Source organism: Talpa occidentalis, unplaced genomic scaffold (assembly GCF_014898055.3).
Source record: "Talpa occidentalis isolate TD23 unplaced genomic scaffold, MPIMG_talOcc4v2.1 talOcc4.13, whole genome shotgun sequence".
In the NCBI taxonomy this organism is placed as follows: domain Eukaryota; kingdom Metazoa; phylum Chordata; class Mammalia; order Eulipotyphla; family Talpidae; genus Talpa; species Talpa occidentalis.
The window spans coordinates 52613136-52901493 of NW_023601322.1; the positions used below are offsets into that span (position 1 = coordinate 52613136).

General features: G+C 39.1%; 2 protein-coding genes, 1 long non-coding RNA gene and 1 pseudogene across 18 annotated transcripts in view; 2 read left to right on the forward strand and 2 right to left on the reverse strand.

Annotated features, from left to right (window-relative positions):
• Positions 1 to 8306: 8306 nt before the first annotated feature.
• LOC119243830 (uncharacterized) lies at positions 8307 to 16264 on the reverse strand. The gene is made up of 4 exons (XR_005124842.2): positions 15983 to 16264; positions 12592 to 12896; positions 9248 to 9408; positions 8307 to 8409 (listed from the first exon to the last, which is right to left on the reverse strand). It is a non-coding gene; the product is annotated as an uncharacterized LOC119243830 (long non-coding RNA).
• Positions 16265 to 20032: 3768 nt separating this feature from the next.
• Positions 20033 to 165228, forward strand: LOC119243219 (nucleoporin SEH1). Of its 13 annotated transcripts, none has more exons than XM_037508880.2 (53): positions 20085 to 20244; positions 23265 to 23315; positions 27829 to 27975; positions 31521 to 31732; positions 32951 to 33049; positions 37326 to 37466; positions 38648 to 38805; positions 39975 to 40125; positions 48009 to 48176; positions 54532 to 54699; positions 56235 to 56360; positions 62661 to 62824; positions 67129 to 67181; positions 68065 to 68185; positions 71595 to 71743; positions 72819 to 72954; positions 73479 to 73606; positions 86816 to 87146; positions 87667 to 87810; positions 93256 to 93320; positions 93853 to 94062; positions 96701 to 96827; positions 97735 to 97865; positions 99793 to 100609; positions 100695 to 100821; positions 108281 to 108452; positions 109514 to 110435; positions 111633 to 111781; positions 113102 to 113332; positions 116905 to 117042; positions 117465 to 117608; positions 117728 to 117791; positions 117972 to 118111; positions 118207 to 118299; positions 119232 to 119350; positions 120501 to 120677; positions 127248 to 127338; positions 127513 to 127689; positions 131006 to 131266; positions 131544 to 131659; positions 133201 to 133310; positions 138785 to 138935; positions 145458 to 145633; positions 146166 to 146289; positions 148249 to 148354; positions 149048 to 149255; positions 151199 to 151278; positions 152160 to 152255; positions 155856 to 155975; positions 156393 to 156514; positions 157607 to 157736; positions 158198 to 158256; positions 164794 to 165228. In XM_037508880.2, the coding sequence occupies exons 1-53, from the start codon at positions 20134 to 20136 to the stop codon at positions 164930 to 164932; spliced, it is 8850 nt and encodes a 2949-aa protein (XP_037364777.1). In that variant the 5' UTR covers positions 20085 to 20133; the 3' UTR covers positions 164933 to 165228. The 13 variants fall into 13 exon arrangements, with proteins under 13 accessions (XP_037364790.1, XP_037364777.1, XP_037364778.1 ...); XM_037508881.2 differs by having other exon boundaries at positions 157610 to 157736; XM_037508882.2 differs by having other exon boundaries at positions 117981 to 118111.
• LOC119243220 (cytochrome c oxidase subunit NDUFA4-like) lies at positions 85895 to 86132 on the reverse strand (annotated as a pseudogene).
• A 94492-nt stretch (positions 165229 to 259720) lies between the features above and the next one.
• Positions 259721 to 288358, forward strand: part of LDLRAD4 (low density lipoprotein receptor class A domain containing 4) — a 589432-nt gene continuing 560794 nt past the window's right edge. The window contains exon 1 of one of the 4 annotated variants that reach the window (XM_054694231.1): positions 259721 to 259750. The gene's annotated coding sequence lies outside the window, so the exon portion shown is untranslated. Of the gene's footprint in view, positions 259751 to 260042; positions 260134 to 267097; positions 275077 to 288358 lie in introns of those variants that run through there. The other 3 variants (XM_054694236.1, XM_054694232.1, XM_054694230.1) reach the window with 3 other exon arrangements.

Consider the following 288358-nt stretch of genomic DNA (forward strand, 5'->3'; position numbering starts at 1 on the left):
GAACAGAATAAGATAAGGAACATAATCACAAAAAGGCAAACAAAATGGCAAGTAAGTATGCCAGTGTATCAATATTACCTCTAAATGTAAATGGAACAATATTAACTCTAAATGTAAATGTAAACTAATCAATAAAAAGATATAGAGTAGCAGGATGGATAAAAAACAGAACCCAACCTTTTGCTGTCTACAGAAAACACATTTAACCACAAAGGTTAGGAAACAATCTTACAAATGAACCAAAAAAAAAAAAAAAAAGAAGGAATGTAAGTAAGGTGAAGGAAAAGCAAGTAAGATAAAGGAAATGCAAGTAAAGTGAAGGAAAAGATAAATGACTGGGATTACATCAAACTGAAAAGCTTCTGTACAGCAAAAGAGACACTAACCAAAACAAAGAGACACCCCAACGATTGGGAGAAATTTTTACACATGATACAACTGATAAGGGACTGATCACAAAGATCTTCAAAGAACTGACATGACTCAACAAAAACAAAGTAAACAATCCAGTCAAAAATTGGGCTGAAGAGCTAAGAAGACATTTCTCCAAAGAGGAAATGCAAATGGCCAACAGGCATATGAAAAAATGTTCAACATCATTTATATTTATAATCAGGGAAATGCAAATCAAAACCACAATGAAATATCACCTTATACCAGTGAGAATGGCACATATTAAAACAAACAGGAAACATCAAATATTGGCAGGATGTGTAGTTACTCAAACCTCTAAAAATGGAGCTACCATACAACCCAACAATTCCATTCCTAGGAATCTACCCAAAGTACACAAAAACTTTAATTCAAAAAGATACCTGCACCCTTATGTTTATTGCAGCACTATTTACAGTAGGTAAGCTAAGGAAACACCCCAAATGCCCAAAAATGGATGACTGGATCAAGAAGATGTGGTACACATACATAATGGAATACTATTCAGCAATCAGAAAAGATAAACTCATGCCATTTGTAGCAACATGGATGGAGCTAGAAGAGATCATGCTCAGTGACGTAAGCCAGAGGAAAAAGAAAAATATCAAATGGTTTCACTTACAGGGGAACCAAATGAGCAGGGGGGAAAAAACAATACTAATAATAATTTAAAAATTAGCAGGCAACCATAAATCAGGGAGAGGCAAGGAAAGGGATCAAACCAGGGGAAAGAAGAACACAAGGGACTATGGTGATGGTACACAGGTGAATTGGATGTGGGAATTTTATGGGGAATACATAATGATGTAAAAGATGTAAATAAAAAAATGAATTAATAAAAAATAATTCCTTATTCAGTTCTTTGGTTTATATCTTAAAGCTTCTTTTAATATTTCTTGGATGAAGAGGTTTGTGGGTGCAAACTTCTTAAGATTTTCTTTTTCTGAGAAGGTTCTTATCTCTCTCATACAGAGAACCTTGCAGGATAGAGTACTTTTGACTGGCATTTTTCTTCTTGGAGTATTTTGAATATCTTATTCTATTGTCTTCTTGCCCATAGTATTTTTCAGATATATCTGATATTAGCTTAATTGGTGTTCCTCTATAAGTTATCTGTTTCTTCTACCTCATCAGGTTCTTTGTGTGTGTGTGTGTGTGTGTGTGTGTGTGTGTTGGACTCTTGGAAGTTTTGCTATTATGTGTCTTGCTGTAGTTTTCCTTTTATCTAGGCAGCCTGATATTCTTTTCACTTCATGTATTTCTATGTTAATTTCCTTCTTCAAGTTGGGGTTGTTCTCCACTATTTTCCCTAAATATATCCTCTTCTCTTCTCCTTCTGGGATTCCAATGATTCTTATATTTCCTTTCTTCATGATGTCAGATAATTCTTGAAGTGTTTCTTCATTCCTTACTTTGTTTCTCTCCTTTTTCTATCTTCTTACCTCTGATTCATTCCTCCATTTGATTTATTATACTTTTATGGCTTTCTCCTGAATTTTTTGCTTCCTCTTGCAATTCTGTTTTTTTTGTTTAAAATTTCAATTTTGATCTTGTGTTTGTTGAGTCTCAATAGTATTCATTTCCTTTTGAGTTTTCTTTGTATTGTTTGCGTTCTTTAGTTTTCTTTATCTTGGCCATCTTAAATTCTACCTCTGATAGGTATAAGAGCTCTTTCATGTTGTTATGGTTTGGTTCTGGGGTTTTGTTTTCTCTCTGTGGTGTATGATTCCCAGGAGGGCTTGCTTGACTGTATTTTCTCTTTTTCCCAACTGTTTGCTTTGGGTTTGTTCTGATGTAGTTGGGGATTTTGTTCTGTCCCATTATTCTAGGCATTTACTTGAAGTGGACACAGCTACTGGGTGGAGCTAGAGCCTCCCCTTAAGCATTGCTGTGCCTCCTAGGAAGCTAGGCAGGGGGCACTGGGTCAAGAGGTATTGTTGCTGGCACCTTGCCTTACCCAGAGGCAGCTGCCCCAAGCCTGTTTGGGGGGACCTGGGAGGGAAGAGGGTTGCTGAAGATCCCTGATATAGAGTGAGGTCCTATGTGGCCTGGACTGGGGTGTGAGTCTTCTCCCAAAATGCAGTGGTTGAGCACTGAATGTGGATGTACTTCCTGGGTGAGATTGGGAAATTGAGGTGTAGGGCTAGGACTTGCAAGGCCTAGACTGGGTCATGTGCTGCTCCCAAGATGCTGGTAGCTGGGCCTGGATTCAGGAGTGCTTACTGGAGGGGTTGCTGGAGATCCTGCATAGGGCTACAAGGCCCTACGCAGCCCAGAGTCTGCTCTGCTTGTAGCTGAGCACTGAAAGGGATGCACTTCTCAAGTGTGACTGGGGACACAGTGACAGAATTGGTCCTGCAAGGCCTGGACTGAGGTGTATGTCTGCTTCTGAAGTACTTGTCGCTGGGCCTGGTGCTGGCGCTCTTCTCATGCCTGACAATATCCTCTTATTCTGAGGGAGTTTTAATGAACAATTTCATGTCCCTGAAAACATGGTACACCTGTTCAGAGAACCCAGAAATCTGCATGCCCAGCTGGAAGTTTAAAATATTATTTCTTTCTCTGTGCATTCTTCTCAGCATAAAAATGTCCACATCCTTTGACCTTTAGAGAAAACTTACATCTTCTCACTTTGCATCTTTTTTTCTTAACCGTTCCCTGTTGTAAAACCAACATACATATGCATGCATTTATAGATAGATTCCAAAATTATTTTCATTTGAGTTTTCTTTGTATTGTTTGCATTCTTTAGTTTTCTTAATCTTGGCCATCTTAAATTCTATAGATAGATTTTATAGGTAGATTTTTATAGATAGATTTTATAGATTCCAAAATGAAAATAATAATAGTGTCCACAACTGTGCCCTACTTCTAGGACTTAAATTATATTTTACTCATTATTTCTTGTTTCCTCCCAGACAGAGCTCCTTGAAGAATAAACTGACTACTACTTCTCCAGTTTTAGTTCTTGTGTAAGATTTTCTGGCACAGAGATCTTTTTAATCACCTGATTCATTCTGCTGCTGTTTTCCCTAGTTAAAGGAAGGTATAAGTCTAATGAACAATTGTGGTTTAGCTAACTAGTGAGGCTTTTCCTTGGATGGTGGTATATGACTAAGAGCCAACCTCTACATGATTTTTGCTAGGAGACCAGCAGTGCATGATGATGACTACTAAAGAATGAGACCTTGGCTAGTTCATTCATTAGAATGGAATGTGGTATGGTGCCCGGCCACACAAAGTTTGGCTCATTGGTCAGTATCAGCATCACCTGGAAGCTTACCAGAAATACAAGAACCTGCCCCTCCCCTCAAGATTTGAGTCAGAATCTGCATTTTGAAAGATCCCCAAGTGATTCCCTGGTGTAGTGGACAGGCCCTGGGCCTAAAGATACAAAGTGTGGCTTCTTGTGCCAGTTTTGAGTTTTACTAACTGACCTCTAAGCTCCAGTTTATCTGCCAAATGGGGCTGATTGTAATAATCCCTTCTATTACTACCTCACAAGATTACAATGAGGTAAATTAACTTAAAATAAATGTATAAAAGCATTCTGTAAACTGTACCTCACTCAGACTAAAGCATTATGATAATAAGGACCATGTTGCCTTAAACATGAATTTAATTCCTGCGTTGATTTGTTACTTAGATTTGTGTGCCTTATAGACATGAATTGTGAGAGTGAATTGGTTTAGCTCTACCAAATATTTGACATACCAAGTGCTGATTTCAGTCTTCAAATTTTGCATGTCGAAAACCTGCAGTACCAGACTTCGTGTTACCCTCAGCTAACACTAGCCATCCTATGTCTCCTCCCTCCTATCCCTCTCCCTTGCAATCTGGAAATTATCTGAAGCACAAAGCCTTAAAAAAACAAAAAAATACCCAATGTAGATATTATTTCCAAGGAATTCTGTATATAATTAAAATATTATGACCTTCCCTTTTCCCCACTAGTCTTTTATCCAGGACAAATATTGGTGACCTGAAGAGTCTGCATAAAATAGAAGATTCTATATGAGTATGAGAAATTTAAGTTGAAAACCTGATACTGTCCTAAAGACACCATAATCCATATATGTATGGCCAACCACCACACTAACAAACCCCAAGGGGAAATGAGGTGACCTGGGTGTGAGTCCCCAGTTGGGTGTTTAAAAACTCAGACAAACTTAAGACCTGGCACATAGAGAAAAGTTAATGAAATTAACGTTTACAAATTTACAAATGAAATGAGAAGAGGAAGGAAAGAGAGAGAGAAAGGGATAGAGAGAGATTAATTGGTCAACACATCCTATGGGTAATGTGGTCTAGCTGATACTCCAAGGGGCAGCTGAAAGCAGGAAAAGCCGAGTCTATAAACCCACATGTATTTGGATTTACACCAAGCATGGCTGTTTAACCCCAGCAAGCTCCGCTTTAGGAATTCAAGAGCCATAGTAGATTCATGGCATGATGGCTTGAGATCTCTGTGGCATGGAAGTGGGGATGGGGTCCATAAAACTTCAGCAGGTGGAAGTTGTCCAGGACATATTGTTCCTCCAACAGCTCTATATACAATCTTTAATTATTACAACACTCTTCATAGTGCCATTATTAATTTTATTAAAAAAAATCAAAATGAATTACTGAGCTACCACTTGACTGGTAAAAGAATTAAACAAAGAGACCATTATACTGGGGTGGTTCTGATGTTCTGGAAGCCTACATAAGCAAACCAAAACCTAAGTCAGAATCAATGCAGTAAAAGCAGAGAAAAGGAAACCTCAGAACAAGAAGAGCTAACTGGGCTTTCCAAAATATGGCAAAATTTAAGCTTTAGCCAATGAATTATTTGACCCTGCTTCTGCATCTTTTGTGTAAAAACATCTGCCTTTCATCATGGCAGTAGCGTGTTATAACCCACCTTTGGTTTGGTGCTGCCCTGTTGAAAATGATGTATGTTCAAATATATGCACTCTCAGAAATTTAATACACTACATTCTATTTTTTTGAACATGATTTACCAATGGTTATATGGCAGTCAAATATCAAAACCACATCAGCATCACACAGTCTGACTTCAAACCCTGCACAGTGGACCCTGATTTTGTCCTCCCAGGAAAGAAAATAAGCACTAGTCCAGTAGTCTCCTCCTTGGCTACACGTTGGAATCATCTAAGAAATTTTAAAAAGTACTTAGGTCACACAGTCTGAGAAAAAAAATACTCAGAGTTCCTTTATCTGACAGAAGGCTTGTGTCCAGAATATATAAAGAATTCTCACAAATAAGCAATAAAAATAATCCACTTAAGTTTTTAAGTGGACACAATACTGGAACATAATATACATTCACATTAGCGGTTCTGGCTTCAACATATGAATTTTGGGGACAAAATATAAGTGGTTAATAAGTATAAGAAAAGGTGCTCTTCATCATTAGTAACAAAAGGATTGAAAATAAAGTGATAATGGTATATTCTTTCACACCTACTAGGGTGGCTAACATCAGACTGACAACATCAATTGTTGGCAAAGATGAACAGCAACTGAAACTCTAATATGTGGTTATTGAGTGTATGCAATAGTATTAGCACTCTGGAGAACTATGGCAAATTTCTACAAAATCAGAAACATCTGGTTTTCAACCTAGCAATTCTATTTTGATGTAGTTAATATACAGATGAATGAAAAGGTTTCCAAAAAAACTTCAAAAATGTTTATAGCAGCCTTGTTCCAGTTATCCAGTATATATAAAATCCACATCCAAATCAGGGGCATACAGCTACCTTTTTCATTTTTACACATTTTGTGGTGAGGAGTTGAGAAGGGACATAATGGATCAGCTTCTCTCTATCTCACTATAACTAATCCAGCCAGTCTAAGATGTCTTGTTCACTCATAGCTGACCTCTGAGCGGGAATGGTTATCTGGCTCAGTTTGAACTTTCAACCTGTGTCTACAGCAAACTTTCCAGCATGGTGGTCTCAGGGTAGCCATACTTCTTCCATGGAAGCTCAGTGTTCTAAGACAAATGTTCTTTTGAGAAATATCCAACTATATATTATAGCCTCAGAAGTAATGTAATGTTTGTATTAAGGCTGCCATAATCAGATATCATGGACAAGGTGTTTTAAACAGCAGTCATTTTCTCACAGTTTTGGAGGCTCCAAGTCCAAGATTGAGGGTTGGTATTTGGTGAAGCCTAACTTCCTGGCTTGCAGATAATCACCTGTTCACCATGTCTTTATGAGGACTTTCTTTTGTGTCTATTTAGGGTGGAGGGAGGGCGGTTAGAGGGTAAGAGAAAAGTCTGGCCTCTCTTCCTCTTCCCAGAAGGACACCAGTCTTATTGGATTAGGTTCCCACCCATCCTTATGACCTTTAATCTCAATTATCTCTTTAAAGGCCCTATCTCCATATACAGTCACATTGGGGGTTCTGGCTTCAACATATAAATTTTGGGGACAAGCATCATGTCTCTTCTACTATTTTCTATTAGATAAAGCTGTTACAAGCCTGCTTGCTCTACCAGGAGGGGACATGGAGACCATTTCTGATGAAGGACTGTCAAAGATTTTGTGGCTATGTTTCAAAATTACTACACTGATTTATTCATAATAGCCCACAAGCTATAAACAACCCAAAAGTCCATCAACACAAAAATAAATTTTGATGTATTTATATCATCAAATAGTATTTGTGATTAAAAGAAATGTACAACTACATGGATAAATCTCAAAAACATTATTTTGAGCAAAGGAAGCAAGACCCACCAAAAAATATGTGTTATACAAATTCCACTAATGAAGTCCAAGAACAATCAAAACTCACCTGTGGTAATAAAAGTCAGAACGTGTTTGCTTTTGCAAGGGTTGGAATTCACTATAAAGTGGCATATTACTTTTGTTGAGATGGAAATGTTCTGCATCTTGTTTTGGATGGTGGGTACATAGGTATATACACTTGTGAAAAGTATTTAATATTGTCCAGTTATGTTTATTGAGTTGAAGTCGGTTTACAACATTATATCTGCTTTGGGGGTATAGGTTCAAACCTCTATAAGTGTATGTTTCACACCATTGTTCACCACCAGTGCTCCTACAAGCCTTCACCATTCCATTGGACCCCCTCCCTCCCAAATTCCTAGGCCCCCAACACCTGTTGTTCTTGGTCTTTTTGATAAAGACAGTTTTCACAGGTGTGAGGTAGTATCTAATTGCAGTTTTGATTTGCATTTCCCTGATAATAAGTGATGATGCGAATTTTTTTGCATGTGCATATTGGCCATTTATCTGTATATGTTTGGAGAAGTGTCTGTTTAGTTTTTCTGCCCATTTTTTGATTGGGTTAATTGTTTTGTTTTTGTTGATTTACATGAGTTGTTTATATATTTTGGATACCTACCCACTGTTTGTTAGATATATTATGGATATACACCTTTTGGCAAATATATTATGTGCAAATATTTTCTCCCGCTCAGTAGAGTATCTTTTTATTTTAGTGATAGTTTCTTTTAACATATAGAGGCTTTCTAGTTTGATGTGATCCCATTTGTTTATATTTGCTTTTGTTTCTGTTACCATTGGAAAGGAATCCTAAAGACATCTCTGAATGTCAGAGTGTTTTGCCTATTTTTCTTCAATGTACTTGGTTTTTAATAGATTTTTATCTTTCCTTTTGTTGATGTAGTGAATTACCTTGATTTTTGGATGTTAGATCATCCTTGTGTCCCTGGTTGTTCTTGTTTAAATATTGCTAAGGATCTTTGCATAATTCTTTTATTCAGTAACATCTTTATCAGGTTTTGGTATCAGAGTGATGGTATCATAAACTGTGTTTGGAAGCTTTCCCTCTTCTCTATTTTTTTGGAGAGTTTAAGAAGGATAGGTATTATTCATCTTTGAAGGCATGGTAGAACTCACCAGTAAAACAGTCTGAGCCCAGGCTTTTGTTCTTTGGGAGACTTGATTACTCCTGGCAACTCTTTAAATTGAACACCTAAGACATATACATTTGATTGACATGTGGATTATTTCTCTATTTACACACACACACACACACACACACACATAATCATGCTTATGTCCTACTCTAGGAGATTCAGGTTCAGCTAATCTGGAGTATAGCTGGGGTAAATCACACTCAGTGTTGTAAATCAATGTTACATCAATTAAAAAAATACAATTTTAAAAACCAGTTTTCCCACATGGTTCCAATGTAAAGTGAAGGACCCCGTGATGACATTGAGCCCAGCTTGCTAATTCAGAATGAATGCCCCATCTCAAGACCCTTTACTTTATCACATCTGCACAGTTCCTGTACGGTGCAAGGTCCTGGGGACAGGAATGTGGACATATTTGAGAGGTGGTTATTCAGCCTGCCCCACTATGCTCTTCAAAATGAAGTTTTTCAGATGTCAGATGCAGAGCAACTCCTCACCTAGCATATTGGAACCCAAAGGGCTTAGGAAAATTCCACATCATCTGTAGCTATTTCTGAAAAGTGACCTGCAAAAAATGTTCCATAACTCCCCAGACTACAGCATTACACATAAGGTGTCCCAAATAACCAGTCTCTAGGGTGGTAACTGCATTATTGGAAAACTCAATTTCCTTTTTCAGGTCCCAGGATGACAAGCCCCATTACCATGTAAAATTTGAGAATAGTAACTGCCCTCTGTTATAAGGGGAAGTGCAAACACTTGCCAAAAAAGCAGGGCAGAATATTTGTAAACATATGTATTTTCCCCTCTCCCTTGACATAGGGATTGAAAGTGCATACAGTGGTTACTTAGGAAAATGTGTGTTGATAAAACCCACTAGGAGGCATTCCTCACCCATCTCCAATGCTCTTCCCAAATATTTTCTTGAGGCCTTACTGCGTACTGGGTAATGATTGCTCAAAAGAAACACTTCTTCCTTTCTCATCCTCTCAATTTTCCAGTTTCCTCCAGATGAACATTTCTAAAATATCACTTTTCACTGTTGTTTCTTATTGCTGGAAAGGATAAAGGCAAAGGTTTCCAGTCTGGCACACAAGCCTGATCTTATTTATTTATTTATTTGTTTGTTTGTTTGTTTGTTTACATATTTATTTATTTATTTGTGGGACCCTTGCCAGTGGCCGGGGAACAAACTGGCACTGCAGAGGCTGCTGGCAGCCTCGCAGCCCAGCGCTCAACCGCTGTGCCACCAGGGGAGGCCCAGAAGCCTGATCTTGATACAGCATTCTCTGCCAGAGCTCAAGACATGAGACTCACACTCCAGCCAAACCAATGTAAACAGAGATATTTAAACTGTTTTCCCTTTTGTAACTTAAATTCTTGACTTGAGACATCATAAAATATCCTCCTGGTTGAGAACACTAGGCCACCACATTGTACCACCATGTCGCATATCCCCAACATCTGCCTTACCTGGCATCACATTCCTCATCCTATCGAGGCCAAAAATTTCCATCCAGCTGTGAAGACCATGACAGGCCACAGTCAGTCACACAAGCCTCTCGTCCAAATTCTCAAGACTGATCTGGGCCTCCCTGGTGACGCAGGGCGTTGAGTGCAGCACTGTGAAGCTGTCCGCAGCCTCTGCAGCGCCGGTTAGATTCCCAGCCGGCCAGGGAGATACCCATAAGATGTGGCAGATCTCTCCTGTCACGCCCGCTGCTCCCCTCAGCAGTGTATTTCAGTCAATATGCCTGTTCTGCTCCCCACTCTGTCCCCCACTCCTCCCACACCTCTGGACTGTACCCCAGTGCTTGTATAAATTAAAGGAAAAAAATTAAAAAAAAAAAAAAAAAGACTGATCTGTTCTATCTCCAGACAAATGACAAATATCCAGAGGGTCAAATGTGTCATGCTAGTAAGTGTTGACCCATGAGGCCTATAGGGCCTGAGCAGTCCCAGGATCTCAGTTAAGATACTATAGCACCATCTCTAAAGTCCTTTCTACCAATAAACGTTCTTTATCCTATAGTTTTGCATATATGATACCCTTTTGTTATGCAATACAAGTTGTAGGGGAAAGTAAATGTCTAGAGAAATATTTACTTAAAGAGCTGCACTTCCGGGCCTCCCCTGGTGGCACAGAGGTTGAGCGCTGGGCTGCGAAGCTGCCCGCAGCCTCTGCAGCACTGCAGCACCGGTTTGTTCCCCGGCCACCAGCGAGGGTTCCACATGGCGTACAGACCTCTCCTGCAGCCCACTGCTCCCCTCAGCAGTGTATTTCGTCGGTCTGCCTCTTTTGTTCCCCGCTCTGGCTCTGGTGAATCCTCTCACCCTCCCTTGCTTCTGACTGTATCCAGTGCTTGTATAAATAAATAAATTAAAAAAAAAAAAAAAGAGCTGCACTTCCCTCACACCCAGCAACCACAGGTGTTCTAGTCCTGAAACTTACATCTTTGCATTTCAATCTAAAACGTCCCTCTAATTCCTTTGCAGGAAAGAGATTGAGTCCTTTATCCTGGCCCCAGAGGCTATTTCTTGCACATTAAGAGAGAGGCTAGAATAACAAGGATTTCCCTATACAACCTAGTATTCTGGAAAGTTTCTTTCTCATTAAATCTTAGTTGACCTTTGGCTCCTGCTGTCTCCCTCTGCCCTTCTCAGCATTACTGCTGCCTCTCCTGGAGCCATGAATGCACAATCTTCTTTTTCTTCTGCTCCAATGAGGGCTCTCTGGATCTGCTTTAGTAAGACCCTCCATTCCAAAGCTCAGGAGCAGAGAAGCCTTATCCACAGCCTGCTACAGTGAGACCACAGAGGAACACTTTCCCAAATGTTTAGGAGGTGGTGCCACCAAGACCACACACCCCTTGTGAGAAAATAGTCCCTCAGTTCCCAGAGGGCAGCCTCTGGCCCGAAGGACCATTGTTAAAGCTCAGAGCCATCTTTTCAATTCTAGAGGTGCACCTCTTCCTCTTTCATCAGACTTCCCAGTGGAAGGGCAACTTTCTTACCCTTCACACTCCTCCTATGGCAAGAGGATTCTCTGTGGGGCTCTCACTTTTCTTTATGTCTTGTGAGCAAGACATTGGCTTCCCTGGATCTCTTTTTGAGACTTTATATAATAAGCAGTTTTCTCCAGAGCAAAGGGAGACTTGCTTATACCCTTGGAAGAGAGAGAGAGCACTCCCTTCTGAACAGAGGGGCAGGCAAGCTTATTGCTTATTATCAACTGTTCAGGGTTGCTACACTCAGAAATCCTTCTGAATTACAACCCTTTGTGTGTGCTGTTGTCACCTGGCATAGTTGTGCTGGGACTCAGGTAAACAGCACAAGAAACTGTAGGTCCTCTAGCTACTGATACTGTTGGGAATACTAGCATGGCTCTACCAGTGACAGCCTAATCCATTAGCTAGTAGGTAGGGTAAGACAGCAGGTCCTACCAATCGTGGACACTCCATAGTGCTGGAATCAGGACAACTGCAGCCCCACTCACAGCTCAAAGTCTTGGAGTCCTAAGCACTCAGAGCTTATTGAGTCAATTAGCACTGAATTCAGAAATGTAAAGATTCCATTTCCAATTTGACAACATGCTATCTGTCCTGTTACAGACCATACCAAATTTCAGACATTGCCTACACCTAGGAATCTGTACAGGGCATTTCCAAGTTCTATAGGAGATGTTTTAGTGCCCTCTACAGGCTACTGTGCAGTGAGGCGCTCTAAGCCACACAGTACCCTACCTTTATCCACCACAGTGGCAGGGAGGGACCTGGTAGAATAAGAAGAAATTTCACTATTACATGTAGAGTCAAAGAAGTTAGTTGGAGATAGTATATATTGTACAATTTACAGAAAGAACAAAACCAAGTGAAATTAATTGTATCTGTTCTGTTTCCAGAGAAACAAACCAATAGCATATATTTCTCAAATTCCTAAAATGCACCCATATATGCGTGTGATATTTAAATAAGTATATATAAAGGGATTTGTATGAATGTACGTATGTGTGTATACACCTATAATCTCTATCCCTAATACTATTGCCACTTTGTTCTTGGCCTGTTGGGTGATGGCAGGAGTGACTGAAAGCGAGGCTGTCTCCACACAGCAGTCATGTGACCCACTTCATTATTAAACCCTACTCTTCTGAGATCATCTTTGGTGAGCATTCACTTGGGACAAAATATTCTCATGGCTTTTTCCTTTTTCTCACTATGAAATGTCTATGCACATACCTCTTTCCCAAATTTTTTCATCATCAGTTTTCCAAGCTGGTTCCAAGTCCTTGACTATCAAACCACAGAACATGAATTAGTATAATATTATAATTTTGGTCATTTCTCTTTCCAAGCAACATGAATAGACAGGTGAATTGCTCCAAGTTCTTCACATAGGAAAGGTTTCTGTTTACCCTTGTCTCTCAGTGACATCCCAGGAAGGGGCAGTCTTGTTACAGCTGTCCACATTTGGCGGTGCCTCATGTTCTTGCAGGCAGAACCTGTATGCCACAGGTTGGGCTGGATCAGAGAAGGGAGTATAGCTGAAATGGCACAAGAGCTCTGCTCAAAACTAGTGTTTTGGGTCAGTTGGTAAATGGGCTAGAGTAGCACACCCAAATGATGAACACGTTACCTCCAAAACCCAAAGAGGCCTTCTAGGTAAGTACCTCTCTTTTGGTTGTAGAAGTCAGTTGCAATAATTATCTTGCAGCTTATAAGCAATATCTTATCATGTCCCTCACCACTGAAAATTACACTGAGATGGAAGGCCTCTGAACTTTGTCAGATTTACTTCTCACCATCTAACATACAAATGACTCACCAATAGGTCTGGAGTAGTTATAACTTCTTGCTCACTAGGTCTAATCAGCATAACATCACCAACGTAGTAGCTCAGTGTGATATCTTATTGTAGAGAAAGCAGTCAAGATCCCTGTGAACTAGGGCCTCCCTGATGTCGCAAGGGGTTAAGATGCAGCACTATCAAGCTATTGCCAGCCACTGCAACGTGAGTTTGATCTCTGGCCAGGGAGGTGACCCACACAGCATAGCAGACCTCTCCTGTCTTGCATGCTGTGCTCCTCAGCACTGTATTTCAGTAGATTTGCCTTTTCTGCTCCCCACTCTGTCTCTGGTGAATCCTCTCACCCCCCGCCCCCACACCTCTGGCCTGTACCCCAGTTCTCGTATGCATAAAAAAATAAATCTTTTAAAAATGGGGAAAAAAAGATCCTTGTGAACTAAACTATGACATAGAGCTAGACAATTGATAAACACATGAAGTAGGATAGTGAAGGTATATTTCTGGCCTCGCCAGCTGAAAGCATACTGCTTCTGGTGGTCTTTATTGGCAGATATAAAGAAAAAAGCATTTGTCAGATCAATAGCTCCAAACCAAGGAATGTGTTCATTTGCTCCAATAATAAAGTCACATCTGGAATATCGGTTGCAATTGGAGCATCACTACATGGAGGGAGAGATGGCGGTGTAGGGCTTCAATATACGAATTTGGGAGGACCAAAGTGGTGAGTCTATTTGGCATCCACAGGAAGATAACTAAGATTAAGTGAGGTGATAGGGTGGGACCTAATCAATTAAGAATCTTGTCCTTATAGGAGGAAGAGACCTTAGAGAAAAAAAGCATGTGAGGACAAAGCAAGAAAGTAGGTGCCTGCAAGCTAGGGAGAGAACTCTTACCTGAAATTAAACCTGCTAGTACATTGATCTAGGACTTCTAGCCTCCAGAACTGTAGGAGAGTATCTGTTGTTTAAGCCACCAAGTCTGTGGTATTGAATTGTGGAACTGACTGTAGCAGACTAATACAACTACTAATCTTGCCAACTGAAAGCAAACTGCATCTGGTGGGATACTCTAGAAACAAGTATTGAAAAAGTATTTGGCAGATCAATAGCTGTAAAGCAGGTACCAGGAGATACATTAATTTGCTCAAGAAATGAAATCACATTGTGACAGCTACTCTAATTTCAGTGACTGCCTGGGTAAATTTGTGATAATCCACAGCCATCTCCAACATCCATCTATTTTCACAGGCCAAATAGGTGAGTTGACTTGGGGTATGGTGAGAATCACTCTTCCTACATTCTTTAAGTCATTGACAGTGACACTAATTCCTGCAATCCTGGGACTCGTGCTTTAATTTGCTCTTTTCTTAGATGTAGTTTTAGTGGCTTCCACCAAGCCTTTCCTACCATAATAGCTTTCCCTCAGAGGTCCAGGAACCAAGATGGGAATTGTGTAAGTTCCTGAGTATGTCCTTCTCAATCACACATTCCAGAACTGGGGAAATAACCACAGGATGGATTGAGGGACTTAGTAGGCCCACTATGAGATGGACCTGAGCTAAAATTCCATTGATGAGCAGTCAGTTACATCCGTAACTCGTACTCAGAAGGGGGCGTGGGTGTGTGTGTGTCACAGTGATGTTTTTGGTCTCCTGAAATTAGTGTTAGTTCAGAGGTAGTGTATGCTAGGAAGGCATGGAGCAGGATCTCTATGATTGGAGCATACGGGTGAAGGAGGAGCCCTGGAGCCCTTGGTGGCTTTTTCAGGGTTTTATTGGGATTTTACCAGGTACATGGCAGGCGGGGGTACTGGCGGGCCGGGAGATTGGGGGGCCGGGAGGCTGGCAGGCCTCCCGGCCCCCCAACAAGTCTTCACCCTTTCTGGGCTCTCCGGTGTTCTCTCGTGGTCTCGTTCTGGCTCTGCTCTCGTTCTCTTCTCTGGTCTTTCGCTCTGCTGGCAAAAGTCTTAGCCCAGGTGTACCCACCTACTATGCCCACACCCTACTCCAGGTGTCTGTCATCAGGCATGTATTCAGGACCACAGGGAGCCATCGGCAACCCTGATGGTGGGAGGGCAGAAAAGCCTGACATTTTCCTACAGTGGTGATAGGAAATAAATGATTCTTTCAAGGCAGACAGGCATTTTCTCAATTGTGTAGTGCTTGAGTTGGAAATTTGAAGCCCTAAGATCATTATTTCTTTCCCTACTTTTCCAGCATAATCAGGATCAAGCAGCCAATCTTTTACTTATTATTTTTTTTTAAGATTTATTTTATTTATTTATACAAGCACTGGGTACAGTCAGAAGCGTGGGAGCGCGAGAGAATTCACCAGAGCCAGAGCGGGAAGCAGAGCAGGCAAGGGGACTGAAGTACACTGCTGAGGGGAGCAGCGGGCAGCGGAGAGGTCTGCGCGCCATGCGGGACCCTCCTCCAGTGGCCGGGGAGCAGCTGGGGATCGAACCGGCACTGCAGAGGCTGCGGGCAGCTTCGCAACCCAGCGCTCAAACCGCTGTGCCACCAGGGAGGCCCAAGCAGCCAATCTTTTAAACCTATTAGTTTAACAAAAATATTCTAAAGTATATATGGTCACTTAGAACCTTGCTTCTCCTAAGTATTTGTTAGTAGTAGCAGTATTAGTAGATAGGTTGGGTATCTCTATGCCACAGACCACCAGTGCCCCTTTCACCACTAGAAAGAATCATTAGTATCTTCATATCTAATAGATTAGAGAACTAATGTAGACAATTCATCAAGATTCATTGTTATCAGCCAGGGTTCTCCAGAGATATAAAACATATCTATGTATTTTTATATATACATACATCTTCCGTTGTTTTTCTGTCTGTAGTGGCAGGATGGCGACAGAGAAGGTTTTCTATGATTCTATGCAGATGGGGTAAAGGAGAACCCTGGAGCCCTCGGTGGGTTTCTCAGGCTTTTATTGAGCTTTTACATGTAGTGCAGCAACCAAGTACATGGCAGGCAAGGGTGCCAGGGGGCCAGAAGGCTAGCAGGCCTCCAAGCCCCCCGCAAGTCTTCACTCTGGGCGTAGCAGCAGGAGGGGCCGGAGCAGGTTCTCTATGACCCGAGCAGATGGGGTAAAGGAGGAGTCCTAGAGCCCTCTGTGACTTTTCAGGCTTTTATTGGGATTTACCAGGTACACAGCAGGCAGGGGGGCCAAGGGGCCAGGAGGCTAGCAGGCCTCCCCATCCCCAGCAAGTCTTCACTCTATCTGGGCTCTCCAGCATTCTCTGCTTCATCTCTCTGCTCTTCTCGTGGTTCTCCTCCTGCTCTACTCTCTACTTCTGCCACTCTCGGCTGTGCCACTCTTATAGGCCCCGGCCTTGGCCCAGGTGAAGCCAATCTACATATGCCCACACCCTACTCCAGGTGCCTGCCATTAGGCATGCATTCAGGACGGCAAGGATCTATCATTAATCCTAATGGCAGGAGGGCAGAAAAGCCTGATACTTTTTACCTTACCCTGCACTGGGCTTCTCTGGGGTTCTTTCTCCTTTCTCTCTCCTGCCTCTGCTTCTCTTGGTGAATATATCAATACTGCAGCCAAGGCCCACAGAAGTAAATAACACAACTAATAACAATGTAACAAATGCAGGTACCCCATCAGGCAGGGCAATCCTAGAGGCAGGAGGACAGAAAAGCTTGAAAACCATTTACTCTACACTAGGGCAGGAGCATAGTGGATAGAAGGGAACACAATGACAGCTTATGGGATGCTGATCATGTTCTGTTTCTCAACAGAGTGGTGGGTACAGGGATGTTTTCAGTTTCTGAAAATTATAACATTCACTTATTGTACACTTTGGATTGTGTATTTTACTTAAGTAATAAGAGTAAATGTTAAGAAAAAAGGTAATAAGACAAAAATCATGGAAACAAAAAAATTCTATGAAATATGACCAAAACTTATAATTATCACATATAACTTTGTGTTGGTAAATTTACACATTTGTTGAAATGATTGACTCTTAAAGGAAAATAAATATAAAATTCACTTGAAAAAATTAAAATTTCTGAAGATAGCAATAATAATTTTATGGTAGTTAAAAGCAACTATCACTTACTTCACTATCAATGGCATCAGGCTTATATAGTTTTATATAAGACTTATATAATTTTGTGCATTTTATCTACAAAATCATCACAGAAGTTCCTATGTTATGTAAACTAGCCCAAAGCAGAAAAAATGTGAAAGCTTTGAAATTGAGGCTCAATGCTTGAATTAGACCCTATAAGTACAAGGGAAAAAAAAAAAAAACCTTTTCTCTTTGAGACTTGTATTTACTTATCTGAAAAAGCCTAAGCAAGTAAAAGCAACTTGAGCTGAGTTCCAAGGTGGTGTGGAGACTGAGAATGTAGAAGAGCAGAGCCTACTCAGAGGCAAGGGGTCCACCAACAGAAACTCCAGTATCTAAAAACAACAAAAAGCTTCTTCACACTTCATGTATGAACTGCCCTGTAACCAGACAATAAATTTCAGCCAAGTCCCTATTCTTTGCCCCAATCTGCTTTTCAATCCTATTATCCAAAACCTACTTATAACTCATTTCTCTTCTTAACAAGGAAGGTAGATTTGAGTCTATCTCCTACCTCCCTGCCAACTGATTCACAATAAAATGGATTTTTCTTTTCAAAGACATGATGTCATTACATAATCTATGTAAATAGGGTAGAGAACTCCATTGCTCAGTAGTATCTTCTTGAGTCACTGTAGGTTAATACAATTCAGAAAACATAAAAGAAAAAAACCAGCATGTATAAGAAGTACTGAAAATGATTGCCTATGTCCCTTATACAGAAACAAATATCCTTAAAAATTTAGTGAATCAGGGCCTCCCCTGGTGATACAGGCAGTTGAGCGCCACGCTGTGAAGCTGTTTGCAGCCTCTGCAGCGCCAGTTTGATCCCTGCCGGCCTGCGAGGGTCCCACATGGCGAGGCAGACCTCTCCTTCTCGCCTGCTGCTCCCCTCAGCAGTGTATTTCGCCAGTCTGCCTGTTCTGTTCCCTGCTGTCTCTGGTGGGTCTTCTTGCCCTCCCGCACATGTGGTCTGTACCCTGGTTCTTGTATAAATAAATACACAAATCTTTAAAAAAAAATTTAGTGAATCACTACTCGTGTTAAAACAGTAATTGTTCAGCATTTAGAAATATATGTACTGATAGGGAAAAGGTGATAAAACACTAATTTCTAATGAACACTCCTCAGAAGCTAGAGATAGGAAAAATTCAAACTTTGAAGAAATGCTACTACATTAAAAGTAGTTTTATTAAAATCAGAAACAAAAGTATGACCACAGCTGTTCTTCAACAATGTACAAGAACTAGCACTGGCTTTCTTATTCATCCCTCTTCTTTACAATAATATAGGGAACTGGAACTCTTCAAATTTGTTTTCCCAGGTTTCCTTAATAGGCTTTCACTTTCTAGTTAGGCTCTTCCTGAGAGACTCTGGTAGGAGACTGGATTGTGGGAGAAAGAAAGTCTTTCTTCCCTCTCTGATGAGGCAGCTCAAAAAACTGCAGTAGGGTGGCAAATTTCCTTGAAGCTGGATTCCAGCAGTAGCAACACTAACACTCCGCTCCAGCTCCAGCAGCTGCAGCAGAGGCACCAGGGACTTTGCTCCTTGTTCTTGGTCACCTGCAGAGCAAGCTGTCGTGTTGGTTCCAGGCTTTTAGCATGTTGATGGTGAATGTTCCAACAATAGCCCTGTAGTTACCGATTACTGGGTAACCTGTCCTGTTCCTTTTTTTGCTCTTAATACTTTCGATATATTCATAACCAATTTCCTATGCTCAATCCCTTATTTGGAGTGGTTCCTGCTTTTGTTATTGAATACTGACTGGTATGAAGTATCTGTAACTCATTATTTGTAACGGTAAAATGTTTTACTTACATACACAAGATACCAGTAAAGAAGCTAGTCACTGAGGTTACAGATACAAAATGACATACAAAAATGAGCAGCTTTCTTATAAACAAGTAGGAAAATAATAACCCATTCATAATAAAAATATCTGTGAAGTCTGGTTCCAGGAGAGTAAGTCTTAGAACTCATGTCGGATCCTGCTATCCTCTTGGGTGACTTCATTCTCCACATGGAAAACTTTCTAATTTCTAGTATCTGCCCACATTTGGGTTGTTCCCCCAAGCCTGGTCTGCAGCTTCGATCCTTTGCCCTTTCTCCCTCATCACACTTCGCCGCCGCCGCCCTCCATAACCTCTCACTTTCCTCCTCTCCACGCTATCCCGTCTTCACTTTATGGTTCTTGAGCCTCAATTTTTCAGTCACCTCTTCAGGCGTCTCTCCGTCCTTTTTTGCTCCCTCAGTGTCCAGGCAGAGCCCCGCTCCTGAGCAAATCCACGTCCGTGTCCCCACTCGCCGGGTACGCTCAGCGCGCGTCTCCCGGGCGAAATCACCCAAACACGAGCCGGCCCTACCTCCAGCGCGAGGACTACGAACGGCATTTTAAACCTCGTTGCTCTCAACTACCACGAGCTCTTGGTTTTCACTGCAGCAGGCCCTGGCGCGCAGCGACGGCGACGCGCCCGTCACCCAAGGACACAGCGGCTCGCGGGGCAGGACGGGCCGGGGGGCGGGGCAGGACGGGCCGGGGGGCGGGGCTGGACGGGCCGGGGGGCGGGACAGGACGGGCCGGGGGGCGGGGCTGGACGGGCCGAGGGGCGGGGCTGGACGGGCCGAGGGGCGGGGCTGGACGGGCCGAGGGGCGGGGCAGGACCGGCCGGGGGGGCGGGGCAGGACGGGCCGAGGGGCGGGACAGGACGGGCCGAGGGGCGGGGCTGGACGGGCCGGGGGGCGAGGCAGGACGGGCCGGGGGCGGGGCGGGCGCGCGCCCCGGCGGCTGGTCCGGGCTGCGGGTCCGCGCGCCGCCGCGGCCGCCCTCTTCGGAGGCGGGAGGGGCAGACGGAGGCGGCGCGGGCCTGGCGGAAGCCATGTTTGTGGCGCGCAGCATCGCGGCGGACCACAAGGATCTCATCCATGATGTGTCTTTCGACTTCCACGGGCGGCGGATGGCGACGTGCTCCAGCGACCAGAGCGTCAAGGTACCGGCCAGGCCCAGCCCGGAAGAAGGGGGCGTGGGGTCGCGCGCGACCCGCTATTTGGGCGGAGGGGCCGGCGCGGAGGGGCGGGTCGAGAGGCGCCTGCTCCCTATTGAAGGCGTGTGGGCGAGCCGGCGCGGAGCTCAGGCGCTCCGGCAGGCCCCGCCGCCCCGGCCCCGTATTGTGGGGTCACCGCGCCCCGGCGGGCTTGCAGCCGCGCGCCTGCGCAGAGCGCGCCGGGCGGGGCGGCCGAGGCCGCGTGCGCGCTCCCGCCGCGGGGGACGCGATGGGCCCGCGTGGTTCCGACCCGGCGCGGGTGCTGTTGGGCCGCGAGCCGCGGGGGTGGTTCGCGCCGCTGGCTCTGGGGCGGACGTGCTCGGTGCCCGCTGGGCGGGGGCGTTGATCGTGGGGCGTGGAGGGCGGTGTCCTCGCGGTGCGCCCGGAGCTCGGGGGCCTCCTTGCCTCCCCGGCAGGTTTCTTTATGGAGTGCGGTCAGGAGTCTCTCCTGGCTTCTCAAGAAAAGCAAAAGCACCCGGTGAAATTCTCTGTTCGCTGCCTGAGAATTGGAGCTTGTTTCTTAAAGTAGTCCGTCGACGTCTGTAGACTATTTGGACGAGCAGCTTCAGTCCTATGAGGATATTTCTGGTCTAGGAACCTCGGCTTGTGGGGTCGACGAGGACTGCGTGAAGAGGACATCCGGAGCGGGGTTCTCCGCGTTCTGGACGACTCCAGAGTAACCGAAACCCTCAGGAAGGCTTTTTCCGCCTTAGTTTGAGATAGCTATGATCTGTCAGGATCGTTATTGTAACAACTAGCTTTGCCTTTAAAAGAAACTAATGCCACCAAGTTCATGGGCTATAGCGTGGCATCTTTCACAAGGTTTAAAACTTTTAAAAATTAATTTTAAACTAATCTTTAATTGTACATTGTGGTTCAGTGGCATTAAGCCCAACATTCACATTTTGCAGCCACTGTCCGTTTCTGATGCGCTTTATTTTAAACTGCAACTCTGTACCCAGTAATTTCCTCCTCCCCACTGCCCACAGTCCCTGGTAATCTCTGTTCTCTTTTTGTCTTTGTAAATTTGACTATTCTGGGTAGCTCTTATAAATTGAATCATACTACATTTGTATTTTTTGTCTGGTTTATTTCCCTTAAAATGATGTTTTCTAGATTCATTCATGTTGTAGCATATATCAATTTAATTTTTAAGAATGAATATTAATCTTGTATGCAACAAAATTTTTATTCATTTGACACTTAATGCATTAATTAACGTCTTTTAGCTGAATAGGCCATATATATTTATTTCTGCATCTTTTAGAAATCTGTGTATAGCTTTGTCTATGAAAAGTAGTGTTACAGTGAAAAGCTTCAGTAATTTAGCTCTGTATATTTTGGATGAGTTCTGTAGAGAAATTAATGGATATTTTAAAGGCTAAGTAGTTTTATATCTCAGTAGTTTTTATGTTTCATAAAAGTAGTTTTTATGTCTCAAGAAAAGTGTTGGCAAATTACTTTTTTGAAGACTGTACTACTAATATACACTGCTATTGAGAGTATTACCCATGTCAGACATTCCATTTTAAATTTTTTTTTGTGGCAAGGTACAGATAAGAAAATTTATTACCATTTTAACCATTTTTAAGTGTACAGTTCAGTAGTATTTAGTATAAACATCTTTGTAATCATACCCACCATCCATCTTCACAATGTTTCCTTCTTGCAAAGTGGAATCTGTACCCACTAAATAATAGAACCTCTTTCTTCCCATCTCACCCCCGTATTACAAACACAATTCTAATTTTTTGTCTATGAATTTAACTACTCTAGGTCACATTTGCCTAGTGACTGGCTCATTTCACTTACTGTTATGTTGCTGAGACTCATGCATGTTGTAGCATATAGAATTTCCTTCCATTTGTTCCATTGCATATGTTGTATATATCATGTTTTGCTTTAGTTCCTCTGCTAATGGACTGGCATTTGCTTCTGAATGGTGTTATTATAACTAGGTGTACAAATCTCTCTTCAAGATTCTGCTTTCAGTTTGGGGGGTGGAGGTATACACCAGAAATAGGATTGATGTATCATGGTAATTCTATTTTTAGTTTTTTTGAGGACTGCTCTACTGTTTATGATACATTTTTAACGGATTACAATCTCATCTTGTTACCATAATCTACATTTTTTGTTGGTAGCAGGGTTTCACCTTTTGCATTAACATTTGCTACATATGCAATTGATCCTTATTATTTGCAGTTTTATTTGTAACTACTAAATCAATATGATGCTTTCAGAGACTTGCCCTCATAAGCAGAGTGGCAGAAAATTGTAGTCACATACGTAAGTTACGCTTTCCAGCCAAGGTTGAATGGGGGCTACCTTCTGAGGCTCTCATAAAGAACATGGTCTACTCAGTGCCATGTTTCCAAATTTTAATTCATTTTGTTGGTGATATCACTATTTAAAATGGCCCCAAGCGCAGTGCTTGCTAAGCACAAAATGACTGTGATGTGTCCTATGGAGAAAGCATGTAAGGGGTTTCATTCAGTCATGAGTATAGTGCTGTTGGCTGTGAATTCACTGCCAACAAATCAATAATAATATACTACTATTATAGATAATGATAAATTATTATAAATAATACATTAAAAACAAGGTTATATGTTGAGTGGTCAACAAATAAAAAGTTGTATCTAGAAGGTATTCACCCAGGGAGCAGTTGCTTAGTCTTCAGTATTTATAGCAACTTATAGATTATAAATGGTACAAGTTACAAGACCTGACAGAACTTGTCTCTTACTTACTAGAACTAAGATTCCTTGGTCCTTAACCCTATTCCTCACATATCCCAGGTTCTCAGTATTTGACTGAATGTTTAGTTACTTACTAGTTACACTTATTCTTTTCTTGTGAATTTTATGTTCACCTCCTTTGCCCATATACTGATCCAGTGGTAATGTTCTTCATCTTAATTTATAGGTATTCTTTATATAAAATATCTTTTAATTTTCTTATAGGTCTGGGATAAGAGTGAAAGTGGTGATTGGCACTGTACTGCTAGTTGGAAGGTTAGTATTTATTTTTACATCAATGTAAAATTTTTTACAGTGATAAAAAATTGAAATGTTTATTATTTATTTGGAAGTATTAATAACTTAATGCTTTGAGAGAATTACAAAATTTATAGTATTTTCCTTAAGATTACTTTTTTTCCCACTATTAAAGTAACAGAAGTATACTTTAAAAATTTGAGAGTAAGAGAATTTATAAATCCATAGTGATATAAAATAATTTTTTAGCATTTTATTTCTTAGATGTCTTTTTCTATGTTTGTGATATTTCGCTTCTAGTTTTGAAACAGGCAGAGAGGGAAACAAGGCCGATGGGATGTGCCCAGGCTCTGAGACCAGAGAGCCACCAAAAAGCCCCAAAAGGCCAAAAGCCAAAACCGAGAGCTATACCTAACAAAGGACAGTGCCCGATAAGAGGACAGGTCACTGTGGGTTCTCACCCACGTGCACAATTGCAGGAGACCTCTGGCCTCAGGAACAACCACCATGGTGTTTATTTTACAAACAGGGGAAACAAAGAGCTTACTGTATCCACAAGTGGCGGCTGCCTCACCCAGGTAGCATCAGTGGTGGTCGCCATCGGTCACCAGGAGTGCTGGACAGCACTAGCCAGTAGTGCTGGCCACTACTGGCCTGCAGAGGCGGTGTCAGAGACACCCGGTGTTAACAGCTCTTTGTTATTGGGCTATACCAATAATAAATAGCTCTTTGAGGCACCAGGCCCATGGCCTTTGGTGTTCCTCTCAGGCAATATCAGAGAAAGGTCTGAGGCCCAGTCTGTGACAGAGTCCTTCAACTTCTCTCCCCTCCTTGGAGGGCGGCTGCTGGTTCTTCTTTTCTTCTTTCTTCTGAGGCTGGAACCATCTTTTTTCCTTCAGGGGTTGGTGGCATTATCTCTGGGCTGGTGTCATATCCCTCTTCCAGGGCTGGCAGTGTCTCTCCTTCTTATGGGGCTGCTGTTCTCTCTCTCCTCAGCTCCCTCCCACCCTGGCTTATATCCTCTTTCAGGGTGCCCCGCCTACAAATCTGATTGGACCATTTTTCAATCCTGTGGCTGATTGGACTACTTACCAATCAGTTCCAGCACCTCATTGGCCCATTCCACAACCCAGGAAATGCGCTTTACATGAAAGGTCTCTGAGGAGCAAAAGCCACAACCAACTTGTGGTGGAGCAGCAGGTTGAAAACACCACTGCTCATGTTGGCTCCCTTGGGTTTCAGTAATAGTTTCATTTCTTTTTATTTATTTATTTATTTATTTATTTATTTTTAGAGGCATGTTATTTATTTATTTATTTGTTTGTTTGTTTCGTTTATACATGCACTGGGTACAGTCAGAAGTGCGGGAGGGTGAGAGAATTCACCAGAGCCAGAACAGGGAGCAGAACAGGCAGAAGGACCGAAGTACACTGCTGAGGGGAGCAGCGGGCGGCAGGAGAGGTCTGCGCGCCATGTGGGACCCTCCTCTGGTGGCTGAGGAGCAGCCGGGGATCGAACCAGCACCGCAGAGGCCGCGGGCAGCTTCGCAACCCAGCGCTCAACTGCTGCGCCACCGGGGAGGCCCTCATTTCTATTTATTAAAAACAGCTTTACTCAGATACAATTTTATATGCTGTAAACATAAATTTAAAATGTATAGTTTAGGGATCTCCCTGGTGGCACAGCGGGTTGAGTGCAGCGCTGTGAAGCTGTCCGAAGCCTCTACAGTGCGAGTTCGATTCCCGGTGAGCCAGGGATATACCACATGGCGCTGCAGACCTCTCCTGTCTTGCTCATGGCTCCCTTCAGCATTGCTTTTGGTTCGTCTACCTGTTCTGCTCCCCGCTCTGTCTCTGGTGAGTCCTCTCACCATCTCGCGCCTCTGGCCTGTACCCCAGCTCTTGTATAAATAAATAAAAATCTTAAAAAAAAAATAAAATGTGTAGTTCGGAGAGTTTTAGTAAATTTATATAATTATGTATCCATCACCACAGCCTCATTTTAGAAACCACCTATCAACCTGATATTTTTGTTGTGGCCCTTTATAACCTCTTAATTGTTTTTTGTCTATAGTTTTAGTATTCCTAGATATTTCATGCAAATGAAATCCTAAGATTTTGTGTATTACTACTTCCCCTTAGCATGTTTTTGAGGTTCATTCATGTGTAGTTTGTGTCAATAGTTTGTTTCTTTGAATACCAAGTGGTGTTCCATTGTACAGCTAAATTCACATTTTGTTTATTCACTAGTAGATACACTTTTGAACTTTTTCTAAGATCTGGCAGTTACGATTAATGCTTTTATGAACATGCCATTCAGTTTTTGATATGTTTTCATTTCTCTTAGATACCTATGGGTGGAATTGCTAGGGTAATATATATTTGACATTCTAAGAAACTGCCAAATTCTTTTCCAGAGTTTCTGTACTGTTCTATATTCCCACCAGTGTGTGTGCGCGCTTTCTTTTTACTGTGTATGTATTTATATACAGTATATACACATATGAATATGTATGTGTTTATAGTATACACACATGCATTTAAGCATATATACATATCATATACACATATACATGTATATATTGGGTTTTGTTTTTTTTTTAAAGATTTTATTTATTTATACATACAAGCACTGGGTACAGTGAGAAGTGCGGGAGGGTGAGAGAATTCACCAGAGCCACAGCGGGGAGTAGAGCAGACAGAAGGACCGAAGTACACTGCTGAGGGGAGTAGCGGGCGGCAGGAGAGGTCTGCGCGCCATGTGGGACCCTCCTCCAGTGGCTGGGGAGCAGCTGGGGATCGAACTGGCGCTGCAGAGGCTGCGGGCAGCTTCGCAACCCAGCGGTCAACCGCTGCGCCACCAAGGAGGCCCCTATATTGGGTTTTGATTGGTTTGTCTTAGTGATTAATGATCATTATTTTTTCAAGTGCTTGTTTGCCCTTCATATATCTTCTTTGGTGAAGTGTCTACCCACATCTCTCCCTCCTTTTAAATTGAGGTGAGAGTCACACAAGATAAAATATTTCAAAGTAAACATTCATTGACATGTACTACATTCACCGGATTGTATAACTACTGCCTCTGCCTAGTTCCAAAATTTATTACTCCAAAAAGAAACCCCTATTTCTAGCTTTTTAGCTTAACATTAAAGTACTTTTGCATGTTTTTAAACACTCTGAAAGTATATATATGGCAGTAAAACAAATATACCAGTAAGTACACTGTTCTGCTTGTTTCTTTTTATTGTGATGAATATCTTTGGGCAAATTTACTCTTTACTTAAATTACACTGTATTGGAAATCTAATACAGAATCTATCTACTTTAGTACATTTTTAGCTTAATAGCCTATATAAATAAGAATGAAAGGTGAAACCAAAAAATGGACAATATAAAGGATAACAAAATAAAGATGCAGTACTTACCTTTGGATGCTGAAATTCTTACCATGCTGAAATTATTGGGTTATAAAAACATTCTGGGATTATTGAGTGTAAAATTGTTAGCTGTGTAGAACATGAAACAGATTTGTAGACATAATTGGTGGACTGATGCTTATTATTGTCATATAGTAGTTTACCAGAAAACAGTAAATTTGTTGATATGAAATGCTTTAAGATCTTTGTTTTTCCCTTTTTCCCTTTTTTTTTTTTTTTTGGGCGAACATGAAGAACAGTTATTGGACATTGTATGTCAACGTAAAATTATTTTTTCAGAATACAAGTATTTGGGCTTCTTTATATTTTTATATTCATTGGACCTCTTTTCTTAGAGGAGTCCATTTTCTAGCAAGACATCAGCTAGAATTGTTTTAAGCATTTGTTTACTCCACATTTTAAATACTGCTAGGTTTTTGAACTAGATAACTTTAATTAAAACTATCATGTTAGTGGCTGTTTCCAAAGAAAGAATTTGCAAGCAAAAATTGGGAGACTGGTAGTACTTCTGTTTAAAAGCTTAGTTAGGCTTAACTCTGAGGCAAATTAATATTAGAACTAAATAGTCAACTTTATTTGGCTGGATTTTTTTTTTAAAAAAGATTTATTTATACAAGAACTGTGGTACAGGTCAGCAGCGTGGGAAGGTGAGAGAATTCACCAGAGAGAGCTGGGAGCAGAATAGGCAGACAGATTGAAGACACTGCTGAGGGGAGCTGTGGGCGAGGCAGGAGAGGTCTGCCACGCCATATGGGTTCCTCCCTGGCTGACTGGGAATCGAACCTGTGCTGCAGAGGCTGCAGACAGCTTTAAAGTGCAGCACTCAACCCACTGCGCCACCGGGGAGGCCCTGGATTTTTCTTCATGAGTGAAATTAGTAAAAGAACTTGACTCTAGAAGTACCGCAATCCTAAATATAGCATATCTTCTAAAGGTTAAACAATTATAGTCTTTAGTTTTTATTTAAATGTCAAATTGAATATCTTTCTCTTCTTACTGAAGTAAAAATATCTGTATTTTATTTCTCTTCAGTTAAAACCTTGTATGTGTGAAATCTGACTAAACTCAGTTCTTTTCTATTTTTTAATTCCTCAGACACATAGTGGATCTGTGTGGCGTGTGACTTGGGCCCATCCTGAATTTGGACAGGTTTTGGCTTCCTGTTCTTTTGACAGAACAGCTGCTGTATGGGAAGAAATAGTAGGAGAATCAAATGACAAACTTCGAGGACAGAGTCACTGGGTGAGGCATTTATTAGTTCGGGCAAGGTTGGGTCACACAAGATGGGTATTAATCTTTCCAAGAACCCTTCAGGTACTGGTTAAGATGTTTCCTCTCTCCTTTGTGTTTCCCAGTTCCATTTCTCTTTCTGTGCTTTTCTTCTACTTGTTTATTTGATTTTATCTTGGGCCTGAAATGGTACTCAGGAGCATGCTTGGCATTAATTTTAACTTTCATGATGAACCCAGAGTATTTGCTTTGTCATACAGTGCCTCCTTTAAAAATTGTTTATTCTTTTTTATGGTTTCCTTTGCTTTCTTACAAAATCTACTGTATATTATCTGCGTCTACTTTAATTCTAGCTGTCCTTGATTTTGGATGTTTGAATTTAAGCAAGAACGTAATGTGTGTGTTACTCAAGTTCCTCATTTTAATGAGAGAATTGAACTAGATGATGTTTTCATGTTGTTTATTTTTCATAATAGTCACAAAATATAAAATTCAAGATATAAGAGAGTGAATGTAGTGAGAACTTATCCTTCTCTCCCTAGAATCAACCACTATCACAGGTTTTTATGTACCCTTCTGGGTATATTCCATGCCTCTATAACAACATAAATACAGTGTTTAGCCCCTCAAACCCTCACACTAATTCTAGCATGCTGTCAATACTTTGTTTTTGTTGTGTGTTGCATTTTTCTGTTGTAGCAAACTATACATAATGCTAATATTTATCATTTTAACTGTAAGGGTATAGTTCAGTGGTATTATTTTCACCCTGCTGTGTACCCATCATTGCTATCTATACTAAAACTTTGTCATTTCTTAACATAAACTTTGTACCATCAAATAATACCTCCTTCCTTTGTCCACCCTTCCCCACCACAGTCCATGGTAGCCTCTCTCCTGCTTTCTGTCTGATTTGCCTGTTCCAAGTACCTTATATAAGTGGAGTCATACAATATATTTGTCTTTCTGAGTTTGTGTTGGAGCAAAATGTTTTCAAGGTCTCCCAGTGTTGTGTATATATCAACTTCATTTCTTTTATGGCTGAAAAGTATTTCATTGTATATTTATACCACATTTTTTTAAATTCATTCATTCATTTGTGAATGAACAGTTGAATTGTTTCCACTTCATAGTTAATATAAATGATACTATGAGCAGTGGTGTATAGATACTTGTTTGAGATCTTTTAATTCCTTTTAAGGCGTAGAATTATTGCTTTATATGGTAAGTCTATGGTTAGCTTTTTGAGGGACTGCTGAACTGTTTTCCACAGTGGCTATACAATTTTATATTACTACCAACAATGCACAAGGGTTCCAGTTTTTTCACATCCTCATCAACATTTGCTATTTTCTATTATAGTGATCCTTGTGCATGTCAAGTAGTAGCTCATGGTTGTGAATTGTATTTACCTAATGATTAATGATGTTGAGCAAATATTTTTATGTGGTAATTGGTCATTTGAATATATTATTTTGGAAATTGTCTATTATGTCCTTTGCCCATTTTTAAATTGGGTTGTTTGTTTCTTTGTTGTTGAGTTGTAGGACTTCTTTGCATATTCTGGATATTAATCCCTTATCAGACACATAATTTGCAGTTATTTTCTCCCATCCTGTGAGTTACCTTTTTACTTTCTTTATAGTATCCTTTGATTTACATGTTTATATTGTTTGATTTATATGCTTATATGCTTATATACTTATATAAACATATGTTTATATTGTCATATCCAAGATATCCTTGTCAAGTGTAGTATCATAAATACTTTCCCCACAGATTTCGTTGAGTCTTACAGCTTTAGCTTATATTTAGGACTTTGATCATTTGTGTTAATTTTTTTATTTTTTAATTTTTTTATTTGGTATAAGATAGGGGGTCCAACTTTATTCTTTTGCATATCAATATCTTTTAATTGAAACCTCCTATTGAAAAAACTGTTCTTTTCCCATTGAAAGGTCTTGAGATCACTGACCATGTGTCGAGAGTTTAATTGGGTTGTTTGTTTCTTTGTTGTTGAGTTGTGGGACTTCTTTGTGTATTCTGGAGAGTTATGTTTTAGACTCTATTCTATTATCCTGTATGTCCCAGAACCATGATCTTTTAAATTTTAATTTAATGGGAGCATGTAATTTTTTGGGTAAATGGTTTTGTGTTCTTTAGATAGATGCCTAGAAGAAGGATTGCTGAATAGTGTAGTCTTTCAATCCCAGTGTAACTTTGTAGGTTGCATAGTTTCAAACTTTTTTATGTTTTGTTTTTGGTCTTTGTTTTAAGGTGTCATGAGTTTGTCTCATTGCCTTTGTAGTAGGGTCTCCCTAAGGCAAACAACTGCTTACAAAAAAGGAGAGAAAGGAAATTTATAGAACAGAAGGGATTTTACTAGTGGTCATTTGGAGACAGTATACAGTAAGTATACTACAATTTGGTTTAGGAGTGACGGCATATATAAGATTTTTTTTGAACTTACTTGTATTTAGTTAAGTCAACTGTCATTAATTCATTTAATTTCTCAACATTCGTAGTAGTATTAATTACTGTTTGGTCTGGACAAAAATTTGCAAAGGTGCCTTCTTTGAAGTTTATGTGATATTAATACTGAGACTTCTTTTTTTTTTTTTTTTTTTTAAAGATTTATTTTTTTTATTTATACAAGCACTGGGTACAGTCAGAAGCGCGGGAGGGTGAGAGAATTCACCAGAGCCAGAGCGGGGAGCAGAGCAGGCAGAAGGACTGAAGTACACTGCTGAGGGGAGCAGCGGGCGGCAGGAGAGGTCTGCGAGCCATGTGGGACCCTCCTCCGGTGGCCGGGGAGCAGCCGGGTATCGAACCGGTGCTGCAGAGGCTGCGGGCAGCTTCGCAACCCAGCGCTCAACCGCTGCGCCACCGGGGAGGCCCAATACTGAGACTTCTTAACATATGTTTTAGGAAATGTAAAGAATAAGTGGTTGATTTCTAAATTTTATTAATGTTTTCAGTCAGATGTTATCTTATGTAGGTGCCAGAAAATAGTTTCTAAATATTTCATTGAAATTCTATAGTTATCATAAGCCTGCTTTGTATCCTTTTTTTAGTCTTTACTAAATGCCGTCCGTAAAAAGTGGATAGAGGTGGTCCAGGTAGAGTTAACTGACATTTATGCTTGAGGGACTATATTGCATGTTTTCTATTTTACTTTTAAGAATCTCAGTTCATTTTATTTAGTGTTTACAGTATACTTTGCATAGCAAATTACCTATATGAAAATTCTCACATTTTCTGGTTTAGTGTCCAATCTGCCTAAGAGAGAGTGCTTACATAATTTAATAAAATTAGACTTTTTAAGGTCAATTTTCTTCTGCCTTAAATGGAGTAATTAATTATAGGTTACTAATTTGTTATTCATCAAAAACTATGTATGTGGTGTTTTGCCAAGTGCTTTGTCGGAAAATTGAGGCCTAGGTAAGTTTTAAGTAACTGTGATTCAGAGTTACCCAATAAATGGCAGAGGAGTGCTTTGTGATTTCAGAGCATGTGTTCGTTTTGTATATAATTTAGTTGTTCATTTCTTTTTTCAGGTTAAGCGGACAACTCTAGTGGATAGCAGAACATCTGTTACTGATGTGAAATTTGCTCCCAAGCATATGGGACTTATGTTAGCAACCTGCTCAGCAGATGGTATAGTGAGAATATATGAAGCACCAGATGTCATGAATCTTAGCCAGTGGTCTCTGCAGCATGAGATCTCATGCAAGCTAAGCTGTAGCTGTATCTCTTGGAACCCTTCAAGGTAAGTTTAGACCTTTGGTAGTATAATTCTAGTAAAACAAATTAATAATTTTATACTAAGCTTTGGATTGTTTCTTTTTTCTATTTTATTTTCCCCTGTGTTGAGTTTGATAAAGCTAGGCCTGGCCTCAAAAGAGTTCCCAAACTACTGATAGTGGGTATTAGTGTGAAAGAATCATTGCTCCATTTTTGCTTCTAGAAAAAGCATCCTTGAAGAAAGTAGGAAGGTGAAATGAATGAGCAAGTAAAAAAATATTGATGCAATGAAAATAGGGACATAAAAAAGAATGATAGTTGGAAAGGAGAAGCACAATGTTAAGGGTCTATAGTACCTCACAGAGTTCAAACAAAGCCCTAACATTGTACCACATACTCCTAAAACACTCTGTGTGTATTATCTCTTTAATTCTCATAATAGGTGTTCTAAGTTCTGTTACTACAAGTGAAGAATCTGAAACTTAAGATTAATTAATTTGTAAGTGGTAATGCTTGCACTTGAAAGCAGACATTATGATACCAGAGCCTGAATCTGTCATGAATTTGGTCACTGTAGGTTTACTTTTCATTCCTTAGTCAACAAATAAATCTTTCAGGAGGATAAGTTCTAGTATCTCTTTGGTGTCTTTTTTTTTTTTTAAACTGTCAAATGCTTGAAACCTCTACTTTAAGGGAGAAAGCTTTTGTTTTTGTCCATAAGGAGATGCGGTAAAAATATTACAGAAGGAGGGAGCCTTTGTTTCCAGATTGAGCATTCTCAAAGACACTATATCTAAGATGTGGCATTGGATGATGTATGGCCGGGATCTAGTCATCAGTGGTGACATGCTGACTTGTAGGTTGTAGTAGAACTGCTTCACATAAGCTTTTTTTTTTTTTCAAAGATTTATTTATTTATGCATACAAGAACTGGGGTACCGGCCAGAGGTGTGGGGGGTGAGAGGAGTCACCAGAGACAGAGTGGGGAACAGAACAGGCGGATTGACTGAAATACACTGCTGAGGGGAGCAGCAGGCTAGTCAGGAGAGGTCTGCTGCTCCTTGTGGGTGGCTCCCTGCTGGGAACTGAACTTGTGCTGCAGTGGCTGCAAATAGCTTCATAGGTTGCGTCTTAACCCCTTGCACCACCAGGGAGGCCCACATCAGCTTTTTTTGAAAATTTTCTGAATTTAATTTATATTAATGATGTCACATATGAGATATTTTTTATTCTTCATTTCTAGCTCTCGTGCCCATTCCCCCATGATAGCTGTAGGAAGTGATGACAGCAGCCCAAATGCAATGGCCAAGGTTCAGGTCTTTGAATATAATGAAAACACCAGGTCAGTACTGATTTGCTTTAATTATTCAGAATTGCATTTATTTCTTTAATGTTATTCCTTTATTTACTGAATGATGCATTATTAATTACATATTTGCTTCTTTTGTATGATAGGCCAAGTTCTGCCCTTGATTCTGATAGTACAGAATTGAGTGATCTAAGAGAAGTATTCTCACTTACCAGTATATACCCTCTTTGAGGAAACAAAACTTTTTTAAAATGGATCAATTTTGTAAACTGGGAGAATCACGATGTTCCAAGTTTAACCCGGGTGGACCTAATTTGGTTTAAAGGGCCAGAAAGGTTCACCCAAAAGAAGACTATAGGATAAGTAGAAATTAGCCAAAGATGACAACAGTATTCCCAGTGGAGAAAACTGCTTGTGGCAAACACATGAACATAAGAACTGACATATTTCTGCCGTGATTGGAACTTAATAGGTATAGGGGGTATAGTGAGAAACATGTAAGTTTCATATCTGTGTGACCTCATGTTCAATGTTCAGATTTCATCTCAAGGGTAAGGCCTTTGATAGATAGATTTTTGTATTTGGGAATAACAGGGATCACATGATGTAACTCTTCCATAGGTGTGGAAAGTATTTTGGAGGGAAGCATGAGTGGATTTTAAAACTAGGATGCTGTTAAAATAGAGGAGGTTATAGTAGCTTTGAAATAGAGTACTGGAGTGGGAACTGAGAGAATTGGACAGTTGGAGGACAGTTTAAGAAGTGGTTATCAATGGGAACTGGTGATTGACTATGAGAGGTGAAGGGAATTGTGAAGATGATTTTCAGTTTCTGGCTAGTATGTAATTTCTTGAGATAAAGAACTCTAGAAATGGAAGATTTGGGATGAATATAGAAGCATGTGTAAAAAAAATTAATTTCAGTCACCTTGAGATATCTATAACCCTCTGAGAACCATAAGTACAGTGTTAGATGTATTCAGAGTCTTATGGGAGAAAAGAGCCCCTAGTAGGTTTTCAGGTGGGCATCACATGTGCTAGCCAAAATTCTTAAGTCTGGTAGTCAGATATTGGGTAGGGCAAGAAGCAGAAGAGAAGTACACCGAAAACCCGTTCAATGTTGTAAACAAATTTCACCTCAATTTCAAAAAAAAAAGAAGAGAAAAAACTGCAGAAGAACTAATATATTTCCCATTGGCTCTACAATTTAGGAAGTTACTATTTGGGTTTTTAAGCGTTCCTTATACCTGCCTTCTGCTTTCCCAGATTTTTTATTTCTTCAGAAATACTGTGTCTACAATGCTGGTGTCCATTAGAACTTGGTGCCATGATAGAAAATGGTCTATAGCTGCACCATTTAATGCAGCGGCCATTAGTTTCACAAGCTTTTGAAACTTGAAATGCAGCTACTGTACTGAGGAATGAGTTTGTAAACTTTCATCAATTTCAATTTAAATAGACATATCATTAGTGACTAAATGTATTGACTCACACAGTTGAGAATATAGGAACCTTTCTCTAGAACTTTTTGTGATCTTCATAGCCTCTTAACTTATTGATACTATGAACCACATTAATAGCATATCTTGAAGAGGCTTCCTGAAGCCTTCATGTTATTACTGTCATTTCTCAACCTCAACTGAGCAGAAAGACTGTGGGGACCTTAATCTAAAATTTAAAAGGTTACCCATTTCTAAGTCACAGGAATAAGAGGAAATAAGATTTGGGCAAAGGATTAAAACAAAGCTTATCAGTTCTGAAAGAAAATACAGATAGAAAGTACCTGAATACTTGAAAGAATCCAGTGATAAAGATAATCCAAGGTTGTTTTTGAGTCTCTTAGCTAATAGAATAAATCTAGATAAGGGACTGATTGGCTATGTAATCTGTATAACAAGGAACCTGGAGATGCAGCAGTTCTGGGGATAAATTACTTGATTACTCAGTGATAATAACATCCAGGACTTCAGTATTTTCTTTGTTTTTTTTTTGTTTTTTTGTTTTTTTTTTGCTGTCATCCTTAGGATTTTAGGATCTTAAGAGCAGTTCCAGATTTCATATGCAGATATAATGAATCACCTTTCCTTTAAGGTGTCTTTTTATATATTAGGGAGAGAAAAATATTTCTGGTAGGCTTATCATGAGATCCTGTTGACCAGAGTAGGGTCACTTAACCCATGTGTTAGCTATAGGAGTATTAGATAGCAATTTCTTTATCGAGAATGATGGGGAAGTAACATTGGGTAGGTAACAATGTTTGCTTGGGAGTGAGTATGGGATTGATTTAGGACTGGAGATTGGCTCTTTTTGCATTTCTTGGTCTGGTTCTTTGAGGTAAGAGTTGTGTGAAGGTTCTTACATATTACTAGATTAAACATGTTACATGGAGGATTTGTGTGATAGAGGACTATGTAACATCCAGTTATTAATACTTATATTTTTATAAGTATTAACAACAGTTAGTATACGGGAAGCATTTGTCAGTTAACCAGTATTGAATATTTTTTATTTCTATTGATGAATGGAAATATTAAAACAGACCTAGCCTTGATGATTGTAATGCAAGTTCATACATTTATGTACACTTTAACATATATTAGGAAATTTGAATTCTAACAACCACCTTATGAAGGGTGAAGGTAGTTGTCATTAATACCATTTTACAAATGAAGAATCCGAGATCAACAAAATAAAATGACTAAGGCCAAATATAGGAGTCAGAACCAAATAGTTGAAGCAAGAATATGGTAGACACATCTCAGAGTGATGATGTAAGATGAGAAAATGTCAATAAGAGAATGAGGTAAAATGTCTGCATTGGAGGTATTTTAGAAAGATGTTGGGTTTAAAAGACTATGTCGAGAATGCTGGACACCAATATTTCAGAGGAGGGTTGGTGGATAGGTGAGATAGGGACATCTCTCTAACCACTTCTTTATCACACACTGTTATGTCCCTGACAGTCATTCTGTGATCTGCCATCTCCTTCATTGTCTTTTTCTCTATTTGCAGATATAGAAATAGAATCATAAGGATAAATTAAACTCCCTTTTTTAAGGATTAAAGTATTTCCTTTTATCACCACTAAAAACTCAATTTATTGTTACCGATTTTATTACTCAGGAAATTTAGTTTTTTTTTATACAAGAGCTGGGGTACAGGCCAGAGGCATGGGAAGGTGAGAGGATTCACCCAGAGACAGAGTGGGGAGCAGGCCAGGCAGATGGACCGAAGACACTGCTGAGGGGAGCAGCGGGCACGACAGGAGAGGACTGCCGTGCCATGTGGGAATCTCCCTGGCCTGCCAGGAATCAAACCCGCACTGCAGAGGCTGTGGACAGCTTCACAGTGCTGCGCTCAACCCACTGTGCCACCAGGGAGGCCCTAGTTTTTCTTTTCTTAAAAATGATTTAGGGGCCTCCCTGGTGGTGTAGGCGGTTGAGTGCAGTGCTGTGAAGCTGTCCACAGCCTCTGCAGTGCGGGTTCCATCCCGGCTGGCCCTGGAGATACCCACATGGTGTGGCTGACCTCTTCTGTCTCACCTGCTGCTTCCCTCAGCAGTGTATTTCAGTCAGTCCGCCTGTTCTGTTCCCCGCTCTGTCTCTGGTGAATCCTCTCACCCTACCGCACATCTGGCACATCCGCACATCTTGTACCCCGGTTTTTATATGCATGAATAATAAATCTTTAAAAACATCAAAAAAAAAAAAACAACAAAAAATCTTACTCTAATTATTTTTTTAAAACCTGTTAAACTAAATTTTTAAAAATCAACAAGAAATCTGGGCGCTTGTATCTGTTTCTTCTATCTGCAGTAGCAAATTACCACAAAGTGGTAGCTGAATAAAACAGAAGTTTATTTTATTAACTCTGGAGGCCAGAAACCTGAAATCAGCATGTCAGGGCTGTGCTTCTTCTGAAATCCTTCCTTATCTCTTCAAGCTTCTCATGGATCTAGCAGTTCTTTGTTTTGGTTTGTGACAGATTACTCCAATTTCTGCTTTTGTCTTCACAGGGCCGCCTTCCTTGTGTCTCTGTTTCTTCTTTTCTGTCTTTTACAACAATACTGGATATTGGATTTAGGATGTAGCCTAAATCTAGGATGTTCTCGTACTGAGATTTTTAATCTGCAAAGACCATTTTTCAAATTAGGTCACATATACAGGTTAAGGGGCTTAGAACTTGAGCAACTGTTTCATTAAGGAAAACATTTTAATTGTGAGCAAGTTTCAAAAAGTTGAGATGTCTTGACATGAGAGTTTTAAAGTTTTTATTTCTGAAATTTTTGATGTAAATCGTTTCTTCACTAGGAAATACGCAAAAGCCGAAACTCTTATGACAGTTACAGATCCCGTCCATGATATTGCATTTGCTCCAAACTTGGGAAGGTCTTTCCATATTCTAGCCATAGCAACCAAAGATGTGAGAATTTTTACATTAAAGCCTGTGAGGTAAGTATCCCACACCATTTGTATGTAGTAATTAATTTGTAGTGTTCTTAACTCTTGATTATTTTCATTTGTAGACTAATATATCGAGGCAATTGATCTTAAGAGTGGATGCTATAATGAATTCTGTATATAAAATTATGTATAAATGCATGGTTTGGGAGATAGAGAATTGAGTAATGAGAGATTTTTGTTTTCTGAATTGTGTTTTATTTAGACTGATACTAACAGAGTTGAATGTTCTGTATATAATTACTGTTCTAAAGATGTTTGAATAAATGAGAGGGGGCAGTCTCCTTAGGAAAAATTAAATTAGCATTGAAACACTTGTGAATAACCTATTTAGCTTTCGTTTTGAATTGTGAGTTTCAGTTCTTTTTCTTTCATTTTTCCATTCCTACTGTCTCTTTTTAAATTATAATCCATTTTATTCCTCAACATTTTTTTTTTTTGATAGTAACAACATGTTTATTTTTTCCAGTCGAGGATACAAACACAGCATTTCTTAATTTAAAGAGAATATGAAAACATCAGGCAATTCCTAGAGTAATACTACAAACACAGCCTTCACCTACAGTAAAAATGAAGCCATTCAGTCATTTTGGTCATCATCCCAGTCCTTCTTCCCACTGGGAGGTTTGGGCCCACCGGCTCTTTTTGCCATAATGATCTGATCCACTCTAAGTACAGTGACAGCAGCATTAGTAGCCAGCTTGATAGCCCAGTATTTCCCCAGATAAGTATCTAGAATGCCTGCTTCCAACATGTCCCTTACAGCAGGAACTTCGGCCTCAATATCCAATCCAAAATTTTTATTTCCTTCTTGATGTACTGCATAAAGTTTAGAGATCACTTCATTGGCTTTAACACCAGAATTTTCTGCCAGTGCCCGAGGTTATTCCTCAACTTTTTGTTTGTTTCTAGTTACTGAATATCATTTTTGTGATAGGATCATGCCAGGTAGTAAGATGAAAGTGACAGTGACCCAGCTCTTAATGAGCTAATGGTGGGAGGGGCAGCGAGACTTATGGATATGCACATTATTATAAAGTAATAGGCAAATATGTGAAACCATTTGCAATTTTTAATTTAGTATTTATGTCTGTATGTATACATATACACACACACATATATAAGTGTATATCAAACAAAAGTCTTGAGGAAATTTTTGTTGTTGTTAATAGGAAAGAACTGACTTCCTCTGGTGGGCCAACAAAATTTGAAATCCATTTAGTGGCTCAGTTTGATAATCATAATTCTCAGGTGTGGCGAGTGAGTTGGAATATAACAGGAACAGTGCTTGCATCTTCAGGAGATGATGGCTGTGTACGATTGTGGAAAGGTAAGATCTCAGTGAAGAAATTGCTTATTTAGCTACTTTAGAATTTTCACTTAGAAATGTAAGCTGCATATTTTGAAAAAATACGCAGTACTTCTAGTAAAAAGATACTGTTATATGTGTAACTTGTGTGACTGCTTTTCACACACAGGCTAGGACTACAACCATGCCTTATTTTATTAAATAATGCTTTAGTCAACCTGCCCTTAATAGGAGGAAATCCAGTATCTTTCCCACTTTACTACAACTTCTGAAAGTTAAAAAAATTGGGGGGTCGCTAATTGTAAAAGTTTCTTAGAAATCCCAAGCTAAGAGAGAATTCAGCTTGGTCAGTTGACTGTGGTTGCAATAGCATTCTCTGTGCTTTCCCAAGAATATGTATCTACTGGGCCAAGGTGTCCCTAGCCTCCACACCAACTGGAGTGGGTGATGTCCCATACTTAGGATCCAAAATTATAGCTCAGTTTACCCTGCACAGTTATTTTTTTCCAAAAATGCAGTTTGGCTAGGCTTGTAGACCTCCCAGGTTCAGTTTTAGGCTATGGCTGAACCTGTGCAGACTTCCTTTTTGTAGGTGTAATTTGATTTCAAGGGCTTTTCTACCCTTGCCTGCCTCTGGACTTTACACAATACCACCCAGCTCTACTCCAAGTGGCTCTCTGACTATGGTTTTCTGGGCTCATTTTCTCCAATGGTTAATTTCACATTAAAAAATTAGGCTGTCTCAGATAAGCCACTCAAACCCCCCAAATTTTGTTACCCATATCCATCTCTGAAGATATTAGTTACTTAGGTTTATAATTGGGAAACCAAGAAAGCACCTCCATTACCCGATATATATGTGTAAATTAAATTTATTAAAGTGGAGACAAAAAAATTATTTTGATAGTAACTTCATTATGTGATAATATGTTAGCTTAGAGAATTGTCTCTGTTAATTCTATCTTGAAGGGAAATAGTTGCTCAAAGCTTTATGATTTTTAAATTACTAAGTTTTCTTATTTTCAAAACTAATTAATGCTGAATTATATGTTCTTTATTTTAAAAATATCTTGAACTTTTTTTTTCTGAGAAATGTAGCGCTTTCTCATTTTATAAATTGTAGTTTAAGGACATGAACACAGATTTGTAGGTATTCATCATGCTAATGTATTTGATCATTTTCCTTTCAGCAAATTATATGGACAATTGGAAATGTACGGGTATTTTGAAAGGTAATGGGAGCCCTGTCAATGGGAATTCTCAGCAGGGAAACTCAAATCCTTCCCTAGGCTCAAATACCCCAAATCTTCAAAATTCATTAAATGGATCTTCTGCTGGCAGGTAGGCTGTTTTGTGAGAAAATTAGAAATTACCTTCTTTTTATATCATTCTGGTAGCCCTACTAGAATGGATTTTAAGATTGAATGAAGAAATTTACACATAATTATGAATTATGTTTTAAAAGTGATAGTGTTTGGCTTGCTTGGTCATAATATTTACAGGTAAAGTCATTAAACAAACCAAATTTTATTCTGAAATGTGGTGGTCCATCAGACATGTTTATAACTTTTAAGATTTTGCTTTGCTTCTGAATTAATTGAAGAAAGAACATAAGGGATAATACTAAGGATTTTAGTTCTAGATAAGTATTAGTGTTTTAGTACTGGTGGTGTGTCCTTTGAATCAGTTCATATTGAAATTTTAAATAAGATACATCAAAAAATCTTGTAGAAGAGAGGGCAAGAATGAATTAAATAGTCTGGCTTGTGCTTTTAAAACTTTAATGGAGATTATAAGAGGAGATGAGTTACTGATTTTTAGAATTTTTAGCATATTTTAGATTCTTGTTTATCCTAATAAAAAATGTTTGATGTGATCTAAAGAGTCATTTGTTTTCATATTCAAATTTCAAATGTGTGTGTGTAAGTTAAAATTTTTTAATATGCCTTTGTGAATAATTTGGAATACAATTCAGGAAACTTCAAAGCAGTGCTTTAACAACAGCTGTCCTGTGTTTTCCCTGTTGTCATCTTAAAGAAGAAAATTGTATTTAAAATTTCCTCATCTATTTTTATATTGTTATATATTTATAAAGAAGTCCTATTTGATTTTGAGGTTTTAAGTATTTACATCAAAACAATTTTAGGTAACCATAGAATATAATCAAACGATAAAATGATTTCATGTGTCTAAGTAGACTAGAGTTAATTTTTAAAAACCTGATGTTTGGTTGCTGTTTGTAGTACACATTTTGTAAAGAGCTTTGAAGTTTTGATTTGTATTCTTACTGTGCCAATAACCTGTGTGTTAGATCTGTGATGCATTTTCCCTTCTCCATTTGTATTATGTCCTTTAACAGAAAGCACAGCTGAGTACAAGCTAACTGGAGTAACTTTGCTGTTTTGCTGCTTGTTGCATGCACACAGGAATGGAAAGCGAGCTCCTTTTCCCCTTCCCCAGCACCGTTTGACCTCTCCCAAGATACACCAGCAGCCTGCTTACTACTAAACGCAATCCAAAAGGCCTTTAAAAATACAGTGTATATCATTTTTGGTACTAGCTAGTTTATTGACACTATTTGAAAATTTTGAAATAGAAATTGAGAGGCTTTTTGTGAGATAATGTCACCAAAACAATTTTTTGAAATGTTCCTGAAAGTAACAAGGATTTTAAAATTAAAAGGACTGTTACCATCCTTATAAGTAGTTGGGAGGAGGGAAATTTTACTTTATCCCATTTGGAGAATACAGGCTTATTTCTTCTGTTTTCTAAAATAGTAAACTAAAATGATGAATTTTTATAATTTTAATTTGAAGATTGAATAAATATTTTTCATAAAGATTGTTTTGAGTGCTAATTTGTTTACCTTTTGTAGAATTGGTTTATACATGTTATTTCAATATAACTGTCATTTCTTATGTAATATTTTAAAAAATATTAGTAAAGGAGTGAGACATTTACTAGTAAAAAATGAAAGTGATTTGACTGTACAGTTTGTAGCCAAATTAAACATTTGGTATTGCTTCATTTATAGTTTGATAGTAAAATGGGAAAAAAAAACCTTTGTAAGTTTTCAATTTATAAATTTCACTATTCACTAAAGAGATAAACATTTATCTAAATGTGCTTGTATATTTTTATGGTGTGATTCCATGGCTTTAAGGATTTCCTTCAGATCATAATTTGGAAACATTATGCGAGAAGAGTTAAATTTTGCTAAAATCGTGCATGCACGTTAACTTTATGGCTGATTCCATGTCGCAGGATTTTCATTATTTAGTTGGCTGCTTCATTTAGTTCATAGGACTCTGACCTTGATGACAGAGCTATAATTCTTAAGTTTGCAAAAATGCACAAGAATTACGGGTAAGTTATAAGATGGCAGAATCACAGTAGGACATATTATTTGTGCCCTTTTACTTACCAAATTTTATAGCTATTCTAAGGTTTTTGCAGAAAAACAGCTAAGTATGTGTAAAAATTGTGTTTCTTCAAAAGTGTGTTGTAATAGCCTAGCCATACTATGTGAAAGTATATTTGAATTGGTTCTCAGTATCATGTATGCACTAAAAAAATAAGTGCTTGTTGCTGCTACTACAAATGAATCATTGCTTAAAAATAAAGAAAAAGCCTATTAGGTGTGTATATTTATGGGATAGCATCAAATATGTTCCTGAAAGATTATAAAATGTTTTAAATTATAACACTTTCTTTGTAACAGTCACACTAATAATTTTTTTAACATTTTAAGTTTAACAGATTGTATTTTTTTCAAGTTTCTACACTTAAGCAAACTTGATTTGAGTGAGGGTCTTGATTTTTGCTATTATGTTCTGTTAGTTTTGGCATGAAAATACTAAAGCTTTTTTTTTTTCCAGCATGTGTTTTCTCCTCTTTGGTTCTCTTTGTATTTACTACTTTTCTCTTTTTCTTCTGTTTTTTCTTTTCTTTTTTTTTTTTTTCCCTGTTTTTGTTTTGTTTTGGTGTGTTGTTTCTGTCTTCATTGTTTCAGGTATTTCTTTCCCCCTCTGGATTCCCCACGGGCTGGATCGAGATGGTCCAGTTATGCCCAGCTCCTTCCTCCTCCTCCTCCTCCTCCTCTGGTAGAGCACTCTTGCGATGCTGACACTGCCAACCTCCAGTATCCTCACCCTCGCAGATGATCTCTCTCTCGGCCTCTTAATCCCTTACCTGAGAATGAAGGGGTTTAAAACACTGATTTAACACTTAAAGGCCTTATTCAAGTGCTTGTAAATGCTTTCATTCCTGGCTGCTTTTTGTTTTTCTTCCTTTTCTTTCAGAAGATTTTTCTAATTTAGGTTCTGTCTTGCATGTATTACAATCAGAACACAGTGTTTGGAACCTAAATGTGTTTGTGCTTCTGCATCAAAGGAACATTTACTTCATTGGTTGATAACCTTTGATGAAATGAGATTTGTTCAAGTTACATTAACTGTGAGAGTTACACATAGTAACTTCAAAGTGCCTGTTCTGTAAATTTTATTTTGAACTGTTATAGTGTTAAGCTTCTTCTTGCAGTTTGTCATACAGGTTAATGTGAAAGCATATGTCTGCCTTTGAGACATGGTAAGAAATTTTTTAATTTTGCAGGTAAATGTTGCCACTGACTAGTAGAATAAATCATTCCTGTGTACAAAGCAGCAAAACATAACGTGGACTGTTCTTTTTGTTTGTTTTTAATGAAATTGCCTTTTACTACTAGGAATTACTGCTGAAAGCATTTGTAATTCTCCAAGTAGGTTGTTTAATAAAATATATTTTAAAAGATTTGAATCTGTTGCCTTATAAAAGTAGAATGTATTTGATAGTTGGCTGATCTCCTTAAAACACCCTGTTGCTAAAAAAAATTTTAAAAAATTCCAAATAGTCAAAAATTGGGGCATAAGCATGACATTTATTTAAAGGGAAGCCAGTCAATATGTAGACAAACATCTAGAACTGGCAGATGTTGACTTTCAGTCAACATTAGAATAGATTATTCCCTAAAATGATACTTTTAAAATTGGAAATCAGAATATATTTGATAATAACTATGGCAAAATGATTAAAATTATGGAACTTAGTAAAAATCTCTGGTTCATTTTTTTCAGGAATTGTCAAAGATTTAACATTCAGCTAGAGTGAGAGCACTTCATCTGTATCTTTAGTTAATCATAGAAGATAGGATTGTTATAACTATTGTAATTTGTAATCTAATTTTCAAAGATAACTTTTCTGTGATAGCTTCATACTCTTAGAGCTTAATATGCAAAGGATAAAGAGTTGATACATTGTGTTCATTTAATGAACAATTGAGATTTGTGTCTTAATTAAAATGTTTGGTCTGTGAAGTCAACATTTTAGTATTTCAATGTGAGAAAAACTTTTTCAAATCTCAAGTTTTCATTCAGTAAAGGACTTGTTTTAGACTTGTAGATGTATTTAGGTTCAAAGCAAGAGGTTGAATTTAAGGCTGAATCAAGCTCAAAATTAAAATTCATGTCTTTTGTGTTTTCAGTAATCATAGAAGTTAGAATGGGCTTATGAATTGAAACAGATTTTCATTTATTGAATATTAAGTATCTTGCATGTGCCAGATATGCTGCTAAACATTCAGGGCTATCTAAAAAATAGGTAGTCTGCACGCAGTCATTCTAGTGGAACAAGGTAAATTACAGAATTCACAAGGAGTAACAAGGTTCAGCTTCATAATAAAGCTTGAAATGGTATAGGCATAAATGTGATTTCTGTGAGTTGCTCAGTTTTGCTGGGTCTCCCAATTATACAGGAAGTACATGTCATTAAACATTTTGGCTTTTTTTCCTCATCAAAAATACTCGTTTGAGCTGGCAGGATTTGGAAAGGATGTGAGAATTTTAACAGGTGAAATGGTCTAATGGAGGGATGATAGGACTTTTAGGAGATGCCCCACAGGGAAAAGAGGACAGGGTGTGTTCAGGCTGTTTATATTGGTTGATTGAAAGATTCATTTGGGGAACTAGTGGGAGATCTGGAATTAGAATTTGTCACATAGAGGCATTGGGTATTGATGGCTAGAGTTAACCATTTAAAGCAATTGGTAAAAGGGAGCAGGAATAATGGGAGATGCCTTTTTTTTTTTTTTAAGGTTTATTTTTATTTATGCATACTCAACTGGGGTGTAGTCCAGAGGTGTGGAGGATGAGAGAATTCATCAGAGACAGAGTGGGGAGCAGAACAGGCAATCTACTGAGATACACTGCTGAGAGGAGCAGTGGGCCAGACAGGAGAGGTCTGCCATGTGGGTTAGCTCCCTGGTCAGGGATCAAATTCAGGCCACAGTGGCTGGCAGTAGCTTGATAGCACTGAGACTTTAACCCCTGTGCCACCAGGGAGGCCCAATGTCTATCTTTTCTTTTTTTATAATTATCTGCTTCATTTTATTTTTAATTTTATATATAATTTATTTATATATATTTTACATTGTTCATTTTGCACAATGTTTGCATTCTTTCAGGTGTAGTCCCCATAGAATTCCCACCACCAATTCACCACTGCACCATCACCATAGTCCCTTGTGCTCCTCCCATCCCTGTTTTGATCTCCCTCCCGCCTCCCCTGCAGAATGTCTCTGATTTATAGTTGGCTGTTAATGTTTTTTTATTATTATAAACTGGGTAAGTTGCTAATTCCCTGAGAGTCATCCTTGGGCATGGGACTTCTGCAAGCTCTACTATCTAAGGAGATTTAGAATTCACTGGGCATTTCATTCAATTGGCAAGTAAAGTTAGAGGTAGTAGCTAATATTCATTGATTCTATGTGCCACTACTTTTCTAGATACCTTATGTAGATTAACTGATTTAATTCTCACTACAAACCTCTGAGTCAAGTGTTCTAATTATCCCTACTTACAGATGGAACAGGCAGATTCAAGCTATTAAAGTATTTGCCTATGATTGTATAGCTAAATGAGAACCAGGATTGAAGTCTATGCAGAGTTTGTTTGCTATCAGGCTCTCCTTTTCACAGATGCTTTGGATTATAAATCCTTGGCATTAGAATCCTACCAAGTTGCGGGGTATTGTGGGGAGAGGATTTTTGGTCATTTGATTTTTAAGAGGAGGAACACTTCCTGACTTGGGTGAATGGCTACCTGGAGTATGAACATATCCCAGCAGTTCACCCTATGTAGACAGTGGTGTAGATAGTTAAGATGCTTGGTAAAACAAGGTTAACTCATTACTCCTCAAAAGCATCCTTTCACTTACGGAGTTAAGTGTTCATGGTTTTTTCCAGATACTTTTTTTCAGAATTTGAAAATTTTTGAGATTTTTTTCCACTTTGAGGATTCAAGGGTACAATAGGGTTCAAGGTACAATATGAGTTTAATTAAACTCTTCAAAAAGAGATGTAAAGAGAAATGCAGAGGTATCACTGAATTTAACAGAGGCCAATCCTGATAAATTGTAACACGTGTTACAGTGCTCAGGACTTAGCCAGGTAATAGGGAATGAATTACAAGGTGTGACTTGAGGCGGTTTAAGGGAAGGAGAGACAGGATGGTTTTCAGGTGATAGGACAAACGAGTTTTTTGTTTCTATTTTTTGTAAGGCAGAGAGCAAGGAACCAGTGGAAAGCATATTCAGGAACTAGAGTTGAGCATATTTTGGAGGTGATAGAAAGTGACCATCATATAAACAAGTCTCTCCACCAGGCTAAAATAAGTTGGGACTATTAAATTCTGTTTTTTATTTTTTCCCCAAATGCCTAGTGCATCTTAAACATTCAATAACCGATGAGTAAATCAAATTAAGGAGTTATCTTTAGAATAAGAGGTACTCTCTCCTGAGCCTATGGGAGAAAATGTTGCAATAAAGTGAAAGGTGGAATGGAAGTACTTAGGGTTTGTGCGGATCACTTGTCAGCGGTAGGAGTTGAGGCCTTAGTAGGGTGGAGAAACGTGAGTTACTCGGGGTGTATTATGTTTCATTTCACTCCTTCCCACCCCAGAGCTATATTACCCCGTCAGACATTTAGGTGTAGCGCACTATTAGGAAATGTGTATTCGTAGGAGTGATTTTCCTAATTGAAGTCTCTTAGTAGCGTGCAACATGAGGAAAGTCGCCTCACATTTTGGCGCCTGCCAAACGGTGATGGGGAAAGATCTTTTTGCTCATGTAAAGACAGAACGGTACGGTAATGAGCTCCGTATTGGGTGATTTGTTCACCGGAAAGATTTCATGTGTAAGGTGAGTGACCGTGATTTGAGTTCCCGGGTAGAGTGAGGCCGCGCGTCCTCGGCGCGGCGGCGGCAGTGCGCGGCCTGGAGCCCGGCGCCCCGCGGTGCCCCACCCCTGCCTCCGGCCCCGGCTGCTTTCTCGCTTCGAATCCGGGGCCGCGCCGTCCGCTCCCAATCACCGGGCTCCCGCCTGCCCCGCCCCTTCGCGCCGTCCAATCCCAAGTCGACTGAACCCGACCCTTCGGCGGGGCTGGAGCGGTCGGGGACGCGCCGCGCGGGGAGGGGCCCGGGCGCTGCGCGGGAGAAGCCGTGCATGCGCACTGTCGCGGTGCCGGACGCTCTGTCGGCGAACTTCCCCCCCCCCCCCCCCCGCGTTCCGGCCGCGGCTTGGCGGGCTTCCACGCCGAGAGTCGTGCTGGGTCTTCGCGTGCCGTTCGGTGGGAGGCGGGCGAGTCCCCTCCCAGCGTGTCGGCTGCTGAGACGGTGGGGGCAGTGGCGGTTGGCGCGGGGTCGGCGGGAGGCGAAGGCTCGGACGGGGCGCCGGGCGCAGGCCGGGGGCGGGCCGCGGCACCCAGCCTGGCCCGGCTTAATGGCGCGCCCGTGGGGGCGGCCGCGCCGGCGGGAGACCGGCGAGCGTCCAGGCTCACGTCTGGTGCGCCGCTGCTCCGGAGGCCTCAGTGCTCGAGGGCCACCTCTTGAGTGCTTGGCCCCGGAGCTTTCGCTGCGGAGCGCTCGTGGGGCCGCAGTTCGCATCCGTGAGGTGCAGGGTTGTGTCCTCCCTTCTGGCTGAAGCGGACCGGTGGTGGAAAGTAGCTGAGTGCGGGGCGTCGGCTTGTGGGAACAGTGTTACTTCCCGATGTCACTAACTTCGGTTTTGGTTTTTTCTAGGCCTCCTTTCACATTTACTCCTTTCCCACAACCTTGCATCGGCTTATTTATGAACAGAATGCAAAATGAGATAAGCATGTTTGACATGGCTCTGCTTTTGCTTACTTTTAATTTCAGACTTTTGGTGAGACATGAAGCCCCTTTCGACGCGGTCGCTTGGAGGACAGCTGTTTTTATGATAGCATTGCATTTTGCTGTCACTATTTTGAGGTTATTCAACTGGTGTTTGTACCGTTCCAAAATCAGCTTTTTCTCCGAACTTCAGTTTTGTGGGCAAAGTTTACGGTAAGATCGAAAAGTTACATACTAAAAAACCTACCTTATTCTGAAGTTTATCTTAAAATACCAAGAGTGAAAATCAAGAGAGTTGGGGAACTTTGACTTTTTTCCCCCACAGCACATTCTTTTAAATGTGTTCAATTGTACTTGCAGACCTCCACTCAAGGAGGGCAGTAAATGATATTTAATATACCCAGAAATGTAACTGGAATAATTATAAGAAAACTGAAACACCAAATTTGAAGTTACTGTTTTAAGGAAATAGCAAGAGAAAGCCCAAAGAGGGCTACTTCGTTAAAATATTTACACTAAAGTTAAAAACAACATATTGTCTTCACTTTAGGTGATGAAGGAGGTGTAGGTACCGAAATACAGAAGGAAGTTAGGGAGTTTTCCCTTCTAGGAAAGTTATAGGAATGTGGTATGTGTATGGATAGTTTAGAACATGTGTAATCCTTTCCAGAAACAAGTGAGAGTAGGTATTAGATTACGTCTTGAGAGATTTTCCATGGGTTATGTTACTGTCCCATCCATAGCAGAGTCATATCCGAGCACTTAGTACTGTCTATCATAATTGGTAGGGATTCTCAGTTCCCTGAGGGGAGCTGCCTTTTTTATTTTTCAGTCCTAATACCAAATAGCCTTTCATGTTTTGTGTTTGATAATGACTGTTGCATGAATGATCCTTGCTTGGTATCTGATTTTCCTTGGTTTTGTCTCCTGCTTAATAGAGGTAACCCTTAAAGAGTGCAGCATATATTTTAATGTGGTTTGTGTATTTGTTGAAGAACCTAATGATTATAAGACTAGATGTGGGGAGACTGTAGTTCAAATTAAAAATTAATGGGTGGTAATCACTGGGATTATTGAAGTGGGTCTCAGCTCCTGAGGTATATTTGGAATTAAAAGCGTTAGAATTCTGTAACTAATTGATAAAATCAAGAGAGATCAAAATGTTCCCAGGTATCTGGCCTAAATAGCAAAAGAATAGGGAATTATATAGGTCAAAACTAAAGATAATAGGAGTGTACAGAGGAAAAATGATGTGTTTGATTTTATATTCATTGATTTTGCACTACTTGAGAGGCAGTCACAAGTAAGGAAGGTGTCAAAAAGCCACTTGGAAATAGTCTAGAGGTAGGGAGAGAAGTTGTGGCTGAAAGTGATTTGAAGATGAGGAAGGTCAGTGACATTAGTGCAGAGGAAAGAATACAACCATACCTGCCTGGGTATGAATCCTGCTTCATTTGTACTTTGTGGCCTGGAAAAGTCAGTTCCCTCTGTCTTTTGCAAATTTGACAAAGGGATTAGTCAAAGATGAGGCTGTTGTCAATCATTTATTCATTTCACAAATATTTGAGTACCTACTAAGTGCTAGGCATTGTGTTAGAAACAGTGATGGAAAGATAGGTGTGACTCCTGCTCTTAGGAAGAAATCTGTTTATTGGATGAAGACAAATAGTGGCAAGTGCTAGAAGAGTAATATTAACATGTTTGCAATAAACAGTGAGGTTACATTTGACTTAATGATTAAGGATCACTTCTCTTAGACAGTTAACAATTAAACTGAGGTGAATATCCAGAAAAAGCTAGTAGCTGTGCAAACATCTAGAAGAATATTCTAGAGAGCATCTCTAGAGCTAGATATTTGGGTGTTCTAAGGAACAGAAAAACCTGTATTTGGGGAGTGAGCCTGAGGTGGGTTAGACAATGAGATTGCTCACTGAACTTTCAGTAAAAGGTATATACCTGGAGAATTAATTATAAATTGGCATGAATAGAAACTTGGAAACTGGCTAGGAGACTTTTCAATTGGGTAGGATGGCAGTAGTGGAGACAGAAAGATAGAGAATGATTATGTTTTGCCCTGTAAAATGATCTCCTCCAGTAGATGCGTTTTGTTTGGCATCATTGATTTTATTAACTTTGACTTCAAATGTGCCTCTAATTTTCAGGACTGATCTCAGTATGTGGAGTCCTGTTATCTGACAGCACTTGCTCTTGAAGTTTACGTTTGAGAGCCCCAGTGTATAAGCTATTCATTGCATAGTATAAGATCTGAGCTCAAAATCCTGTGTATCCTTAACATATAAGGAGCAGACAGAGGAAGGGAATGTCAAGATGTCTAAGTAGTAATTTTGGATTCTTTTAAATACCTGACTTTGAAGGGTAATGAGAAGGTGGTGACAGGAAGCACAAATAAAGAATGGGAGCAGGTGTTCTGCTGCCTCTTTTCTTCTGTTGAGGAGTTTTGAACAAGTTTCTAGAACTCAAAAAGCGGAAAATAGAATTATGTAAGAGAGGGAAATGCTTGGGTATACTCTGGAGGGGGGGTGCTTCTATGATAGTTGGTGATGAATTTGCTGTGTATTGACATAATTTGAAAACACTCATTCAGCAAATTTATTGAGGGTCTACTCTGCAAAGGTACTGCTTTAGATAGGAATTCAGTGTTCAAATAATTCAGCAAATTTATTGAGGGTCTACTCTGCAAAAGTACTGCTTTAGGTAGGAATTCAGTGTTCAAATAACCTAAGTCACTGCCCTATGGCACTTATATTCTAATATGGAAAGAAACAACAGATAATGGAAATGGCATTGCATACTAGATAGTGATCAGTACTACCAAAACAAACCAACCAAGGCATAGCGATTGGCGTGCCTTGTTAGACATAGTTTGATGAGGTAAGAACTGACAGGGGAGTGTACATTACCACAGAATCTTTTTTTTTTTTTTTTTTAAGATTTGTTTATTTATTTATACAAGCACTGGGGGTACAGTCAGAAGCGCAGGAGGGTGAGAGAATTCACTGGAGCCAGAGCGGGGAGCAGAGCAGGCAGAAGGACCGAAGTACACTGCTGAGGGGAGCAGTGGGCGGCAGGAGAAGTCTGCGCGCCATGTGGGACCCTCCTCTGGTGGCCAGGTAGCAGCCAGGGATCGAACCGGCGCTGCAGAGGCTGCGGGCAGCTTCACAACCCAGCGCTTACCCGCTGCGCCACGGGGGAAGCCCACCACAGAATCTTGAGAGAAGTGAAGGAGCAAGTGGTGAGGATACTTGGGGTATTAGTACAGTGGGTAGAAGTAAGAGCAAGAACAAAAGACTTATGGGTAGGTGCCTACGAAACAGGCAGATTAGGATGCTAAATGTAATGAGGGAGAAGTATAGTAGAAGGTAATTCAGTCCCTTGGTGGCTTTCAGTCCCTTGGACAATGAATGACACAGAAACTAGTATATGGTTTTGAGCTAAGGATTGACAATATTTGACTTATTTTACATGGTAAACTTTAGTGTCTGGGAATAGACTAAAGGAGGAAGAGTGGAAGTGTGGCGAAGAAGGCTGTTGTAGCGAGTTTCCAGGCAGGAGATGGTGGTGGTTTGATCACTATAGAAGCAATGTAAGTAGTTAGAAATAGCAGAATTTATTGTAGCTGTATAGCCATTAGGATAGTGTGTGCTCGTGCGTGCGTGTGTGTGAGAGAGAGAGGGAGAGAGCGCGCGAGAGAGAAGTCAATAATGACTTAAGGTTTTGGTCTAAGTAAGTAGAAAATGGAGTTATTTTTTTCTGGTGGGGAAAACTAAAGAACAGGCCAATTTTAAGGGGTGTGGAATTAAAAGAAATCAAGATTAGATTTATTTTTATTTTTATTGAGGTAACATTGGTTTACAGAACTCTAAAGGTATAGGTTCACACCTCTGTGAACATATGTTATCATACCTTACCAACCACCAAAAGAGTCACATGTTAAATAAGTGAAAATGTCAAGTAGCAATTGACTATGAGGTTCAAAAGAGAGATCCAGGCTGGATATGTAAGTTCATATGGTATTTGAAACTTTGAGACTGAGAGCAATGACCTTGTGAAGGGAATAGATGGATAAGATAGGGGAACAACAAGTCCTGGAACCTTCACTCTGGAAGTTCAGGAGATATGAGAAACCAGCCAAAGAGAAGGAAAAGAAACAACTAGTGAAGTTGGAGGAGAATCTATCCTACTGTGTTTTAGAAACCAAGTGAAAAAAAATACTTCTACAGGGAAGGAATATGAATTCCATACTGTTAGGCTAAAGAAGATGAGAACTGAAAATCGAGTATAAGATCTTGGAGTTTGGCAAAAGGGCGAACACTGGTGACGTTGACAAACCTTGTTTTGCTGAGGGTGTGGAAGAACCAGCTTGGAGAGAGTTCATGGAATGAGAACAGTAGAACTGGATGACCAGTAGTGAGTGGTTCCTTTTTGTATTCTGTGGAAAAGTTGCTGCTGACTGGGGAGAACAGGGTGTGAGATAAACGAAGGCTTTTTTTTCTTAGATGGAAGAACTGGGCCTGCCCTGGTGGCGCAGGCGGCTGAGCGCCATGCTGTGAGGCTGCCCACAGCCTCTGCAGCGTGGGTTCCATCCCGGCTGGCTGGTGAGGGTCCCACATGGCGTGGCAGACCTCTCCTGTCACGCCCGCTGCTCCCCTCAGCAGTGTATTTCGTCTCTGCCTGTTCTTTTCCCCACTTTGTCTGTGGTGAATCCTCTCACCCTCCCATGAATCTGGCCTGTACCGTGGTTCTTGTGTAAATAAATAAATCTTAAAAAAAAAAAAAAAAAGTGGGAGAACTAATATCTTGTTGGTGGGAATGATTGCACAGAGAGAAAGGTTTTGACTCTTCAAAGAGGAGGGCCTTAATACCTAGAGTGATGATAGTGGCAGCAGTGAGGGGTTATGATCAAGTGCAAAGTAGAGAAGTGGACTCATAACGGGAGCATGGTACTTCATTAATAATCAAATAACTTTTGTAGAGCTCCAGTTAGCTTAAAACTTTCTACTTTAAAGAATAACTCACTTAGTCCATACTACCTAAAATCTATACTTTAATGCATCGTTAATCCTTATACAGTTCTTGATTGTCATCCATCTTACCAATTACAGTAGTTCTTTGAATAGCCTACAAAGATATTGAAGGCTTTAAATATTCTTTCTTTCTAAACTAGGCTGATTGGATAAGTCCCTCCTTTGGTTGCAGAGTACAGTTCAAACATCATCCAAGGGTTTTAGGATTTGTCTCTATAGTTAATGCTCACTGTGGTATTTTGTGTACCCATTGCCAAAATACTTTAGAGCACTTATTATTTCCACCCCACATATAGTAGATTTTGAAGTCAGATCTAAGTTCAAATCCTACCAATTGTACAACCTTGGGTAAATTTAGCTAATTTAGTTTCTCACTTTATTTCTTCATCTGTAAAATGGGAATGAGTTAAGGTTGTAGGTATGCAATAAATCCTAATTCTCTTCCCTCTTTGTTCGTGTTTGTAATCTGTAAACCCCCTCATAAGTATATAAGTTCTGCTTATTCTGCGAGGTTTTAAATTTTCTCATTTAGTGAGCCTTTATTTAATTAAATTATTTTCTCATCCTTCCTATTTTCTTTACTGAAGTCCACACAGCCCTTACATGATAAACATTCTGAAATATTTTGGAGTTTGAGTAACCTGAGCACTGTGATTAGGGGCAAGTTGAACCAATGGCCTTGTGGGCTGCGGTTCTCTATCAAAGGTATGGATTTTGTGTCACTGTTTTCCAGCTTAGTCATTTGTGTACCACTTTCATCATTTTTTTTCTTGTTCATGTGCCAATTATACTTAAAATTTTTCTTTGAATGGACTCTTTAAACCATTTACTCATCCATACTTAACTATAATCTCTGAAATCAGGGGCTAGGTTTTTGATAGTTTGTTGTTTTTTTTTTTTTCCCCCAATATTATTATTTTTAAAAAAGATTTATTTATTTATGTATACAAGAACCGGGCTACAGACCAGAGGTGTGAGGAGTTAGAGGATTCACCAGAGACAGAGTGGGGAATAGAACAGGCAGACGAACGAAATACACAGCTGAGGGGAGCAGAGGGCGAGTCAGGAGAGGTCTGCTGCGCCATGTGGGTTGCTCCCTGGCTGGCCAGGGGATAGAACTCTTGCTGCAGAGGCTGCGGAGAGCTTCATAGGTTGCGTCTTAATAACCCCTTGCACCACCAGGGAGGCTCCCAACTGGTTATTTTTAAGTCCATTCCAAAATAATCTGTGTATGCCATCGATGTTGTTCCTTCTTGCTTTCCTTACTAGATAAGTCATATTGCTTGCCACAACAAGTTAAACTGTGTTGTATTTTCATTATTATGTCAATTATAAGATAATTTGATGTTGTGTTCTCAGTTATAAAGCAGCGAAGTATTCTGAGAATTACTTTACCTCTTAATGCTATTTCAGAAAGATGATTCTTTCCTAAGATTTATCTATTTTTTAAGATTTGTGAGATTTGTACTCTTAATCATTTGAAAATTTTAATTCGAATTGTAAATGTGCTTTTATTGTTGCAGTGAGATGGCAGATTTTCGAGGGATAGCTGAAGAGTCATTTCCAAGCTTTTTAACTAATTCATTACTTGGTAATAGTGGAACTTTGGAAAATGTCACTCTTTCTTCAAATCTTGGCTTGCCTGTTGCTGTTTCAACACTTGCTAGAAATAGATCCATCACTGATAACAGGTAATATTTGTTGGAACAGAGGATTTTTTTTTAAGGTTCATAAAGCCTGCAAAATATTGATACTTTTGTAAAATTTTGCAATCAAGCTTTGAGCTTTTGATTTATCTGGAGGAGTTGGTCAAATATATAAAATTAATACAAAAAAAGATAAAGCATACTATTTCTTTCCCTATTTCATTGCTTTATCAGTGATTGGGGGGGGTCAGTGTGGAATTGTACAGCATTGACTTTTGGGTCTGCTCATTGTTTTTCCTGTTCATGGCATTTTGGATTCGTATTAGTTCTGCCTTTGAGTTATATCTGCAGATATTATGTGTGCAGTTTATTCATTAGTGTAATGTCTACAATTTGCTTTTGCTTAAATGTCTCAATAACTTTCCAGTACTCATCAACTTAAACTTTTTTTTTTTTTAAGATTTAATTTTTTATACATACAAGAACTGGGGTGTAGGCCAGAGGTGCAGGGGTTGAGAGGATTCACCAGAGACAGAGTAGGGAGTAGAACAGGTTGGTCTACTGAAATACACTGCTGAGGGGAGCAGCGGGTGGGACAGGAGAGGTCTGCTACTCCATGTGTGTTAGCTCTCTGGCCGGGGAATGAACTCATGCCGAGTTGGCTGGCTTCATAGCCCTGAGACTTAACCCCTGCACCACCAAGGAGGCCCACAGCCAAAACATTTGTACAGCCTCCTCTTTGCCCTTGGAATGAAGGGCTTGGGTTACTGTCTAAATGTTACAGGGCAGGGAGAGGGGCATCACAGAACCCCCAAACCTGGCTGCTCTAAATAGGTTCTGCCTTCTGCCACATCAAGACAAAACATATGAGACCTTTAATGGAAAGGAACTTTAATATAATTAGTGTGCAATACAGAAAAGACAAAGAATATACTTTTCAAATGAAGCACCCAAAGTTAACCATCCCCTTGTGGGTAAAAGTCCACCCAAACAGGACTGGCCTAAAGCAAGGCTCAAAACCCTGCCACAAGTCTAAAGCAACTTCCAGCAGGAAACCGTAGAAAAGGGTCAGAAACAGTCAGACAAGTCTGGGAAGAAAAGAGTAAAATCAAAGTCAAGATAAAAGCTGCCATTATCAACCTCCCAACAGGGTCTCTCACCCACATCTATTTTAACCACTCCAGGATCAAGAAGCAAGAGCAACTTCTAAGCATGTCTCTATGCTCCATGTGCCTCCTCCAGGTCTCCTTGCTCTCCATCCTGCTTTCTTCCTTCTCTAGTCTCCTCTCCAGCTTCTTCTCCCTCCTCAGCTCCAGCCTCCCTTGGGTGAGGCAGGGAACCTGAACCTCCCCTTTTTCCTGGGCACAACCCTGTTGCATAAATACCCTTTGGCTTTCAGATTCCTGTGGCTCTTGTTAACCCAGTGCTCAGCCACGGGTTTCCGTGCCATACATGTAGGATGATTGTTATTAATGAATACCAGGACCCTGTTTATGGTTGGTTTTGCAAATCATGTAGCCCTATGTCATGGGGAGTTTTACATGTGTATAATTATTAACAAAGCAAATTTTTGTCAATAGGTATTCTGATGTCCTGGCATCTTATTTAGTAGATGGGAGGTTTTCAGTTCCAACTGAGTCATCGCCAAGCAGCCAGATTGAACGTGAACCAAAAGAGAAGTTACAGCTTAGCTTCCAGGATGATGAGTAAGTTCATACATTTATCTTATTTTCACTGTGTTAAAAACAGTCATAATCCTGTGGAAAATAAAGTGATTGTGTTGCTGATTATCTCGTAATTCTGAGAATCTTTAAGAATTATTTAAAAATAACGTTTTAATCCCCAACATATCTAGTCTTTCAAAACATTTTTTTTCTGATTTTAAAAGTAATGCTCATTGACAAATGGAGAAAATGCAGAGAATTGTAAGGAAGACAATAAAGGTCTGTAATTCTCCTAACTGTAATTGGTTACATCTTTAGTCTTCCATACTGTTTTGTTTGCACATACATATGTAAAATTTTTTTTATAAAAGCAGGGTTACACTATATGCCTTAAAAGTTAATAAATTGTGCTCATTTTTCAATTACAGTTATTGTAGATATGTGTCATGTTAATGACCACACCATGCTAGGCATTTAGATTATTGGAATTCTATTTAATGAACTTTATTTGTGCTAAATTCCTAGAATTGAAATTGTTGAATTTTCAACACTGAATTTTAAAGACTGTTATCCATGACCACAGTGCTCTTTAGAAAAACTTGTGCCAGTTTACAGTTCCACTCATTGATATCCATGAAATTCCAGCTTCTTTTGTTACAGGGCAACCCCACTATAAAACAGGTTGCCTGACTGTGGGTCCTCACCCGCACACTTAAAAGGGACTTATTAATACTCAACCGCAGGCATACGCAAAAGATTAATAAAAGGTTTATTTACACGGGAAGGGGAAATGAGGAAATGTATAACTCAGGGAGAAAAGAGGGAGATAAAGTCTTAAATGCGTCCTACCCATTCTGCCGACCTGGAATCCCAGTGGCACACTGAGAGCTGGTCAAGAGCCAAGAGCCAGGAGGCCAAGAGAGGGCTCCAAGGCCCATGTGCCTGATTTTATACCAAACCTGGCAGCTTAACTCTGCCCTCAGGTCCCAGCCTTTGGTGATGATGGGATTTATCATTTCCAGTGTCTTGATGGCTTTGGTCTGGAGTGGGTGTGGAGTCTACAAAGCCTGTGTGGAATTAGCTCAGGGCATCCTTTCCCCCTAACACTTTGAGCCTCCCCAGTGTTTGGCAGTATTATTTTTAATCTTTGATTTCAGAAGTGAAAAAATTACACACATGCATAACAGCATAGAAAAAAGTCTGGAAGGCCAAAAACCTGATGTTAAATGGTAGTTGTTAGCCCTTGATTTTGATACTATGCAAAATGTTAGTTTTGTGTTTTTTTCTTTGTTCTTAGCACATCTCAAGTTTATTAAGGACAAGAGAAAAAGGAGAGACCTCTGCATAGACACAGAGGGGCAGTCTTAAAAAACAAGACCTGCCAGTTTTCTGTGTTTGAATGCTTAATTCAGTGTGGGATTGAAACTTTAGTGTTCATTTATTACTTAATTTCTGATGTGAATTCTCTCTTGATAATATGCTAATGTAACTGCTTTCTATAAGAGATGTTAACTCTTTGTATATTAATTCTGTGAACTTTATTTGTGCATACATTTTGTATGCCTAACAGATTATTTATTAAGCTAAATTCCTAGAATTGAAATTGTTGAATTTTAAACACTGAATTTTAAAGACTATTATCCATGACCACAGTGCTCTTTAGAAAAACTTGTGCCGGTTTACAGTTCCACTCATAGATATCCATGAAATTCCCACTTTTGTTACAGGGCAACCCCACTCTAAAACAGGTTGCTTTTGACTTAGTGGTTATTTTGTGTCAGGTCTTTTCCAAGGACTTAGGAAATGCCAGTGAACAATGGAGGCATTAAATAAAAAGACGTTAAGTTATACCAATTTTATAATACCTTAGAAGAGAAAAGTGCTAGGAAAAGAACATGATAAGGATTATTGGGTGCCTAAAGGGAGTGGTCAATGGACTAAGATATGAACAAAGGTTTGAAAGAGAGAATTAGCTATGTGGACATGAGCAGGAAGAGAATTACAGGTGGAGGTTTCAGGCAATGTGAAGTCACTAAAGGTAGAAACGTAGCCAGTATGTTCATAGACCAGAAGGAAACTGGAATGGGTGGGCAGGGACTTTGACTGAGTAACAGGAAACCATTAGAAGGTTCCCTCTGAATTATCTTTTAAAAAAGTCTCAATTCTGGCTACTTGTGGAGAACAAACCTTTGGGAGTAAAAACTTGAAGCAGGATGACTACTCAGGAAATTGGATTATCACAGTAGTGTGGTAGATACGGAAGAGTTAGAGTATTGCCTGAGCCTCAGGTGCTTCAACATTAAGAAATTGAGGCAAGGGCCTCCCCGGTGGCGCAGTGGTTGAGCGCTGGCTTGGGAAGCTGCCCGCAGCCTCTGCAGCGCCGGTTCGATCCCTGGCTGCTCCCGGGCCACCGGAGGAGGGTCCCGCATGGCACGCAGACCTCTCCTGCCACCCGCTGCTCCCCTCAGCAGTGTACTTCGGTCCTTCTGCCTGCTCTGCTCCCTGCTCTGGCTCTGGTGAATTCTCTCACCCTCCCGTGCTTCTGACTGTACTCAGTGCTTGTATAAATAAATAAATAAATCTTAAAAAAAAAAAAAAAGACATTGAGGCAAGTAGGAGTAGACAAAGAAACTAAGAATTAGTGATTGGAAGTAGAAAGAAAACAGAAACCATATGAAGAACCTATATAAAGAAGAATAGGTAATCTTTTAACTACCTGACATGTATAGATAAGATAATGACCTCAGGTCTTTGAGGGAGTAGCTTTATTGTGAATCTTTTGGCAAGGAAGTAGGAGATAAACTAAAATCTACTTCCCTAGTTAAGAAAGGAAATGAGGTTATACAGTTTTTGGGGACTGGGATTGAGAACAAAGGAATTAAAATTTCCTGGCTGAAAAGTAGGTTAGGAGCAAAGAAATGTGACTTAGCTGAAGTTCATTGGTTTGTCATAGGACATTTCATACACAGAGATACATAGGAAGAGGTTTTCTTCAGAGAACTGGTGTTTTGAATTTCTGCTGGTGGGCCTCTTCTCTTGCCTGTGGGTAGTCCTCATCCCCTCCAATGTCCCTTCCTCCTGAAACACACATAAATGTGCTTTCACAGTCTCCTGGCTCTACCTGGCTTTGGAGCTTAGCTCCAGGTTAGTTGATGAGCCTCAGGTTCTGCTGTGTTTACATAATCAAGTCTCAAACAGAAAGTTAGATGAGTTTTTTTTTCTTTTGTGCTTTAAGGTCTGAAACCAATTTAACCATTTAACTTGGATTTCAATCTAATGGTGTCAAAGTGAGTACTGTCAGTGTTACAAAGCAACCCTGATATAAAACGGATTGCCTGACTGTGGGTCCTTACCCACACGGTTAAAGGGGACTTATTAATTCTAACTGCAGACACACACAAAAGGTTGATAAAAGGTTTAGTTACAAGGGAAGGGGAAATGGGAAATGAATAACTGAGGGAGAAAAAGAGGGAATTAAGTTCATAAATGCGTCCTACCTATTCCGTTGACCTGGAATCCCAGTGACCCACCAAGCTGGCGAAAAACCAAGCACCTAGCGTGGCCAAGAGGGCGACCCCCACTCCCCTCTCCTCCCCTCCCCTCCCCCCACATGATCAGTGAAATACTCAAACCAAGAACCTAGTTGCTTAACTCCGCACTCAGGTCTTCCCAACCTTCCCTTTGGTGATCATGGGATTTTGTAGTCTCCAGTGTCTTGATGGAGTGGGGGTGGAGTCCACAAAGCCTATATGGAGTTTGCTCAGGACATCCTTCCCCCCTAACATAAGTGCCCACTGGAATTAGCATAGGTTAGGTCATTGGCAACAGTGAAAGGTTTTAGTTGAAGTAGGGGGAGGCACAAGAGCATAGCAGTGAGTTTGATAATGAGGTGGGGGTGGCCACCTGTTAGCAGTTTTTGCTGCAAAAAGGAGCAGAGAAATGGGACTGTGTTAGCTGGTGGGTATATTAAGTTGAGAAGTTTTTTTTTTTTCCTATGGTGGGAAAAGTTGTTGCATATTTATATAATAGGAATGATCTGTGGAAAGGGAAAATTTGGTTATGTATAATAAGAAGAGAATTACTGGAGCAATATCTGTAAATAAGAGTGTAGGGTCTAACGTGCAGAAAAGGGAATAACTTTTGATGGGTAGGACCATGGACAGTTCTCCATATTAACAGGTGTGGCGTTGGTATATGTGGGTACATGTGGTAATAAGAACCTGGGGAAGTTATATTTTCAGTACTTTAGGAAGTATGGCTTTAACTCACTGAGTAGGAAGAGAAAGAGTTGGTTGTTTGGAAGAGACAACAGATCATATGGGAGTGTGGGGAAGTGAATTGACAGGGGAAATACGGCTCTCTGATGCCATCAGGAGCCCAGCTTGTAGGTCATGGCCATGAATTTAGCCTGAGACTACTCAGTATGACTGTGATGTTTTCAATTATATTTGGCTGTAGGAATGCAAATTAGGAAGAGCCAGAGAGTTTGGCTTAATCAGGCTTGTAGCTTGATAAAGGCACTGAGGGAAGAGGGAGTTGAAATTGAGCGGTGATTGGCCATGAGATTTAGGTTAAGGAAGAGGAGAGGATATCAAAAGGGTGAGGGAGAATGAAATGTGTTGGTATGAATGGATTGAAGACTCAGGTGGGTTCAAAGGATTGTTGAGTTGTGGGTACTAAGGCAGATGAGACAGATGAGAGGGGTAGTCAGTGATTTCCAAGCTGGGAGTGCTGTGGGGCACAGAGGCATCTTATTCTACCAAGTATATACCAAGTATATCAGAGAGATAATAGTCTCCATTTGACAGAGTTTAGGGGAAGCAATGTCTTCACGGAACACCTGGAAGCTTTCATTGAAGCAGTGAAATGAAAGAAATTGTTCAGAGAAGAGTTTCAGGAATCACGAGATTTTGCTCATCTTAGAACCCTGCCTTCAGGAAGGAGAGTAGAGGGTTAGGTTTGTTGAAGAGATCAGAAATGGAGGGGTGTGCAGTTTGATGGAGCTTAAAATGACAGCAGTAAGAAGTCCTGGGCTTATTACTTATTAGCAGTAAGGGACTGGGAACAACATCAAGTGTATCTACTGAATTGTTGTTAGTAATAAGACAATGAATGTTGGGGGAGGGATGGGGACTCTGGGAAGTAACCTCTTGACTATTTTTAATGGAGGCAAGGTGGTCTGGGGAAGTAAATAAGGTCTTGTTGACTCCTATTAATGGAAGGTAGGAGACCTGATAAGGTGGAGTCCTAGATGTAGTGCCTCATTCTTAACTCCTTCCTGGGAGGCATGTGCTTTGGGGCAAGCCTTTACCTCTTGAGTCATCTAAAGGTCTGGTTTAAGTCTGAGTGTCAGGGCTTGACCTTTGTAATGGAGTGATGGCTGCAGAGTTTTGGTTGTATTCCCCGTATGAGGGATAGCTTCTGTGATTTCTTTTTGGGGTGTGTGGGGGGGTAGATTTTGTCTTTCAAATGACTTTATTCTAACCTTGTAATAAATGAATATTTTAGCCAAGTGTAGAATTTTGAGATGAAATAATTTTTGCAAATTTTTTAACACATGACTACATCATGTGAGAAGCTTGATGTCGTGGTACTTCATTCTTTGTGCCTGAATTATTCCCCCCCCCCTCCTTTAGTCTGTGGTGATACGGTTTATCTTTGCACTCACTGTATTCTCATTGGCTTCAATCCAGTTGAGAGACTGTGGGCTTTTAGTCCTAATTATCATTACTTTAGCAATTTACTTCTACTTTTCTATCTGGAACTATTCTGTAATCTTTTAATGTGTTTCCATTGTTTTTTTCCTATTTCCTATTTAACGCAAAAGGATGTTTTTGATAAGCTGCTAATTTTTTTTCTTCCCTTCTGTTGAATCATTTGGTAATCATAATTTTGAGAACTCTTTTTCTGGTCTTTCATTTTTTTATAATGCCCCTTGTGTGTATATAACTACGTGAATGTTCCTGAGGATTCTAATTAAAGATCTTTTTTTAAATCTATCTTATTTTTGGAAGCTAAATTTTTCTCTAGATTTCATAGATTCAGAGGATCTTATTGGGAAAGAAACACCTCATTTTATCACTTGAGAGGCAGGGTAGCAATGTGATATTCTTTATTTTTGTATGTCACTAGGCCCAAAATGAGTGTAATCCCTAGGACCCTCCCCCAAAATGTTAACAATTACAGCTTCTGACCTCACAGAAATGTTTCTTTGACTGTAACCACTTTTTACTTTATAAGAGATGAAATACTTAACTGATTAAGGAATATTTTATAATCTTATCCAAGGTAACTAGTGTTTCATCATTAGTCTGTTCCCTAATAAACAAGTTCTGTCTCTAGGAAAAAGGACTTTACTGGAAGTCAGCATTTGTCAGATGCTCCCCTCAGTGAGTCAGATTTTCAAGGTGATGTAGTCAGAACAGAAGAGGTACAAGTGAAAACTGCAAAATGCTTTCATAATCAAGATCTTCTTGATAAGATGTCTCCACAGGAACAAATGCAAGGTACTGAACTATTAAAAATTATTTCTCTCTATTTTAATTTCTTCTCATTGCTCTCTTGATGGATTATGATTTTAAGTTATTGTATGGTAAACTAAAAATCCTTTTGTTTGCCATTTCCTTGTGTTCTGTCCCCAACCAGAAAGCTAACCCACATGGAATAGCAGACCTCTTTTGTCTCACTTGCTGTTCCCCTTAGCACTGTATTTCAGTAGATCCACATGTTCTGCTCCCCACTGTCTGGTAAATTCTCTCATCCCCTGCTTCTTTAGTCTATGCTCATGTTCTTCTATGCAAAAATAAAATCTTTAAAAAAATGCTATTTACCTACTAATGTCATATTTACCATAATGTTATAGGAAAAGTTTTCTTAGTCTCCCTTGTCTTTACTGATTAAGATGGAATCTCCTTTCCTTTAGAAACTGTGCTGTCTGATGGTCATAACACATACACTTTATGTTCAAAATAACGACACTCTTTCTAATACAGCTTTCACATTTCCTCCCACCAGTTAATTTATATTCTTACCGGGAGTCATTTTTGTTTCTAACATTTTTACATAACTGTTGAATTATAAATTCTAGAAGAATTTGCTTCTAAGAAAGCCAAATTATATGCTTTGGAAATACTCAAAGATGAGTTATTTGAAAAACTGCTATCAAATTAGATATGTAAAAGAAATTACAAAAGTATGAGAAGAATTACAAAAAAAAAAAATTACAGGCTTTTGCTGTCACGCTTTTTTAAGTGTTCTACATCCTCTTCAAAGAAATGAAAACTAAGTATTTATAGAGCAAAGATATTGTGTCACTCCAAACTGTAGTTCAATACTCCTGAAACTTTTAAGAATGAATAAATGAAATGAAAACATCTATATGTTTTCGAATTTTATGAGATGTTTGTTTATATACTCTTGATGAAAAATATATGAAAGTAGAGAAAATACTAACCAGCCATAAAAGAGAAGATAGATAAATTGGCTTTCATCAAAAGTGAAAACTTTTGTGCTTCAAAAGACCCTATCTGCAAGTGAAAAGGCAGCCCCAACAAATGGGAGAAAATATTTGCGAATCATACAGAATAAGAAACTAGCATTCGGAATATATAAGAAGAATATAAGAAGTCTTACAAATCAATAAAAACAATTGACTTTTAAAAGGGTACAAGATTTCAATAGACGTTTCCCTAAAGAAGTTGTACAAATGACCAATAAACTCAATGAAAAGATGGTCAAAATCATTAGGGAAATGTAACTCAAACCACAATGAAATACCACTTCACACCCACTAAACTAGCTATAATCAACAAGAAAGAAATAACCAGTGTTGATGAGTATATGGAGAAAGTGAAACTCTTATCCATTGCAGGTGGGGTTGTAAAATGGTATAGCTGCTGTGGAAAACACTTTCATGGTTCTTTAAAATGTGAAACATAATGTTAATAACATGACCAAACAATCCACTCCCATGTATATATCCAAGAGAAATGAAAATGCAAAAACTTGTACATGAATGTTAATAGCCACATTAGTCACCACAGCTGAAGAGTGGAAATAAATCCATCAGCTGATGAATGGGTAAACGGAATATAGTATATCCATATAGTGAACACTATTCAGCCATAAAAAGCAGTGAAGTATTGATATATGCACTAATGTGCCAATAAAAGAGACACAAGAGGTACATACTGTTTGATTGCATTTACCCATAGGTAAACAGTGGGTTTGGTTCAAAGGTCATACTCAGATTGCTACTAAGTAGCCTGGAGGGGAGAGGAGAAGGCAGATTATCTGCTAGTATATATCTAATAATATTTCTTTTTGGAGGAATGAAAATAGATACTGGTGAATGTTTTATAAATTTGTGAATATACTAAAAAGAACTGTTATCCTTTTAATTTTATAGTATATAAATTGCATAACAACTTTTAAAAATTGCTCATATATGTAGCCCTTAGTTTCAGTGAGTATAAGATATTGTTATACTTGTTTCATCTCTCCTGTATTTTTACTTTCCCCTCTGAAATTAAAAGTTTCACATGCCATTTTATTCCAACATATTTTATAGTATGCACCTCTGAAAATTCGGGCATTTTCTTACGTAACCATAGTGCTATTAGGACAGATAACAATTCCTTTAGTAACATGTAGTATGGTGTATGTATATGAAGTCTGAATTCAGATTTTTTTTCTTAACTTGAAGTCTGAGGAAGTTTACATTGTGTTACAGTTACAGTACATTGGTTGTTGTTAAGCCACTGACTTGAGAAGGACTAGGTCACATCCCTTGCAGATTGTTCATTATTTGGAATTACCAGTTTGCTTATTCATGGTGTTATTTTTCTGGTTTTCTGTTCTCCCCATATCTTCTATAAAACAGAAGTTGGTTTTAAAGACTTGATTCACTCCAGAATTTAGGGGGTATGTATATAATTTTTATACTAAAACACAGCAAAAGTATTGTAATTTGCAGATGCCAAAAAATATACTGGTTACCAGAGAGAATGAGGGGTAGGGAGGCAGGGAATAGAACATTGGCACAAAAAATTTAGTGGTAGAGGATGAGGGAAGCAAGTTTACATATAGAGGTATGAAAATGTGCCCCCCAAATTATGTAGTTATGTAGATGACTCACCAGTTAATAAAATTTGAGAAAGAAAAGTTTTGTGCTTCCTTAATTAACCTAACAATTTAACTTAACAATTTCAATTTAACTGAGTAGTAATGGATTCCTATGCCATCATTTAAAAGAGCTCTCTATTAAGGGAAAATGTTTAGTTCATTAATTTTCTGTAATACTGGATAGTTGATAAAATAACTTGATCTGTTTTTTTTTTTTTTTTTTTAATTTTTTTGAAATAACATATCCAAAATTTTATTACAACTCAAATTTTTGTAAGCCGGAAATCTAGTCAAAGCACTCTGCCTTATGCTCTAGTCAAATCACCTTACAATTTTCTTTACTTTCTTCTTGCACAAGTTAGTTTGTTTCAAATTGCTGTTTGGCTTTCAACACAGTCTTTAAAATACAGAGGCAATACTGAGATTAATAGTACTTTTGTGAGTCAAATTAAAAAATGGATCTAAAATATATTGAACTTTTCAAATGTAAGCCACCTAGCTTGTTGGAAGCTAGTTACTAGAATCATATTAGAAGAGAAAACGATGCTAGAAAAAAGACATCACAAACTCATTTCATAGGTTATCAAAATATTTGTCTGTTGCAGCACAGAGTAGCTTTCCTATGCTGCTGCATAATGATCCTATAATTTCTATCAAGGAAGAATAGTACAAGAATAAGATTTGTGGCTAAATTGATTCCATGTCATAATGATTCTCTGTGCTGCTCTTCTCTTCAGGAAACTATGATACAGGTAGTAATGACAACTCCATTTCTTTCCCTTATATTTCTTATTGAAGCAGAGAAAATCACTTGAGATATTGACATCTAATTTCTACCACCCTTTCCCTCAGTTCTGTCCAGTCATTAGTGTCCTTACCATAACCAGTGTATGTGCCATCACCAGTCCCCTATAGGTTATTTTCTTGGTCCTGCTGTTGAGGTGAAGGAAGAAAGGAAGGAAGTTTGGTACTAGGGTTGAGGGTCAGGTAACTAAGTTTCTTTTTATTAATTGTTCTCAGATAGGTTGAGAGACAGATCTTTTTTCCTTTACCCTATGTTAGTAAAAATACATAAAATAGTTCTTTAAACTCTTGTGTGTAAAATGTCTGTATTATTTGTAATTTTGACTTTTGTAAATATTTGCGTGCTCAATATTTGTCTTCAGTGAACGTCTGTGAAGACTAGGTAAAAGGTTGGGTGAAACGTCTATGGCTTCTTTGAAGTCTTAGTCACAGCTTGATGATCCTCTAAGATATTTGGGTTTGGTTGGAAGATGATGCTCAAACTGCTACAAAGTAGGCTGGAAAGAACTAGATAGCTCAGAAAGAGTTAGAAAAACCTGAACTCCAACAAAACATGGTGAGAGATGGGCCTCCCTGGTGGCACAGGCAGTTGAGCGCTGTACTGTGAAGCTGTCTGCAGCCTCTGCAGCACATGTTTGATCTCTGCCAGCTGGCGAGAATCCCACATGGTGCGGCAGACCTCTCCTGTCTCACCCGCTGCTCCCCTCAGCAGTGTACTTCGTCAGTCTGCCTGTTCTGTTCCCCGCTCTGTCTCTGGTGAATCCTCTCACCCTCCCGCGCATCTGGCCTGTACCCTGGTTCTTGTATAAATAAATCTTAAAAAAAATAAAATAAAATAACATGGTGAGAGAAAGCACTAACCTATTTTTTCTTTCTTAAACAGACTCACCTGTTGATTTTTGTTTATCATCATGGATAAATAATAAGGAAAACAAGGTAAGTTCATATATTTGTTGTCAATTTCTGGAGTATCATTACGAGAGTGAAAATCATATTTCATAAAAATGCTAGCTTGCTGGAGTCCAGCATCTGGTGAACAGGGTTGAGAGAGGAATCCAGTTGAACTGAGGAAATTATGAAGAAATGACGGGCACAAAATACAGTTTAAGAGAAGCGGGACCCAGGGGATGCAAGGCCTCTCATTCATGCTTAAGCGACCTAAGTGCCAGGTGCAACTCATTTTTATTGATACAAGCAGCCCCCCTCCCTTAGGTTAGTTACTAGATAATAAAGTATTCTTTTAGCATTAGGCCTTGTCTGGGCACACATTCACTGCCAAAGGTTCTGCACTGTCAGGTTATTTTGTTTCTTTTTCTAATCTAGTCTGTTCCCCAGACATAGTTTCTTGCAGGCACAACAAAGAACATCCTGATCTGTACAGCCACGACCTTGATGTCTCCCTTGTCTCAGTGCTGCATGCCTTAGGGGTGTCCAACACTACCTAGTACTCTTACAGTTAAATGGTCCCCGGGTTGAGAAGCAGGGAAATCATCATTTGAATGTCGCCGAGTCCAACTTTGTTGTTTTCACTTCCTGTCACATCCTATGTTTCTCAAATTCAATTGTGTATTATTATATTATTTGTATTACTATATCCTCTGAGCATTTGTACACAGTTGAAAACTCAAATTTTAAGGATGTCTCATTGTGTGGATTAGGAAAGGAAGGTGGCATGGAGGTAGATAGGAAGTTATTAATAAGCAAAATAACTAACCCTTCATTGCCCAAATTGTGAATTACAGCTCCTGAGCACAGTGGAGGCCTTGTACTGTGAAAGCAGTGAGTGTGTTTCTCTTAACTTCCATTTTCTCTCTTACAGGTTGTTGTTCCTGAGGCTGGACAACATGTTGAGGACAAGAATCCAAACAGTGACTTAAGCCATACTAGTTTATTAGAAAATGAGAAACTTATGTCACTAACAAGCTTGGAAGATTCTTCTGGTACTGCAGAGTAACTTATGTTTTCCTAGTCCTTATTTTGCTACTTCTCTACTTTCTGCTTCTTCATGGCATAGTTATTATGCCAGACTTTGTTTCTTTGCCTTCTTTAACTTTTTCCTACTAGGACTCAGATTGCCCTTTCTGAGAAGTGGTAGAATCTTTAAAACTTATTTCTTCAAATCAATTCTGATATGATTATGCTCTTCCCTCAGTTTAATATCATTTGTGTACAAAGTAATCACCTTAGGTGCTACTCAGTGTAAAAGCACTATTAAGAAATAGAGGGAACAATGAAATATTTAGCCTTTACTTTTTTTTATTTAATATTTTATTTTATTTTTAAAGATTAATTTTTATTTATACAAGAGCTAGGGTACAGGCCAGATGTGCGGGAGGATGAGAGGATTCACCACAGACAAAGCAGGGACCAGAACAGGCAGACTGACAAAATACACTGCTGAAGGGAGCAGTGGGCAACACAAGAGAGGTCTGCCCTGTCATGTGGGATTCTTGCCGGCTGGCTGGGATCAAATTGGTGCAGCAGAGGCTGCGGAGAGCTTCACAGAGCTGCACTCAACCGCCTGCGCCACCAGGGAGGCCCTTATTTTATTTTTTTTAAAGATTTATTTATGCATACAAGAGCCGGGGTACAGGCCAGAGATACGGGGGGTGAGAGGATTCACCAGAGACAGAGCAGGGAGCAGAACCGGCAGATTGACTGAAATACGCTGCTGAGGGGAGCAGTGGGAGAGACAGGAGAGATCTGCTGCACCATGTCGGTAGCTCCCTCTCTGGCTGGGGATCGAACTCATGCTGCTGAGGCTGCGAATTGCTTCATAGTGTGGTGCTTAACCCCTTGCACTACCAGGGAGGCCCTTAATTTTTTTTTTTTTTTGTGGGACCCTCGCCGGTGGCCAGGGATCAAACTGACACTGCAGAGGCCGCGGGCAGCCCCACAACCCAGCGCTCAACCACTGCGCCGCCAGGGGAGGCCCAATATTTTATTTTATATATTTTTTACATCAAGTGAGAAAAGAGCTTAATTAAAGTACAACTTTATTAAGTGTATTTTGAGAGTATAATCTGCAGGAATTTCAGGAGGGTGACAAATTAATTCTGATTGAAGAAGGTGCTGGAGAGCTTTATTGAAAGAGGATGTAGTTTTCCCTCACTCTTGAAAAGGCCTGTGCTAGACCTTAATGTCGCAAATAGATTGTTTTAGGACTAGTTAGTGATCTTTTGTACTAGATTAACAGCACCTGTAGGAGGCAGAATTAGGGAATGAACCCAGAATAGTAGGCTCAGACTAAATTATGACCGCAGGCCAATCGGAGTGCTCAGTAGATCAGTAAAAACTATAACTTGAGGACATATTTTGTTTCTAAAGTTTTGAGATATTTTTGGAGTATGAGATTGTAGATAAGGAATTATTGATCTTAACTTTATATTATATTTATACAAATAATTGATTTTTTTAAGACTTATTTATTTATCCATATAAGAGCTGGGGTACGGGCCAGAGATGTGGGGGGTGAGAGGATTCACCAGAGACAGAGTGGGGAACAGAACAGGCAGATTGGCGGCAGTACACTGCTGAGGGGAGCAGCGGGTGAGGCAGGAGAGGTCTGCTGTGCCATGTGGGTTGCTCCCCGGCCGGCCAGGGAATCGAACTCATGCTGCAGTGGCTGCGGACAGCTTCATAGGTTTTGTCTTAACCCCTTGCACCACCAGAGAGGCCCAATAATTGATTATTTTAGTAGACTAGATTCTTAGTGGTGAAATAGCTGAAGCAAGTAAAGAGCATTTTTAATATTCTTAATGTTGAATTCAAAATAATTATTTAAAAAAGGCAGTGATGGGTCTTCTCTGGTGGCGCAAGGGGTTCAGATGCCCTGGCTGGGGTGGTGACCAGCATGGCACAGCAGACCTTTTCTGACTCGTCCTCTGCTCTCCTCAGCAGTGTATTTCAGTCAGTCTGCCTGTTCTATTCCCCACTGTCTCTGGTGAATCCTCTTACCCCACACCTCTGTTCTGTACCCTGTTCTTGTATGCATAAATAATCTTTTATTTTTTTAAAGATTTTATTTATTTATGCATACTAGAACTGGGGTATAGGGCCTCCCCTGGTGGCGCAGGTGGTTGAGCGCCACGCTGTGAAGCTCTCCGCAGCCTCTGCAGCGCCGGTTCAATCCTGGCGGGCCGGCGAGGGTCTCACATGGCACGGCAGATCTCTCCTGTCTCGCCCCCTGCTCCCCTCAGCACTATACTTTGTCAGTCTGCCTGTTCTGTTCCCTGCTCTGTCTCTGGTGAAACCTCCCACCCTCCTGCGCATCTGGCCTGTACCCCAGTTCTTGTATAAATAAATAAATCTTTAAAAAAAAAAAGAACTGGGGTATAGGCCAGAGGTGTGGGGGCGAGAGGATTCAGCAGAGACAGTGGGGAGCATTGTCACTGCTCAGTTAATTATATCTGTCACTGTTTAATTTAATTATATCTTTTTCCTCAGTCCTTCTTTCTCAGGATCAGACATATGAAGTCCTGTCATTTTACATTCAATCAATAATTCGCCTGAAATTTTTTACTTCTCCTATGACAGGCTTGTCTCTCCTTTTTTGATAGTTGCTCCTTTGCCACACTGTTTTTTGAATAACCTTTTTTCTATTCTGGGATGTCATATTCAATATGTCCTGGTATTTTTTATATATGCCAAGGATTTGTTTATATACTGTCCTCTTAAAGAGATTAAAGCATTAGTTTGTCTATGGAAATGATCTAAGTGTCTAAAAACATGAATGGATCGAGTTGATGTGGTATATGTATACAATAGAATATTATTCAGATATCGAAAAGATAAACTCCTGCAATTTGCTGAAACGTGGATGGAGCTTGGAGGGATTATGCCAAGTGAAATAACTCAGAAGGAGAAAGTTAAATACTGGAGAAAGTTAAATACAAATAATATTTTGAGTATGGAGAAATTAAACTAAGGGTCAGATAAAAACAAGCTTAAAAACTTATCTTTAAAAGTTGACAATAAAACTGAAGCATTCAGAGGAGGGAGGGAATGAGGGAAGGGTAAGATTAAAGAGGGAAGGGAACACAGTGGACTGTGGGTAGTTTGGTGGTGGATGTGTTATGGTGGTAGTACCTGAGGGGGGAATCTTATACTTCTAAAACACCAACAAAACTGTAAGTCAATTTTACCTCCAATAAAAAAAAATTTAAAAAAAGACTTAGTTTGTATTGGAATGCTGATAATGACAAAGTCTGAAGTTATAATAGTTTTCATATCAAATGTTAAAATCATTGGCCATTGACATTTTTATGGTTTATCAACATTTGGTTACATGTTATATGGTGCAGTCACTATTTTAGAGCCTGTCCTGTTTTTTGTCCATTTTATCAATAGAGGATGATATTGACGATGAAGAGTTTTATGATGATCATTTGGAGGCTTATTTTGAGCAACTGGCCATTCCAGGAATGATATATGAAGACCTAGAAGGACAGGAATCTCCAGAGGATGATTTTAAGTTACCTACAAGTGATCGTAGTCAGGTGTGTGCCTATCTATCAATTTTCAGAAATTTGGGATTAGAAAATTATTATTGGTTTCTTTGTATAGTAACAGATTTCAAACTTTTTGTTTGCTTTGACTCTTTTTTCCAAGTATGAACTATGAGAAAAACCTTTCCCTTTCTTTCCTACTTTATCTTATCTTTCTCTTATCTACCAAAAAATTAAAAGATTGGTACAGAGAATATCTCTATACCCCTTGTTTACATTAGCCCTTGGTAAGCATTTTACCATCTTTGCATTTTTCTTTCCCTCTATAAGTACTCTTATCCTGAATCATTTGAAAATAAGTAGCAGATATTTCACCCTTATCTTCAGAATTTATCTCCTGTAAATAAGAACATTTTCCTATATAACCACAATTCTAACTTTGACATGTAATTTAATGTACAATTTGTCTTCAAATTGTCTTCTACTTATATTGTTTTTGATCCAGCATTTAATCAAGGATTGTGCTTGCATTTCATTGTCATTGTATTTTTGCTATTTCAATTTGAAGTAGTTTTTTCATGTCTTAAGCTTTTGTAAAATTTAGGCCTGTTGTTTTGTAGAATGAACCATAAACTAGATCCTTCTGATTGCTTTTTACCCCCCTGATTTGATGAAACATCTGGGCAAGAATTCGGATTAAACATTTTTCTCATGAATAGTTTCACATTAAAGATAGGTGGTGATGTGTGCTTTTCATTGCGTCACATACATTACTGTCTGTACTGCTGTTGGTGATACTGCACTTAATAATTTTGGTTAAGGTGGAATCAGCTAGGTGCCTTTTTGTAATGGTTTCTTTTCCCCTTGGTTAAATTGATAAGTTAATCTGTGAAAAAATACTTCAAGCTTATGTGAACATCCTGTTTCTGAATAACCTTTCCAAAATGGTTTTAGTGTCATTGCAAAAGCCTCCCAGAAATAGTAATTACACTGGTGGTTACAATGGTGATTTTTTTCCAATTCCATATTAATTACCTGGCACTCTTCTGTGATGAAGGCATTCTTTGCCCCTTATATTCTCCCTCATGGTTGTTTTTAATTTAAAAAATTTAATGAATTTCAACAGGTAAATGAACATTCAGGTAAATCTCAATCAGAAAATAACAACTCTCTGATTTCCCATGGCTCATGCTCTTCAGGAAATTCTGAAATGGCTAACAAAGAGTCTAACGAAGGCTGTTTGGTTTGTCTGCCTGAGACCAGTAAGTATTGAAATAGAATTACTTTGTCCTTAAATTCTTTCTGACTTTTTCTTTTTTCAAAAAAAGTTCATTTCTTTGATATGATTTAACATAGTTGTCATTCTATCCCCTCAAATCCCCTCAAATCTTTAAACAGTCTAAAACTATGCTTTAAATGTGATAGACATTTCTGATTCCTACCAATACTTTCTCCTGTTTTTAAGTTTCAATACCTGAGTACATTTGGTACTATTGGAAATACTATAGTTTGTATTTCTTAAATTACATATTTTAATTGTGTTTGTAGACTTTTGACATGAATTAGACATGAATTCTTTGTATGGTAGGAGTCTGTCGTGTTCATTGTTACCTCTTGCTGCCAACAGTGGTTACTGGTTATTTTTTCTCTATGCAAATTTCAGTATTGGTATATGGAGGTTAAGTATTAGGTTTACATAAAATAATTGAGTAGCTACAAGCAATTACTACTTTAGGTTACTGAAAATTGACATTTCTTCAATAATTTTTTATCCTTTATTTTTCAGGTAATTCTGTAGGAACTGGAGAGAGTAAGAAGCATGTAGATGGTGTGTCGCCATTTTCTTCTAGTAGTTGGAGGATTGAAAAGAAAGAAAGTGCAGAAAACTTGAGTATTGTTTCAAATCATGGCAGAGTAAGGTTATATGCATTTTCTTTAAGTTTTCTATGAGATGGGTTAGGGTCTTTTGTATGATATCACATTTTTTCAAAAACAGTTGTTGACTTCTGGAAAATATATAACAAGTATTAAAAATCGGGCCTCCCTGATGGTGCAAGGGGTTAAGTATCAGCACTATGAAGCTATCGGCAGCCACTGCAGCCGAGTTCAACCCCCAACCAGGGAGCTGACATGGCACAGCAGACCCTTCCTGTCTCTCCTGCTGCTCCCCTCAGCAGTGTATTTCAATAAATTTGCCAGTTCTGCTTCCCACTCTGTCTCTGGTGAATCCTCTTATCTCCTGCACCTCTGGCCTACACCCCAGTTCTTCTATGCATAAATAAATAAAAATAAATCTTAAAAATAAAATGGAGTATATTTAGTTTTAATACTGATTATTCACAAATTGTTAAACTCTTGGTCAGGCCATTTCAACAGACAAAATTATCAGTCACTTTCTTGATGATAGATAGGGTACTTGGGGGTTGTAGGTGATACAAAAGTAATCTTGCTTCATGAAACTTAGTAGGAAAATAAAAAAGATTAGATAATGATACAGCAAGGCAAAATTCTGATGATTGAATCTCAGTACCTATTGAAGGATGTAACCAAGTGCTGATTGAGTTAGTCTAAAAATTTTTCTCTTTACAGTTTTTCTATTCTGTTTTCTCTTTTAAATATATCTTTTATTATTTAAGTATTTTTCACCTATTAGAATCCATCATTGACCTCTTTGCTCCATTTCTTTAATGATCAGGAACTGTTCTCCCCCCCCCCAGCATTTTCTTCTGGTACAATTTCATTTTTATAAACAATGGTGTGAGTTTTGCTTCTGAGTTTCCACTGAAACTAACTTTTCCACTTATTTACAATAATTCTTGCTTTTTTGCTTTATTCTGTGTCTCTAGTTTTCACAGTTCAAATACAGTTTTAATTAAATTTGTAAAATATACATAACATAAAATGCTTTAATCTCATTTAAAATTTTTCTATTGAAGCAGTGTTGGTTATAACACATGTTAGGTATACACTGGTATAAACCAACATCTGTACATTCTAAATTGTGTTCACTACCAGAAGTCTAGTTTTCATCTGTCACCATACAGTTGACCCCTTAGCCACTTAACCCATCCCTTTTTCCTTTCCCTTCTGGTAATCACTTATTTTGTTCTTATAGTCTAAGATTTTGTTTTGTTCATTGGTTTTGTTTATCTTCCACGTGAGTGGCAACCAGTCTCTGAATTCATCTTGTAAAGCCAAAATTCCATTAAGTAACTCCCTGTTGCTCTCTCTAATCCTTGACAGCTGCCATTCTGTCATCAGTCTTATCTATGAATTTTGATACAGTAGGCACCTCTTATAAGTGGAACCATACAATGCTGGTCTTGTCATGGCTGACTTGTTTAATTTAGCATAATGTCCTTAGGGCTCATTCATGTCTTATGTGTCAGAATTTACTTTCCTTATAAGACTGAATAATATCCCATTGTATGTCTATACTGCATTTCGTTTATACATTCATCTATCAATAAACACTGGGTTGCTTCTAACTTTTACCAGTTGTGAATAATGCTGCTATGAACATGAGTGTACGGATATCTCCTTAAGACCCTACTTTGAATTTGTTTGTATGTCCAGAAATGGGATTGTTAAATTGTATGGTAATTCTTTTTACTGTTTTCCATAACAGCTGCATCATTTTATATCTTTACTAGCAATGCATCAGGGTTGCAATTTCTCCACATCCTTACCAACACTTTATTGATAATAGCTATCCTAATGTGTGAGATGATATTTCATTGTGATATTGAGCAATTTTTTCATGTTCTAGCTGGCCATTTGTATATTTTCTCTTTTTAGAAAATTTTCAGGTGTAGTTGTGTTTATGTTATACATATACATGTATGTAATACAGTTTTTGAACTATATACTAAACATTATTTTACATACAGTGTTATGAGATTGGCTTATTTCACTCAGTATTACTAAGATTATGCATGTTGTTGCATGTAAGTATAATTTTTTCATTTTCTTTAATGTATCATACTCTGTTGTGGCTGTTGTCTTTTTTAAGTATCCGGATAGCATGTAATTCCCCTTTATGTTTTCTTGTGGAATCTATGAATATTATTTAGTAATTTTAATTTCCAAGTAATTAAGATTTTTCTTTATTTGCTTTTTTAAGATACAGCATAGTATCGGGCCTCCCCGGTGGCGCAGCGGTTGAGCGCTGGGTTGCGAAGCTGCCCGCGGCCTCTGCAGCGCCGGTTCGATCCCCTGCTGCTCCCTGGCCACCGGAGGGGGGTCCCACATGGCTTGCAGACTTCTCCTGCCGCCCGCTGCTCCCCTCAGCAGTGTACTTCGATCCTTCTGCCTGCTCTGCTCCCCGCTCTGGCTCTGGTGAATTCTCTCACCCTCCCGTGCTTCTGACTGTACCCAGTGCTTGTATAAACAACAAACAAACAAATAAATAAATAAAAAACATGCCTCTAGTTAAAAAAAAAAAAACTGAAGAAAAAGATACAGCATAGTATCATGTTAGCCATTCATAAGTATACAATTCAGTGACAGTACAAACATTCAGTGTTGTGTAATCTTCACCAGAATACACAACCAAAACTTATAGATGTTCCCCCCAAAAAAACTACCCATTACAGATAACTTCTTCTTACCTTCTTCCCCAAGACCTTTGCAGCCTCTGTTTTCTACTTTGTGTCTGTTACTTCCTTTTTTAAGTACCTCGTGTAAGTGAAATCATGCAGTGTTTGCCCTGTGTCTAGCTTATTTCACTAAGTATGATGTTTTCAAGGTCTATCATATTGTAGAATATATCAAAATTTCATTCCTTTTAATGACTGAATAATACTCCAGTGGGAGGAAGGAATATATATGTGTATTGATATTTATCTAGTTACACACACATCACATTTTGTTTATACATCTGTCACTGGATATGTAGTTTCCACATTTTGGCTATTGTGAGCAATACTGCTGTGAACATTGTTGTACAAATACCTGATATAGTCCCTGCTTTCAATTATTTTGGATATATATTCCAGGGAGCAAGCTTGCTAGGTCATATAGTAGTATTGTGTTTTAGCATTTCTGAGGAATTGCCATACTGTTTTTCATAGTGACTGCACCAGTACTCTCCACCAACAGTGCATGAGGGCTTCAATTTCTCCGTATCCTATTCAGTATGTTATTACCCCCCCACCTTTTTTTTTTATAGCTGTCCTAATAATTTTGAAGTTGTATTTCATTGTGGTTTTGATTTGCATATCTGTAATACCTATTAATGCGAGCATCTTTTCATCTGCTTATCTGCCAATTGTGTATCTTTGGAACAATGTTGTATTAAGTCTTTAATCCATTTTTCAACTGGGTTTTGTTGTTGTTACTGAGTTGTAGATGTTCTTTATATCATCATCTACTTATTAATTCCATATCAGATGCACAGTTTTAAATATTTTCTGCTTTCCTTAGGTTATATTTCGCTTTCTTAATAGTATCCTTTGCATAATTCTTAATTATGATATAATCTGATCTGTCAATAACTTCGATTTTGTTGTCTGTGCCCCTGTTTTCATGTCCATGAAATTGTAGCCAAATTCGGTATCTTCAAGATTTTGTTACATTGTCTTTATCTGGCTTTGGCCTCAAAGTATTTATAGCCTACATTGAGTTAGGAAGTAGTTCCCTTCTCTTCTATTTTTTTAAAAGAATTTGAGAAGTACTGGTATTAATTCTTTAAATATTCGCTGAGATTTACAGGTGAAGCCCCTGGTCCAGGAATTTCTTTGTTGGGAGATAAATGTTTATGGATTCAATTTCTTTGTTATGGTTCTGTTGAGATTTTCTATTTCTATTTTAGTTAATTTGGGTGCAAAAGGAATTTGTCCATTTCTTCTGGATTATATCTTTTGTTGTCCTACCAATTATTCATAATATTGTCTTTTTAATCTCAAGTTTAATAGTAATATCCCCATTTTTATTTCTGATTTTAGTTATTGTCTCCTTTCTTTGCTAGCTAAAAGCTTGTCAATTTTGCTAACCTTTTCAAAGAAACAAATTTTTCCTCATTTACTTTTCTCATTTTTCTGTTCTTGCATTTTATTTATTTTGACACCAATTTTTATTAATTCTTCCCTTTACTAGCTCTGTGGTTATTTGTTCTTTAATTCATTAAGACATAATGTTAGGAGTTTTCTTTTTTAATGTAGGGTAGGTATTAACAACTATAAACTAAGCATTACTTTCATTATAGCCAATGCATTTTGGGTTTTGTTCATTTTTCTGAATATTTTCTCATTTCCTTTGTGATTTCTGTTTTACCTGTTAGTTGCTAAAAAGTATATTGTTTGTATATATTTGTGAATTTTCCAGTCTGTCTTTTTCTTCCTTTCTTCCTCCCCTCATTCCCCTCCCCTCCCCTCCCCTCCTCTCCTTTCCCTTCCCCTCCCCTTCACTCCCTTCCCCTCCCCTTCCTTTCCCTCTCCTCTTTCTCAGATTGTATTTGTGCAAACAAGACTAGGGCATAGGCCAGAGGTGGGAGGGGTGAGAGGATTCACTAGAGACAGAGTGGGGAGCAAAACAAGCCGGTCTACTGAAATACACTGCTGAGAGGAGCAGCGGGCCAGACAGAAGTCTGCTGCACCATGTGGGTTACTCCCTCACCAGGGATCAAACTCATGCTGCAGTGGCTGGTGATAGCTTGATAGTGTTGAGATTTTAACCCCTTGGCCACCAGGGAGTTCCCACAGTTTTTCTTTTTTTATTGATTCTAACATTATCCTGTTGTGGTTGGAGAAGATACGTTGTGTATGTATCTTGTCTTTATAATATTGATACTTTTTTTTTAATTTGTTTTTTTAATAGAGGCATGCTTATTTATTTATTTATTTGTTTGTTTGTTTTGTTTATACATGCACTGGGTACAGTCAGAAGTGCAGGAGGGTGAGAGAATTCACCAGAGCCAGAGTGGGGAGCAGAGCAGGCAGACGGACTGAAGTACACTGCTGAGGGGAGCAGCGGGGGGCAGGAGAGGTCTGCGCACCATGTGGGACCCTCCTCCGGTGGCTGGGGAGCAGCCGGGGATCCAACCGGCACCACAGACGTCGCCGGCAGCTGAGCCACCGGGGAGGCCCTATAATATTGATACTTTTTGTGTGGCTTATCATATGGTCTATCCATATGCACTTGGGAAAAATCTGTATTCTATTATTAAGTATTTTGTATATGTTCACTCGGGCTAATTGATTTATTGCATTGATCAAGACTTCTGTTTTCTTATCTTCTGACTTCTTGTTCTATTTTTTTTTTTTTTTTTTAAGATTTACTTATTTATGCATACAAGAGCTGGGTACAGGCTAGAGATGCGGGGGGTGAGAGGATTCACCAGAGACAGAGTGGGGAACAGAACAGGCAGAACAGGCAGATTGACTGAAGTACACTGTTGAGGGGAGCAGTGGTCAAGACAGGAGAGGTCTGCTGCGCCATGTGGGTAACTCCCTGGCGGGGGATTGAACTCATGCTGCAGTGGCTGTGGATAGCTTCATAGTATGGTGTTTAACCCCTTGCGCCACCAGGGAGGCCCCATCTTGTTCTATTCTTACTTGAACGTAGGGTATTAAAGTCTCCAGCTAATATTGTTTAACTGTGTGTTTCTCCTTTCAGTTCTATCAACTTTTGCCTCATATATTTTGAGAGTCTGTTATTAGATACTTAAATGTTTACAAAAAATATATGTTCTTGCTATATTAGGCTTTATATTAATAAATAGCATTCCTTCTTAGTTTTGTAATTTTTTATTTACAGTATATTTTAGCTGGTGTTATCATAGCCACAGTGCTCTGTTATTATTTGTATTGAACATCTTCTTATGTTCTTTGATGTTTAATTTATTTGTGTCTTTAGATCTCAGACACAAATGTTCCAGTTATATACTTTGTAGTTGGAACATGTATTTTTATCCATCTGCCAATCTGCCTTTTTCTTTTGATTGGATAGTTTAAAACATTTACATTTATAGCAATTACGGATAGAGGGACTTTTGCCATTTTACAAGTATTCTTGTGTGTCGTAACTTTTTGGCCCCTCATTTCTTCCTTTACTCCTACCTTTGTGTTTAATTTTTTTCAGGTATACATTTTTTTTCCTTACAATGTTTGCTTTCTTTTTTTAGGTGTAGTCCCCATAGAATTTCCACTACCAGTTCACCTGTTAACCATCACCATAGTCCTTTGTGCTCTTCCAACTCTCGTTTTGATCCCTTTCCCTCTCGATCCCCTGCAGAATGTCTCTGATTTATAGTTGTCTATATATTTTTGTTTTCATTGTGGTTTTTTGTTATTACTATTATTTTTTTCCTTGATTCCCCTATATTCCTCTTATAAGTGAAACCATCCACTATTTTTCTTTTTCCTTCTGACTTATTTCGCTGAGCATAATCCCTTCAAATTCCATCCATATTGCAGCAAATGGCAATTTATCTTTCTTGATTGCTGAATAGTATTCCATTGTGTATATGTACCACATCTTGATGTAGTCATCTATTTTTGGGTATTTGGGTTGATTCCAAGTCTAACCTATTACAATAAACATAGGGGTGCATGTATTCTTTTGAATTAATGTTTTTTTGTCCTTTGAGTAGATCCCTAAGAGTGGAATTGCTGGGTTATATGGTACCTCCATTTTTAGTAGACTGAGGAACCTCCACACAGCTTTCTACAGTGGTTGGACCAGTTTGCATTCCCACCAGCAGTGCAGGAGAACTCCTTTTTCACCACATTCATGCCAATATTTGTAGTTGGTAAATTTTTTAATATATGCCATTCTTACTGTGTAAGAATGGTAGCTCATTGTAAGGTGTAAAGTGGTAGCTCATTGTTGTTTTAATTTGCATTTCTCTGATTGTGTGGAATGTTGAACATTTTTTCATATGCCTGTTGTTGGCCATTTGCATTTCCTCTTTGGAGAAGTGTCTTTTAAGTTCTGCCCATTTCTTGACTGGATTGTTTACTTTGTTTTTGTGTATCTTTGTGATCAGTCTCTTATCAATTATATGGAGTGCAAAAATTTTCTTCCAATCAGTGGGATGTCTGTTTTTGTTAATGTGTCTTTTGCTGTGCAGAAGCTCTTTAATTTTGTGGTCCCAGCTGTGTATCTTTTCTTTTGCTTTCTTTGCTTTAGGTGATGTGTCTTTAAAGATGTTACAGAGATGTACATCATGTAGTGTTTTGCCTATATTTTCTTCCATATATATAATGGTTTTAGGTTTTATGTCTAATTCTTTGATAAGTTTTTTTTTTTTAAGATATATTTATTTATTTTATACAAGAACCAGGATACAGGCCAGATGTGCAGGAGGGTGAGAGGATTCACCAGAGGCAGAGTGGGGAACAGAACAGGCAGACTGACTGAAATACACTGCTGAAGGGAGTGGTGGGTGTGACAGGAGAGGTCTGCCATGCCATATGTGGGATCCTTGCCGGCTGGCCGGGATCGAACCGGTGCTGCAGAGGCTGCAGACAGCTTCACAGTACCGCGCTCTACCGCCTGCGCCATCAGAGGAGGCCCAAATTCTTTGATAAATTTTGAGTTGGTTTTGTGCATGGTGTGAGGTAGAAGTCTAGCTTCATTCTTTTGTATGTAGGAGTCCAGTTTTCTCAGCACCAATTTTTGAATAAACTGTCCTTGTTTCATTGCATGTTCTTTGCTCCTTTGTCAAAGATTAGCTGTCAATAAATCTGTGGGTTTATTTCTTGGTTTTCTATTTGATTCCATTGGTCTGTGTATCTGTTTTTGTCCAGTTCCATGTGGTTTTAATTATTATGGCTTTGTAGTATAGTTTGAAGTCCAGGAGTGTGTTAACTCCATTCCCCTTCTTTTTAGTCAGGAGAGCTTTGACTATTCAAGGTTTTTTTTTTCTTTGTCATGAATTTCAGCAATATTCTGTTTCTTTAAGAATGTCATTGAAATTTTTATTGGAATAGCATGAAATCTGTAAATTACTTTTGGTATTGTGGCCATTTTGATGTTAATTCTTCCAATCTATGAGCAGAGGATGTCTTTCCATTTTTTTGTGTCTTCTAATTCTTTTAACAGTGTTTTATAATTTTCTTTGTGTAGGTCCTTTACCTCTTTTGTTAGGTTTATTTTTGTTTCAATTATAAAAGGGATTTTTTTTTTTTTTGATTTCTGCTTCAGATTGATTGTTTGCATGTAGGAAGGCTACTGATCTTTGTTGATTTTGTATCCTGCTACTTTACTAAACTGATTGATTATTTTGATTAGCTTTTCGGGTTCTCTATGTATATTATATCCTCTGCAAATAGTGGTAGTTTTACTTCTTCTTTTCCTATTTGAATTCCTTGTATGTCTTTTTCTTGTCTTGCTGCTCTGGCTAGGACTTCCAGTATTATATTGAAAAGTAGTGGTGAGAGTGGACATCCTTGTCTTGTTCCAAATCTTAAGGGAAATGCTTTCAGCTTTTCACCATTGAGAATGATATTGGTTATGGGTTTGTCACGTATGGCCTTTGTCATGTTAAGGTATGTTCCTTCTATCCTGAGAATTTCGAGGGACTTTGTCATAAATGGATGTTGAACTTTGTCTAATGCTTTCTCAGCTCTGTTCATATGATCTTACGGTTTTTATTTTTATTTTTGTTGATGTGTTGGATTGCATTAATTGATTTTTGGATGTTTAGCCATCCTTGTGTCCCTAGGATAAATCCTACTTGGTCATGGTGTGTTATCTTTTTGATGCATTGTTGGGTTCTGTTGGCTAGGATTTTATTGAGGATTTTTGCATCAGTGTTCCTTAGATTATCCTGTAGTTTTCTTTTTTTGTGATGTCCTTGTTCGGTTTTGGTATTAGTGTTAATGTTCACTTCATAAAATATATTTGGCAGTATTCCTTCCTTTTCAATTTTTGGAAAGAGTTTGTGCATTATAGGCACTAGTTCATTTCTGAACATTTGTAGAATTCATTTGTAAATCCATGTGGTCCTGGGCTTTTGTTTTGGGGGAGAGTTTTGATTATTCTTTCGGTTACACTGCTTGTAATTCTTTCAGTTACACCTAAACAGTGTTCTATTTCTTCTTTATCTAGCTTTGGATGATTTTATAGTTCTAGGAATTTGTCCATCTCTTCTAGATTGTTGAACTTATTTGCATTTAACTGTTCATAGTAATATCTGGTTATTCTTTTGATTTCTGCAGTGTCTGTTGTAATTTTCCTCTTTCATTTATGATTCTGTTTATTTGTGCTTTCTCCCGTTTTTTCTTTGTGAACCTAGCTAGAGGTTTGTCTATTTTATTTTTTTGAAGAACCAACTTATTGTTTCATTGATCTTTTGGATTGTTTTCTTCTATTTCATTTATTTCTGATTTGGTTTTTATTATTTCCTTTCTGCTGGCTTTTGGGTTTTTTGTTGTTCTTTTTCTGGTTCTTTAAGATGGGAGATTAGGTTGTTTCTTTGAGTTCTTACTTTTGAACTTTCCTGTGAACTTTGTTTCTTTTTTATGTGAGTCTGTATAGCTATATGTTTTCCTCTAATAATTGCTTTTGCTGTGTCCCATATGTTCTGGAGAGTTGTGTTATCATTCATCTCATAATTTTTAATTTCTTCTTTGATCTCCTCATTAATCCAATGATCTAGTAGGGTGGGCTTCAATCTCCATGAGGTAGGAGGGTTTCTTTCTTTCTTTTCATGGTTTATTTCTAGTTTGGTATCTTTATTAAGGTCAGAGAAAATAGTTGGTATGATTTCGATCTTAGTGTATCTGTTGATGTTTGTGTTGTGTCTCAGTATGTGATCAATCCTGGAGAATGATCCATGTGCACTTAAAAATGTGTACTCCATTTTTTTTTGGGGGGGTGCAGTGTTCTATAGATTGCTGTTAAGCTTATGAGGTCTAAGTACTTGTTGAGAGCTCTAGTGTTCTTGTTTATTTTTTGTCTCATTGATCAATCAGTTGGGGGGAGTGGTGTGTTGAAGTCTCCTACTACATATGTGTTTTCTCTAACATCTTTTCTCAGAGATAATAGCAATTGTTTTATATATTTTGGTGCTTCTTCATTTGGTGAGTATATGTTGATGAGTGTTATGTCTTCTTGATGTTTTGTTCCCTTGTTCATAATGTAGTAACAGTCTATGTCTCTTTTTACCTTTTTTAGTTTGAAGTCTGTTTTATCTGACATAAGTATAGCTGTTCCTGCCTTCTTTTTTTGGTCCATTTGCTTGCAGGATTGTTTCCCATCCTTTTACTTTCAGCCTATATTTATCTTTTGTAGTTAAATGTATTTCCTGGAGACAACAGAAGGTTGGGTTCTGTTTTTTAATCCAGCCTGCCTCTCTGTGTCTTTTTATTGATTAATTTAGCCCATTTACGTTTAGTTTAATAACGTTATGTTGGCATCTGTATTTGCCATTTTGTTTGTCTTTTTGTGATTTTATTCGTTACCTTATTCTGTTCTTATTCACTTCTCTGCTGGTTTTGGCTTTAGGACTTTTTGTAGTGTTTTTTGGAGTGGATGTTTAGTAGTAATGAATTTCTGGAGATTCTGTTTGTCTGAGAATGTCCTTATTTTTTCTTCATAGAGGAAGGAGAACTTTACAGGGTATAGTATTCTTGGTTGGCATTTATTATCTTGGAGTTTGTTGAATATGTCACTCCATTCTCTTCTTTCCCGTAGTGTTTTTTTCGGAGAACTATGATGTCAGCCTGATTGGTTTTCCTTTATAGGTTATCTGTTTCTTCCCACTTGTCAGCTTCATTATTTTTTCCTTGTCTTGGACTCTTGAAAGCTTTACTATTATGTGTCTTGCTGTAGTTTTCCTTAATGCGGTAATTTGGTGTCTTCTAGCTTCTTGTATGTCTGTTTTCATCTTCTCTGTCATGTTTGGGAAGTTCTCTTCAATTATCTCCTTAAATAGTTTTTTGGTTCTTTGGTCTTGCTCCTGACCTTCTGGGATTCCTTATGTTTCCTTTCCTTATGGTGTCAGATAGTTCTTGAAGTCTTTCTTTGTTCTTTTTTCTTTTATTTCTCTATCCTTTTCTCTCTTAGTTCTTTTTTATTTCTTTGTCTTCAAGAGTACTGATTGGTTCTTCCATTTCATCAATTTTGTTTTTGTTGCTTCTCTTTCCCCCCAATTTCTTTAGCTCCTCCACTAATCTTTTTATCTCCTATGTTTTCTTTCATTTCCTTATTTAGGGACTCAATTTCATTGTTCAGTTCATTATTTTTCTCATATCATTCTTTTCCTTTTCATCTTTATTTTTTTTTTAATCGTGATGATTTTAAATTCTCTGTCTGGCAGACACAGGAGTTCTTCCATGTCACTGTTGTTGAGTTCTTTGTCCTTACCCTGAGGGCTTACTTTTTGTGGTGTGTACTTACCCTGAGGGCTTGCTTGGTTGTTTGAAGTTTTCCTTCTTCCTGTTGTTTCCTTATTTGTTCTATGTTTCCGGACACCGTGTCGCCGGTTCTGCTGGGCATCTCTTTGGGGTGCTCCAGGGATGTCGGAAACTCATCGCCAGAGGAAGTCCTGCACTGTTAGACCAAAACTCCACTAGGGCAGTGGTACTGTGTATGTGTTGATGTGTGCTGTCTCTGAAGATCCCTTCCCTCTCTATTTACTTGGATCCAGAGGGTGATCTTCAGGTCCCTGTCCTGCAGTTTCCTATCTTGCAACAATGGTGCCAGGGGTGCGCTTTCCTGGTGCTTGTAGCTCACCTCGTTGGTGATCCCCCTCTTGGTTCCAAATGGCAGAGGGCCCCAGGGCCTGGTTCGCATGCAGTTTTCAGCTTACCCGTGTGCCAAACCTACCCTCTCTCAGTTCCATAGAGGTTTCATAGGGTCCGTGACCTGCAATTCCCTGTCTTGCAACAATGGCGCTGGGTGTGCTTTCCCCAGCAGCATGCTTTTACCTCGGCGGCAATCAACCTCATTGCTGTTTAAGCCATCTGGAATTTATTTTGGCATAAGGTAGAGGTTTAAGTTTATATTTGTGTGACAGTGTTGGCAAATTCACTGTTAATAAGCGATGGCAGTAGGATTTAAGCCTATCACTTTTTAATTTCAAAGTCAGCATCTTTTTTTTTTTTCCCCAAGTTTCAGATGTATTTATTAATCAGTGTAAACCCCTACAGAATACACCACCATGATTTCGTACATTTAGAGGGAAGTATTTCCTGGTTAAGTGGAAAATTGTGCCAATGGCTTCATTTTGAGCAGCTTTATAGTGAAATATTTCATTTAGAAGTCTGGACCTTCTTTTTTCAGTTTGCTGTAATCTAAATGCACTGAATAGAACTTGTATTGATCATTGGGACCCAATTTGCTGGGTTATTCTTTCTGTCCCAACTGACATCTGGATTGAACAAAGCCAGGTGCAGGACATAGCGCTGCGCCCAGTACCTCCCACTCCAATAAAAACGAAGAGTGGTATCAAGCTAGGGTGCTTCTTGGCTTGACTGATCATCTGGCGGAGCATGGTTGTGGGAGAGGCCTTGGGCCGGGAAGATGAGAACAAGCCTGCAAGGCTAATCGTAGTCACTGCACCTAGGCAGTGTGGACCTTCAAGTCATCGAGGACCTCCTACCTGAAGGGCCCCCTGGTTTTTTTGTTTGTTTGTTTTTAAGATTTATTTATGCATAGAAGAACTGGCGTATAGGCCACAGGTATAGGAAAGGGGGATAGTGAGAGGATTCACCAGAGACAGAGTGGGGAGCAGTGGTTGAGACAGGAGTGATATGCTGGGGCATGTTGGTTAGCCCCCTTGGTGGGGATCAAACTCAGACTGTAGAGGTGATAGCACTGAGACTTAACTCCTAGGTCACTAAGGAGGCCCATCTTTTCTTTTGTATAGAGCTTCTTCCTTATTTAACTTAAAAAAATTGTCTATGGGGCTCTTTGTCATCATACATCTTATCATAAAAAAAGATTGCTGTATAGGTTTCGTTGGCACTTAAGCGAACAGTGTTATCTGAATGTTTTGGTAATTTGCTTGACATTGGTTCATAGATAGTCTAGGAGAAAACAATGAATACCGTATATAGTCTGTTACGTATTTTCCCATAAGATTTTTAAATAAGTTTTGAAAAACAAAACTGCTGTTCTGTCATTGATTTTTCTTTTCCTTTTCTTTTTCTTTTTTTTTTTTTGGTCTTCGTGAAGACTATCAGGGTCACTGACACAAAATGTGACCCTGCTTATTTTCATGACACAAATGCCAGTAAGGGTGATTTTGACTTGATGGATCCTTTAAAACTAGTGGCTGGGTCTCCTCATCAAAACAAGCATTTGACATTAGACTCAGAAACAGCTTTGCCTGTGGATAGTTGCATAGACATTGAAACATCTAAAGTGTCCATTAAAAAAAATGTGGACTTGGCATCTTTAAAGCCTGTTAGTCACGGTGGAATGAATTCCATGGATAGTCTTCGGTCACCAACTAGTGAAAGGCGAACATGTGAATCTTATGAGTCCATTGAAAAGAGTAAAGACCGTAAGTAGGCTTCTTGTTTTTTTTTTTCAAATGAAAGTAAATTATTATATAATTTAATATATAATTTATTATATAACTTAAGTAAATCATTATATAAATTATTATATATTTTTAATATTTAAAGTGTTTAACATTTAATACTTTTATTATGTTATTTATAAAAATAAGTATATATTTTTGATAGAACATATTTATGAGTAGAATTGTCTATTCCTTAACATTAAAATATTTAAGTGTTCATGTATTAAAAAATTGTATCTTTATTCAAATGTCTAGTGAAATGTATCTCAATTTTAGTTTTCTTTATTTTTGTCCTCATTCTTCACAGTGGACTTTTATTGTGATTAAAACTGACTTCTCCACCATCAGAGAGATACTTCTGATGAATTTTTCTTTTTCTGATAGTTTTTGGCAGATTTCAGTGTTCTTGATAACTAAGACAAGTCATGGAATAAGATTAAGAATATTATGTCATTTTATTTGTTGTAAGTGTCCTTGGATATTTTTGGAATTTTTTCAGAAGTGGATCTTCCTCAGAATGTGGTCTATCAAAATGAAGAGGGTAGATGGGTTACTGACCTTGCCTATTATACATCTTTTAATAATGAACAAGTTTTAAACATGTCTCTAACTAATGAGATGAATGAAGACTTCTGTTCTGGTTGTAAGTATATTCATACCTACTTTATTGTACCATTTTCATTGTTTCTGATGGTGTACTAAGATTGCTGTTATATATTTGTTGGCCACATCAAATCCCTGTTGAAATATGAAGACTTAGCTTGTCACTTTTTTTTTTTTTTTTAAGAATAGCGACTTGAGTCAGTCAGAGTTCATCATTGCAGAATGAGCTAAACCTTTTCCTTAAGCAGTGATACAAACACTCATTTCTTTTTAGAACTTCAGAGTTTAGGCTTTACTTTCTCACTATTTAAATTAAGTCTTGAACAAAAGAAATACTCTTAAATGTTAATGTGCAAAAGCCGGTTTGTTTTTGGTGAAGCTAAGAAATACATAAATGATAGAAGGAAAGATAAATGAGCAGAAAGATAAATGAAATCTCAAAGGATGAGAACACTGGGAGTATCAGTTAGGTTTGTTGATTAGCAGAACCTCGGACAGTAAGAGTAAAAATCAGGTTCAGTTTTTGTGAGACTTACTCTGTGGAGGTGTAGTTATGCTGCTGAGGCATATAGTGCCTGAACAACCTCTAAACCTGGAATGAAGAAAGGTGCTAAGTAGCCTGGCAAGCCTAGTCTTGTTTTTAATAGGCTCAGAAGGTGGAAGAAGAAGCTAACTGCTGTTTGTACTAAGCTCCTCCTAAGTATTTGATAATGTGAAAATACAGCAATAAAGGAGACATTTTTCCAATTCTTAAGAAACTGTCCATCAGCTAAGAGGAATAAGACAGAAATAGCACTCAGCATCAGTAAGAAATTCAAACCAAATGCTTTTGAAATTTTGAGAGGAAATATCTTTTGTATGAATGGCGAGGAGAGAATGATTTTCACATTCTTTTGTGATATTTGAATTAAGTTTCTGTGCATAGATATTTGGGGCCATCTGGAATTCCAAATGGATGGAAAAAACCATTTATAACATGGGGAAGCTTGGGCATGTTTTGAGAATAGTAAATACTTCCAGAGTGGTTAGTATTTATGGCAAGATGTGGAAAGGGAAAATAATAAGACATGAAGCTGGGTAGGGAAAGTAGGGCCAAGGTGTTGCTGGAGCTTTGACTAACTACTATGCCAAAAAGTTGAACTTGTTTGGTAAGCAATAGGGAGGCACTGAATACTTGCTTTGCAAGTCATCTTTGACAGTGATAATCAGTTGAATGAAAGATGTAGAACGTTGTAGACTTCTAGGTATCAGTGAAAATGAAAAGAAAGTAATGAAAGACACGGGAATAAAATGGTGAGGATTCATGACTGAATTTCAGAGGCTAACAGAGTACCTAGATAGATTGAGGTTTGTAGTCTGAGTTACTTAGGAAAATGGAAGTTAAATAACTGAAATGGGAGAAGTCAGAAATTTTAGAATTATGGGTGATTGTGCTTTGAAGTAGGGATATTCAAACTACAATCTGGAGGTATGTCAGAAATTGGAGGTTAAGTTAGTTAGATCTTGCTCAGTGATAATTTGATTTATCAAAAGGACAAGAAGACTGCACAGTGGATATTGGCTTTTTCTCTTAAAATCAATGGTCATGGAATTCTTGGGTGTTGGTGGGAGTATAAATTGATATAATTACTTTGAAAACCTTTTTTGGTAGCATTTTGTGAAGGTACACTTTATGAACTTTATATTTTTATTGCACGTGAGTATATACCAAGAGTATATATAGGGTGCATATATTCACCAACAGACAGATATACTAAGCATTTGTATGTAGCAGCTGTTTTAGCTACAAACTGTAAATTACCAGATTCTCACTAACAACAAAATTGATTGCTTATTCATACATTGGAATGTTACATATCACAGGGACGAATGATGTGCAGCTACTTGCAACGACATGAATTTCACAAATACTGAATGAAATGAGGCAGACTAAGAATGTCCTGTACAGTTGTGTTTATATACAGTTCAAATTTACGCTGCTGTGCAGAGTGAGAAAGGAACCATTGGTTCATGTAATGGTGAGAAGGACACTTGAGGGCTCTTTGGGTGCTGGGGCAACTTTCTGTTTCTTGATCTGGGGTGTTGGCTACACAGATATGTTCAGATTGTGAAAATTCATCCAAATTGTACACTGATAATTGTTTTTCATATAATTATGGTGCTTTGGTATAAAGTTCTTAAAAATTAATGTTTAAACTGAGAAAATATTTGCAATTCATATTACAGATTAAGAACTCATTTTCCTACTGTGTAAATAGTTCTAATAAACAATAAGAGAAAGACCACCCACCCAGTATACAGTTGGCTAAAAGATATAATCAATTTATAGAAAAGGAAATAAAAATGGATGTTAAAAATATCCCAAAAGTTCATTACTACTCTTAGAATGCAGAACAAAAGTACCAAATACTATATTTCAGATATTTAATTGGCAGTAATCCATCAGTTTGGTGATATATTTCAGCAAGCACGTGAGGGAAACATTTTAGTGTATTATAGTTACTGCCTCTAGGTGTGGCAGTTCCCATTCTGTGTATCAATTCTTCATATATGCTTGCATAAGTGGTTCATGGTATATGTGGAAGTTATTGCTTCACATTGTTCATAGTAACAAAAGATTGGAAGCCATGTGGATGTACAAAATAGGCTAAGTAAATAAGATAAATGAAATTCCATACATGGAAATACCCTGTGGCCACAAAGAAAGGTAAAGGAGCTCTTGAGGTACAGATGTGGAATGATCACCAAGATAAATTATTTAAAACCCAAGATACAGAAAAGTATATAAAATATTCCAGCATTCGTAGAAAAAGATCGCAGAGGAGAGGTCACACGTGTATTTGTAAATACATACATTATAAAGAGAAACCGAAAAAGAAGAAACACTTACAGGAATCCCTAGATACTTGAAATAAATCAAACATTCAAATTTTGACAAATTTCATGGGTACTTTATTGGTTGCTCTGGGAGTGTGGAAACTGTGATATGAGGTGTTGGGTAGACTTTTCAGTATTGTATACTCACATCTTTTGAAAACTTTATTGAAGCATAATATACATACATATACCTTTGGATTCTGAGCCACACGGGGCTTGTTATTAAAGGAAAACAAAACAAATAATGAAGGAATTTAACGAAACTCTTCTTGTGGTTAGAAAACAAGCCAACCAGATTGGAAAGGATATATAGCATGGGTGGTGAGGAAATGAAGAAAATGAATATGGAAAACTATTTAAAAGTTTGATGGAAGGAAAGAAAGAATGAATGAGATCAAGGGGAAATTGGGTTCAGGAAGCATGAATGAAATAGGAGTCTTTATAGAAAGGGGGAAGGGAATTCTGAAAATGTAAGAGAAGATACTTCAGATAGGGAAGATTGGGCCAAGGTCATAATTACATGTCAAAGTCATTTTAAATAAAAATTTACCTACTTAAACTATATTCAAAAAATGTACCTGAGCTCCTCTTCCCATTTCTGCCTTTTTTCCTCTCTGATACTTCCGTATATATAAGGCATTACATTGCCTCTACTTATAGCCTAGGATTTAAACTTAACCATTAAAGCATTCAGGTGACATTTCAGAGAACTATCGTTTTTGATTTGACATAGCTTCTTCTTAATAAATGAAGTTCTGCTTTTTTATAATTTGTGATTGATTTCTGATGAGTATTCAAAGTAACATTATTACTGTAAGGTGTTTTCTTTACCTGAAGAGTCCCTTAAAGTTCAGAGGAAAAGTAAATACAAATATAGTAGTATTTTGAGTTGTCAACCTAATGGTTTAAAAACCATGTGATACTCATCAAGGTAAATTGTTTCCTCTTGGGTTACTTTATGGACTATTTCCTACATCCCCTCTCTTGGCTGTTCCATGTAGTTAGTTGATAGATTTACATTTTAGGGCAGTGGTTTTTAACTTGAGTCATGGATCCTATAGAGAATCTCCACAGAAAACAGTGAGAAATACACAGTTTTTTTTTTTTTTTAATTTAAATTTTATTTTTATATTCCCCATACAATTACAACCCCCTTTTTTTGACCCCAATCCCTCCTTTCCCCACCCCTCACCCCCCCATAGAATGTCTCTGGTTCATAGTTGTTTGTTGATTTTGATATTTTCTTTCTTATAGTTATTCTTTTTCCTGGTCCCTTATGTAAGTTTTCTAGATTCCTGCTATGAGTGAGACCATCCGGTATTTTTCTTTTTCTTTCTGGCTTATTTCGCTGAGCATGATCCCTTCCAGCTCCATCCATGTTGCTGCAAATTGCATGTGTTTATCTTTTTTGAATGCTGAATAATATTCCATGGTGTATATATACCACATCTTCTTGATCCAGTCCTCTATTTTTGGGCAGAGAAATACACAGTTTTGTATATGACTTAGGAAGTTTCATGGTTTTCTTAATGCTCGTTCATAGTCCTCTAGATTGAGAATGTGTTTATGTGAAAAAATTATTGCTCCATTAGGTAAAGAAACAGCACTAACAAGTAAGACTCCTAGGCTCACTTCAGTGTTCTCCTTTTTCTAACAGGAAATATTCTTATCCACTCTCATTTTGTGTCTCAAGTTGTTGATGGAGGACTGTTTGGATATGATTGCCCCTCATGGACTAATAAGCACGAGGAGTCTCTCTTGGTTGCCCCAAGAGGACTGTTCCTCCTAGGTTGCTTTCCACTCTTCCCCGTTATGCTTAAGGGTCATAATGGGAGACAGATAGTCTGAGGACTATGCTGCAGACTTTTCTGCTAACTAGCCAACATGTCTAAAATTCTTAATTCTATGTTTTCTAGTTTGCCACACTGCAGCCAGCCCTTTTGGTATCACACCTGTCCCACTTTGCTCATTTACCCTTAACCTTTGAGTCATTTTATTCTGTGGCCTTGGCCTAGAGACTGATGGTATCCAGGTGCATGTGAGTAGAATGTTGTTCATTTTGTGATGTGAACTAACATACTTAGGTAGGAACTTGAAAGGAAGATACTAGGTGACCACTTATCCTAGTCTAGCCAGGTGATGGGGTTTTCTGGGATATGACACTTAACTGGGACCATCCTGGATAAGTGCATGGCTGGGCACTTCAGGATACATCTTCATGATGAGTTTACTGAGAGGCTTGATATTCTGTTTGTTCCAGATAGAATTCCACAGGTATTTAGTGTGAGTTCCTTAACTTGGGTGTTCCAGGCTCTTAAAAGGTAAAATTCATGTCAATCTTTTAAAAATAAAAAGCTAACATTGTGTAAAAACCCTTTAATAAGTTAGGGCAAGTTTGTAAATGAAGAACTCAATCACACTAGAGTGTTCCTTGTCAGAAGTTTGAACACCACAGACTGACATACTTAGTACAGATGTGTTGGTCATGTGATGGAAGCCTCACATCCTTTTTAAAAATTTTATTTAATATCATTTTCTAACTAAGTTATATTTCTATGCTAGCGTTTAATTATTAGTATAATTATTTTTAAACTTATTCCTTTTTAAGCTGAAGCATTAGCGTTAATTGCACAAGATGAAGAAGAATTTAATAAAGAACATCAATTTATGCAGGTTTGTAATTTTTTGACATTAACCTAAGTTTCAATTTTTTCCTGTACAAATCTAAATGTAGGCAAAATATTTCTTTCTGAATATATAGTTAGTGTAGAATTAACAACTTTCTCATGTTTTGGTAATTTCTACTTTTTCCTTTATATTCTGAATTATTGAAAAATATTGGTATACTGAAAAACTTTAATTCATTAAAGATTGCCTAAACAGGCTTCAAATAGTTTTAACAATATTTTACACTGACATAATGCTGTTTTTATTAAAGATGTACTTCTTTCTAAAGATTTGCATTAAAATCAGTGTTTGAATAGATTTTATGTTAAAGCAACACGTATAATAACTCAGTTATTCAAAAATGAATTTCTTTTCTGGACTGCATTACCTTAAGTTTGAATTTGTCCAAAATTTTCTGTGCAATTTTTAAAAATTTTCTTAAATTTGTTTAGTTAAATTTTTTTAATTTCTCGCCTCTTAGAAGAATAGAAAGAAGGTTTGCTGAGGAAATAAAATGAAACAATAACTTTCTTCCTAGGAAGAAAATATAGATGCCCAGAACACTTCAGTCGCACTGGGGGATACATCCTGGGGAACTTCAGTCAATTACAATGTGTTGAGGAAATCACTTAGCACTTCAGATTTGGACAAAGATGATGCCAGTTATTTACGTCTATCTTTAGGAGAATTCTTTGCTCAAAGATCTGAAGCTCTTGGTTGTCTTGGTGGTAGTTACAGTGTGAAAAGAGTAAGTATAATAAGTGCTCAGTGATTAAAGTCACCAGCCATTGTACTTTGAGTGTTACAATGGTACAACAAAAAATACTAGTATCTTTAAAATAGAGACTGAAGAGAGTCATGAAGAATAAATAGTGAGAAAAAGCTTTGGTTTTATCTTTCAGATACTGAATCCAGTCTAAGCCTTTTAACTAGTTCTGTGACATGGAACAGTTTATTTGATAAAATTTGTCCATGTCTTAATTTTCCAATTTTAAAATGGAATGCTGCTTTATAGGGTTTTGCAATAATTATATATGATACTGCATAGAAAATGCTTTTAGCATCAAACCTTGTATGTAGTACTTAGTACCTGTTAATTGCTATTGTTAAATCATTGATTGATGGGAAGAATATGAAGATTGATTTTTTTTAACCTGTTTTCTAAAACATGTTTTGAAATTTGAGTATTTTGGTTTAATAAAATGAAATAATTTTTTAAAATGCAAATAATAGTGATAAGTACATGAAGAAAAAGTGAGAAGGAACTGCTTCGACTGTTTGGCAGGGTGACATCTGAAGGGGGAGTGTACTGAATGGGACCTTAAATGATGAGAAGGGGGCAGCCACCAAAAGATTTGGAAGAAGAGTGTACCCAGCAGAGTGAGGTGATATATATATATATATATATATATATATATATATATATATATATAAAAGCCTGAAGTAGGGACCTAGAATGACGTTAGAGGAATAGAAAGCAGGCAGATAGAGCTATTGTGCTTGGAGTTGGGGGCAAAGGGTAGGATGGGTTAATAGCAGAAGTAGACAAGGACCAGATCATGACATCCTTGCCAGATCCCCCTTGGAGGCAGGCAGTAAAGTGACTTGTGGCCAGGTCGACCTTCCGCTGTAACAGCATGCCATCTTATGTCAGGGGCCTGGGTTGAGGTCTGTGAAGCGCAGAGGAGGAGTAGAAGCAGGCAGAGACATAATAAATAGGAGGAGATGTGATGAAAGTCAGGGACTAGGATGATAGTATAGAAACAGAAAAATTTAAGGATTCAAATTTATTTTGGATGTAGAGTCAAAGGATTTCTTAATAAATTCTATATAGGAAGTTAAAGTTAGTGAAAGGGAGTATTTGTTAAAACTGCATTTACCAAAGTATAATTTAAAATAACTAGCGTTAGAATTCACAATTGATTTGAAGAACTTTATTTTAAAACTGAACTATGTTTCTGGTCTGTGCAGCTAGTTAAACAATGAAACAAATTCTTTAGAGAGGCAGATTTTTCTCTCTGGACCAATTGAATTTTCAATATTCTGACAAAAGAGTTACTGAATACCTTACTAGACAGATGAACAAGACCTGGATCAAGGAAAACTAGATCTGTTACTCAGAATTTCTGTTTTAGTATTAGCTATAAATTGTTAATTGCATTCAAGTTAATATGTCAAGGGAAGAAATTCCCAGGTGAATTTCAATGAAAAATTGAGTGTATTTATTGTATTCATATTTTAGATCTACCATGTGAAAGTTCTGTAAGACAAGCAAGTGGAATTCCCTGGCCTTTAGCAAGCTTGCGTATAAACATTTCCAAAACTTTGAAAGCCAGTAGTAACACTGTAGAAAATACACATTTTCAAGTGTGTATTTATTTTATAAAATGAAATGATCTTGTACTATATACCTTATACTATAAGTTCCAGGATGGCAGAAAGTTTTATCTTTTGTCTCATTCATGTGTCACTGACAATTAACAGTATCTGACACCCGGTAGATACTCAATAATAGTTACTGAAGGAGCGAAGTGTCATTAATGGTTTGTTTTACTTTGGATTTCTTAGTGAGGATAACTAACTTGACTATTCTGATGATTGAAGATAATTAGCAGTAAGGAAATGTAATAGTCTATCTGGACTTCTAATGTTCATCTCTTATAATTTTTTTTTTTTTAAGATTTATTTACTTATTTATACAAGAACCAGGGTACAGGCCAGATGTACTGGAGGGTGAGAGGATTCACCAGAGACAGAGCAGGGAATAGAAACAGGCAGACTGACAAAATACACTGCTGAGGGGATGAGCGGGCGAGACAGGAGAGGTCTGTTGCGCCATATTGGACCCTCGAGGCCAGCTTGCCAGGATTGAACTGGGCTGGCCCGGATCGAACCAGTGCTGCAGAGGCTGTGGACAGCACAGCACTGAGCTCAACTGCCTGCGCCACCAGGGGAGGCCCCTCTTATAATTTAAAGGAAAAGAACTGAATTACTTTATTGCAGTCATTTAGCTCTGTTACCTTTATTTATTTATTTTTAGAGTAACTTTTTTTTTAAAAGATTTATTTATTTATACAAGCACTGGGTACAGTCAGAAGTGCAGGAGGGTGAGAGAATTCACCAGAGTCAGAAAGGAGAGCAGAGCAGGCAGACTGACGAAGTATACTTCTGAGGGGAGCAGCGGGCGGCAGGAGAGGTCTGCGCGCCATGTGGGACCCTCGCTGGCAGCTGGGGATTGAACTGGCGCTGCAGAGGCTGCGGGCAGCTTTGCAACCCAGCGCTCAACCGCTGTACCACCAGGGAGGCCCAGTTACCATTATTTAGATAAAGCAGTCTAAAATTGCTCATAGCAGTTGAAAATTAAATAATCCATGTTTGTTTTGTAGCCATCATTTGGTTATTCTATTAAATCGCCAGAGAAGAGAGAACCTATTGCTTTAATAAGAAAATCTGATTTATCCAAAAGTAATTTGGACAAGGAAATGGCTCATCTTAACCATGATCAGTTTTCAGGTAATGGATGAATGGAGGAGTTTTCAGTTACCTTTTTTTTTTAACCTGTAAATTAGTGATTGTGATTGTTCTTTATGGGTAAAAATATGTTCACTTGAATTTTTTCAATATCAGTTATAGATTGATTTTTTTTGTAACTCACATTGCCTTTTCCGTTGAATGTGAAAATAAATCAGCCAAAAATCACCTAAATACTTTTGTTTCAAAAGACAAAATAAATGAAATTATTTGTTTAAATGGGTGAATTACCTTTGGCCTACTACATTGTACATTATGAGGTTCATGAGTGTAGACATGTTTTACTTAGAGCTGTATTGAGATTTGGACTATGATATACTAAATATGATAAACATCCATGGTAAATACTTACAATCAAACTTTCTTAGTCAACACATAATTATCTAACAACTGATTTTTGCTAGCGCAGTACCTGGTGCCATATATCATATAAAGCTGGACAAGATAGGCTCCATTCATTTAAGGGTCTGTTTTCCAATAGGGGAGTTAGGATAAAAAGATTGTATTGTATTGTTAGTTGATTTTCTATTAGAGAAGTTCTAGTTTACTTCTAGTAAAGAAGTTCATGTTTTTAAATTCAAGTGTTTTTTTTTTTTCTGTATGTGTGAAATGCTTAAAGCTAAAAAGTACTAAATGCCAATATTTTCAGAGTAGAGATTAAAATGTACAATCTTCAAAATTTAGATTTTACAGAGTTGAGTCAAATTAACAATGGTGTGGTCTTTTGTCTTAGTGACTATACATTTAAACAATTTTTGTGAGACTGATTGATACTGGGGATACAAAGACTTTTCCTTGGCAAATAAGCAGGTTGAATGGTTCGGGTCCCACAGATTATTTCTGTGAGATATCATATAGATGTAAGTTGAGTATTGTATATTTTCTACAGGGAATGTAAATGAACAATCTGAGGCACAGCTAAGTGAAATCTCAGTTACACTTCAGGCTGAAGAACTGGAGAGTATTTCCCAAATGAATGAAAATGATGTGACATTAACCAATGATAAAGGCACAACAGAGGTATTTTAAGCCTATCATGAAATAAAGCCGAAACCATGGTTCTTGTATGTGATTAAGATAAGGTTATGTGTAAACAATATATACTGTATAATATGTTATCCTCTGCCTCCTTCCCCCCGGCCCAACCGGGCTTCAGTTTTAAGGGTCAGTTAACTTTTTGGAAACTTTTACCAACATGTGTAATAAACATTCACAAGAGTTTGTAAAATAGTCAGTAGACATGTCACAATTTATGGACCAGTGTACACCCCACGTCAAAAGAGAAAGTGTTACTAATAGCCCAGCAACCATTTTTCTGGTCCATCCAAAATGCTATTACCTCCTTTCTAACCTGAATATGTATTGATTCCACTGTCTTTTCATTTCTATATGAAAGAAATCACGCAGCATATTTTTTCTTTGATTTTTTTCACTTATGTTTGCTAGATGCAGCTATGTTAAGTATACTAGAAGCTTATTTTGATGATCATGTAGTATTCTGTTATGATTATTCTGCAGTTGATATATTCTTTCTACTGTTTTGGAATCATGTCTGTCTTCTGTCTATACAGCACTGCTAAAGATTGTAATTTATAGCAAGTCTTGATGTCTCGTATAGTAAGCCCTCCCCTCTTATTTCTCATTAATAGTTTGTTGACTATTCTTTCAACAACCCTGTTGGATGGCTTTTAATTGAACTTAATCTACAGAACATGAATCTTCTAATCCATGAAAATTAAGACAAAAGAGAAAAACAATTTTTTATTAGATTTTATTAGATTTCTTCCTAATTTGCTAAAATGCTACTTTACTGTTGTGTTTCTTACTTTCATTATCTCTGTGTTGTGACTAAACAGAAAAATGTGATTTTTAATATACTTATTCTGGTAACTCCATTGTCCCCTTTTGGTCTGTTTTATTGTGATTTTGACATGTGAAACATGTCAGTTATTGATTGAGGCGTGTATTTTTACAGGGAACGGTTATTGATACTATTTGCAACCATAGGAGATGATATCTTCCAGACAGGATTTATATTTGCTTCTGACCAGGAATGAGGAACACTAGCAACTTTAGATCACTTTACTCCAGTTACTGGAATTGAGATGATTGAGCTGTAGTCCTTTTGAGCACCATAATAATTATGATTTACCTTTACTCCTAAAGTATATCCCTTTGTGATCTCATCCTAAAGCATGGATGTTTGCATGGCCACCTCCTTTCTGTCATCATTGGTGCACTCTGAACTTGGTTTTTATGTCCTTACAATCCCACTAGAACAGCTTTGATCAGGTTCATCTTGAAGTCCTTATCTGCTCTTCTCAAAGGAGCAGAACCCTCTAGGAAAAGCATATCCAATAATGGCTCACCTCTCTATGATTTTTTCTTCTCTTGGGTTTTGATCCCATCGATTTTCACTGCTTTTTTTTAGCTCTCTAGTGCCTTCCTTGAGATATTTTTGGATATGCTGTCCAGTTCTAATTTGTCTTTGTAAAAGGTTGATTTGCATTACCTTGTTATTAACTGGAGGCAGAAGACATAATTTGCATTTTTAACTTTAGTTTTATGCTTCTTTACTGTCAGTTTCATTTCAGTTTTTTATGCATGGATTCTGTTTTTGTCTTGTTATGAAAAATCCTAGAAATTGAATGACATCAAGAATTAAATGTGGAGTTACAGTGGCTCAATAGCTTCTTAATCTCAGTATTTTGGACTTTTTGTCTCTTTAATAACGAAGATTTTTTTTTAACAGTTGTTAATCAGATCTTGTAAATATCCAGTACACCAGAATTAAAATTGATGAAAGCAGTCTTTTTTTTCAATAGGATATTTAACTGATAAACCATAAATTCTTGCTCCTATTAAATCTTGTATAGTACTTGTAAAGATATGTACATATCCATGAGACTGACATAAACTTAGCTGATGTAAATTTTTTCCTTTCTAGGACATTTTCTTTGTGAACAGCAAAGGGAAGCTAGCTAACGATAGTGATTCTGTACTTAGGATAAGCACCATTGCTTCAGCCATTGCAAATGCATCAGTGAGTACTGATCCTTTACAACTTGCTGCCATGATCAAGACACTTTCAAATAAAACCAGAGAGAAGACTTTTCAGGAACCTGATAAGCAAAAAGATTGTTCCAGTATATCTCATGTATCACCTAATGATTTAGAAAAAAATAATGGATCCAATGTATTTGATGTGGAGAAATACCTTAAAAAAACAGAAGTTAGTAGATATGAAGGTGGAGTGGAAAATTTTTCAAGAGCTGGTACATCTGATCTTTGGGATTTATCTTTGCCAAATGAACATACTACACAATACATCCATACAGTGGACTTAGGTGCTACTAATATAACTGGAAGGCAACCACAAGAAAACCTAGCAGCTGTTTTTTATGGTGGAAGTGGAGAGAGAGCAAACCACAAATCACTTAGAACAGTGAACTTTTCAAATTCAATTCTGGCAAATATGAGAGAGAGTGAGAGTACAGTAGTTGATGTAAAGACATACTCTGTTGACAACAAATTACCAGATATTGGTGACAGTGAAAAAGATACTTCAGTATCTACTCCAACATCTAATAGTTATCCGTTAGTAAGAAACCCCAGAATAGCATCCCTTTGGCTGTTAGAAGAATGTGAAGAAATACAAAATAATAGAGAAATTCAGAGGGAAAATGAGTCTGTTTGTAAAACAAGCAACAGTGAAAAACATGTGACTTTTGAAAAACATTCCATAATCTCACCTAAAATTGTTGGTAAGTATCAAAGGAATTGAGCATATTTATAAAATTATGCAGTTTTTTTTTTCTGTTCTCATTGGGAAATACACCTTTCTGATAGATTTGAAAAATCCCTCTCCTGAAAATGCTGGACATGGCTCAGAGGATGACCAGGATAGCTTCAGACCCTCCACTTCACCACTCAGTCATTCTTCCCCGAGTGAAATTTCTGGAACAGGTTTGTCAGGGTAAGTGCTTACCTATTTCATTTTTTCTTTAACAGTGAAATTACTTAGTTCAGTATAGGAAAATTGAAAAAATTATAAAGAAGAAAATTATCTACCGGTTCATCTCTCAAAGTTAATCATTGCAAATATTTTACAAATTTTTTTCAAGCTCTTTTTCTGTGCAAATTTTTACATTTTGCTTTTTTCTACAGAGCATAATACTCTATTTAAAGGAAAATTAGTAATGTTACTTAATAAATGTGATACTGCTGCTGAATGCTTAATCTTTTCATTTTAGTGTATTGAACTGAATAGCTTTGCTCACAAATTTTTTTTCTGTGCTTTGGCTAATTTCCTAGGATGGATATCTAGAAGTGAAATCACAAAGTCAGAAATACAATTTTTTTTTAAAGATTTATTTATTTTATTTATTTATACAAGCACTGGGTACAGTCAGAAGCGCGGGAGGGTGACTGAATTCAACAGAGCCAGAGCGGGGAACAGAAGAGGCAGACCGACGAAATACACTGCTGAGGGGAGTAGCGGGTGCAGCAGGAGAGGTCTGCGCGCCATGTGGGATCCTCACCAGCGGCCGGGTATCGAACCGGCGCTGCAGAGGCTGCGGGCAGCTTTGCAGCCCAGCCCTCAACCGCTGCGCCACCAGGGGAGGCCCAGGAATAAAATTTTAAGGCTCTCTATTTGCAAGTTATTTTCTAGAAGACTTGCACTGCTACCATAAATGTATGATGAATGTGTCTGTCTGCCTGTTTTCTTACCAGCATTTTAAATAACTTAGAATTTTGGATATTTTTTCTACCTTACAGTATTAGTTTGCATCTTTTTAAAGATTTATTTTAATTTATTTATGCATTTAAGAACTGGGGTGTAGACTAGAGGTGTGTGTTGGGGGGGTGGTGAGATGATTCACCAGAGACAGAGTGGGCAACAGAACAGGCAGATCTACTTTACACTGCTGAGGGGAGCAGCGGGTGAGACAGGAGAGGTCTGCTGTGCCATGTGGGTATCTCCCTGGCCGGGGATTGAACTTGTGCTGCGGTGGCGGTGGATAGCCTCATGGTGCTGTGCATAATCCCTTGTGCCACCAGGGAGGCCTTAGTTTGCATTTTTAATACTAGAATTTAATACTAAATTAACTTTTAAGTTATTAGAATGTTTTAAAGTTGAATTTTTTAAGTGGCCATAGTTAACATTGTTCAAAAATTATATGCATGTATAGAGATTATGTGTGTATGTGTAATTTTTGAGCAATATAAATTTATTGCTTTGTCATATGTACACATGTGTATTTTTAAGTATAGTTGTGTGTGTCTGTGTCTATATCTCCTTTGCTATTCTTTGTCCACCTAGTTCTCTAATTCCCTCACCAGGGAGCTACTATTACTGGTTTCTTAGATTTTCTTCTAGAGTTTCTTTATGCATGTATAAGCCAATATGAATATATATTCTTTTGTCACCCCTTTTTATGCTCAATATAGACTCCTTTATGTGTTTATGTTTGCTCTGAAGAGTTAGCTGTGAGAGCTGCATCTGTTTTCTTATCATTTGGGATCCATGCAAATATAATATATATATGATAAATTCCTGAAAAAGAAATTGTCAAAGAGTGTGTCATTCATGTTCACATTTAAATTAGTATGACCCTTTCTTAGAGGTTGTACTAATTTAATTTTCCATCAGTACCTTAGGAGAGGGCCTCTTTTCTTAGTCTTACCAATGTAATATTTATCAAACTTTTTGATTGTCAGCAATCATAGAGGTGAAAGAACTGTTTCAGTATAGCTCTAGTTCCTATTTTTTCAGTATTGATGAACCTCTTTTCCTTTATATTTGTTTTTACTTTTCTAAAATACTAGCTTGTTTCCTATTTTTCTCAAGGATTTTTAGTCTTTTTTTTTTGGTCTTAATCTCTAAGAGTACTTGACGTATTAGGGAGAATTAAGAGCAAACAAACAACCTTTATTTGTGATAGGAGTTAAAGTTCTTAGTTCTTAGTTTTAGAAGTTTTTTTAACTTGTATTTTTTTGCTATAATATATGAGTATTTTTCTTTATGACTTTAAGAAAAATCTTGTTTGTCTATTGAAAGATTTTAACAAAGAGAATATTTACTGAAAAATGAAATTAATAAAAAAATTCAACATTCTGAAATAAATTGAAATTATATTTGATTTCAAAGTTATTTGCTGTTTCCCAAGCTGCCATCGTAGTCTTGCATAGTCATCTAAAATGGTATGTGTAAGCTATATATATAGCTAAATATCAGTGAAGAACTTAGTTCTTTCATATTTCAGTGACTCCTCATTGATACCTCATCCTGAAATGCTTTTTCATATAAACATTCACTTCTTATTTAACAGTTAATTTTGTATTGTAAGGGACCCTAGAAATCATCCAGCCCAACCAAGTTTGAATGTCACTTGGTAGTGATTTCTCATCATTGATTGTATCCAGTGATTTTTTTCTCCTTCCTCTTCCCATTGGTATTTGTTTAAAACTTATCTAAGTGTTTTTATCTAAATGAATACACAAAGGATCCTATGTCAAGTATAAAAAGGATGATATTATATACTTATGACAAAAGCTAGTTCTCTAAAATTATCAAATATTGTTAAAAATGTATTTGTACTTCTGATACTTGTTATGCCAGCTTTTAAATGATGTGTTTTGATTCTCAATTGTAGTAATTTCCTGTGACTGCCATAACAAAGTACCATAATCTTGATGGCTTAAAACAACAGAAATTTATTGTCTCATAATTCTGTCGGTTATAGATCCAGGGCCATGTTCTCTCTGAAGCATTAGGGGAGGGTCCTTTGTTATCTCTTCCAGCCTCTGGTATTCCAAGCATTCATTGGCTTGTAGAGGCATCATTCTGATCTCTGCCTCTGTATTAACATGACTCACTTCCATCTATGTCTGCGTTCAAATATCCCTTCTCTTATAATAGTAATTTCATTATTAATCCATTCACATTGGATTAAGGGGCCAGTTTACCACAGTGACCTCATCTAAATCACATCTACAGTGTCTCCATTTCAAATAAGATTATATTCTGAGGCACTGGAAGTTAGGAATTCAATGAACCTTTTGAGGATTACAACTCTACCCATAACATCATCTGTTACCAGTGAGAAAATTTATTGAGCATATTCTCCATGTTACTTTTTTCCCCATCCTGCTTTTTTTTTTAGTTGTTATTTCATCGACACATCTATACTTTTTTACTTGCAATTTTTTAGTTTTTTATTCTACAGCTCAATATATCCAGTTCTTGGCATCAGGTATTTCCTCTCAAGGTTGACTGAAGTAATTTGTGTAGAGAAATTACTAAAGGACTAAGGGCCCTGGGTTCTTTTATGTTTAGAAGTTAATCTGTAAGTTTTGTAATTAAAGAATGATGTGACTGTATTTAATTCTTTGCTTCACACTTTCTGGTAGGATTGTTTTATTGTCTATAGAATACAGAATGGCAACTGCAGGGTTCCCTAAATCTCTTTGCTTCAGAATTGACTTGATCTTTTTATAAGCTTATGCCAAAGATGCTTTATCTTCATATCTAGTAAATTTATTTGTCTATGATGTCTCTTCACGGTTCCTTAACCCTGTCACAAAGGTATTCCCTTTCGATATGTGATACAAGATTTTGTTATTTAACCAACATTTTTTCGGGATTACTTGTTAAAATGTTTGTACTGTTCCATCCCTATACTGTTTTCAGGAGCTCTGCAGGTGTATACGTGGAATCTATTTTCCTTGACTTTTATGTTTATTTCCTCTAAACCATTCTTTAAGTACCTTTTACTTTGAGATAGTTTCAGACAATCCCATGCTCCCATCATCTAGTTTCCCCTAGTGATTACCTCCTTATAGCACAATGTAATGACGAGGAACTTGTCATGGGCACAATATAAGTAGAAATTAGTGTCATTTTATCACAGATGTGTGTGAATTTGTGTAACCACCTTCGCCAAAGATATGGATGGAACTTTCCCATCACTCCAGTGATCTACCTTTGTTAATTTCTGTTTCATCTTGTTTATATTTTACACCTCTGACCTCTAGATTCCTTAGTGTTTTCTGTTATTATCTTTTTCCTTCTATATACTCTCAAATTTCATCTTGTTTTATTTGGTTGTGGTTTTTTAAATTGTATGTGACATTTAATAAAAACTCTTAAGTACTTTATAAAGAACACATCATTATGATTTTCTCCTTCACACTGCCCTTGACTGCAGACACAGTGCTTGACTAGATAGCTTCACTGTTGACCACGCCTGTTTTTTCTTGTGCTTCTAAGAAAATATACCTTTTCTCATGAACTTGGCAGGTGTTTACTTTTATTAGGGGACCATGAAATTGGTAAGCTTTATCTACATGCATAAACTAACCAAACACCTTACTTTTCTCCTTTCAGCCTGGAACAAACAACAGGATTTACTGAGTAAAGGCCAATTTATTAGTGGTTAAGTGTACTCAAAACTAAAATTTGCTGGGGAAGATGAAAAGAGAGTGATGTTGCTTAGCCTGTGTGTTTTGCTGCCATAGTCACAACAGCAAATAGCTTTTGAGTTCTCTTGATCTGTATCTGGTGTCTGTATCTGGTGTATAAAGTAATTTGTGAATCCTTTAGGGGCACAGTTTAGCATGCTAGTTTACTGTCCGGTTTGGCCAATCCCAGTGTTAGGATTTCATTGTAGTGTAAGCATAATCAATGTATATAATAAAATACACAGATCTTTGGGTTTTCATGCAGTGAGTTTTAATCATACACCTATATAAATACCACCTCCTGAAATATATAGAATATTTTCATCACACCATTGAAAATTCCTTGTCTCTTTCCAATCAATTCTTCTCTTACCCCATCCCCACCCTGATACCTACTCTCTGATAGGTTTCATTATAATTCAGATTTGTCTTTTCCATTTCATGTGAATGAAATTACACATTACATTTTTTGTGTGTCTAGCTTCTTCCCTTTAACAAGTTTTTGAGAGTCATTCCTGTTGTTGCATGTATCAGTAGCTCATTCTGGTGGTTACTGCCTAGTACTCCGTTGCACTAATATGACACATTCTGTGTATCCATCCTCCTGTTGCTCAGTATGCACTTTCGTTTAAGCCTAGTTTATGGATCCAGTTTATTTATTATTTACATTTGAAAAGGACAGGTTTATTAGGAAAAAGAAAGAAGACGATGCACAGACACAAGTGGGCAGAAAGAACTGCTGGCTCCATTTTATGTTTCTATTACTGCTTTCTTCCAGTTTTCCATTATCAGATTCCAGTGAATGTGTCAGCATCTATCCGTTGGTTTTCTTAGGTTATGATAACCTCTGCATATACAATTCTTTCTTCAGCTGAGGAAGGTTATATTTTCTTCGGATTATTACTCACATTTCCCCTTTGATTATTACCTCTCTTATTACCTCCTATGTTTGAGTATATCATTTTCCCACAGCTGATACTCCCTTCTTTGATCATGTATGAATATTTTCTTTCTCCTAATTTTTTTTATATTCACTATTGCAGGATAGCTGTTTAAGTGTTTATCCTCAGGATCAATGATTTTCTGTAGTATCAGCTATGCATTTTCTTCCTGCCTTTGTGGACTTGTTTATAATCTTTTATTTTTTTAATTCCTCTTGGTACTTTTTATTGTGGTAAAATGGGCTTGATGTTCCTTTCTTTTTTCTTTTTTTTGGGGAGGGGTAGAGTCTTATACTATGTAACTGTTTTGGTCAGTTACAGAACAAATATACCATAGTGGTCACTATCTATAGCCTAGATGCGCAGTGTGCAACACCATCTGGGCTTGTGTACATACACTCTGTTATACACAAAGCAACACAGTCACTTAACAGAATGTATTTAAGGGACACATAGCTGTATTCATATTGAGATGTTGGTCAGAATATTCATTAGTTCAATAGTGACATTGTTTTGTTGAGTTTACTTTTGTTAACATTTTGCTACTTGCAGGCATTTCTTTTTAGCTGACTATCTGCCTTCTAGTATTTCCAGTAGTTCCATAGGGTTGATTTAGAGTTTATAATTCTAAACTCTTTTTGAGTCTCTGTCTGGGCAGCAACTTGGCAGTTTTTGGATTCCTTTGAAGTTTGACATCTTGACTGAAACTTCATTTTTGTGCATTTCAGACAGTTTACTTCTCATTTCTTGAAGGAAGATAAAACCTAAATGCATTTGTTCCTTTCAACCAGAGGGATCAGAGTAATACAGTACATCACTTTTATGTGTATGCAGGGTGTGTATTTGTGTGCCTGCATATGCAAATGCATACAAGAACTTATGTAGATGTATGACATGTAGTGACTGCTACAGACTTGAAACAATTTGGTTACATATTGTCTCCATTGGTTAGAAATGCACTAACCTGTATTTTGTCAAAACTGTCTTGATTATAGTTGATTTGAGACAATTCTTAAAATTTGAAAATAGAATTTTCTTTCTTTGTCCATTGCCCAGCTTCCTATTTTAAACTTTGTGCAAAACAAAAACCAATGGGGTGAAATTCAGGGCTCAATTGGAACTGGCAGAGTGTTCAATAGGTGTAACACACTATTTCCAGAGATAGCTGCAAAAATATCTTCTATCCAATGTGACTTTGCCACTTTTTCTCAAGAGGTACAGCCTGTTTCTTCTTTTTGAATTTGTCTGATCAGTACTGTGATGGATATTGACTAAAAGACTATGATGTGCATAATAATTAATGGTAGTATTTTATTGCTAAGTTTTTTTTTACTTAATATGTTATGAACATCTTTCTGAGACAGAGTAGTATTCAACAGTGTGATTTAAAATAGCTGCCTAGGGTTTTATTGTGTGTGTCATTATTTCCATAGCCTATTCCCTATTTTACTGTCAGTGATAATGTTAGAAGATATGTCCCTTTGGTGAAATCTTTTTAATTACTAATTTTCTTAGGACAAATTCCTAGATTTAGAATATGAGTTAAAGGGCTTTGCTGTATATTGTTTAACTGCTAAACTGCTCAGCCAAAAGTTGTATTATTCTGTATTCTTACCAACAGTATGTGACTGTTCCCCTTTTTTGCACTATCCACATGATTCTTTTTTCTTTTTCCATCTTTGCTCTTTGAGGGCAAGAATATTTGAATGGTCTCTTCTTTCTTTGCTCTATGTCAGGTATCTGGTTAATTTTCATTGAATGCATTGCTAACATTATATGACATTATAGAGTATGTATTAATTAAAATGTCACTTTTTTTCATAGTAGCTTATCAGATGCTCTCTATAGGAATATAATTTATAATTTTAGATAAGGGTAAAAAACTAATCCATGTTTGAATTATTAAATATAGCAGCTAGAACAGAGATTGTAGATTTAGCAAGATTGTTGGCAAACATGAATGATATTTTACTAGTGTAGGTGATGTTAAGGAATGGACAGTTCCACTTATAAGGTATATATTTCTTTCAGGTGTGCTTTAGAGTCTTTTGATTCAGCGTTTCATCATCAGAAGCCCCCCTGTGAGAGTGCACTGTGTCAGTCAGCGTGTCCACAGGATACTATGAGCAGGCTGACTTATGTATCTGAACACGATAGCATCTGTCCCACCACAGGCTCAGACCATGACCTTGAGGACAGAAAGGTGGGCAGCAGTTCATTATTGCTTTAGCAAGGATTTTGTCTCTCAGTATTACTAATGTAGGATTCAGACTAATGTTACGACCTGTATAATTTTTGTTGATATTTTATCGTTAAAGTGTATAAAAGAGTGTGTGTGTGTGTGTGTTGATCAGACAGCTACTACTGGGCACCAGAGGTACAAACATTTTAGCATAGTAGCTACGAACTGCATTGTGATCGCCTCTTCTCTACTGCTTTCTGAAGCAGATTTCAATTTCCCAATCCCGTTTCTTCATCTGTTAGGAGGGAGAATGATATGAAGACAGGGCTTAACCCAAGAAATCACCCCTGTACATATTAACTTATGTTGTTTATTAAAAATGTTGCTGCTATTTGTCATTAATGGTGATGACTAGCAAATAATCTGGCCAAATAATCTGGCCTTTTGTAATCAGTGTCTTTGCTTCTATAACTTTGGTCCGGAAGAACTCTGCAAACCACCCAGAATAATCAGTGATGGTTAAGAACTTTTTGACTTGTATACTGAATTATAGCTGGTCTGCTCTGCAGAGCTGTAAGAGAACAGAACCACGTAACTTCAGACATTAGAACGACAGTATTCATCAAAATTAGCCTCTTCACACACATATACAGCATGGTGGGAGAGTCCATGAACAGTTTTGCACTAATTCCTAGCCTCATTTCCATATGACTTGAAAGTTTGCTTGTCTCCACTCCTTACTTATTAATTTACTTACATTTTTGTTAGACAGTTTATGGCAAAAAAAGGAATTCCTTAAATTTGCATAAAATTGCTTAACCTCTGGTCTACGTAAAACTAGGCAATTTTTTTCAGAGTTGTAATTGGCATTTACTTCCTCTTTAGTTTCTTCATAATTTTTATAAAACATTAATATAAGTTTTCTTTTAATTGTGTATTTCATGGCTTTTTTTTGAAGCTAACTTTTCTTCAGAGTTAATGTCATGTAGATCTCTATTATTTGAGATTGTGTCAGCAGAGTTTGAATTTGTGATATTCAGTATATCTGTAGATTATTTCTTTAAACTGTTTGTCACACCCAGGGGGATATCACCAATGAGTTGAGCACCACAATTATTCAAGCCAGCCCAATTCCATCAGGGGAACGGACTGTGGAAAAGTTGAAAGAAAAACTTCCTTCTCAAAGTAAAGGAAAAGGAGCATTATCATATATTATCCAGAACAACTCAGATATAGAAAAAGTAACTGAAACTACTTCTCTCAGTAGCAAATCTAAAGATGTAAAATCTAACTTGAGTTGGAGTAAAGATCTTTCCTCCAAAAGTGGAGATCCGTCAAAGACGAGTACAGTAGGTTTGACATCAGACCCCAGTGAACTGGACCAGGTCAGTCTGGCTCTCCTATGCAAATCAGACCTCAGCCACCCAGCTGTATCAGCGACAGCACACCTCTCCACATCATGTGAGGTGTCTGTGAACAAAGGCCAAAGAATAACTTCTGAAGATACGTCAACTGCTGATAGTGCATTAAGTGGCCAACTTCCTCATCCGATGGCCTCCGGAGGCCTGTGCGCCCCTGTTTCCAGTACTGCAGACCATGGTTGTGCACCCAAGAGACACAACGTACCCATTGCAGTGCCTACATTCCTGACTCAACATTCTATCACCACGGCTCCTTATGCCCATCAGTGTTTGGGGACACTGCCTTCTGCTGGAAAGAGTGCTTTGCCCCAGTGTCATGCTGGTAGCACCACAGTCTGTGGATTCTCAGGAGGTTGTCCTTATTCTGCTATTGCAGGGGAGCATGTTCAGAAATCTGTGGCCATGGGAACTTATCTAGGACAAAATATTAACTCTGGATTAATGGGTACCTCTTCCTTTTATAACTCATACTCTAATGCCCTAGATCAGAATCTACTAAGCACAGCAAAATCTTTTCCTATGCAGTCTGTTGGTGCAAATTGTGGAATTGAACCATGGGATTCAGGAATGATGTCAGGATTAGGTGAGATGTTTTTTCTCTGTTATTATTTATTGTTTGCTGTTATTTAATAATTTTCTCAAATAAGGATCACAAAATAGGTTTGTTTCAAGGAGAAATTAGTTGTCCTGTATTTCTCTTGTTTTTTTTCTTTGACTTGAGCTGATATTACAGGCCATAACATATTTCTGTGCAAGGCCCCGAATAGCCTTAGAAAAACACAAAAACTTAATCAGATGAGAACTCCTGATATTTTAGTCTTCCTGTTTCTCTCTTGTGTTCTGCTCTTGACTGTCTTATTCTTTCAACTAAGAAACTTTCCATTTAGAGTTAGCTCCCTGAAGAGTAAGTCTCCTTCCAACTTTTAAGTTTTGGAGAGGGGGTAGCTAATGTTGTCATGATAAATAACACCCTTCCTCTCCTCTCTGCTGGCTGAGCCACCCTGATTCTTTTGCTGACAGGCACAGTGCTGGGTGCTTTGCTTTTTCTGACACAGTATACTGAGTGCTGTCACCTCCTCAGCCCTTTTTCTTCTTAAGGAAATTCCAGGACAACTGCATAAGGGTGGCAGAAAGATTGGTCATCATGTAACAGTTCAAATGGAGTCTCTGTCATTTCTTGTTAGACTAGGAAGTTGTTTATAATTTGTGAAAGAAAAAAAGGAAGAGATTACTAATAGTCACTAACATTTAAGAGTTGGTTAGATATAAACTTGAGTTTGAACAATTTTAATTTTTGTTCTTCCTTGCCTGCAGATAGTAGGAATAATTGTTGCCCAGCCTACTCTGAGGCTTATACAGTGTCTCAAAGGACTCCTGAAATCTAGGGCACTTCATACTGTAGTTTTGGGGTATGAACAAGTAATTTTTTTTTTTTTTTTTTTTTTTTTTAGTGCATACAAGGACTGGGGTATAGGTCAGAGGTGCGAAGGTGAGAGGATTCACCAGAGACAGAGTAGGGAGCAGAACAGGCAGGTCTACTGAAAAACACTACTGAGAGGAGCAGTGGGCAAGACGGGAGAGGTCTACTGTGCTATGTGGGTTAGCTTCCTGGCCGGGAATCGAACTCATGCTGCAGTGGCTGGCGATAGCTTAATAGCACTGAGACTTAACCCCTTGTGCACCTGAACAAGTAGTCTTACATAAAAATTTCCATTAACTAGTTGTACTTTTCATCAGGGGTTGCTATAACTTGCATTTTCTCTCTTTTATTTTTACCCAGGGAAAGCAAGAGTACCTGAGGAACTAAAGTTTCCTCATGCTTGCTGTGTTGGCATTGCTTCACAAACCCATCTCAGTGTACTTAACCCAACTGATCGCTGGCTTCAAGTCAGCCTTGGGGTTCTCAGTGTTAGTATTAATGGTGAAAAGGTAAGCTTTCTATGTCTTCTCCTTTGATTCAGCAATTGCATTGTAATAATGCTAGATTTCTCCTCTGTGGTACTTTCTTTTATATAGGGGAGTTATCTCCATACCTTCCTCTTTATATCTTGCCCACAATCTTTGGAATGCTCTTTTTTTCCATCTCCTTTTTGTTATAATACTTCCAGTATAACAGGTGAAAACTAAGTATGTTTCTCTTTTTATGGTCAAATATTATTTATTAATCATATTTCATTATTTACAGTCATGTAAATGTGCTGTTTAAACCTGTTGTTATTATTAATGTTATTTTAAACCTCTGAAAGCAGAGTTTCTGGTTTCTACTTACCAGTTTTGTTGAATGTGATTGAATGTGTTACTGCCATTTATCAATAAAATAGAAAAAGAAACAAGTTACTCTTAGGATATATGCTTTTATTTAGTAAGCGAAATCTTTTTGACTGTTTCACTTATCATGTTCTTGCACGATCTCTTGAGATACCCGAAATAGAATTTTGATACTATAACTTCTTGTCTTTTATATGATCAGTTATAGTGGCTAAGATTCTAGATTCCAGATCTCCTTTCATAATTACAACTATTTAAACATCACATAGTAGAGAGTGGGAATCTAGTCAGCACCTCCTGATTTAGAATGTCCTGATTTGGGGACTTGCAGACCAACATTGGTGGATGGGTTTACTGTCCCTCTTACCTCTTAGTAGTAACCTTATTTATCTGGTAAAGTGATACTGTGTCTATTCTCCCCTCCTCTTTTCCCAACAATTCCCCTCGGATCCTGAGGTTAGATGAAGAGGTGATTGGAAGAAAGAATTGAGGGTGGAAGGAAATGAAATTTGAGCCTTCCTCGGGGTATCTAGGAAGTACTGTTGTTTAATGAAGGGGAATAGAAAAGATTCTCATTGACCGGGGTGGAAGGGATTAGAGTGAGTCAGAATCATAGATAGGAAGCATCTCAAGAACCTGGGTCTAATCCTCTTGCTTTGTACAGCTACAAAAGTGGGTCCTAGGGCCAAACACAGGGCTGAGAAGTATTGCCATCATCAGTGCCCTTTTCAAGAAAAGATCTAGATAACTTTGCATTAAAATAGATTAGGATACACAGATTCGACTTGCCTTCGTAAGTTCATAATTTTGACTAATTGTACTTATTAAAATGAGTTGTAAGACTTGGATATATTTTAAGAGGTCATAAATGTCTGCATTTGGTAGTTCAAGAGGCTTTAAAAGAGCTCTTAAACTAGTTGATTCTGTTTCTTGGTTTTCAATGTTAAGTCATTTAATGAACCATGTGACTTCTTTTTAAAGGTGGATCTTTCAGCATATCCTTGTTTAGTTTTCAAGAACAAAATCATCATAAGACCTCATGCTACAGAAGAGATAAAAGTACTTTTCATTCCATCTGATCCTGGAATTTTCAGATGTACATTCAGTGTTGCTTCTTGGCCATTTTCAGCAGATACTGACACAATATTACAAGCAGAGGCCTTGGCAAGCACAGTCATTCTCACTGCTATTGCTGAGACCCCTATGATTGAGGTAACTGTTTTGTTTTGTTTTTTTAATTTATTTTTGTATAGAAGAACTGGGGTGTAGGCAGGAGGTACCGGGTGTGAGAGAATTCACCAGAGACAGAGTGGAGAGTAGAACAAGCAGATTTACTGAAATACACTGCTAAAGGGAGCATTGGGCGAGACAGGAGAGGTCTGCTGCGTCATGTGGGTTAGCTCCCTGGTGGGGATCAAATTCAGGCCATGGCAATGATAGCACCAGGGAGGCCTGAGGCTCATTTTGATGAAAGCTCTTTACTTTAGAAGTAATATTTGGGGGAAAAAAGAATTTGTGGATGTATGTGTCACAAAATTACTATCAAGCAAACCATTGCTTCTCAATGTATTCATATTCCAAAATTATTATTATCCCAAATTTAAAATTGTTTTCTAAAAACACAGATTTACTTGTTAAGATGTTTATAAAGCAAAGTATAACATTAAAACCTGTTTTCCTACTGGTTCCCTTGATATAATTTGCATTTTGGAGCATATTATCCTTTTATCTATTTATTTATTTTTAAAGATTTATTTATTTATACAAGCACTGGGTACAGTCAGAAGCGTGGGAGGGTGAAAGAACTCACCAGAGACAGAGCGGGGACCAGAACAGGCAGACCGACGAAATACACTGCTGAGGGGAGCAGCGAGTGAGACAGGAGAGGTCTGTCGCACCATGTGGGGCCCTCACCGGTGGCTGGGGATCAAACCGGCTCTGTAGAGGCTGTGGGCAGCTTCGCAGCCCAGTGCTTAACTGCTGTGCCACCAGGGGAGGCCCCCCCCCTTTTTTAAAGGTTTATTTATTTATTTATGCATACAAGAACTGTGGTACGGGCCAGAGGCATGGGTGGGGTGGGGGGGTGAGAGGACCACCAGAGACAGAGTGGGGAACAGAACGGCTAGGCAGACTGAAATACACTGCTGAGGGGAGCAGTGGGCAAGACAGAAGAGGTCTGCTGTGCCATGTGCGTAGCTCCCTGGGATTGAACTCGTGCTGCAGTGGCTGCGGATAACTTCATAGGTTGCGTTTTAACCCCTTGCGCCACCAGGGAGGCCCGCGTATTATCCTTTTCTATACCCAGATATGATTGCTAACAGGAAAGTTTCTCCTACCATCTCCCATTTTATGGAATGAAAAAATTAGGTCTATTCTAGTTGGGGTAATGTTGGATTATATACATCTTTAGAACAGTGGCATTCAACCGCTGCCACACTTTGAGATAACACTAGGGGTTTTAAATACACCCAATGCCTGAGTCCTACCCAGACCAACTGAATTAGAATTGCCTCTTCTTTCTCCTAAGGGCCATATTTTTTTATGCAAACTTCTGCTAGTGTGTAGGTCCTATCTTTTGTGTCATTACTAAATATTTCTCTTTGCTTAGTTTTGGGACTTCTGGGAGACAAGTTTTTAGATTTGTCAGTTTCTTTTAATTCTCTTGATTTTTGTCTTGGATATTGTACAACTGTGTTATTGACATATCTTTAGGCTTGGGATCATTTTATCTTCTGAATGAAATGATTCCTTAAGTAATGATTTTCTGAGGCATCCTTGGTGGCTTATGGGTTAAGTCTCAGCGCTATCGATACACTGTGGCCTGAATTCAATGCCCGGCCAAGGAGCTCACCCACGTATTATGCAGCAGACCCCTCCTGTCTTGTGCACTACTTCCCACAGCAGTGTATTTCAGTAGATCTGACTGTTCTGCTCCCCACTCTGTCTCTTATGAATCCTCTCACCCCCTGCACCACTGGCCAACACCCCAGTTCTTATATGCATAAATAAATAAAAGTAAATCTTGAAAAAAAGGAAAAGTAATGGTTTTAACCCTATTGTATCAGTCTATTTTGCCATACATACATAGATGTATGGCATATATACACACATATATACATATATACACACACACCCATATTGTACGTCATCTTTTATTTAAGTAATTTCCTGGTATATCTATTTTAATCTCTTTACTTTTCATCCTTCAACCTTTGCTTTGTTAGAATGTCTCTTAAAGGTTTCTGATTTTTTTTCTTTTCTTTCCTGACTCTTGGGTAGGTTATAGTTTCCTCTTACTCTTCTTTTGCATCTGCTTTAGTTTGGAAGTGATACATTTCTACTCCCTTTGCTTCTAAAATTAATCATGAACTCTATTCCCTAACAACACAGAAAGCTGGAATCATTTTAATACCTTTCCTTTCACATTATCTTTGACTAATGTTTTGGATCCAAATGATTTTAAAACCATATAGTTAAACTTTTTAACAGATTGAGCAAAGTTTTTCAACTTTGAGTTTTTGCTCACTGTTGCTTTTTCAGTCATCTGTTTTCCTTCCTTTATGAACTCTATTCTATTTAGATTTAAAATGTACCTATTTCATAATATATTTTAGGGCTTTTCTAGTTCTTGGGGTATTCTTCTACTAGGTTGTTTTCTTACATTTCCTTGATTATTTTCTTCATGTGATTTCAAGTTTTTAATTAATATTTAAATTTTTTTAACATGAGCTCACATTCATGGTAGTTGCTTTTTGCTATGGAAATCCCATGTGTTCTGATTTTCCATTGTCCCTAGAGAGTATTTCACATTAATGCCAGGAACCCCAAAGATTTCTGTGAGTCTGACTTGAAGTTCCCATACTTGGGGTGGCATAGGCACACAGTTTCTCACTTCCGCCCGAATGTTCTTCCTCTGCCTACTCATTCCCTGGTGTCCCTCAGATGTGCAAGTGGTTTTTCCAGTTTCCATTTCATAAAAAGAGCACTTCTTTCAATTTCTAAACTTTATGCAGGAAGCTCCAGTTCCTTTCCATTCTCAACTTGAGAGGGTATTGAAGTTCAGCCACCTTTGTGAACCTGGACCCCACACTTTCCATCGGCCACCTGGAAGTCACCTCTCAGTTGCTAATCTGCTTTGAATTCTTTTTTATTTGATGTGTATCTAGGCCAAAGCCATTTATATGCATGTTAAATATTATTCAGCATTTCTGCATGTGTGTGTGTGTGGGAGGAGGTGGGTCTGTGCTATGTTGGTCTCCATGTTTAAGGAAGTTAATCTGTTATGATGATCAACACTCATTTTAAACTTTTGATTTGTCTATTTTGATGTTATTTAAAAAACATGAGTATTGTCAAATCAGGACTAAATCTGAAAATGCTAATACATGTTTTGAAGGGAATTGAGAAGTCAATATATTAATATTAGAGCTCATTGGCTTTATCTTTCGTGAAACTGTCAGTAGTCTTAAGATCTAATAGTCTTTTCAAGTAGTCTTAAGATCTAATAGTCTTTTCAGAGTACAACCGCTTGGATACTGCTTTGTTTTGTAGTATATTTGGGTATATAAACTACCTCAAAAAAAGAATTTAACATTTATTTTATAGACAATACTAATTGTTAAATAGCCCGGGAAAACTTAGGTAAGTTTGCCCTAATATTGACTCTATTTGTGGCTGGAAAGGGCACATAAGTTATGATACTCTTTGAAACTGAACAGTTTTAAATTTTATTTAACATACTGCTTTTTATAAACCATGTTTGTTTGTTTGTTTTTCATAATTAGGTAGAAACAGAAACAAAAGATGTTCTTGATTTTGGTGACTTGATTTATGGAGGCTGGAAAGCTCTCCCATTAAAATTGATAAACAAGACGCATGCCACAGTGCCAATCAGACTTATTATTAATGCTGTAAGTACTAAGGTACAGTAAGAACTCAATTATAAGACACATTAATCTGAAACTGTAGACTCTACTAATATCATTCTTGGTTAATTTTTTTTTTAGGAATATCTTTTTTAATATTTTAGTTTATGTAATTCTTACATCATTGTTCATTTTTGCACAATGTATGCATTTTCATTTTGGTTATATTCCCCGTACAATCCCCAACCCCCTTATTTTGGCCCTAATCCCTCCTACCTCTTCCCCCCTGCCCCCCCGTGTCTCTGATTTATAGTTACTTGTTGATTTTGATTTTTTCTTTATTATAATTAGTCTTTTTCCTGGCCCCTTATTTAGGTTTTCTAAATTCCTGCTATGAGTGAGATTTTGTCAACAAATTTAACATTACACAGCATCATACTATTAGCTTTTCTGAAATTGATTCTTCTGTTTCTGAATAGAATGCCATAGCCTGGCGCTGTTTCACATTTTCCAAGGAACCAGTCCTTGCTTCCATGAAAGCTGCTGCTTATGCCGATGTGATTGCTCAGCTGGCAGCTCCTTCTGTGATCAACCAGATGATGCCTGCCAGTTATGATGGACAGGTATGCTGGGAGGATGGAAGAACAGATGTAGAATTAAAGAGAAAGCTTCCAAACTACCTTTCTTTCATTAAGATTTTAATTTTAATGCCAGTATACATTTCAATATTTTTATTTTACAGGATCCAGAATTTCTGATAATTTGGGTTCTTTTCCATAGTCCAAAAAAAAGGATCACTTCTTCAGGTATCATTTATGTTTTGTAGAAATTGCTTTTATTCTATAGTTAAATGAACTACAAAGTCAAGACTAGTCTATTATTACATGTAAATGCTTTAAGAAATTTGTTTTAAAAATGGCATGCCTTGGTTCAGAATTTAGAATTAAGTAACTCTGGTGTCTGATGAAAAGAATGAAATTTTATAGCAATTCTAGATTCAGCAGAAGAATTCTTGGCAAGAGTTGATATAGAAGTTGATAGCCCTAACCCAACACCAGTCATTAAAAGTATTCATCTTCGAGCAAGAGCAGGAATAGCTAGGATACACGCGCCAAAAGACTTACAGGTACTCTAAACTCTTTGTCATGATTTTATATTCAGGTTGATTTCATTCTAACTGTGACAGTTTTTTTTAAGTGCCTGCTTTGCTCCATCCTCTAGACTATGCATTTGTTTGCCAGTGTGGCTTCCTCAACAAAGCAGCATTTGCCTTTGAAAAATGCTGGGAATATTGATGTTTATTTAGATATCAAGGTAAGAATTTGTCATTGTGCTCTAATATAGCTTTTCCTCAGAGTATGAGACAATGAGTACCTCCATATTCTGAAACATCCTGCCTTGTTAGAATGGGGGGAGGGTGGCAGCAAATCTAGCAATCTGTGTAAGTACTTTTGAGCAGGGTGTTACCTTAGTATAGAGATGAAGAACTTTTAACTTGAACATTTAGTGATTAATGTAGAAGTGAGTTCTGCATTAATTCTGAAAAATGTGTGTTACCTGTGATTAGGTAGCATTTGAGGAAAGTGAGCTACACAGGTAAACATTATTCTTAGATGTGTAGGTAAGTGAGAGGGTGTCAGTCATCAGCAGTGAGGAATGTTTGCTAAGAAAGTGGAAGGAGAAAGAAGTTTCATTCCAAGAGGATAAGACCAGGTGGTGGGACAGTGATTGGCAAGAAAGAAAAAAAATAACCTCAGTAAATAGGAAAGGTGTATATGAGCAGGAGAGTAACTGAGTGTCGGGTCAGGAATGACACAGAGCAGGTTTTCTGATCTGGCCACTGGGTAAAGAAGGAATCCTGGAGCCATCGGGGGGTTTCTCAGGCTTTTATTGAGCTTTACATGCATTGCAGCAACCAGGTACACAGCAGGCAGGGATGCCAGGGGGCCAGGAGGCACACAGGCCTCCAAGCCCCCAGTAAGTGCTCACTCTGGGCTTCTCTGTCCTCTTCTCTCCTCCATTCTCCTGCTTCTTTCCTGATACTCTGGTGACTACCTCAATACTCCTCCCTTGGCCCACAGAAGTATGTAAGTCAGTTAGCAACAATGTAACAACTGCAGGTGCCCCATCAGGCAGGGCAAACCTAATGGTGGGAGGGCAGAAAGCCTGAAAAACCATTTACCCTACACTGAGTAAAAGTCATAGTTTATAAGTTGGCATTTAATAATAATTTTATAAATATTTAGATTCCAGATCAAGGAGGTTCCTTTTCAGTGGATCCAGAGAAGCTATTCCTTAAACCTGGAGAAGAACATGAAATAATGGTTTTATTTACTCCAGAGGATCCCAAAACCTGTGAGGAAAGGTAAGATTAAAAAAGATTGTTTAGAATGCCAAGTTTTCATTCATTTATCGAAACAACCACTTACTTAGATATCCTGTAATCTAAAGCATGAAGGATAAAATACATATTTACCTTGTCTACTGGCTGGTATAGCTTTGTTAGCATTTTTCATTTGGCTTCAGCTTTTCTTCGTTTTTTTTTGTTAAAAGTCTTTTAAGCCAGCTGACTAGAAATTAAGAAATCGCTATTTCCAAGTATATTCTTACAAACATAAATAATGTCAATTTTCGTGTTTCTCATTAACTTTTTTTCTCCAAAGGAACCATTGGTTGACCTTGCCTGGTGTTATGATACTTTTCTTCAGCCCTGAGACTTTATTTTTAAGATTTTTATTTATTTATGCATACAAGAACTGGAGTGTAGGTGCAGGGGGGTGAAAAGATTCACCAGAAAGAGTGGGGGGCAGAACAGGCAGATTTACTGAAATATACTGCTGAGGGGAGCAGTGGGTGAGACAGGACAGGTCTGCTGCGCCATGTGGGTTAGTTCCCAGGCCAGGATTGAACTCATACCGCAGTGACTGTCAATAGCTTGATAGCGCTGAGGCTTTTAATCCTTGTGCCAACAGGGAGGCCCCAGCCCTGAGACTTTTTAGCACCCAAATCATAAGTAAATGTCATCCCCCTACGATGGTCAGAGCACCATTACTATTTGAACTTGATTGATAAACCCAACCTAGGGTCCTAAAACCACTTGGCCTGTCCCCTGTTGGTAATACAACATCTTAGTGGGCTCACTCTGCCTTTATGACCTTACAAGTGAAGAGCTTGCTTTCACAAATGTCAGTATTTGTGCCTGCAACAACCCTTGCTCTCAGTTTCACTGTGTTAGCACCTTCATCTGAGAAGCTTTGCTCAATGCTTCTGACCTTCCTCATAAATAGTATTTGTTTATTCCTGTATTCCATAAGTAAGTCCCTTTCCCACCTCGAAGGTGGTATTGTGACAGTCTCTTTCCCGATCTGAAAGCTCTCCTTTGAAATAGAAGGAATTGTGGGGATGTCACTGTATCCTCAATATCTGATTCAGTCTGTCAGACGAAGGAAGTGTGTAGGAGATAGTTGCTGAAAGAATTGAATTCTGAACATTCAGTTTATATTGTTTTCTGTTAGGATCTTGAGGATATTTGTGCAACCATTTGGGCCTCAGTATGAAGTAATGTTAAAAGGTGAAGTAGTTTCTTCAGAAAATAAACCTCTGACACCTGGATGTTGCTCCTCAGATGTTCCATCAATTTTATCCAACAAGCAGTTTCTGACTTGGGGAGGTATTCCTCTTGGTAGAACACAGTAAGTATGCACATAGTAATTCACTATGCACGTAGTGGCACATGACCTAATGTTCTTCTCTGCTGTGTTAATTATGACTACATTACTCTTTTTAGAATTAAATTTATCTTATATTCCTTAGTCTTCTAATCATGAATTGAACTTTATGAATTTAAATTTTTAATTAAAATTTTCTCCACTTTTTAAAATGGAATCCCAAAAAACAGTTTTCATTTTCTTAAGTTTTTGGTGAATTCTCTGCTAATTACCAAATGTAGGCAATTAAGAATATCGGTTCCTTTTTGGAAAGCACAATGAATAGGTAGAAAGAAAAAATAATCACAGAGATTGTGTTCTGTTAGAAGTTTACAATCTAATTGATGACTACTTCACATTATAAAGAGTAGAAGGGGGGCCTCCCTGGTGGCGCAGCGGTTGAGCGCTGGGCTGCGAGGCTGCCTGTAGCCTCTGCAGCACAGGTTCGATCCCAGGCCACCGGCGAGAGTCCCACATGGTGCGCAGACCTCTTCTGCCGCCTGCTTCTCCCCTCAGCAGTGTACTTCGTCACCCTGCCTGTTCTGCTTTCCGCTCTGGCTCTGGTGAATTCTCTCACCCTCCCGTGCTTCTGACTGTATCCAGTGCTTGTATAAATAAATAAAATAAATGAATCTTTAAAAAAAAAACAATAAAGAGTAGAAGGGGCCTCTAGTTAGAGCAGATAATAATGTTGGGTTGTATCTATGATTTAATTTTATATTTACTTTGATTATACATTATGGTTCACTGAGTTAATAAATAACACTGGCATATAATATGTAATGTATAGAATATATTTTCCTTTATAAGTTTAGAGACAGCTAATTTTTTAACCAACCTCAGACAATAAACACTTCTAATTTACAACCTAGGTAAGTTATTAAACCTGAGTTAACACTTGTTTTTTTCACTTTTGTGGTTTTTTTTTTTTTAATTTTTTAAATTTTTTTTTCATTTTATATATTTTTTACAACATTTTTCATTTTTGCATTTCATGCTGGTTATAGTCCCCATACAATTCTCAACCCCCTTATTAATACATTTCTGTAGATAAGCTTATGGCTTTATTTCTGCTATAAATGTGAAGAAGTTTCTGCTTTAAATTTATAGTTTGTCAGTGCACAAAGAACATAATCAAGCAGTTTGATTTATAGCTTTCATCCATCTGTATAACCATCTGTGTAGTCATCTGTGCGTTGTCTTTTTCCAAAAGCAACTTTCAAAAAGTCAGAGTGAAATAAAAACAATTAAGTGATAAGTGGCCTTTCTGGGAGATGAGGCACCTGGAGTCCTTGAACACTTTTTTTTTTTCATGTTAACTATCATGCTTTTATAGCTTTATTGCATTTTAACATACATAGAACTCACATATTGAAAACATAATTAAATATATTGTGGTAAATTAAGGAAGTTGTGCAGTCATGACAATAATGTAGTGTTAACACATTTCCATTATACCAAAATGATCTCACATACTCAATTCCAGTCAGTCCCTATCCCCAGCCCTCAACATCATGACACCAGTAATTTGCTTTCTCTCTCTCCATTTTTACCTTTCAGGACATTTCATGTAAGCCGAATCCTATAATACAAGGTCTTTTGTGACTTCATTTAACAGTTTCTTGAGGCTTGTCCATTTGGTACTTTGTCCTTCTTTAATCCCCCTCCCCATTTTTTTAATTTAGTTTATGAACATTTGCGATGTTCCCAGTGTGAAATTCTTTTTTTTAATATTTTATTTTATTTTACATAATTCTTACATCATTTTTCATTTTTGCACAGTGTGTGCATTTTCATTTTGGTTATATTCCCCGTACAATTCCCACCCCCCCTTATTTTGGCCTTGATCTCTCGTCTTCTCCCCGCCCCTGTTTGCATGTCTCTGGTTTATAGTTGCTTGTTGATTTTAGTTTTTCTTTATTATAATGAGTCTTTTTCCTGGTCTCTTATTTAGATTTTATAAATTCCTGCAATGAGTGAGATCATCCAATATTTTTCTTTTTCTTTCTGGCTTATTTCGCTGAGCATGATCCCTTCAGGTGCCATCCATGTTGCTGCAAATTGCATGAGTTTATCTTTTTTGATTGCTGAGTAATATTCCATTGTGTATATGAACCACATCTTCTTGATCCAGTCATCTATTTTTGGGCATTTGGGTTGTTTCCATAGCTTAGCTATTGTAAATAGTGCTGCTATAAACTAGGGGTGCAGGTGCCCTTTGGAATTAATGTTTCTGTGTCATTTGGGTAAATTCCTAGGAGTGGAATTGCTGGATCATATGGAAGCTATATCTTTTGTAGGTTGAGGAATCTCCACACAGCTTTCCATAGTGGACTATTTTGCACTCCCACCAGCAGTGCAGGAGAGTTCCTTTTTCTCCACATCCTTGCCAACATTTGTTGTTGCTGGTTTTTTTAATGTGTGCCGTTCTCACTGGTGTAGGATGGTATCTTATTGTACTTTTTTTTTAATTTAAATATTTTATATAATTCTTACATCTTTTTTCATCTTTGCACAATGTATGCATTTTCGTTTTGGTTATATTCCCCATACAATTGCACCCCGCCCCCTCCTTATTTTGACTCTAGTCCTTCCTTTCCCCGCCCCTCCCCCCACCCCTCTAGTGTGTCTCTGGTTTATAGTTGCTTGTTGATTTTGATTTTTACTTTGTATTGATTAGTCTTTTTCCTGGGCTCTTATTTAGGTTTTCTAAATTCCTGCTATGAGTGAGACCATCCGGTATTTTTCTTTTTCTTTCTGACTTATTTGCACACAACACTAATGATAAAGGACTGATCACAAAAATCTACAAAGAGCTGATGAAACTCAACAAAAACAAAGAAAATAATCCGGTCAAAAAATGGGCAGAAGAGCTAAAAAGAAACTTCTCTGAAGAAGAAATGCAAATGGCCAACAGGCATATGAAAAAATGTTCTATATCACTTGTAATCAGGGAAATGCAAATCAAACCTACAATGAGATACCATCTTACACCAGTGAGAATGGCACATATTAAAAAAAACTAGCGACAACAAATGTTGGCTAGGTTGTGGAGAAAAAGGAACTCTCCTGCATTGCTGGTGGGAGTGCAAATTGGTCCAACCACTATGGAGAGCTGTGGAGATTTCTTGTCCTACTAAACGTAGAGCTTCCATATGATCCAGCAATTCCACTCCTAGGAATTTACCCAAATGACACAGAAACAGTAATTGCAAAGGGCACCTGCACCCCTATGTTTATAGCAGCACTATTTACAATAGCTAAACTATGGAAACAACCCAAATGCCCAAAAATAGATGACTGGATCAAGAAGATGTGGTTCATATACACAATGGAATATTACTCAACAATCAAAACAAATAAACACATGCAGTTTGCAGCAACATGGATGGAGCTAGAAGGGATCATGCTCAGCAAAATAAGTCATTTGCATTTCCCCGATTACAAGTGATGGTGAACATTTTTTCATATGCCTGTTGGCCATTTGCATTTCCTCTTCAGAGAAGTTTCTTTTTAGCTCTTCTGCCCATTTTTTGACTGGATTATTTACTTTGTTTTTGTTGAGTCTCATCTGTGCTTTGTAGATTTTTGTGATCAGTCCTCTATCATTAGTGTTGTGTGCAAAAATTTTCTCCCAGTCAGTGGGGTTTCTCTTTGTTTTGGTTATTGTCTCTTTTGCTGTACAGAAGCTTTTTAATTTGATGTAGTTCCAGCTGTTTATCTTTGCCTTCACTATCACTGCTTTGGGTGATGTGTATGTAAAGATGTCTTTGAGGTGCATGTCTTCTAGTGTTTCGCCTATATTTCCTTCTACATATTTTATGTTTTCAGGTCTTATGTCTATTTCTTTAATCCATTTTGAGTTGTTTTTTGTGCATGGTGTGAGGTAGTAGTCAAGTTTCATTCTTTTGCATGTAGCAACCCAGTTTTCCCAGCACCGTTTATTGGACAAACTTTCTTTGCTCCAGTGCATATTGTTTGCTCCTTTGTCAAAGATTAGTTGACTGTAAGTCAGTGGGTTTATTTCTGGATTTTCTATTCAGTTCCATTGGTTTGTGTGTCTGTTCTTGTTCCAATACTATGCAGTTTTGATGATTATGGCTTTGTAGTATAGTTTGAAATCTGGGCATGTGATGCCTCCATTCCCTCCTTTTTTTTCAGGAGAGCTTTGGGTATTTGGGGTTTTTGGTGGCTCCATATGTATTTTATCAGTATTTGTTCTGTTTTTATGAAGAATGTCATTGAAATTTTTATTGGAATAGCATTAAATCTGTAAATTGCTTTTGGTAGGATGAGCCCTGGACACTTACTTGCCTGTGTTCAGGTCTTGAGCTTGGCTTTGTGTCACCAAAAGACAAATCAGCATTCAGCATTCAGAGGTTCATAACAAGCCAGTGGAGTATGAGAAAGTGTGTCCTACTCTGCTATAGACTCTTTTCCAGAGAAATGAAGAAATATGTCTAATAAAGTCTCAAAGAAAACCAGCTTTGCAGTACATACTCTTATAAGTAAGCTCTCAATTCAGTGGTTCTGGGCATGTCACATGTCTGGGCTGGCACATCTTAACACACAGCAGACAGCGCTCTCTGGGTACTGAAGCAGGTGGTGGTTTGTGATCACTAAGTCACTTGGAAGAATGGGTACTTTGAGTAGCTCTTGGCTAAGATTTCTCAGCTAGGCTTCTGAACATGCCTGAGTGGTACTTCTCCCTCTTCAGTAGCTCCTGTGTTGTAGCTTATGTGTCAGATGCATCTTGCAGTCAGTTAAGGATTGGCATAGATGCTGAAGTAAGAGGCTGAATGAGGACATGTGCTAGTATAGAAGGTTTTCTGTATTTGTACATTAGTGTCTGGATAGTATTTTATCTGCCAAATGTTTCCTCCAAATAGTTGATTTGTGATCACTTTTAACATATATATATATATATATATATATATATATATGTATATGTATATATATTTATATATATACAAATATTTGATTGAGGCTTTTAAGTCCTGTGCTATGGAAGGTAACCAAAATAATTCAACTTTTCTGCTTAGCCATCAATGTCTATTTAAATAAAAGCGGGGGCGGGGGGGGAACATCTGTGGCATGTTTAATAAGAGGCAGACTCTGGAAAGTGTGTCCCCATTGATACATAGCTTATCCTTTAACTGACCTTGTCCATTAAGGCAACAGCTGAATAATACTCAGGAAAGAGCCATCATCATCCTTGTGTTGTTCCTGACAGAATTCCTTACCTCATGATAAGATTTCTAACATGATTGATATGGTAGAGATGACTGTTGTTGAAATACAGCTGATCCTCAGATGCCATACCATCTTGAAATCCCATTCACAGCTCATCTAAAACAAATTAACAGATGCTAAACTTTTTTTTGTTTGAATAAAAATTACATTCAAGTGAGAACAGGGGCACTGTGTTGTGCATACTTTTGGACTTGGCGGTGGCATCGTTTCCTGACCTTGGCCTGAGTGAATGGCCTTCAGAATATCCTTTATTTCTTGACTTCTCTTCCTCATGGAAATTCTTGGGCTTACTCTAATCTAATAGATACAAGTATAGGTTAGAGGTCTTACCTCAGCCTGGAGGGGAGTGTGCCAGTGTTAGAAGAAGGGCTCTATGACCTAGTCAGTTGATGGCATGCCCAGGGTGGCTGTAAGTAGGCTTGTGAAAAGTAGCAATTTCAAAACATGAAATGGAGATCTATGTGTACTGGTGTATGTAAAGTGCAGTACCTAGTTAAATTAAGGATTTGTGTTTCTTTTGTTCTTCTCACCCCCATCTTGGTGCCTTGCATAAATTAATACTTTTCCCCACTACACATAACTCCTGCTAATCCTCTGTAAGTATGCTGTAGCAGAGGTTATGACAAAGAGATACACTGTCAGCCTCCCTGGTGGAGCAGGGTTTAAGTCTCAGTGCTATCACCTATCACCCCTTTGTGACCTGAGTTCCATTCCCCACCAGGGAGCTACCCACATATGGCTCAGCAGACCTCTTCTGTCTTGCCTGCTGTTCCCCTCAGGAGTGTATTTCAGTAGATCTGCCTGTTCTCCCACTCTTTCTGGTGAATCCTCTCATACCCTGTTCCTCATATCCTGTTCCTCTGGCCTACACCTCGGGGCTTTTATGCAAAAATAAATAAAATCTTTAAAAAAAAGAAAAGACTACTCAAAATGAAACTTGCTATTTTCTCTCCTCCCATTAGCATGATACTGATTTACTGACTCAGTGAATTTGTTAATCTGAATTTTCACTGATTAATGTTTTATAAGATAGGTAATACCTATATAGTAGATATGATAAAGACAGCTAAATAGCTATAATAGAAAAGAGATTAAAACAGACTTCTCTGATAGAGTTCTCTTGAATGTGTGGTTTCCTGAGTGTAGAGTATAGGACTATGGGGAGACATTTCCAGGCTGCTAAAATGGCATGTCAATCAGTCTATCTCCAAACAGTGTAATTGATTTTAATTGACTTTGATTTTGCAATGGGAGCAGTAACCATGGAGAATAACCACATTTTAAATGTGTGATTGTTTTTAGGCTTCAGAAACTAACCTTAAGAAATAATTCTCCATCTATAACCCAACATTTACGACTGCTCATTAGAGGACAAGATCAGGACTGCTTTCAGGTTTGTAGAGTACATGGTTTTGTTCTGTTTTATACCCTGTCTGGATCCTAAACACTTTATAATATTAGCAGGCCATTTTGTATTATTCAATCTCTTTTTGAAGATTTTGTGTTAATGGTATGTTTTATTTATCCTGCTGTTTTGAGTTATGCAGTGATTGTTTTTAAATTTTAGCTTCATCACACTTTTGGTTCGGAAGAACGATTGACCAGTAACTATGAGATCAGAATTCATCCAAAAGAAGACATCAACATCTCCATATTGTTTGCACCTACTCGATTATCTTGCATGTTGGCTAAACTAGAAATTAAACAACTTGGAATTCGATCACAACCAGGCGTTAAGTTTGCTGTAAGATAATGTTATTGCTTTTTTCTCCCATGGAGTTTTGACATGTTACAACTTTTAGTTTAATAATAGTAAAGTATATGTACTCTGTTTTTTATAAGTCAGAATATGTGATTGCCTACTTGTACACACAAGTTCAGAAATCACTACATACTTGGTAGAATAGTCATGTTATAAAAGTAGCCACTATTGTATTTCTGTAAGTGATCTTCTAGTGCTTTTAAGTTTTCTAGTTTGAGAATTTTGAAATGTACCCAACTTTAGGAACACAGTTTTTGTTAAATCCAGATAGAACTACTTGGTGTTGACTTTCGAAGTCAAGGAAAAACCCATTGACAACTTTTGTTAGATTCTGTTCTCAATACAAGGTATAAAAAGACAAGAGTTCTTATATGTTTTTTCTTCCTAGTGTAATTTTAAAAACATGTTAAATCAATTTCAATAGATTCATTGAGAGCAGTAAGAGCCAAAAATGATAAATCGTTGCAAAAAGGAAAGAAGGACAAGGTATTTAAATAGATCTTGCTATGTAAAAGTGCATACCCTAAAATTGCACCATTGTTTGGCAATAGGGCCGAAACTAAAATTTGGTTGTTACCTAGTAACAAAGAGGAAATATGACAAACTTTAAGATACCTAATACCTAAAATTTTTTTAAAGGCGAAGGGGATAGTTATGACAAATATAGTTTTCTTTGGCACTGGAGTTTGCTGTATTCTCTGTAGAGCCTCTCATCTGACCCCCTGAGTTACAGTGGGCACAACTGTTAAAAGATGTAAGTGATCATTTTTAGAACTAGCATTTACATTTGGGCCAGAATCTATACCAGCATATGGTGCACAGTGCTTTGATGATCTGTTCTCAAATAAGGATCAAGTGGTTTAGAGAGGACTCAATGGACTGTATCTTTCATACTTTCCTGAATATATTTAGACTAGTTTTAGGTTTACTAACCAAGATTTTGCGTCTTTGGAGAACTACTAATTCCTGGTGGTGGGGCAGAATCATTTGATTTGACAGTGAACCAAGCATTTTGGATTGATATACTCTTCAGACAATCCAGGATCCTTCTAGAAATCCTGCCTGGTAAATGGCCATCTTTCAGAGGTGGACTGACTGGGGATGAATATGGCTTTTATCTTACAAGAATATCTTTGTGAGAAAAGCAGCCTCATGTGGCAGTGGAAGAGCTTTTTGCTCCAGGGATGAGACATTTAGGGATTACCTTGTCTATGTTCCTCACTCACCCTGGATCTGTAGCTTCACTCTCTTATCCTCAATTCAGCTACTTGCCACCCCAACTCTCTGATTTTGTTTTGAGGAAAAAATGAAATTATCTATGCTGTATATACCACTGAGAAATACAGGACTACAATAAAAACCTATTTATTACATACTGAGTATATGTCAGGCACTACTACTAATCACTGTCTTTACAACACAGTTATCTGAAATCATCCTTTTTTATGCTACACATGTGTGGACGCTGAGACCTAGAGAGATGTCTGTCCTATCATGCATCTACATGCAAATACGTGGTTCAGGTTGGATTCAAATTCAAGCTACCTGTCCCCATAGACTACATTTTTCTTTATTGTATATGCTGTTGGTGGTGATTCTCAACCCGAGGCTGTTGTACTCTTCACTTGACATTTGGTAATTTCTGGAGACAATTAGGATTATCAGAACTGGGGGTGGGAAAACAGTGCAATGGACACCTAGTGTGTGGAGACAGGGATTCAGCTCAACATCCTACATTGTATAGGATAGCCCTCCCCACAATGAGTGGTCCACTCAGAATGTTCATAGTGCTGGGCTTAAGGAAGCCTGCTCTGAAGTGCTGATTTTTCTGTTGATTCTTTGACTGCAAGCCTTAGAAACTTTATTATTTTCTTAATATTTTAGTAGTTATTTATGACTTTTAGTCTTAAACATTGAGTGTTTTCAAAAGCCAACTTTTTCCCTTTTCTTGCTTCATATGTAAAATTTATTTGCAAGTGTCTGTGGGAAAAGAAAAATTTAGAAATATTTTAGTCTCTTAAAACAAGCAGAACTTACTTTGAATGAGGTGGGATTTGTAGGAGCGCGTCACATCTGAAGCCCTTTAAAATGCTGTTAATTTGCATTAGAAGATAAGCCAAAACAAATTTATGAGGAGCCGAAATTTAATTTTTCAAAATATTATTTTGGTTAAGTCCATGACAGAACTTCAGATAAACTATGCATGTTCTCAAATTTGCAAGGAATTCTTTGGAGCCCCTTTAATAGTTAGCAATGAAAGATAGTTTTAAAGGAATGTACTTTGATGGATATGAAAAGTTAGTTTTTTCACTGGGGTACCTAATTCCTACATTTCTAATTTACAGTTTATTGTGTGAATTCCTGTGAACAGCCTGACCCTGAGGTGCACCAGTCTGTTCCCCTTTCTACCCCAACCCTCCCCGGCCAGGGTATCTGATTTAGCTTCTATTTGGTTCCTTTGACATGCTTCTTTCTAATTCTGCTACATAGAAAGCTCCCAGGATTATGTGATTGTAGATTTTACCCCCCAAATTTTTCATGTTGGAAATTGAGAATTGCTGGGAAGTTGAAAGAATTACAAGATAAACATTCGTTTATCCTACCACTTAGATTCTACAATTAATATCGTCTATATATCTCTTAATAACATATCTGAACATTCATCAGTTCTTAAATGCATTTCGATGTAAATTACAAACATCAGTATCTTTTACTTCACTTTTTTTTTTCTTATTTATACGTAGAAGAACTGCGGTACAGGTGAGAGGTGTGGGGGGGTTAGAGGAATCACCAGAGACAGAATGGGGAGCAGAACAGGCAGATTTTACTGAAATATACTGCCAAGAAGAGCAGTGAGCGAGATAGGAGAGGTCTGCTGCACCATGTGGGTTAGCTCCCTGGCCAGAATAGAACTCAGGACTCAGAGGTGATGGCGCTGAGACTTAACCCCTGGGCTACCAGAGAGGCCCTCTAATACCTTCTTAAGTTTACCTATACTGATCTTTGTAATTACTCTTTTGTCCCCTGAGCTTGACTTTTCTAACAATGACATGATTGTTTTCAGTGTATTGGAAGGTAAATAATTTTGTTGCTCTTTGATTTATTTTTCTCTTAAGACAAAATCTTTGATATAATGGTGTAACTACCAACCAAAGTACACAAAGATTAATGATTTTAATTAAATTCACTTACATATTAAAAATCAACAGTTTTATCTTTGATTAATTTAATCTTCTGTATGCCTAACTGCAAGTAATTTTGGATGTGTATGTTCTGTTTTTTTGTTTTTGTTTTTAAGATTCCTTTGTCTGGATATGGAGGAACAAGTAATCTTATTTTGGAAGATGTTAAAAAGTTACCTGACAGTTACATGGTAACAGTAAAAGACTTAATACCTGGCAAAGAAAGTAGAACTGTTTTTTCTGTTCGTAACACTGGTTCTCGGGCAGCTTTTGTTAAAGTAGTGTGTTTTAAGGATTCTCAGAGAAAAGTTTTGCTGGATTCTAAAATACTAAAGATTTTTCCAGATAAATTTGTGCTGAAGGAAGGAACACAAGAAGTAAGCATCAAATTTTTGTACCCTTTTACTCAGTAAATAATATTTTTTTAGGTTAAAATATGAACTCGTTTTTTGGTTAAATTAATTATTATTTACTTCATGACTAAAATATTATTTCAAAGTAATATAGGAATAGCAGTACTTATCTAACCTTGGAAATGTTACGTATGTGTATTTTTTGTCTGTATTGACTGTTTAGTCTGATACTGTAGTTTACAGAGTGAAATGACTTATTCAAGGAAAATATTTCATAGTCACTCTTTTTTCTTGACATCAGGATGTTACTATAATATATAATCCATCACACAGAGAGAGCAGTTTTAAAACCACTACAGAACTGTCAACTATCTACTTCTTTGGTGGAGATGAAATTTCAAGGCAGCAGTTTCAAAGGTAGGTTACTTATCTTAGATGAGGTTGGAAACTATTCAGTAGAAATAAAGAAGGCTTAATAAATGATTTGGCATTTGGAATTTTTAAAGCATTTCACTACTTGTGAATGAACTGGTAGGCAAAATCTTGGTAAGATTTGTGTAGGTGATAAGCTACCATAATGTGAGGAAGAAATACCTGTAGGACATTCATCTTCTGCTTCTAATATGCTTTCCTTTCTAGACATATGTATCATGCCCCTTCTCCTTTACTTAAACAGTAGTCTTACTTTATATGACCATCTTTATATGAAAAGATCAAGTTGTATATTAGAAGTGTATATGTAGAGTATTTAACTCAACTATCTACTTAAAGTATGTACCTCCAGAAGATTTGGTACATCTAATTTAAATATAGTTTAATATGCTGAAATGCTGTCAAATATATACTTAGGTATAGGTCTATTTAAACAGAAAAGAAACACTTTTGTATATTGAATTTAGAATTGTCTCCTAGAAGGGGCCTTCCTGGTGGCGCAAGCGGTTGAGCGCAGCACTGTGAAGCTGTCAGCAGCCTCTGCAGTGCTGGTTCAATCCCCACCAGCCTCGGAGCAACCCACATGGCAAGCAGACCTCTCCTGTCTCGCCTGCTGCTCCCCTCAGCAGTGTATTTCGTCAGTCTGCCTGTTCTGTTCCCCACTCTATCTCTGGTGAATCCTCTCACCCTCCTGCTCATCTGGCTTGTATCCCGGCTCTTGTATAAATAAAAAATAAATCTTAAAAAAAAAAAAAAAGAATTGTCTCCTAGAGGACCTAAATAAGTGACCATTTTATCTGTTAATGGGAAATGATTAACTTCTGGTGGGGGAGGTGACCATGCATATGAAATAAGAGAAAGCTGTGTTGCTACATGATGTTAAAACTAATCAAATGTGAAGAGCTCAACTTTGAACTTTGTTGTTTGTCAATTAAGTATTTTAGAAATGGAAACTAACATTTGGATAAATTAGATTACCAGGTATTTTGTTTTGTTTCCTCTCTCTAATTGGATAAAAGACTCCTCCGCTACAAATTTGCAATAATAGGATTTGTTTTATTTATGAACATCTGAGTGTTACAGAGAAATTTACATTTCAGTTCTCTCAGATTCTCCAGAAGACAATAAACAGTTGCATGGTAGTTTAATCTCCTCTGATACCTTCTTTGTATTATTTTCTTGGCATTTTTTTTTTCTGAGACATTTCCAATTATGATCAAATTGTCACAAATAATGAAATTGTAAGACCTGAAAAGATTTTAATTTTGTTTTTCTTTCTACTACTACATCAGGGATTTCTTGTTTTGATGTTAACATTAAATTGAAACTGATTATTGTTCTAACATATATAATTTAGGGAACTTCCAAAACAGATTTTCTTTTTAAAATGACCAACTTTAGGACTTAAGTCTTGAGCTATATATTTCTAATGTGTCGTATTATTAGTGGGATATGCTAAATATTCAAAATCTAAAAAGGTGATTTTATATGTAAAACCACTTTTGAATAAAAATCTCTACTCACAGAGCCTTGTTGCATAAACCGGGGATTATGGAACGTATACTTCCAGAACATAGTGTACTTCGGAAAATAGATTTTGCTGAACCATTTCAAGATGAGCTACTAGTAACTGAAGGTAAGAATCTCAGTATGTTTTAATTGTCTTTTTAATTTTTCACTCCAATTTTTTTTTTTTAAATCATATGACCTGGCTTGCCTGTAGTGATAGCACAGTCTGTTGATGTGCTCTGAGAAGGAAGAGTGCTTAGATAAGGCATAAGACCAAGATTGAGCCACAAATCTACTATGTGATTTTCAACCAATTATATCACTGAAATTTAGTTTCCTTATCTGTAAAATGAGAAGAATGTCTTGCTTCTCACTCATACAGAGTTGTTTTGAAGATAAAATGAGAGAACTTTGTTGTGTAAATGTAAGATATTATTAGTATATTGTTGCATATCCTTTATGGGTAGAACTGTAAACAGGAGGAGAATGGTTATTATTAAACTCAAAGGAGTTACTATTTAAGATTTAATGATTGCCAACTTACACTCAGTTTGAGATTTATGTGTTACACTATACAATTTATAGAGGATGTGGTGATGGCAAAAAGAATCCCAAATAGATAATGGTGAGTGAAAGATATGTAGTCCTATTTGAGCTGTATTCAGGTATTTAATGGTGTGTGTTACTGATACAAAAAAAAAGTATTGAGATATAAAAATATATGTACAGATTTTCACCACCTTATTGTTTATAATATCAAGATGTCAGAATTAAGAAGTAAACCAAGAATAAGAAGTTGTTTAATTATGCAAGCATACTTTGAAGCCATTAAGGCAATATTACACTTTTATATTAAATGACTATATTAAAAGCTCTTCACTTATTAAGGGAACCTTTTTTAAAGTTTGCATAATTTCATTTGGCTAAAAATAAAATAGCACCAAATATTAACAGTAATAATGTTCTGAAGGTAGAATTTCAGGTGGTAATGTTAAAGAGGGGAGTGAAAAAGAATAAACATTGTGAAAATGGAGACCAGGATGGAGAAGTATGTTCAAGGGAGGGAAAGCTGCATGCGTAAAATTCAAGCAGTGAGAATTGTGTTACTCTATTAATGGTTGTATTGACAAACTCAAGCACGAGCTTGAGTAACATGCCAAATCACTCATCTAAGATGGGATTGAGTTTGTAGTTCTCATAGGTCTGTTGGATGCCAGATTCCACCCTGGGGAATACTGGGTTCCATATATTGTTTACTACAGTGGATCACCTATGAGAATGCTGCAGTTTAATTTTTTGCATGATGACTTTAAAACTGATACTAATGTTACATGAAAATGACATTTATTTTAGCGTCTTTTATTTGAGCATATTACTATTGCAAGTATCTGTAATCTCACTTTTGTAGAATGTGTAATTAGTGCCAAATATTTTCACAGTTGATTTAAGCTTCTATGATCAGATCCTAGAACATATGGGCCAAATAGACATATGTTAAGACACTACACCCAAAAAACACAGAATACCCATTCTTCTCAAGTGCACATGGATTATTCTCTTAAGACCACAAGACAAACAACAAATACACAAAGATTGAAATCATACCAACCATCTTCTCTGGCCATAAAGGCATCAAACTAGACATCAACTACGAAAAGAAAACAAGAAACGCCGTCAAATGGAGAGTGAAGAACATGCTACTGAAATACCACTGGGTCAATGAGGAAATCAAAGAAAAAATTAAGAAATACATTGAGACAAATGACAAAGAAGACACAACTTTCCAGAATAGATAGGACATAGCAAAAGCAGTAATAAGATGAAAGTATATAGCAATACAGGCCCACATCAAGAAACAAAAAAGAATCCATAAAAACAACCTAATCTGTCATCTCAAAGCACTAGAAAAAGAACAACAAAAAGACCCAAAAACCACTAGAAGAAAGGAAATAATAGAAATCCAAGCAGAAATAAATGAAATATAAATTAAAAAAAAAAATGCTAAAGATCAATGAAACCAAAAGCTGTTTCTTTAAAAAAAAAAAATAGACAAACCTTTAGCTGCGCTCACAAAGAAAAGGAGAAAACTCAAATAAATAAAATCACAAGTAAAAGAAATTACAAGAGGATAATTAGACATTATTACGAATAGTTTTATACAGATAAGTTCAACAATTTAGATGAGGTGAACAGATTCTTAAAACCATATATGCATCCAAAGCTCAATAAATAGAAAATCTAAGCAAACCAATTACAAGTAATGAAATTGAAACAATAATCAAATCCCTCCCCAAAAACAAAAGCCCATGACAAGATAGTTTCGCAAATGAGTTCTACCAAACATTCAAAGATGAACTGGTGCCTATCCTACAAAAATGCTTCATAAAAAATGAGAAAGAAGAAGTACTACCAAGTACATTTTATGAAGCCAACAATACGCTAATACCTAAACCAAACAAAGAACATAAAAAAAGAAAACTACAGCCCAATCTCCATAATGAACACAGATCCAAAAATACTCAACAAAATCCTAGCATGTTGAATCCAATAATGCATCAAAAGGATAATGCATCATGACCAAGTGGGATTTATACCAGGGACACAAGGATGGTCCAACATCCGAAAGCAATTAATGTAATTCACCACATCAACAAAAAGAAAAACAAGAACCATATGATCATGTCAATAGATGCTGAGAAAGCATTTGAAAAAGTCCAGCATCCATTTATGATGAAGACCCTTGAAATTCTTAGAATAAAAGGAGTAATAAAAAACATATGATAGACCTATAGCCATATCATTCTTAATGGTGAGAAACTAAAAGCCTTCCTTTTAAGATCTGGAACAAAACAAGGATGTCTACTCTCATCACTGCTTTTCAATATAATACTGGAAGTCCTAGCTAGAGCAATTAGGCAAGAGAAAGACATAACAAGGAATCCAAATAGGGAAAGAATAAGTATAACTATCACTGTTCTTGGATGGTAGGATAATATATAGAGAGAGAACCCTAAAAACTCCAAAAAACTAATTAAAACAATAAATCAGTTTAGTAAAGTAGCAGGTTAAAAAATCAACACACAAAAATCAGTAGCCTTCCTATCTGCAAACAATGTATCTGAAAAGAAGAAATCAAGAAAACCATCTCATTTACAATTTTACCCCCAAAAAATGAATTAACTGGGAATAGACCTCACAATGGAGGTGAAAGACTTATACAAAGAAACTACAAAATACTCATAAAAGAAGCAGAAGATACAAAAAAATGGACTTTCTCTGCTCATGAAAACAAAATTAACACCAAAAGCAATTCAGATTCAATGCAATTCCAATAAAAATCTCAATGGTATTCAAAGAAATAGAACAAATATTAATGAAATTCATATGGAACCACAAAAAAAACCTCGAATAGCCAAAGCACACCTGACTAGAAAAAGGAAGACTGGAACTGTTACACTCCCAGACTTCAGACTATATACTACAAAGCCACAGTAGTTACAACAGCATGGTACTGGAACAAAAAAAGACACATAGGACAATGGAACCGAATTGAAAACCCAGACATAAAGCTACATATCTATGGACAACTAATCTATGACAAAGGAGCAAAGAATATGCACTAGAACAAGGGCAGTCTCTTCAATAAATGGTGCTGGGAAAACTGGACTGCTACATGCAAAAGAATGAAACTAGGTTACTGCTTTACACTGTACACAAAGATCAATTCAAAATGGATAAAACACCTGAATGTAAGACTTGAAACCATACAAAACATAGAAGAAAACACAGGTAAAACACTCCATGACATATATCTCAGAAACATTCTTAAAGACTCATCCCTGGAAACAAAGAAAATGAGGGAAAAGATAAACAGTTGGGACTACTTCAAACAAAAACTTATGTACAGTGAAAGAAACAATGACCAAGATGAAGAGACTCCCCACAGATTGGGAGAAAATATTTGCACTCCACAAAACTGATAAGGGACTGATATTAAAGATCTACAAAGAGCATACACAACTCAACAAAAACAGAATAAAGAATACAGTCAAAAATTGGGCAGAAAAGCTAAAAAGACACATCTCCAGAGAGGAAATACAGATAGCCAACAGGCACATGAAAAAATGCTCAAATTCACTTATAATCAGGAAAATGCAAATAAAAACCACTGTGAGATACTACCTCACACCAGTAAGAATGGCCCACATTAAAAGAACTAACAACAACAAATGCTGGCATGGAGAAAAGGGAACCCTTTTACATTGCTGGTGGGAATGCAAACTGTTCCAACCACTATGGAAATCTGTGTGGAGGACCCTCAAATTACTAAAAATGTATCTACCATATGACCTAGCAATTCCACTCATAGGAATCTACCCAAAGGACACAAAAACATTAATATTTACAGTCCTGTGTTACTCACAGCACAATTTACTATAGCTAAAATAGCATTTAGGATGTTTCCGCATTTTAGCTATTGTAAATTGTGCTGTGAGGAACACAGAAATGCCCCAAAACAGATGACTGGATCAAGAAGATGTGGTATATATACCAATGGAATGCTACTCAGCAATCAAAAAAGATAAACTCAATGCCATTCGCAGCAACCTGGATGAAGCTGGAAGGGATTATACTCAGTGAGATAAGTCAGAAGGAAAAAGAAAACTGGTTTCACTTACAGGAAGAACATAGGGAAACCATACAAGCGATCAATGGGGAAGAAAAAGACAAAACTAGCAGCCAAGCTATAAATTGAGACATTCATCAGAGGAGGGAAGAGCAGAATCTATGGTAATGGTTCAAGGGTGTCTTGGTGGTGGTAATTTTATGAAGATAACACCTGAGAGAAGAAATCAAACGTTGTACAAAAGCGAACAATATAAAAATACATCAATAAATTTTAAAGAAACTTATGGCCACATATCTTGATTAATATAAAATTCAACTGACACTGTGTTCTTTTAAAATTTACATTTTAAAGCATGTGATTCTTCATATTTAACATGTAGAATACAAGCATGTTCTAGAAATGTTCTTATATGTAAATTCAGATGGGCTTGTCTAGAGATGTTCAAATCCAGGACTATTTTATTAATTTGCAATTTTCAAACTTTAATAGGACCTGGTCTCTAGGTTGCATGAGTTTAATGTCTATGAGCTGCCACATATAAATTGTGTCTCTTTGTCAATGTAGTTTCTTCATCTTTGAGGTCGAAATAATCATACCTACCTAAAGAGTTTTGTGAAAATATAAAGGAATTAGAACAATGCTTTTATATAAACGTTGCCACATATATATTTAAAGATGTTTTTAACACATCAAATCCCTGTTGTACACTCAAAGAGACTAAACCTGCTTAGAAGGATAGTCAGAGGTCAGAGCTAACAGTTGACAAGGGTCCAAGCCAGGGCCATAACTTGAGCTGCCAATCACTGGCACTGAACTTTCTATAACTTAATGCTATTAATAATATTAAAATCAAAATGTCATCTACCTTCACCTAAGAAAGTGACATTCTGTGACTATAAATAGATTTATCTGGATTTTTAGGGGGAGTGATTATGTGAAAATTAATTTATTTCAAACATTTTCTATTTCAGTATACGATCTTCCCCAACGGCCAAATGATATTCAGCTCTTTTATGGAAACATGCGTAAAATTATACTTTCAGTAATTGGAGAATTCAGAGAATCCATTTCTAGCAGAGAATTTCTTCAGCCTTCTTCCAAAGCTGGTTTAGAATTGAAAAGGTAAAATTAATAAAGTGTCTTTCACTAGATTTCAAGATTATTTGATGCATAATAGAGCTGTTCTCCTCCTTGTATTTTTTTATCATCACCTTTATTTTTCAGTTTAAGTTAATTTCAAATTTCCAGAAAAGTTTAAAATAGTAGTAAAGAGCCCTCTCATCTGCTACCTGCACTTAGATTCCTAAGTTGTTAACATGATACCACACTTTATCATTCTTCATGACATTTTTCTGAACTATTTAATAAGAGTAAGTTGCAGGTATGATGACTAATTAGCCCTAAATTTCAAATACATGCTCTCCTAGAGCCATGGTCAACCATCAAAGTTAAAACACTAATATTCGAAGCAGTATTTACCCACAGATTTCACTACAATTTTTCCAGCTCCCCAGTAATGTTATAGTTCTGTCAAAGAAAATTCCTCTTCCTCATTGGTCAACAATCTAATCTAAGATCACTTTGCTTTTAGTTAACCTGTCTCTTTACTGTCCTTCCTCTTCTTCATTATGGAAGAGTTCCTCCGTCTCTCCTTTTTTCATGACTGAGAAAACAGAGGGTTGGATTACTAGAGCCACAGAATCAAATATATTCTCCATAATTTAGCTTTACTAATAATTTTTGGTGAAACATGGAGAAATCCAAGAGTGCCAATTGCTAACTCCTATGTACTTTTTACAAATTGGTAAGAGCCTCTGCCTCACGTTTAACCCAGGCTCTCTGCATTGTGTATGTGATACATCACTTACACCATAGGTGGGAGTTCTCAGTTTTATACTTTAATATGCCAAAGATGAGCTCCTGCTCCCTGATGGCACAGAAGTCAAAAACCATGCCACCAGCTTTTGAGAAAAGAACCTAAACAAGGTTACCTGGCAAGAGACTGGAGGCAAAGTTCTGAAATCAATCTCCCTGAGAATGGGACTTTGGTATTTATGGGTCTGAGGAACAAAAAGCAATTTATAAAAAAATGTGTTTGGATAGAATCTGATAGGTTGCTTTCTGCTAAATCATGGTGTAACTTGAATTCGGGTCCAGAACTGCAGCAATTCACATTTGCATGTTGTTCATCTAATAATGAACCACGCATCATAGTTCCATCTTTTATGGCTATTTTTAGGTCGGGGAATGAGAGGTCGTGTCGAGGACAATGCATGGGCCTGCACTCTGAAATATAGCTTGTCGACTTATGAAAAATAGCATCTTTTTCTCATTTAAAATGAATAGGGGTACTCCCCCGCCCCCAACTGTTTTCACTCTTGCAAGCCTGCCCTGCAGTTCTTGTAAGATAAGCAAAAACAGGAAAGGAAAAGACTACCACAACCATCATGGTTTCATAAATTACATAACGTGTAGTATTTTTTTCCAACAACTATGCCACATAGGTTCATAAATTTTAGGTTTCTTCTACCAGAAACAACTCGAGGCTGATCAGATGTATCTTGTTAAAAGCATTTTATAAAATAAGGACATGTGTACGTTGGGAGATCTGACATTAGCAAGACTACAAGGGGATCTCACCCAGTCGTCTCTTCTTCCTGGACATTCCCTGTTAAAAGGAGAAAATAGGATGTAGATCAACTGATGACCCTTTTTCTACCAGTGATCTTGATGGTGGTTTTCTCAGTGTACCTCTTCAGGTGGTATACAAATATTAAATGTCTTAAGGAAGGTGCTTAGACATGCTGATCATCTTGTTCCTCAGACTTGCAGTACCCAAACACACTTAACTGCCTAAATCATGTTATTACTATTTTGTTACCAAATGGTGACTTTCTCATGCCATCTTTCTTTCTATATTTGTTAGTTGTCTTTGCTCTTAGAGGAAGAGATTTGATGTGCTTTATTCACTTGTTAGAGTTGACTCCTGGATTTATTCTTAAGCTTTTACTGTCATTTGTTGATCTCTTAATCTGGCGTGATCCTTTGATGTGCTCACATCATTCTTTGAGCACTTCTTTATTCATTGACACAAAGGATATACTAGACTCATACTTTCCCTTTTCTAACCCTGGAATAGCTGTTTCTTTTTGAAGCCTTAGTTCTTTTTAGTAGAGAATGGTATTAACACTTTGCACTCCGAACCATTCTGGACATTGGCTACCAGGTACTCGACGCTACTTTGAGGCGGAAACGTGCATTTACAGACCCTCGTATTATTTAGTATAATTTTGGAACCAAGTAACGTATTATAATGATATTGGACTTAAATGAATTGGGTGACATCGAGGAATGTATATTTGCAAAAAAAAACAATATTTTATTGTTTATAATTTTGTACAGTATAAGTTTTATAATACTCCCCAATATGCATTGCAGGCTGATTAGTGCATGTTTGACATGTCTGTATAGAGGTCTATCTGGAGCGCATCTTCACTACTACTTGTGTCATGAGACTCATTCGTGGTTGGACGCTTTGCCATTGTTCTAATAAAAAATATGAATAAATTCATGGGTTGAAAATTTCTAATTGTTACTACTAACTGACAAGATGATTTTACCAAAATAGCTTTCACCAAACAATTTATTCACTAAGAAAAGAATCACTTTTCCGATTTTCTCCTCGTTAGATCTATGTGCACTGCTCGAAGCTTCAAACCAAAATGAGCTCAGCTTTGAAAATCTTTTCCTCCAGATGTAGACTTGTTTATTTGTAATTATATATCTCACTATACAGTGAGCGCTATGTTCGAAAACCGACCTTTCTTCTACAAACTCCCCTTATTGCTCTTTTCAAGTGGTGTCGCGAAGTGCTCGGACCGTCGTGAGCACGCATCTCACGTTCTCGTCCGACACAAAACCCGCTGACATTTCTTGTATATATCTTAGTAATTTTACGATATTTTGATTTAATTTCTTGTGCCATTTCAAGATAAAACTTCAGGGAAACATGCATGTCTCAAAAAGTTGCATTGAAATAACTCAATTTCCCCGTAATCACTAATAAATTGCAATGTCCCCTGAGAGGGGACATCCGAGTGATATGCTAGAATTCCTATGTCCCCTGAGAGGGGACAGCGGAGTGCAAAGGGTTAAAAACCAGGATGTGGGCAGTAAGTATACTCTTTGCTATTGAAATGTCATTGTTCTCTAAGCCCTTTTCAGTGAACAGAACAAGGAAATGTATTAATTTTTATGTTAATCCATATGCATCTATGTCTATTTCTGCCTATAAATATATTAAAACCATGAGTTTACATTGATACCTCCAGTTCTAATCAACAAAATCCTTTCTTTTTTCCCTGTAATTATACTTTTTTTCCTTCAGAACTAAGAATCCTAGCCCCATTATCTTCAATATATACATTTTTACTCAATCTCCCTATTGTTAACCATCAGTGAGCTGTCTCTTTAAGCCCAGTGTTGCCACCTCATACAGGGTGAGAGCTCCCTGTAAGTCCCAGTGCCAACTGAGAACTCATTGCTGACTCAGACCCCTTGCTACCTCATGCTGTTAGGGGGAAAAGGATGTCCTAAAGCTAATTCCATACAGGCTTTGTGGACTTCACCCCTACCCCAGGCCAAAGCCGAAGACACTGGGAACTCCAAATTCCATCACCACAAAGGGAAGGTGGCTGGGACCTGAGAGTGGGGTTAAGCAGCCAAGTTGGTATAAAGCCAGACACGTGGGCTTTGGAGGGGTCCCACATTTTGACTCTCCGCCAGCTCGCAGTGTCCGGCCAGCTCGGAGAGTGCTTTTTGGGTTTCCAGGTCGGCGGATCGGGTAGGACGCGTTAAAGACTTTATTTCCCTATTTTCTCCCTGAGTTGTACATTTTCCTTATTTCCTTTTCCCTTGTAAATAAACCTTTTATTAACCTTTTGTGTGTGCCTGTAGTGGAGTATTAATAAGTCCCTTGTAAGCGCGCGGGTGAGGACCCACGGCCAGGCAACCCATTCAATATCGGGGCTGCGCTATAACAATGTCAGTGCCTCTACCTCATGCCTGCCTGCTCTTTTCCTCTTCTTTTGATGTTAATTTTCTCTTCAAAGATAGTCAATTAAAGAAAAATTTAAGGATAGTAGTACATATTTTTTGAAAATGAGTTGGGAGGAACTGGTTCTTTAGGAAACTAAAAAGCAAAGAATCAAATGTTTCCTTTTTTAATTGTTTCCAAATTTGGGACAGTAGAGTCTGATTTGAAAAGGAAGGGGTGACAGCATGTGATACTGTGATTTATAATAAGAAATACATATTTGGTCTCATTCCCCCCTCTGGACCTGAGCTTCTAAAACCCTTGGAAAATAAATGATCCAGGTGTTTAAGGTGTCTTTTGTTATGCTAATGGAGATGCTAATTAAGTAGCCCACACCTAAGGTTAGGGCTGGCTGCCAGTAGAACCAGCCTTGTAAATAGAATTGGAACTTACATCATTTTCATTTGTTGTGATGTTATGTTTTAACTTCTTTTATTTCCTCTTTTATCCAATTGCTAATAAGTAGCATGTTGCTTAAACGCCATAGTTTTTCTCTTAAATTAGTTGATTTCTAGTTTTGTGATATTGTAGTTAGAGAAGATACAAGATATAGTTTCAGTCTTTTGTGGTTTTATTGACAATTGACTTGTGTCCCAGATTAGGTCTATTTGTGAAAATGTTCCATGTGCTCTTGAAAAAAATGTTTATGCAGCAGTTTATGGGCAAAGAGTTTTATAAATGTCTGTTAGACCTATTTGTTCTAGTGCCTCATTTAAAGCTGTTGTATTTTGTTTTGTTGATCTGTCCACTATTGTAAGTAGGGTATTAAGGTCCCCTTATTCTGTTGCCTTATAATAACCCTTCTGGATTTCTTTCATATATGGTTTGGTGTCAATAAGTCCTTTAGATTCTGCCTGTCATGGAAGCTCCATACTCTTCCTTCTCTCTTGCTGGGTAGAGGATCTTGGACTGGAAGTCTCTAAGTACTTTGAATCTTTCTTTCCAGTCCCTTTGTGCTTGTAATGTTTCTGTTGAAAAATCTGCTGATTGTCTGATTGGTATTCCCTTATAGATTACCCTTTTTTCTATTTTCAGTATTCTGTTCCTATCATTGATTCTTGACAACTCTGTTATTATTATGTGTCTTGATATGTCTTTTTGGTATTATTTTGTTTGGAACTCTGGGCCTCTTGAATCACAGCTTCTGGTTCACTAGAGTGAGGTGGTTTTCAGTGACATTTCTTTTTTTTTTTTTTTTTTTTTAAGATTTATTTATTCATGCATACAAGAACCAGGGTACAGACCAGATGTGCAGGAAGGTGAGAGGATTCACCAGAGACAGAGTCGGGAACAGAACAGACTGACCAAAATACACTGCTGAGGGGAGCAGCGGGTGAGACAGGAGAGGTCTGCCTCGCCATGTGGGTATCTCCCCGGCCGGCCAGGATTGAACCCACGCTGCAGAAGCTGCAGGCAGCTTCACAGCATTGTGCTCAACCACCTGTGCCACCAGGGAGGCCCTCAGTGACATTTCTTAAATAGGTTTTTCTATACCTTACTCCTTTTTGTCCCCTTCTGTCATGCTCCACAACAGCACTAAGTTAAGGCTCCTATTAGGTTTTTTGGTTCTGGCATTAATATTATGTTCCTCTGTCTCTTCATATTTTACTTTGTATGGGATTTAGTGAAGACAAATTTATAATGTTGTTTTCGTACTTGTTGGGGTAGTCACGGGGACTGGAATCAGTGAGGGATAGTAGGTATAAAAGCGGGTCGGGGCAGTGGGCATCGAAGGATCACCTCCAGTGGACTCAGAAATTTGAAATTTCTGTTGTAAAATGTTTCTTTGTGGGAGGTGTTTTGGATATCTCAGTCTGGGGTGCAGGTGTGGGTTGGGGTGTGGCAGGTGTTTCAGATATTTCAACTTTAGCTTCAGTACTAGTCCTTTCTATAAGGTAGACTAGGTGCGCTCACCTGATTTAGACTACAGCTATTTTATATTGTGGGCTCAGATTCAAGCCAGTGGTCCTCATTCTGTAACTCTCCTAAAATGCATCGTTTGTCTTGGGTGCCTGCTCATGCATGTCCTTATATATAAAGTTCAGTGCTGATCTTAGCCCCAGTGTTGGGTGTGCCCAAGTCACTTGCTGTAGGGGGCTTTGCTCCACAGCCATTCCTCCTTCTTGTGCATTGTACTGTCCTGTTATTAATTTAAACAAAGTTCTCAGAGTTTTTCCTACCTGTTTTAGTCAGGATTATGCTCTTATTATATATGCTGATAATCATTTTTTTCCACAGGGTTTTGACTTTTGTTTTGCATTACTTTTGTTGTACATGTCTAAAGGAGGTGCCATCTTGCTACTTCCATCTTGCTGGATTTGCCTTATAGTAAATTTAAATCACCAAGTTTTCTTGTCTTTAGTATAACAATATTTGACCTGTACTTTACTTTTTGTGTATTACTTTCTACATAAAGTAAAAGATTTTTATTCACTGAAAAGTATACAGCATATAATGCAGTTTATCTAAATATTTTTAGATTTATGATGATTAGTTTTAAAATGAGACACAAACTGTCTTTTTATCATTGTCAATTTCTCTCTCTATAGTGAGTCGGACAGTCCTGGGAAACATGGTGGCAATGTTTCTTTGGATGTTTTACCAGTCAAAGGTCCTCAAGGCTCTCCACTTTTACAAGTTGTTAACCCTTCTCCAGATAAATCTGCCTCTGAGGAAACATGGACTATCCAACCTGAACACTTGATTTTGATGGCCCCTTCTGCTTGTAAGATGATCAAATGATGCCACAATAAGAACACCTTCTAGAACCCAGGGCAGTGCTATCTTTCTACCCAGGGCTCATCTAGAATATATACATGGACTTTGTGCATGTGTGACAGATGGCTTATGATGGCCTCCTTTCACCTGCTAGATGCCTAATTCAGACTTGAGACCACAAGGTTTTACTCGTCAGTCCACAAACCCAGAGCGGCCTTTTCTTGCACCACAGAGCCTTTACAAAAGCACCTGTTTGATCCTTTGCCCCATTATCATTAGCATTGGCATAGTTTTAGAATAAAAACAAATGCATCTGTCTAAGTCCAGATTTCCTTTCTTTATCTTTGTTCAGTATTGAACTTTGTTGAGTAACTGGAGTTTCAAATGATCTTGCTTTACCAGCAATTTGAAATTCCTATAATTGGACAATTGAGAAAGCAAAATAGTTGGTATACTAATGTATTTATTTAGAATTCATTTTTACCATTTGTTGACTTTTTTTTAACTAATGCTAAATGTAACATTTTATTTACTTATAGATGATCTGGCAAAAACTGGATGTTTCCGCATTTTAAATAATTCTATTAGGTTACTGAAATTTGAACTATATTGGCCTGCACATTGTCTTACAGTAACACCACAACATGGATTTATTGCACCAAAGTAAGTAAAACCTTTTCTTCTCGGTGTTATTCATAGCTAGTTTGCTGAATTTTAAGGATCAACCATTTTAATTGATTCAGTAAAATTTTGTAGTGAGCTTATTACTCTGTAAATACTGCCAAGTGTTCTGTGGGACCACAGTGAGTTCAAGACTCATGCCACTTTGCAGAATAAAGACAGTGTCCACAACCAACCATTGTACAGCCTAAAAGATTGTGTAAGGTGGGAAAGAGTTCCTGGAGTCAAAGATGCCAGAATGTTTTGTGATATATTATTCTGCCTACAAAACTACAAAGCAAGGGCTGCAACTGGGCATGTGATGAGGCAGTGATCAGATGATCCTGCCTTTTGTTGCCTTAGGTTTGTCTCAACTTGTTCTGCTGGTTTTGTCTAAAGGGCATTTTGTAGACAAAACTTCCTGACTTTTCATGTCTGAGCTTTCCATTTTCCACAGGAATATTAATATTCTAAGATAGAAGGAAGTCTTCTGGGGCCAAATTTGACAAGTAGCTGCCCTCTGTGCAGTTTAATTATTGATAGTGTTAAAGTCACAGCTCTACAGCTTTTAGGGGGACTTCATCTGGATTGTACAGAACATTCACATTTGAAAGTTGTTTCTTATTTGGAATTAGCAGATTTGCAGAATAGCAATGTGAAGTTTTATTTACTTCTGTGAAATGATAGGGTATGCATCTTAGGAGAATTTACTTGACTGCAGCTGAGCGATTATGGTTAGGGCACCCCAGAGAAACATTCTTAGGACCAAAGTGATCAAGTAAACATTTACTAACTAATGGTTGTAAAATAGGGACTGATAGGCCAGATTTTTCACCAGCAGCTTTTTCCATCATCCCACCTATTTAACTTTCTAGTAAAGGAAAATTAACTGGCTCTACATTTTGGTGTATACCAAAATAGCTTTTGTAACTGTTGATTTCTTTTAAGTTATGTTAAGTCATAAATCTGATTGCATAGTCAGATTTAAAGCTCTGACACCCCATGGCTCTAGAAGCACAGAAACTTTTAGCAACTGGCTAAAAAAAAAGACAATTTTTCCTTTCCTTTTCCAGCTCTCTTTTATTGTAGTATCTTCTCTATTGAATTACTCTTCATTATCAAGGCTCTCAGAGCTTTTGTACTATTAATCTTTTGCTCCAGAACTTTTTACTTTAAATTGCTTTTAAAATTGTATTTCCGGGCCTCCCTGGTGGTGCAGAGGTTATGGCCAGCCACTTCGGCATGAGTTAGATCCCCAGCCAGGGAGCTAACCCACATGGGGCAGCAGACCTCTCCTGTCTCACCTGCTGCTCCCCTCAGCAGTGTATTTCAGTAGATCCTCCTGTTCAGACTTCCACTTTTATCTCTGGTGAATCCTCTCACTTCCCACACCTCTGGCCTACACCCCAATTCTTGTATGCATAAATAAATCTTTGGGGAAAAAAATGTGGGCCTCCCTCGGTGGCGCAGTGGTTGAGTGCCGGGCTGCGAAGCTGCCCGCAGCCTCTGCAGCGCCAATTCGATCCCTGGCCGCCAGGTAGGGTCCCACATTGTGTGCAGACCTCTACTGCCACACCCGCTACTCCTCTCAGCAGTGTATTTCATCAGTCTGCCTGTTCTGTTCCCCGCTCTGGCTCTGGTGAATTCTCTCACCCTTCCGCTCTTCTGACTATAACCAGTGCTTGTATAAATAAATAAATCTTAAAAAAAAAAAAAAAAAAGAAGAAGAAAATGTATTTCTGTGGCCTGTTTTCACATGAGTGTAGGCCCTATGTTCTTGAGTTCCTGTCACTCACCTTTTTTTTGTTAGTCACTGAGTTGAGGCAAAATCAGATATGTGGGAAAGCTGTTCTCTGCTTTTCTGAAAAATAAGGAAATAGTTTGTCATTGGCACAAAGTTATAACTCATGGTTATTGCTATTAAAGTGTATTCATTTTCATTGTTAAATTCTTACTTTTAAGGAGTGTGCTACAGATTCTTGTGAGTCCTAATTCCTCCCTATCCACAAAACGTTCAATGTTCCCATGGAGTGGTTTGATTTATATACACTGTGACAATGGACAAGAGGTACTTTTTAAATTGTTTTTAAGAAACATTTCTTTTGTAGCTTAAGTGTTATAATCCTTAATTAGCACTTACATTTCACAAAACAATTGAAGTCAGTCTAGCTGGACTTATTTAAATAGAGCACTTATTAGTATGGAATTTTTACATTAGGGATCTGAATCATACTCAGGGTAAGGTGGAGTGGGGCATTGAAACAGTTATTTACAATTTTGCTTTAATAAAAGAGGAGAGTTGGGGGTCTCCCGGTGGCGCAACGGTTGAGCGCTGGGCTGCGAAGCTGCCCACAGCCTCTGCAGCGCCGGTTTGATCCCCGGCCACCAGGTGAGGGTCCCACATGGCGCGCAGACCTCTCCTGCCGCCCGCTGCTCCCCTCAGCAGTGTACTTCGGTCCTTCTGCCTGTTCTGCTCCCCACTCTGGCTCTGGCGAGTTCTCTCACCCTCCCTTGCTTCTGACTGTACCCAGTGCTTGTATAAAAAATATTTTTTTTAATTAAAAAAAATAATAAATAAGAGAGTTGGGGGAAAGAGGGTAGAGCCAAAGGCTTACTTTGAGATCTAAATAGCAATTTCTAAATTCATCAGTGTTTTGTTAGTTAGACATTACTATTCTCTACCAGGATTTAAAAAGTTGTTTTTTTTTTTTTTTAATGATAGCTACATTTGTGTCTAATCCTTTTACTTGTCTCATTCCAGAAAATTGTGAAAGTTCAAATTCGGGAAGATTTGACCCAACAGGAACTTCTCACTAGTTTGGCCTCCAGCCCTTTTGGAATCCTGTCCCCAGACACTGGACCTGCTGTTAGTTATTTGGCAAAACCAATAACAAAACCACCTTCCACAAAAGTTGAAATAAGAAACAAGACTGTTACTTTTTCTATAACAGAACCTGGTGAATCTTCAGGTATGGCATCAGGAATTAAACCTTACTTAGTGATAAGCACCAAATTTTCCCCCACTTCAGGAAAAAAAAACATGTTGTCATTGACAGTTATTTCAGTGATTGACTGGGTTTGAAGGAATTCACAAGTCATAAAATGTTAAAACCTAGGTGTTCAATAACTATATTCCAGAAATCTTACATTGTATTTGATGGGTGCTTTAGATTTTTGCCACAATTGCTAAGAAATACACTTGCTCAATTTCCCCATTTGTAGATGGTCATTGTAATTAATACCTAGGTATTACTTACACACTATGTGAACACACTTCACATAGTGTTTTCATCTAGTGGCATGCGATATTGCTAATATTCTTTCAAGGTTCTGAGAGTATTGTTTTTTGCCTTACCTTCCCCCATTGACAGTTCAATTTAAATTACTAGAATTGAACATGGACATGTTAGAAAGGATTTGGGACTCTGTTACCTAACTTTGCCTCTCTCATTGATTTTGTCTTCCACTCAAGCTCAGTTTCCTACTTCCATGGTCCTCCCTGTGGTTTTGATGATCACCAATAACTGTACCATGTTTTCACTGTTTCAAGTCCGGCACTTCCTGGCCATCACCCTCAGCCCCATTCTGTCTTGCCAGCTCGCTTCCTCTAGGGATTATAGCAATTCTCTGACCTCATTCAGATCTCCAGTCCACGGGCCCTACTACCTTTTCACTCTCTATCACCCTGTTCATCCCACATCCCATCATAATTACTGCCTCACAATATTATCTACCTTATATCCCTTTCTTTCTGCATTCCTGTCTAGCAAAATCCCAAGCCCTTTTAAATCCACTGTTTTACATACTCCCTATCTCTACCCTAGTAGTAGAACCTTGGAGGAGAAAACTACAGCCTTGCCTGATTCATCTCACCACTCAGATGCCTCCTCAGCACTCTGCTTTCCTACCAGTCCTGCTTAGTATGTGACCTTTACCCATCTCCAGCAGTTAGCTAACAGCATCTTTTCAAAGCTCCTGCTCCCTTCTCCTCTCCGGAGACTCCTGTCTCACTCTTTGCAGCTATTGAATTTGCCTAATTACTGAAAATATTAGAGTCTATTCAACTACATGAAAGGCTTCTGTTCCATCACAGACTAACCCCTGTGTTTTGGAATCTAGGCCCTTTCTTGAAGTAAAAGGATTGTGGTTCCACTTCTACTTCCTCACACCATTTAGCTGTTCCCACTACTACACCCTGAACCTGCTCCTGTCAAGATCACTTAAAAGCTCCATTTTGCCAAACCCAGGTTCTTCTATGTGGCTTTGTTAACATGACCTCCCAACACTTGTCAACCACTCCTTCTTCCTTGATAAACTTTCCTAGGTCTCCCAGTTTTTCCCTGCCTGATATGTACCACCTTGGGTTCCATTGCTATCTTCTCTTTTTCCTAGCCTCTAACACCTGCAAGTTGATTTCCTTTTCTCCTGCCATCTAGTCCATCAGCAAATCCTTTGAAATATGTGTTCAAAATAGATCCTGCTATTTGCCTGTCCTTTTCGTCCCATTGCAGACCTAGTGCAGCTTACCACAGCATCATTTTTCAACTGAGATACTCTAGTGACATCTTAAAGGACTCCTTCTTCCACTCTGGGCCCCTTCTAGTCTCTTTTCTATATAGCAGCCAGTACTTCTTACACAGTAAAAACATAAATCATCTTATTGCTCCCTGGCTGAAACCCTTCGGTGACCTTGCATTGCACTTCAGTAGATCCAAAGTTAGGCTATCAGCCAAACTTGATTTTGTTAGAAAATATTGTCATTCCTTTCCCGTTGGAAAGATCTCCTTTCCTCAGAGAGCTAGTGGTTGTGTTTTTTCCACAATGTGAGATGATTATAGTAATGAATTATCACAGTAATATGTTTATTTACCTCTCCAAAGAGTTTGAGTTGTTATACATGCGATTCTTTTAGAAAGTTACCTGGAACTTGAGAATCATGGTAACAGAGACGTGAAATGGCATCTGTCTTCTTTAGCTCCACCTTATGTCAAGGTCAGTAATTACCTCACATATGTTCACTTTAATGTTTAGGCTGTATGCAAATGTTTAAAAAATTAAATTGTGAACATAGGTTGAGATTATTGATTTTGTTTGTTTCACTAATTCATTCATGTAATTTTCTCGTAGGTGGGGCTAGAACATGTCCACTCCATTTCATAGATGGTTTTGAGAGTAAAATTAGAGAATGTGTATGAAAATAAATACTTGCTCCATTTAATGCTCCAAAATCCTTTTTTTATCTGAAATAATTTCTTTTGAAAAGTAATGTAAAATTTTAATTACAGGACACTGTATATTGCACACACATATCCATTTTTCTCTCCCTCTGAGTACTGTTGTATGTTTTCAGCTAGAGGAGATAGTTCAGGAGATGGACTTGAACATTTTTTGCCAGTGAGTGTCAGCAGAATGTATCCTGCTTGTAGTCTCCCCCAGTGAGCACTGCCTGAATTGAACAAGTTGTCATGTGTATTATTTAGAATACTTGGATCTTTCTCCCGTATATTTAGTGTGACAGTAACGGTTTTGAACTATAATGTTAGCAAATCATGTACAAGTAGAGCTGGATCTATTGAAAAGAAATAAAAGAACACACATTGCATAGGATGTTAAAAGTGCATGTCCAGGTTCTTAAGGAAAAGGTAGTCTTTGAACATTAAGGACAAAATAACCTGGAAGGAGGCTGCTGATAAGAGTTGAGTCAGCATGAGATCTCTTGTGAGCCAAGGCAAGTAGCATTTTTATTCCTAGGCAGGTACAAAGTGTGCCTTTTCCACTGCGAAGCAAATTGTATGTTTTCAATAACCATAAGGGTGATGGTGTCACTGGAATTAAACTTTTTTCATTTGATTGTTCGAATGATGTCTTTGTAGGGAATTGACGAAAGTGGAGATGTTTTTAGAGCTACCTATGCCGCATTCATATGTTTTCCTATTTCTGGTATACTTGAAAGCCATGGAACCCAAAAGGTTAGTTTTGACTTTTTTCCACATAGCCAGCTGGTTTGAACATGGTGTTGACTGACCAAAAGTGGCACATCTGTATCTACCCAAAAAGTGTTTCCCCTAGACCAGTGCTGCCCATAGCCAGGTACTGCAGGACAAGATGCTGCCTGCACGTACAGTTGTGCTACGCCTGCAGCAGAAAGATTTGCTGTTGAAAAATTGCCAGCTAAACAAAACACCATGCTCAGTGATATGGTTGATTTACATTCAGATATAAGTAGTTCATCTGACCACATACTGCCAGTGCTTAGAATACACTTGAGCACCACTGATCCAGATAGTGTTTTTTATCCACCAACCATAGTCAGAGAAATCTACCACTACTCGAAAACAGCACAGTGCTCCTGAAATAGTCAGTACTGTATTTTCATGGGTAAATGGTGGCAGACCCTTTTAGTTACCATGACCCTTTGAAATTTTAATTCTTTTGTGGGCCTGACATTGCCCCTTCAAATATTTCTTAGTGACACTAGTCATTCACTTGCCCTTTTATATGCTTTTTCATGCTAATAACTGAAATATTTTAAACTACAACACTTGAGACTGCAAATAAATTCTAGAATATAGTTGTAAAATCATAACTGATCATAAAGGAAGCTTTGAATAAGGATAGTCATCTCAAACTGTGCACTTTACTGGATTAGTATAAAATAAGGTTCCAAAGAGTTTCTGCTCTCTGGAAGAGAGATAGAGTTCTACACCCAGAGTTTATTTTACCTCCCACATCACAGTAGAGGTACAGGCACAGAATAGGGAACACACACATTGCTTTATAGAAGTTCAACATCTGAGAAAAAGTTGCCAAAAAAAAAAACCAAAATCCCCACCAGGAAAGACATACTGTATTCATGAACTGGAAGGCCTAACATTAATATAACAATACTACGTTGATCTGCAGATTCAGCAAAATCCCAGCTGATTGTGTTGTGTTGGGATTTTTATTTATTTTTTGCTGGGGTTTTTTTTTTTTGTTTGTTTTTTTAAGAAATTCACAAACTGATGCTACAATTCATATGGACATGCAAGTGACCCAGAATAACCACTACAGCCTTAAAAGAGAACAAAGTTGGAGGACCTGGACTTATCATTTTCAAAACATACTGCAAAGTTACTATAATAAAAACAGTGTGGTACTGAGATAAGGATAGACATAAAGAATATGTGGAATAAACTTGAGGGTCCTAAAATAAACCCTCATGTTTATGGTCAGTTGATTTTTCAATAAGTATATCAACACAATTCAGTAAGGAAAGAGTATTTTTCAAAAAATGGTTCTGGGACAATTGGATATCATCCACATGCAAAAGAATTTAGCTGGACCCTTACCTCTTGCCATATTCCAAAATTTAAACAGACCATGCATCTAAATATAAGAGCTAAAGCTATAAATCTTAATGACCTTGACTTAAGTATTTTTTTTTTTAAGATTTATTTGTGCGTACAAGAACCGGGGTACAGGCCAGAGGTGTGGGGGCTGAGAGGATTCACCAGAGACAGAGTGGGGAGCAGAATAGGCAGGTTGACAGAAATACACTGCTGAGGGGAGCAGTGGGCGAGCCAGGAGAGGTCTGCTGCACCATGTGGGTAGCTTCTTGGCCAGGGATCGAACTTATGCTGCAGTTCTTCACCATTTGGCCAATAGCTTCATAGGTTGCGTCTTAATTCCTTGCACCACCAGGGAGGCCCAGTATTCTTAATTACCAATAAAGCACAAGTGTCAAAAGGAAAATTAGGTGAATTATCAAAATTTAAAACTTTAGTGCATCAAAAAACACCATTAAGAAAGTAAAAAGACAATTCAGAGTATGGGAGAAAATATAAAACATTTGACAAAGGGGCCTCCCCAGTGGCGCAGCGATTGAGCACTGGGCTGGCCTCTGCAGCGCTGGTTCAGTCCCCGGGCTACTGGGTGTGGGCCCCACATGGTGCGCAGACCTCTCCTGCCACCTGCTGCTCCCCTCAGCAGTGTACTTGTTCTGCTCCCCGCTCTGGCTCTGGTGAATTCTCTCACCCTCCCATGCTTCTGACTGTACCCAGTGATTGTATAAATAAATAAATAAATCTAAAAAAAAAGTGTCAGAATACGGAGAAACTGGAACACTCATATACTATTGATGGAAATGTTAAAAGCTGTAGCCATTATGGAAAACAGTTTGACAGTTTCTCAATAAGTCTGGCAGAACTACTATGTGACTCAGTAATTTCACTTTTCAATCTATATATTTAAAAGCTAAAAACTGGTGACCAAACAAAAATGTTGGTATTAAGTTTTCATAGAAACTCTGTTATAACTAAAAAAAGTGGAAATAACCAAAAGGTCCATCAACTAAAATTCATAAAATGAGATAATTGTCAAATCACTTTCTAGATCTGGTTACTTAATATATATTAAGGGGGAAAAGGCAAAGCATATTCTTCTGGGAACCCATTTAGGGAATTATCACCAAATAGCACAATTATTGATGCATATAGTAGTGATCCAAGAGGAAAAAAAGAATTCAGTTAGATACAACCTATTTCTAAAAATAAGAGAGATACACTTTTTAAAACATTGGTTTTGATATGGGTGTAAATGAACTAGTGAAAGTTAAAGTTCCCATATGTTCCTGGGGTATAACTTCCAGCAATATTTTCTTCCCTCCTCTTTATTTTCTGGTATTGGAAGGAGGCATGAATTTTATTTATAAAATACGTGGTACTGTAACCCTAGTGGTTCCAGATCCACTTGTATTTTTTCACCATTTAAGAAATGGTTAATTTTCTTCCTTAATCTTCTGCCACCTAATGATCTATACGTGTCACTCTCTAATCTTCGTCACCTCATTTCCTCCATCAGTAGCCTCCCTTTGCCGCCATGCTCTCAGGCATGCAGTCCACTTTGTTTCCTGTGCTGTGTATTGACAGAAATTAACAATAAAATAGTTAAGTGACTTATGTTCAGACTCAGAGATACTTGTTAACCTAGCTAATAGTATTTTTAATATTGAAAACTCTCAGTGCTGGTAACCTTTATAAAATACTATTTTTAAACATTGCAGCTTTATCATTATTGTAACCATTCCTATTCTGACAACATTCTGAAGTTAACTGGAGCTATTATTATATAGCAAATGGTGCTTATTTTTTCTGCCTCTCACTGCACACCCACCCCTTCCTTCACACTTTCTGTATATCCTCTCAGCCTTCTCCAGTCAGTGGTATGTGCTAGGCTTAGTGCTTCGCCATTTGGCCAGCAGAGGGTTCCATAGCATTGCAATGAAAGATTGAATTGTATTTCTGGGATGGGACCTGTCTCATTTAGATCTTGTACTTGGCAGCTTTAGCATTTTTTGATAAATTTTAAAAAATATTTACATTTTATGTAATATAAAACTGTAAAGAAAGACATTTTGGATTTGGTATAGTAACCCTATAGAATTAAATTCTTTTCAGTTAGTGGAAAACTAGCCAGTGCAAAAACATTTTTCCCTATAGTTTTTTTATACCAGCACTTTGAATTAGAAATATAATTGAATTATGTAAGTTTCAGTGTCTAAATTTATCTCCTGGATGTGGTGTTTGTAGGTCTCCATCACATTTTTGCCTAGGGATAGAGGGGATTATGCCCAGTTTTGGGATGTTGAATGTCATCACCTTAAAGAGCCTCACTTGAAACACACCTTAAGGTTTCAACTCTCTGGACAAGTGAGTAATACACTGACTTTAAGTAAATTGTGTGTATATAATAAACACTAAGTGAAACTGACATGACAAATTAGCTTGAAAATGGAGATTATTTTCCTAGTTTCATTAATTTTGTTGTGCAGACCTATAATTTTAATTTTCTCACTCATCTTCATTGATGGGCATGTTTGAGGTCTAGATTTGGCTGTCCAAAGTCTATGTTTGACTTAACTCTGTGTGTGTGTGTGTGTGTGTGTGTGTGTGTGTGTGTGTGTGTGTAAGAAACTGAGTAGTACAAAGGATAGGATTGTGATTTGGGGAATTGTTAAATCTTCTGTTAAAAGTCACAAAGGAAATTGTAGAATTTGAATAGGTAAATGGTCATATATTCCTAGAATATTTATTTCTCCTTCTTCACCCTTTGTTTTTTTAATACAGAGTGTCAGATCAAAAAATGAACCTGAAAATTCATCTATTTTCACAAATACTCTAATTAAAATTAATAATATAGTTAAGCCTCAAAATCGAGCTATATCAGAAGCTTCTGCTCTCATGCCTGGGTATGTTGTTTTTGTCATTATGAATTTTTTTTCAGTACTGTAATTACCGAGGTAAAATGTTCAGTGACTTTACCTATGAGATTGCATGTGTTACCACTTCAGTCAAGATAGAGAATATACTTCATCCTGGAAAGTGCCGATGTTTTCCCGTTACAGTCAGCCCCCACCATCACCCCCATCCCAAGATTTGTTCTGCTTTGATCTTCACTGTAGGTTATTGTGCTTGAATTTCATTTACATATGTACTCTTTGTATCTGGTTCTTTCACTTAACAACATGTTTTTTGGGACTTATTCATAGTGTTGAGTATACTTGTAGTTTGTTCTAACGTGCTGTCAAGGCAGGTGAAGAGAAATGAACAAATTTGAGAAGTATTTAGAAAGGAAATTTGAAGGCCTCAGTGATGTAATCGATTAGGTAAAGGAGTGGGTGTGAGGGTGAAGGGTGGCTTTCAGAAACCATTTCCAGATATGGGAAATACAAGTGGAGGTCATATTTGAAGGGAAGGTCCCAAGTTTAGTTTGTATGTGTGCATGTGGAGATGTATTTAGACAGCCTGGAGAAGGTAAATTGTGTGATGATTGAATGCATAGGTATGTCTCAAAGCCTGAGCTAAGATACAAATCTGGGGTCACATTGGTGTGAGGTCACTGAATCACCCAAAATGACTGACCTAGGAATAGTGTGGTGTGAGCAGTTAGTGATGTCCAGGACCAAGCCTAGGGACTACAACCCTAGAGGTGAGGGTTTGGGGGTGAGCTACAAAGACTGAGGAAAAATAAAAGTCAACTGTGGACCCAGGAAGCCAAGGCAAGAAGAAGTTGTCACCACTATCAAATGCAAGCAAAACAAAGCTCTGTTACACTCTCAGATTACTCCATATCCCTATGAGAATGAAGACTGTCCAATGGACAGCACTAGGATGAAAGGGGCAAAGGTGGTATCTGTCTGGTAGAGCAGCCCCCCAGCACCTTCATGAGAGTCCTCCAGATGTCAGTTTGTTAAACTAAGATGTGAGAGAAAATAAAAATTTAAGCAACACTTCATAACTTAATATTTAAAAATAGCTTATTTTTAAACCAATTTCCAAAGCAGGCAGCTTGACTTGACTCATCGCGGCGTTTATGCCCCAGAAGATATGTATCAGTTTCTGCCGACTAGAGTTGGGGAATCAAGGACATTAAAAGTGAATTTGCGAAATAATTCCTTTATTACACACTCGGTAAGTTGGATATGCTGTTGTTGGTTTTGGAAAAGTAAATGTACTGTTTGGTAAACAATTTCCAATAGAAACATGCATTTGTAGGTTATATTTTGTAATAATGAGCTATTTTTTAAATTACCTTTAATATTGTGTATGAAAGGAAACTCATGGCAAACCCTTTATCTGAAAATCAAAAATACTTAGTATTTGTTTTCATAGTTTTGGGATTTTTTTAAAATTTTTCTTTTGTTACACTGAGATTTCTGGGTAACATTTACTCTAGTCAAAGCTAGAGCAGACTCATGTTAAGATCCCCTTAAATGTGTTTTGATCACATGAGCATTTATTGCCTTAACCTAATTTTGTGAATATACTTATATTTGTAAAATGTATCTTTAATTAAATGCATCATATAATTTTTGCATGCTCAAATAATCTAACTTGAATGACTTCATAAAGTATTTCATATTAAATTCCAGCTGAAGTTTTTAAGTCCCAGAGAGCCTTTCTACGTCAAACATTCAAAATATTCGTTGAGGTGAGTTTATCGTAAGTCAGTACATTCTTATCCTAGTACAGGACTTTGTTTTCAGGACAGTAGACTTTCTTGGGGATTTAGATCTGGTGAGATCTTCTTCTATTGCAGCCTCTCTTCTTTGTCACCAACACCGTGGGCATGTACATGCTTGTGGGTCTTCAGCAATAAGGAGCCTGCAGAGAATACATTCTTGATGCTCAAAGGGCTGCTTTACAGTGTAGCAGCTTTGAGTAGTGTGTTGAATCTAGCGTGTGATTGTCAATATTTTGCCAGTCCAAAAGTACATAGTGTCTTAATTATCTGATGATTAACTTTAGAGTAATTCTGCCCCAAATGTTATCTTCATTGTGCTGAGAATGAAGGATTTAAAGTTTCACTAATTGGTACGAAAACCTGCCCAAGTTGGGAAAATTTACATTATGGTATTTTTCAAGTTGTCGTTCTTCAAGTATCCTATATTAAATCAAGGCCTCATTCTCTTGACCTCTTTTTTGCTAATTTCCTTTTTCCATGTGATGTACATTTAAATTAAAATTGCAAACTGGATTTTCACTGATATTTAGAATTTCAACAGGAAGATTCTATTAGACTTAATACAGAAGAATAATTTTATCTTTAAATCTTTCCGCTTAATAGTTATAAAATCTTTAATTTTAGCATTCAGTGGCTATTTCAGAAATGCTACTTTCTGTGAGAATTTGCAGCACTCTGCACATATTCTAGGACTGTCTTTCACGAGTGCTGTCCTCCAGAATCTTTTCATCTCCCACCACTTCTCCCCCATCTGAACTATAGGCCACCCTGGTGACCTAAGGGATGAATCTCAGCATTATCACCACTGTGGCCTGAGTTCAATCCCAGCCACGGAGCTAACCCACATTAAGGCACAGCAGACCTTTCCTGTCTCGCATGCTTCTTCCCTCAGCAGTGTGCTTAAGTAAATCTGCCTGTTCTGCTCCCCACTCTGTCTGGTGATCCTCTTACACCCATGCACCTCTGGCCTATACCCCAGTTCTTCTATGTAAAAAAAAATAAAATAAAAATAAAGGAATTAAGCTCTATCTTTGCCTCTAAGGAGACTGACATGAAGATACGGAACTCTGCTAATTCAATGGTGAATATATCTAGGTAAAGTCAATAATGAATATATCTAAAAGTTACTGTCAGTCTCCCAAAGCCTCAGTTTCTTCATCTGTAAGAGGAGGTGATGATGCTCCCGACAGCATGGAGTTGTAGAGAAACAGGAGAGATGTGCAGATGCTGGTGCAGTCATGGAAAGCCCTCAGCAGACGGTAACAGCCTCAGCAAAATTGAGCCTTCCCTTTAGTTTATCCTTACTGGGAGGATCCTGTAATACTAACCCCACAGATTTTGATTGCACATCAAGGGTTTGCATTAATTTTTCCCCACTTAATCCCTTTAACAACTATATAGGAGAGAAAGACCTAAGGTTAAAGAACTACAAATCCAGTTTTTCCAGCTTCTTTGTTCTGAGTGCCTATCTCCCAGCAGGCTGTGCATCTCAGGATAGTGAATGCCTGTCCCAATAGAAGTCAGACTGGTACTGTGAGTACTCAAACATTGGTAATTACTGCTAATAAACACAAAGTGGCAGAACTGCACTAGAAATTCATTTCTTTATAAATCATTTAAATTTCCAATTGTAGTTTTTAGTGATAATAGCTACTCACTGATAATAGATACTGAATAAATTATCCTCAATACTGTTACCTGATTTCAAACTTTATTGTAAACTGTACTGTTAATTCTGCATCCCATTTATTCTCTACCCAGGTCACATTCCAGATCTTACCAGCTTTTTTTTGCAGGTGTTTATCTTCAAATATGAAGTAGATCAAGGGGGGTATACTTCTGTGTAAATTAGCATACACACTTGTCATAAGTTACTGCAAAAGGCTTTTCTTTTCTGGAAGGGTTTATGTGTCAAGGAGCTCTAAAAAATGATTTAAAAAAAAAGTTTCAAGAAATCTTACAGATTCTCACCCCCCCTTAAAGAAACAGGTATCAAAATTTTCTGAAACAGTGTTTACATACGATTCATCTGTACTTTGGTAAAGAGTAATTTAAAATAGCTTGTTAAATTGTTCAGCTTTGTATCACTGCTTCCCATCTTATGGCAAGAGGATGGTGCACTGAAAACTTGCTGCTGTTAAAACATTCGTTTTCCAACTTTCGTTACTAAATTCATGCAGTCTCCTTGATGATATCCTTTAATTTGCTTTCACAGATTTTTTAAAAGTTCTATTTCAGCTGAAATTTCTAAACCAACTCATCTACCTTGAGCTTTTGCAGAAAAAGAACCTTACCTGTTCCATTATGATAGCATTACAAGCAGCAGAGTCTGTTCCTATTGTGGAAAGAAGGAACAAGACCAATTGCATGAAAGAGATCTAAGAGGAATTTGGGGTGGTATAATGTAGTTGATATTGAGGTACTGTATATTCACAGAATGCTGACAGTACCTTAATTGAAATATAATTTTGGCAATTAGCATCTCTTTTTTCATCATTTAATTTTTTTTAAACAATATTATAGCATTATTCCTTCTGTGAACCTACCTGAATTGAGAGTAGTTGTGTTAATGGTAATAGCACCAGCTACTCCTAACTATTCTTTCTTCTCCTTTTCTTCCTGAATTATCACATACACTATGGGAAATGTTGTGTAAAACAGTTTAAATGAGAAATTCAGTGTTTATAAATGACATGGCATTTTGCTTAGCTTCCACCTTTTTTCCTGGAGACCAATTTTGAAATATATGTGTTCATTGTCAGCTATTTAAAAGTAGAATCTTATAGAGTTAAACTTGTTGATTTGATTCCAGTGCTAGAAATGTTTAAGCTGTCAAAATGGAGCATGCTTTTCTATGTAGTCTAGAGCATGTTAATGGTATCTAAAAGAACAGAAGCCAGAAAAAATATTTTTAAGCAAAAATTGGACAGTTTACATAAGCAACCAGTTTAACATCACAAGATTTGACCATATTATTAATTTCATTTATTTTTAAATTTTTATGCTTTGAAGATTAATTTGATATTATATAGTGGCAGGTACTGACATACTTTACCATGTACTTAAGTACTTAGTATCACTGATCCATACTTTGGTACTTGATCATGATGAGCTTCCAGAAAGCATTCATATTTACTATTATGGAGTGTGAGGTAAATGTGTAATGTAACAAATTCTAACATCAAATTTAATAGCAACAGCTCCAGTATAAACTTAATAAAATATGAATTAGAAAATCACCTGTGTAAAGCACTATTTTTTTAATATTTTATTTTACATAATTCTCACATCAGTTTTCATTTTTGCACAATGTATGCATTTTCATTTTGGTTATAGTCCCCATACAATTGCACCCCCCTCATTTTGACCCTAATCCTTCCTCTCCCTGCCAACCCAACCCCCCTCCCCCCACTCCCCCTACCCCCGGCCTCTGGTTTATAGTTGCTTGTTGATTTTGACTTTTTCTTTATTATAGTTAGTCTTTTTCCTGGTCCCTTATTTAGGTTTTCTAAATTCCTGCTATGAGTGAGACCCGTAAAGCACTATTTGACTTAATGAAATAAATGCTCGATCATGGGAAACTTTTTTTTTCCTTCATTTTTATTTTTTAATTAAATTTTTTTTATTTTATATATTTTTTACATAATTTTTCGTTTTTGCACAATGTATGCATTTTCATCTTGGTTCTGGCCCCCATACAATTCCCATCCCCTTGTTTTGATCCTACTCCCTTCCCCTCCCCATCCCCCCCATAGTGTGTCTCTGGTACATACACACAATGGAATATTACTCAGCTATCAAAAAAGATAAACTCATACAATTTGCAGCAACATGGATGGAGCTAGAAGGGATCACACTCAGCGAAAAAAAGCCAGAAAGAAAAAGAAAAATACTGGATGGTCTCACTCATAGCAGGAATTTAGAAAACCTAAATAAGGGACCAGGAAAAATACTGATTATAATAAAGTAAAAATTAAGCTCATGGGAAACTTTTATGATACATCCATAGGTTTAAGTTTTACTTAACAGGATAAAAGCTGGTTTCTTTTCATATAAGAATGACTTCTTTCAACTTTGGGGAAGAAACAGGATTTTGCTACACTGTCTCACTTGAGAATATTTACACTGAGATAGTGGAGGGTGTTTGTTCTTATTAAAGTGTTCTAATGTATTTGTTCCAAATATTAGACATTTTGACTTTGGACAAGAGTTTATAAAATATAATTGCTGCTTGAGAGGAATAGTTAGCTTGCTTTGACAGGTAGAACAGATTCTCTTGATAATCAGGAGAAGCAGTTGCCAGCCATTCATTAGCCACATTTGTTCATTAGAGTGCTACCCACTCTCTGACACTTCCAGAGTAACAACATGACTTTATTGTCTGTGGGATACGTGAGGTAATAATCATCTTGCTAATATGGACCTTTACCAAGGCTGGTAAGGCCCCTTGCAGGGCTGCTTATAGTAATTCCTCACACTGGCATACACAACAATATAAATGGGCAGCATTCCCTCCAGAAGTTAAGAGGGTGGCCTAGTGTATATGTGTTTGAGCATGAATGTATGTTGGAGATGTTTGTTTCAGTGAAAGTGATAGATTACAAAGGAGGTAATAGAGAAAAGGAAACATTGATAATGGTTTTTTGTAAAGGTGGGATTTTTCTGGACATTTCGTACCAAAGTCACAGCTAAGGATCATGACACTATCACTGAAAAGCAGGAATGTATTATTTCTTTGAAGATGACACCTTGGCTGTATTAATGTGCTGGGTTTTTATATTCCTTTTAAATTAAAAAACATCAATAGTTTAGTTTGTATGTTCTAATAAGCCATTTAAATGAAAATGGGGCAGGTAGTAAATGAGGTGGTTTAGAATGCACTTCTATAACAACCTCTGGACTGCTAATTCATGTTTGTTCTCTAATGTTTTTGCTGTAAGATTAGCAAAGGTTTTGAACTAGACCTCTGTTGGGTTCCGCATACTTTCTCTTTTCCTTTTTTCGTGTGTGTGCATGTGTGCATAGAAAAAGATAAAGCAACCGGTTCCTAATAATTGTGCAAGGTACTATGACATCTATCTTACTGGCAGTATTCTATAGTCATGTTAGACTTAAGGGTTTTTCTAAATTATGTTCCAGTTTATTCACAGTACCTATAAATAAAGCAAAGGATAAAATCTTTATCATAATACTTCTTAAAAAATCCCTTCCTTAGTTGAGCATGAACCAGTACTGTCTTCCATTTGAAATTTGTTAATAATGGAATCTTCCAGAGATTTCTTTTGGAATATTTTATTTTAGTTATTCATAAATTATAAACTTATGTTGACAATCATACTACTTTATTCTGAGTATTGAAAAACTAACATGAAAGAGAAAATTGTACCTCAATTCCATGGACTGCATACCCTTTTTTTTAAAAACACATTTTAGTTTTGACATGGGGAAGTAAGTTATAATGCATTTGAGGAAAATAACCCAGACTTTTAAGGAAAGATATATTATGTATTATCAGTTATATCCAGGAAAGCCTTTGAAACACTTAAAACTGTTTTCTGAATTTCTAACCCATTGTGCTGTTGTGCACAAAAAAGCTAACACTGCACTGGTTTAGCAGGAAATAACAAAAGGAAAGCATGTATCAGTTCTGAGTACTGAACTCTCCCTTTGAAGTAACATTTGCTTACAACACAGTATATGATTTAGGGGAGTAGGTTCACACCCCTCAGTTGTATGTCACCATACCACATCCACCCTAAAGCACCCCCCACAGTCCTTTACCTTAGACCTGGGCCCCTCCAACCTTTGTTCCCGTCCCCTTTTGTATTCCCCTTTAGTATCCTCAGTTCTGCAGTTGCACCTTTCTAGAGATTGTTTTGGTTTAGTTTTGTCAGTATGTCACGTTTGATTCTTGAACTTTTAAAACATGTCACTCTAATTATAATAAAGAAAAAATCAAAATCAACAAGCAACTATAAACTAAAGACATACTGGGGGCCGGGGATGGGGGTGGGTAGGAAAGGAGGGATTAGGGTGAAAATAAGGGGGGTAGGAACTATATGGGCAATATAACCAAAATGAAAACGCATACATTGTGCAAAAATGAAAAATGATACAAGAATTATATAAAATACAAAAATATAAAAAAAATGTAGCTCTGAGATAAGACTAAGAGAGAAAATACCTTCCTTCTAAGGAAAATCTAAAAGATATCAACTTTTACTTATTTGATTGACTGAGTTGATAACCTCACACAGGCTATGTTCAAGTGTCTGCCCTCTCATTCACCATGGGAATAAAGGTATCTTTGAAGTTCTTGGGACTTAACGTTTTATAAACAAAAACTTGTTAACATTCTACTTTTAAACAGAGCCCCCTCATTATCCACCTCAATATAATCTGAAAGAGCTTCCAGGATTTTTAATTAAGGTTTCATAAATTACTTGTGGCAGGAGATTCATTTGTTACTGTAGACCAGGCTGCTGATATCTCTTCTCTTTACAGAGCTCAACATTACATCAACATGCCTGTGCAGTTCAGACCAAAGTCAGCGGGCAAATTTGAAGCTTTACTTGTCATTCAGACAGATGAAGGCAAAAGTGTTGCTATTCAACTAAGGGGGGAAGCTCTTGAAAAAAATTAACTTGAATACATATTCTGTAAAGTAAATTGCATTAGCTATATTTTGGTAACTTTATTTGTCCACACTACAATTATGCTTTTGTATATATTTTGTACTATAAGTTGGATATATATAACTAGATTTGTTTTCGTTTTGAGCAGTTAACACTGAGGGACCTGACTGGAAATATCATGTATCTAGCCTACAGTATTGTGATTAACTTTTATAGGGGAGAAGAGAGCTCTATTTTTACATTGATTATGATATTTTAAATAACTATGATGTATATTTTAATGTGGCTTACTAAAAAATAAACTTAGTTTCCACTGAACTTGTCCTTTTAATGTCTTGCAGAACTCAGAATATCACTTTATTCTGCTGAATATTTCTAAGCTACTGGGTCTGTTCTATGATTTTCCTTTTTTATTCAACAAGGGTCCGGAGATAGGCCCTTGGTGGGGAGGTCAGAGCCAAAGAAGGGACAGTTTCTCCTGCTGCATCCTTCAGGCATCCATAACAGCATCTGGGGACAGACAGGCAAGATGATTGCAGGCTGCGGGTGGGGCTGAGCCTGTGGACGGACTGGCCTAGCCTGGCCTGGCCTGGTTTAGTATAGATGAATAAGCAGGTTAATACCAGCTAAATGTCACACAACACGTAAGTGTTGGGACAGGAATCCAAGCCTTGGTTTTTCTATTTTGAGTGCCCTGTTGCAAATAATAGAAACTGTTCTTGAAGTAATTAGGGGAAAAGTAATCTTGGTATATGTCCTTTTTTTAAAAGTTTTATTACATTGCTTGTTAAACAGCCCTGAGATCACAAACCTTCAGGTCCCAACTAAGTCAACACATTTGACATAGTCCTGATTGTCAAACAGGCGAGACCTGAATTTTGTAGAATTCAGTGGTGATTAATGTGCCTCATCATTGCTGACTTAATAAGTCTAGAAATGAGACTGAGTAAGAGGGCATCTGTTTTTAGTCTTCATTTAAACTGAGGAAGGGATGATTTTATACATACAATATACTTTTTCATGTGGGGCACATTTCTGGGCTGTTTTCTCATAAATGTGAACTTCCTTCTTGATAAGACTTTCAGATGCAAGAAGCCCTCCACTGCTTGACTCAGATTCTCATATTTTGGTTGACCCACAGAGCTGCCCTTCTATAGAATCAGCATGAGCTAATGCAACCTTTTCTACTTTGCTGTACTTGGCATTTGGTTCCTGAAAGCTTTGATGCAGGGCATAGAAGTCATCCTCCAGATGCATCAAGAGAGGATGTGGTGGGGAGGGCACCAGGCAACTGACTTTGCTATTTCCATGAGGGTCACCTCTAGTAGTATTACGCTTACTTTCAACTCACAACTTCTTTGGAATTGTTTTTATTGAACTACCCAGAGTCCAGTTTGTCCTAATGCAGGAACCATGCTCTGATCTGCCCTCTCTAGTCTGGTTCCCCTCACAGGTTCTTCCTCAGGCATCTCCATTACCCAGGAGTTGGTCTTTCAACATCTTTCACAGGGCCCCTCAGGAGTATATTTCCACCTGTCTTTCAGGTCCTCAGGGAAGTTGGGCCATCAGGCTGGACAGTATCTGTTGGATTGCATACTTTCAACCTGACACAGGGATGAGACTGGCTGGGCTTGTCTACCTCTGAAACCTCAGTGGTGGAGTACTGTTGACCTACGGTGCACAAATATTTTTTTTTAATATTTTATAAAATATATATTTTACATCATTGTTCTTTTTTTTAAAACAATGTTTCTTTTCTCAGGTGTAGTCCCCATAGAATTTCCACCACCAATTCACCCATGCATCATCACCATAGTCCTTTGTGCTCTTCTCACCCTTGTTTTGATCCCTCTCCCTCCCTCCCCTGCAGAATGTTTGATTTATAGTTGCCTATTTCCTTTTGTTTTTATTTTTGTATTTTTCCCCTGATCCTTTATTTGGTTCCCCTATATTCCTCCTATAAGTGAAACTATCTGATATTTTTCTTTTTTCCTTCTGGCTTATTTCACTGAGCATAATCCCTTCCAGCTCCATCTATGTTGCTGTGAATGGCATGAGTTGATCTTTTTTGATTGCTGAATAGTACTCCATTGTGTATATATACCACGTCTTCTTGATCCAGTGATGTGCTTCTATCTCCCTAATGAACACAGCCACAAAAATCCTGAGTAAAACCCTAGTGAACCAAATCCAACAATGCATTTTAAAGGATCTAACACCATGAACAAGTAGGATTCATATCAGGAACACAAGGATAGTTTAACATCTGAAAATCAATAATTCACATCAATACAAAGATAAAAATCGTATCAATAGATGTTTATAATGTATTTGATAAGATCCAACATCCACTTGTTTTGGAAAAAACCTTGAAAACCGGGATAAACAAAACATACCTTAGCATAATAAAACCCATGGGTCACAATAATAAAACACAATAAAACATACAGGTTATAATAAACCCCTAGCTAATATTCTCAACAGTGAAAAATTGTTGAGTACAAGACAAGAATGTCAACTTTCACCGTTGGTATTTAACATAGTATTAGAAGTTCTAGCTAGAGCAATTAGACAAGAGAAAGATATAAAAGGAATCCAAGTTGAAAAAGTTATTTGCAGATGACATGATAATATACTTAGAGAAATAATCAGTTTAGCAAAGTGGTAGGGTATATAAACACAAATCAGTTGCATTCCCATATATGAACAATGAGATAGAAAAGAAAATTAAGAAAATTATCCCATTTAAAATTACATAACAAAAAAATACCTAGGAGCAAACCAAACAAAGGATGTTAACTATACAAAGAGAAATACGAGATATTGTTGAAAGAAATAGAAGACACAAAGAAATGGAAAAATATTCCCTGCTCACGGATTGGAAGAAGATATGTTGTCAAAATGGTGATTGTACTCAAAGCAATATACAGATTCATCACATATTTCAAAGAACTGGATCAATACTACTGAAATGCATATGGAACCACAAAAGACCCCAAACAGCAAGAGCAATCTTGATGAAGAAAGAAAATGGAGGTGTCACACTTCCAGACCTCAAACTATATTATAAAGCCATAATAATTAAAGCAGACTGGTACTGTAACAAAACTAGGCACAAAGACCAATGGAATAGGCTGATTTAATAAATCAACCATATTGTATGGACAGTTACTCTATGACAAAGGAGCCTAAAACAGACTGGAACAGGGATAGCCTTTTTTTTTTTTTAAAGATTTATTCATTTATTTATACAAGCACTGGGTACAGTCAAGCACGGGAGGGTAAGAGAATTCACCAGAGCAGAGCGGGGAGCAGAGCAGGCAGAAGGACCGAAGTACACTGCTGAGGGGAGCAGCAGGCAGCAGGAGAGGTCTGCGCGCCATGTGGGACCCTCCTCCGGTGGCCGGGGAGCGGCTGGGAAGCAGCCGGGGATTGAACTGGAGCCGTGGAGGCTTTGGGCAGCTTCGCAACCCAGCGCTCAACCGCTGCGCCACCGGGGAGGCCCCAAAGATAGCCTTTTCAGTAAATGGTGTTGGGAAAACTGGACAGCTGCATGAAAAAGAGTGTAGCTAGACCACAATCTCACACCATACACCAAAATGAACTCAACTTAAATCAAAGACTTGGATATAAAACCTGAAACCATAAAATACATAGAAGAAAACAGGCAAAACATAGGAATACCTTCAGGGATTCCTCCCCAACAGCAAGGAAAACAAAACAGAACATAAACAGCAAGGACTGCATCATACTAAAAAACTTCTGTATAGTAAAAGAAAACATACCTTAAATGTAAAGACACCCTACTGAATGAAAGAAAATATGTGAACATCATACAACTGACAACTGATATCGAAGATACCCAAAGAACTCATAAAACTACAAAAACAAAAGAAATAACCCAATCAGAAAATAGGCCGAAAAACTAATCAGATACCTCTCCATTAAGGGCCTTCCTGGTGGCCTAGATGTTAAGTCTCAGTGCTACCACTGCGATGGCCTGAGTTGGATCCCCAGTCAGGGAACAGCAAACTTCTGTATTGCCCGCTGTTCCCCTCAGCAGTGTATTTCAGTAGATCTGCCTGTTCTGCTTGCTCCGGCTCCTGGCAGGAGGGCAGCGACCTTGGCCCATCCCAGCAGCACAGTGTTCCAGGTCACATAGTCTCCTTTATTTTTTAAAGAACAAAGTTCTACATGTACCACATTTTTATTAGGATTTTGCACATCTTTTTTAGCTGTGTTAGAATGTTTTGAAATCTGGCATAACAGTTATTAATGCTTTAGTTACAAAGCTATTCAGAGTTTTGGTTGTTCCCAAATGCTTCTTGTTATCTCAGTTTTAGTGTGCCAATGTGGGGGTTGTTAGGAATATGTAGTTTGCATAATAGTATTTTTGAATAAAATGATCCAGAAACTAAACATCAAGTCTCCCTAAAGTAATCCCTATATTTACTACCGTTCCAATAATAATATCTACAAGGTATGTTTTTTAGGTGGGAAGATGCTTCTGGAGTTGATAAGGAGCATGCACGGATAACCAGGACAGTGCTGAGAGGAAGAGTCTCAGGCAGACTGGTCCTGCCCAGTGTCAGGTAGGGACTTCCACTGTCAGCCCCCTGGCATGATGGGGCAAGGGGAGAGACAGACACTCCCTGCGAGAGAGAATGAGGGCACTGGAGGAACACTGCTTTTCTACTGACACTTCCATCCTTCCCTCCACCCTCCAAGAAAGGAGTCCATTCCAGGCTTTCTCTCTTCCAGGGGCCAGTCCCCAGGACTCACACTTCCCTTCCTGCCCCACGTCAGTGGGTTGGTCTGCTGGCTCCTCAGGAGAGAAATGTCAGGACGCCCCAGACAACAGCAAAACTGGTGTTTCATCATCTGTCAGAACCCTGTGTCTCCTGTCTGGTAGAGGAGACTTGTGGAAACAGGCTGGCAATGTGTTTCATGGGTCACTTCAAATCCTAACATCATTAGTTTAGAGACCTGGGTGAGACCGGCTTATGAAAAGAGGAGTACAACAGAACAGACCCCAGTGGACCCAAATACACGCAGAAATTTATCATATGGCAAAGGTGACATTTCAATGGGGAAAGATGGGTTATCCCCACACTTCTACATTTTTGTTATCCCCACATTTTTGTTAATTTATAATGAAACAAAAGCTAAAAGCCACATAAGTTAGATGAAAAATCCAACTACATACAAATTAAATTTTCTAGGTGGAAAAAGCATTGCCAGAGTCAAAATACAAATGACCATCTGGAAAGAAATTTGCAACATTTATTTCAAGGGGCTTTAGCAAACAACAATCTAATAGAAAAATAGGCAAAAGACATAAGAAGACAATTGATAGAAAGGGAATACAAGAAACACTTTCATTTAACTTTTAAAACGTGTCTATCAACCAGTTTTGAAATAGCCTCTGTCTTGGTGGTCTAAAGCGACACACGTTCCTCTCACCCTTGAGGGGCCCAGACGTGGGATGCAATGCCTCCGCCCACACTTGCCTGGGCCAGGCGCTAGGCTGCTGGTAGCTTCCTGGGCGCCAGTGTTTTCTCATTCTCTTGACCAGTAGGTGTCAGATCAGGCTTTCCTCATGGTGAACACAGAGCTGTGGGAAAGACGGGTCTTGCCTGGGAACTAGCCCATTGTCACGTCTAACCCACTTTCCATAGGCCAGACTGTCACACAGGCAAACCCAACATGGAGGCCTAGAAAATGCTGGGTGTTGTTTCACTTATTACAGTAAGGTATGAAGAGTGTGGAGCCAGCTCTAAGATTACTGTGATATCCATTTGAATAGGGAATTCCAGCTTATGTTGTAAAATACAAAGGGTTTATAGTAAAAAAGTCTCCAGTGCACCAGTTGTGAAATGACTCTCCCAGAAACAAATGAGAGTGCCAGTTTCTTGTCTATTTTTCCTGGTGCATGCGTGTGTGTGTGCATGTGTGTGTGTGTGAAAAAGAGAGAGAGAGAGAGAGAGAGAGAGACACTGAGAGAAAACCAGGCTGGCAAGCTTCAAATCCCACCTTCCTTAACTAGTTTTGTGACGTTGTGCTATTTGAGCTGAGGTTTTCCTCATCAGTACAATAAATATAATAACATCTATTTTGTCTTTTTTTTTTTTAAGATTTTATTTATTTATACAAGAACTGGGGTACAGTCAGAGATGGGGGAGGGTGAGATAATTCACCAGAGACAGCGGGGAGCAGAACAGGCAGACAGACTGAAGACACTGCTGAGGGGAGCAGTGGGCACCACAGGAGAGGTCTGCCACGCCATGTGGGAATCTCCCTGGCTGGCGGGAATCGAACCAATGCTGCAGAGGCTGCAGACAGCTTCACAATGGTACACTCAACCTGCTGCGCCACCGGGGATGCCCTATTTCATCATTTTGTTATGAAAACTAAATGAATAAATATTACATATTGTTCAGAACAGTGTGACACATAATTGAAATAAAAGTGTTATATCTATTTTAGTTTTTCATATATGTAGTTTCTCATATATACTCATCTAGTTTTTCAAGCACAGTGTACAGTGTGCTAGCTTTTAATGAGACTTTTAAACACACCTTGGAAATCACTCTGTGTTAGCACATGCAAACTGCCTCATTCCCACTAATGACTGTGTGGTGTATCTTTGTCCGCTGTGCTATTATTATTTATTTAACAATATTTATTTGATGTACATAATGTTTATTTCAGTTTTTTCTAGAACAAACAGTACTGCAGAGAATGTCTCCCTACATATGTCATTTCACATATGGTCAAGGGTATGTGCAGGGTAAAATTCCAGAAGCCTGGAATTGCTGAGCCAAGGGGCCGAGCAGTTTTGATACGGATAGACATTGTCATGTAGCTTCCATAGGGGTGGAGCAAGCTTTACTGGTCAGAAATTTGTGAAAATTACCTGTTTCTCTATATCCTTGCCAAAATAGTTTGTTAACAACTTACTTTTTCCACTCTAATAGGTGAAAAGTGATGTCTACTGCATGAGTGGATTTGGAGCAGTCACGGTGGATGGCCCATGAGCAGCCATCCCTCGCAGCCTTCCAGGTCTCACTCCGGCAAGGGCCAAATGTTCCCGATGCTGATTTTCTTAGTATCCCTTATAGCTAAAGCTCTAAAGAGACCCCGGGAAGAGGCTCCATCCTTCCCCTTAGACTCTGCTGCTGTCACATGTGACCTGGAGCAATGGCAGCCACCTGTGACCAAAAGTGGACAAATATGAGGGCTGGATGACAACTCTAAACATAGTGAGGCTGGGGTGGACACACAGGCCCCTTAGCCATGACAAAATTGCCCACCCTAGCCTCCTGTTATGTTAGGATAATGCCAGCCAGCACCAAGCTAGGATCCTGCAGGTGTTACCTCACCAGCCAGTGCCTGTGGACTGTCACCTGCTTATGTGCATGGGGACCATGATTTCAAGCCTGTAACAAGAGTTGCCTCCAGGCAGAACCACAGGGGCCAATGTTCCCAGCTAGCTTGGGGGGAGGGGGGCACTTTTCCTTGGACTGTCTCAATTTTCTACTGTGTTGAGTGAGTATTAACTATCTTTGTAATAATTAATTTTTTAAGGTAAACAAAACAAAGGAATGATTCTAGTAAGAAAAATTTAAGTCTGAGCATAACTGATTCTGCTGACATTCAATAAACTTGAAGGAATGACTCATCAGATTTCATCAAGGTATTTGGGCCAATTTATTGGGCAGCCATTGACAGTGGTTTTCAAGATACTATCTTGCACTAAAATTTTAGACCAGTTTTTCCTTCTCTAGATCTTGTACTGTGATCCCTTGATGTTTGCACATGTGTCTCTGCTGAACTGCAGTGTGGGGATTTCTTCCTCCGGGTCAAGGCTAAACTCTCAGCAAAGGTACCTAGGTAGTGGGTGCTCCATCTACACAGCTTTACTTACAAAGTCTGTTCTGATTTGGAGTTCTTGGGCTAAGTGGCTTTGTTTCTTAGGCATCAGCCACCTTGAGAGTCTTTGGTGAAAGTGAGGCTTCCGAGGGTTGGAGAGGTCTGGAAGGGTTCCTGATCTCAGCGGCAGGGCTGCTCTCTAGCACCTGCCCTGCTTGGGGAAGCAAATTTTAACTACACCCAAATGCCTCTGGTGACAGTTCTCCGTTTGTTCAGCTGCATTACAAGTTTGATTTTCCAATTTCTGTTACTCTAATATCATTCTAAACAGCACACAAGCAGTTTCCAGTGTCTCTAGCTATTTACATCTTTGTATATAAGGATAGAAAGATAGCCTGTCTTTCAGGAGCTAAGCTTGAGGGCAAAGGCAACCTTGTCCCCAACCCCTGCCCCAAGTAGCTGGGGTTTTGATTCTTGGATTGTGCACTATTTCCCTTCAAATCCAAGCCTGAGCTTCCCCAAAGCCAATTGAAGATAAGTTACTAAAGACATTAGCCATAAGAAGATGACCCAGAAGAATCAAGAAAAAAGTGCATTGTAAAACAGTATATATTGTGATCCATTTCTGTAAGAAAAACTACTACTAATTGTATGGGAATAGAGAACATTTGCTGTGCTGCTAGCCAGGGTACATTATGGGAATGTTGATGATTCATAATAAATATGTATTATTCTTGTCGTCTGGAAAGGAAAGTGAGGGGGAGGGGGAAGACCAAAACCCAGCAAATATTACCAACCCAATGCACCAGATGATATAGCTAAACCGCTCAAGGGTCAAATTCCAGGGCCAGTTACTATTCCAGCATGGAACTAAGGTTCAGACTGAGAGCAGAGGCGCTTCTTTTTCAAGCTTCTTTTTTTTTTTTTTTGCTTAGCACAAGTACACATGCATGTGCTTCCTTCAGACATGGGGTGTGCCTGCTCATGGAACCCTACAGAACCAGTGCAACTGGGTGCTTGGCTGCAGCAACATGAGCCAACCTGGCAAGGGGAGGGATTCAGGGAAGTGGGGTGGGAAAGAGCAGATGAGGCCTGGTTCATGGGGCCTGCTTTTCCGGGCTCCCTCCTTCATCATGTGCAAATCACATCGTCTGGCATATACATGTGTTGTGTGTGACGACAATGGGTGGAGGTAGGTGTGCTCAGTGCTGTCAGGTGGTTAAGTTCAAAGCAAGGGACCTCGAGGGTGGGGCAGGGTGGCAGAGCCTGGCCCCTTGCCTGAGCTCCTTCCCCTGGCTTTCCTTAAGGACTCACCCCACAAAAGGCCGTCCCTCTGAGGCTGCTCGTCACCAGCCAGAGCCGTCAAGGCACGTCATTCATGTCGCTTTGTGGCCATGTCACTGGCATAATCAGGGAGACTAGGTGGTCACAAAGAGCCTTGAATGAGGTGGTAATTGCATTCCAGGGAAAGGGAGTTAAAGAAAGAGAGACTTTCCTTTTCTCACAAGGCCAGTGAAAGAAGTGACAGCTAATATTTTAAAGCTGGAACAAGATAATTGTGGTCAGAGATCTTTGTGTGTTCTCTGAAAAATGCTGCAGAGCACAATAAATATTCCAACACTGTATGTGTGTGAACACTAGATAACCATTTATAGGGAAACCATTTACATTGACCATTTTGAAAAGTTCAAGTCTAGTCCTTGCAGGCATGAATGCACAGACCACACAGCCCTGAGACAGTGTGGTGTGGAGACGTTGTAGGGCAGCCCCAGGGGCACAGAGCCCCTTGAATGAGGGGGTGGCCTGTGCAGCCCAGGACCCTGCCTGTTTATGCCACTCTCCATGACCACAATGAAGGGCCAGCTACCTGGGAGTGGGTAAAGAAAGGGAAAAGATAACATCCCCCAAAATTTGCAGGCAGCCACGGGGGCATGGGGAAACCACCCCTTTTCTGGTGTAAGGTTAGTAAAATCAGTCATGGAAGGGCACCCAAACTTTTCAACATAAATGCTTCCCAACTCCTCTTGTCTGGACACTTCCTATCCCAGGCTGCTCAGGCTGCCCTGGTGCCGCTGGGCCTAGAGGGGACCCTGTGCCCACAGAAGGCAAGTGCAGGTGGACACTTGGGCCAGTTTGGGCCTCAGGTCTAGGTAGAGGCATTTGACACTGATGAATTCCCTCTCTGATGCTGTTAGTGTGCTGAGGGCAGAAGAAAACCTGCCGACAAAACAAAGCCTCCCCGAAGACCAAGGAGTGTTCTTGCTTTTTTAAAAAAATATCTTTGGACACATTGAAGGCTGACAAATTCTGACTCAATTTTCACTACAAAGTTTCTTTCCTTTCTTTTAGAGTTGGCATCCCAGTTCCTGGTGACTAGAGCCAGATGAGCTTTCGAACCACACGCAGATGCAGCGAGGAGGGTGATCTGGCTGCAAAGCCTCCCAGAGCTATAGGCCTTTTCACTCCTGCAGGTCTAGACAAAAAACCACAGGGGGCCCATTTACAGCCTGCTCTCTGCATGCAGGCCCCAAGCTTTGCTTGCTGAGGACCCTCCCTGGTGCATTTAAGTGATTCCATTCTTGGTGTTAATGCCCAGAAGGACCCAGGAGGCCACCCCCAACGCCCCCCCCCACCATAACCAGGGATTTCCTTTCAATTTAGGGTACCCTCAGTTTCTGCCTTGAAGTATCTTCAGTCTGGTCACAAAAAGGATTAAGTGATGTCCCTGCAGTCTTCTGCCTGTCATCCTTCTGTGGGTGCCAACATGTAACACATGATATAGAAAAGCAAAAAGAAAATCCACAGGTAACTCATTTAGCCTTTGACAAGGGGCTCTCCTACCTTCAAGCCCACCCCGTGAAGACCCTCCTGTCTCCCTGAGTGCTGGCCTTGGGGAGCCATGTGGGGCTGTTTTGATCAGGTTCTCCTGTGCTGACAGAAGGAGCAAGCAGTACACAGCCCATGCTTGGGGAACCCTGAAGCAGAGCAGCAGAGGCACCTAGTGGGAGGCCACTCTCCCTCCACAGGGCCAAAGTCTGGGGCAAGGGTGGGAAGGTGGGCAGTCAAGGTGACAGAACAGGACTTGACCTTGATCCAGTGAACAAAGCAGCTCCTGCAGTTGTAGAAGGGAAAGAGTGACTGGAGGTTCCCCTGGGGAGGGGGAGTAGGAGGAGGGGGAAAGAAAAATCTGCTTTTTCTCCTCCCCAGAGTTAGAAACATGAATACACCTCTCCCCTCCACACAATACCTATATTGACTTTTGATAGAAGGGATGAAAGGATGCACATCTTGTTGACTTCATATTTTAGCTAAAAACATAAAATTCTCTTATTCTAATGCCATGCAGGTGAAAGTATAAACAAACTATAAATTGTTTTGCTCAGCTCATGAATCTAGTTTCAGGAAAAGTTGTTGGGTGGGTTGGAGGTTTGGGGCAACTCCCGAGCCTGGGAAAGAAGCCCACCCACCATTCAGTCCTCAGGCTGGTCCTTGGCCAAGGGTGAGGGTGGAGCATGGTGGAGATGCCAATCATCTCATCCAGCAAGAGCCATGTAACCGGAAAAGGAAAGGAGACAGGTCTGCATTTTGATATGTAAGTCTGAGCTATCACTTTGAGTGATAAAGCCAAATTACCTGCCAATATGTTTTATTATAATCATAGATGAAAGGACAGATGCATTTCTACAGATATGTGTATGTAGATCAGGAGAAATTCAGAATCAGGGGTGCCTTAATTATTTGATACTGGAATTACAGGTGATTCTCTCCTTGTGATTTCCAAATTTTTGAATAACATTGCAAAATATATAAAGAGAATCAGAATTGATGAGGTTGATAAGCAGTCAGACCTTTTGGATTCCGCTATGAAGAGTGTAATTCTGAATATGAGGTGATAAACTGGGTGCCCAAGGTGAGGTCCTATGATGTGGGGCTGCTCCTGTCTCCACCAGACTCCAAATTCCAGCTCTGGATTTGTGCTGAGTGATTGCCGAGCCCCAGAGTGGCGACATGACCCAGGACTGCTGGAGGATGGAATGGACGGGGGAGGTGGCACATCGTCCAGGTCCCATGGGCTAACTGCTGTGCAGAGCACCAGCTCAGTGGGATCTGGGTCCCGAGGCTGCCCACAGACCAGGCCATGTGTCCAATCTGCCTGTGTTTCCCTATCTGTAAACTGGACATGCATACTAACCGCTGCCCTCACCAGGAGATGAGCCCTTGGAGCACTATTCTCAGACTGTGTATGTAGTCTTTCCACTGGGAAAATTTCTTCTCTTCGTGATGATGGTATGTGACTGGGGCCCAGAGTCTAGCCAGACAACTTTCTCCTTGCCAGCCCCACTTGTGGTGTGCCCTCAGAACACTTACCTCTGTTCTTGCAGATAGTTAGAATGACTTATGTGGTAATGTATATTAAACATTTTAAAAACTAGTTAGGTTTTTATTCTATCACTTATATAGAATTAGTTATTTTTAGTAAAATAGTGCAAATGTGGGGGACAGGTCACTGTGGGTCTCACCCATACACTCACAGCTGCAAGACACCAATCAGGTTCAGGGTGCAACAAAGGGGATATTGGGTAAAAGGAAAGTGTTTCTAAGGCCACAAATGGCCAGATAATGCAGTAGTCCCAAAACAAAGGCATCTCATGGAAGCTGGTGCCACCATGGATTCCAACTTATGGTGGTAGCTGGAGGTGATTGCAGGTGAAGCTGCTGAGGTGACACTGCAGCAGGCAACAGTAGCATTCGAAAGGCTGAGCTAAATGTCATACTAGACAGTGCTGGATGGAATATTGACAGGAGATAGTGTTGGAGGATCAGAAGCAGTGGACATTGCAGAGGTGGCCAGACACAGGTCAGCAGCACTAGTTAGCACCAGTAAGCTGATGATAGCACTAGAGAAGAGGCATCAGTGTTAAAGTTCTTAGAGATGACTATGTGACAAAAGCAAATAGCTCTTAGAGATGCTGGGCATAAGTCGACAGCAACAGTTCTTTTAGAGACACCAGACATGGGCTAGTGATGCTTTCTGCTGGTGATGTCAGAGGCAGAACTGGAGGCAGTTAGAGAAGTCAAGCCTCTGCTAAGGTCTCTGAGTAGGTTGACAGAGGTCTCTGTCCCAACAAAGTTTCCTACAGTGCAGTCTGTGGAGGTCTTTGCAGGAATCCTGATGAATCTGCTCTGAAGCCATCTGATGAATCAACTCAAGTGGGTTAGTGCCTTAACTTATATCCTCTTAGGGGCCCTGCCTTTAAGCAAGAGTGGTCCATTTATGATTCCAGTTGTTGGTTGAGCTCCAATCAGATTGATCTATTTATAATTCTGAATGGTCTCAAAAACCTTGAATGACAAGTGAGAGCTTGAACCTCCCTTGTGCATTGGGAGCTCAAACCTGATTGGTCTGTTTACAATTCTGGTGCAGCTATGGTGACCAGATCTCTCCTAAGGTCTGGGATAATTACTGTCACCACCACTGTTGGAGGTTGTCAGCCTGGGGGCTGCCCCACCACAAGCCAGACCAATGCCAGCAGAGCTTGGGGATGTCCCACATGTCTCATGCACAGCAGGCCTCCCTCTCACTGTGGCTACTGAGGTGTTGGAGTTAGCTGTCTAACCCATGGCATTAGTATGTTATATTTAAGGGTAACTTTTAAAAATAGATAATATAAAAATAATAAGCACTTGAAATGGAATAGAATCAGTACGCTGGTGGTGGCTCTTTTTAGTTAGGTGTGTTTCTCCAGGGCATTGATTTTGTTATTTGTCACAGTTGAAAGTGATACTTCATGTAAAGACATAGTTTTAAACAATGATAAATTTTCCATGATTTTTCTCTCTTCAGAGTTAAGCTTTCTGACATTTATTTTACCTAAAACTGAGCTACATTCACTGAATTAAATATTGATTCTAACTTAAATCTGGAGATGATTTTATAAGTTTATCTCCTTCACAGTTTATGAGATTGTTATTTAATTGATTATTAAATACATATCAATCCACAAATGTCTCCAAAATGTTTTGATCTTCAGGGACATAGTAGCCTTTTAAAGTTCCAGAAGTTGTGTGTATATATTCTTGAAGAATGTATAGAAACTCTTTTTAAAAAAAGTGTCGGTGACATGCTCTTAATTTCTCTTCTGGTTGCACATCTACCGAATTTCTGAAAATACTTGTCAAATTTATTATTAGAATTGAAGGCAGTGATCATAGACCCTAGAGAATCATAGTTAATGTATTTTTTAGGTGATATTTCCCTGATCAGCAAATTTTGTCATCCACTGTTAAATGTGAGTAAAAATAAATTTAGTAAAATTTACCTCTCTTGGAATGCTATTTTAAGTTCATGTTCACAATTTAACCCTCTCAAGGTTCATTCAAGGTAGCCAGATTATTCCAGCATGAAATAGTAAACGCACCTGCTTAAACCTCTTTATCTTTCAGGGAAGGCAAACATTGCTCATTAAATGCATTGCTCTTAATGAAATGTACAGTCTATACTAATTGTGTTACAGCCCACTGAAGCGGAGTGATCACTTTGTTCTGACTATCCATGAGGACTAAACAACAGGTAAGTAAGGTCTGTTCCTCTCTGGCACCTTATGTAGTTTCAGGGTTGCATCAGCAATTCCTCACTCTCATCCTCACACCCACCTGGGCACACTTAATCTGACACAGGCTATGGTACAGAAATATTTTATTAATACCTTCATTTTTTAATTAATATTTTCAAAATTAATTGCTAAGTAATGCTTAGCAATACTTAGACTTAGCTATACTTAAATATAAATGTAGCAAAATATGTGCATGATCTGTATGTTGACAACTACAAACTCTTATGAAAAAAATAAAAAACCCAAATAAATTGAGAGCTGTACCATGTTTATGGATTGGAAGATTTGATATTGTTAAGATAGCAATTCTTCCTAAACTGAGCTTTAGACATAATACAAACAAAATCCTATACAAGTTTTAAATAGCTCTAGACAAGATGATTTAAAAATTTATGTGGAAAGGCAAAAGGACTAGAATAGCTAAACAACTTTGAAAAAGAAAAACAAAATTAGAGAAATTACACTGCAATAATGAAAAGAGTGTTATTATTGAGTGATAGGCCCATAAATCAATGGAAAATAATGAGAAAGTCCCAAAAGTAGAGCTATGCAAATATACATTACTAATCTTAATGGTGAAAGCGATTAATACAGAAATGACGGAGTGTTCAACAAATGGTGCAGGAAATACTGGAGGTCCACATGCAATAAAAAATTTTTTTAAGAACCTAAGCAAATACCTTACACTTGATATGAATGAAAATATATGAGACCTACACACATATACATAGTTAATTGATTTTTTAAATTTTTTTTTTAATAGAGGCATGTTTTATTTATTTATTTGTTTGTTTGTTTGTTTGTTTGTTTTGTTTATGCAAGCACTGGGTACAGTCAGAAGCACGGGAGGGTGAGAGAATTCACCAGAGCCAGAGCGGGGAGCAGAGCAGGCAGAAGGACTGAAGTACACTGCTGAGGGGAGCAGCGGGTGGCAGGAGAGGTCTGCGCGCCATGTGGGACCCTCCTCCGGTGGCCGGGGAGCAGCTGGGGATGGAACCGGCGCCGCAGAGGCCGCGGGCAGCTTCGTAACCCAGCGCTCAACCGCTGCGCCACCGGGGAGGCCCCATAGTTAACTGATTTTTGACAAGCTTGCACAGGTAATCCAGTGAAGAAAGGATACTCTAACAGATAATGCTGGAATAACATGATAGTCATATGCAAAAAATTGACTTTAACACACTCTTGCACCTTATGCTAAAATGAACCCAAATGGAACTTAAACTTAAATGTAAAATCTAAAACATAGGAGAAAATTATTAGGACCTGTAGTAGACAGAGTTCTTAAATACTACTTAAAAATATATGATCCATAAGAGAAAAAGGTTGATAAATTGAAATTTAAAATTCTTGTTCTGCAGACATTATTAAGTGAATTTGAAGAAATGAGACACAGAGTGAGAGAAAACACTTGCTATCACATGTATGACAACAAGTTCATTTATGAAGAATTCTCAAAACTCAGAATAAGAAATATATTTTAATGGGAAAAAGATTTGAGCAGACACATCATTAAAGAAAATATAGTAACTAAACACAGAAAAGATACACATTAGTCATAAAACAAATGCAAATTAAAACCATCATAAGATACCACTACACATGTAAGACTGTGACAAAAAGAAATTAAGAGGTGACAATGCTGAGTGCCAATGAAGGTTTGGGGGAGCTGGAACTCTGTCATTGCTAGTGGATGCAAAATAGTACATGCTTTTTGGCAGGTGGTTGGCAGTTTCTTATAGAATTAATATATACTTACAATATGACCAGCAATCCAGCACCTAAGCATTTACCCAAGAGAAATAAAAACATGTGTTCACAGAAAAACCTGATACAGGGCAGCAAAGGACACTAAACTGGCCAAGGATACTTTACTGGTCACTGTTTGTGTTCTTCCCCTGCCCACACAATTGCAAGACTACTTGGGCTCAGGGAACAACAATGGGATTTATTAAACAAACCAGGAAAAAACAAAGAGTTACAAAGACCAAAAATGGCTAAAGCAGTGTCAGTATTTTTCAGTCCTAAACAAAAACTGCTAAGATGGCATCTTCCCACCACTGCTGACCAGCACACACAGCAGCCAGATCTAGGCCAGGTTCCAACTCTTGCACACAACAGGAAATGCTCCTGGAGCTGCCACGATGCCCCAGCACAGCACCAGACAAGCAACACTCAAAATAGCAGCTGCAGTGGTTGAACAACCTGACAAATGACCACACTCACACACTCGGTGAGTGAGGTACCGGGCTCCAGCTTAGGGTTTTCGCTTCTCTGCCAGACAGTAACAGCAGCAAAACCAGAAACAGTTTCAGTTGCTCATCTACTTGCAAAGCCTCCGAACTTTCCCTCTCTGAGGTTGAATGCTGGAGGCCTCCACATTCAGAGGCCCACAACAGCCTTGTGGAGGATTGGCTGGAGGCAGAAATCACTGACTCCAAAATGCTGAACATCCAAAAACCACCGAATCCCAAAGACAGAATGAATCTGTGCCTCTTTCTGCAGTCCTTTATATTATTTAACCATCGCTCCACCCCAAAATGCGATACTTTTTAGCATTTTTTCCTGGGACTATCCTCACCAGCAACCCACTCCAGTGGGCACGACCTGAAACAGTCCCTGGCTTCAGCCACTGGTTAAAAACACTTAAATAAATGTTTATAGCTCTTTTATTCTTAATAGCCAAAAAATGGAAACAGTACATATATTCTTTAACTGTGAATGGATAAACAGCACAACAAAATACTATTCAGCAATAAAAAGAAATGAACTCCATACTCATATGGGCAATAGCAAGAATAATTTTCAAATGTAGTTCACTAAATTAAAAAAAAATTCAAAAGCTGCATACTGTTTTATTCCATTTATAAGACATCCTGAAAAAGGCAAAATTACTAGAACAGAAAACAGCTCATTGGTTTCCAGGGATTGTGAGTGAAGGGAGGGATTATTACAGAGTCAGCATGGGGGAACTTTTGAGGATATTAGAACTGTTTCGTGTCTTGCTTGAGGTTGGTATTCACACGACCATATGCATTTATTTAAGGCCATCAGACTATACACTGAAAAGAGTGAATTTTACTGTATGTAAAATTTTAAGAGAAAAAGTAATAGTCAAACAATAGCAAAAGGGATGATGAATGTTTCGATGAAACATTTAATTGGGATGATTTGATTTGCAGGAAACATTAATGGGGTAGCAATTTCAAAAGACGGACTGGCCAACAGGATCCTAAGGTGGTGCCCACCATTGCCATCTCTTGTACATAACCTGGAGTGTGGATGTCCCAGTGACTATAATCAGATGTCACCCTGTGCTTATGTTACCTTACACGGCAAAAGAGAGCACTTGGGATGGGTCTGACCTGATCAGATTAGTCTTTCAAAATCTGAGTTTTCTCCAGTGAGTTGCAGAGAAAGAAGTCAGAGGCTCCTGATGACTTGAAAGAAGCAAACAGCTGCTGTTCAACCTGCCTGAATAGCTGTGAGTAGCTGGTGGAAGGTAACAGGTGCCCACACTGCTAATGAGCTGATTGCCACCCAGAGAATGAGCTCTGGAGGAAAATGCAATCTGGGTCCCCCTGTGATTTCAGCACCGTGAGACCTGAGCAGGGAGCCAGCCCTGCCTGGCCGGCCTTCCACTAGCAGAAGCAGGGGTGAATCAGTGGTATCATATTAATGCACTAAATTCGATGTCACTTGTTGTGCAGCAACAGAAACGAACATAGTGCATACAAATACAAACAGACATTTGCTTATTTTTTAAATGAAAAAACTGATGAAAAACTAATAAAAATACTTTTTAGCAAGGTGAGGAAAAACAAAGAATGGAAGCTACACTAATCTAAATGTATCATGATTTGTAGATTAAACTTTAAAACCATATTAACATTATATACAATTATAAATAACTATTAAAATTTAAAAACACAAGCATAAAAATAAAAATAATGAAACTAACTTAATTGCATTATGACTTTATACCACACAGAGAAAAATTACTTCAAATGACTGGGTTTCAATAATTTAATTGGACATCCCTCAGGGGATGTACCCTCAGGGCAAAAAGCATTGCAAATACATCTTTTAGTAAATGGATTGTAAAGAATGTTATACCAGTATTATTAATAATATGATTACTAGTACTAATTTTATTGTTTTTGTTATTCAAAAGCTATTACTTATAGTAGGATAAAGCAAATAATTATGTCATTAGATGCCAAGATTTTCAGCGGAAGAGAGAAACACAAAATTAAAGAAATTAAGTGAAAATCCTTTAATACTAAATTTAAATTGGAAATATCAGAATAATCTTATGAGGTGTTTCTTTAAAAACATGTTATTTCCTGACCCAACACATTAAAAAATACTGAAACCTAACCCAGGAGCAAGAAGCACCCCTGCTTCACAATGAATTTCCACATGAGAAAGTCCCCAGAAGTTCCAAACTGATGGCACAGGATGGGCAAGGACATACTGTCTTCCAGAAATCAAGGAAGCCACTGAAGTCACTGGGACAATGTGGGAAAGATGCAGACACCAAATGGAAGGGGTTTCCTTAGGCCAAAGAATACTAACAAGACAAAAAAAAACTAAACAAAACTTAAAAAAGAATAATAATTAAAGGGATTGAAACACATTTAATATGTTTAAATCCCTGAATTCACAATACTAAAATAAACAAGCAAAACCCACAAATCATCACTTACCTTTGGATGATGCTAGTAGCAAATACATTTTTCTCAGAATTTGTAAAAGAAAAGAATCGTGTATCTGGCTTTTGTGTTATAGACTATATCTCAAAGAAATCAAGTAGTTGATGATGGAAAATTATTTTTTATTTAATTTTTTAAAAAATGAAGTAGCATTGTTTTACACACTTATTAATATTTTGAGAGTACAGGATTTCTCCCCTCAGGTGTTAATCACTGTAGCTCTCCCACCAACAAAGCACCTATACAGTCCTCCACCACGGTCCACGTGTTTTCTCCATCGATGCCTCGAATCTATAAGCTTTCAAGAGTTAGGATTAATGTTTGCCTTTGACTGACTCTATTTTTTTGTTTGTTTGTTTCTTTATATTCCATATATAAGTCACACCATCTGGTATTTATCTTTTTCCTGGCTTATTTTACTTAGCATAATCCCTTCCACCTCTATCCATGTTGCTCCAAATGTCGTGAGTTTATCTTTTTTTGATTGCTAGGTAGTGTTCCATTGTACATATAGGCTACATCTTCATCCACAAATCTGTTTGGGACATTTATGTTGTTTTAGTATCTTAGCTATTGTAAATAGGCTGCAATAAACATAGGAGTGGAGGTTTCCCTTCACATTAGTGTTTTTGTGCTCTTTGGATACTTAGTAGTAGAATTTCTGGATTTTATGGCAAATCAATTTTTAGTGTTTTGAGAACATCCACAAAACACAAAACACAAAACATTCTCACTAACAATGCAAGAGGATTCTATTTTCACCATACCCGCAACAGCACTTGTTGTTTCTGGTCCTTATGATATGGGCCATTCTCACAGGTGTGCGATGGTATCTCAACATGGTTTTGATTTGCATTATTTGATGATAAGAGATGATGAACATTTTTTTCATGTGCCTATTGACCATATGTGTGTCTTCTTTGGAGAAGAAACTATTTAGCTCCTCTACACATTTTTTATTGGGTTTTTTGTTTTCTTCTTGTGGTATATGACTCTTTGTAGATTTTTATATCAGTCCTTTTTCAGATATACAGTGTGAAAAGTATTTTCTTCTATTAAATAGAGTGTCTCATCTTTTGGTTATAGTCTCTGTCACTGTGCAGAAGTTTTTTAGTTTGCTCTAGGCTCAATTTATTTTTACTCTCTTTTGTCTTCCTATTTGCTGGGGTTTATGCCTTACAGTGTTTTGCATGTTTTCTCCTATGTATTTTATGGTTTCAGGTCTTACATCCATGTCTTTCACCCAGTTTGAGTTGATTTTCAAGTATAGTGTGAGATAATAGTCTAGTTTCATTCTTTTGCATGTGGCATTCCAACTATCCCAACACCATTTATTGAAGAGGCTTTTCTTGTTCTAGAGTGTATTCTTCACTCCTTTGTCATAGATTAGCTGTCCATGTATGTGATGTTTTATTTCTGGGATCTCATTCTAGTTTATTCGTTGGTGTATCTTTGTTCCAGCACCATGTTTTAATTATTATGGCTTTGCAATAAGTTTAAAGTCTGGAAGTGTCATACCCCCATGTTTTCTCTTTTTTGTCAGGATACCTTTGCTTATTTGGAATCTTTTCTGATTCTATATGAATTTCAGTAATGTTTGTTCCATTGATTTGAAGAATAACATTGACATTTTCTTTGGGATTGCATTTAACCTATAAATATCTTGGGTAAAATGGCCATTTTGACTACATTGATACTTCCAATTCATGAGCTGGGGATATCTCTCCATTTCTTCTTGTTTTTTATTTCATTAACACTTGTTAACATATTAACAATGTATTATAGTTTTCCTTGTATGGTTCCTTCACTACTAGGTATCCCATTATTTTTGGTGTGATTATAAACAGGATTTTTTTTTTAAGTTCTTCAAGCTCATTGTTTGGATGTAGGAAGACAACAGGTTTTTTATGTTGATTTTGTACCTGCCACTTTGCTGAACTTGTTTATTGTTTTAGTTTTTTTCATGTTTTTTTAGGATTCTTTATGTATATTATCATATTTCTGCACATATTAATAGCTTTACTCCTTCTTTCCCAATTTAGATTCCTTTCATAGCTTTGTCTTGCCTAATTGCTCTAGCTAGAACTTCAATACTATGTCGAATAGTAGTGGTGAAAGTGGATATCTTTGTATACCAGATCTTAGTGGAAAGGCCTCTACTTTTTAACCAGTGAGAATGATACTAGCTGTGAGTTTGGCATATCTGACTTTTATTATGTTAAGATACATTCCATTTATCCCCAGTTTTTCAAGGGTTTTCATCATAAATGATTGCTGAATCTTATCAGATATTTTCTTGGCATATTGATATAAGCATACAGTTTTTATCTCCCTTTTTGTTGATGTGCTGAATTACAAGTGGTTGATATTTGGATGTTGAACCATCCTTGTGTTCCTGATACAAATCCCAATTGGTCATGATGTATAATGCTTTTCATGCTTTGTTCAGTTTGGTTTACTAAGATTTTTTTTTAAGATTTATTTATTTATGCATGCAAGAACTTGGGTACAGGCCAGAGGTGTGGGTGGTGAGAGGATTCACCAGAGACACAGTGGGGAACAGAATAGGCAGATTGACTGAAATACACTGGTGAGGGGAGGAGTGAACAAGTCAGGAGAGGTCTGTTGCACCATGTGAATAGCTCCCTCGCCGGCTGGGGATCAATCTCATGCTGCAGTGGCTGCAGGTAGCTTCACAAGTTGCATTTTAGCCCCTTGCGCCACCAGGCAGGCCCAGTTTACTAAGATTTTATGGATGATTTAGCATCTCTGTTCATTATGGAGATTGGTCTGCAGTTTTCTTTTTTTGTTGTCTTTGGTTTGGGTATTAGTGTTGGTATTTTTTGTATTAATATTAAATGTTGGCCTCATAAAACTTTTTTTCTAATATTTATTTATTTTGTGCAAAAATGAAAAATGATGTAAAATATATAAAAATGAAATAAAATAAATAAAAAAGATTTATTTATGCATGCAAGAGTTGTAGAGAGGTGAGAGGATTCACCAGAGAACAGGCAAATGTACTGAAATACACTGCTGAGGGGAGCAGTGGGCGAGACAGGGGAGGTCTGATGTACCATGTGGATCAGCTCCCTGGCTGGGGATTGAACTTGTGCTGTAGTGGCTGCCAATAAATTCATAGTGCTGAGACTTAACTCCTTGTGCCTCAGGGAGGCCCATAAAATGTTTTTTGAAGTATTCTTTCTCAATTTTGCAGAGTTTGAACAGGATAGGAATTAGTTCATCTTTGAAAGTTTGGTAGAACTCATTCATGAAACCATTTTGTCCTAGACTTTTGGTTTTTTTGGGAGAGTTTTTATTATTGTTTTAATTCACCTGCTTGTGATTGGTCTGTTCATGTTTTCTATTTCTGCCCTATTCAGTCTTAGATGATTGTGTAATTCTAAGAACTTATCCATCTCATTTAGGTTGTTGAATGTCTCCTCTTTTGGTTTTCATCTTACTTACTTGAGTTTTTTCCCTCTTAGTGTGTCACAGTAGAAGTTTTCTATTTTGTTTATTTTTTCAAAGAACCAGCTTTTTGTTTGATTGATCTTTTGGACTCTCTTTTTTTCTATTTCATTTATTTGTGCATGGATTTTATTATTTCCTTCCTTCTGGATTTTGGGGGATTTTGTCGTTGGCCTTCTTCTATTCCTCAAGATGAGAGACAAGTTTGTCTTTTTTGGGGTCAGCCTTTCTTGTGTCTTGATATGGATCTATATTGCTACATAGTTCCCTCTTATTACTCTTTTTGCTATGTCCTGTATGTTCTGGAACGTTGTTTCCTCATTTTTGTTTGAGATATTTTTAGATTTATTCTTCGATATCTTCACTGACCCAGTGGTCTTTCAGAACTATATTGTCCAGTCTCCATGTACTAATGGATTTCCTTGCCTTCTTTTTTTTTATTTATTGTTTTTTTTATTTTATGTATTTTTTACATCATTTTTCATTTTTGCACAATGTATGCATTTTCATCTTGGCATAGTCCCCATACAATTCCCCCCAACCGCCTTATTTTGATCATACTCTCTCCTCTTCACCCTGTAGTGTATCTCTGGTTTATAGTTGCTTGTTGTTTTTGATTTTTACTTCATTATAATTAGTCTTTTTTTGCCTTGTTTTTGTAGTTGGTTTTTAGTTGAATACATTTATGTTCTGAGAAGATACTTGGTATGATTTAAATCTTCACGAATTGTTGATACTTATCCTGTAACCCAGTATGTAGTCATTCTTAGAGAATGGTCCATGTGCATGTGAGGGATGATTTTGTCTTTATTCATTTTCTGTGTCATTTATCTGCCCATTGGTGAGCGTGAGATGTTGAAGTCTCCAACTACACATGTATTTTGTCCAATGAACAGACTCTTTTTAGGTCCAAAGACACAAGTACATTGAAAGTGAAAGAATGGAAAAATATATTCCATGTAAATAGCAATCAAAAAAGAGCAGAAGTGGCAATACTAATATCAGAGAAACTAGATTTTCAATAAAAAGTTTACATAATGCAAAAAGGAACATTATGTATTAATGTTCTCTCTCTCTCTCTCTCTCTCTCTCTCTCTCTGTCTCTGTCTCTCTTAAAATGGCATGTTTATTAGGAAAAGGAGAAAGAGAAAGAATGGCACCTGCAGAGTTACAGGAGAGCTGCATTGTATTCAGAGCTTTCATCATTACATTTGTGAAATTTTCAGCCATTATTTCTTGAATATTCTCTCTCTCACTCTCTCTTTCTCTCTTCATCTAGATTCTCACAATGAGTATGTTGATTTTCCCCACATCCTTTGGGCTTTTATTTTTTTCATTTTTTTTTCAAAGTACAACACCCATCTATGATGATAAAGGCCCTTGAAATTCTCGGGATACAAGGAACATACCTTAACATAATAAAGGCCATATATGACAAGCCCATAGCCAATATTATTCTCAATGGTGAAAAGCTGAAAGCATTTCCATTAAGATCTGGAATAAGACAAGTATGTCCACTCTTACCACTGCTTTTCAATATAATACTGGAAGTCCTAGCCAGAGCAATAAGACAAGAGAAAGACATACAAGGAATCCAAATAGGGAAGGAAGAAGCCAAACTCTCACTATGCTCAGATGATATGATAATATACATAGAGAACCCCCAAAACTCCACAGAAATACTAATTAAACTAATCAGTTTAGTAATGTAGTAGGATGTAAAATCAACACACAAAAATCAGTAGCCTTTTTCGGCCTCCCCAGTGGCACAGCGGTTGAGCGCTGGGCTGCAAAGCTGCCCTCAGCCTCTGCAGCGCCAGTTCTATCTGCCTGCGAGGGTCCCACATGGCATGCAGACCTCTCCTGCCATGCCCGCTGCTCCCCTCAGCAGTGTGTTTCGTCAGTCTGCCTCTTCTGTTCCCCACTCTGGCTCTGGTGAATTCTCTTACCCTCCCGAGCTTCTGACTGTACCCAGTGTTGTATAAATAAATCTTAAAAAAAATCAGTAGCCTTTCTATACATAAACAATAAATCTAAAGAAGAAGAAATCAAGGAAATCATCCCTTTTATTATTGAAACAAAAAAATCAAACTTAGGAGTAAACCTAACAAAAGAGGTAAAGAACCTATACAAAGAAAACTATAAAACACTGTTAAAAGAAATAGAAGTATACACAAAGAAATGGAAAGACATCCCCTGCTCATGGATTGGAAAAATTAACATTATTCAAATGGCCATCCTCCCAAAAGCAATATACAGATTCAATGCTATTCCAATAAAAATTTCAATGACATTTTTCAAAGAAATAGAACAAATATTGATGAAATTCATATGGAGCCACCGAAAACACCGAATAGCCAAAGATCTCCTGAAATAAAATGAAGGGAATGGAGGCATGACATGCCCAGATTTCAAACTATACTACAAAGACATAATAATCAAAACTGCATGGTATTGGAACAAGCACAGACACACGGACCAATGGAACCGAATAGAAAATCCAGAAATAAACCTACAGGTTTATGGTCAACTAATCTTTGATAAAGGAGTAAAGAATATGCAATGAAGCAAAGAAAGTTTATTCAATCTTTTTTTCCTTCAGTTCCTTTTTTTTTTTTTAATACAAGCACTGGGTACAGTTAGAAGCATGGGAGGGTGAGAGAATTCACCAGAGCCAGAGCAGGGAGTAGAACAGGCAGAAGGACCAAAGTACACTGCTAAGGGGAGCAGCAGGCAGCAGGAGAGGTCTGTGCGCCATGTGGGACCCTTGGCCCAGTGGCCGGGGATCGAACCAGCACTGCAGAGGCTGTGGGCAGCTTCGCAACCCAGCACTCAACCGCTGCACCACCGGGGAGGCCCTTCTTCAGTTCTTTAGGTTCAACATTTTTTCAATTATCCTATCTTCAAGTTTACCAATTCTTTTTTCTGTGTTTTCAAATCTGCAATTGAATACCTCTAATGAATTTTTATTTCAATTATTATTCTTTTCAACTTCAGAATTTTTTTTTGCTGTCTTTTAGATTTTCTCTCTTTACTGATACATTTTATTCACACACAATTGTGTTTACCTTCTCCAAATCTTTATGTTCTTTCAGAAACTTTAAGACAGTTATTTTAAACTCTTCATGAGCAGAGTTTTTTTCTGGGACAGTTTCTGCTGATTTATTTTTTTCTTCTGAATGGGCTATGTTTCCTTGTTTCTTTTTTGTTTTGTGATTTTTTGGTTGTTGGTGAGCACTAGATATTTAAATCAAATAACGTGGAACACTGGAAATAAAATTCTCCCCCTTCCCCAAAATTTACTCAATTTGTTATTATTTTCTTTTTAATGCCTCTGTGCAAAGGATCCACCTTAGGTGTAATCTTAAGGCCATCTTGAATCTTTCCTGCGTCTTTTTTCTTGAGTCTTTCCTTGAGCATATAAGGCCACTTTCTAATATTTCCCATATATACAGTAATTTTTAAAGTGCTACTCTTTAATGTCTGGCTCCTAAAGGGGAAAATAGAAAATTGAAAAATGGGAAAAGGGCCCTGACCCTTTATATGTCTTAGAAGTCATTTCTGCTGGGGTCAGGGGGTTGAGGTACTACAGCAACAGGGGGACATATAACAACAGTGGCTACCTACTTCTTTGTCTCCATTTCCATGACCTGAAGCAACAATCTACAGTCAGGGCATAGATCCCAATGTTTGGAGAACAGGGTCCTTTTTGTCCACCCTGACACCCATAAGTTGCATGCAAACTGCTCCAGGAATACATTCCCACTGGTGTATTATGTGAAGGGGGTAAGGAATGAATAGCTGCTACTATGTTAAAGTGTGAAATTAACCAAAATTAACCACATTTTTTTTCATCTAAGCCTCCCCCTGAAAGTTGCAAACCTTCAGGGGCCTCCCTGGTGGTGCAGAGGTTAAAGACAGTGCTGTCAGGCTATCGCCAGTCACTGTAGCATGAGTTCCACTCCCCAGCTGGTCAGGGAGGTGAACACATGGCGCAGCAGACCTCTTCTGTCTCTCCCATTGCTCCCCTCAGCAATGTATTTCAGTTGATCCACCTGTTCTGCTCCCCATTCTGTCTTTGGTGAATTCTCTCATACCCCGTACCTCTGGCCTACACCCCATTTCTTAACTGGGGTGTAAGCCAGAGGTGCGGGGGGAGGGTTTGGCTGGACAGCACTAGCCAGTAGTGATGGCCACTACCGGTCCCACAGAGGCGGTATCAGAGACACCCGGTGTTAACAGCTCTTTGTGAGTTGTTGGGTTATCCCAACAACAAACACCTCTTTGAGAAACCAGGCCCAGGGCTTTTGGTGCTCTTTTCAGGCAATGTCAGTGACAGGACCAGGCCCAGTCCGTGACAGAGCCCTTCGGCTTCTCTTCCCTCCTCGGAGGATGGCTGCTGGTGCTTCTTTTCTTCCTTCTTCAGAGGCTGGAACCATCTTTCCTTCAGGGGCTGGGGTCATCTCTCCTTCTTTTTCGGGGTCTCCCTCAGCTCCCTCCAGCCCTGGCTTATATCCTCATACCCAAAAGTCTTTTGGACCATTTAGCAATAATCAGCTCAGAGCTCACACCTGATTGGTCCATTGCGAATAGCAGTTACTGAGCTCTGAGGAGCAGCTGCCACAGGTGACTTGCGGTGGAGCAGCAGGTTGAAAGGACATCACTGTCCTGCCGGCTCCCACCACTGAGGCATCTGGGTTCCGGTAACAAGTCGCAATGTATTCACATCTTTCATCATTAAATTTGTGAAATTTTCAACCATTATTTCTTGAAATATTCTATATTCTCTCTCTCCCCTCCTCCCCTCGCCTCCCCTCGCCTCCCCTTGCCTCCCCTCCTCTTTTCTCTTTTCTTTCTCTCTCTCCTTCCCTCCCTCCCTCTCTCCCTCTCTCTGTATTTTGGTTGTCTTTACTAATTGACCTTGTTGTGGGTCCTTTCTAACCTTGTAGTTAAAAGTTGTGCCTAAAATTTCCAAGACAATTTAGTGGGTGTCTTCTCTTCCTTCCCTCTGGCGTCTGTCTGTGGTGCTGCAAGTTCTCTGTCACAACAAACCAACCACAGGGTAATTTGGCTGTCCAGAGTCCTCAGCCATCAAAGATTTGCTGGTTCTATCAACTTTTAAGTTAGATGAGACAAAAGCCATATCCCTCAGGCAGCCGTGGATGTACATTCTTGTCTTTCATTTCTGTGGAAGATGTCTGCTGGGCACTTTCTCCCCACTTCACCAGGCTGTTCTGACTTGAGGGACGGCTATTGGGCTTGAAATTAAACAGTTCTTCTTACCTGATTGACTGTTCTTGACTTTGAATTGCCAGGGTACTACAATTTCTTAAGTGGTTTCTAAGTTCTAATAAAGACTTTTGGACAAAATTTTACTGTTTATAAATAGGATCTGGTGCTTCCTGTCCTGCCGCTCTTCTGACATTGCTTTCCTGAGGTGACTTCTTATGATAGTGACGGAAAACTGAAATTGGACAACAAAAGGATACAGTGAGCAAAATCCACAATGTGAGGAAGTAGAGGACAAAAGACATCTTACTAAGAAGCCACATCCAGGGAAGGCTTGAGCCCCACCTCCTTTCCTTCACGGTGGCCAGAAAAAGCAGCCAACAAACAAACAATTACTGAGTGTCTCTTTTGCATGAGGTGCTGGTCAGTGTGCTAAGGGCCTTGGTCTCTGAATTTTGGTGACTGCAATCCAATCTTGCTGCAGACAACTATTCCCAATTGTCTCAGCCATGGGGTGATAAGTGCCCTGAGAGGGGGAGGAAAGGGGCACCTGTTTGCTGGCAGGGGCCAGGGGGTGCATCATGGCAGGGTGGTGGGGAGAGTGAGAGGAACATTCCAGGTTGGGATAGAGCATGAAGTGTATTTTGTGTGCGTGTGGTACCATAAGAATAGTATAAATATTTATCATTGTAGCTACTTGAAGCATCCGTTTCAGCAGCATTAATTAGGCAGTGTTTTGAACAATAGTGATTTTTTTTTTTTGGAGAAGGGTAATTTGGTGCTGTCATTTTCAATGGATAAAGGATGAAAATAACTTTAGGGAAAAAAGTTGGATTACCTAGGAATTAATAGGTCTGTTTGTAGTATTGGCTAAGGAAATGATCACTTGACTCAATAGTCTTGCAAAATAGGAAGAGTGAGTACTATTATCACTATTTCCCACTGAGGGAGAGGGTCTCATTAAGTTACCTGGTACAGTTGCAAAAGTGGCATGTCTCAGGCTAAAATTCAAGGCTTTAGGGTCCCACATTAGACCTCTTTTTTGCACCACCCTTTGATGATGGTTTGCTTCCTGAAGCTAATGCTTTCTTGTTTTTCTTTCAATACACAAAATTACTTCCCAGGGAAGACAAAGGATGCAGGTATTAATGGAAGGTGACAACACTGAGTAGACTTCAGGCCACTGGAGCTGTATATTCTGTCCTCAGTTTATCACCACTGTCATTCTAGAGGGCAAGGAGACATGGTTTAGCAAATCAAGAAGAGGGATTTGAATTTCACATTTATGTGAATTCCATTTGTTGGGAGACCCCTTCCTCTGGTCCCATCACTCACAGCAAGGCATTTGCAGAGTGCTGATTGCCCGAGGCAAGCTGGGGTCCTGGAATCAGAGTGTTACAGCCACAGAGAGCAAGCTGTCTGCTGACTAAAATGTATAAGCCAAAAAAAGTGCCAAGAATAAATCCTGGAAGCCCAGGAGATGTGCAGCTGTTCTGTAGGGGCGAGTCTAGGGTTACTAGCCCCTTCAGTCCCTTTCTGGAAGCCATGCAGTCAAGAATGAAGATAGCTAGGCCTTTGGTGGATTCTCTCTCTTTCTGCCACTATACCAGAGGCAGTGATGTCTGTGTTTGCCGAAGCAGAGAGTTGACTTCTGGCTTTGAAGGGAAATGCAAATCAAAACCACAACAGTGAGAATGGCACATATTAAAAAAACTAGCAACAACAAAAGTTGGCGAGGATGTGGTGAAAATGGAACTCTCATACACTGCCAGTGAGAATGCAAACTGGTCCAACCACTATGGAAAGCTGTGTGGAGGTTCCTCAGACTACTAAAAATGGAGCTACCATATGACCCAGGAATTCCGTTCCTAGGGATCTACCCAAGGACACAAAAACATTAATTCAAAAGGATACCTACACTCTTATGTTTATTACAGCACTATTTATAATAGAGAAGATTTGGGAACAGCACAAATGCCCAAAAATAGATGAGTGGATCAAAAAGTTGTGGTATATATACACAATGGAGTACTATTCAACAATCAAAAAAGATAAACTCAGGCCACTTGCAGCAAAATGGATGGAGCTAGAAGGGATTATACTCTGTAAAATAAACCAGAAGGAAAAAGAAAAAAAAAAAGGATGGTTTCACTTATAGGAGGACTATAGGGAAACCAAATAAGGGATCAGGGGGAAAAATAACAATAAAAAACAAAACAAAAGTAAACAGGCAACTATACATCAGAAACATTCTGCAAGGGAGGGGGAAGGAGAGGGATCAAAACAAGGGCAGGAAGAGTACAAGGGAGTATGGTGATGGTGCACAGGTGAACAGGTAGTGGGAATTCTGTGGGGATTACACCTGAGCAAAGTAAACATTGTACAAAAATGAACAATGATGTAAAGTATATATAAACAAATAAATTATTTTTTTAAAAAGAAAGAGAGACTAAGTCCAAATGGCCTAGATTTCTTTTTTTTTTTGTTTAAAAGGTTTATTTTATTGATTTATTTATTTTTATTATTTAAATATTTTATTTTATATAATTATTACATCTTTTTTCATCTTTGCACAATGTATGCATTTTCATTTTGGTTATATTCCCCATACAATTGCACCCCCCCTTATTTTGACTCTAGTCCTTCCTATCCTCACCCCTCGCCCCTCCCCCCCAACGTAGTGTGTCTCTGGTTTACAGTTGCTTGTTGATTTTGATTTTTACTTTGTATTGATTAGTCTTTTTCCTGGTCTCTTATTTAGGTTTTCTAAATTCCTGCTATGAGTGAGACCATCCGGTATTTTTCTTTCTGACTTATTTCACTGAGCATGTTGCTGCAAACTGCATGTCTTTATCTTTTTTGATTGCTGAGAAATATTCCATTGCGTGTATATATACCACATCTTCTTGATCCAGTCATCTATTTTTGGGCATTTGGGTTGTTTCCATAGCTTAGCTATTGTAAATAGTGCTGCTATAAACATAGGGGTGCAGGTGCCCTTTGGAATTACTGTTTCTGTGTCATTTCTGTAAATACCTAGGAGTGGAATTGCTGGATCATATGGAAGCTCTATGTATAGTAGGTCAAGAAATCTCCACACAGCTCTCCATAGTGGTTGGACAAGTTTGCACTCCCACCCGAAGCAGGAGAGTTCCTTTTTCTCCACAACCTTGTTGTTGCTAGTTTTTTTTAATATGTGCCATTCTCACTGGTGTAAGATGGTATCTCATTGTAGTTTTGATTTGCATTTCCCTGATTACAAGTGATGCTGAACATTTTTTCATATGCCTGTTGGCCATTTGCATTTCTTCTTCAAAGAGGTTTCTTTTTAGCTCTTCTGCCTATTTTTTGACTGGATTATTTTCTTTGTTTTTGTCGAGTTTCATCAGCTCTTTGTAGATTTTTGTGATCAGTCCTTTATCATTAATGTTGTGTGCAAAAATGTTCTCCCAGTTGGTGGGGTTTCTCTTTGTTTTGGTTATTGTCTCTTTTGCTGTGCAGAGGCTCTTTAATTTGATGTAGTCCCAGCTGTTTATCTTTGCCTTCACTATCACTGCTTTGGGTGATGTGTCTGTAAAGATGTCTAATGTCATGTAGCGTTCCGCCTATATTTTCTTCTATATATTTATGGTTTCAGGTCTTATGTCTAGTTCTTTAATCTATTTTGAGTTGGTTTTTGTGTCTGGTGTGAGGTAGTGGTCAAGCTTCATTCTTTTGCATGTAGCAACCCAGTTTTCCCAGCACCATTTATTGAACAGTCTTTCTTTGCTCCAGTGCATATTCTTTACTCCTTTGTCAAAGATTAGTTGACCATAAATCTGTGTGTTTATTTCTGGGTTTTCTATTCAGTTCCATAGATCCATGTGTCTGTTCTTGTTCCAATACCATGCAGTTTTGATTATTATGGCTTTGTAGTATAGTTTGAAATCTGGGCATGTGATGCCTCTACTCCCTTCCTTTTTTTCAGGAGAGTTTTGGAAATTTGGGGTTTTTGGTGGCTCCATATGAATTTCATCAATATTTGTTCTATTTCCTTGAAGAATGACAATGAAATTTTTATTGGAATAGCACTGAATCTGTAGATTGCCTTTGGTAGGATGGCCATTTTGATAATGTTTATTCATCCAATCCATGAGCAGGAGATGTCTTTCTATTTCTTTTAACAGTGTTTTATAGTTTTCTTTGTATAGGTCCTTTACCTCTTTTGTTAGATTTATTCCCAAGTATTTGATTTTTTTTGTTTCAATAATAAAAGGGATTTTTAAAAATTTTTTCTTCAGATTTATTGTTTGTGTATAGGAAGGCTACTGAGTTTTGCATGTTGATTTTGTATCCTGCCACTTTACTGAACTGATTGATTAGTTGAATTAGTTTTTCTGTGGAGTTTTTGGGGTTCTCTATGTATATTATCATATCATCTGCAAATAGTGATAGAGTAACTACTTCTTTTCCTATTTGGATTCCTTGTATGTATTTCTCTTATCTTATTGCTCTAGCTAGGACTTCCAGTATTATATTGAAAAGCAGTGGTGAGAGTGAACATCCTTGTCTTGTTCCAGATCTTAATGGAAATGCTTTCAGCTTTTCACCATTGAGAATGATACTGGCTGTTGGCTTGTCGTATATGGCCTTTATGATGTTGAGGTATGTTCCTTGTATCCCAAGAACTTCAAGGGCTTTTATCATGAATGGGTGTTGCACTTTGTTGAAAGCTTTCTCAGCATCTATTGATATTATCATATGGTTTTTATATTTCTTTTTGTTGATTTGTTGGATGACGTTGATTGATTTTCGGATGCTGACCCATCCTTGTGTCCTTGGAATGAATCCTACTAGGTCGTGGTGAACTATCTTATGGATACATTGTTGGATTCTGATAGCTACAATTTTATTGAGGTTTTTTGCATCAGTGTTCATTAGAGAGATTGGCCTGTAGTTTTCTTTTTTGTGTTGTCCTTGTTCTGTTTTGATATTAGTGTAATGTTGGCTTCATAGAACATGTTTGGTATTGTCCCTTCCTTCTCAATTTTTTGGAAGAGTTTGTGAAGGATAGGCACTAATTCATCTCTGAATGTTTGGTAGAATTCATTTGTAAATCCATCAGGTCCTGGGCTTTTGTTGGGGAGGTTTTTGATTACCATTTCAATTTCGCTGATGTAATTGGTCTGTTTAGGTGTTCTATTTCTTCTTTATCTAGCTTTGGGTGATTTTAGAGTTGTAGGAATTTGTCCATCTCTTCTAGATTGTTGAACTTGTTTCCATATAACTGTTCATAGTAGTTCCTGATTATTCTTTTGATTTCTGCTGTGTCCATTGTGATTTCTCCTCTTTCATTTGTGCTTTCATTTGCTCTTTCATTTGTCCTGTTTATTTGTGCTTTCTCCCGTTTTTCCTTTGTGAGCCTGGCTAGGGGTTTGTCTATTTTATTGATTTTTTCAAAGAACCAGCCTTTGGTTTCCTTGATCTTTTGGATTGTTTTTTTAAATTTTGATTTCATTTATTTCTGCTTTGGTGTTTATTATTTCTTTTCTTCTACTGGTTTTAGGGCTTTTTTGTAGTTCTTTTTCTAGTTCTTTGAGCTTTGAGATTAGATTGTTTCTTTGAGTTCTTTCTTGTTTCTTGATGTGAGCCTCTATTGCTATATATTTTCCTCTCATTACTGCTTTTGCTGCATCCCATACATTTAGCAAATTGGTGTCCTCCTTGTCATTCAACTCAAAGAATTTTTTAATTTCTTCTTTGATCTCCTCATTAGTCCAGTGGTCTTCCAGTAGTGTGGTTTTCAATCTCCATGAGGTAGGAGAGTTCCTTGCCTTCTTTTTATGGTTTATTTCTAGCTTGATGCCTTCATGGTCAGAGAAGATGGTTGGTATGATTTCAATCTTGTTGTATCTGTTGATGTTTGTCTTGTGTCCCCGTATGTGATCAATCCTGGAGAATGATCTGTGTGTACTTGAGAAAAATGTGTACTCAGATTTTTTTGGGTTTAGTGTTCTATAGATGTTTGTTAAGCCCAAGTGCTCTAGATCCTTATTTAGAGCTTTAGTGTCTTTACTTATTTTTTGTCTCGTTGATCTATCCATTGTTGATAGTGGTGTGTTGAAGTCTCCTACTACATATGTGTTTTCTCTGATGTCTCTTTTCAGAGATGATAATAGTTGTCTGATATATTTTGGTGCTCCTTCATTTGGTCAGTATATGTTAATGAGTGTTATTTCTTCTTGAAGTATTGTTTCCTTGATCATAATATAGTGACCATTGGGGGTCTCTTTTTACCTTTTTGAGTTTGAAATCTGGTTTATCTGATGTAAGTATAGCTGTTCCCGCCTTCTTTTTTGGTCCATTTGCTTGTAGGATTGTTTTCCATCCTTTTAATTTGAGTCTATTTTTGTCTTTTGTAGTTAAATGTGTTTCCTAGAAATAGCAAAAGGTTGGGTTTTGTTTCTTAATCCAGCCTGCGACTCTTTGTCTTTTTATTGAAGAGTTCAGTCCATTTACATTTAGAGTTAATATTGGGTGTTAGAGTCTGTATTTGCCATTGTGTTTGTCTTTCCTCTGATTTTATTTATTTATTCTTTTAATAACTTTTTTTGCCTTGTTTTTCTGTTATTCATCCCTCTGAGGTTCTGGCTTTAGGACCCCTTGTAGTATTTCTTTGGCGTGGGGGTTTACTCGTAATGAAATTTCAGAATTTCTGTTTGTCTGGGAAGGTCTGTATTCTTTCTTCATAGAGGAAGGAAAGCTATGTGGGATAGAGTATTCTTGGTTGGCATTTGTTGTCTTGGAGTCTATTGGCTATGTCCCTCCACTCTCTCGTTGCCCTTAGTGTTTCTTCAGAGAAGTCTGATGTCAGTCTGATTGGTTTTCCTTTGCACGTTATGTTTCTTCCCTCTTGTCAGCGTCATTATTTTTTCCTTGTCTTGGATTCTTGGGAGCTTTACTATTATGTCTTGCTGTATTTTTCCTTTTATCATTCAAGTTTCATGTTCTTCTTGCTTCTTGTATGTCTATTTTCAGCTCCTTCTTCACTTTTGGGAAGTTCTCTTCAATTATTTCCTTGAATATTTTCTCTGTTCCTTGGTCTCTCTCCTTTCCTTCTGGGATTTCTGTAACTCTTATATTTCCTTTCCTCATAGAGTCAGAGAGTTCCCAAAGTCTTTCTTCAGTCTTTTTCATTCATACTTCGCTTTCCTTTTCTGTTTTGGTTCTTTTTATTTCTGTGTCTTTGAGAGTGCTTATTTTTTCTTCCATTTCATCTATTCTGTTATCGCTGCTTTTCCCAGTATTCTTTAGCTCTTCTGTTAATCCTTTCATCTCCTGCACTTCCCTCACTTCCCTCTTTAGGGACTCAATTTCATTCTTCTGAGCGTTGTTTTCCTTAATGACTTCTGTCAATTTTCATCACGGCCATTTTAAATTCTCTTTCTGGAGGGCTCAGAAGTTCTTCCAACTCACTATCATTGCCATCTGGCTCGTGGTTTTCTTCTTGTGGTGTGTCTTTTTCCTGAGGGCTTTCTAGGTTCCATGTAGTTTTTCTTCTCCCTGCTGCCTGTTTTCTAATTTGCCGTATGTGGTGGGACACTGTGTCGCTGGACCTGGCCAGCATCTTTTTGGTGTGCTCTTTGTGGGGCTTCGGAAACTGGCAGTCCAAACAAGTCAAATACTGTTATGCCAGAAGTCTAGTGAGGCAGTAGTACTTTGAGTATATTAATGGTCACTGTCACAGAATATCTCCTCCTTCTGTGTTTAAAGGTGTGTCTTGAAGTCCCACAAACTTCTATGGAGGTGAGGCAGCTGGATTGCACTCTGAGTTCCAAATCACTGGATCCCCCTCTCGGCTCCAACTTCCTGCCAGGCAGGACCAGGCTTGTGGGGGCCTTCAGCTCACCTCTGACTGTGCAGGGAACCTTCTCCCTCTGGCTCCACTGGGAGCCTTCTACCAGTTTCAAGCAGTCTTTATTGAAGAAAGTTCCCTGTTCTAAAATGGCAAGGCGGAGAGGTACTCCATATGGCCTAGATTTCTCTCCAGGGAAAGTTCTTGCCCACTTCAAGCAGGTGTCCAGCCTTTGGCCTCCCAATAGTGGGGGGACGAGACCACTTTGGGGAAGGCAAACATCTTCTTTATGGAACTAGTTATTGCTCTTGTTCTTCACGCCTTTCTCTCCCTCCCAACTTCCAGATAGTGAACTCTGTCACGTGCCTTGCAGTGTACCATGGCTCCCACCTATCACTCCAGAAGGGTCTGTGGGCAGGGACTGAGCCCTAGCCCTACTCCCTTTTCTCCCCCTCATGGTTGTTTTACTTACCTGAGAACTTTCCTACATATGTAGCTGAATATACTTGAATATAACCTTGATGGTTAGATCCAACATGGCCCCTCCAGCCACCGAGAATTCTAGATTTTACAGTGGCCCCCAATATCCCATTAATTTGTCATTGATTGCCTACTGACCTTGGGAAAATTTAGTACTTCTTTACAACTTCCTTTTTTCTATTGTAAAACATGACAGACTAAGCTTGATATGTTTCCTTAGCACATTTTGGAGCACATTCCTTAGCACAGTTTGGAACACATGTGGGATGCTGCAATGCAAAGCTGAGTAAGCCTGGCTCAGCTGGAAGACCTGTCCATGGGAGTGGTTTTGAGGTCGAGTGTGGCCCAGTGGAGAAAGTCTTCAATCACTTCCAGCCTTGGTCAGAGAATAGCGGGAAGTAAAGAGGGAGAGCACTTGCTGGGGCTCCAGGCACACGGTGTGGGAAATGCCAATAGCTCTGGAATGTGCCAGGCCAAGGCTCACACAGGGGCCACCCACTGGAGGATTGGCCTAGCAGCCAATGAATGAGGCCGTCAGACTTGTAAGAACAAGGGAGAGTCTTCAGGAGGCAAGTGACCCCATTGTCTTCGCATCCAGGGAAAAGGGCACTGCAGGAGCCCAGGCACGCATAGCTGCAGATACAGGACCATGGGGTAGATGCAGCAGAGTCAAAGAAACAAAATAGAAAATCCACCAGAGGTACCTAATTGGTGACTGGAGTGAGAGGAGTCTCCTTGGGGAGCCACCCTGGCGTAAGGACAGGAACTCAGGAAAGGCTCCTTCTGCCCCTACACCCCTGTCATCTTAGATGGTAGATCAAGTCCTGGGAGCCCGCCCACACCATCACCTGTGATTTCTGCGACTGCGCACAAGCATGGCGCTCCACAGCAGAGGACGGCTGCTCCGCCAATCAGTGCTCCCTGCCTCCTGCTCTCCCTGCGTGAGGACTTCATACCCACTCAGGTGTGGCGTTTCTTTTCCGTCAAGAAAGGATGGGAACTTAATTTGGGCCATAACTGGTTTTCAGAATGGATTTTATTGTACAGATGGTGTCTGCGCTACTTCCATGCTTTCTTGAGCTTTTGTCAGAAAATTATTAGTTCTCAAAGGAACCACCGAGTGTTGAGATAGGTCAGGGCCAGTTGTTCGTCAGGCAAGGCATCCAACTAGGCCAAATACCTGGAACAGTGGCTGTGCTGGAGTAGAGCCATGAGTGTGGTGGAGGAAGATTTGAAATCCAGGAGAGGAGCTCACTCCAGTTGTGACCACCCCATTCCAAGCACTGCCGAAGCTCCTGAGACCAATGTAGTCTGAATCCTGGAACTGCTCCAGCAGCAGCTGCCAGGGCCTGATGCCTGCCAGGGACTGGAGGACATGAGGGATGCTGGTAAATTTTATTGCTGCTCCAGAACCTATGCACTCTGGAGTGAACCCCAGAAATCAAGAGACACAAGAGTCAGTGTTGTGAACAGAAAACAACAGCACCCACTCTAATGGGGCCTTTTGTTTATGTTGTGGTTTTTTTTTTTTGTTTGTTTGTTTCTTAAGAATAAACACAAGGACTTGCTTATCATGAATGAAGGAACAAGCAGGTTGGCAGAGCTGGTTTAAAAATTTTTTTATTACTGAGAAGTTGTTAGAATAAAATTGATAAGTTATATACAAACAGGTCAATGCTCAAGTCAATAAAACCCTAACCTCTGTGCTGCTGTCTTTCCTGCTGGACAGTGACTACTTGTAACTTTCTAGGGCAAAATTTACTGCACTGCTTTTGGATAAGGGTAAATTTTGTATTGCTATCAATTCCTAAAAATTAACATCTACCCTATTCAGGTTGTAAAGTACTGTGGTCATTAGAAAAAATAAGTTAAAACAAAGACATACACCCTAAGTGGTCCTGTTATTCAGTGTTTCAGTATGTCATTGAAAGAACAGGCCATCAATATTTTTCCTATTTTCAGATTTGATATCATTCTTTTCTTAACATTTCTCCTCATAATCATCAATAATCCTCAATAATCTCCCAGTATTATTCTTGATTGTTTTTTGAACTTATTGGTACAAGTACAGCCTCAGGTGTTAATTATGCCAGGTAGGGCCCCATGTAGTATGGAGATTTCATCAGGAAAGTATATATGTTCTTCTAGGAAACTAAACCCAAGAAATGAATCTCCATCCAGTTCTGCCTGCAGGAACTCTAAAAAAGGGTGAATCACACTGTCCCAGTGGCTCTAAAATCCTATAAGATGTCTGGCCTGCCAGAAAACTGCCTCCCTTGCTCTCTGTAGCAGAGAGAAGCACCACACTTTTCCCTTCCTTTATGGGCCTTAGAAGTATTAATTCCACATCTGAAATCCAAATTGATCTTCAGTGATGGATTTGTCACACATGATCAAATAAAACTTATTCTCAATTATCACACAACAGAAAATTCAAACAAGGCCGCACACTTTGTCAAATAACATCCTGATAAAAAGGAGGACAGATTCTTTACGAACTTAGACAAATAATGCCATACAAATTATAGACACCCAGTAAAAATATCTGCTTATCAATCCTAAGTGATAACTAAGAATAAGACATAAAAAACTTCAAAAGTGTAGTCTAGGGTTAGAGCAAGAAGAAAAGGAAAGGGCTTCATCTTATACTGATCCAGAAAAAAAAAAAAACAGATTTCCCTTATTCATCCATTCAATCTTCTTTTTTCAATCCTCCTTAATTAATTCTTATTCTAAAGGATCTATTGGGTTGTTGGAAAAGTCACGCCACATTTTTTTTTGCATAGAAAAAATACGTCATGACTTTTTTGACAACCCAATAGTACATTAAATTCTCTGCTTCTGAACTAAGGAAACGCTCAGAAACCCTAACTCGGTTCCCTGTATCATCTGACAGTAACTAAGCAATGTCAGCTTAAAATTCTGTATCCATGACTGTTCTTTGCAGTATCAGTAAAGATCTGCTTGGTGGGGCACTTCTGTAAGGCTCTTCTCTCTGTTGAGATAGTAAATTCCATCTTGACTTGGCCTGGTCTCCACTTGACTCAGTCAGAACCAAACTTCTGGAATCCCCTCTCTGCATAGTGTTGGATAAGAGGGTCCCCAAAAGAAATGGGGTGATGTGGGGAGGTAGAGTAGGACAGTAGTTGTCACGTATGCAGGTTTCACAGAGATGCCAGCCTGTCCTCATTCTCATGACCATGGGCCAACAGTGCCCAGACTGTCCCAGACTAGAGGCCAGGTGAATATGCCTTTCCATTAGGCTGGTTTCATGGGCCCACTCCAGGGTGCACACCAGAGTGTCTCAACAGACATGGCTGCAAGCTCACCACTCTGGTACCAGCTGGGAACCTCTTGTCCCAAGACTCACTCTTCTGAGTGTCAGGCTAGTCACACATTTGCCTCTCTGTTATTTTAAATCTGGATTCCCAAACACAAACACACACACACACACACACACACACACTCACACTCTCATATCACAAATATGTTGTTCAGTTTTCTAAGGCTTTGAACTTGTAAATGGAATCATACTCTTAATTTTTTGCTCAACATTGTTTTTATTTATTCATTTTGAAGAAATATCACTATAGTAATTATGATTTTTTTAAATAGCAGAGAAAATACCTTAAGACCAATTTGTTATTTTAACAGGGAAAACCAAAATATGCAATATTTGGTGACAAAAAAGTCATACTTTTTTCCCTTATTAACAAATGCATTAAATATGAAAAAATTTGCCAAAATTTTAACTCATTTTCAGACTTTTGCAGATTCATTTTCAGATATTTGGAAACCAGGGAAATAAAATTTGCTTTCTTCAAAACTTGCATAAATTTTATGTAATTCAAGGTGTGTCCTGCTGGTGGGGATGCAAACTGGTGCAATTACTATGGAAAACCATGTGGAGGTTTCTCAAATTACTAAAAATGGAGCTATCATATGACCTAGCAATTGCACTCCAAGGACTCTACCTAAAGGACACAAAAATATTAATTTGAAAGAAAACTTGCTTGCCTATGTTTACTGCAGCACTGTTTACAATAGTTAAGATATAGAAACAACCAAAATGCCCAAAAGCAGATGCCTGGATCAAGAAGATGTGATATATATATACACAATGTTCAGCAATCAAAAGAAATAATTTTTTGATGTCATTTGCGGCAACATGAATGGCACTAGAAGGGATTATGCTCAGTAAAATAAGTCAGAGGAAAAAGAAAAATACCGGATTGTTTCACTTATAGGGGGAATATACGGAAACCAAACAAAAAGTCAAAAAAAAAAAAAAAGAGAGAGACAAAACTTGAAAACCAACTATAGACCTGAGGCATAGAGCAGTGAGGGGGAAGGAGATGCATCAAAACAGGGGCAGGCAGAACACAAAGGACTATGGTGATGGTTCACTGATGATGTGGTGGTGGAAGATTTATAGGTATGACACATGAGCGGTGAAATCAAATATTGTACAAAAATAAACAGCAATATAAGATAAAGTTTAATTAAAATAATTTTAATTTTCTAACTGAAAACAAAACAAGCAAAAAAATTCAAGGTGTGTAATTTACATTCTAGGGTAAACAAACACTTCACTTCAGACAAAACAAAAGCATGGTCATATTTCTTGTTGTTATTGTTCCTGTTAGAGTCTCAATCACCCAAGTTAATTAGCACTGTTAACCAAAGCCATTAACTTCAACTTTGCTAATAGAATTCAGAGATTGGAGATTGAGAGCAGTTCACTTTCACACAGGCATGTTGCAGGTGGGTCCTCTGGGTGCAGTTGCTGAATTAGAGCTGCGCATGCAGATGGTTTCCAGCGTCCCAGCCTTGGGAAGAAGGAGATGGAAGCAGACTTGGGCAAAGTCCAGTCAAACCTAGGTAAGGCCAGCAGGGGTCTCTGGGGTCAGACATGACAGAGAAGGGGGTCCTGTAGTGACTGACTGTTGGGGGCTGTTTAGGGTTCCTGGACCCAGTTCAGGGTTTATGGAGATCCCTGCACTAGCAAGCAATTCTAACACCATGTGCCCAGAGATAGCATCAGGTTACAGGCTTCATTTCCCCAGACCATCTTCCTTTTTAAACACAGGTTGCAAGCTTCAGGTGGTCACCTGTGCTTCTGAACAAATGACTACAGATAAGAGGGTCTAGTGACTTCCTCCTCAGACCTCAGGAGCCAGTTGCAAGCACAGGTTGTTCCCTGTGTTTCTGAATGACTGGTTATATATTTTATAAATTTAATTGAATTTGTCTATTAATGGAGTACCACTGTTTTACATTCTTGTTAATATTTTCACAATGTTAAGATTTCTCCCCTCAAGTATAGCTGTCCCACCACCAAAACACCCAAAGTCCTCCACCTGAATGATTGGTTATAAATCAGATTCCCAGGACATCCTCCTTATGGTCGATAAATTTGCTGGAACAACACACAGAACTCAGGAAATCCATTTACTCATTAGATCACCAATTTGTTATAAAGGGTATAACTCAGGAACAGCCAGATGGAAGAGCTGCATAAGGGATGATATGGGGAAAAGGTTTGGAGCTTCTATACCATCTCCAGGGATGCCATTCTACCCAAATCTCCATGTGATCACCAACTTTCAAAAAATCCTCTTTTGGGTTTTTTTTTCTGGAGGCTCATTACATAAGCAGGAGTGATTAACTCACAGTCATTGGCGATTGGACTCCACCTCTAGCCCCTCTCCCCTCCCAGGAATTCAGGGAATGGGGCCATGAAACAAGTTAGTTTCCCTGGCAACCAGACCAGGTCCTTAGGTATTTCTAAAAGTTACCTTCATTAACATAATAAGAGATACCTCTGCCCTCAAAAAGGATTATTTTTATCATCTGAATTATATTCCTTATAAGTCACAATGTTACAAGGGGCTATGAACTTCCTACCTCACTCAATTGCCTTGGTGTCCCAGGAAGGCAGGTCTTCAGTAAGGTGGCTCTCTGCCACTGAGGAGGAGCATAAGAAGTATTTAAGGATTATCTTCTACCATCACAAACCTAACTTACTATTAATTCAAAGTCTTAAAGTTAAGGAATTTGGAAAGTTTTATTAACTATTTTAAACCAGACTTATCAGCCTAGTGCAATTTGTTTAATCATTTTGATTGTATTAACTTAATTTTTTATAGAAAAATGTTGCATAGGATAGATGTTTTGGAGAGAAAGATTTTCTCTTAAAAAGCTAGCACATTAAAGTTTAGAAATTAAGTTTTTATATTTTCTGGGAATATTAAATTTATATAAGCACTCATTAACTTCTTTAAATCAATCAGAATGTCTCTTTATTGTAATAGATTTTATAATTTGCTTTATTAATATGTTCTTTATATAACAAAATATTTCAAAAGGAGTACAGGAGAGTTAAAGTCTTTTCTCATTGGAAACAGACCCATGGACACATGCAAATTTCATTCTACAACCTCAGTCACAAGTAAAATCAGAGAAACATAACTTGTTGATCTAGATCTAAAGACTCCCTTCTTCTTTCGAGTGTACCCAACATACCCTTTTAACTGAGGTGCACTCACATGCAGAAAAAAAGGTGAACATACCAGCTTTCCTATCATCTCTCACCCAGTGGAGTGGATTCCTCCCACTCCAATAGAGATGGGTCAGCTGATGATCTGTCATAAAACTTGCTTCTCAGTCATTGCTGTGGCCAGTAGGCATGATAACATGTAGAGAGAGCCCTAACTATTCCATGGGAAAATTAATTAAAATAATAAACCAGTTCAACAAAATGGCAGGTTACAAAATGAATAAGCAAAAATCGATTGCTGTCCTATATGCGAACAATCAGCCTGGAGAGGAAGAAATAATGAAAACCATCATATTTACAACTGTACCATAAAAAGTTAAATCCTAGAATAAGACTAACGAAGAAGGTGAAGGACTTATACAAGGAAAGCTATAAAACATTGTTAAAAGAACTAAAAGACACAAACTAATGGAAAAATATCCTCTGCTCATTAATCAGAACTATCATTATCAAAATGACCATCCTAGCCAAGACAATTTATAGATTCAATGCAATCACAATAAAAATACCCATGGCATCCTTCAAGGAAATATGGAATTCATATAGAATTACAAAAAAAAAATCAAATAGCCAAAGTTGCCCTGACTAAAAAATGGAAAAATGGTGGTATTACATTTCCAGTATACAAACGATACTACAAAACCATAATAATTAAAAGAGCATGGTACTAAAACAAAAAACAGACACACAGACCAATGAAATAGAATTGAGAGCCCAGAAATAAAATCACACATATATGTATGATTTAATGGTCAACTAATCTATGATAAAGGAGCAAATCATTTGCACTGAAACAAGACAAGTAGCTACAATAAATCATGCTGGACTGGACTGCCACATGCAAAAGAATTTAACTAGATCACCATTTCACACCATTCGACTCAAAATGGACATAGACTTGGATGTAAGAGCTGAAACTGTAAAATACATAGTAGAAAACATAGGAAAAACATACCATGGCATGAACTTCAGGAACATCTTTGAGGCTTTATCTCTAGCAGCAAGGAAAACAAAGGAGCATATAAACAGTTGGGACTACATCAAGTTAAAAGTCTTCTGCACAGCAAAGGAGACAGTAACCAAAATGAAGAGCTACCTTACTAAGTGGGAGAAAATGTTTGTACAACAAACAATTGTAAAGGACTGATAGCAAAGAACTACAACTCAACAAAATTAAATCAAACAACCCAATCAAAAAATGGGAATAAGAGGTAAATAGGAACTGCTCCAAAGAATAAATGCAAATGACCATGAAAAAATGTTCATCACTTATCAGAGAAAGCAAATCAGAACCACAATGAAATATCACCTCACACAAGTGAGAATGGCCCATATTAAAAAACAAACAAACAAACGAATGAACAAACAAATGAACAAATAAAACAACAGAAACAAGTGCTGGAGAAATTGCAGATAAAAAGGAACCCTCTTACACTGTTGGTCCAGTTACTATGGAAATCTGTGTGGAATTCCTCAAAACACTAAAAGTGGATCTGCTATCTGACCCAGCTATTCCATTCATGGGAATCTACCCAAAGAACACAAAAACACTAATTCTGAAGGGAACCTTCACTCCTCTATGTTTATAGCACCACTATTTACAATAGCTAAGACATGGACACAACCTAAATGCCCCAGAACAAGTGAATAGATCAAGAAGATGTTGTATATATACACAAAGGAATACTACTCACTGATCAAAAAAAAAAATACTTATGCCATTTGTGGCAACATGAATGGAGCTGGAAGGAATTATGCTAATGAAATACGTCAGAAAGAGAAAGATAAATATTGGGTGGTTTCATTTATATGTGGAATATGGAGAAACCAAACAAAGGGCCAGACAAAGACAAACTTTTACAATGACCATTAGCTATAAGGTATCTGGGAAAGGAGGGCTAGGGAAAGGGTGAAAACAGTGGGTGAGGGGAAGAGCTCAGGGTACTATAGTGATGAACTATGGGTGCTTTGGTGGTGGGAGAAGTGCAGTGACCAAACCTGAGAGGAGAAATCATATACTGTCCAAAAATTAACTATGCAATAAAAAAGAATAAATAAATAATACAAAATAGATGCGTTATTGGGGTTTTTCTCGCTTCTTAATTTTGGCTTGTATTACAATTATCTTTCCCCTTAGGGCTGCTTTTGCTGCATTCCATAGATTCTGACATCATCATTTCCCCTTATCTCAAAGTAAGTATTTTTAAATTTCTACTCTGATTTCCTCTTTTATCCAATCATTATTAAACAGCATGTTCTTTAGTAATGTTTTTGTTCTTTCCGTTTTTTTTCTTAGTTTTAGGTATTTAGGTATTTTAGTCTTAATTTTGGGTATTGTGGTCAAAGAAATTACTAGACATAATTACATTTTTTTTAGTTTTATTGACAATAGACATCTTTACCAAGAATATGCTCTATTCTTAAAGATGTACCATGTGCACTTGAAAAAAATGTATATACAGTAGTTTTTGTGGGGGGTGTTTTGTAGATGTCTGTTAGAACTATTTGATCTAGTGCCGCTTTTAAAGCTATTGTTTCCTTTTTCATATTTTGTCTTGTTAATATGTCCATATGTGGCAATAACATGTTATCAAGAACTTTTAAATTCTGTTATTAATTTTCTTATGTGTACTCCATCAATGGTGCATATATATATATATTGTTTTTATTCTTGTTGTACTACACCTTTAATCATAATATAGTGTCCTTCTTGGTCTCCTTTTATATTTCTTAATTGGAAGTCTATTTTATCAGATGTAAATATAGCTTTTCCTGACTTTTTTGGTTGTCATTTGTTTGTATGACTGTCTTCCAACCTTGAACTCTCTAAATATGCTTTTCTTTTGTGAAGATGAGTTTCTTGTAAACAGCAGAAGGACTGTTTGGACTTTGTTTTGAAATTCACTCAGCCATTCTACATCTTCTGACTGTGAATTCAGGCCATTTATATTTATGATGATTATTGAAACATAAGTGCTCATTGTAATTTTGTTATTTTTGTTTTGGTTTGTCTTGCCTTTTTAAAAATTATTTGAGGGCTTTCTGTTATGTTTTGTTTAAGTTCCATTTCTTTTGGCTTATGTGTTACTTCTGTTACCTTTTGCTTGAGGGTTTTCTAAAGTTAGTACATGATGGGCTATTCATGTAACCCATTGGAAGATCTGGTCTCTGACTGGTGCTAATGCGACCATTGTTACTATTCTCCTCCTCTTCAGGTTAACTGATTTAGGTGTTGATATACACTTTCTGTTACTTTATAATAACCCTTCAGGATTTCTTTAATATATGGCTTGGTGTTGATAAATTCTTCCAGTTTTTGCTTTTCAGTAAATCTCCTTACTCTTCCTTCTATCATGAATGTTAATCTTATTGGATAAAGAATTTAGGGCTGGAAGAAATTTTCTTTAGGTACTTTAAATATCTCCTTTCAGTTCCCTCATGCTTGTCATGTTTTTACTAAAAAGTCTGCTGACAAGTTACCTTTTTTTTCTTGATGTTTTTAATATTCTTTCCATGTCATTGGTTCTCAACAGATTTATTATTATGTGTCTTGGTGTATGTCTGAATGTGTTATTTTGTTTGGAATTCTTTGGGTTTCTTGGATCACAAAGTCTGCTTCATTTCATGAGATAGCTTTCAGTGATTATTTCTTTAAATGAATTTTCTTTTTTTTTTTTTAAAGATTTATTTATTTATACAAGAGCTGGGGTACAGGCCAGAGGTGCAGGAGGGTGAGAGGATTCACCAGAGACAGAGTGGGGAACAGAACAGGAAGACGGACCAAAAGCACTGCCGAGGAGAACAGCGGGCGAAACAGGAGAGGTCTGCTGCGCCAAGTGGGTGTCTTCCTGGCTGGCTGGGAAATGAACCTGCACTGCAGAGGCTGCAGACAGCCCCACAACACTGCGTTCAACCCACTGCACCACCGGTTAGGCCCTAAATGAATTTTCTATGTTTTTTGCCTTCTCGTTTTCTTGGAGACCCCCATGATATGGATGTATTTTTCTTTAAGTTGCTCCAGAAAACATTTTCACTATTTTCTTGTTTTTATTTTTTTTCTGTATATTGTTCTATCCATGTGTTCTCCAACATTGTGTTTTTGAGCTCATTAATTCTTCCCATTGCTTCCATTTTTCGGTTAATGAGGCTTTCAATTGTATTTTTAAAATCAACTGTTGTGTTTCTTTTCTTTTTTTTTTTTTTTGGTATACATTTGATGTCCCTGTATTAATTAATTAATTAATTAATTTTAATTTTATGTATTTCTTACACCATTTTTCATTTTTGCACAATGTATGCACTTTCATCTTGGTTATATTCCCCATGCAATTGCACCCCCTTTATTTTGACACCAATCCCTCCTCTCCTTGCCTCCCGGCCGTAGTGTGTCTCTGGTTTATAGTTGCTTGTTGATTTCGATTTTTTTCTTTTCTTCTCTTTTTTTAATTTCTTTATTATAGTTATTCTTCTTCCTGGTCCCTTATTTAAGTTTTCTAAATTCCTGCTATGAGTGAGACCATTCAGTATTTTTCTTTTTCTTTCTGGCTTATTTCGTTAAGCATGATCCCTTCCAGCTCCATCCAAGTTGCTGCAAATTGCATGAGTTTATCTTTTATGATTGCTGAGTAATATTCCTTTGTGTATATATACCATATCTTCTTGATCCAGTTATCTATTTTAGGGCATTTGGACTATTTCCAAAGCTTAGCTATTGTAAATAGTGCTACTATAAACATAGATGTGCAGGTGCCCTTTGGAATTAATGTTTCTGTGTCATTTGGGTAAATACCTAGGAGTGGAATTGCTGGGTCATATGGAATCTCTATCTTTAGTAGGCCAAGGAATCTCCACACAGCTCTCCATAGTGGTTGGACCAGTTTGCACTTCCGCCAGCAATGCAGGAGAGTTCCTTTCACTCCACAACCTCGCCAACATTTGTTGTTGCTAGATTTTTAATATGTGCCATTCTCACCAGTGTAAGATGGTATCTTATTGTACTTTTGATTTGCATTTCCCTGATTACAAGTGATGCTGAACATTTTTTCATACGCCTGTTGGCCAGTTGCATTTCCTCTTTGAAGAAGTTTCTTTTTAGCTCTTATGCCCATTTTTTGACTGGATTATTTTCTTTGTTTTTGTTGAGTCTCATCAGCTCTTTGTAGATTTTTGTGATCAGTCTTTTATCATTAGTGTTGTGCGCAAAAATGTTCTCCCAGTAGGTGGGGTTTCTCTTTGTTTTTGTTATTGTCTCTTTTGCTGTGCAGAAGCTCTTTCATTTGATGTAGTCCCAGCTGTTTATGTTTGCCTTCACTATCACTGCTTTGGGTGATGTGTCTGTAAAGATGTCTTTGATGTGCATATCATGAAGTGTTTTGCCTATATTTCCTTCTATATATTTTATGGTTTCAGGTCTTATGTCTAGTTCTTTAATCCATTTTGAGTTGTTTTTTTGTGCATGGTGTGAGGTAGTAGTCAAGCTTCATTCTTTTGCATGTAGCAACCCAGTTTTCCCAGCACCATTTATTGAACAATCTTTCTTTGCTCCAGTGCATATTCTTTGCTCCTTTGTCAAAGATTAGTTGACCATAAACCTCTGGGTTTATTTCTGGGTTTTCTATTGAGTTCCATAGGTCCGTGTGTCTGTTCTTGTGCCAAGACCATGCAGTTTTGATGATTATGGCTTTGTAGTATAATTTGAAATCTGGGCATGTGATGCCTCCATTCCCTTCCTTTTTTTTTCAGGAGGGTTTTGGCTATTTGGTGTTTTTGGTGGCTCCATATGAATTTCATCAATATTTGTTCTATTTCCTTGAAGAATGACACTGAAATTTTTATTGGAATAGCACTGAATCTGTAGATTGCCTTTGGTAGGATGGCCATTTTGATAATGTTTATTCATCCAATCCATGAGCAGGGGATATCTTTCTATTTCTTTGTATTTTCTTCTATTTCTTTTGACAGTGTTTTATAGGGTTTTATTTTTTATTTTTTTTTTTTGTATAGGTCCTTTACTTCTTTTGTTAGGTTTATTCCCAAGTATTTAATTTTATTCAAAATAAAAATAAAAGGGATGGTTTTCTTGACTTCTTCTTCTTCAGATTTATTGTTTGTGTATAGGAAGGCTACTGAGTTTTGTGTGTTGGTTTTGGTATCCTGCCACTTTACTAATTGACTGATTAGTTGAATTAGTTTTCCTGTGGAGTTTTTGGGGTTCTCTATGTATATTATCATATCATCTGTGAATAGTGATAGTTTGACTTCTTCCTTGCCTATTTGGATTCCTTGTATGTCTTTCTGTTGCCTTATTGCTCTGGCTAGGACTTCCAGTATTATATTGAAAAACAGTGGTGAGAGTGGACATCCTTGTCTTGTTCCAGATCTTAATGGAAATGCTTTCAGCTTTTCACCATTGAGAATGATATTGGCTGTGGGCTGTTATATATGGCCTTTATGATGTTGAGGTATGTTCCTTGAATCCCGAGAATTTCAAGAGCCTTTATCATAAATGGGTGTTGTACTTTGTCAAAAGCTTTCTCAGCATCTATTGATATTATATAGTTTTTATATTTCTTTTTGTTGATGTATTGGATAACATTGAATGATTTTAGGATGTTGAACCATCCTTGTGTTCCTGGAATAAATCCTACATGGTCGTGGTGAATTATCTTAGGAATCTGTTGTTGGATTCTGATAGCTAAAATTGTATTGAGGATTTTTGCATCAGTGTTCATTAGAGATATTGGCCTGTAGTTTTCTTTTTTGTGTGTTGTCTTTGTTTGGTTTTGGTATTAGTGTAATGTTGGCTTCATAGAATATGTTTGGTATTATCCCTTCCTTCTCAATTTTTTGAAAGAGTTTGTGAAGGATAGACACTAATTCATTTCTGAATGTTTGTTAGAATTCATTGGTAAATGCCAAAACAAAGAGAAACCCCACTGACTAGGAAAAAAATTTTGCACACAACACTAATGAGAAAGGACTAATCACAAAAATCTGCAAAGGGCTGATGAGACTCCACAAAAATAAAGAAAATAATCCAGTGGAAAAAATGGGCAGAAGAGCTAAAAAGAAACTTCTCCAAAGAGGAAATGCAACTGGCCAACAGGCATATGAAAAAATGTTCAACATCAAGTGTAATCAGGGAAATGCAAATCAAAAGTACCATGAGATACCATCTTACACCAGTGAGAATGGCACATATTAAAAAAACTAGCAACAACAAATGTTGGCGAGGTTGTGGAGTAAAAGGAACTCTCCTGCATCGCTGGTGGGGGTGCAAACTGGTCCAACCACTATGGAGAGCTGTGTGGAGATTTCTTGACCTACTAAACATAGAGCTTCCATATGATCCAGCAATTCCACTCCTAGGTATTTATCCAAATGACACAAAAACAGTAATTGCAAAGGGCACCTGCATGCCTATGTTTATAGCAGCACTATTTACAATAGCTAAGCTATGGAAACAACCCAAATGCCCAAAAATAGATGACTGGATCAAGGAGATTCGGTACATATACAATGGAATATTACTCAGCAGTCAAAAAGATAAACTCATGCAGTTTGCAGCAACGTGGATGGAGCTAGAAGGGATCATGCTCAGTGAAATAAGCCAGAAAGAAAAAGAAAAATATCAGATGGTCTCACTCATAGCAGGAATTTAGAAAACCTAAATAAGGGACCAGGTAAAAGACTAATTAACAAAGTAAAAATCAAAATCAACAAGCAACTATAAACCAGAGACACACTATGGGGGGCACAGGGAGAGGAAGGACTAGGGTCAAAATAAGGAGGGGTGCAATTGTATGGGGAATATAACCAAAATGAAAATGTATACATTGTGAAAAAATGAAAAATGATGTAAGCATTATATAAAATAAAGTATTAAAAAAAGAATTCATTGGTAAATCCATCTGGTCCTGGGCTTTTGTTTTTTGGGAAGGATTTTGATTACCATTTCAATGTCACTGCTTGTAATTAGTCTATTTAGGTGTTCTATTTCTTTTTTATCTAGCTTTGGGTGATTATAGCGTTGTAGGAATTTGTCCATCTCTTCTAGATTGTTGAGCTTGTTTGCATATAATTGTTCATAGTAGTTTCTAATTATTCTTTTGATTTCTGCTGTGTCTGTTGTGACATCTCCTCTTTTATTTGTAATCCTATTTATTTGTGCTTTCTCCCATTTTTCCTTCGTGAGTTGGCTAGGGGTTAGTCTATTTTATTTATTTTTTCAAAGAACCAACTTATGGTTTTGTTGATCTTTTGGATTCTTTTTTTAGTTTCTATTTCATTTATTTCTGCTTTGATTTTTATTATTTCTTTTCTTCTACTGGTTTTGGGGTTTTGTTGTTGTGCTTTTTCTAGTTCTTTGAGCTTTGAGATTAGGTTGTTTCTTTGAGTTCTTTCTTGTTTCTTGATGTGAGCCTCTATTGGTATATATTTTCTCCTTATTACTGTTTTTGCTGTGTCTCATACATTTAGGAAATTGGTGTCCTCCTTGTCATTCAATTCAAAGAATTTTTTAATTTCTTCTTTGATCTCCTCATTAGTCAGTGGTCTTCTAGTAGTGTGGGTGTCAATCTCCATGAGGTAGGAGAGTTCCTTGCCTTCTTTTTATGGTTTATTTCTAGTTTGATGCCTTCATGGTCAGAGAAGATGGTTGGTATGATTTTAATCTTGGTGTACCTGTTGATGTTTGTCTTGTGTCCCAGTATGTGATCGATCCTGGAGAATGCGCTTGAGATCCATGCACACTTGAGAAAAATGTGTACTCAGATTTTTTGGGTTTAGTGTTCTATAGTGGTCTGTTAATCCCATGAGTTCTTGTTCCTTATTTAGAGCTTTAGTGTCCTTACTTATTTTTTGTCTCATTGATCTACCATTGTTGATAGTGGTGTGTTGAAGTCTCCTACTACATATGTGTTTTCTCTGATGTCTGTTTTCAGAGATGATAATAGTTGTCTGATATATTTTGGTGCTCCTTCGTTTTGTGAGTATATGTTAATGAGTGTTATTTCTTCTTGAAGTATTGTTCCCTTGATCAAAATATAGTGACCGTCTGGTTCTCTTTTTACCTTTTTGAGTTTGAAATCTGTTTTATCTGACGTAAGTATAGCTGTTCCTGCCTTCTTTTTTGGTCCATTTGCTTCTAGGATTATTTTCCATACTTTTACTTTCAGTCTATTTTTATCTTTTGTAGTTAAGTGAGTTTCCTGAAGACAGCGGAAGGTTGCGCTTTGTTTCTTAATCCAGCCTGCGACTCTGTGTCTTTTTATTGAAGAGTTTAGTCCGTTTATATTTAGGGTTAATATTGATATGTTATTTCTGTGTTTGCCATTTTGTTTGACTTTTCTCTGGTTTTATTTATTTATTTTTTTAGGTTTTTTTTTTTTTTTTTGGTCTTGTTTCATTCTTATTCATCCCTCTGTTGGTTCTGGCATTAGAAATCCTTGTAGTATTTTTTGGAGTGGGGGTTTAGTCGTAATAAAATTCCAGAGTTTCTGTTTGTTTGGTAAGGTCCTTATTCTTTCTTCATAGAGGAAGGAAATCTTTGCAGGATAGAGTATTCTTGGTTGTCATTTGTTGTCATGGAGTCAGCTGACTGTGTCCCTCCACTCTCTCCTTGCCCATAGTGTTTATTTGGATAAGTCTGATGTCAGCCTGATTGGTTTTCTTTTGTATGTTATCTGTTTCTTCCATCTTGCCATCTTCATTATTTTTTCCCTGTCTTGGGTTCTTGGGAGCTTTACTATTATGTGTCTTGCTGTATTTTTCCTTTCATCATGGAAGTTTCATGTTCTTCTTGCTTCTTGTATGTCTATTTTCAGCTCCTTCTTCATGCTTCAGAATTTCTTTTCAATTATTTCCTTGAATATTTTCTCTGTTTCTGTGTCTCTCTCCTCTCTTTCTGGGTTTCCTGTAACTTATATTTCCTTCCGTCATGGTGTCTGATAGTTCCCGAAGTCTTTCTTCATTCTTTTTCATTTGTACTTCTCTTTTCTTTTCTGTTTTGGCTCTTTTTATTTCTGTATCTTTGAGAGTGCTTATTCATTCTTCCATTTCATCTATTCTATTATTGCTGCTTTTCCCAGCATTCTTTAACTCCTCCATTAATCCTTTGATCACTTGCGTTTCTTTCACTTCCCTCTTTAGGGTCTCAATTTCATTCTTCTGATTGTTGTTTTCCTTAATGACTTCTGTCAGTTTTTTCATCAGGGCCATTTTAAGTTCTCTTTCTGGAAGCTCAGAAGTTCTTCCAACTCACTATCATTGCAGTCTGGTGGGTGGTTTTCTTTTTGTGGTGTGTCTTTTTCCTGAGGGCTTGCTAGGTTGCATGTAGTTTTTCTTCTCCCTGCTGCTTGTTTTCTATTTTGTCCTATGCATGGGACACTGTGTTGCTGGACCTGGCCAGCATCTTTTTGGCGTACTCTTTCTGGGATTTCAGAAACTGTTGGTCAAATCGAGTCAAATACTGTTATGCCAGAAGTCCAGTAAGGCAGTGGTACTATGATTATATTAATGGTCGCTGTCACAGAATATCTCCTCCTTCTGTGTTTGTTTAATTCCAAAGTTGTGTCTTAAAGTCCCACAGACTGCCCTGGAGGTGGGGGCCTGGATTGCTCTCTAGGCTTCAAATTGCTGGATCCCCCTCTGGGGTCCAACTCCCTGCCAGATGGGGCCTGGCATTGGGGCGGGGCTTCCCAGCTCACCTCTGGCTGTGAGGGGAGCCTTCTCCCAGTTTCAAGCAGTCTTTGCTGAAGCGATGTTCCTTGTTCTAAATTGGCGAGTTAGAATCACACTTTCCTGCACCTGCGGTCTTCACCTGTGGTGGCTGCCGGCTTCCCCTCTCAGCTGTTGTGTTTCTTAACTCTGTTGTTTCAAATTGTACTGTCTCATATTTTCCTTCACTTTATTCGTTCTTTCTTGCTTGCTTTTTTTTTAGTTCCATAGGTATTGTCAGAACTGTTGTCCTGAACTCCTCTTTTGTCATTCTCTGCAATTCTACTGAGTGAATGTCCTTTTCAAGGTTTTTTAATTCTCTCTGGGATTTGTAATGTGTTATCTCCTCATTTTAATTTTTTATGGGTTTTAATAGGGATGGCTCTTCAGGCTATTATCTTTTTTACCTGTGGAAGCAATATGGGGATTAGTATTAACAAGGGGTAGTGGGTATAAAAGAGGGCCAGAGCAGTAGGTCCACAAAAGATTTCCTCAAGTATACCTGGAATTTTTTTTAATATTAATTTTTTTATTTTGTTTACATCATTATTCATTTTTAAACAATATATGCTTCCCCCCACCACCTCAGGTGTAGTCCCCATAGAGTTTCCTTCACCAATGCACCTGTGCACCATCACCTCAGTCCCCTGTGCTCCTCCCTTCCTCTGTCTGATCCCTCTCCCTACCCCCCTGCAGGATGTCTCTGATTTACAATTGTCTGTTTTTGCTTTGTTGTGTATTATACTGCTATAATTTTTTATACTTGTGTCTTATTTGGTTCCCCTATATTCCTGCTATAAGTGAAACCATCTGATATTTTTCTTTTCCTTATGGCTTATTTCACTGAGCATAATTCCTTCTAGCTCCATCCACATTGCTGCAAATGGCATGAGTTTATCTTTTTTTTTTGATTGGTGAATAGTATTCCGTTGTGTATATATGCAACATCTTCTTGATCCAGCCAGCCACTATGGAAAGCTGTCTGGAGGTTCCTCAGTCTACTAAAACTGGAGCTACCATACAACCCTGCAATTCCACTACTAGGGATCTACTCAAAGGACACAAAAACAATGATTCAAAAGAACACCTGTACACTTATGTTTATTGCAGCACTATTTACAGTAGGTAAAACCTGGAAACAACCCAAATACCCAAAAATAGATCAGGAATTTGAACTTCCTACTGTGCTGGGGGCACTAGAGTTGTGTGATGCTGATCCACAGTGATCTGATCCCTGGTTGTTTTCCTAAGTCTTAGTGTCTCTTATAATCTGGTGTCAACTAGGCTGTTTTTAAGCACTAAATGCAGTGCTGGGTATGGGTGCAGTTGATATGAGGTCAAAAGCCAAACATTGTTTTTTCTCTCTTTTTTTTTTCAGCAGAGTTATTAGTATGTGCTTCACCTCTAGTTTGTTCAAGTGTTTGGTTGTTTTGGTTTTAGCTCTGGGGTAAGGGGGCCGTAGATGTTTCAGATATCTCAGCCTCGGCTTCCAAGGAAACCTGCCTCTTTTATAAGGAAACCCAGTGGCTCTGACCCAATTTAGTCTATACAAGAACTGGGGTACAGGTCAGAGGCATGGGAGAGTGATAGAATTCACCAGAGTGGGGAGCAGAATAGGCAGATGACCAGACTCTGCTCCGGGGAGCAACAGGCAGACCTCGGTGGTTTTTTTGTGTGTGGCTTTGTTCTACAGCAGTTTAGTTGTGAGTATCTGGAGGAAGCGAGCCAGGTGTCTTCAACCAGTTGCCATCTTTCTTCTAAAATTTAATTAAATTAATTTATTTATATATTTTTTACATCTTGCCAGCATCTTAGTGTGTTTCCTTTCTCTCTGTGTAAGGAGGGATGTCTTGCTAAGGTCTCTGAGATTAAAATTGCATTTATTAAAAAAATTTCCATTTCATAGAACACCTAAACAGACCAATTACAAGCAGCGAAATTGAAATGGTAATCAAAAACCTCCCCAAAAGCAAAAGTCCAGGACCTGATGGATTTACAAAGGAATTCTACCAAACATTCAGAAACGAATTAGTGCCTATCCTTCACAAACTCTTCCAAAAACTTGAGAAGGAAGGGATAATACCAAACACGTTCTATGAAGCCAACATTAGACTAAAACCAAAACCGAACAAGGAAACACAAAAAAAGAAAGTACAGGCCAATCTCCCTAATGAACACTGATGCAAAAATCCTCAATAAAATTTTAGCTATCAGAATCCAACAATGTATCCATAAGATAGTTCACCACGACCAAGTAGGATTCATTCCAGGGACACAAGGATGGTTCAACATCCGAAAATCAATCAACGTTATCCAACACATCAACAAAAAGAAATATAAAAACCATATGATAATATCAATAGATGCCGAGAAAGCTTTCGACAAAGTGCAACACCCATTCATGATAAAAGACCTCGAAATTCTTGGGATAAAAAGGAACATACCTCAACATCATAAAGGCCATCTATGACAAGCCAACAGCCAGTATCATTCTCAATGGCGAAAAGCTGAAAGCACTCCCATTAAGATCTGGAACAAGACAAGGATGTCCACTCTCACCACTGCTTTTCAATATAATACTGGAAGTCCTAGCCAGAGCATTAAGACAAGAGAAAGACATACAAGGAATCCAAATAGGCAGGAAGAAGTCAAACTATCACTATTTGCAGATGATATGATAATATACATAGAGAACCCCAAAAACTCCACAGAAAAACTAATTCAACTCATCAATCAGTTCAGTAAAGTGACAGGATAAAAAATCAACACGCAAAAGTCAGTAGCCTTCCTATACACAAACAATAAATCTGAAGAAGAAGAAATCAAGAAAACCATCCCTTTTATTAGCGAAACAAAAAAAAAATCAAATATTTGGGAATAAATCTAACAAAAGAGGTAAAGGACCTATACAAAGAAAACTATAAAACACTGTTAAAAGAAATAGAAGAAGACACAAAGAAATGGAAAGACATCCCCTGCTCGTGGATTGGGAGAATAAACATTATTAAAATGGCCATCCTACCAAAAGCAATATACAGATTCAATGCTATCCCAATAAAAATTTCAATGTCATTCTTCAAAGAAATAGAACAATTAATCATGAAATTCATATGGAATCACCAAAAACCCCGAATAGCCAAAGCTCTCCTGAAAAAAAAAGAAGGGAATGAAGGCATCACACTCCCAGATTTCAAACTGTACTACAAAGCCATAATCATCAAAACTGCATGGTATTGGAACAAGAACAGACACACAAGACCAATGGAATCGAATAGAAAATCCAGAAATAAACTCACAGATTTATGGTCAACTAATCTTTGACAAAGGAGCAAAGAATATGCATTGGAGCAAAGAAAGTTTGTTCAATAAATGGTGCTGGGAAAACTGGGTCGCTACATGCAAAAGAATGAAGCTTGACTACTACCTCACATCATACACAAAAACCAACACAAAATGGGTTAAAGAACTAGACATAAGACCTGAAACCATAAAATATATAGAAGGAAATACAGGGGAAACACTACATGATATGCACATCAAAGACATCTTTATAGACACATCACCCAAAGCAGTGATAGTGAAGGCAAACATAAACAGCTGGGACTATATCAAATTAAAGAGCTTCTGCACAGCAAAAGAGACAATAACAAAAACAAAGAGAAACCCCACCGACTGGGAGAACATTTTTGCACACAACATTAATGATAAAGGACTGATCACAAAAATCTACAAGGAGCTGATGAGACTCAACAAAAACAAAGAAAATAATCCAGTCAAAAAATGGGCAGAAGTGCTAAAACGAAACTTCTCTGAAGAGGAAATGCAAATGGCCAACAGGCATATGAAAAAATGTTCAACATCACTTGTAATCAGGGAAATGCAAATCAAAAGTACCATGAGATACCATCTTACACCAGTGAGAATGGCACATATTAAAAAAACTAGCAACAACAAATGTTGGCGAGGCTGTGGAGAAAAAGGAACTCTCCTGCACTGTTGGTGGGAGTGCAAACTGGTCCAGCTACTATGCTGTGTGGAGATTTCTTGACCTACTAAACATAGAGCTTCCATATGATCCAGCAATTCCACTCCTAGGTATTTACCCAAAGGACACAGAAACATCAATTCCAAAGAGCACCTGCACCCCTATGTTTGTAGCAGCACAATTTACAATAGCTAAGCTACGGAAACAACCCAATGCCCAAAAATAGATGACTGGATCAAGAAGATGTGGTCCATATACACCATGGAATATTACTCAGCATTCAGAAAAGATAAACATATGCAATTTGCAGCAACATGGATAGCGCTGGAAGGGATCATGCTCAGCGAAATAAGCCAGAAAGAAAAAGAAAAATACCGGATGGTCTCACTCATAGCAGGAATCTAGAAAACTTAAATAAGAGACCAGGAAAAAGAATAACTTTAAGAAAGTAAAAATCAAAATCAACAAACAACTATGAACCAGAGACACTCTATGGGGGTTAGGGGGCGGGGAAAGGAGGGATTGGGTTCAAAATAAGGGGGTTGCAATTGTATGGGGAATATAAAAATAAAATTAAAATTAAAAAAAATTCCATTTCACCCTATATGCTGGCTTCTCATTTTAGTACAAAGACTTTTTCCCCTTTTCCTTCTTGCTTGATTCTCTTCTATTTCCTACCTCTTTCACGGATATCAGGTAAAATAGCATTTACATCTTTCAGATACTTTGGCTCAAATGATCTTTATTTGATTCTTAAAATTACCCTGTAAAAAAATAGGGCTGACTTGATTGTGACCATTTTATAAATGAGGAAACAGAGGCTGGGTAACTGGGACAACGAGTTGAAGCACTAACACTAGGGCACAGCCCCAGAGGTGATGTTTTGTGCTAGTGCTGATTAAAAGACAACTTCAGTCTCGTATTTTATCAAAATGTAAATAACACTCTTAAAATGCAGGAACTTTCAGAAGTTAGTAAATTATTTTGGCTTTAAAAAGGTGTTTTCAAGCAGTGTAAGCCATTGAGCTAAGGTATGAGTAATTCTCTGCTTGTGTCACCTGAAGGCACTGTTGTAATACAAGTTCACAGAGAACTTTCCAGAGCCTGTAATTACGTTTGACACTTGAGCAGTGTAAGCGGATTTACAGGCATAATTGTAAAATTGAGAGTGTTACTGTGACTCAGAGGCAGGACTTTGAAAACAAACCACCAACATGGGGAATTAATTCAGGATTACATGAGCAGTTTGAGGAAGCAGATAGCTGGCTTCTGCATACCTGGTATGTGTAGGTGGGATCCTGTGTCAATCCTAAAACTTATCTCAAAATACTCATGGGGATATTTGCTTGCTCAACGTGACAAGCTGCACCTCAGATGAATGTGTTACTTACCAAATTTTTACTTTTTCTTTTTCTTGCTAGTTCACATTCAAACTGGCTTTTAAAAGTCATTTATGCAGTTTATAACTTTATCTAATGTAAAATTTTCACATATATATTTAACACGCACACAATCAGTGTGTGCATCAGTTATGGTTTATTGTATGACTGTATTTTCTTCATAGCAGAAATCATTATGTTCACATTTCTACTGCCTCTGCATTAATCTTATTGTTGCAAGTATTTAAGCAATCTATAATATATGCATAGTTTTTATCATTTGTGCTGATTCTGTCATTGGGTCATTCACCATTGAAGACTAGGTACTTCTGCTTTTGTGCTTTCATGTTCTCATGGAGCCTAAGACTTATAAACAATATGATTCATGAAATTTTATCATGCTTTTAAAAGTTTCTTCTTTAACGAAATTTATTTTAAGAACAAAAGAATTGAGTCTTCATGAACTTTTTTCTGTAGTCTTTGTTTAGGGTTTAATTGCCAATTATTACTATCTTCCTGGTTAGAATTACTGATATATTATCATTTTATAATTCTTTTGCATTCAAGTATTAATTAGCACTTACCAGTTCTTTTAGTGGTTGAGACAGTCAAGTTACATAGAAAAACTTATCAATGTTAATACTAAAACTTCTAGTTGTTTATAAATGTAAATAAATCAGAGATTTATTTCCAGGGTTAGAGCATTCATCATTTGTCCATGAAAGTGTGGGACTGATTTGAAATTAAAGAGCTTAGACTGGAAGTTGCTGCAGGGACTGAGGGTTGCGTACCACAGCGTAGAATCATTCAGAGCTGCTGTCCAGGTTCCCCTGGATGCAGAAACACAGAACTGGGCACCCTCACCCCTCCCCAGCTCCCTGAGGACCCTTCACCTTTACAGGGATTCACTTTCCATTCTGCTCTTACATCAAGCTTATTCCTAAAAGAATTTTGAAACACTTTGTAATATTAAGGCATATAGGCAAAATGGCTTTCAGACAAAAATTGTATCAGAAATTTTAGATAGAGAGGGCATAATTGTTCAAGGCACATGGCATGAGTCATCACTAATTTTGGGGGAGGTAGAGGGGGAGGGGCTGGTTTGACAGTTTTATTAAGATGTAATTGACCCAGCTCAAAAAAGCATGTTTTAGGTTCCCAGCATCGTGTCCAATGACTCAGGACACAGAGAAGACTAATGTCTGTCAAAAGCTCAAAATTCAAGAGAAGGTAGGAGATGAATACAGCTGACATTTCATGGTACTTTACTTCAAAGGACACATTCCATTAACGCCTTCACTTTAAAAGTTCAGAGCTCTCATGGGAGCAGTTATTCTTAACTTCCACTGTAAAATGAGGACCCTAAAACAGAGAGGTAGACATACCTCATGGTCAGACTACAGACAAGGCCTGGGGGAAGTAATTTTTGGGGGGAAATAATCTAAAAATATCGAGTAAGGATTTAAATTATTTGGCCCAACAATCAACCTTCAGGTGTCTATCCTATAAAAATGAAAGCATTGGTATGTGTAGGTGTAGCTCTATAATAAGAAGAACGTTTTTTATGGTATTGTTTGCAGTGGCAAAAAAACCCCCAAACAACCTAATGTCCATGAATAGGGCTGTGCATGATAGCATGTGCTAATTTACCCAGTGGAAATAAGCATAGCAAATAGATCAAAAAGTTAGGTACTTAGAACAGCAAAATTTTCTTACTTGCACACACTCCATGTGAGCAGGACTGCTGGAGAGTTGTGCTCACAGCTATGGTACGGAAAGCCCAACCAAGGGTTCTCTTGCTATGTGGGCTCAAACTTGCCACGGCAGAAGCACAGACGACAGACAGCCCCTCACATGGCAGTGTAAGGCTATGACTGGAAGCAACTCTGCTGGTATGGCCAGAGGGAAGTGGGATAAAATGACATCTAAAGTCTATTACAGAATGATTTATAATTTATAGTCACATTCAACCATGGATTATTACACAGTCCTTAACAAAATGAGTTGTTGGATTTATGCCTGGAGGGGTGGGTACAGCCCTGACAGCTTTCTACCTCTTGGAAGATAGATAAGTAAAAAATGCAAATATCCTGAAAACACCTTACAGTGAGAAACCTTAGAGGATAAGAAACCCATTAGGAGAGATGCCCAGGGGCATGAGGTAAGCAAAGAAACCATCTTGGAACTGCTTGGGTCTTGGCTGCTGTCACCCTGGCTGTGGGTCAGATAGTACCCGCCCCGCTGAGCCTTCCCAAAATTCTTGACCCACCCAAATGTGCGTGAAAGTAAATGGCTACTTTAAACCACAAGTTTTAGGGCCCCTTGCTGTGCAATTGATAAGGATAGCAGACAGCAGCAATCCTGATTTCTATGTGGGAAACATATCACTCTGTTATCTCCTCACATAATTTATTTCTTTTTTATGTAACATATTGCCGTATTTTACCTTTTTTTTTTAAACCAAAGCTTTATCTCCATTCACTAATAGAGTTAAATAAGCAATTTACAACAGGAAACAAAAAGTTATAAAGTTTTATGAAAATTTTTATAGTATTGATATTTAAAAAAACACATAACCGGAGGCAATCATTTTCTTTTAGCAAAATAAGCTGCATTGCCTATTATTTTAGTAGGCAGTACACTGTAATTGCTCTGTTTTCATTATCCTTTTACATGTTTTGAAACCTTGTAAGCAAAGTCTTAACTAATATTGCTAAAGAGACTTTCCATTTACTTGGCAGTTAGCTTTCTGAATTAAAAAAAGGGCAAAAGGGGGCCTCCCTGGTGGCTCAGGCGGTTGACCACAGCACTGTGAAGCTGTCGCAGCCTCTCTAGTGCTGGTTCGATCCCTGCTGGCAGTGGAGCAACCCACATGGCATGGCACACCTCTCCTGTCTCGCCCGCTGCTCCCCTCAGCAGTGTATTTCAGTCAATCTGCCTGTTCTGTTCCCCGCTCTGTCTCTGGTGAATCCTCTCACCCTCCCACACATCTGGCCTGTACCCCAGTTCTTGTATAAATAAATAAATCTTAAAGTATCAGCTTAAAAATGATGAGTAATGAATTTCTCTAGTGATTTAGAAAATTCTTGTGATGTTGTCTTGTGAATTTCTTAAAAAAAAAGGGCAAAAATTGGTTCATTTGTTCCCTTTCTCTTCTTGCCTCCTTCCTCTTCATCCTACTGCTCCCTCTTTCTCCTTTTGCCCACCCTCTTCTGCTTTCCCCATAGTCTAACAATCAGAATTCCTATTTGCCAGAGACAGGATTTGACTGCAGCTCTCTGAGGCATGAAGGGAAACTGCTGGCACATCTTCTCAATGGCAGGGTCAGAACCAGGCGTAGCCGCGAGCCTCTGGAGTCTGAACACCAGGAATGGAGGCTAGGGCAGAGTGCAGACCTCACAGGGCACCCCCTTTGTGACGGATTTGACTTTCAGTGATTTCCACTGACTTAAAGCACTTTCACTTAAGACCTCTGAGAGCATCTGATTGGCCTGGTCTAAGTTATACACTGTTGGATGGGTTGTGTGGGAAAATCTCCAGCAAAGGCAGGAAGAAGATTATTCAAAAAGGAGATGGGGTTGCTGGTAGGAAGGGATTGGATGCTGCACTCAAATGGCCATGAAAACTTTAATTTAATCAAGCCTCTGCTTAGAGAAGAAATAAAAAACTGAAGATGAATGTATTTTAAGTCTCTACAATCCCATTCTAATATAGACACTGAGAAAAATCCCTTGCCTTGGTGGGCAGACATGTTACAAGGATGTTCACCTCAATATGGAGTAAGTGTGAAAAAAATAGAAATGTAAACATCCATGTGAGCACTGTGGAAAGAACACTGTTAAAAGAAATTGAAGAAGACACAAAGAAATGGAAAGACATCCCCTGCTCATGGATTGGAAGAATTAACATTATTAAAATGTCCATCCTGCCAAAAGCAATGTACAGATTCAATGCTATTCCAATAAAAATCTCAATGACATTCTTCAAAGAAGTAGAACAAATACTGATGAAATTTGTATGGAGCCACAAAAAGCCACGAATAGCCAAAGCCCTGGTGATGAAAACGAAGGAGAAAGGAGGTATCGTACTTCCAAACTTCAGGCTATACTACAAAGCCATAATAATTAAAACAGTTTGGTATTGGAACAAAAACAGACACACAGACCAATGGAGCTGAATAGAGAGTCTAGAAATAAAATCACACTTATATGGACAACTGATCTTTGACAAAGGAGCAAAGACTATGCAAGGGAACACAGACTTTTTGCACAAAATGGGAAACTGGACCACCACATGCAAAAAAATGAAAGTAGACCACTACCTTTCACTGTGCACAAAAATCAACTGAAAGTGGATAAAAGAACTGGACATAAGACTTGAAACCATAAAATATATAGAAAAAATGTACTAGCGTTGACAGAGAATTTTTTATATGTCTTTTATGTCAGCATGTCTTACAGGTGAGTCACCGACAACCTTTTGTTTTAGACTATTTTTAGAAAGATGTTTATGTTTCAGCAGACTTGGAAGATGGAGATAGTGTTTTCTTTTGGTGCAAAGGCAAGCTACTGCTTATTTCCCGGTATAAAAACTTCAAACCTGAATTCAGGGCTCCTTTCCTGTAATGCATCATCAAGTGTCACCTGGCCATGCTTGTGTTGCCCTGTGAGAATCAGGACTCACAATATTGTTGCTAAAATATGAAAACTACTATTACGACATGTAATAAATTGTCCTTTGTCTCTGACCATGGAGTCTCATGTCTTCTGCTAGCACTCAAGAAATAGCAACAAAGTCATTTATTAGCTTACAAATGGAGTTAAATTTCAAATTCTTCAAAGCTCTGGACAACCACCTTCAGAGTAAGTTATTTCTACAAAGATAGGAAAGGGAATAGAAAAAGAAAGTTGGAAAAGGAAGACTATGTAACATTTTACTTCTCAATAAAAAGTTCTGAAGCAGGGCCTCCCCAGGGGCGAGTGGTTGAGCACTGGGTTGTGAAGCTGCCTGCAGCCTCTGCAGCGCTATTTCGATCCCTGGCTGCCAGGCGAGGGTCCCATATGGTGTGCATACCTTTCCTGCCGCCTGCTGCTCCCCTTAGCAGTGTTTTTCGTCAGTGTGCTTGCTTTGCTCTCCCATCTGGCTCTGGTGAATTCTGTCACCCTTCCGTGCTTCTGACTATTCCCAGTGCTTGCATAAATAAATAAATAAATCTCTAAAAAAAAAGCTTTAAAAAAAAAGTTCTGAAGCAATTACTACATACTATATATGTAGTATTACATATACATAATATGTAAATATTACAAAATACTAGGATGTTTATGATATTGTCCTCTGTATTTTTTTGGTATCTCTGAAATATTTTAACAAAGTGATAAGAATATTTTTTAAAAAGAAATATTCCAACCACCATCCATACTGTTTTGCACAGCAACAGGCCCATTTTACATTTCTACCAACAGTGCTCAAGTGTTGCAATTTCTCCACATCTTCACTGAAACTTATCTTTTTGTTTGTAGCAGTCATTCTAATGGGTATGGGGTTTGGTATGGATATTGCAGTTTGGTATGCATTTCTGCAATGATTAGTGATATTGAGAATCTTTTTATGTACTAGGTCATTAGCATATATTCTTTTTTATTAAAGATTTATTTATTTATGCATACAAGAGCTGGGGTATAGGCCAGAGATGTGGGGGGTGAAAGGACTCACCAGAGACAGAGTGTAGAACAGAGCAGGCAGACTGACTGAAATACACTACTGAGGGGAGCAGCAAGCAAGACAGGAGAGGTCTGCCGCTCCATATGGGTTTCTCTCTGGCCAGCCAGAGATCAAATTTGTGTTGCAGAGGCTATGGATTGCTTCATAGAGCGGTGCTCAACCCCTTGCGCCACCAGGGAGGCCCTATTCTTTAGAAAAATGTCTAGTCAAGTTCTTAGCTTATTTTTATCAGGTTGTTGGCTTTCTTGTCATTATTGAGTTGTAGTTCTCTGGACATTAATATTTTATCAAATATATTATTTGCACATATTTTCTTCCATTCTGTATGTTCCACTTGATGTACAGAGATTTTTATTTTGATGTAGTCAAATTTGTCTTTTTTTTTATTGCCTATGCTTTTGTATCAATGCAGAAATCCAGTATCATGAAGCTTCCTCTTATATTTTCTTCTAAGAATTTTATAGTTTTAGCTCTTACATTTAGATCATTAGTACATTTTGAGTTAATTTTTGTATCTGGTATTAAATAAGGGTTCCACTTTAAACCTTTACATGTGGATATCCAGTATTCCTGGCACTTTTTATTGAAAAAATTTCCTTTTTAGATTGAATGATCTTGGCATCCTTGTGAAAATCATTTGAGCATATATGTAAGGATTTATCTCTTGGTTCTCTATTCTATTTCATTGGATTATACGTACCATACATTTTGATTACTTTAGCTTTGTAATAGGTTTTGATGTTTCTTACATCAATGTGTTAACGTATACAATTAATTTTGGTATATGATCTGAGATGAAGAATAAAAACTTTTTTTTTGGTCAAGTCACATTGGAAGTTGGAAATCAGTCATGGTAGGAGGACCTATGCCTGGAGATCACTATAAGTCAGAGCTATATTTCTTTGCACCTAGATGTTGGCTGTTAAAAATATTGGGTTGTCAAAAAAGTCATCACGGATTTTGCTTGAAAAGATTCATAATGATTTTTCTGGCAACCCAGTATTTTTCACTGTTAAATTGCTTTTGGATATTATTAACAGTACCTTACATTGTAAATTTTTTTCTTGAGTATTTGACTTTCAAATGTATTGCATATTCATAATACATATATACTTAGTATGTATTATGTATTCAAATAATTCAAGAAGGGTCTTGAGAAATTTATTTCTTGAGCCTGTGTGTAATACATGAATGAGTGATAACTTAACTAGATAACAAATCCTTCTCTTCAAATCGCTGTACCTGTGATGTTTCTCCTGAAACTTAATACTATGAAAAATTCTGAAACCACCTCTTCTTTAGAGATAACTCACATTTTTCCTGATTGGATCTGTGCACATTTTTTCTCTTTATCCTTAAATGTAAACATGTTAACAGAATATGACTAAATATGGATCTTTTCCCAACAATTTTCCCTGTAATATGTTAATTATTTTTATTTGTGAATCATGTCCTGTTTCAGATCTGGAAAGCTTTTCACTTTTTTAAAGTATTTTTTTAATTGGGTCTGATGATTGCTTATGCTTTATTTTTTCTTGATTATTCTTCAGACAAATGTATGTTGGATCTCCTTCCATCTTCCCTCATTTTTTATCATGTTCATTTCCTTATGTTTTTTTTCACTTCCTTTTTAAAATTTTGATTCAATTTTTCTATTAAAATGAAATTCACAGAACATAAAATTAACCATTTAAAAAAAAACATTTTAGTAGCTCTTAGTACCTTTACCATGTGTAATTATTACCTCTCTCCAGGTCCATAAAAATTCATCATTACCAGAGAAAACCCTTTACTTATTAAGCAGTTATTCTCTACTCCTCCATTCCCTCCAGGTCTTATCAACTACCAATATACTTCCTATTGTATGGATGTATTTATTCTAAATATAAAAAGCAGCATCACACAGTATATGACCTTGTGTGTCAGACTTCTTTCTTTAACATACTATTTTCAAGTTTCATCCACACTGAAGATCAAATTATTGTTCCAGGGTTACTTGGTTGAATATGAAAATTCTTGTTATTTCTTATAAAGTGGGTTAGCTGGGAATACTCTTTGTGTGTTTGTATATCTGGAAATGTCTTTATTTCATCTTGTATTCTGAAAATAGTTTTGCTGGATATAGGATTCACAGTTTTTTCCTTTGAGCACTTTCAATATATTATCTACTGCCTTCTCTTCTCCATTGTTATTGCTTATAATTCAATTCTTTTTTTTATTTGTTTTTGCTTTTTATTGATCAAGCACCACTGTTTTACATCCTTGTTGATATTTTGACAATTTAGGATTTCTCCCCTCATGTGTGGCCATTGTAACTCTCTACCAGCGAAGCACCCGTAGTCCTCCACTATAGTCTCTTGAATTTTCCCTCTCCCCTCATCCCCATTCTCATCCCTCCCCTCTGCCTCCCTCTTCCCTTCAGTTCTTGGAGACCTCAAATCTACAGTCACTTCAAAGTTTGGTTTTAGGATTTGTCTTTTTCTGACCCTTTTTTAAGTTTCTCTATATCCCACATAAAAAGGACACCATCTGGTATTTATCTTTCTCCTTCTGGCTTATTTCACTTAGCATAATCTTCTATAGCTCTAACCACATTGCTGGAAATGGTATGAGTTTATCTTTTTTGATCACTGAGTACTATTCTATTGCATATATATGCCATATCTTCTTAATCCAACCACCTGTTTGGGAACACATAGGCTGTTCCGTATCTTGGCTATTGTAAATAGTGCTGCAATGAACAGTAATGCAGGTTTCCTTTTGAATTAATGCTTTTGTGTTCTTTGGGTATATACCTAGGAGAGGAGTTGTCAGATTGTATGGCAGATACAATTTTAGTATTTGAGGAACATCCACACTGCTTTCCACAGGGACTGAGCCACTCTATATTCCCATCAGCAGTGTAAGAGTGTTCTTTTTCTCTATACCCTCAACAGCACTTACTATTTTTATAATGGGCCATCTCACTTATATGAGGTGGTATCTCATTTTAGCTTTTGATTTGCATTTCCCTCATGATAAGTGATGATGAACATTTTCTCATGTGCCTGTTGACTGATAATCTGTACATCTTCTTTGGAGAAGTGCCTATTTAGTGCCTGCAACTATTTTCTAATTGGGTTTTTTCTTTTTTTATTGAGATGTATGAGCTTGTTGTAGATGTTTGATATCAGTCCCTAGTCAGATATATGGTGTGCAAATATTTTCTCCCATTCAGTAGGGTGTCTCTTCATTTTGGTTACTGACTCTATCACTGTACAGAAGCTTCTCAGTTTGATATAGTCCCAGTTATTTATATTCTCCTTTGTTTTCCTTGCTGCTAGGAATGAATCTGCTAAGGTATTTCTGAAGTTTATGTCATGGAGTGTTTTGCCTATGTTTCCTTGCATGTATTTTATGGTTTCAGTTCTTACATTCATGTATTTGATTTTTGCTTATGGTGTGAAATGGTTGTCTAGTTTCATTCTTTTGAATGTGGCAGTCCAATTATCCCAACATAATTTGTTGAAGGGGCTTTCCTTGTTCCAGCATATATTCTTCACTCCTTTGTCATAGATTGGTTGCCCATAAATGTATGGTTTTATTTTCTGGACTTTCAATTTGATTTCATTGCTGTGTGTGTCTGGTTTTGTTCCAGTACCATGCTGCTTTAATTTTTATGGCTTGAAATATAGCTTGAAGCCTGATTTGTGGTGTAATTTTTATTATTTTTTTCTTCTAAGGCATTTTGTATTTTTTACCTTCTTTTTTCTGTTTCCTTGAGATAACAGACAAAGTTGGTTATATGGGTTCTTTCTTGTTTCACGATTTGGGACTCTATTGTTCTATACTTCCTTTGTAATACTGCTTTTGCTATATCCCATATTTTCTGGAATGTTGTCTTCTCATTGTCATTTGCTCAAGATAATTTGTCTTTATTTTTTTAAACATGGTTCCTTTTAGTTTTTTTTTTTTAAAGAAGCAGGTCTATTGCCTATTATAAATGTTTTGTTTGTTTTTTTTTCTGGTATATTGGTCATGCTTTCCTTATTTAGTACATTTGTTAGCTTTTTATTATAAGCTGAACATAATTAATTTTTATTTTATAAAATATAATATTATATTGCATGTAACATATTAATAATAAATATCATTAATAATCTATTATTAGTTGTTTTAAAATAATGTTACTGATATTATAAAATATTATATAATAAATTTAATATAGCATGAAAATATTATAGTAACTCTGGGTACTTCTCTCTTCCTCTCGGCCTTGTTATTGACTTGTTTATTTGTTTAGTTGTTGGCTGGATTATTTTAGTGATGCCTATTTTCTTCTATAATGTTAAGCCTCTGATGCTCACTGAAGCACTCTGTATAATGGCGAAAAATTGGAAATAACTTCTTTCTGATTATAGCATAATCATTTAGAAGATAACTGAAACCAAACTGCTTTGATTCAAATCCCGGTCCAGCCATTTATTGCTTTTTCTTAAAAAAAAGTTGAATAATTTTTAATTGAGATAATGTTATTTTATAGCTCTGTATATGATTTTGAGGATATAGGTTCACTCTAAACTTATGCTACAAAACCACACCCACTACCAAAGCACCCATAATCCTCCACCATATTTCATTCAATCCTTCCTCACTTTCTCCTCACTCATCACTCTCTTCTCTGGGAGCTTCAATTCAACATTAGACTTCTAGATTTTATTCTGGTTTTATTCATATGGGCCATTCTCACAGGTGTGAGGTGGTATCTCATTGTGGTTTTTGATTTGCATTTCCCTGATAATTAGTGATGTTGAACAATTTTTCTTAATTTTTTTGAACATTTTTTCATGTGCCTATGTGCCACTTGCACACATTTTTTAAAAAGATTTATTTATTTATACAAGAACTGGGGTACAGGCCAGAGGCATGGGAGAGTGTGAGAATTCACCAGAGACAGAGCAGGGAGCAGAGCAGGCAGATGGCCGAAAACACTGCTGAGGGAAGCAGCGGGGGAGACAGGAGAGGTCTGCCAGGCCTTTTGGGTATCTCCCTGGCCGGCCAGAAATCAAACCCTCACTGCAGAGGCTTCCCAGCGATGGGCTCAATCTGCTGTGCCACAGGGAAGGCCCTCTTCTGCACATTTTTTGACTGAGTCATTTGTTTTGTTTTTGTTGAATTGTGTGAGCTCTGTAGATGCCTCAGGTCTATGACTTGCCTGCAAGTTTTGCCTTTTCCTGGTGCTCTGTTCAGTTTCTGTATACTCCCCCTATAAGTTAGAACATCCAATATTTATCTTTTTCCTTCTGACTTATTTTACTTAGCTTAATCCCTTCCAATTCCATCTATGTTGCCGCAAACAGCTTGAGTTTATCTTTTTCAATTGTTGAGTAGTATTCCATTGTGTATATTATATATAAACCACATCTTCTTGATCCATTTGTCTGTTTGGGGGCATATAGGTTGTTTCCATATATTAGCTAATAATGTTCTATAAGTTTCCTTGTATAGGTCTTTCACTTCCTTTGTTCAGTTTATTCCTAGGCATTTAATTTTTTTTTGGTAGAATTGTAAATTTGTAGTTTTTTTAAATTTCCTCCTCTTCAGATTGATTGTGTGTATATAGGAGTACTACTGATTTCTGTGTATTGATTTTATAGCCTGCTACTTTACTGAACTGGCTTACTGGTTTAATTCATTTTTCCATGGATTTGTTTTTAGGGTTTTCTCTTTATATTATCATATTATCTGCAGATAATGATAGTTTTAAATTCATTTTTTCTAATTTGCATTCATTCTTTGGCTTCCTCTTGCCTAATTACAATAGCTAGGACTGCCGGTACTATATTGAAAAGCAGTGGTGAGAATGGAAAGCCTTGTCTTGTTCTAGATCTTAATGGAAAGTCTTTCAGTTTTTCACCATTGAGAATGATGTTAGCTTTGAGTTTGTCATATATGGATTTTATTATGTTAAGATATGTACCTTTTGTTATAAGTTTTTCAAAAGCCATCGTTATAAATAGATCTTGGACTTTTTCAAATGCTTTCTTGGTATCTATTGATAAGATCATATGGTTTCTCTTTTTCTTTTTGTTGATATGTTGAATTAATTGATTTTCAGATGTTGAATCATCCTTGTGTCCCTGGAATAAATTCCACTTGGTCATGATGTATAATTCTTTTGATTCATTGTTGGATTTGGTTTAAGATTATATTGAGAATTTTAGCATTGATGTTCATTAAGGAGATTGATCTATAGTTTTCTTTTTCTGTGTTGTCTTTGTTTGGTTTTGCTATTAGTGTGATATTAGTGTGATATTTGATATTGGCCTCTTAAAATGTATTTGATAGTATTCCTTCTTTCTCATTTTTTTGAAAGAGTTTGAGTAGGATAGGCACTAGTTCGTCATTGAATGTTTGATAAAACTCACTTGCAAAATCATCCAGTCCTGGGCTTTTAGTTTTGGTTACTGTTTCAATTTCATTGCTTGTCTTTGCTTTGTTCAAGTTTTCTATTCTTTTTTCAGCCTTTAATGATTGTATAATTCTAAGAATTTGCCTATTTTCTCTAGATTGTTGAAATTGTTTGCATAGAAATGTTCATAGTAATCTCTTTCTCTCTGGATTTCTGTTGTGTCTATTGTAACTACTCCTCTGTCATTTGTGATCCTATTTGAGTTTTTTACATTTTTCTTTGTGGGCCTGGTTATATGTTTGTCTATTCTGTTTATTTTTTCAAAGAACCAGCTTTTGGTTTCATTGATCTTCTAGACTGTCTTAAATTTCTATTTCACTGATTTCTTCTTGAATTTTTATTAATTTCTTTCTTCTACTTTTTTTGGGTATTTTTTGTTGTTCTTTTTCTTTAGTTCTTAGAGATGGGAAAATAGGTTGTTTCTTTAGGTAGGTTCTTTATTGTTTCTTGATGTGGGCCAGTATTGCTATATACTTTTAATTCTGCTTTTGCTGTGTCTTATATATACTGAAAGGTTGTGTCTTCATTATCATTTTTCTCAAGGTAGTTTTTATTTCTTCTTTGATTTCCTCATTAATCCAGTGGTCTTCCCGTAGCATGTTGTTCAGTGTCCATGTAATGTAGGATGTCCTTGCTTTCTTTTTATAGTTCATTTCTAGTTAATACTTTTATGGCCAGGAAGATACTTGGTATGATTTCAATCTTCTTACACTTGATGTTTGTCTTGTGACCTATTATGTGGTTGATCCTGGAAAATAATCTGTGTAAATTTGAGTAAAATGCTTATTTGTTTTTTTGAGGGGTGCAGTGTCCTATAAATGTCTGTGGGCCCAGGCAATTTAGATATTTGTTTTGGGCTATTGTGTCCTTGTTTATTTTCTGTCTTGTTGATCTGCTTAGTGGTGATAGTAGGGTATTGAATTCTTCTAGAACTTATTTTCTCCAATGTCTCTTTGCAGATATTATAGTAATTTTTTTTTTTTTTTTTTTTTTGGGACCCTCTCTGGCGGCGGGGGAACAAATTGGTGCTGCAGAGGCTACGGGCAGCCTCGCAGCCGAGAGCTCAACCGCTGTGCCACCAGGGGAGGCCCTGTAGTAATTTTTAAATGAATTTTGGTGCTCCCCCATTTGATGAATCTATACTGATGAATATTATGTTTTTCTTGTGTTTTTTCCCCTTGATCATTAGTGCCCACCCATGTCTCTTGTCACATTTTTTAGCTGGAAGTCTATTAATTCTGATATAATGTGGCTATCCCTGCCTTCTTTGGGGTGCCATTTGCTGGTAAAATTGTTTTCTAACCCTTTACTTCAATTTATGTTTATCTTGGAACTCAGGTGTGTTTCCTGGAGGCGGGAGAAGTTTGCATTCTGTTTTCTAATCCAACATGCTACTTAATGTCTTTTATTGGTGAGTTTAGTCTATTTATGTTTACGGTTATTATTGATATGTGGAAGTCTGGTACTGCCATTTTGTTTATTATTTTGTGATTCTAGTCAATTCCTTGTTTAATTCTTAGTGTTCATTCCTCCTTTGGCTTAGATACTAAGGTTTCTTGTAGAGTTACTTGGAGTGGGGATTTTTTTTTTTAAGATTTATTTATTTATACAAGCACTGGGTACAGTCAGAAGCGCGGGAGTGTGAGAGAATTCATCAGAGCCGGAGAGGAGAGCAGAGCAGGCAGACTGACAAAATACACTGCTGAGGGGAGCAGCAGATGCGGCAGGAGAGGTCTGTGCACCATGTGGGACCCTCACCAGTGGCCGGGGATCAAACCAGCACCGCTTAGGCTGCAGGCAGCTTTGCAGCCCAGCACTCAACTGCTGCGCCACCAGGGAGGCCCTTGGAGTGGGGATTTAGTTATAATGAATTTCCAAAAGTTTTGTTTGAAAAGGCCTTTCTTCTCCCTCATATGGAAGGAGAGCTCTGCTTGGCTGGCATATTTTGTCTTGGAATTTTTTTGAATTTGTTACTCTGTTTCTTCTTGCACATAATGTTTCTTTAGAAAATTCTAATGTTAACCTAATCAGTTTTCTTTTATAGGTTATCTGTTCATTCCTCCTTGTCAATTTCATTATTTTTTCTTGTCTTGGATTCTTGGAAGCCTTCTTACTATGTCTCTTGCTGCTGATTTCTTTTCATTAAAAAGTTATGGTGTCCTTTTGCTTCCTGTATGCCTATTTTCATTACCTTCTAAAAATTTGGGAAGTTTTTTCAATTACTTCCTTGATTGGCTTTTTAACTCCCTTCTCTCTCTCTTCTCCTTCTGGGATTCCTATAACTTTTTAACCTCCTTTCCTTGTGGTGTCAAATAATTCTCAAAGTATTTCTTTATTTTTTTCCCTTTGTATCTTTTTTCTTTCTTGGTTCTTTTTGTACCTGTGTCTTGGAGATTACTGATTTGTTCTTCTATATCTTTTATTCTATTTCCATGGCTTTTTACAGAATTTTTCACTTCCTCCATTGATAATTTTACATCCTGCTTTTCCTTTGTTTACTTAAAGTTTCAGTCTTGATCTTCTGTTTGTTTATTGTTTTTCATAACATTCTTTTTCTTTTCTGCATCTTCTCATATCGATCTCTTTTTCTGAGTTTTGTTTGTGTTGTTGTAATTCTTTTGCTCTCTTACTTATGGTAATTTTATTTTGAATTCTTCATCTGACAACGACAAAAATTCTTCCATGTCAGTGTTGCTGGTTTCTGGAGGTTGATTTTCTTTCTGAGGTGTAATGTTTCCAGAGATATTGTTTGACCATTGTATTCTTCTTTCTCTTTACCCTCTAATTCTGGGTGTTTACCAGGGCACAACATGCATCATCTGAACAGTTAGGACTGGTGGGCAGGAAGTCTGGTTGCTTCTACTGGGGCATGGATCATCCAGGTGGGTGTTTAGGCTCCTGGGACAGGTGGTATCTCTGGGTGAGCCTCTGTGGGGTATCATGGGTGATTGTGTGGCCTCTGGCTACTCTGGTTTATTGCCTGACTCAGGTCCTGGATCTCACCAGTCTGTCTGGGTCCTGGAAGTATCTTGTGGGAAGACGCAGGGCCATTGTAAGTACCATCAGACATTGATGGGTCCTGTAGTAAGTTGTAATGCTTCTGTCAGACTGGGTATGTATTGTCTGGATAGGCACTGGTAGGTTCTTACAGCAAGTCACAAGACCTCTGCTATTCTGCTAATCAGGGCAGGGGCCAGCAGGTTCTCTGCAGAAAATTGCAAGGTCTCTAGGTGCCCTGGCCCCCTCCCTGTTCTGGTTGGGCTAGCAGGCCCTCAGGGAATTGATTTTTTTATAATGCTTGTTGGGAGAAAACACAAATTTAAAATTATCATTCATGGAAGAGTAGATTTACTTCTTGAAAGTTGTAAGCATCTAAGACATATAAGGATTGAAAGTTTAATGACCTAGTAACACCCAATGGTCAAAAAGAATGTGAATTTTTCTTAGAGGATAGTGATGATTTAGTAAATTGCATGGTGGTGAATGTGAAAGGACTCTTGGGGCCCTTTCTCATCAGACAGTATATACCCCAATAACTTGGTTTCTTACATGCAGTAGGTAGGTGGCTGTCAGCAAATGTGCTGCAACCTTTTTTTTTTTTTAAAGATTTATTTATTTATGCATACAAGAGCTGGGGTTCAGGCCAGAGATGTGGTGGGTGAGAGGATTCACCAGAGACAGAGTAGGGAGCAGAACAGGCAGATATACTGAAATACTCTGCTGAGAGGAGCAGCAGGCGAGATAGAAGAGGCCTGCTGCACCATATGGGTCACCTCCCTGGCCGGGGATCGAACTCATGCTACAGTGTCTATGGGTAGTTTCATAGTGCTGCACTTTAATCCCTTGAGCCAACAGGGAGGCCATCTGCAAATTTTTTTTTTACTAGAAACAGTATTTGGTGGTCACTAAGTAACTTACAGAATATATTTTTGTATTATACCACTGAGAAGCTATTATGACAATTGTTTTGGACATTTTAAAGGTCCAGAGTAAGTTGCTTAAAAGTTTGCCAGTGTATGTTATTAATAATTTATTATTGTTTGCCAGGTTGTAAACTATATTTCAAAGTAAATCTAGTGTAGTAAGTTTTATGTAACTGAGAAGATTTTCAACTGCTAAAATGCCTCCTATTTTTAACACATGTGAAATGCAGGACTTTCCGGTGGCGCAAGGGGTTAAACACAGCACTATGAAGATATCCACACAAGTCTGATCTCTGGCAGGCCAGGGAGCTACCCACATGGCGCAGCAGACCTTTCTTCTCTTGCCCACTGCTCCCCTCAGCAGTGTATTTCAGTCAGTCTGCCTGTTCTGTTCCTCACTCTGTCTCTGGTGAATCCAATTAGCCCCTGCAGCACCACCTGTACCCCAGTTCTTGTATGCATAAATAAATCCTTATTTAAAAAAAGAGAGATGTAAAATGCAGTATAAGACTATTTCAATTTTTCTACCTTAACCCCAAAGATTAACTACTAATGGGTCCCCTCAACATTAAATATGTATTTTGGCTTACACTAGTTTTTGTCACCTCTGACATGAGTACAGTGTATGATGCTAGTGCATATATTTTGACATTACGATATAAGTGCAAACTAGAGCTCCCTTATGCAAATGATTTTATTTGTTGCTTAATACCTTGATGGCATTTATCTTTAAAGTAGATAAGAATGTTAAGCATAACAGTTAATCCAATAGTGAAGTAAAAGAAATGTGTGTGAGGGGTCAATTTAAAGATTCTGATTGTAGCTATCTTATTTTGTAATTTGGCAGCTTTCTTGATATTTTTAAGCAGAATGGCTAAATTGTAGTTCTCCAAAAGAATTCAGGTAATACTGCCCAAACCACATTGTGATGTCCTAAGGATAGGTTTATATTGTACTTAATGTGCAGAATATGAACTTGAAGTGTAAAATTTCTTTAAAAAAATAAGGTGTATAAACCCTTGCTACTTGCAGCAATGTGGGTGGAGCTGGGATTATGCTGAGCTAAGTAACTCAGAAGGAAAAAATAAATATTGTATGGTTTCATTTATATGAGGACTATAGAGAAAACTAACAAAAGTTAAGATAAAAAGACAAAACTTGCCAGCAGACTTTAGATCTGAGGCGTATAGCAGGGGAATGGTCAAAATAGGGGAGGGAAGAACATGGGTCTGTGGTGATGGATCATGTGCACCATGGTGGTGGGAGAACTGCAGAGACTACACCTGAGGGGAGAAATAAAATGCTGCACAAAAATTAACAAAGATGTAATCAAATAAATTTAAAAAATAAGGAGCATGAGTTCATATATTGTTTCTCTAATTTATTGTCATTGTCTTATTCTAATGTTAAAATTCTTTTTTTAATTAAATTTTATCCTTTCTGAACACATACAAATTTTAAAAATTGCCTCCTTCAAAACAAATTCAGAGATGCTTCGTGACAGTTAAGTGTCATTGATCATTTTCTTAGATACCAATAGTCATTTCCAAGACCTTGAGACTCTCAAAGTCAAGTTTTAAAGCTCAATTAATTAAAACACATTTACACAAATCACAAAGCTTCAAGTCACAGGTCACTGGCAAAAGGTACTCTTGTCTATAAAAGCGAAGGGTTTAACTCATACATACTGAAACAGAATTGCCACAGTCAGCAATGATAATATTCAAACTGAGTGGCCATTAAAGTGAAATTTCCCTGTAATTGGTCTCTCTTTTGTGATCTATGGGAAGGATTTAATCTCTGAAAATGTAAAATCTTTTTCCAACTCCTCTCTTCTCTCTCTTATTTGAGGAGGATTCTCAGTTATTTTATACTGTAGGCAAGTCCCTAGTTACTGGGAATCCTCAGTTTCACTGGGGATGTGGGCCTCATCTGCTGCTTACCTTTAACTCCTTCTGAGTTTAATCTTTCCAGAGTGCTTTGTGTCACCCCTTTTGCCATTTACCTCAACCTTGCCTTGTCAGCCAACTCATTACTTCCATTTTTAATCTCTTTCTACACGTAGTATTAAAAGTCTCCAGACTTGTGTGAGGGGCTATCCTTCCTGTACTACTATGCTGAGTTTTCTAGAACTCCTAGAATTCCTGGACAGCCAGAGATCAATACCCCCATTTCACTGCCATGACATTTGGAGACATTGTTCTTACTTTGGTATCACATTCTATCAGCTGTTGCTGCCATAAAATTGCAATGGACTTAAAAAGGTTTCGATGTGCCTTCCATCAAAAGAGTCTTGCCCCAAATTTTAAAGAAATTAACCCTTTATTTTATTAAAGGACACAGTTATACCATTACGTCAATCAGTGTAGACACAATGGCATCTCCCCTACTCCAAATTTCACCTTAAGTTCAGCAGCTTGCAGCCTGCAGACTGTCCAGGTGTGAAGAGTGGCTCTGGTTAGTGCCCCCCATCTTTGCTGCCAGTGCTGCAGATGCAGGACAGAGAGGCTGCCTGTCAAAGTCCTGTCATCTGTGTGACTCCTTTCCTAGCAGTGGATTTTCAAGCCCTTTGTCCTGCACAGAACGATCTCAGAACAACCACAGAAAACTCAACCTTTGGCATCCATCCAGTATGCATTCCCCACACAATGCTCAATGTCCCAAACTCATGGCTTTCTTTGGTTCTTTCCATGAGCCTTAGGGATTGAAAGGTATTTTCTATCTGACTGTGTAAATCAGAGACACAGACGGTGTCCTGATGACCCTACAGCCCATTGCCAAGGAGCGTGGGCCTTTCTCTCTGGAGGGTTCTCAAAGATTCTTCAGGCCACATCCCCATGATCAATACATCTGGCCCAACACAACAGCCTTCCTGAGGGCCTTCTTGCAGCCATTCTCTCTGCAGTAGTTACCTCAGTAGTTACTGCCCTATGCTGGGGCAGTGCCAGATATCTAGGCCATCTTAGCAAATTCATGGGACAGGTTTTGCAAAGAGCAGAGATTAAAAAAACAATTCTTTCTGTGGTGGTGCTGTGTAAAGAATAAAAAAGGCTGAGAGGGCTGAGAGGCAGTGGAAGACAGGATGTGTGGGATCCTATTTAATCTCAGTTGGCAGGACAGAGGTAACCTCTGAGCAGAGAGTCAGGACTGGGAAGGAATCAGTCAGCTGACTTCTAAAGAGTGTGAGGAAGACAGAAGATGTGGTGTAGGGTAGGAACCTGCTCAGTTTGCACAAGAACCTTAGGACTTTGGATTGGATTCGAAGCCAGGTGGAGTCATCAGGAGTTTTGGTACAGTTTTGTTCATATTTGAAATATACCATTCAGGTTTGTGAGGTCTGTGAGTATAAACCAGACAGGGAGAGGAGAGAGCAGAAGCTAGTAGAGCAGAGGAATCAGGGAGTGTTGCACCTGCTCAGGTGGGAGAGCTTTAGTGGCAGCAGGAATGACAATTGATTTGGATATGTCCACTTGAGTTTCCATCCAAACCAAGTCCATGATCCAGGGTAAACTAAAAAAAAAACAACACAAACCATGCCACATTCTTCCTTCCTTTAAGACCAGCCAGGAGGCTGCACAAGGATGCAGGCTCACAGGTGGCCGCAGTGACTCCAGCCTGGTAGGACTGAGGGGCTGAAGAGTCTTCCCATTTGCAAGAATCATGTGAAAATTTCCAGTGTGTGCCCTTTAAAATAATGGAGTTTGAGAGATGTATATCATTGAGGATTTGACTTTTGTTCTGTAGGAAACAATCACAAAGTTAATTGATGGAAAAATGATAGGATGGATATAAAAAGATAAACTATTCCCACAGATTAGGTATTTTTAATACTATTGTTCTCTAAACTTTTCCTCCTCAACATTACTGAGCATCAGCACAGTAAAGGATAGTGATTGTGAGGGGAAGAGGCCATGGGGGAGATGGTAGGTACCATCCTTCAGGGCAAGCAAGGACCTTCAGGCCCTAAAGGGGGGCCGTGCAGGGGCTTGTGACAGTGATGTCTCTCTACTGTGCTGTGGCCACAAGTACTGCTGCATTTGCCCCCAGGTTGGTAAGTGCACGGAATGGACAATACCTTGAAGGGATGTTGGATTTACGGCCTTGACCCTGAGATGATACTGCTCACAAGAAGACTCTGCTCTTCATTGTGGGACGGAGTCAGGCACACCTTGATGCTTATAAGTACTAAAGCATCCATCCGTGGTTTCACAAACATTTAAAAACAATTTTACTAGTTTTTATGAAATTTTCACCAATAACATGTGCAGGGGCTCAAGTGATATCCCGAACTCTCAGAGGCCAGCATGATGACCTCTATAGGTAGTTGATTCTAAGATATGAAATCATGGCAGTAAGACAAGGGTGTGGAAGCCAGAGCCCCATGGAGTGGCTGTATGGTTTGGGCATGTTACTTAATACATATGAGACCCCAGGTTTAATTTTCAAGATGAAATAAATATTTAACTTGGTAGCATGGTGCCTGCATGCTCATAGGTGCTCAAATAGTGGTCATTGGCACAGAATTATTTTTAACATAATTGACCTATTTCTTTCTCTTGCACAACTGAGACCATTACCAGAATTCTGAACTTCTACTTCAATCTCCCACTAATATTTTAGTATACTATAAATTGTACATTGTTAGTTATTGAAATATCAACCAATCATCTTACAATTCACCTTGTCCTTGAGTACTCATAAGACTAAGACAAGTTATAGGACTGCTTCAGAAAGGTCACATTTCATGATTATAGGAATATGGGGGAGATTTGTCTAAAAAACCTCTTCAACCAACTTAATGGTGCTAAAAAGGTCAGAATAAGTGATTAATATATTTAATGTTGTTTCCTTTTATTAAACCTTATACCATTTAGTGTGAATGATATTATTAGCACCTTTCCTAAAGAGAAAAGAGATAGGGGAAATAGGTGAGAAATTAGAGAGAGTCGGCTTAAGGTGCTGAGGTGGTGAATGCCAGCCTGGGGGACTGCATCATTGTCCTAGGTGGTCCAGCACAAGGAATTCCTTGCTTCTGATCTTACAAATTTAAGTTTGGTCTGTCTAGCCAATTTGAAGGCATATAATATACTGAGAGTTTCTGTCCCTGAGTTTGGTTGGATCTTGTTTATATATTGTGGTTGTATTTCCAGATAAATTTACTACTTACTACTATTTCCATAAAATTGCAGGTTGGTATCATCTTTCTGGAAAAAAACATTTAGTAATATTATCAAGAACTTTGAAATATTCTTTGACACATTCAACTTTTAGGAGTCTCTTCTAAAGAATAATCAGAAATTATGAAAGAAGTGTAAAATATATTATTTATAGACAGAGAAAAGAAAGAACATAACATGTTGGCTAACAATAGGTAATTAAAACAATTAGACAATTAGACAGATTGTGGTAGATTCAGAATACAAAAAAAGTCCTAAAAAATTCCTGTTGATTTGAGGAAGTGTTTATAATATAATGCTAAGTGAAAAAACAAGCTCCCGGCACCATAGTGGCAAGGTGGGGATTGCAGGTCGGGGCCTCCAGGAAGCCTCTGCAGAGCTAAGAGAAGGCAGGTACCCCAGATGGAGGTGAGCCAAAAAGTCCATGACTCGGAGCTGAAAGAGATTTCCTCCATAGAGATCAACCACGGGCACCAGGGAAGTGCAGCCCTGATGCATTGCTGCAAGGCAGAGAGTACATCCCAGTGGAGTACCCCAAAGAGATGCCCATCAGTACCAGTGACACAATGTCCCAATGCGTTGAACACATTAGGAAACAAACAACAGGGAGAAGGAAAATTACAAACAACCAAGGAAGTCCTCAGGGTAAGGACACACCATAAAAAGAAAATCAACCATCGGAACCCAACAACAATGACATGGAAGAAATTCTTAACCTGCCAGATAAATAATTTAAAATCACCATGATTATAAAACTGAAAGAAAATGAAAATGAGAAGAATGAAATGAGAAAAATAATCAAAGATCAGAACAATGAAATTGAGTCCCAAAAGAGGGAAGTGAAAGAAATGCAAGAGATCAAAAGATTAGTGAAGGAGCTGAAGAAATCTGGGAAAAGCAATAAAAACAGAATAGATGAAATGGAAGGATGAATAAGTATTCTTGAAGACACAAATAAAAAGAACAAAAACAGAAAAGGAAAGAGAAGTATGAAGGAAAAAGAAGGAAGAAACTCTTTGAGAACTATCTGACTCCATGAGGAAAGGAAATATGAGTTATAGGAATCCAAGAAAGAGAGGAGACACAGAAACAGAGAAAATATTCAAGGAGACAATAGAAGAGAACTTCTGAAGTATGAAGAAGGCGATGAAAATAGACATACAAGAAGCGAGAACACCAAACTTCCTTGATGAAAGGAAAAATACAGCAAGACACATAATAGTAAACCTCCCAAGAATCCAAGACAAGGAAAAAATAATGAAGCTGACAAGAGGGAAGAAACAGGTAACATACAAAGGAAAACCAATCAGGCTGACATCAGAATTCTCTGAAGAACTACTGTGGGCAAAAGAGAATGGAGGGATGTATTCAACAAACTCCAAGACAGCAAATGCCAACCAAGAAATCTTTATCTTGCAAAGCTTTCCTTCCTCAATGAAGAAAGAATAAGGGCCTTCTCAGACAAACAGAAACTATAGAATTTCATTACGTTTAAACCCCCACTCCAAAAAATACTACAAGGAGTCCTAAAGCCAGAACCAACAGAGGGATAAATAACAAGATTGAAACAAGGCAAAGAATAAAATCACAAAAAGACAAACAAAATGGCAAATGCAGATGCCAATGTATCAATATTAATTTTAAATGTAAGTGTTCAAAACTCATTAATAAAAAGACAGTTGCAGGCTGGATTAAGAAACAGAACCCAGTCTTTTGCTGTCTTCAGGAAACACGTTTAACCACAAAAATATACCAAAGTAAAAGGATGGAAAACAATCCTATAAGCAAATGGACCAAAAAAGAAGGCAGGAACAGCTATACTTATATCAGATTAAATAAACTTCAAACTAAAAAAGGTAAAAAGAGACCTAGACAGGCACTACATTATGATTAAGGGGACAATACATCAAGAAGTCATAACATTCATCAACATGTACCCACCAAATGCAGGAGCACCAGAATATATCAGACAATTATTATCATCTCAGAAAATAGACATTAGAAAAATACATATGTAGTAGGAGACTTCAACACACAACAATGGATAGATCAATGAGACAAAAAATAACCAAGGACACTAAAGCTCTGAACAAAGACCTAGACTTCATGGGCTTAACAGACATTTATAGAACATTGCATCCCCCCACCCCCAAATCTGAATATACATTTTCCTCAAGTGCTCATGGACAATTCTCCAGGTTTGATCACATACTGGGACACAGGACAAACATCAACTGATACACTAAGATGGAAATCATACCAACTATCTTCTCTGACCATGAAGGCATCAAATTAGAAATAAACCATGCAAAGAAGGCAAGGAACCCTCCTACTTTGTGGAGATTGAAATCCACACTACTGGAAGACCACTGAATCAATGAGAAGATCAAAGAAGAAATTAAAAAATACTTTAAGATGAGTGATAATGAGGACACAACTCTCCAGAACATATGGGACACAGCAAAAGTAATTATTAGAGAAAAATACATGGCTATACAGGCTCACATCAAGAAACAAGAAAGAACGCAGAGAGACAACCAAATCTCCCACCTTAAATAACTGGAAAAAGAAAAACAAAAACTCCAAAAACCAGTAGAAGAAAGGAAATAATAAAAATGAAAGCAGAAATTAATGAAATTGAAGTTAAGAAAACAATCCAAAAGATGAATAAAATTAAAAGATGGTTCTTCAAAAAAATTAACAAAATAGACAAACCTCTAGCCAGGATCACAAAGAAAGAATGGGAGAAAGCATGAATAAATTGGGATCATAAATGAGAGAGGAAACATCCCAACAGGCACAACAGAAATCAAAAGAATAATCAGAAACTAGTATGAACAGTTAAATGCAAACAAGTTCAACAATCTAAAAGTGATGGACAAGTTCCTACAACTTTACAATCATCCAAAGCTAGATAAAGAAGAAATAGAACACCTAAACAGACCAATTATAAGTAGTGAAACTGAAACAGTAATCAAAACCGTCCCCCAAAACAAAAACCCAGGACCAGATGGATTTACAAATTAATTCTACCAAACATTCAGAAATGAGCTAATGCCTACCCTACATAAACTCTTTCAAAAAGTTGAGAAGGAAGCAATAATATCAAACACATTTTATAAAGCCAACATTACACTAATACCAAAACCGAACAAGGACAACACAAAAAAGGAAAACTACAGACCAATCTCTTTCATAAACACTGATGCAAAAATCCTCAATGAAATCTTAGCCAACAGAATCCAACAATGCATCAATAAGATAATTCACCACAACCAAGTAGGATTTATCCCAGGGACACAAAGCTGGTTCAATATCTGAAAATTGATTAATGTAATTCAACACATTAACAAAAAGAAAAATAAAAACCATATGATCATATCAATTGATGCTGAGAAAGCATTTGACAAGGTTTGACATCCTTTTATGATAAAGACCCTCAAAATTCTGGTGATAGAAGGAACCTAGCTTAACAAAATGAAGGCCATGTATGACAAGCCCATAACCAATATCATGCTCAATGGTGAAAAGTTGAAAGCCTTTCACTTAAGATCTGGAACAAGACGAGGATGTCCACACTCACCACTGCTTTTCAGTATAATACTGAAAGTCCTAGCCAGAGCAATAAGACAAGAGAAAGACATACAAGGAAACTAAATAGAGAAAGAAGAAGTAAAACTATCACAATTTGTAGATGATATGATAATATACATAGAGAACCCCAAAAACTCCACAGAAAAACTAATCAAACTAATCAATCAGTTTAGTAAAGTAGCAGGATACAAAATCAACATACAAAAATCACTAGCCTTTCTATATACAAACAATAAATCTGAAGAAGAAAAAAATCAAGAAAATCATCCCTTTTATAATTGAAACAAAAAAAATCAAATACTTGAGAATAAACCTAACAAAAGAGGTAAAGGTCCTATACAAAGAAAACTATAAAACACTGTTAAAAGAAATAGAAGACACAAAGAAATGAAAAGACATCTCCTGCTTATGTATGGAAGAATTAACATTATCAAAATGGCCACCCTAACAAGGGCAATCTGCAGATTCAATGCTATTCCAATTAAAATTTCCATGACATTCTTCAAAGACTTAGAACAAATGTTGATGAAATTCATATGGAGCCACAATAAACCCTGAATAGCCAAAACTCTCCTGACTAAAAAGGAAGGGAATGGAGGTAACATACTCCCAGTCTTCAAACTATACTACAAAGTCATAGTAATCAAAACTGCATGGAACAAGAACAGACACACAGACCAATGGAATCTAATAGAAAACCTAGAAATAAACCCACAGATTTATAGAGGACTAATCCTTGACAAAGGAGCAAAGAATATGCAATGGAAAAAAGACAGTTTGTTCAATAAATGGTGCTGGGAAACTAGACGCTATAGGCAAAAATATGAAGCTAGACTACTACCTCTCACCACGGACAAAAACCAACTCAAAATGGATTAAAAAGCTAGACATAAGAACTGAAACCACAAAATATATAGAGAAAAAATAGGCAAAATATTACATGACATACACCTCAGTAACATCTTTAAAGACACATCCCCCAAAGCAGAGATAGTGAAGGAAAGGATAAACAGATTTGACTACATCAAATTAAAGAGCTTCTGTACAGCAAAAGAGACATTAACTAAAATAAAGAGATACCCTACCCCATAGATTGGAAGAAAATTTTTGCGCACAATCCTAATGATAAGGGACTGATGACAAAAATCTACAAAGAGCTGACAATACTCAACAAAAACAAAGTAAACAACCCAGTCAAACAATGGGCAGACGAGCTATAAAGACACATCTTTAAAGTGGAAATGCAAATGGCCAATAGGCTTATGAAAAAATGTTCAACATCACTCGTAATCAGGGAAATGCAAATTAAAACCACAATGAGATACCACCTTATACCAGTGAGAATGGCACATATCAAAAAAACTAACAACAAATGTTGGTGAGGATGTGGAGAAAAAGGAATTCTCCTGCTTGCTGGTGGGAATGTAAGCTGGTCCAACAATTGTGGAAAGCTGTGTGGAGTTTCCTCCAACTGCTAGGAATGGATCTTCCATATGATGCAGCAATTCTACTCTTGGGTATCTACCCAAAGGACACAGAAACATTAATTCAAAAGGGCATCTGCACCACTATGTTTATTGCAGCACTATTTACAATAGGTAAGCTATGGAAACAACCCAAATGCCCAAGAATAGATGACTGGATTGAGAAGATGTGGTATATATGCACAAGAGAATATTATTCAGCAATCAAAAAAAGCTGGACTCATGCCATTTGCAGCAACATGGATGGAGTTGGAAGGGATCATGCTCAGTGAGATAAGCCAGAAAGAAAAAAGAAAAATACCAGATGGTTTCACTTGCAGGAGGAGTGTAGAGGATCCAAATAGGGAATCAGGGGGTGGAGGGAAAGTAATTATAATAAAGTGAAAATCAAAATCAACAAGCAAGTATAAACTAGAGACATTCTGCTGGTGGGGAGAAGGGAGTGGGATCAAAACCAGGGTGGAAAAGCGCAGGGGACTGTGGTGGTGGTGCACGGATGGGTTGGTGGTGGGAATTTCACGGGGACTATAACTGAGATGAGGAAGCATACATTGTACAAAAATGAAGAGTGATGTGAAAAATACATAAAATAGAAAATATAATTAAAAAAATAAATTCAATATGGTGAAGGTGCAGACTGATTCACAGCTGTGTTCTCAGTGCCTGGCTCAGCACCTGGCACATAATAGTACTTTAATGAGTATTAGCTGAATGAGCATTAAAGGTCTTAAAGTGCCTCTGAGATCACCTAGTCTATGTGGCTGATTTTCTAGATGAGGTGCTGTGCCTCAGAGAGGTCAAGTAACACACCAACATTTGCACAGCAAACTGATGGCAGAGCTGGGTCTCCTTAGTTCTCTTCCTTTCTCCACAACAGGCTTAAATGGGATGGCAAGATGCTAAAACATTGCTTCCTGTGTCAGTTGTCTGCTTCTCAAACATCTCACTCTGGCTTCTTCCACTAGCAGAAGCCTGTGGGGCCCTAGAGTCTGGGGTGGCTGGTCCAGGAGCCTGTCCGGAGTCATCAGAGCCTACATACGTAGCTTCTCCACCCATCCTTCTCTTCCCTTTGAAAAATGACTGTTAACCAGGCAGGACAAAACACATTTGGTTAGACAATCTTTTTTTTTTTTTTTTTTTAAAGATTTATTTATGTATGCATATAAGAACTGGAGTACAGGCCAGAGGTGCAGGGGGTAAGAAGGCTCACCAGAAACAGAGTGGGGAGGGCCTCCCCTGGGGGCACAGGTGGTTGAGCGCTACACTATGAAGCTGTCCGCAGCCTCTGCAGTGCCAGTTCGATCTTGGCCGGCCAGCAAGGGTCCCACATGGCGAAGCAGACCTCTCCTGTGGTGCCCACTGCTCCCCTCAGCAGTTTATTTCGTCAGTCGGCCTGTTCTATTCCCCACTCTGTCTCTGGTGAATCCTCTCACCCTCCCCCAGATCTGGCCTGTACCCCGGTTCTTGTATAAATAAATAAATAAATCTTTTTAAAAAAAGAAACAGAGTGGGGAGCAGAACAGGCAGATTGACTGAAATACACTGCTGAGGGGAGCAGCAGGCAAATCAGGAGAGGTCTGCTGGGCCATGTGAGTAGCTCCCTGGCTGGCTGGGGATCAAACTCGTGCTGCAGTGACTGCTGATAGCTTCATAGGTTGCATCTTAACCCCTTGCACCACTGGGGAGGCCCTGGTTGGACACTTTAGATACAGCAATTTGTTGCATTCGTTTTCAATTGCAAAGTAACAAATTGTATCAAATGTAGTGACTTAGAGCAACATCCATTGATAAGAATTCTATGCACAGTTTAGCTGGTTTTCCCACTAGTATCTCATCTAAGGCTCCAGTCAAGGACTCTGTCAGGCCAGACTCTTATCTGAGGCTCAGGATTATCTTCCAAACTTCTGTGGTTGAGCAGAATCCCCTCTCTGGGGCAGTGGGGCTGAGTGCCCCAAGACCTGGCCGACTGAGTGTCAACTGGGGGTCTTTCCCATCCCCAGGAGGGACCTGCACACTCTACCATGTGGCCCCTCCATCTTCAAAGGCAGGACCAGACACCTGACCCCACTTCAAATTGCTCTGAATTTCTGCCTTCCTTTTCTGCCACCAACTAGAGAAAACTGCTTCTCAAGGGCTCGTGTGTTACCTCAGCCCCCCAGACAACCTCCTTTATATTGTGATCCGACCCCAAGGCTCCTATCACCCTGCTCACAGGCTTTGCCCGCACACAGAGTGGCATTTTACAAGGGTAAAGGGGTCACATTAGAGTTTAGCCCAACACACTGGTTAGCAAATATATAATTGTGTTTCCTTCTTTCCTTTTTCCTCCATTCAAGCAGGTAACTTGCCTTGTACTTCCATGGGATAACAAGCTATGCAGTACGGTGGAAAAAAATAGCCTGAGTGTGTTTCTGGTTTCTGACTTTCAAAATCTAAATCCTCTAGGAGGGCTTGTGGGGTGCTCAGAAGATTAAACAGGAGAGAAGACTTTTGGAAACAGTTTCTAGAATCAAGAGAAGAAATGGTGTTCCTGTCAAAAGGACTGAAATAGCTTAGGCCAAAAGCAGGGATTCCCAGACCCTGCTTCCTGGAAGGACCTCCAAGGAGGTGGCAGACCCCAGAGAAAGACTAAGCAGATGGAATCATGGGCAGTTGCAAGAATTCTTAGTGCAGAGCAGACTGAGGAGCAGCTCAGGAGCAGCCATTCTAAATGGCTTCTGCCAGCTGTCACATGAAGACAAAGCATACTCTTAGTGCATAAGGCCTTCAATAGAAAAGAACTTTAATGCAATTAGTGTGCAATAGAGAGAAGAGAAAGAGTATAGTTTCCAAATCAAGCGCCCCAAATCACCCATCCCCTCTGGGATGCCCAGTCAAACAAGGTTGGCCCAAACAGGGCCACTGAGGCCCAAAAGCCTGCCCCAAGTTTAAGGCACCTTCTGGCAGGGACCTACAGAAAAGGGGAAGAAGGGGACAGATAAGTCTGGAAGGAAAAGAACAAAATTAAAACCCAAGTCAAAGATAAAGGCTACCATTGTCAGCCTCCCTATGGGTCTCGCACCCATGTCTTTGTCTCTTTCAAGTGTCTCCTTCTTTGACCCCCAGGTCCCTGGGACAAATCCAAGGCTAAGAAGCAGCGTGGCTTCTTCACCTCTCTCTCTGCTCCATGTGCCTCCTCCAGGTCTTCCCCTATCCTCCTTTTTTCTTCCTTCCTCCCAAGTCCTTTACCAAGTCTTCACTAGCATCTTCTTGCTGTCAGCTCCACCCTTCCTTGGGTGGGGCTGGGAACTTGGAACCTCCCTTTTCTGTGCATATCTCACTGTTACAGAGGACTTCTGTGCCCAAGGAACAAGCAGTAATAGCCTCTGCATTTTAGCTGGTCACATAAAGGTGACAATAGACACCATGGTGGAAATCCCCCCAAATTACCAAATACCCCAGAATGATACTGAAATTTGGGGAAGGGAAACCCCAAGTACTAGGGTTAAGTTCCCACCAACTCTTCAGAATGTAAGCTTAGGGTCAGAAATTACACTAAGCCACAGAAAATTAAATTATATTTATTGCACATCTAGGTGTAAACTGGGGCTCGTACTCCCTACACAATAACAAGGATGGGGTTACATTTTAGGAAGATTATCTTAAAGACAATATATGGATATGCAGATTCAGAAGGTAGATGTGTGTGTTGTGGGTGTGGTCCCAATAGCAGTACTAATATATACTAACATATATCTATAAACACATGCTGATATATATCTGTATCAATATTATGTCTCTCTCTCTCTCTCTCTCTCTCTCTCTCTCTCTCTCTCTCTATCTATCTGTCTGTCTGTCTGGTATTTTGTGCTTTTACTTGCAGGATTTAATGCTATCAATAGTCAACTTAACATTCAAAGTGAAATTAAACAGAATGTTTACCTCTAGCCTTGTGGCTTGACTTGGATTGAGCAGAGAAACCACTGATGGTAGAGTCCAGAATCCACACTCAAGTCCCATTACATATCACTGGCACTCCAGGTGGGGCCAGCTTTCAAAGGGGGCATCACCTTATTGGTGGAAACTTGGTGTCTGTTTAGGCATTTGTCCTCACTTGAACATAAGCACATCTTAGGGGTATATGTATATGAACCCAGGGATTCTCCACACTAGCTAGTTGTTTATTCAGTAAAATGAGTCAAGACCTTCTCTATGTCAGGAGGAAGAACTGTGAGGTGTTTGGGGGGATGCTGGAGTGGGCTTAGCTCCTTTCTGCTCTTTTCCTGTCTGACAGGTGACCCTGCTGCTCAGTTGGCTCCACATTACAAGTCTAATTCAATAGATTTCTCCTTTCAAATCTTTTCTAGTTTGATGTATAACATATACACAACACATGCAACTAATGAATTCTGACAATATGTATATACTGCTGTAACCACACCCACTAAACATACAGAAATGCCCAAGCTCTTCCCTCCCTGGCATTCTCCTTTGCCCCTTCCCACTTATTCCCATCCAGAGGTGGTCACTGTTCTAACTTTCATCACCATCAATTAGCTTCTCCTGTTTTATAACTTCACATAAATTTAATCACATATTATTCTTTTGTGCTAATCTGTCAGTCAAAATTTTTTCTGTGACTTCATTCATATTGTATGTGCCAGCAGTTCAAAATTTTTAGAAGTCTTCCAATATACGAGTATACCACAATTTATTTCTTCTTTATCCACTAATGGACATTTGGGTTGTTTCCAGTTTTTTCTTTTTAATATTGATGAATAAACTGTACAGACATTCTTGTACTTACCTTTTGGCTGACATCAAACTAATTTTTCTCTTATCCTCTTGGGAATGGATTTGCTGGGTATGCAAGTTTTACTAGTTTCTCATCCTGGTGAACATTTACAATTGTCAGTCTTTTAAAATTTCATCATTCTAGTGGGTATGCTATTTCATTACATTTTCAACCTACATTTCCCTAATGAGTACTTTCTTGGGCTTATTGGTTATTTAATATTGTCTTTCATAAAGTACTTTTTCAAGTAGTTTGGCTGTTTTTTTCTTTTTTTAATGGAACACCTTCCCTTAACAAAAGCTAGGTTGAGGTGGTTATGGTCTCTATCAACAGCCAATTTCTAGCTAAGAGAGGGAGATACCCAGGTGAATGACCCTGAATCAGTCAGGGCTCTGTCAAAAAAGCAGAAGCTGGGTAAATGCCATGAAATGGAGATTTATTATAGGCAATGGTGAGAAGCAGGAAAAAGGCCACTGAGTCTGGGTCTGGCAGGACTGACAGGGGGCCAAAAACCAGCTATGACATTGGGAAGAGAAGGACAGACACACATGCACACAGGGACACTCTGGAGCCACTAAGACAACTTCAGTTAGAATGAAGCAGGCAACCTGTGGGTGAGGCTGGTGCCCTTCACTACAGGACTGTGCCAATGCCCCCACTCTCACCCGCCCCCCACCCAGGCCAAGGGGATGGGGAGAGCAGGCCAGGGACGTGTATGCACATCTATGCCCTGTGTCTGTGCTGTCTTTAGGGTACTGGCCATTGTTTGACTTCCTCCTTCCCTTCACACTTGCCTTTCTTTTATAACCTCCCTGGTCTGGAATCCCACAGGAGGGGAATGCTGGAAGCACACCCTGTGTGACTAAGTGACATGGCACAAAGTCACCTAGAGTCTGCCCCTGTTAGCAAGTAGAAAAAAAAAAAAAAGACTGAAGGAAGCCAGTATTTATTGCACACATTTTGAGCCAGTACTGGGCCCAAAGGGAACTTTTTGACAACTGAAACCCTAGTAGTATCTGATGAGACTGTGTCATAAAGTGATGAGGCTGGAGTGGCTACTGGAAACTCAGGTGGGGTGGGTCAGTGCTGCAGAAAGCCTCCAAGCTGAGGGAGGCGTTGGTGAGCTCAGAGGTGCTCTCTCAAGGTGTGGGCTAACTTGGGGGTGACCTGGGCACCAGAGGAGACGGAAGTTGTGAGCTGCTGTGGTCTTAGACTGGGGTGATTTTATAGACTTTAATAGTTGTAAATGATTGGAAAACATATGTATCATTGCTCCATCATTTTTATTAACTAATGTATAAATAACATACACAAATACACCTGGATGGGCACTCTTTCAGGAAATCATTCCCATTCTTTCTGTATCTTTCCTTTTCCTTTACGCAATCCTCCTCCTCCCTCACCGCCCCCTTCCACACACAAGAAGAGAGTTGGCATTGTGTTTTTATTTTGCCTAAGGAGAGTGTTGTTGCAAGGTGAAAGCAGAAGTTGCCTGTAGAATATTCTCTTCTATGATTTGTGGTTTTAATCCTAAACCCATAGGAGTGAGGTTTGTGGAGTGGTGGGGGGTAGCTGCATCTCAGAGAGGGTACATGTATGTAGATGAGGACATGGCCAATCTAACAGCAAATTCTGCCATAGGGCTTACCTCTAGTTTACAGACTGAACAATGAGACTGGCTGGCTGTGCGGAGGAACATGGGAGAGTGTGTGTGGCAGTGGCAAGGCACTGGGGGTGGGGCTCTCTCCTAGAGCTCACATGGGGTCCACAGCAGAACCACTTGCAATGCAAACTTTTCTTTCTCTTTTTCCTCACCATTTTTATTTCAACTAAAATGTACAGAGAGTTAGGAAGGGTCATTTTGGACTGTTTAAGTTTCATGTGTATGTTATATAGGAGATTCAAATAATAGAATTATTGTCTGTGATTCACATTCATTTTTTGGTTCATTTGGGGCCTTCAGAATCTTTTCTTTTCCCCAATATTTGCTTATATTTGCTCTTTGTATTTTTGTTTTCTTTGAAGACTGACCTTCTGTGGACTAAGTATCATTAGAATATAATTGACACTAAGACTAAGTAAACTGCAATGGGTGTATATTGAGAAAGAATTTTTCTCACCTTCCACTACTTGAAGCCAATTTCAGCTGAGTTTCACCCAATTTTGTGATATTTTACCTCATTATTATTTACTTATCTTTCCCAATACTAGACTTCATTCATTCCAGAAATATCTACTGAGTCCTTAGTGTTAGTGCTTGGGATACTAGTTCCAGACTCCACTAGACTGAGCAAAACAGGGTGGGACTTTTCTGGGCCCTTGGAACAAGAGAGTATTCTTACTTTCAGGGTGGAACTGACATAAAACTGTGTCAAGTTTTACAGTGAGCAAACACTGAGCTAAATGCCTCCAACCTCCCTCTCCCCCATGTGTTTAGAGGGGTGTAGGAGGGAACAGCTCAGCTGAAATGGGAAATACAAGGGGGACAGAGTGGAAAATGCAAGGGTAGCTTTCTTCCCTAGCTACTGTCTAGAAATAGAAATAGAGATTTGTAGTTTCTACATATAATTAGGGAAGACAAGAAAAGGCAATGAGAGATTAAGATTCATCATAAGTGGTAAAATTGAGATTAAGCTTTTTAAACACAGCTCTCAATTTAAAAGTGTCAAATTCTACACAAGGAAATTATGCTTGAATGAAATAGAAGAAAAAACTATTTCATGATCTTGGGGAAAAAACATTTTCTTCTTCACAGTCCATGGGTAGTTTCTGGTTTAGAAGGAAAAAACCATTTCTCTTTAGATCCCAAAAGGACAAGAACACAGTTCCTCCAAGCCCACAGCAGTGAGACACTAGCACAATATGTATTCTGGCAGGTTAAATGCCAACAAGTTGGTATATGCTTGTCAGAGCCAGTTAACTGGTATTAAGCATTTGTCAACTCATCCATCGCCCTTTCAAAAGGCTTACTCAAGTCATCAGATTCAAAGTTGTCTGCTGGCCCAGATGCTCCTTTGTTACCTGGGACCCAGGCATACTGATGCCTACTCTGCCAGCAAGCAGCAGATACTATCCTTGCTGGGCTGAGCTGAGCTGAAGTGGATGTCAGCACTTAGTAGACAGGTGGCAGTATGGTTCAACGCCCTGCTTTCTATGTATTGGTAATAAGAATTTTAAACTCATCTCTGTGTTCTCTGGACAAGTGGCTAATTCTAAGCCTCAACTTTCTCATCTGTAAAATGGGGAAGGTATAGCTGCCACTGCCACAAGGAGGATTAAATAAACAATCTGTGTAAAGCAATTGTTTGGCTTGGAACACAGATCTCAGTTAATGGTAGTTATAACACAAGTACTGATCCAGTTCTACATGGCAATTACCATGACAGTTGAGGAGAGCTGAGGGTTCTCTAAGCCGAATTAAGCCAACATTGCACTAACTAAAAAGTTACTGGCAAATTAATCATAGATGACAAAAGATTATTTTCTCAAATAATACGAAAGCTAGTCAACTTTTTTTTGGGGGGGGAGGGAAAGGTTGCAAACTGTCACCCCTTGAATGGCTGCACCTGTTAGACCCGGTCTGAAATCCAAGGTCAGTGCATTTCGGTGTCTGCAGGGGATTTAAATTTGGCAGAGGGGAACTGTCTAATTTTGGCACATGGGTTAAATTGCCCATATGCTAAGGCAGTAACCAAACACCCAAAGATGTTTAGGTTAACTGATGTGCACACTAGCGTTTCTGGAGGACAAAATGTCTGCGGGAAGTGGAGTTCAAGTCCAAAACGTCCACAGGGAGGAAAGAAATAAGAAGTAGATTCTTTTAAGGAGAAAGAAAGGGTAGTAGAGCCAAGATCCAGCTGACGTTCCAGTCGGGAGCCATTTCCCCTCTTAAGGGAGGGTGTCCGAAGGGGATCAGCTCGTGGGGTCTGGGGGAGCCCCTCGGGGCTGGCAATCCAGAAGGCTGCGTCCTGCTGAGTGGCCGGCGGCCCCGCGGGTGTCCGAGGCCCGGTGGTCGGTGTGGCCCACGCAGACCGCGAAGGAGCCGCTGCCCCGAGCAGGTCCGCGTCCCTCCCTCCGCCTCCCGGCCCGGAGGCGAGCCGGCTCCCGCCCGCGCCCCCGCGGCCGACTCCGCACTTGGAGTTCCCCGGCCGGCGGCGGCGGGCGCGCGCCCCGCGAGACCCGATGCTGCGAGCGTCCGGCTGCGCCGGGAGCCCGGGTCCCGCGGCCTGGGTGCCGCACCCGGCTCCGCGCCCGCAGCCCGCAGAGGCCCCGGAGGCAAGAGCGCGGGGTAGCGCCGCCCCCGCCGGGCCAGCACTGCCCCCCCCCCCGCCACCCCCGGCCGCAGCCGGGCGCCCTCCGGTCCCCGCCGCGGAGGGGGATGGGGCGGGGGGCCGGGGGCGCCGGCGGCACAGCCTCGCGCGCGGCCCGGGCGGGAGACAGACGGCGGCGGGAGGCGGGACCCTCCCCCGCCCCCTCGGCGCTGGGCGGCCGGACACTCCCCCGGCCCGGCGGCTCCCTCCTCCCCGCTCGCCCTGCCCGCCCGAGGCTGCGGGTTGGGCCCGGCGGGACTGCGGGCGAGCGCGGCCGGCCTTGCCCTCCCCGCGCGCCGCGGCCGGGATCCCCAGCGACCCGGGCGGAGCCGCCGCCGCCAGACCGCCCGCGAGTCCTGGAAAGTGCGGGGGGCGGGGAGCGCGGCCGAGGCCCGCCGGCAGGTCCCGGCTCCGGGAGAGGCCCGCGCGGCGCGCTCCCCACCGGCCCGCCGCGCCCCGCCGCGCCCCGCCCCGCGTCCGGCCGGACCCCGGCGCCGCCAGCCGCGCCGCCCGCACACCCGCCCGCTCCCGGCGGCCGCAGGTAGGTGCGGCCGGGGCCGCCGCGGGGCAGCGTCCGGCTGCGGCTCAGCGCCGCGCGGGGGCCGGGGGGGGGCCCGGAGGTCGGGGGCGCGGGGGCGCGACTCCTCGGGGCCGGGCGTCCGCGGGCTGCGCCGTCGGTGGGGCCGGGGCCGCGGCCGGCGCCGAGCCTGGTGTTCGCGGTCGGCGAGGCGGTGTCGCTGGAGTCCGTGGCGGGCATTTCGGGGCGGTCGCCGGGAGCTGTGGGCCGGGAGCCCCCGCGCTCCAACCCTCGCGGCGCGCTCTGTTGAGGAACCTCGCCGGCCGCACCCCGCTTTCTGTTTCTCGCCGCACTGGCGCGGGGTGCCCGGCGCTCGCGGGACTTGATTCTGCACCGCGGGAGTTCAGGTGAGCGGGGTCGGGGGGCTGCCTTCACCGAGCCCGCGGTGGCTCCCGGCCCCTCCGCGAGCGATGCAGACAGGGCCGGGGCCGGCGGAGAGCGGGGACCCGCCTGGGCTACTGAGGGAAGGGGCGGGGGCGGGCCGCACCCGCTCGGAGACCCGCCGCCCGCGCCCCGCAGTCCCCAGAGCCCGCGCCCCGGGACCCCGGCCGGCCCGCCTTCCAGACCCGGCGCAGCCGGCGTCCGCGGGGCGCCCCGGGCGCGGCGTCGGCCGCGGGGCCGGGGGCGCTGGCTGCGAAGTGGACTGTCGGCGCGACGGCGGACCCGGGCCGGTGTCCAAGCCCCGGAGGAAGCGGGCGGTGCGGAATGTCTCTCTGACCCTCTCGGGGTAATAAGCAGGAAGCGCGCGGAGCCCGGCCGGGCCGTCGCCCGTCTCTGCTGCGGGGTCTGCCCCGCGCGGGGAGCCTTCCCCGGACCCGCGCCGCGCCGGGATGGCGGGGGCGCGCCGGTGCGCCGGCTTGCTGGGCACGCGGGCTGGGCGAGGGCTCGTGAGCTCTGGAGGCGGAGAGGGCGTTTGTCTGTTATTAAACTTTTATTTTTTCTTATTGGAAAAGGAGGAGGCTTCCCGGTGAAGCCGAGTTTAGGGGACGGCGGGGACGGGGGTGCCGGGGCGGCATCTAGGGCACGTGCGCTGGCCGGGTCCCCCGGCGGGTCGGCGGGCACCGCTCCTACGGGTCAGGACAGAGAGAGACTCCTCGAATAGAGCAGCACTTTCCCGCTCCTATCAGCGGAGGAATGGCTGCTGAATAGCAGTGGCCACTTAAACTGGCTTGATTTTTGTTTTCCCCAGAGAGTTTCACATTTAGCTAGAATTGGATAATTTTGCTTTGCTTTTTTATCTCTTCCTCTGTGTGTCGTTTACTCACCTCTCTTTCTTCTTTCGAATTATTTCGGCATCTTCTCAACCCAGGACTGCTCACTTTTGGCCCAGTGTTCCTTCCTAGATGTTAATTATAGTCATCATATTTATTGATCACCTACTGTGTGCTAGGTGTTGTGATATGTGAGATGAGGTCGTAAATTGTACAGGATGTTGTTTCTGAGAGCTCCTGTTAGGACATTTCTTATAGGAGAGCAGGCAGGGGCAAGGGCTGAGCAGCACTGGTTCTTCATGTATAGATCCTGTGGCTGTCCTGGAGACTGGTGCCTCTCCTCAGGCTGCGCTAAGAAACTCCCTTGAAAGTGACCCTTTCCACTGGTTGGGAGAGCCAAGAGCTGTGTTCTCCCATTTGTATCTTCCCTGGAGCTTCAGGACTGTGTGTTGAATTATCACAAGGCTGGTTCTCTAGAGTTTGTACTGAGAACCTGCCACTGCATGAAGTCAAATCCTGTATTTTCCATATGAGCAGTTAGTCTCTTCTGGTACTTAGAGTACATTCACTGTCATCTGTAGGTTGGCCTTTGTACTGTGCAGTTCTCTTGAAACATTCTTTATGTTCAGTAAAGGGTCGTAATGTGAAATCTGAGTCACTACATAGGCAAGTGAGTAGATCTGAAAATTACCCATGTGCATTTATAGAATTATAATATTTGGTTTCCTATCAACCCTTAAAATGCCATTTGATTGCCCTTGCAGAGCAGCACTTTTTAAAATGTGTGGAATATATTTCTCATGTTCTTGGAAAGCTTAAATCTCTTAAGCTTTCACTTTGCTATTGACATTGAACACAGTTAGGAATTAGGGCTGAGACTGTAAATGCCAGTAAGGGATTTGCTGTAATGGAGTTGGAGCTACCTTCCGCCCTTGTTTTAAAAGATCTCTCTACTTTCTCAACATTCTGCTGTACTCTTGGAACAGTTCACCATGGTTGACCATGGTTCTGGTTCATGTAGGTATGTTTTTACGATGGAAGGCTTTCCGGAACAGTCTTTTAGGGCTCTCTCTTGAATCCTCTGGGGGCCTTGGTTTACATGATCCTAAAGAACCCATTCAGTGCTTTCACTTACTAAGAAATTTTGTTCCAATTTGTTGGTACATAGTTTAAGATTCAACACTCCCCCCAACTCCCTGCCAAAGTATATACATACATAGACAAATATTTATTTCCCCAAATTGCTGAAAGTGTTCTAAGAATAGTTTCCTTGCCTGGGCACTGAGCGCAGGGACAGGTTGCAGAGGTGTTTACAGTTTGGATGGGCTGCAGTCTTTTTTTTTTTTTAATAATAAATTTTATTTTTATATTCCCCATACAATTGCAACCCCCCCATTCTGACCCCAATCCCTCCCCTCCCGCCCCCCACCCCTCAAAAAGTGTCTCTGGTTCATAGTTTTTTGTTGATTTTGATTTTCACTTTCTTATAGTTATTCAGTTTCCTGGTCCCTTATTTAAGTTTTCTAGATTCCTGCTATGAGTGAGACCATCCGGTATTTTTCTTTTTCTTTCTGGCTTATTTCGCTGAGCATGATCCCTTCCAGCGCCATCCATGTGGCTGCAGTCTTGATGTAGCACCCCGGGGAGCAGCCCGTAGGGCACTGTCTGTATTTTATCTGGGTTGCTGAAGGGAACTACCAGCCTGCCAGGGCACAGAGGAAGGAGGGTGAGTTTTGCTGCCTGTGGGCAATTTTTGGCCTGTTGTCAAGTAGATACCCCTGGATCTCTCTGCACTGGCCCAGAGACTGTGCCCCCCACCCTCTCATGGTCTGTGAAGAAGGTGATTGCTCTGTGTAACTGTGTAAACCCAAGCAGCGTGGAGACACTGGCAGCTATGCCCAGCCGGCCAGCTCTTGCTGCTTCTCATCTTACTTTCGAATCTAGGCGTTCCGAGTGTCTATGATAGGTCTGTCCTTTTGGGAAAGAGCTAATAGAAAAGAAAGAAAATTCAAGGAGCAAGAGCTATAAAAAGGAAGCATTCCATTTTAGCTTGGACACTTTCAGAAATGTGTACATACTTTGGATAGACTCATGGCTACTAAATATGCACAATGGCAAAGTCTCTCTGTAGTCCTCATCTACCTTTCTCCCTTCCTTCTCCCCTCCCTCTGTTCCTTCTTTCCTCTTTTGGGTCTCAGGAAACTCCTGGAAGCCATTGTTTTCTGATGACAAAGTTACTTTCTGCATACATGGCATCTACTAGTCTAGAATTACACCTTGACGTATATTATGGGTGTGCATGGAAAGTGAATGCTAAGTTTTGAAATAGGAATGTAAAGCTTCTGCCTACCATTTGAAAGTTTGGGCCACAAGACCTGCTGCTTTTTAGGGAGATACTTTTTGTGGTATCATTTACTTCATTGTGAGCCAAATAAAAGAACTGGGGAAGTAGCTCTACTGTTAATTGCTGTAGAAATATTTGGTTCCTATTTCCAATTGATAATCTTTTTTTTCCTCTATGGTAGGAAGACTTGAAAAATGTTTGTGTTGTTTCATATCCATGTGATATAAGTGTGGATTGCTTTTCTTTGAATTCCCACTAAAAATGGCACTTTGGCCTTTTAAGCTGTTTTATGAGGACTTTTCTTTCCACCAGCTTGTTTTCCAGATAGGTCTTGGAAATTACGAAGAACACAGCTATAATTTCGTCCTTGATTGGCAGCTGAGAGCTTTCCCGTACAAAAATAAGGCTGCACTGTGCCAAATGGTTGACTTTTCTAGAATAAAAACTCTAAAGGGTATGCAGAGAGTCCTCTGGTTAATATATTGGCATTCCCAGAACCCACTAAAACTCCGGCAGCCTGCCAGACACCACTTAATGAGGATGCAGTGTGTCTGGCTCAAATCCCCATGAGCAGAAGGGGGTGGGGAGCTGATGTCCACACCCTTTATTAATTTTTAATGACTGTACTTTTGTTTTGCCGATTTTGCTCTGTGCTCCCCTCACTGCTGAGCCCCACCACACTGCCACCCCTCCCTTGTCTATTTATTTACTCATTTTCTTGGCATTGGAAAAATGTTGAGGTTTTTAAGGTTAAGAATCCTGCTGAGGGATCATTTCTGTTTGCACGGGTTCTTTTGTTGTTGGTTTTCTTTCTTTTTCTACCTTTTTTTTTCTGGAAGAGGGAGAGAAAAAAGGAACAGAAAAGGAGATGACAACTTTTTTTTGTGTGTGTGAGGCTTTATTGTCTGCTGGAAAAGAGAAGCATTTACGAAACTTAAATTTGTCAGACAGTTTATATGACAGTGCAAGTTGGTGCTTGCCAAGCTCCAGACAGATTGCTAATGTTACATGACAGGGATAAATAAATTACCGCTGTCTGCAACACGCTTGCACTGCAAACGCACTCTGCAGCCTGTTTAGTGGCGGGGGCTGTGCTCCCAGGGAGCCCGTGGGACGTGCAGCTGGGTGGAAAGCTTCTGCCTGCTGCCTAGAGTGCTGTGACTTGGTTCGGAAATGAAAAGGGTGTGTCTCTCATTTTTATTTTTGGCTGTGCTGCAGGGCAGCAGAATCCATGTAGGGTTCTGTGTCCTTCGCTTGTCTGGGTGGGACTATCCCCATGCTCTGCTCCTCACCCTCTCGCCTTCCCCTCCCCCTCACCAGGGGACCTGCCACCTTCCTCCCAGAGAGGGTGAAACTAAACTTTGTTCTTAGCTGCTCAGGCTCTAAGTTTTCTCAAAGCCAAGTTTCAAGCTGACGTTCTTCTTTCTGCAGGTGCGGACATTGAGAACAAATTGTCTGAGATAAGTGTGTGTGCTGCCCCTGGAGGGGGCTGGGTGGCACTCCATGGGCATAATGTACTTTCATCTCAGGCAATTTGGATAGTCAGCTGGCAGAGTGACAGGTGTAATGAACTTAATGGTCTTGCTCTAGTTGTTAGCGGACACACTGCTCATATTACAAAGCCACCTCCTAAGTTGGGCCCTTGCCAAATGACTTGCTCTTCTCTTGCAGACAGGCTCCAGGGCCTGGGCTACTCCAGTGGTGTTAAGGTCAGTAATTGGGTGGATGTAAGCAATATCTGCAATATCATCTACTTAGTCCTTCAATGGACCTAGAATTTCTCCTCAACGTAATGTGTTCCATCCACTCTGCAAAAAGCATCCGCCTCCTGTACCTCCGGCTAGCTGTCCTCGGTGAGATGGAGCTGGAACCCTCTGTGTAGGTTCGTGGATTCCCTGCTGGAGGTCTGCAGAATGGCTGGCTTCAGAATGGAATGGGCCCCTGGAGACTGGTGGTAGCAGAAACTGGCACTGTTTGGTCTGTGGCCCCAGGGGCCAGCAAACTTTATGCCAGAATTGGGGAGGGAATTTCCTTACTGTTTGGAAAGCAGGAGTTGGGGAGCCCACAAGAGGAGGCTGGCTGCTTTCTGTGTTGGGAAGGACTCTTGGACTTCTGGCTAGGCTCCTTTCACCAGGACTCTTGCTCAGAGACTGTAGCAGCAGTTTCCAGACACTGGTGTGGCACCATGTCTGGGCTTTTCTTAGTGCTACAGGAGAGTAACTAACGTAATCCTCACCGCGGCCCTGGGGCAGGTATTGCTGTCATTCCCTGTCTGCAGGTGGGCTAGCAGAAGCCCCCAGCTTCTCACACATCATACCTCTGGTAAATAAAGGGTGGAGTGGGGTGCCACCCACAGCCTCTGGCTTCTGTGGTCTGGGCTTTGACTCAGAGCTGTACAAGGCAAAGTACAGGTCATAAAGTTCATTAGGAATCACTTACCAAGAAGCCGAGTGGAGAAAAAGTCTTTCTCTTCTTGTCTCCCCTGCAGGTCTCAATAACTTTGTTCAGCTCACAAGCTCCAGAGCTTCTTCCCTCCCACCTTTTCTGTGACTCTGAATCATCCCCCCTCCCCAGTCCCCATTCTTATTTCTAACCTCTGCTCTTTGTGTGTGTCTTGTGTTTGTCTTGCCTGTTGCAAGAGCCTTGGTTTTGAAAATTAGGCCAGCGATGGCTTTGTTTTGTCCACGTTGAGCCTCAAGTTTCTTGAGAGAAAGGGAAAGTAAAAAATCATTGTGAGTCCCTGTGTTGTCTACGAGTACTTGAAAACCACCTGTTAGTCTTCTCTGTTTTCTGGGTGATGAACAGAGGCTTGTGGAGGAGATGGATGGGGCCCTCCTCACTTGTCTTTTTACCTCAAAGGATCCTGCCCATCCCTCTATGGGAAGTGCTGCCATTTTTGTTTCTATTTCATGCTCACATTTGAAAACAACAACAACATTATCTTAAAGAGTCTCTATTTTGCTGGATCAGGGGATAGATGCATCAGCTACACAGTCTATGTGTATTTCTTGAGAAATACTATTCTTCTCTGACAAAACAAGTGACACAATGGGACATAAAGCGAGTCACCAGAAAACACACATCTCACTGGGCCTGGCGATGTGGCTCTTCAGCTCTTGCAAACCTTCCAGGGGCAGCAGGCTGGAATAGAACTCCTGGGAACCTGAGCGCTCAGCCAGGGTGGTTGACTGGTGCTGTGCCCTGAATAAATATGGCGGTGCCTGCACATTGCAGGGGTTTCTGGACCTTCATTGCATTTCATCCCTTATTTGCCAGGATGAGGTTGAACAGATGCCCTGTGTGACTGAGGCCATGAGGCCTGGGTCCTGCCCTCCCCATCTCTATTGCACTAAGCATCTTCGTCTTTACATGCCTGGTTCCAGATGGCACCCAGCTGTTAGCTCCCAGGACATGACTCCTAGAGCAGTGCTCACGCCTTTCACTAGCTCTGAGACCAAAGTGAGACAGGCTAGTAGGGACAGAAGTGGGGGTCGGTCCTACTGCTTAGTGCAGCACTCTGCCCCTCTGTTTGAACCTGACTTTTGAATCTAGAGTCTTTCAGGCACAGCTGAAGTCAGTGTCACAGGTTAGTCTCTGAAATCATTTTTCCCCCCTGATTATATATTGAATGAAGATTATGGGGAAGAAATGAAAAGAGACAAAGAGGGACATAAAAATGCTCAAAATTACCTATGTTCCACTGTCTTCAGAATGATCCGATCTGTGTTAATAGATTCTTTCTAGGTGTATACATTGATTAATTACAAAATAATGTACAGAATTTACATTTTTTTTTAAACTTAGCATCCACTGTGAACATTTTTTCATGTAATCAAAATATTCTCACAATATTAAATAATAGATATTCTCCCAAATCTACAGTTCTGAAGACTGTAATTGCTACCCTGTGGTTATTTCAAAACATATTTTGAGATATGAGGCTTTGTGAATAAATACTACATTGAACATTCGATTGCATCCTTTGCATAGATTCCTCAAAGGGAAGTTGATGCATAGAGCTTATAGAGGCTCCTCCAAAAGTATTACCGGATTACTTTTTAGAAAGGAAGGGGCACTTTTATTCCCTCACAGATCTGGGGTCACTGCAGTCTTGCCAATGCTGAATGAAATGAAAAAAGTCTTCGCAAATTTGGTATAAAATGGTAAGATGTTTAAATTTTCTTTACCATTCTTAATTACAAAAATTGGGGTTTATATCATGTGGATTATAGGTAAAGACAGTTTTGCTGTTTCTAGGCTTTTTGTTCGGGGCAAAGCCAATGATGTTAGTGGATGATATCATCTGGAAGATTTAAAGCCTTTGTGCTGATTTAAATTTGAATTAAATTCTACTCAGGTAGGTTAAGGGCACAAAACAGTCTAATAAAATATTTTTAAATGAAATGAAAGGATTGTATGGCTAAGCACTATCACTGGGTTTCCCCGCCACCACGATTCCCTACCCATGGGATGCTCTTGGACTCACAGTGGAGGAATGAGGTCCCAGAGAGGCAGTGGGCCCAGCAGCTATCTGCGTGGAGAGCTGTGTGCTGCCTCAGTCATTTACTTCTCTCTGCTTTGCATAATCACCAGCCATGACCCTAGGGATGCTGACATAAAATTTTGTTTCACTTCGTGTTGGATGCTCAACACCTAATGGTGCACTTTGCAATGGTATCTCACCTACTTCCTTGCAAATTTGGCAGAGTTTTCTGCTTCTGGCCCAGGCCTAAGACCTTTCTGAGTTGCATATGAATATTAGCAGTGTCTGGTCTTGTAAACTTGTGACTCCTGAAGCTTGAGAGGAAGGAAAATCATTTTAGTAGGCTGCAGTGAACTAAAGGCAAGTTGGTTTGTTTTTCTCAAAAGGTAGCCTTTTCAGTCAAAACAGCAAGGCCTTTCGGAAGAGCGAGGGGAACCCACTTACAGTGCTGGTTCCAGGGGCCCTGGTTGCCACCCACATCTCTGGGTAGTCATGGCTCCTTATAGTCACACACACCTTTGAGCACCTGTTTAGCAAGTGTAGGGTGCTTACCATGCCGTGGGGTGCATGTTGTGAATGTGCACTGTCCATGCTGAGGTCTGGTGAACAGTATTCAGGGACCTTTGGGCGCAGGTGGGGACTGTTCTGTCCTCTGTGTTCAGGTTAGTGAGCCCTCGAACTCCAGGCACAGACGCTGAGACCTCTGCTTGAACTGCTGTTGCTAGGCCTCATCTCCTGCTGGTCAGACATTCAAGTTCACGGTCCCGTCCAGGTACAGACCTGCATGCGCCTTGGAAAGGAAATGTGCTGGGACCATGGGTGTGGGGTGGGGCCAGAGCTGACCACCCACATGGTCTGACCAATAGGGATATGGCAGTGCTCTTGGGGAGTGACCTCTGAGGGGGGATCCCTTGCAGAGATTGGGTAGGGGTGGATCCTCGGGTCCTCAGGGGAGTTGCCCGCTAGCCCTATTATTGAATAGGTGGCTGGAACATTTGCTCAGGGCACCTTGTGTACCTGAAAAATACACCTGTGTACTTTCACCCTGTGTTTGCTGTTGCTTGATGTGTGTGGCCGACAGATTTTTGTTTAATTTGACCTCTCAGGATTTGGCTTGTTCCCTCAACAGACTGACGAATGCCAGAATATTTTCCTGCTAGGGACAGAGGGCCTTTTTGGATATAATGCATGCATGATTTCAAGAGTGGAGGTCATGTTTACAGTTGGATGGTTTGGTTGAACATTTGTTTTCCGGCTACTTGGGCTATTAAGATAAATACTGCACCCTTTCTAGAACTTCACTTTCATCCTGTTGGTAGTTAAGTATGAGATTTGAAATCTTTTACTTCTAATCTCGAGGTCCTGGGATTAAAAGTTTTTTTTTTTTTTTATCTGAAGAGTAATGTAAAAATAATGACACACACACTGTGTGTGTATGTGTGTGTATATATATGCAAGTCATAACTACATTATGTGGTTCTTCAGTTAAGAAAAATCATGTATATTTTCCACTAAATGAAGTTGGACAATAAATGGAGTTGGAACATTACTTTGTAATGTGCATGCTTCTATATAGCATGGCTTATCTATTGTGTCTTAAAAATCAGGGCACTTTCATATGCCCATATGGAATGGCTCCCATGCTGGCATTTGCCTGGGAGCAGCTGTCCCCACTTGACTCACCCGAGGAAGCAATGTCAGAGTGAAAACGTGGGCCTGGGTGGCAGCTGCCCAATCTATGGCAGCTTGTTGTCCACAGTGTGTATGGAAGGATCTAAGCAGATGAGCTTTCTGATGCTTCCGGGAAGATTTCGCCACAGGAGGTTGCTTACATCTGCTGCTCTGAACTGTCTCTCCTGGGCTCCTGTCCTGGGAGGCTGTGACCTTGGGAAGGTCACAACTATTTGCTCACCTCTTAGATTTTCAAGAGGATTCAATGAAGTAATGGGTAGTGCAAACCAGCTGGGAGAGGTCCAGCTACCCCAGTGAGTGCTCAGTAAGTGTCAGCTGTCATTAAGTCAGACAGGTATATTTGTGAAGCACCTACCCAGCCTAGAACAGTGGAGACCCAGCTCCTGGCCTTGGGGGGCTTGGGAACTCAAGGAGAAGACAGACTGTGTACAGGAGCAGCCAGCAGGCACTAGCAGGTGGTTTATAATGAGGTTGAGAGTTGGGGAGCACCATCTAAGCCATTAAGAGAGACTTTATACATGGAGAGAGAGGCCACAGGGCTAAGGGATAACAAACTTTGATGACATCACACCTCTCCTCTCTTTCCTCTTTCTCTGCTCTGCATTTTTCTGGAAGACTGTGATATCCAAGTATTGGCCCTATCTCCACAAAGGGCGGTGGCTGCACAAGGAGGACGAGGGCTCAGATGAGCCAGGAGGGAGATGTCCATCTACTTTGGTTAATCAAGAGAGGCTTCAGAGAGAGGCTGACTTTGGACTAAGACTCAGTGAAAGAAAGTTCTGGACAAGAAGGAATTCTCTGTTGGCGGCTTTCAGAGAGCTGTGTGCACTGGGGTCTGGAGGGCAGACACTAGAGCATTAACCTTACTTTTATTTTATTCCCTTCAACTTCTTTTGTGTATAATGTGTGCAATGCACTGTTACCATAGCATGTGTATGTTATTTATAAATATACATGATCTGTGTATGTGCTCACGAAAATGGGGACTGTGTTCAGGTTGGTGAGCATTGAGAGTGTGTGCTCAGAACAGAGATGGGAGGGAGCCGTGGTGAGGTGAGGGGGTTGGTTTCCTCGTGGATGGTGCTGTGTGTTGCTCCTGAAATTTAAGGATGTATGTTGGAGAAGAAAATCCTAAATCGTTTATTAATGTTTAAGTGACATCACCTCAAAATGCATGCACCTCGTTTAGCTACACTGCCGCCCTGACTGTCATAGACTCCCTTTCCTGAGTTCACAAGGCCTTTGGGCACCTGGAGGGTGAATTCTGATGTCCTTGTGCGGAGGGACTCGACTCCTCTCTTTAGGTAATAAGAAGTGCTCACAGGACCACTTTATTGACTCAGAGAAGTAACTACCAAGAAATTGATGTTATTTAACCGCACTGTGAGTAGAGCACAGTTTCCGGGCCTGCACGAGTCTGTGAGAATGGCAAAGGGGCTGCAGGGATAAAGGCTGATTCTTTTTCTGCCTTCCCAGAATATACTTTGTGGGGAGCAGTAGGTGGGAGGGAGCCAAGTGCCTGTGTTTTGGGAGGAAAGGGTGAGTCCTGGGAATGAGCAGAAGGATAAGAAGGTTCAGGACAGACTTTGTAAAAGAAATGGCAGTTGACACGTGCCCGGATGACAGTTGGGAGAAGACAGGAAGAGGAAGGCTTGCTTGGAAGGGTATGAATAAAGGTGGGGAAGTGGAGTTGTGTTTGTGAATGTGAGTTGGAGGTGCTGTCATGTTTAGTGCTGGATAAACAGTAATGCCCATCACTATGGTTGTAATTCACATTGCTTCAGGGACCTGCATTCATGCAGGGCAAGTCTGGTTCTGCTGTGGGGTGCTCCCTCCAGTCTTTGCTGAAAATCAAAATAACCAGCTGGTAAATGGTAAAGAAAACAAGCCTATTGGAGAACCTACCTTCTATCTATTTTCATACCTAATTTTTGCACTGGAGACTGTCTTGACCACAGTTATTTAATACTTGATATTTATTTACATTTCACAAAATGCTTAAATTCTATGTTTCATACAGTTTATACCAGGATGCCAGGTTATCTATTTCACATGGTAATAGTCATGCCTTCTATTTGCAAAACATTTGAAACTTTCTAAACCACTCACAGAAGACATCTAATTTCATGTTCCTTGACTTTAAGGAACAAATAATCAATGAAATGTATATGCAAGTATAATTAATGAATCTGTTCCTTATTTTTCCTCTTAAGTAGTTATTAGCTGCATGTGGAATTCAGATTGGGTTTTATTTGAAATGTGTATAACCTAAATAGAAAGAGATACCTGATTGTTGTCCAAGCCATAGAGCGGGGTGTTTTATTAAGCTCATGGGGACCAAACTTTGCAGCTTGCTGACTAGGCAGCCATTCAGTTGACATAATTTTGAGAGGTTAGGGTAAAGCACTAAAAATAGAATTCAAAAGTACAAATGGTTGACTCAGGGAGATGAGAGGGCGTGCCTTGAAGACCCTTCCTGGGTGCACTGTGCAGAGGGGGGTGTTGCTCAGGTGTGAGTGTGGGCAGCTGCAATGGACATGGAGCTGAAGTATCATTTGTTGCTGATGGGTAGCAGGTGTAGCCCTCTCTTTGCCTGCTGTTGAACCGCTGTTCTCAGTCTGTGCTCCTTTTCCTCAAGGCGCTTTTGGCTTCTGTGGTGGTAGCGGTGTGTTCAGCTGTGGATGCAAGTTAAATTTAGTTCTGTCTCTGTCCTTTAAGCAAAATCATTTCCATTCCATGGGCTGCAGATCCAGTCCGCCTCAGCCTGCCCCTCTCCCCCGGGTGCCCTTCCTGCCCTCAGCTGTTTATCTCTGTGTGTCACTCTGCCTCTCCCCCTCTGCTGTGGCCACAGAGTATTCTTGTCCCTGCTGGTATTCTAAGTGGAAGGCGTTCACACTACCATCACACTCGCTTTGCAGCTTTCTACTCTTTTCTCCACAGGCCTCAGAACTGTTGCTTCTGAGTCCTACTCAGGGAAACCACACATGGAAGTGCCCTAGTCCAAGTACCGGGAACCTGCCCCTGCCTCCCAGGCCCACCAGGAGACAGGAGGCTGGGTCTGCAGCCTTCCCTAGTCTGGACACCCTCGACAAGGATTAGAGTCATTCAGGTATTTAGGTGGCAAAAGAAGTGCTTCCTGAATTTTCTCCAGTAGGTCATTAGTTAGTGTGAGCAATAAGGACTGAATAACGACAGCAGAAGGAAGGCTCATTTTGGAGCTGCGCCTTGAGTTAGGTGGGGTACTTGTGATATCGAGGTCCATGCTATGGGGAGGAGCTTGCCCTGCAGGACCTTCTACAGGATGTGCTTGTGTTCTCAGGATGTGGCTTGTCCTTATTGATTGCGCCTGGCCCTGCTGTAGGCAAGTGTGAGCTGCTGCTGCATTGGCTTATTCGCTGTGGGGAGAAGAGAGATGTCGGTCGCTCTCTGACTTACTCTTGGAGGTGACAGGGATGCTGAGCAGGGCCAAGCAAGGAGTATGACAGCTGCCTTGGCACGCAGGCCCAAGAGCCCAGTGCTGCTCCATCTGCCTCATCCCAATCTGCCTCATCCCACTCTGTGGTTGGTCGCTGTGTCTGGTGCGTCCTGTTGTCGACCTGCCCAGGCTCCTAGACTCTGAAATCTGAACTCAAATCTGTTAGGCACCTCTGCTCTCCAGTGGGTATCTTTAAGCCAGTATCAGCAAACGACCTCCTGACCCCTACTACCTGCCCCCATACTTGTTTCCCATGCCTGCTTCCCCACTATTCCTTTGATTCCCCTTGCTAGCCTCCCCCACTGTCCCTGAGATTTCTTCCATCTGCCTTCACCTTTCCATCCCAGTGAAGAGCCTTGGAGCCCTCCTTGATGCCTCTTTTATTTTTATATCCACTTCAATCCCTCAATAGTCCTGTTAGTTCTGCCTCCAAAATCTGCCCCATATCTGCTCACTTACCACCCTCCCCACCCTGTCTGCTCATTGTGTCCCTTCTTTGGGCATCTGTAGTAACCTCCTGAGTGGGACCCTCCTCCTCACCCACAGTGTAGGCTCAGCCCACCATTGCGGCCGTGGGAACCAGGCTCCTGTGCCAGAGCTTCTGCCTCTGGTTAGCCTTCCCTGTGCTCTTTACCGTCTGCTCCACCAAGCAGGGCCATCGTGGTTCTTCTCCAGACCCTCACCTCCCTCCTCCCCTGAGCGTCAAGTTTGTCCATCATTCAGGTTGTCGACCTGCCCAGGCTCCTAGACTCTGAAATCTGAACTCAAATCTGTTAGGCACCTCTGCTCTCCAGTGGGTATCTTTAAGCCAGTATCAGCAAACTTCAGTATCAGCAGGCCTTCTCTGAAGGCCTGCTGCAGGCCCTGGCCTATTCTGCAAGTGCTGGTCTTCTTACCCACAGAAAGAAGGCACCCTGGCCCCGTCTTCATTCTTGGTGTTCAAGCAGCCAGCCACAGGCTGCAGCCACTTGGCCACATGAAGGCAGTGTGCCAGGGGTGGTCTGCACGGTCAGTCTGCCCCTGTCGCTCCTGGGTGAGCCCAGTGTGGGTGCTCGGTTCTGTCTTTGTGGCCAGGGTGGATCTCAGCGAAAACACCAAGTCCTGAAGAAAGGCTGGACTACCGCTGCAGAAGCAGAAGGGTGAGAAGAAGGCTGGATGGTCTCAGGTGATAGTCATGCTGAGCCCCCTTCCCTGCTACCTACATTTTTTCACTTGCCTACTTTAAAGTAAACTACCTAGCAGGAAGCAGGAGAAGCAATTGTTTTTCAGTTTAACCCTATCCCTCTTCTTTCCTCCCCCCACCATCCCGTTTAACTTGTTGGCTAAGTAAATTATGGATGAGTGAGATATTGTGTATGTTTCAAGCAAATTACCATAAAGGGTCATGAGATTTATTAATTGTAATAAAACCTTTTTCTCTTTAGACAAGGAGTCTTTTCTATAATCCGTTAGTTTTCTTTGTTTTCAAGATTAGGAAGAGTTGAAAGTAGAGGAAATTATGGTCTATGAATTTTCCCCCACCCTTTCACAGGAGACTAAGTGTTTGACGGATACCTTCATCTTCCAGCTATCTGACTCCTTTTATTCTGTTAGGTATGTCTTCTTAAGTATCATTTTGTTGTGCTGGATTTAAAATCCAAAGCTCGGGCCTTCCTGGTGGCGCAGGGGTTAAGTACAGCACTATCAAACTATCATCAACCACAGTGAGTTCGATCCCCTGCTGACCAGGGAGCAACCCACATGGCACTAGCAGACTTCTCTTGTCTCGCCTGCCGCTCCCCTCAGCAGTGTATTTCAGTGGATCTGCCTGTTCTGCTCCCTACTCTTTCTGGTGAATCCTCTCCCCCTCCATGCCTCTGGCTTACACCCCAGTTCTTGTATGCTAAATAAATAAATGTTTGAAAAAATAAAATCTACAACTGTGAAAACTAAGTACCTAATAGAATAAGGGGGATAAATCAGAATAGGATGAATTCCAAATAGTGGCGAGTAATACATCAATTTCTGCTTTTGGTTTTCAGCCTGTGTGTGATTTATCATTACACCACTGACCTTCCCTGCAGTTGGGACATCAACGTTGAACAGGTCAGGGTCTTCCTTTTACAGATTTTCCTTCTTCTTTCTACCTAAAGCACGTATCTGCGGTCCTGCCCACCCACCCTGGCTAGGTTTCTCATGGGCTGAGCTCCAGTCTTGTCCCTGTTGGTGATCTCTGGCTCAGTGACACTGGTATGCACACCTCTACCAGAAAACAGATGGCAAGGAACTGCATCAGGGCATTAAAAATATGTGTCCTCTGGTGAAATACTGAGGTTGATTAAAAAACACTACCTTTTCCTCTTTTCTGTATTTCCTGCCATGATCACCTGTTACTATTTCTTTAACAAGAAAATTCCCAGTGAACTTGATTTCCTCAGGGTGTGGAATAAAAAGTCAATTTCTGAAAAATTGTGGAAAACAATTTGATATGTGCCTTCTTGAGCATTTTAGAGGCATGGCTGGAGTTGCTATGGGGACGGGGAGGTTTACTCTCTACAGAACGTGGTTCCATCTGGCACTGCCATCCTGAGCCGAGCGGGCAGTTTTATGCACAACACAGCTTCTCACTAGATGTGGAAGTACTTGTACAGAACCACGGTCCCATCTTTTCCCTACTGAAATCACCATTTAACTTGCCTCTAATAGTAGAAACAAAATTCTCCACTTCTGTCTGCGCCTCTGACTGCTCTATGTGCCCATGGTTGCCTGTGAGACCCCATGTGTTCCTTCCAGTTGGGCTGATGGAGTGGTGGTGGTTTCTGAACAATGCGCAGGTGTTACACTTTTATGACAGTTGGAGTTAATTTTATTTTGCAGAAATACTGAAATCTCATTCCCTTATTTTTGCCCCTTAAAACCACGGTCTCTTTCCCTTCATATACTTGCTAGGAATTGATATAGTCCCATCTCAATCTAGAGGTGAGGTCACACCATTCTGTACTGGGATTGTGGTGGGACACATGCAGGCATGTGAAGTTCAGTTTTGCATGTAATGGAGGAAAGAACAAAGTGATTAAGAAAACCAGTCTGTGTTCTCTTCGTGGGCCTGCTTATCTCTGGTGCACTCAGGGCTGATGTCTTGGAGATATTGGATGGGGTTGCCTGGGCCCAGGAGATAGGAATCTGATGGCATCCTCAGAGCCCTGGTGCTGCACCAGACTCAGTGTTAGGAGATCCCCAGCTGGCACTGCGCTTGCTCTGATTTTGGGGGTGTGGTCTTAGCCAGGTCTGAATTCTGGTTCCCTCATCTGGAAAATGGGAGTGGTGATAGGCACTGTTGTGGCTGCAGGCCTGTTGTGGCTGCAGGTCTTGTGGCGCAGGTGACTCCTTCGAGAAGAGTACTAAGTTCTTGGAAGGTGTGCCACCTTCAGCACTGGCAGGTCACTGCATGTTCCTCCATATCTTGCCCACTACCTCTGGCGACCTGATGGGAAGCAGCTTGAAGAAGCCACCCCGGCTGATGACCTGTTACCCCTACATCTCCTAGCTTAGATGCCCACGTTACTGTGGTTCATGAACTTGTAGACTCTGGTTAGTGTGTTGTTCTGTTCTTATCTAGGAGCTGGCAGTGATAAATTCACGTCACCAGGGCTAAGTGGAAGGAGGGTGATTCTGCTTAATGGAAAAAGCAGCTGGAAGACATTTATTTCAGAATTGAATTGTTCCCAATTTTGTCTCCAAGTAGCGCTATCCCCAAGTAACCAGGGTCCTGTCTTCCCTGTACCACCGCTTGACTGCTCTGGGCCAGGCACTGAGTTACTCAGGATCTCCGGTCTGTTTTCCCCATTGCAGACCCCCTCTACGCCAGCTTTGCTGCCTCTTCCATACATGATTAATTCACTTATGGGTTGTGTAATCTTATGATCATTCCCATTTTCCAGATGAGGAAACTGAGGCCTAGAGAATTTTAACAACCTGTCTGAGGTCACACACTATTAAGGGCCAGCCCCCAGACTGAGCCCTGGTGTGGGGCTGGTGTTCTCCGGCTCCCTCCTGGCTTGCAGTTCAAGGAGTCACCGTCCTCTGGAAACACGACTCGATGGCTCATTGTCTAGGAAACGGACAGGGCAATGGGCTCTTCCCTATTCATGCTCATCCACTGAGCACATTCTCTGAAAATTCATCTGAAGTCCCCAGAAACACTGGGAGATGCAGATTGGATTATAATTCCCGGAATATTGGCCTTTCACAAGTTGTGCGGGCATCTGACCACTCTGCCACCCTAGCATGGGGGCAGATCTAGGGTTTTTAGAGAGGACCCAGTGGCTGACACTTAAGGACTGGCCACTGATAATTGCGAAATGAGGTGGACCCACTTGGTCTTTGCTCTCAAAAATACGCCATGGTCAGAGCTGTGTGGAGATTTCTGGACCTACTAAACATAGAGCTTCCATATGATCCAGCAATTCCACTCCTAGGTATTTACCCAAAGGACACAGAAACATCAATTCCAAAGAGCACCTGCACCCCTATGTTTATAGCAGCACAATTTACAATAGCTAAGCTTTGGAAACAACCCAAATGCCCAAAAATAGATGAGTGGATCAAGAAGATGTGGTCCATATACACCATGGAATATTACTCAGCATTCAAAAAAGATAAACACATGAAATTTGCAGCAACATGGATGGAGCTGGAAGGGATCATGCTCAGCGAAATAAGCCAGAAAGAAAAAGAAAAATACCGGATGGTCTCACTCATAGCAGGAATCTAGAAAACTTAAATAAGGGACCAGGAAAAAGAAAAACTATAAGAAAGAAAATACCAAAATCAACAAACAACTATGAACCAGAGACACTCTATGGGTGGTGGGGAAATGAGGGACTGGGGTCAAAATAAGGGGGTTGTAATTGTATGGGGAATATAAAAATAAAATTTAAATTAAAAAAAAAATACTCCATGGTCTGACTCCGGCACTTTGTGTGTCACCTCCTGTTGGCACTCCCTTGGCTCAGTGAGACATATATCAGATTACCCACACTGCATCTTTCTTTATTTCTGAAGGTCTTTAAAGCTCCTTTGGGTGGCCTGTATTTGGGTTGCTAATTTTCACACCAAAGGGAGACTTTTACATCTTACTTTGTGTGGTGTTTCTGTGATGAGCTGGGTTTGAGAGAGTTGCTGGTTTATTAGAGAAGAGGGTGACAAGAGATGTGTGTTGATAGGAAAGCTTACGTGTACAAAACTGAGTGGCAGTGTGGGGCAGGGAAGGAGCCCACCAACTCGGGTGCAGTCTCTGCTGAAGTACAAAGCAAAGGTAGGCTACGTTTTAGGGTCCTGGAGAGACTCAAAAAGAGATGATCCCGGGTAGGGTAGAAATGTAGCGAATGCCTTGCACAGGGCTGCACCTGTGTTTGTGGAAATGCCCGTTTTTAAAGCTGTGTTCGGGTTGGCTGTCAGACTGCCCTGTGAGAGTGGATGGTGGTGCTCGTAACCACCTGCTGGTCCGTGGGGCAGCCTCTGCAGGGAGTGTGAGCACCAAGATCACAGCTGATAACTGCCTGTTTGACAGAATGTTTGTGTCCCTGACCTAGCTTGCTGGTGGGGGGCCTTGTGGAAGGGGAGAGGATGCTGGAAATGTTAATGCAGCTAATCCAATGAGATTAGCCTACTGAGCTGAGGGATTTGAGGGAACGAAGGGTATTGAGGGAACCACTTAGAAGTTTAAACAGATTCAGGTCTCCCTTTTCACCTAAGTCTTGTATAAGGATTTCAATAGCTACTAAATGAGCTGGCTTGAAGGGCAATAGCCCCCTTTTAAATTCTGATTAGCTGTTGAATTAACTAGTATGAATGAATTTTGATTAGTTAGAATGAATTACAGGTATTAATGACTGTATAGTCTTAGAGCAAATGAAAGTAGTGGTTATCCAAAGGGGCTTCACTCTGGCCAGCCATCAGGCAGAGGAACTTGAAATAGTCTCTGAAAGGCTGTGCTCTCTTTTCACGTTGTATTTTTAACCCTTTCAAGCCCGACAGGAGCAGTGTGGAATGAGGACAGGACATGGGTGGCTAACTCTCCACGGGGGCCCTAGGAAGCGTGACCCTGCATCATGGTAATGGGCACGCGGAAGTGCTCAGGGGTCCTCTTGGCCACTCGACAGTCCCTCTTTGCTGGAGAAGACTTGGTTGTTCATTCCTCTCAGGGCCTGCCTTGACTGGTACTGGAGTGGTTTGTTTGTTGGGGGAAGAAGGTCAGGGTGAAGCTGGAGGCTCAGGGGTGAGAGGATTCACCAGAGACAGAGTGGAGAACAGAACAGGTGGATTTATGGAAATATACTGCTAAGAGATGTAGTGGGTGAGACAGAGACAAGAGAAGTCTGTGTGCACAGGAGGATTTGAGGCTCCCTTTTATACTGTTTTTTGTGGGTGCCAGTTTATACCAGTTATCTGCTGGGATGTCTGGTCTCTGGTACTGGCCTTTGACACAGAAGCATGTTTTGGCCTCTGCCTCTGCATTCCTGGAGCTGGACTGGTTCATTTGGTCCTGGTGGTTGGTTTTATGGCCTGTCCCTATGGCAGCCCTATCTATTCCAACCTCCCAAACCTGCCTGCTGGGTCAGGAGTGGAGGCTTAGTTTTTAACCTTAATTGTACCCTAACAGTGGTGTTTGTAGTGACTGGCACCGCAACTTCTCCCCACGTCAGTGTGTGTTTGGGGGGCACTCCCCTTTGGCCAATGAAGGGAATTCATAAGTATGTCAATATTTTGGCCTTGCCATAGAAACTCATTCATTGCTCAACAGTTATATAGGCCAGTGTTTTAAAGATCCAACCCAAACCTATTTCAGTGATGGAGAAAACTTGCACACATTGTCAGGGTGTATTGGAAAGAGTTCCAGGCTCATTACGGATGGAGAAACTGACGTGACCCGCCTTGTGTGCTCAGATCACTGACTTCTCAGATCTGTCTGGTGTGTTATGAACAGCAGGCTCAGGCCCCGATCGCCCATCCTGAGTGCTGCTTAGCTCTCACTCTCTGTGCTGTTGATCTTCCTGCAGGTTTGGGGGCTACTTGACCCTCCCCCTGCTGGATTGGTCCCTGCTTCCTCTTCTTCCTTAGGGTTTGGTCATGCCTGCACACACTGGTGTTGCTCTTGAGTGAACATGTGTGCACATATGCACATATCTCGTGTGTTATCTGTGTGTGCTCACACTGTTTACTAATTGATTGTGCTTGTTCCTGCCTTCCGCATAGACTGTGAATTGTGAACCTCGGGAGGGTTTATATTCCAGGTGGCCAACATAAGGCCTGGTGCCTGGATTGTCTTCAGTGACTGCTGGGAAAATGGGTAGATGAAGCACGGTAGCATTGGAGGATAGTGTGGTCTAGGCTCAAGTTTTTTGCTGAAGAAATAATTGGCCTTGGTTTAGGCATACTTGGTCCTTACCCCTTTATGTGTTTTTGTTTTTTTGTTCCTTTATTTATTATTACGTTGTTCATTTTTGTACAATGTTTCATTTCTCCTCTCAGGTGGTATCCCCATAATATTACCACCACCAAGACACCCGTGGGCCATCACCATGGACTTTTGTGCGCTTTCCTCCTGTTTTGATCCCTTTACCTCCCCCTTTTCTGATGAATATCTCCAATTTATAGTTTGACTGCTGGTTTTGTCTTTATTTTTTCCTGATCCCTTGTATGGTTTCCCTATGTTCCTCCTATAAGTGAAACCATGTGATATTTTTCTTTTTCCTTCTGACTTATTTCACTGAACATAATTCCTTTTAGCTCCATCCACATTGCTGTGAATGGAATGAGTTTATCTTTTTTGATTGCTGAGTAGTATTCCATTGTGTATATAAACCACATCTTCTTGACTCAGTCATCTGTTTTGGGGCATTTAATGGTTGTTTCCATACTTTAGCTATTATTGTAAATAGTGCTGCTGTGAACATAGGAGTGCACATGTCTTTTTGAATTAATGTTTTTGTGTCCTTTGGGTAGATTCCTCTGCTTACTCCTTTATTTGTATTGTATTGGGTGCCTTACAAGGCACGGTGCTGGCTTATGTGGACCCAGAGATGGTAAAATTCTACAGTGGTTTACTGTGCAGATTTCCTATCATTGTTTGTTTTCACAAAACCGTGAGAGGCTCCTCCATAATCCCAACACTTCTTATCACAGTGGAAGAGAAAGTTTTAGTGCTTTGAGAACTGAGATGGGGAAGAGATTTTGCCTGGAGATAGAAAGAGAAACCTTGATTAAACTGATTTGAGTGTTGTTGGCTCATGGGCATGTGTGAGGAACAGATGTCAGGAGCAGAGGGAACTGAGGGTGAACTCAGGCCCTGCCACCTCCTTGCCAAAAGGCTAGTTTGTGGGCCTCACAGGTCAGCCAGCTTCACAGTGTCTAACCCTCATTGACCAATTCACCAGCCCAGGCTGACCCATGTCCCTGAAGTGGTGCTTCAGAGTGCCCTTCCTCCAGTAGTAAAGTATTGCTCCTTCATCTACATCCCATTCACTTCATGGTGCAGTCTTCTGGATGCTGGTTTTATGGAGAGTGTTAAGGATGTAGTGCATCATAAGCACTCTAGCTGAAGACCGAGGTTATAACAATGACTATTCTACTGCTTGGTGTATCTCCATATTTTACTGTAACTTAAAATAAATGTTGCAGGTTCACATCTCAGAGACTGTCATGTACAGAGGTCAGAGTAGGTTCAACTTCTGGTTACCGTCATACATGCAAGAGATGGGACAGCCTTGTCAGGGTGCCTGCAATGGCCCCCATTGCCTATCACTCTGCTGTGTGCATCTGGTCAGCCCTAAGTCTGGTTTCAGCACATCTGCGTGTAGCTCAGCACCTTGTCTCTCTCTGAATATGTATCCTGCAGGGAATCTTGGATTTGCTCCTCTTCCTGCTCCAGTTTCATTCTATTTATTGTTTCATGCAAACCTAATTTCCTTCCTGAAGTGACTTAGGTACAGCCCTAAAAAGTTAAAATAATGAAAGATTGAGGATTTTAGGAAAAAGAAAATGCATGTTTAAACAGAGCTTTATTAAATCAAAGAAGTGTGCTTTAGACACATGGACTTATTAGAACCTTTTTAGGGGTCTAGGAAAATTCACTGAAATAGGTTTGTTTGGGATTCTGGTATTTCAGATTTTACACAGGGAAGGAAATTTCAAGTCAACCCAACATTAGTTCACCTCTCTTTTACAGTTAAGGGGTTAAGGTTTTAGCACATACTTTAAAGAGGTGTTTAATTCCTATTGATATTCTAGTTTTAGGCCTGGAGCTGTGTTTGGGTGATTAGTGTCTTCTCATTATGGCAGGGCAAGCAAGAGCTTTGTGACACAGAGCTTCACAGAGACAAAAAAACTATGTGGAAGCCTTAATAATGACTTTCATTAAGAAATAGATTTTTTCAGAACAATCATAGAGGCTGATATTTTACCTTAAAGTATGGTGGTGGTGTAATACTATGTAGTCTGTATAAGCACATAGGAAAACTAAAACTAAAACTTACTATGTGTAGAGCACATAGTGAGAATTAAATGCAGAAGGTATATTGTTTCACTTAACTTTAATAACATTTCCAAGTAGTTTGTTTTAATCTTATCTAATAGTTTTGACTAACCTTCCAATCAGCACTGAAGCTGTCCTTTATGCTGGAAGCCCTTGGTCTTTGTGTCTGACCCCAGCTGATGGTAACTTCTCAACCAGATCATACTTTCTTTCAGAGCTCTTTATAACCTAGCTTGCTAAAGGGGTAAGGCCTCCTTCCTATGGTCCTGCTAGCACTGTCCTTGGACTCTGCCACTTCTGGCTCTGGTTAGGCGCTTTATTAACTTCTGTAGAGTGGTCGTAATAGCATCTCAAACTGTGAGGAGGAGCAGTGAGATAAATGAGAAACTTTCTATTAGCATCCATCCATTCATCCTATTCAACTCTCAATCACTAATTAAATACAGTTGCCAAGTGTAAATTAAGTTAATGTTATGGTAAATCCTCCTAATTTTGAAATCTTAGTCCTAGTCCTCTCTTTTTGAAATCTTAAAAAGTTGCTTATTGTTCCACATAGAGTACATTATGGTTAATATACTCACATTTACATGTGTTGCCACCAAAAGCTTAGGTCTCTCTTTTCACTTCCACACATACATACGAGCGTGCACATAGATACACACTCATATACTCATTTAGGTACAGACATATGCACACAAATAGCAAGTCTTATGTTTGAGGGTTTATGTATAGAGTTTGAGGGTTTATGTATAGCTTCTAGCAGAGCTTATGGGTTGACCCCCATGGTGGGAATTGTCTGTCTTTATGGACAGATAGGAGTACTCATGTTAAGTTAAATTTAATAAGTATTTGGAAACACACATTATGTGACTCATTAATAATTTTTTTGGTGATCTGGGGGGAAAAACATGAATGTGCACAAAGCAGTACAGAGGAGTGACCTTGACTTTTTGGGAACATGTGTCCCTGGACTCAGAAGAGCAATTTCCTATTTATTTTAGCAGGAAAAGCTACTACTAATTAATTGTTCAAATAATGCTTTGTCAAATACTTGCTATATGGATATTATTTTCATTCTTGCTTTCCAAATTTAGAAACCAAACTCAGAGGTTGAATGACATGCCCAAGTCAACTCTGGCAGGAAGGAGTTGGTGTTCACTCCCTTGAGCAAATATCTTAGATCCTGGCTCTTTACCTGTCTTGCTGTGGTCCTTGCCTCACTAAGATATGCAGACAGCAGAGTTTCTCCAAATGAGGCAAGAACAGACTGCAAAATTATTTCTGCTTTAAAGGAGCGAAGAGAAATGGTATTTTCCAAATCATCTGCCCAGCCTACCACTCCTGGCCTCCCACTAAGAGGGAAAGGCAAAGGCACATATAACTCTATCCTAGCAATGTAAGTCTGAGCACGGGATTCATCACTTCCTCATCTACTTGCCTGAAGCCTGGTGGGAGGATTAGAACAGAAGGATATGCGGAGCATGTGTCTGGTGTGTAGTGGTTTCAGTGCTTAGATTACTGTTGCTGTCATTAGCCTTTCTAATACAACACTAAAATGGGTTCTAAGACGGTACCAAGGGACAGTGCCAAGGTCACTGTGGGTTGTCACCTGTACACTCAATTGCAAGACCATTCAGGCCTAAGGTCCAACAGCAATGGGGTTTATTTGACAAACAGGAGATTAGGGAAAAAAGGGAGTTTCTAAGGACACAAGTGGCCGGCTATTTCAGCTCAGACATTGTGTGCAGTGTTTAGTAGTTGTGCAAGATGCCATCATCCCATCAACGGTGGGCCAGGATCCAGCTCACAGTGGCGGCTGGAGGTTCTCAGAGGTGAGGCCACTGAGGTGACCCCATAGCAGCCCACAGCAACAGTCTGAAGGCCAGGCTGGACAGCACCAGTGGCTGGCCTGGACAGCAATGGAAGCAATGACATTGGGAGGCAATGCTGGACAATCAGAAGTGGTGGACAGCTCTCAAAAGTGGCTGGACACAGAGTGCCAGTCACTGTTAACAGTGCTAGGTGGCACTGGCCAGTCGTGCTAGTCACCACCAGCCACCAGAAGGTGGATCAGGCTCACCAGTGTTAACAGCTTTGTGAGCTATTGGTATGAATCAACAGCTAACAGGCTTTTGAGACCCTAGACCTTGGCCAATGGTTCTCCTTACAGGTGATGTGAGAGGCAGGGCCAGAGGCAGATGCAACAACTGGGTCTCTGTGAAGGGCTACAGAGATCAGCAGGTCTGTGGAGGTTTGGTGGATCCCTCAGAGGTTGACTGCTTCATGCTTGTCTTCTTTAGAGGCCAACTGCCAACTTTCTCTTTTTTCAGAAAACAGGAGCAGAGTGAAATGAAGATGGCTCTGGCTCTGCCATATATCTTTCATGGTCCTCCACCCTACAAGTTTGATTGGACCATTTTCAATCCTCAGTGTCTTGATTATTACTATTTTTAAAGATCTGTTTATTTATACAAGAGCTGGGGTACAGGCCAGAGGTGTGGGGGGTGAGAGGATTCACCAGAGAGAGTGGGAAACAGAATATGCAGACTGACTGAAGTACACTGCTGAGGGGAGCAGCGGGCGAGGCAGGAGAGGTCTGCTGCGCCTTGAGGGTCAGCTCCCTGGCCGGCCGGGAATCGAAACAGCACTGCAGAGGCTGCGGACAGCTTCACAGCACTGTGCTCAACCCACTGTGCCACTGGGGAGGCCCCCCTAAGCGTCTGATTATTGCAGGTTAGCACCAATCAGCCAATTAGTTTACTTCCAATTTTCAAACCAAATAATTAACTCACAAACTGAACTTGAACCTGATTGGTCTATTTATGATCCAGGTGCCAAATACAAAGGGGAAACGCTTGGTGCCTGCACAGAATCTATCTGCCCTGAGGTCAGGTAGGTTCATGGGCTGGTGGGCTCCAAGGAGCTGTGGCCTAAGCTGACCTCAGTGAGACTGGAGGCACATTGTACCTGGTACCCCTTTAGCAGGGCCTGGTGTAACAATACAAGATGGGGTAGGGAAGTGGGGGAACCTGAGGCAGCATTGAGACATGGGTCCCAGCTCCTCCAGGATGGGCTCTGCTGGGCACCCATCATGTTGACCTGTGCCTGTGGCTCCAGGGAGCTGCAGCACTGGACCTGCCCCAGCACCACCCAGCGCTTCTCTCTGCAGGTCTAACCCAGGGCCACTGGGCTGCTGTGCCAGAACCCCAGGACTGCATGCTCTAGGGTGGTGGGGCAGGGGAACCACCTCTGCCCACCACCGATGCATTCTGGGGCCAGCCCCTCAAACTGGGCTGGTGCAGGGTCTGGCTCTCAAGCCCAGTCCCCCAAGGTGGACCTCAGCGAAGCCACTGCTGCAGCACCTGCTGGCAGGGTGGCCTGGATGCTATTCACTGGCAGGGGGAAACTCCTGCCACTGCTGCTACCTCTTCTAGAGTTGCCAGCTGACAGGCCAAGATGGGGAGAACTCCTGCTGCTGCCCCCAAGGGAATACAGGCCTGGGAGATGGGGGGAGGGGAGACAGGGCTGTCCACAGGTGCACTGAGGCTGAGCAGCATCACAAAGCCATAGGCCTTGCTGCTTGTGTGGTGGGGCCTCGGTCACATTTCTATGGAGTGGGTCTTTGCCTGGAATTACAAGGCAGGCACTGACAGATGTATAAGTAAATGCTCAAGAGCAAATTAAAAATGCATTGTTAAAAATGGATTCAATGTGTGAACAAAGATTGGCATGAAGGTTGGGTCCCTGTATTTTTAGAGGCTAATTAAAGTGCATGAACAATGATAAATTCAGATAACCTACATCATCTAAAATCCCCATAAAGCACTCCCTGAAGAGCATAGGATGCTATTCAGGCAGCCTGCAGCCATCCCAGTGGTCTGCGGCCCTCAGTGCCATCAGACTGTTGTTTCACCCACACTGAGATTAGACTGTGCCCACCCATAGGGCTTGACCTCATGATCCTGGCTGCCTGCAGCCTGGCAATATGCATCCAGTGGATTTCTGAAGTCCCAAGTTTGGGACACTTGCTGTTTCCCCTAGTGATTTGTCTAAATCATTCACAGAAATCTGTGGTCAGATTTCTGTGAAGTGCTTCCTTGGTAATAAGACAGAGAGTGATTTATCATTGATGGGTGAGGTGAGGTGATGTGCACTGACTTCCCTTTTAGGGCCCACCATCATGTAAAACACAGATGCTCTCGCTCCTCCAGGGTGACTGCCTGGTCTTTATTGGCTGGAGTAGGTATTAGAATGAACAGCATTCAGTAAAGAAATTTGATCCATGGTGATAGAAATCCCCCTTTTTTGTCAGTGTCTTGGAAATTGGCCTCTGGAGGTGACCTGTGAAGTCAGCTATGTCAAAGGCTGGCTTCTCCTGCAACATTTTGACTTTTTTTTTGGGAGGATCTGGTGGTCTGCATGCCTAACTTTCTATCAATCACACTTAGAAATGAGTAGATCATGTGATCTATAACTTGAGATTTTTAAAACTAGGTTAATTTTGTGCCTGAGTCTGCGATGCCTTTTTTAAATCTAAAAACCCTTAAAAAAAAGTTCTAATAGCAAATGTATTGCACACAGATTCAGTAATGGTGTTCTAAGCATAAAAAAGACCAGAGTAAATTGAAGACCTCGAAAGTCATAATTAGAATTCTCATCAGACAATCTTTTAAATTCCAATCTAGTAAGACAAGAGAAAGACATACAAGGAATCCAAATAGGAAAAGAAGAAGTCAAACTATCACTATTTGCAGATGATATGATAATATACATAGAGAACCCCAAAAACTCCACAGAAAAACTAATTCAACTCATCAATCAGTTCAGTAACGTGGCAGGATACAAAATCAACATGCAAAAGTCAGTAGCCTTCCTATACACAAACAATAAATCTGAAGAAGAAGAAATAAAAAAAACCATCCCTTTTATTATTGAAACAAAAAAAATCAAATATTTGGGAATAAATCTAACAAAAGAGGTAAAGGACCTATACAAAGAAAACTATAAAACACTGTTAAAAGAAATAGAAGAAGACACAAAGAAATGGAAAGACATCCCCTGCTCATGGATTGGAAGAATAAACATTATTAAAATGGCCATTCTACCAAAAGCAATATACAGATTCAATGCTATTCCAATAAAAATCTCAATGTCATTTTTCAAAGAAATAGAACAATTATTGATGAAATTCATATGGAATCACCAAAAACCCCGAATAGCCAAAGCTCTCCTGAAAAAAAGAGAAGGGAATGAAGGCATCACACTCCCAGACTTCAAACTATACTACAAAGCCATAATCATCAAAACTGCACGGTATTGGAACAAGAACAGGCATACAGACAAATGGAATCGAATAGAAAAATCCAGAAATAAACCCACAGATTTATGGTCAACTAATCTTTGACAAAGGAGCAAAGACTATGCATTGGAGCAAAGAAAGTTTGTTCAATAAATGAATGGTGCTGGGAAAACTGGGTTGCTACATGCAAAAGAATGAAGCTTGACCACTACCTCACACCAGACACAAAAATCAACTCAAAATGGATTAAAGAACTAGACATAAGACCTGAAATCATAAAATACATAGAAGGAAATATAGGCAAAACACTACGTGATATTCACATCAAAGACATCTTTACAGACACATCACCCAAAGCAGTGATAGTGAAGGCAAAGATAAACAGCTGGGACTACATCAAATTAAAGAGCTTCTGCACAGCAAAAGAGACAATAACAAAAACAAAGAGAAACCCCACCAACTGGGAGAACATTTTTGCACCCAACACTAATGATAAAGGACTGATAACAAAAATCTGCAAAGAGCTGATGAGACTCAACAACAACAAAGAAAAT

Coding starts and splice junctions, on each gene's coding strand:
- LOC119243219 (XM_037508880.2), top strand. CDS start 20,134: ATGTTTGTGGCGCGCAGCATCGCGGCGGACCACAAGGATCTCATCCAT. Junction 117,043..117,464: donor TTAATGCTGTAAGTACTAAG/GTACAGTAAGAA, acceptor GTTTCTGAATAG/AATGCCATAGCCTGGCGCTG. Junction 157,737..158,197: donor ATTCCTTTATTACACACTCG/GTAAGTTGGATA, acceptor ATTAAATTCCAG/CTGAAGTTTTTAAGTCCCAG.